A 243,793-nucleotide genomic window follows, 5' to 3' on the forward strand; every position below is an offset into this window, starting at 1 on the left:
TGTCAACGAATTCCATAAAAAAACAGGGACAGTCTCTATCCCATCCCAACTCTAGCTCTACACCAGGCTCCTGCCGGGTTTTTTCCACTCCCCCAGACTTCCCCTCAATAAGGATGAACAATCATTCCTCAGTAAAGGTCTAACATTCATCCCACTATGTTTCTGGGTCAACTAATTCCATAAAAATCCTCAACAATTTCTCCTCCCCTCCCCACTGTCTCTGTAAAAACACAATCCCCCAATCCCCATTCCCCCGCTTCCACCAGGAACAATTAGAAGAGCCTTGGGAAAAGTTGATGAGCAGAGAGACCTGGGAGTTCAGGTCCATTGTACCCTGAAGGTGGCTGCACAGGTAAATAGCATGATCAAGAAGGCATATGGTATGCTTGCCTTCATTGAACGGAGTATTGAGTATAAGAGCTGGCAAAATTGTACAAGACCTTGGTTCGGTCACATTTAGAATATTGTGTACTGTTTTGATCGCCACATTACCAAAAGGATGTGCATGTTTTGGAGAGGGTGCAGAGAAGGTTTATGAGGATGTTGCCTGGTATGGATGGTGCTAGCTATGAAAAGAGGTTGAGTAGGTTAGGATTGTTTTCATTAGAAAAAAGGAGATTGAGGTGGCACCTGATTGAGGTCTACAAAATCATGAAGGGTATATTAAGGGTGGATAGAGATTAGCTTTTTCTCAGGGTGAGAGATTCAATAACAAGAGATTACACGTTCAGGGTGAGAGGTGAAACCTTTAAGGGGGACACACATGGAAAGTATGTTACACAGAGGGTGGTAGCTGCCTGGAAGGCAGAGGTAATAGAGGCAGGCATGGTAGATTCATTTTTCTTTGGTATAATTATTAGCAAAAAAGAAAATTCTTTCTGACTTTACAAAAATATAAAGTTATTTAAAATACATCAATAACAAATACCAGGATAATAAAGAGAAAGAAAACACAAATTACAATATAACTACTGCCTATTAACTACTAACCTGCCCTATAATACAAACCAAAACCTAATACTGTGCAAAATAACACTCATAAATAAGTAAGTGACTAGTCGATCAAAAAAAAAGAAAGAAAAGCAAAAAAAAACCCCAAAAACCCGCAAAATACAGAACAGCTATGGTCGGTGCAAAGCCCCCAAACAAAAGAATGGGAGTGTTGTATATATACCCGTATTAACTCAGGAGTCCCCCCTCCAGGGCCCAGGGCTCAACAAAACTAACTGTCCTGGTTAACCAAACGCCATAGTTAAGATAGCTGACAAATCTATCTCCACTAAATCAAATAGGGCTGCTATGTCAAATAAAAATGGTCTGTTATGTGGTGCTTTATTGCTGGAACAGCGCAGCAGGTCAGGCAGCATCCAGGGAACAGGAGATTCGACGTTTCGGGCACAGGCCCTTCTTCATTCCTGAAGAAGGGCCTGTGCCCGAAACGTCGAATCTCCTGTTCCCTGGATGCTGCCTGACCTGCTGCGCTGTTCCAGCAATAAAGTTTCAACTTTGATCTCCAGCATCTGCAGACCTCACTTTCTCCTCCTGTTATGTGGTGCACCATGCTTGTAAAAACATCATAGGGAATGTGCTGCATAATTAATTTCTGCCATCCCAGCAAACTTGGCGAGTTCTCAGACACCCAATTCATCAGAATATTCTTCCGTGCACAGTATGCAAGAATATTAAATAGTTTCTTCCTATGCCCATCTAAAGGTGATAAATTCAGTAGACATAGAAGGAGAGATATTGGGTCTACTTTAACTTCAGTCCTCAGTACCCTCCCTATCTCGCCTGTCACCCAGCGCTCCAGTAAACACGGAGCCTGTGGCATGTCCAGAAGCAATGGGTCAGAGTACCTACACATATTTTACATTTGGGGCACATTGAATACGCCCCCGCTTTTAAACTTTGCCAGACGGTCTGGTGCCAGATGAACCCTGTGCAGAACTTTTAACTGCATAACGCATGTCCCATTACAGATTGAGATCTTTTGCACATGTTCTCCCATGTTTCAGAAGAGATCTCCACTCCTAGTTCTTGCTCCCAGACCTCACATTACCGGTTAATATCCTGCCAGGCCCTGCCACCCAACAGGCGATAGAGGGCACTAACCGAAAGGGTGCTTGTGGAACCTAGCAACAACCTCTCTGTATCGGACTTATAGGGCTTAGTAAAAAGTGTAGTCTTCTTCTGGATGAAACTAACGTGGTCATTCTAACAGATGAGAGACCTAACAAACAATCAAGGTCTTTTTCAATATATAATTTTAGTTACATCACACTGTAAACTTTTGCTATAAATTCTATGTCTTACAATCTGATACTCAACAACCACCTGATGAAGGAGCGTCGCTCCGAAAGCTAGTGCTTCCAATTAAACCTGTTGGACTATAACCTAGTGTTGTGTGATCTTTAACTTTGTACACCCTAGTCCAACACCAGCATCTCCAAATTGCAATTTAGTAAGTTTGATGAGGGGCTGCCCATGATGCCAGACAAAGGAACCAAACCAACCCATAAGTTTCCACAGCATTGACTTGGGAAACATATAGGAAACATACGCATGGGGTAAAGCAAATGAGGAAGAACATTCATTTTAATGAGAGATATCCAGCCCAACCATGAAATTGGAACAGCCTCTCATCTCTGGAGATCTAATATTGTCGAGCAAGTGAGCAAAATTAGTCCGAAATAACCGATCAAACTTGGGATAAATAAAAATGCCTAGGTATCAGAACCCCGCCCTTGACCACTTAAAGGGGAACCTAGAGCCACCTTCAACCTCTGGCACTTCCTTAAGGTCGCCTAAAGGCATAGCCTCTGACTTTGCAAAGTTGATCTTATATCCTAAAATAGCCCCAAACGAATTCATACATTGTATCAGATGGGGTACAGAAGTCATTGGGTTTGATAAAGACAGCAGGACATCATCCGCATACAGTGTACTCTTGTGTACCCTCGACCCCACTTCCGGAGCAGTTATGTGGACTTTCTGACAAATGGCCTCTGCCAGTGGTTCTATCATCAACATAAACAACAACAGTGAAAGGGGGCAGCCTTGACGACTACCCCTACCAATCCTAAAGGTCCCAGACTTCATCCCATTGGTGATGACTGTGGCCAAAGGGTGGTGATATAAAACCCACCCACCTAGGAAAGACCCCACCGCTCTATGACATAAAAAAGATATGGCCATTCCATCTGGTCAAATGCTTTCTCTGCATCTAAGGAAATCACCAGCCGCAGAATCAATCGTTGCTGACAAGCTTGGACCATATTCAGCTACCTTCTAATATTATTAGAAGACCTACAGGCCCTTATAAAACCTGTCTTGTCTTCTTTAACAGTATGGGGCAACACCTTTTCCAATCTCAACACCAATCTTAGACAGAAACTTGAAATCTGAATTTAAGAGACAGATGAGCCTGTATGAGGCACAATCCTCAGGAACCTTCCCCTTCTTAAGAATTAAGGAAGTATTAGCTTCTCTCAAAGATAAAAATCACACAACACCAGATTATAGTCCAACAGGTTTAATTAGAAGCACACTAGCTTTCGGAGCGACACTCCTTCATCAAGTGATAGTCAAGGAGTGTCGCTCCGAAAGCTAGTGTGTTCCAATTAAACCTGTTGGACTATAACCTGGTGTTGTGTGATTTTTAACTTTATACACCCCCGTCCAACACCGGCATCTCCAAATCATGACTTCTCTCAAAGATGGTTGTAAGCAATCATGCATATAGGAGTAATTGTATATCTCCAACATCAGCCCTGCCAGAATCCCTACAAGCTTCTTATAAAACTCACCCGGGTGACCATCAGGGCCAGGCACTTTCCCACTCTGAAGTTGCCTAGCTGCCTCCTGTATTTCCTGAACTGTCAAGGGGGCATTAAGGAGAGAGACCTGTTCCAAGTTACCCCTGGGAGGTCTTTAAGCCACACACCCAATATGTCCCATTCAATACTTGGGGAATGGCTGTGGGAGTAGCCTGGCTGGTGTGGACACAAGATGAATTTCCTAATCGGAAGGGTGTGGTATCATTCTGATTACAGAAACAAGTGGTACTTACTGCTTTCGGGGGGGAAACTCTAAGGCCATCGATAGCACCCAGAGTTTTTGGGGCTGGTCGAGGGAACCACCCCGCAAAGTTATAATTACCCCTTTCAAATCTCCAAGTTGTATCATTTGAGCCCAAGTCAAATTGTTGTATATCTTTCACTTCTTCTTTGGTAAGTGGTATTACTGTGAGAGGAATTCCGGATTCCCCATGGTGTGGGAACTCCGCACATACCCAACAGTCGGTATGCCCCTTTAGTTTAGCATAATTCTGACATAAAGTGGTAAAATCATTTTTCCCACCCCCCTTGGCAGCTCTCACCAATATTATCGTGACAACATAAAGCTGACCATTCATTTCGGCTCACAACCCTATCTGTCTATTCCCTAACCCTTTAAATACCAGGGAGGAGTGAGTTGTTACAATTGTTTTGAGATACAGTTTTTTAACCAATACTTAATAGTCTCTTATCTCAGTCCATTCTTTTTACTCAGCTTGATTTTCAGAGGGTTGTCTGTAGGCTGTGCTTGCCACACTGCCGGAGGGGAAGGAACGTCCACCGGGCCCTTAACACGAGTGTGATGACTCCACCCTTTTTCAGCAGTTCGGACAGCTGTTTCAGTAGTCAGGAGGGTTAGGAACGGTCCCTCCCAGCTTGGGTGCAGTTTGGTATCTTTCCAGGTTTTGATCAGGACCCAGTCACCCGGTTGTATTCGATGTACGGCAAACTCAAGTGGAGGTGTCTGGGTCAACAGACCCTTCTTCCTAAGGACAGACAAAGAAGAGCCAAGCGCCACAATATAGTTCTTTAAAAACTTATCATTGAACTCTACAGTTGATAATTCCCCTCTTCCACCCAAGAAAGGTAATCCAAACATCATCTCATAAGGAGAGAGGCCTATATCATGTCTAGGTGCAGTCCTAATGCATAGCAACGCGATAGGTAAACATTTTGTCCATGGTAATCGAGTCTCTCGGACTAGCTTCATTCCACCCGTCCAGAGGAACGCGGGTGCCAAGGAGTGTGGAATTCCCAAGAGATCTCTATTCCCACCATTACTTCTTGTAGGATCTTAGAGGTAAAATGGCTACCTTGGTCTGAATCTATACTTTCCACCACTCCATATCGAGGAATTATATGTTCTAAAAGAGTTTTCATTACTCCCTTCGAGGTAGTTGAGGACATTGGAAATGCCTCCACCCATCCACTTAGGTGATCCATTAGGACTAATAAGTACTTTTGTTTCTCTACTGGGGGTAATTCTGTGTAATCTACCTGTATTCTTTGAAAAGGTCTTACCGCAGGGTTTCTTCCACCTCTTGGCCCCCCTCTCGTTACTTTATTATTAATCTTTTGGCAAGTGGGGCATCCTGCACATACCTGCTTGGCTAATGTGTATATCCCTTTACATCCGTACTTCCTTAACACTATGTCACACATAGCTTGGGAGCCCCAATGACTGCCTTGGTACAAGGTGGTTAGGATGTTTCTCATGACTGGTTTACTTAATAACTCCCTTCCATCCGGGAGGAACCATCTTCCTTGGGTTGTCTTCGCCATCGTTACAGTTACTGCACTATCCTCCACCCCAATTTTTAAGCCCAGCAATATAATCAAATCCCTACCTAATAGATTACTTCCAATGTCAGGAATATATAGTAATTGTCCTATCACTTCCTCATCATTTCCTCTAATTAAGATTGGCTCAAAAATAGGCACCAAGAATTCTTCGCCTTTTACTCCGGAAACCCTGAGATTCTTGTTAGTCAATTTAACACCGGTAGGTCTAAAACTTAGGGATGATCGTGCCGCTCCCATGTCCACCAAAAATACTGCCTCCTCCCCTTCAGGTCCCACCATTAAATTTATCAAGGGTTCCCGGTGGGTCTCAGGAAGAAGGAAGTTGAAACTTTATTGCTGGAACAGCACAGCAGGTCAGGCAGCATCCAGGGAACAGGAGATTCGATGTTTCGGGCACAGGCCCTTCTTCAGGAATGATTCCTGAAGAAGGGCCTGTGCCCGAAACGTCGAATCTCCTGTTCCCTGGATGCTGCCTGACCTGCTGTGCTGTTCCAGCAATAAAGTTTCAACTTTGATCTCCAGCATCTGCAGACCTCACTTTCTCCTCAGGAAGAAGGAACCCCTGACTCCCCTAATCTTCATCTAAAGTCATTAGGGAAACGGCTTCCCTTTCTCGTGCTAATTCTGGGCATTCCCGTTTAAAATGCCCCACTTTCCTGCAATGGTAACACCCTGCCTGTTGCCTCCTTTCCCAGGTATCTGACCCTTGTCTTTCATGTCCTCCCCTATCCTTCCTGTTATCCCTTGATCCCATTCTCCTTTTTATTATTTCTTCTACTGCCGCCACCATCATTTTGGCTTTCTGTTTCTGCTTCTCGTCTTCCCTTTTCACATACACTTTCTGTGCCTCACATAACAGTTCTTCCATCTGTCTTTCACTCCATTCATCTAATTTCTGTAATTTCTTTTGTATGTCCGGCCATGATTTAGTTACAAACTGGACCTTTAAGAGTCCCTGTGCTATCGGATTATCGGGATCCATTCCCGAATACTTCCTTGTGGCCTCCTTGAGCCTTTTAAGAAATGCAGAAGGGGTTTCATCCTTCTCTTGTCGTACTTCAAAGGCCTTAATAAAGTTTTGTGATCTAGGTGCTGCCTCTTTAATTCCTAATGTTACCATTTCACATAATTCCCGCATTGACTCCCTATTTCTTCTGTCATTATTTTACCAATGAGGGTCAACATTTGGGAATTTCTGTTCTGCTGGGGCCCCTTCTTCCCCAACTGGGTGCTTCTTTTCCCATTCCTGTAAAGCCGCTCTCCTAATCATACCTCGTTCTTCCCCTGAAAATAACGTTCCTAAAACTGCCATCAGTTCTCCCCAGGTATGTAAATTAGGCCCTAGGAGTTGGTCTAATTGTTCAGCTAGTCCAACCGGATCCTCTATTAAACTTTTCATTTCCTTTTTAAAGGCCCTAACTTCACTGCTAGTTAAGGGAGCGTTTACATATCCGATTTTACCTTCCCCAATTGGAACCTCTCGTAAGGGACATAATTTTACATTTTCCATTATCTCTGCCCCTCCTTTACGTGTGGTGGCTCGAGTGATTCTGAGCTCCCCAGGATCTGCATCTTTTAGTTCAGAGTCCGTTCCCTTTTCTGTGTCTGGACTCGGTTCTAGTTCGGGAGCTGTAGGCTCGTTCTGGGGAGTAGTATATGGGGGCGGCAAACACGTTAAGGGACCCTATTGTGGCTTCCCTTGTTCATTCTTCTTCTGTTCTTTCCCTGATTCCTCCGTATTCATGGGACATAATTTTACTCCCGCGCTCCCTATCCAACAAGCCGCATAATCGGACTCTTTTTGACTGTACGGTTGTTTTCGATTGACATATATATTAAGATCTTGACACAGCCAATCCTCATCGGACCCATATTTGGGCCAAAAAATACCAGGCACCTTAATACTTTCTATAGTCCAAACGAAACAACAATAGTTTATCATTGTAGCCTTATCTTTCTCCCGCGTCCGGGAGTTGTGTTCCCAATTACCCAACATTCTCCCTGAAGAACTGTCGGGCGGGATATATCCCCTTTAACGTTATTTACAGATCGATCGTTACACAGGCAACTCCCCATGCCTTCCATTGTTGCTAATTTAATTAATCTTAACGAGGTCCAGTGTCACCTTCTTCCGCACCCCCTTCAGGGTCCTGATTAGACACCTTACTCGTCCGATTAATCTGACCAATTATATGCTTTTTGAGACTTCAACTGTGAACATTCAATCACCAACAAACAAATGTGCATTCAAACCAAATCACAAAGGGTTAAACTTTCTACGAGCTGTACAGCTCTTTTCTCTCTCTCTCTCTCTCACACACACTCACACAGACACTGTGTCTCACAAACACTTTGAGCTTCCCGCAACAACTCCTCTAGCTTTTGAATATTTTTCTAGACGTCTGGCCATAAGTTAGTTACGAAGTGCACCCTCAGTAGCCCTTCAGCTACTAGCCCTTCTGACACGGGCTGTTTTCCATTGACATATGCTTAATTTTATATATCGCCAATTCCCCGTACTTTCGTACGTCCCGACCACCAAGGCAATACTTAAAGGTCTCTTTTCTTACCTTGGTCTGTGCACAGAGTTACCTGGTCATTTCGGTGTGCCCCATCCCGCGGCAATTCCTGCAGCAAATACCGCTGCCCCCCGGTCGCCCAGATATATCCTTTAAGACCTTTCCCTACCAGTGTCTTGTGCACAAGAGTTGCCCGATCGAACTGCGTCTGCCCGCTTTGTTTCCAGGGTCTCCCAGTCCGGATCGTACTCGCCCAAACCGCGAACGAAAAGCAAGGGAGTCGGAGATCACCGAAATCAGCGAGGTGCACCTCCCCTGTCGTCACAAGAGTGTTGAGTAGTCTGAGTTTTGGATCCCGGAACGAGGCCCCCAATTGTGAGAAACAGAACTCACTCACAAATCAATCAGCCTGAGACAAAGCCTTGGAAACAAGAACAATTTATTACAGCCTTGCAAGTACCAGACGCTTCTGCAATCAAGCAGAAATGCGTGCCAAAACAGAGCCTGTTAGCATTCTTATTTAGTTTACAAGTTGTGGAATCATGCCTCCCTTTTCCCATCCTATCATAAGCCAATTACCTCACTTGTTAGTTATTTTCTTATCTGGCCAACCTGCTGTCCTTGTCTGCATTCTTTGTTCCTTGTTTGTTACAGCTTGTTCTTTTATCCAGTTTCTCTGATCATACTATAAGCTTTATTGTGAAATTCCCCTGCTGCTTCTTTTTGTGGTCATCTACAACACTTTAAAGTTATTTCCTAGCTTAAAACTATTTTCTTTAAAAGACCCTCTATATTCATTAAAATCTTAGCCTTAAGTATGCTACATGCTACAAGAATTTCGCGACCATTTGTATAATGTTCCCCTTCCCTTCCCCCCACTACACCCCGTCCCCCACCTGCAAAAACATTTCCAATCTCCCACACTATCAAAGAAGCTGACTAGCTGCCCATTTTCTTCGCCCTCCGGGAGCCCGATAATTCAAGGATTCGTCCTTTGACCTCAATGTTTGGCCCTGGATCTCCCATCCATGCTTATGCAGCATGGACGCAATGGGTTGGATCCGGGCACGAATCTCCTCAATTGCAGCCCCAACCTTCGAGGTAAGTCTTTTCATCACCGTTGCCAATTCATGTGAATCTGTCAGGGGGATTTGGAAGAGGCTGCTGCTGCTGTGACCTCTGGCGTGCCCGGTGCTGCAGGGGTGTGTCCTCCCTGCTGCTGTTTGCTTGCTCCCTTTCCTTTTGGCATCTTTCCCACTTACAAATATTTACAAATATATGTTCTGTCAGGTTTTAAACTAATAATTCCTCCTCAAAAGTTGGCCAGGGATGGCAAAAAACACCAATATGCTTGGCTGTTAGGCAGAGCCATCCACAGCAGTTCTACAGGATCGCTGCCATCTTGCCAAGTTGGTAGGTTCATTTAAAGTGTGTCTGGACCGATGTCTGAGTAGGTGGGGAGTAGGGGGATAGAGATCCTTAGGAATTCAAAGTTTGTGCGAAGATTTGTAGCTCGGGTGCTCGTTGCTGTGGTTCTGTTCGCCGAGCTGGAAGTTTTTGTTGCAAACATTTCGTCCCCTGTCTAGGTGACATCCTCAGTGCTTGGGAGCCTCCTGTGAAGCGCTTCTGTGGTGTTTCCTCCGGCATTTGTAGTGGCCTGTCCCTACCGCTTCCGGTTGTCAGTTTCAGCTGTCCGCTGTAGTGGCCGGTATATTGGGTCCAGGTCGATGTGTTTGTTGATGGAGTTTATGGATGAGTGCCATGCTTCTGGGAATTCCCTGGCTGTTCTTTGTTTGGCTTGCCCTATAATGGTAGTGTTGTCCCAGTCAAATTCATGTTGCTTGTCGTCTGCGTGTGTGGCTACTAGGGATAGCTGGTCCCCTACAAAATCCCATGCAAGGACTGCACAAAACACTATATAGGACAAACAGGAAGACAGCTAACGATCCGCATCCACGAACATCAGCTAGCCACGAAACGACACGACCAGCTATCCCTAGTAGCCACACACGCAGACGACAAGCAACATGAATTTGACTGGGACAACACTACCATTATAGGGCAAGCCAAACAAAGAACAGCCAGGGAATTCCTAGAAGCATGGCACTCATCCACAAACTCCATCAACAAACACATCGACCTGGACCCAATATACCGGCCACTACAGCGGACAGCTGAAACTGACAACCGGAAGCGGCAGGGACAGGCCACTATAAATGCCGGAGGAAACACCACAGAAGCGCTTCACGGGAGGCTCCCAAGCACTGAGGATGTCACCTAGACAGGGGGCGAAACGTTTGCAACAAAAACTTCCAGCTCGGCGAACAGAACCTCAGCATCCTTAGGAATTTGGCAATAGGTTTAGACAGTGGATTTGGACCGGCTCAGGCTTGGAGGGCTGAAGGGCCTGTTCCTGGGGTGTAAATTTTCTTTGTTCTTGTTAATTCCACTCCAGGACACCCCAGATGGCCTCCTATTTCAAGGACCACAATTTCCACTCCCCTCCCTCTAACGCATCTCCTCTACTTCCCACACCACTGCCCTTGAACACCACCACTCCAACTGCATCAAGGATAACCCCCCACACCCCACCCCCGGTCCTCACCTTCACCCCCATTAATCTCTGGATACAGTACATTATCCTCCACCATTTCTACCACCTACAATCAGACCCTATCACCTGAGATACATATTCCCTCCTCACCTCTATCTGCATTCCGCAGAGACCATTCCCTGCGTGACTCCCTCGTTAGGTCCACGCACCCCACCAACCCACCCTCGACACACCTGCGCCCACACCTCCCCCCCTCACCTCTGTCCAAGACCCCAAAGGATCTTTTCACATCCAGCAGAGATTTTTCTGCACATCCACCTGTTGAATTCTTGACTCTTAACTCTGGACAACACAAGTTTCAGTTCAAAGGTAAACACTTTATTATTGAACAGCCAGCAGCAAAAGGAGTTGTATAGCCTACTTATGGTGGTAACCCTCGATGAATCTCTGAAAATTACTTGCAAGCGGTGTGTTTACATCTTATTTGGATATGACTCATGCAAAGTTTTTAACATTACATGATTGATTGCAATTACATTGTTAAAACAGGTATTTCTCAATCTTAACAATGACTGCTGATTGCGACCTTCCTGTGACAAATATCAAATAGTTCAAAGGAGCTTTTTATTGTATTATTCACAATCTTATATTAATCAGTAAGGAGGTAGATAATAGGATTTTTGTGTTGTTCTAATTGTTGTTCTTCATATACCATTGTTAATAGGTAAGGAAGTATGTTACCAGGAACAGTTAATAAGATCCATAACCAAGGCTGACAATCTTATTAAGGAAACAAATATCTTTGCCTGGGGCTGGGAATAGAATACACATATATGGCTCCAGACCATTTTGGCAGTTCCGAGGTAGCCAGAGACCCACTGTAATTTCCCATCTCAGCCTGTCAGAGGACAGGTACACAAGCAAACATACAGTGAGTCACTCTAATAGGGGATTTTTAATCATTGAATTCCCAATACTTCAAAACACTATGATAAGCCAGTAAAGTAGAACTTTTTTACTTTTGGGATTCTCAAACTTCATCACACCCACCTCATCTACTATGTCCGTTGCTGTCCATATGGTGTCCTCTACGTTGGGGAGACCTGATGTCAACTTGCAAAGCGTTTCAGCAAACTTCTCTGGGATATACGCACCAAACAATTCCACAGTCCTGTGGCCAACCACTTCAACTCCCTCTCACTCTGCCAAGGGCATACAAGCCCTGGGCCTCCTCCACTGCCAAATCCAAGCCACTCGATGTCTGGAGGAAGAAAGCCTCATATATACCATCTTGGGACCTTTTGGCCACATGGTGTCAACATTGACTTCACTAGTTTCCACATCTCCCCTCCCCCCACCTCATCCAATATCCAACCCTCCAACTCGGCACTGCCCTGTTGACCTGTCCATCTTCCTTCACCTATCCTGCCCACCCTCCCTATTGACCGATCACGATCACCCCCCACCTGCATCTACCTACTGCCTTTCCAACTACCTTCCTCCCAACCCCACTCCCACCTCCCACTCCCTCAGCTGCAAACCCCCAATAAACCCCCAGACCCCATACCTCCCACTCTCTCAGCTGCAAACCCCCAACAAACCCCCAGCCCCCATTTGTGATGAAGGGCTTGTACCCGAAACATTGATTCTCCTACTCCTTAGATGCTGCCTGACCTGCTGTGCTTTTCCAGCACCTGCAGTCCTCACTTTCTCCACATCTTTTGTGTTTTCATTATTCCTACTGCTATTTTCTTCGGCTCTCGTACCATAAAACCTTTGTGATTCAAGTTCTCGTGCCTTCCACCCTGTTGCAAAATCTTCTCTTTTTTTTTGGTGCCTCCTCCACCCACTTTTGACTTGCGCAAGATATACTAAATGTCCATCTTGCCTCAGTTCTGATAAAGGGGGCCATTAACCTAAAATGTTTACACTGTTCCTCCCTCCACATGGTCTATCTGGTTTGTAGATTACTTCCAGTGACTTTCTTTATTTCACATATCCAGAATCTGCAATACGCTGCTTTGTAATTTGTGAAGCAGATCATGAGAAACCGTCAATGAAGTAATACTCTGCTCTTGGGTGGGTAAAGAAATAATGACATTATTTTCCTCTCGCTGAGGTGGTGAGAATAATGGTAAGCATGATGACTTAATCAGACAAGAGTCAAAAAAATAAGATTCTCATCATTGAGTCAAACTGTCACTATTAAATACTTCTTCATTAGATGGTGAGATCAAATTCTTGTCATCAAGCAATGAGAAGCCTTAATTGCATGTATTTGCATCTCAATAATCAACCTTCCTTGATGTTAGGTGGAGCTGCTACAACTGCAGCAGTGCCTCAATGGTCAACAGGTATATTATCTCTCTGAACCAAATGTCTTGTGATCTTTTCCACAGCTACCTGATGAAGGAAGTGAAAGAAAGATGAACTCCAAAAGCTAGTGCTTCCAAATAAATCTGTTGGACTATAACCTGGCGTTGTGTGATTTTTAACTTTGTCCACCCTAGTGCAACACCAGCACCTCCTCATCATGAACCCACCAAGCACACAGTTAGGTGAGAGCAATATATCAGCCTCAGAATATCAGGTTGTTTGTAAGCATGTAGCAATTGGTCTCTTAAAGGTAGCTTTTTGTGGGCAGTCAAGTAGTCGTCGTTGTCTCAGAGGTAGCACTTTAGCATCTGGCTTCTGGATCTGAGTTTGAACTTTGGACAAAGACAGCCTCTAACTGAATTTTAGTTGAACTTTAAATGGGTTTACAAAGTTAAAAATCACACAACACCAGGTTATATTCCAACAGGTTTAATTGGAAGCACACTAGCTTTCGGAGCGACGCTCCTTCATCAGGTGATTTAAATGGGTTGGTTGCAATGATAGCAGCCCATGTGATGACAGGGCCATTTTCACCACGAAAGCTTTTGTTTTTACCCAGCTCACGATTATTTGTTCTTTTGTCTGCCAACTGCCCTTCCTCTTTGAACTCCATCTCCACCCAAAGTTTAATCTTTTACCTGTCCCCTCTTCAGCATACAGAGCAATTGTTTCATAGCTACCATTAGTTCTGAAGAAGGAACACTAGACCCAAAGAACTAAACTCTACTTTCTCTCCACGGATGCTGCCAAACCTGTTAAATTTCTCCAGTAAAGTGTTTTTATTAGGCAACGTCTGAACCCAGCAAACAGATCTGCACATGTGCTGGTCTTAAGTGACGTTCCTGATGAAGGGCTTTTGCCTGAAATGTTCCTGCTCCTCAGATGCTGCCTGACCTGCTATGCTTTGCCAGCACCACTCTAATCTAGACTCTGATCTTCAGCATCTGCATCCTCACTTTTGCCTTAAGTGCTGTACAGGTCAGCAACAGTGCGCAGGTGCAGATGACATTTGTTCTGATCCGCATGTTAGACAGTTGTCGCTCGTGCACCATGATTCGAAATCTGATGGCGCAGCAAATACAGGACTGGTTCACCATCAGGAAAACTGTTACCGGCGTCGAACTGATGGCTGATGCCTCAAGCACCTGGAGGAGGAGGAGGTGGTGGAGCCTAAAAAGCCCCGAGCGAAGCAGTGAGAAATCGACAACCACTACGTGTGGATTTCATAAACAAACCAAAACATAGCTTGCTGGAGAAACTCAGCAACTCTGGTAGCGTCTGAGGGAGACATATTCTCTCTCTTCCTCCCTCGTCTGGGAAATGGGCACCAATATTCACATTTCCTATGCACAGATACATCAAGGCCTATGGTTATATTTAATGGTAAATCTACATTTCTTTAGATGTTAAATTCATGGTATGGATTTTAAAACTTAGCAACTGAATTAATTTCAATGAAAATACTAAGTGAGATGGACAGACTAACATTACTGGTTTTATTGGCACCTCTTTATTCTTCTTTCAATGTAAATATTGTGTCCAGTGAAATAAACTTTTGCTGACTATGATTAAGCTGTAGATTTCCCCAGCTAGGGGAAATGTTCTTGCATCTACTCTATCAAGTTCTCTTAGAATTTGGTATGCTTCAGTGAGATCACCCCTCATTCTTTTAATTGCAGAGAATATAGGGCCAGTCTTCTCTGTCTCTGGTCAGTCATACTTGCCAGGAGATCAGTCCAGCCTTTATCACACAACCTCTCAGGCAGTTATATCCTTCCTTGGGAAATGAGACCAAAACTGAATGCGGTACCGTCGGAGCAGTCTCAGCAGTCTCACCAATTGTTGCAGCAATTGTTACATCTGTACTCAAATCCTCTTGCAATAACTGGAAGCATATTTACCGTTTTGCTTGATATATCTGCATTTTAGCTTTCAGTGTCTTATGAACACGAATATCTAGGTCCCTTTGGCTATCAACTCTTCCCAATCTTTTAGCATTAAAGAAATATTCTGCATTTCTGTCCTTTCCTACCTAAGTGGATAACTCTCTTTTTTTCATAATATATTCCATCTGCCATGTTCTTGCATGTCAAAATCTCCTGAAAGCCTTTTTTTGCATCCACCTCACAGTTCACATTCTCACCTAATTTTATGTGTGCAGTAAACTTAGAAAATAACGTTTAGTCCCTGAATCACTGATATTGATTGTGAATAGCTGGGATTGAAACACAAATCTTTGTAGTCCCCCACCAGGCACAGTTTATCAACCTGAGAATTGTGTTTTATTCATCCTCTTTCTGTTAACCAGTTCTCAGTCCATGGCTGTATATTACCCCCAATTCCATGTGCTCTAAATTTCTTTTACTAACCTGTGTGGAGCATTTTGACCCAGTGGCAATAAATAATAATGATCTGTTTCTGGGTTTGGATGCTGATTTGGAACAAAGCCTGGAGCTGGTGTATTTGCATGCCCTTGTTGCTGTTGTCAGCACAATTAATGGATTTGGAAGCTACAGTTGTAGATAGTAGACACTGCAGTCAAGGAATGCTAGTGAAAGAGGGATTGCATTTTTGTGAAGGATTGGGTGCCAGCCAAGTGTTGCTTGCTCGGCTGCTATTTATTGCCCGTATTTTTCCCACCTTTAAAAAGATTATGGTGTGCTCCTTTCTTGAATGGGTGCAGTCTGGTGAAATTATTACCACAAAACTGTTGGTAGGGAGTTGAAGGTTTTGGTCAAGAGGGATGATGAAAAAGGATAGCATGAGAGTTTGTGAGAAACAAAGCTCACACACTTCAATAATTGCAGTCCGAGACAAAATCTGAATCATTAGTGTCCTTTATTTTTACACTTGCAAGTGGGTGTGATGTCCAGTGCCAGGCAAGGCAGAGGACATACACCCACCAAATTCAACAAACTCTCGATATTTATATAATTTGGTTCCTACATATTTTTCTTATTTCATTGTTTCCCCCCCTGTTTACATCCTCCACTTCCCTAGGACTGGTCCCACCACTCCTGCTTATCTCTTGCCTTATCCGGCCTTGTCTGTGACAAAATGCTTATTTCTGGCCTCACAAGGCCATTTGACCTCATCCCACTGCAGGTCATTGTTAGGCATATTCTTTCTTCATCAGTATCTACTCTTTCCATCTGGGCTTCTCCCGAAGCCACTCTGATCTCTATGACCTCTTTAATTAGGGTTTGTTCCTGTGTCTCTGTAAAAGTGGGAAATAGATGTTTATACCTACTGTTTGTACAGGCGTGTATCTCGCCTAACTTCATCCCCTCACAACATCTTATCTATTTGCCCATAATATCTACCATTGTTTTGCAATCACGTTTCATGCTGGCATACAATTTTAGCTAATACAAAAACAATTATATATTTCCTCCACATAGTTTCCATTCTTGTTGACTCAGCTCCCGGCCGAAACAACCACTCACTGATGTGAGTTCATTTACTTTGTATCAGAAATTATAATTGCAGAATTGCAAAATTGCAGAAGTAACATTAATTTACCTATATCCCACAGAGTTGAAGGGGCATTTGGAGGCGAGGATTTCTCATGCATTTGCAGCCTTATAATTTTTGACATTTGAAGTTACAGCTTTCTAAATTATTGCTAAAGAAACCTTGGCAAGCTGCTGGTGCATTTTTAAGATGGTACATACTTTTAGCACTGCTGCCACACAGCACCGAGACCCAGGTCCGATTCCCAACTTGAGTGATGCTCTGTGTGGAGTTTGCACATTTCCCCATGTATGCGTGGGTTTCCTCCGGGTGCTCTGGTTTCCTCCCACAGTCCAAAAATGTGCAGATTAGGTGAATTTGCCATGCTAAATTGCCCATCATGTTAGGTACGTTTGTCAGGGGTAAATGGGTCTGGATGGGTTGCTCTTCAGAGGGTCGGTGTGGACTTGTTGGGCTGAATGGCCTGTTTCCACACTGTAGGGATCTGGATGTAGCACCTGTCAAATAAACTGAAATGTTTAGGTTAATATAGAGCTTTTGGAATATTGTCAGAGTTTGTTTTCCAGGCAAGCAAAAGTACTTCATCAATCTCCTGAATTGGGCCTTTATAAATAGACTTTGAGGAGTAAGGGGATGAATTATCTGCTGCATAATATCCAGTCTTTGTCTCGTCATTGTAGATCGAGTATTTAAATGGAGTTTCTGGTCATTGGTTACCCCCAAGGTTTATGTGGAGGAATTCACTGAGGGTAACAGCTGGTGAAGTGGTTAGATTCTGGTGCTTCAGTTGCCACTCGGTCTAAGCCTAAATATTGCCCAGGTCTTGCTGCATGTTGACATAGGGTGCTTCATTATTTGAGGAATTGTGAGTTGGTTCCCACGTTTGACCTTTTACAGTGCGATAATGTTATTTTCTCTGACTCTGATGCAACATAGTGTCTGTCGTTCAGTCTCCAGCTTATGAACTCTGTGTCGAAGCTGCTCAAACTTCAAACACTTATTGCAGTTGTGTTTGCCCTGAATCACAATGGTGTTCAGGACTTCCCACATGCTACAATCTTGACACATTACTTGAACTGTCATTCTTGATAAGATTCAATTACAGTCTTAAATTTTATTATTGTTTCAATTTTTCAGGTTTAGGTATCAACGGTCAAGAACAGATTTACAATCTGGAGTGTCTGCGCAATCAAAAGTCAATAATATTCAATAAAATACTTCAACCTTTTCAAAGATGAAAGTAATTGCTAATTTCATAGCACAGATAATTTTTATGAATAGAAATCGTATTTGAATAAGTTGGAAACATAAACAAACCAGGTAGTAACAAGAAGGATGGTCTAAATCCAAGTATGCAAAAGATCTGTCCTTAGAAGGCAAAACTTTTGGAGCTATGCATGGAATTTACAAACAACAACGACTTATGTTTACATTGCAACTTTAATGTAATGAAATATCCCAAGGCATCTCAGAAATGCATTACAAAATAAAAATGACAGAAAAGTTAAATCAGAAATCAAAGGGAGTTGCATTGGAAACACAATAGAATTTGTTATTATCAACCCTCAATTAGACATGTGCAGATGGTAGCAGAGAAAGAAGAACATTGAGTCTGTAATGTTACCAGAAAACATCCAATTATGTCAGTAATTTCCACTGAAAATCAAAAATCCAGGTATCATTTACATTGCTCCTATTTTCCTTTTGCTTGTCAGCTTGAAATAAAGTAGTATCACTGGGGATTGCATGTAATCAATTAGGTCATGAGAAAGTCTATAGCCTTAAAATTTGCCTTTAAACATTTAGACTAAAATGTAATGGTGAATTATAGAACACATTTACTGCACTATAAAATAGACAGGCAGGAAGGCTCAGAAAAAGGGGGGAACTTAAGGAATGCAAACGATAGGGACACTTGTGCTCACCAAGTGATAACTGGATGCTGTAAGACAATTAAGAACATTTGCCTTAGCATCGGTGAATCTGTGTGAAAAGGACACCAAGTGTTAACATTCACAACCATTCCCTTGTGAAATTAATGACAGTGTTTGATTCTGACCCTGAAACAAAACTCGGTACTATCAAAAGCCTTGTAATTAACGGTCAGATGCTGTTAATTATAATGGATTGTTATTACACCTTGCAAGCAGAGCAGACACAGAGGGAAAAAAAATCTTTGCTGACTTGAGAGTTCAAAAGGACACCAGAGAGAGAGACCATTTTAGTCCTGAGGCTGTTGGTGCCAGTAGAAAAATAACTTTTAGTGCTCACTTGCTATGGATTGAATGTAATTGCATTTTGGGACTTTATGATGACATTAAGTAGCCATTATCGGTTATGAAATGCAAACTCTGTAAAAGGTAATGCCCCACTGTCAATTCTAATAGTCAGATCTTCTATGAATGTGAATCACAAACTTGAAAAGAAGGCGTGTTTAATTCGAGACTAATTAATAATTTTAAATACAATCTTGCAGTAACATTTCAGCGTCAGGTACAGAATGATTCTGTGCTTAAGATAAAAAGCAGGAATCTGCTCCCAGCTTAAATTTATTCTAAAACTAACATTGAAGAGATTCTGACACAATCTGTCGGGAAGCCATTTTATGGTCAAAAGTTTGCCCTCCTTGCGAAGAAGCCATTTCGTAAAACAATTGTATCAGACATGTGAGTTGTACAAGGTTACCTTATGGACTCTTCAATTAGCTCAGACTGGTACCTCTTTATGATAGGAGCTTATCTCACTAACAGGCGCTTAACTCAGCTGGCTATGTTTTTCCCACCTGATGGATAGCTCAAGGCCTGTAGGAGTGAGTCAAGCGCACACAGATCTGTCAATTAACTTTTTTTCCTTATAAATTATTGTCTTTCATTGTTATCTGTCTAATTAAGAACATGCAGTGTTTTCAAAAAACTTTTGTATCAAGGAAGCCACTTTATATCAGTACATCAGAGTAGCCTGCTGGGATACTTGAAGAGCTGGTATCCTACTCTCCTAGGTTATTAGAACCTAGTTTGTTTAGCTTATAGGTATCAGTGCTATGGTGTAACAGTGATGCTATTAGTGAATAAAGGGGGATGTCTAAAATTAAACTAAACTATCTGTAAGAGGGAAATTGACGTTTTGGGCAAAAGCCCTTCATCAGGAATAGAGGCAGGAAGCCTGCAGGGTGGAGAGAGCTTCTTGCCTCTATTCTTGACGAAGGGCTTTTGCCCGAAACGTCGATTTTCCTGCTCCTTGGATGCTGCCTGACCTGCTGTGCTTTTCCAGCACCACTCTAATCCAGACTCGGGCTTCCAGCATCTGCAGTCCTTGTTTTTACCCTGTCTGTGAGAGGTTTTTATTCCAATTCCAAAGGGTACGATGTCCGGGAGGAACCAACAGAGAGGCTTTACAGGTCTGAGTCCACAAGGGATTCCCTGGGTCGCCTCAACTCTGTACTTTAACAATCAGATCACTGATTTCATCATTTACTTCACTCACAATTGCTTGATTTCATTTTTTTTAAAAATTCATTTGTACATAAGTGAACTACTTCCATGAGCTCATACAGAGTAGGAGTCAGAGCCGATTTTTTTGTTCATGCTTCAACAAATTCTGAAACATAAAAATGACTGTTGGTAATTGGCAATAAGTGCTATATCAGCTTACAATGAGGAAAAGAAGGGATAATTAAAATAACTTTTAGTAATAGATGACTGGGAAATGACAGTGTTCTCAGATATATGAAAATATACAATGATTGAACTTGCACTGTGAAATAAGTGTGGAGTTGCTTGTAATCTGTCAAAATTAAATAACATAGGCTGAAATAGCAGATAAAGGAAACTTTAGGGAAATTTATATAGTACGCTTGATGGCCTAGTATGGTCTTAATGAAATGTATAAGTCAATACAAAAATAAACAGACCTTATTGTTTATGAAATTAATGTTTACAGTTAATATGTCTTAATCAACAAAGCTAATAAGGTATTCAACTCTCATTAATAGTACTTTGTAATACAGTATAAGAGCAGATAACCTTGAAAACTCAGATTGCCATGAGGATCAAAATATCATACGTTCCTGCCTTTGCACAGATTTTGAATGGAAAATCCCTTGGGTGATCTTCCCATGCTACTTCCACTAAAGATCCTTAAGTGGTTAACTATTGTACCATCTACAATGCACAAGTCAAGAATGTGGTGGAATACTCTTCACTTGCAAGAATGAGTACAGCTTTTATTTTGTTAAAACAAGAAGGACAATTGCTGTAGAGTACAGACTGTGGCAAATAGTTGATATAGCACGTGTTAAAATGGGGGCTGTTGTGTTGAAATTACTGCATGTTGGGATCTGGCTGACCATGAAATTCTCTCATTCTAACCACCTGTCATAGACATAATAGAAGAATTTACAGATTAATAATTGGCGTGTTTAGCCATGCTATGAGTGCTCCTTCTGTGGTCATTAAGTCCTGGAATGTGACTCATCAACAACACTCAAAACACTGAACAATATGTGGAACCAAACTACCGACTTGGTTGGCAGCCTACCAACCACCTTAAATATTCAATCCCTACAAGAGTGGCAAACAGTGGTTGTATTATATACATGATGCATTGCAGAAACTGAATCAAGATCCTTTGACAGCACCTTCAAACCATAACTATTATCATCAAGAAGAATAACACAGCAATTCCTTCACTGTCACTGGATAAAACTTTGTTCCAAAACATCGACACCAGTCTGAAGTTACAAAACCCATTTCAACACTTTTATAAACATCACAGCAAATATGGTGAATAGCCAAGGTGTTTTTCCCAGGGTAGGTCTAAAACTAGAGGGCATAGATTTAAGTGAGAAGGGAAAGATATAAGAGAACTTAAAGGGGAACCTTTTCACACAGAGGTGGTGTGTGTAAGGAACAAGCTGCCAGAGGAAATGGTGAAGATGAGCACAATTAGAACATTTAAAAAGCATCTGGATAGGTACATTAATAGGAAGGGTTTAAGAGGGATATTGGACAAATGGAAATCGGGCTTGATCGATTTAGGATATCTGATCGACATGGACGAGTGGAGCCGAAGGGTTGGTTTCCGTACATATAACTCTATAAAACTGTGACTCAATTAAATGTATCATGAATAGAAAAGAGATAATGCTTAGTACGAGCAGCGGTTTTCAGTCAATCCATTTTTTTTTAGATTAGATTACATTACAGTGTGGAAACAGGCCCTTCGGCCCAACAAGTCCACACCGACCCGCCGAAGTGCAACCCACCCATACCCTTACATTTACCCCTTACCTAACACTATGGGCAATTTAGCATGGCCAATTCATCTGAACTGCACATCTTTGGATTGTGGGAGGAAACCGGAGCACCCGGAGGAAACCCACGCAGACACGGGGAGAACGTGCAGACTCCACACAGTTAGTCGCCTGAGGCGGGAATTGAACCCGGGTCTCAGGCGCTGTGAGGCAGCAGTGCTAACCACTGTGCCACCGTGCCGCCCACAAAGGTGCATTTTATGATGCCTGTTCACAACACTGGTTGACTGGGCACAAGTTTCTTATCCTGTACTGATCTTCTTCTATCTAAGGATTGTTAGTAAATGGAAGAGTTGCTTCTTTTTAAAAAATGGTAAATTTGCATATAGATGTCAAACTATTTAAAACAAACACAGAAGATTAAAAACTATAGTGCGCATCAAATAAGTCATAAAAGTAGTCACAGACCATTACAGAACTTAATTCTAATCCAAAGGATTTATTCAGCAAACTGTAATTACTTCTTTCTCTCTAAATGATATAAATTAAAATTAGTGTAATGTAGTACACAGCTATGTTTTTTGTATTCCCTTATTCACACAAAAACCAGATTGACTCATCTCCCATAACAATAGCAGCAGTTCCTTGGTAAAGATTTAATGACATGAAAGGACATGATAAGAAAGAAGTTGCTTCTGCAACATTGAAAAGTTGTGTTTTCTCATTCATCAATATGTAAATAAATGTAACAGCACTCTGCCCAAGTAATGCTTGGTTACGAGCTGAGTTAGCTGTGTGGTGTTCAAGTGTTGACTGCAATAAACAGAATATAACTTAATACCTCACTTTGCTTACTCAAGATTACTAATAACTCAATCCTTGCTTGCGACACATCCAGGAATGAATGAAACGAAATCCTGTTGACATATGGCTGCAATCACATCACTTAAATATTTATCTTAAGTTGAAGATGAGGTTTCAAAAACTTCTCTTAAAAATTTTTGATGGCATCCAAACTTCCTAATTTAAATAGATTCTCTTCAGAATAAAACAAATATAGAATAGAACAGTTTGGTTTATCATATCACCTCTCTTAAGGAGCCACTGATTTTAAGCATAATCCTGAAAATTTCCCTTTGTACATATCAAATTCCCCTTGTAAAAATGAAGTTAAAAATCACACAACACCAGGTTATAGCCCAACAGATTTATCTGGAAGCACTAGCTTTCAGAGCGCTGCTTCTTCATCAGGTGGTTGTGGAGAATAAGATTATAAGACACAGAATTTATAGCAAAAGTTTACAGTGTGATTTAACTGCAATTATATATTGAAAGAGACTTGGATTGCTCGTTAAGTCTCTCATCTTTTAGAATGACCATGTTGGTTTCAGTTCTTTCACATGTAAAACGCAAAACATTTTTTTAAAAGTTACATTCTCAAGTGAACTTTAACAATTGGTGTCATGTCCGCCCAGATAAAGTATTGAAGGTATGAGCTTCCCTGTGAAAGGCTGTCTGTGCCACAATGGTCAGACTGATTCTAATCTAAAACATGGATTTACAGAAGCTGATATGGATTTGTGCAGTTTTTGAGCAAAGTAAAATGTCATTCTGCAAGTACAAGTTCACCCCACAAACTTATATGTGTATGTGTGTGTGTGTGGGGGGGAGGAGGGGGGTTATGAGAGTGTGTGAGTGAGAGTGCAAAGGTGTATAAGTCTGTTAGAGGATGTGTGTGGGAGTGTATGTGTTATCATATGAGAGAGGGTGTGTGTGTAGTGTAATGGGGTCACCTTTAGTGTAACATGAACCCAAGGTCCCAGTTGAGGTCATCCCCATGGGTACCAAACTTGGCTATCCGCCTCTGCTCAGCTACTTTTTGTTGTTGATTGTCCCAAAGTCTGCCTTGGAGGATGGTCACCCAAAGGTCCGAGGTAGAATGTCCCGGATCACTGAAGTGTTTTCCAACTGGGAGCGAACATTCCTATCTTTTGATAGTTATGCTGTGTCCCTTCATCCATTGCCGTAGCCTCTGCTTGGTCTTGCCAATGTACCATGCCTCAGGACATCCTTGCCTGCAGCATTTGAGATAGTCAACGTTGGCTGAGTCGCATGAGTACCTGGCACGTACATGGTGGGAGGTGTCTCCATGTGTAATGGTGGTATCCATGTCGACATTCTGCCGCGTCTTGCAGCGTCGACCGTGACAAGGTTGTATGGTATTGTCCTGAAAGCTGGGCAATGAACAATGATCTTTTTGAGGTTTGGTGGTTGTTGAAAGGCAAGGAGTGGAGGTGTGGGGAAGGTCTTGGCGTGTTGCAGACTGCGAAGAACATAGCGTAGTTTTTCGGATCTGGAAGTACTGGACAACAAACGGTACCTTGTCGATTGCAGCTCGTGTCTGTCTCCTGAGGAGGCCATTACGGTTCCTCACTGTGGCAAGTTGGAACTGGTGGTCAATGAGTTGAGCATCGTATCCTGTCCTTTTGAGGGCACCCCTGAGTACTTGCAAGTGCTCGTCACGTTCTCCTCATCTGAATAGATGCTATGTATGCATTGGGCTTGTCCAGAGGGGATGGCTATATTAATATGTTTTGGATGGAAACTGGAGAAGTTTAACATTATGAGCAATGAATGTTGCATCACATTCCACTACAGTTTTCAGGCTTATATTCCAGACCGTACCATCTCTCAGAGTAAAATGTTTATCTCCCTGACTTTCTTGTCAATTTTCGTAACAAAATAAATAATCCTTGGTTCTGCCCTGTTCATGCACCTGCCTCCTACACTCCTCTGCAAAAGGGCCCTTTATTTTCTATTAGGACATTTACACCTTTATTGAATCTCTTCTCACTGCATTGTGACGTTAAGTGCTCCAATTGGTATTAAGGGCTGGATTTTGGTGTCAGTATGAGAGCGGGAATGGAGGCATACAGATGTGAAATTTTCCATTGCTGATCAGCACGTTGACTCCCTGCAAGTGGTATATAGCATTTATTAAGATAAATAAGAGGCCAAATGTGATCATTGGACAGAGGTTACCTGGAGTTTTAGTCAACCTGCAAATGTGATGCAGCTTATGGAACACTTTTGATGCATGGAAGGGATCCCATAGTGATGGACAGCTGAGAGGAAAAGTCAGGGGCGGAGGATGGTGGGGTGGTGGGCTGTGGCGTGATACACAGTACACCAGATTGAATTTAAGACTTCCTTGCTGATGCAGGCCGCCTCTTCACAACAGTAGCTGAGTAGTTCTGGCCACTCCTTTCACAAAAGCTAGTAAAAAGATGCTGAGAAAATGGTTGGGGATGAGCTACACTAGAGTGAAAAATCCTCTCAGCTTACTGATGGATTACAATGCCTCATCCATTGTACCATTTGTAGTGCCTAGCAAGTTTTAAAAGTTGTAATGCCAAACTTCTGAATCTCACTACCAAATTTGACAGTTTATCACCTTTGTTACAATTACAGCCCCTACTCCAGCAAGATTCAAGGCCAGAATAATCAGCTGTAAACTATAAGGGTAGTCTCGATAGGCTGGAGCATATGAGGCTGAGGGGTGACATCATAGAGATTCATAAAATCATGAGGGGCATTGATAAGGTGAATAGCCAATGTCTTTTCCCCTGGATAGGGAAGTCCAAAACTTGAGGGCACAGGTTCTTGGTAAGGGGGAAAGATTTCAAAGGGACCTGAGTGGCAACGTTTTCACACAGATGCTGTTGTATTTTTGGAACAAGTTGCCAGAGGAAGTGGTACAGCTGAGTACAATTACAACATATAAAAGATGTTTGGACAGGTATAAAGATAGGAAAGATTTAGAAACATATGGCAAATGGGACTCGTTCAGTGTAGGAAACTTAGTTGCCATGGACAAGTTGGGTCACAGGGTCTGTTTTTGTGCTGTTTGACTCTATGACTCTAGCATTGTAGAATCTGGTGTGCAGAGTACTCACCTTCGCATCGCTGCTGCTCAAAGGATTTAGGCCATCAATATCAATGATCATCAATGAAGCTTCTTCCTACAATTGGTGAACTCATTACCTTGGGTTTATGCTGATACATCTTCAAAATGTTGTCAATGAGTGTTAATCAGCTTTAGCCCTGGGACCTCATAATATTAATTGATATAATTTAGGTGTAGCAGAAGAAAGCAATAACTAAAATATCACAGCAAACTCCTTTCTACCAGCCTATCATATGGCATTCAGTTAATGTTATTTTTAAGCACTTTGATGAAAAAAAATTTAATAAACAGAAAAGAGAGCTCACTCAGTTGGTTTCAATGGATATTTCAGTCAAGTTAGGTTGAGTGCACATATTTTTAACTCAAAATATTCTCTGCACAATATTACTCTTTATAAATGATGAAAACAGTGGATTAAATGTCAGACAACTAGAATAAAATGAAAAGGTAAATTGTGCTAAATTTGAATTGAAAACAAACTCTGAAATTCTTAACTTTGACAGGTTTGAAACCACCACAGCGAAAGGGGAAATTTGTGTTCAATAAAAATCTTGAATAAAGATCTTGCATTCAGATAATTTTCTGTTACAGCAAATGCCATATATTAAATTAAAAGAAAAATAAGTTAATCGCTGTTTGACTTGGGAGAGGTTTGTTTGGGGCCTTAATTTTGAGAAATTAGGAGATACAAGCACAGATATTGCATCTCCTGTGCTCAAGTGGAATGGTGCTGATGGAAAGAGGGAATATTGAGGATAAATGGGGAATAGAATCATGTGTTCCAGAAGGAAAGATCCCTTTAGAACATTGAAAGGCAGAAACAAGGCAAGATGTTTTTGGCAGTGGCAAAACATTGAATGTGGCAGAAGGTGATCTGCTGAATGTGAATGGGGGAAAGGTTAAAATTGGGGGAAAGGTTAAAGTTAAGTACAAGGGGAACCTATGTTAAATCTTGGGGAGAGAGAAAGGGCTGAGAGATAAGTGTGTGAAGATGCATCAGAATTGTTAGTATTGAAGGTTGTACTATCTGAACTGATGTAATGCAAACCAAGAAAGTGAAAATGGAATAGATTCATTGCAGTATGCAGCATGTCAGAAACATAGTCATGATAGCTCTGGGAATCCACAGGCTTGCAATGAATATTAAGTACTGAAAAAGATTTAGAGAAATTCGGGAAGAGAAGGGAAGAGTCCGAGTTGAAGTTGAGCACAGGATGGAAATTGAAAACCAAGATAATTATCTTTTTGCTAAGAATGGGATGGAGCACTAATTCAGTCATCAAAGGTCCTTGGAAAAAAGGAATTAGACCACAGTAGGCTGATTAAGGAATGTTCCACATCATCACTGAAAAGGCAGGCATTACTGAGATGCATGAAAGTAGGGTAGCTTCATTCCTGATGAATAAAGCTTTTTGCCCAAACCATCGATTTTGCTGCTCCTCGGATGCTGCCTGAACTGCTGTGCTCTTCCAGCACCACTAATCCAAAATCTGGTTTCCAGCATCTGCAGTCATTGCTTTTACCTATGAGGCCAAGAGGGCAGGCCCACATACAGGAAAGATATTGTAGATGGGTAAAAGGGTCTCCAATCAGTGGTAATGCTCCTGGCCAAAGATATAGTTGAAGATGGAAGAATAGTCTACTGTCATGCTGAGCTCAAAGTTAATTGAAACAGAAGTGTAAGTGTTTGAAACTGAGCTCACCACCAAGGAAATGCCATTACCAAAAACATTTTCCCTCTCCCATCAGCAGGCCTCTGACCATTTTATCTGCAAGCATGACCCTTTCTGCCTTTTAAATTATTCATCTTGTTCCCACTCTGATTTTTCTGTCCATGGCTTGCTACTATATTCCACTGAAGCTCAACACAAGGTGGAGGAGCAGCATTGTTTTGTCGTTGCCCCCAAAATCCTTCTGGACACGTCACTGAATTCAACAATTTTAGATCAGATGAGTGGCAGATGAAGTTTAATTTAGCTAAATTTAAGGTGCTGCATTTTGGAAAAGCAAATCAGAGCAGGACTTATACATTTAATGGTAAGGTCCTGGGGAGTGTTGCTGAACAAAGAGACCTTGGAGTGCAGCTTCATAGTTTGTTGAAAACAGTCTCAGGTAGATAGGATAGTGAAGAAGGTATTTGCTATGCTTTCCTTTATTGATCAGAGCATTGAGTATAGGAGTTGGGAGTCCATGTTGCGGCTGTACAAGACATTGGTTAGGCCACTTTGGAATATTCATACAATTCTGGTCTCCTTCCTGTCGGAAGGATGTTGTGAAACTTGTATGGGTTCAGAAAGGATTTACAAGGATGTTGCCAGTGTTGGAGGATTTGAGCTATAGGGAGAGGTTGAATAGGCTGGGGCTGTTTTCCTTGGAGCAACGGAGCCTGAGGGGTGACCTTATAGAGGTTTATAAAATCATGAGGGGCATGGATAGGATAAATGGACAAGGTCTTTTCTTTAGGGCAGGGGAGTCCTGAACTAGAGGGCATAGGTTTAAGAGGAGAGGTGAAAGATATTAAAGAGACCTAAGGGGCAACTTTTTCACACAGAGGGTGGTGCACGTATGGAATAAGCTGCCAAGGGAAGTGGTGGAGGCTGGTATAATACAGCATTTAAAAGGCATCGGGATGAGTATATGAATAGGAAAGGTTCAGAGGGATATGGGCCAAGTGCTTGCAAATGGGACTAGGTAACGTAGGATATCTACCAAGGGGTCTTTTTCCGTGTTGTACATCTCTATGACACCATGTGTCCTCATTTTGTTTCCATTTTTGTTGTGGGTTTGGTGTGTCGGATTTTTTTCCTTCCTTCATAGGCATTGTATAGCTGCTCTACATCTATTCACCTCGACCAATCTTTTGTGTTTTCATTGTTCGCACTGATTCTCTTTAGCTCTCATACTGTTAAACCTTTGTGATTTAAGCTCTCCTGCTTTCCCACCTGGTTACAAATCTTCCCTTTTGTTGTTCCTCCTCTTCTCACTTTTGACTTGCACAAACATATTCAATTTCCATCTTGTCTCCGTTCTGATAAAGGGGGCCATCAACTTGAAACCCTCCACAGGTTCTGTCTGACCTCCAGATTATTACACATTTATTTCACATTTCCAGAATCTGCAATACATTGCTTTGTAATCTATGAATCATGACAAACTCTCAATGGAGTAATCCTGTGCTCTTGGGAAGAAAACATTAATTTTATCATTTTTCCCTTGCTGAGGTAGCAAGAATAATGGTAAGCATGATGATTTAATCAGACCAGAGTCAAAAAATCAGATTCTCATCATTGAATTAAATTGTCACTTTTAAATACTTCTTCTTAGATGGCAAGATCAAATTCTTAACAAGAAGCCTAATTGCATGTATTTGCATCTCATTAATCTTCCTTATCTAGATAGAGCTGCCTCCCTGGTCAATAGGTACAGTGTCTCCCTGAACCCTCCAAGCACACAATTGAGGTACAGAAATGCATCAACCTCAGAACATTGGATTGTTTATGAGCAGGGAGCACTCGGTCCCTCAAATGGAGCGATCCTGGTCAGTCAAGTAATTGTCTTTGCCTTCGCACAGAATGAAAGGCACCTAGTTACTGGCTCAGAGGTTGAACTTGAGGTTGAGCAATTCATCAACTTCACCAACACATTCCACCCTGACCTTAAATTTACCTGGACCATCTCTGACATCTCCCTCCCCTTCCTGGACCTCTCCATCTCCATCAGTGACGACCAACTTGACACTGACATCTTCTACAAACCCACCGACTCCCACAGCTACCTGGATTACACCTCTTCCCACCCTACCTCTTGCAAAAATGCCATCCCGTATTCCCAATTCCTCCGCCTCCGCCGTATCTGCTCCCAGGAGGAGCGGTTCCACCATAGAACACACCAGATGGCCTCCTTCTTTAGAGACCGCAATTTCCCTTCCCACGTGGTTAAAGATGCCCTCCAACGCATCTCATCCACATCCCGCACCTCCGCCCTCAGACCCAACCCTTCCAACCGCAACAAGGACAGAACGCCCCTGGTGCTCACCTTCCACCCTACCAACCTTCGCATAAACCAAATCATCCGCCGACATTTCCGCCACCTCCAAACAGACCCCACCACCAGGGATATATTTCCCTCCCCACCCTCTCCGCCTTCCGCAAAGACCGTTCCCTCCGTGACTACCTGGTCAGGTCCACGCCCCCCCTACGACCCACCCTCCCATCCTGGCACTTTCCCCTGCCACCGCAGGAACTGTAAAACCTGCGCCCACACCTCCTCCCTCACCTCTATCCAAGGCCCCAAAGGAGCTTTCCACATCCATCAAAGTTTTCCCCTGCACATCCACTAATATCATCTATTGTATCCGTTGCTCCCGATGCGGTCTCCTCTACATTGGGGAGACTGGGCGCCTCCTAGCAGAGCGCTTTAGGGAACATCTCCGAGACACCCGCACCAATCAACCAAATCGCCCAGTGGCTCAACATTTCAACTCCCCCTCCCACTCTGCCGAGGATATGGAGGTGCTGGGCCTCCTCCACCGCCACTCCCTCACCACCAGACGCCTGGAGGAAGAACGCCTCATCTTCCGCCTCGGAACACTTCAACCCCAGGCATCAATGTGGATTTCAACAGCTTCCTCATTTCCCCTTCCCCCACCTCATCCTAGCTTCTAACCTCCCGCAACTCGATCCCCTGACCTGTCCGGACTTGTCCGACCTGCCCAGCTCCTTTTCCACCTATCCACTCCCCCCTCTCCTCCCTGACCTATCACCTTCATCTCCTTCCCCACTGACCTATTGTACTCTATGCCACTCTCTCCCCACCCCCACCCTCCTCTAGCTTATCTCTCCACGCTTCAGGCTCTCTGCCTTTATTCCTGATGAAGGGCTTTTGCCCGAAACGTCGATTTTGCCTGTCCTCGGATGCTGCCTGAATTGCTGTGCTCTTCCAGCACCACTGATCCAGAACCAGGTTGAACTTCAGTGCAGAGGGAAAGGCTTTAGCTGAACTTTAGTCAGAAGTCTAAATGGTTTGGCTGTGATGATAGTGCCACTTCTCCCCACCAATACTCCCTATTATCAGCTTTTCTTTTTGCCCAGCTCACCATTATCCGTTCATTTTTATTGTCTGGCCAACTGCCCTTTCTCCTAGATTAGATTTCTCCTAGATTACAGTGTGGAAACAGGCCCTTCGGCCCAACAAGTCCACACCGACCCGCCAAAGCGAAACCCACCCATACCCCTACATTTACCCCTTACCTAACACTACGGGCAATTTAGTATGGCCAATTCACCCGACCCTGCACATCTTTGGACCGTGGGAGGAAACCCACGCAGACACGGGGAGAACGTGCAAACTCCACACAGTCAGTCGCCTGAGGCGTGAATTGAACCCGAGTCTCTGGCGCTGTGAGGCAGCAGCAGTGCTAACCACTGTGCCACCGTGCCGCAGATGTTAGCAATTCTCTCTGAGTTCTACCTCCACTCATTGTATAATCCTTCAACAAGGATTCAGCATACAGAGCAACCGTTTCCTAGCTACCATTAGTTCTGAAGAAGAAACACTGGACCCAAAACTCTAACTCTACTTTCCCTCCACGGATGCTTATTAAACAACTCCTGAGCCCAGCAAACAGATCTGCACATGCGCTGGTCCGAAAAGCCGTTCAGATGTGCGACAGTGCGCAGGCGCAGATGACATTTGTGCTGTCTCGTTCTGATCCGCGTGTTGGAAAGTTGTTGCTCGTGCACCATGATTCGAAATCTGATGGCGCAGCAAATACAGGACTGGTTCACCATCGGGAAAACCGTTACCGGCGTCGAACTGTTGGCTGATGCCTCGAGCTTGGAGGAGGAAGTGAAGCCTGAAAAGCCTCGACTGAAGCGGTGAGAAATCGACAAACACCACATGTGGGTTTCACAAACAAACCAAAACATAACTTGCTGGAGAAACTCAGCAACTCTGGTAGCGTCTGAGGGAGACATATTCTCTCTCTCCTTCCCTCATCTGGGAAATGGGCACCAATATTCACATTTCCTATGCACAGATACATCAAGGCCTATGGTTATATTTAATGGTAAATCTACATTTCTTTAGATGTTAAATTCATGGTATGGATTTTAAAACTTAGCAACTGAATTAATTTAAATGAAAATACTAAGTGAGATGGACAGACTAACATTACTGGTTTTATTGGCTCCTCTTTATTCTTCTTTCAATGTAAATATTGTGTCCAATGAAATAAACTTTTGCAGTGGCTGACTGATTAAGCTGTAGATTTCCCCAGCTAGGGGAAATGTTCTTGCATCGACTCTATCAAGTTCTTTTAGAATTTGGTATGCTTCAGTGAGATCACCCCTCATTCTTTTAACTGCAGAGAATATAGGGCCAGTCTTCTCTGTCTCTGGTCAGTCATACTTGCCAGGAGATCAGTCCTACCTTTATCACACAACCTCTCAGGCAGTTATATCCTTCCTTGGGAAAGGAGACCAAAACTGAATGCGGTACTCTTTGAGCAGTCTCAGCAGTACCTCTTTACATCTGTACTCAAATCCTCTTGCAATAACTGGAAGCATATTTACCGTTTTGCTTGATATATCTGCATTTTAGATTTCAGTATCTTATGAACATGAATATCTAGGTCAACTCTTCCCAATCTTTTAGCATTAAAGAAATATTCTGCATTTCAGTCCTTTCCTACCTAAGTGGATAATTTGTGTTTTTCATGTTATATTCCATCTGCCATGTTCTTGCAAGTCAAATCTCCTGAAAGCCCTTTTTGCATCCTCCTCACAGTTCATGTTCTCACCTCATTTTCAGCAAGTTTAGAAATATAACATTTGGTCCCTGAATCACTGATATTGATTGTGAATAGCTGGGATTGAAACACAAAACTTTGTGGAAGACAACCAGAATTGTACACAATGTTCTAAAGTGGCTTTACCAATGTCTTGTACAGTCACAAAATGACCTCCCCACTCCTGTACTCAGTGGTCTGATCAATGAAGGCAAGCATGCCAAATGCCTCCTTCACCTCCCTGTCCACCCGCGATGCCATTTTCAATTAAGTATGAATCTGCACCCCTAAGTCTCTCTGTTCAGCAGCACTCCTCAGGGCCCCACTATTAACTGTATGTATTCTGCTCTGGTTTGCCTTACTGACACCTTGCATTTATCTAAATTAAACTCCTCCTGGCGTTTCTCGGCTCATTGGCCCATCTGATCAAGATTTCGTTGTACACCGAAATAACCACCTTCATAGTCCACCATATCACCTATTTTGGTATCCTCTGCAACCATATGTCCTATATTGTCATCCAAATCATTGATATTAATAATGAACAATAGTGGACCCAGAGCCAAATCCCTGTGTGCACTGCTGTTGACAGACCTTCAGTCTGTGAATAGCAACCTTCTACCATCAAGCCAATTTTGTATCCAATTGGCAATCTCTCCCTGGATGTCATGTGATCTAATCTTGCTAACCAGTCTACCATGCAGGACCTCGTCAAAAGCTTTACTAAAGTCTATGTAGATAATGTCTACCACTCTACCCTTATCCATCTGCGTGGTAACCTCTTCAAACAACTGAATCAAATTTGTGAAACACGATTTCCCACACTCTAAGCCATGCTGATGATCCTTAATCAGTTCTTGCCTTTACAAATGCATGTGATTCTTATTTCTCAGAATGTCCCACAACAGCTTAACCATTCTGCAAGTGTTGGAAATCAAATTAAAAGATAAAATATTGGAGAAACCTGAGCAAGTCTTACAGCATCTGTGGAGAGAGAAACAATTAGCATTTCATTTCCTGAAACCTTTGGAATTGAAGGAAGCTGGAAAGTCATGGCTTTTGGACTGTAAATAGAGGGGGAGGCAGAGAAAGTGGAACAAATTGCTCAGTCAACCATGGCGTTCATAATGGTGGTAAAGGAGAGTTCGATGTATAAAGTAGAAATAAATGTTAACTGTGAAGAGATAATTGGTGCGCTCTGCTGAGAGCAAAGTGAACAAAACGCAAACAAGACATGGTCAGGGAGGACACTGGATGGACGTATTGGAATTCTGAGGTCACACTTCTAAGTTGTGAAGTTCAATATTTTGTCTTTGAGGTTTAAGGTGCCCAAATAGAAAGACCGATGTTTCTATTGTTGGCCTTTGTTGGACACCTGTGGGCCATGGATGGAAATGTTAGCAGAAAGTATATTATGAATTGGATTTATTTTGAACCACAAACTTGCAGTTTTATGGTTATAATTGTTGAGGCTTCTTCTTTGAAATTTCAAAGCTTGGGCATCTCAGTACATGAATCGCAGATTAGTTTTGTTGCAGCTGTGCTCTGAGGACGATGTTGATAATCAAGCTTATTATTCAAATAAATGTTTTGATTCAATCATCAAATTGGCCAATTGATTCCCTTTTGCCCTATTTGAATAAAAGAGACTTTCACCAAGGTTCTTTAATGAATTATAAGTAATCTTTATTATATCACAAAACCTTCTCTTAAAACTGGTGGTAAATTCTGGTTAACATTTAATTGGAATTGAGTTAAGACTTGTTATTCCTGAACACAACATACAAGACAACAGTCTTTGGAGAATTTTTTTCAGGTTAGGGAAAAACGCCCCTTTTGAATAAGCATGGAATATAATGACTTAGGCTGATGGCACTAAAGACTTTCGAAAGACTTGGATCAATATCTTCCACTCAGTTTTTAAGGGTTTATAAAGGTGTTAGGAATGCTAATAATTGGAAACTTCAGCACATTTCCTGAAACCTTTGCTGTGAAAGGCAAAGAGATGCAGCTCCTGATGTTCATTCTTTTCTGACCACTTGAATCTGCAAACTGGAAAGCTAAGTCCAAGAGAAGCTACTGGGCAGCTATTAGCCTGGAGGTACCCGGGGTCTTTCAAAGGCAACTTTTCAAGCAATTGAATATGATAATCCCCATCTCTTATCTCCCTAAAATGTTGCATGGCTTTACTCCAGAGTTCATAAACTTTTCTGTAATCACCGTGATCTTACTAAATGATGGAGCAGGTTAAGGGGACCAATTGGCCTCCTCATGCACAAAATGTATATGAACTGTCTTGAAATTTAATGGACACGGTTAAGCATCTACGCCGTATTCAATTTGAACAATCAAAGTATATGTCCAAACAAAACACAGTAATATAAATAAATAATTGTCTGGTCCTGTTGGTTTCACCACATATCAAAAGCAAGAGACCTGAAAATTGGTAGACATTAGTGTTGGGCGATTTTTAAGGTTAGCTGCTGGCAATGTCGACAGACATCATTGTTAGGGTTCCAGTTTTGCAAGCAGTGGTCCTGTGCTAAATTGTGCTAAGTATATTTTATGATGAAATGAAGGATGAATTGTTTCCAGTCCTCTACTGTTGCTATTTTGAGTTGCTGATGAAATGGAAATTTCTATGAATTATTATCAGTTAATGTTTTGAGGTATATGGCTGTGACCATGAGATTGTCTTCTTGGACAGGGTTTTGAGATGCCTAATCTCTGATTCCCTCCCAAAGTGGTAAGATGAAAGTTTGGGATAGGCTCTAGAAAAGATTTACATTTACATTTACTGCATAATTATGCTACCAGCACAGTGGTTAGTTAGCACTGCTACCTCACAGCACCAGGGATCCGGGTTTGATTCTAGCTTTGTCTCTGTGAAGTTCTCATTGTATACATGTTGGCTTCTACTGTTTGTTCTGGTTTTCTCCAGTGGTCTAAAGATGTGCAGATTCGGTGGATTGGTCATGTTAAATTGCTCTGCAGTGTCCAGAGATGTACAGAATAGGTTGATTTGCCATGGTAAATGTGGGGATTGCCTGGGCAAAATGCTGTTTGAGGGTCAGTGTAAACCTGATGGGCTGAATGACCTCTATTTGCACTGTAGGGATTCTAAAAATCCATGATTCTGTTACTTGCTATCTATGTTATTGGAAGAGTAGTATTGTGGAAGGTTCCGAATCTTTTCCACTACAGTTGGTTGGATATTATGTTGACTTTTGTCTACATAACTTGAAATAGTTGGAATTTCTTCTTTATATTCGTACACAGTTTTGTTCTTTGTTGCATATGTTTTCGTCCATTGTTGTTTGACGCTTTGCTGCTCACTCTCTTCAGCGTTGTTGATGGAGTCTTGCAGAGCTTGCTTCAAAGTATTGATTAGTTTCTGAGGTACAAGTTCAGTACGAACTGATACTACTTGACATCTGTATAAAAGATCATTTCCATAGTTAAAGTACTAACATTGCTGTCTTTATATTGGTGTGTGTATTTATAAACAAAACATTTTTTCCATTGCTACATTTTATGGTCATATGTCCATAAATTAAATCATTGGAAGCATTTGCTTGGATGGAAATTTTTTATAGAGTCATAGATTTGATTAAAGAGAGAGAGAGATAGATGGATAGAGTCGTACAGCCCGGAAACAGACACTTCGGTCCAACTTGTCCATGCTGAGCAGATATCCCAACCCAATCTAGTCCCACCTCCCAGCACGTGGCCCATGTCCCTCCAAACCCTTCCTATTCACGTACCCATCCAGCTGCCTTTTAAATGTTGCAATTGTATCAGCCTCCACCACTTCGTCTGGCAGCTCATTCCATACAGGCACCACCCTCTGCATGAAAAAATTGCCCTTTAGGTCTCTTCTCACCCTAAACCTATGCGTCTCGTTCTGGACTTCCCCCATCCCAGGGAAGCCTCCGATGCTCCAGGGAAAATAGCCCTCGTCTATTCAGCCTCTCCGTATAGCTCAAACCCTCAATTATTGCCACAACCTTGTAAATCTTTTCTGAACCCTTTCAAGCTTCACAACATCTTTCCGAAAGCAGGGAGACCAGAATTGAATGCAATATTCCAATAGTGCCTAACCAATGCCCTGTACAGCTGCATCATGGCCTCCCAACTCCTATACTCAGTGCATTGACTCATAAAGGAAAACATACCAAACACCACCTTCACTATGCTATCTACCTGAGACTCCACTTTCAAGAAACTATGGACCTGCACTCCAAGGTCTTTTTGTTCAGCAACACTCCCCATTAAGTGTATAAATCCTGCTCCGATTTGCTTTCCCAAAATTCAGCACCTTGCATTTGTCTAAATTAAACTCCATCTGCCCCTTCATTGGCCCATCTGATCAAGATCCCGTTGTAATCTGAGGTAACCTTCGCTGTCCACAATGCCTCCAATTTTGGTGTCATCTGCAAACTTACTAGCTATACCTCCTATGTTCACGCCCAAATCATTTTTTACAAATGAAAAGAAGTAGAGGACCCAGCACCGATCCTTGTGGCGCTCCACTGGTCACAGGCCTCCAGTCTGAAAAACAACCCTCCACCTCCATCCTCTGTCTTCGACCTCTGAGCCAATTCTGTATCCAAATGTTCTGTTCTCCCTATATTCCATGAGATCTAACCTTGCTAACCAGTCTACCATGAGGAATCTTGTTGAATGTCTTAGTGATGTCCATAGAAATCATGTCCACTGCTCTGCCCTCATCAATCCTCTTTGTTACTTCAGAAAACTCAGTCAAGTTAGTGAGAGATTTTGCATGCACAAATCCATGTTGATTATCCCTGGTCAGTCCTTATCTTTTCAAATACATATAAATCCTGTCCCTCAGGATTCCCTCTCCAGTTCACCAGTCTAATGAATTCTCGCTTCCCAATTCCAAGTTGCTTTTGACTCTGAGATTGAAAATTAGAGGTGGTCTTGATTAAACTTTAGAACTGTGAACAGACCACACTTTAAAACGTGCAGTTTTGGTGACTCAAACATTGTAAACAGTTAATTGATTTGATTTATCACAGTCATGTACTGAGGTACAGTGAAACGTATCTTGCATGTTTTACAGGTGAGTGTACTCTACAATTGCTTGAGGCAATGTGAGGAAGATAATGAGGCTGACCGTTCTGTCAGGGCTGTTAATTAAGACATCAGTTTAACAAATTTAGCAAATGTCAGTTTTCAAGTAGCTATTGTCAGGTGGTCTTATTGAGCTATGTACCAGTGGTATGGAAAAGATACATAGGAACAGGCATAGGCTATTCAGAATGCTAAGTCTGCCCTGCTATTCAATCTGATCGAAACCTTGAACATCTTTTAGATATAGAACATAGAACATTACAGTGCAGTACAGACTCTTCAGCCCTTGATGTTGTGCCAACTTGTGGAACCAATCTGAAGTCCACCTAACCTACACTATTTCATTTTCATCCATATGTTTATCATAAGACAATTTAAATGCCCTAAAAGTTGGTCAGTCTACAATTGTTGCATGCAATGCTTTCCACGCCCCTACTCCTCTGTAAAGAAATTACCTCTGACATTAGTCCTAAATCTATCACCCCTCAATAAAAAGCCATGCCCCCTCGTGCTAGCCATCTCCATCCGAGGAAAAATGATCCCATCCCCACATTCTTGTACAATATTAGTAATCAGATCTATTAATCTCTACCTTAACATTATCAAAGATTGAACTTCCACACTCCACTGAGGTAGAGAATTCCAAAGGTTCACAACCCTCTGAATAAAATTTCTCCTGTTGGACTGTCATTTTAAAATTATACCTCCCGGTTTTAGACTCCCGACCAGAGGAAGTATTTGTGTCTATCCACCCTTTCTGTCCCTTTTAAAGTATTTTGTAGGTTTCAATGAGATCACCTCCCATTCTTTGAAACGAGAGAATACAAACCCAGTTTGCCCAAGCTCTTCATAGTACTGTTCTGCCATCTTAGGAACAAATCTGATGAACGGTTGTTGCACTCATAGACTCACAGAGATGTACAGCACAGAAACAGACCCTTCGGTCCAACCTGTCTATGCCGACCAGATATCCTAATCCAATCTAGTCCCACCTGCCAGCATCTGGCCCATATCCCTCCAAACCCTTCCTATTCATATACCCATTCAAATGCCTCTTAAATGTTGCATTGTACCAGCCTCCACCACATCCTCTGGCAGCTCATTACATACAAGTACCACCCTCTGCGTGAAAAAGTTGCCCCTTAGGTCTCTTTTATATCTTTCCCTTCTCACCTTAAACCTATGCCCTCTAGTGCTGGACTCCCCGACCCCAGGGAAAAGACTTTGTCTATTTATCCTATCCATGCCCCTCATAATTTTGTAAACCTCTATAAGGTCACCCCTCAGCCTCCGATGCTCCAGGAAAACAGCCCCAGCCTGTTCAGCCTCTCCCTGTAGCTCAGATCCTCCAACCCTGGCAACATCCTTGTAAATCTTTTCTGAACCCTTTCAAGTTTCACAACATCTTTCCGATAGGAAGGAGACCAGAATTGCATCCAATATTCCAACAGTGTCCTGTGCAGCCGCAACATGACCTCCCAACTCCTGTACTCCATACTCTGACCAATACAGGAAAGCATACCAAACGCTTTCTTCACTATCCTATATACCTGTGACTCCACTTTCAAGGAGCTATGAATCTGCATTCCAAGGTCTCTTTGTTCAGCAACACGGCCTAGGACCTTACCATTAAATGTATAAGTCCTGCTAAGTTTTGCTTTCCCAAAATGCAGCATCTCGCATTTACCTGAATTAAACTCCATCTGCCACTTAGCCCACTGGCCCATCTGGTTCAGATCCTGTTGTAATCCGAGGTAACCCTCTTCGCTGTCCACTACATCTCCCATTTTGGCGTAATCTGCAAACTTACTAACTATACCTCTTATGCTCGCATCCAAACCATTTATGTAAATGACAAAAAGTAAAGGGACCCAGCACCGATTCTTGTGGCACTCCACTGGTCACAGGCCTCCAGTCTGAAAAACAACCCTCCATCACCACCCTCTGTCTTTACCTTTGAGCCAGTTCTGTATCCAAATGGCTAGTTCTCCCTGTATTCTGTGAGATCTAACCTTGCTTATCAGTCTCCCATGGGGAACTTTGTCGAATGCCTTACTGAAGTCCATATAGATCACATCTACTGCTCTGCCCTCATCAATCTTCTTTATTACTTCTTCAAAAAACTCAATCAAGTTTGTGAGACATGATTTCCCACGCACAAAGCTGTGTTGACTATCCCGAATCAGTCCTTGCCTTTCCAAATACAAGTCCATCCTGTCCCTCAGGATTCTCTCCAACGACTTGCCCACCACCAAGGTCAGGCTCACTGGTCTATAGTTCCCTGGCTTGTCTTTACCGTCCTTCTTAAACACTGGTACCACGTTTGCCAACCTCCAGTCTTCCGGCACCTCACCTGTGACTATCGACAAATATCTCAGCAGAAGGCCCAGCAATCACTTCTCTAGCTTCCCACAGAGTTCTCGGGTACACCTGATCAGGTCGTCGGGATTTATCTACCTTTAACCGTTTCAAGACATCCAGCACTTCCTCTTCTGTAATCTGGACATTTTGCAAGATGTCACCATCTATTTCCCTACAGTCTATATCTTCCATATCCTTTTCCACAGTACATGCTGATGCAAAATACTCATTTAGTATCTCCCCCATTTTCTGTGGCTCCACACAAAGGCCGGCTTGCTGATCTTTGAGGGGCCCTATTCTCTCCCTAGTTACCCTTTTGACCTTAATGTATTTGTAAAAACCCTTTGGATTCTCCTTAATTCTATTTGCCAAAGTTATCTCATGTCCCCTTTTTGCCCTACTGATTTCCCTCTTAGGTATACTCCTACTTTCTTTATACTCTTCCAAGGATTCACTCGACCTATCCTGTCTATACCTGATATATGCTTCCTTCTTTTTCTTAACCAAACCCTCAATTTCTTTAGTCATCCAGCATTCCCTATACCTACCAGCTTTCCCTTTCAATCTGACAGGAATATACTTTCTCTGGATTCTTGTGATCTCATTTCTGAAGGCTTCCCATTTTCCAGCCGTCCCTTTACCTCCAATCAGCTTTCGAAGGTTCTTGCCTAATACTGTCAAAATTGGCCTTTCTCCAATTCAGAACTTCAACTTTTAGATCTGGTCTATCCTTTTCCATTAGTATTTTAAAACGAATAGAATTATGGTCGCTGGCCCCAAAGTGCTCCCCCACTGACACCTCAGTCACCTGCCCTGCCTTATTTCCCAAGAGTAGGTCAAGTTTTGCACCTTCTCTAGTAGGTACATCCACATACTGAATCAGAAAATTGTCGTGCACATACTTAAGAAATTCCTCTCCATCTAAACCTTTAACACTATGGCAGTCCCATTCGATGTTTGGAAAGTTAAAATCTCCTACCATAACTACCCTATGATTCTTACAGATAGCTGAGATCACCTTACAAGTTTGTTTCTCAATTTCCCTCTGCCTATTGGGAGGTCTATAATACAATCCCAATAAGGTGATCATCCTTTTCTTATTTCTCAGTTCCACCTAAATAACTTCCCTGGATGTATTTCCGGGAATATCCTCCCTCAGCACAGCTGTAATGCTATCCCTTATCAAAAAAATGCCACTCCCCCTCCTCTCTTGCCTCCCTTTCTATCCTTCCTGTAGCATTTGCATCCTGGAACATTAAGCTGCCAGTCCTACCCATCCCTGAGCCATGTTTCCGTAATTGCTATGATAGCCCAGTCCCATGTTCCTAACCATGCCCAGAGTTCATCTGTCTTCCCTGTTAGGCCCCTTGCATTGAAATAAATGCAGTTTAATTTATTAGTCCTACCTTGTCCCTGCCTGCCCTGACTGTTTGACTCACTTCTGTTCTCAGCTGTACCCGTCTCAGATCGATCTCTTTCCTCACTATCTCCCTGGGTCCCAACCCCCCCCCCCCCAAAATTACTAGGTTAAATCCACCCAAGCCATTCTAGCAAATTTCCCTGCCAGTATATTAGTTCCCTTCCAATTTAGGTGCAATCTGTCCTTCTTATACAGGTCAATTCTACCCCAAAAGAGATTCCAATGATCCAAAATATGAATCCTTCTCCCATACACCAGCTCCTCAGCCATGCATTCATCTGCTCTATCCTCCTATTCCTGCCCTCACTAGCTCATAGCACTGGTAGTAATCCAGATATTACCACCCTTGTAGACCTTTTTAAATTTCTGCCTAACTCTCTGTAATGTCCCTTCAGACTTTCAACCTTTTCCCTTCCTATGTCATTGGGTCCAATGTGGACAATGACCTCCTGCTGGCCCCTCTCCCCTGTGAGAACATTCTGCACCCTCTCTGAGACATCCTTGATCCTGGCACCAGGGAAACAACACACCATTCTGCTGGTCACAGAAATGTCTGTCTGTACCTCTGACTACAGAATCCCCAAACACAATTGATCTCTTGGAAGTCAAAATACCCCTCTTTGCATTAAAGCCAGTCTCAATACCAGAAACTTGGCTGTTCGTGCTACGTTCCCCTGAGAACCCATCACCCCCTACATTTTCCAAAACAGCATACCTGTTTGAAATGGGTACATCCACAAAAGACTCCTGCCCTAGGTGCTGACCTCTCTCACCCTTTCTGGAGTTAACCCATCTATGTGACTGTATCTGAGACTTTCCCCCCTTCCTATAACTGCCATCCATCACATCCTGTTGCTGTTGTTAATTCCTCATCGCTTCTGTCTGTGTCTCCAACCGATCCACTCGATCTGATAAGATTCGCATCCAACAGCATTTATGGCAGATATAATCCGCAGTAGCCCTTAAACTCTCTTTAAACTCCCACATCTGACAAGTATATATCACTGCAAAGGCCATTTTTGCTCCTTCACAATCTACAGACTCAGAAAGTAACACCATCTTATTCCTTTACAAACACTGCCCCAGGTTTAATTAATAGTTATGGCTTATATTTTAAGCTTAATCAAGAGACTTGTCTCCAAAAACAGTAGTTTCTTTCTTGAGCTAACTAAATCAAGATTTGCAGATTTTCTTCAGGAAGGGCCTAACCAAGCTCTGATACAATGGAACAAGGCTGCATCACTACTGCACTCATTTCCTCTTGCAAAAAACATTAACATTCCATTAGCTTTCTTAATAGAATAGAATCCCTATAGTGTGGAAACAGGCCCTTTGGCCCAGTCAGTCCACACCGACCCTCTGCAGAGTATTACACTTAAATCCAATCTCCTATTACTCTACATTTGCCCCTAACTAACACATCCCCGAACACTATGGGCAACATAGCATGGCTAATTCACCTAACCTGCACATCTTTGGATTGTGGGAGAAAACTGGAGCACCTGGAGGAAACCCACGCAGACATGGGGAGAATGTGTAAACTCCACACAGACAGTCACCCGAGGCTGGAATTGAACCCAGGTGTCTGGCGCTGTGAGGCAGCAGTGCTAACCACTGAGTCACTGTACTGCCCTCTTGCTTGCTGCACCTCAATATGAGCCTTCAGTAATGTATCAACAAAGACATCTAGTTTCCTTTGTGCATCTACACTTTATAACTTCTTATTTAAGAAATATTTTTCACATTTGTTTCTGCTTCTAATGTGGATACCCTCTCAATTTTTCACATTGTGTTCCACCTATCATGTTCTCGATCATTTACCAAGCCTGTCCAAATCCTTCTGAAGCCGCTTATCATTGGTCACAGCCTGCTACTCTGAGAAAGATCTGTTTAATCGACTGGGTTTTTAGTCTGTAGCTAATCATTGATCCATGTCAGTACATTACCTCCTATCCCATGTCTTTAAACTTTCTCTCCAGCCTTTTGTGGAACACTTTATCAAAAGCCTTCTTAAAATTGAAGTATACTTAATTCCATTGGCTCTGCTTTATCAATTTTGTTGGTAATGGAAAAATTAGAATAAAATTATGAGGATAGGACAGCAAGGCCACAGATTTGAGGTAGTGAGATGTGCAAATCTAGAATTGTTTGCATGGATAGTAAATTGAAGAACTTCGTAGTAGAGGTAAAAATGCAAATGAATGCTGCAAATGGGACACATTGAAAGGACATTTTTGAATAATTATGTTGTGATGGGCTTTTATTTCCAACGTTATTTTGTTATCTTCATGCACAACAAATTAGTCCAGTAAAGTGTAAAAACTATGAATGATTAACTACCATGAGTGTTTTTCATTAGCTCACTCGGAGATATATCAGCTTGCCTTTTAACTCCTGTTTCATGGCTCATTGCATTGCTGCTTTTTGCATCCAATGTACAATAGAAATGATGAGGAACGTTTGCCTTTATTTTCAAATAAAGTACTAGATATATTTATTGCAGTTCAATTTTTAAGCCCATTTTTTTCCTTTGATATCGCAATTATATTTTCTAAAACTATGACCAAAATGTAGTTTAAGTTTCAAACTTATGAATGCAGACAGAACACAACGAGGAACAGGAGTAGGAAATTTGGCTGGTTGAACCTTTTTATCTACCATTCAGTATGATCATGGCTCTATCTCAATGCAATATTTCTCACTTTATCTCCACACCCTTGATGGCTTTAATATAGCAAATGCTAGAGATAATTCTGTCTTTCCTGGGCTAGACCATTTTGAAAACTAAGATCATCATGAACAGTAATGATAAAAAGCTCTAGATTTCATCGCAAATGTTTTATTGCTGTGTTAGTGTGCTTGACTGACTTTTCATTGCACTTCTGAGTGCTGCACCATTTGAGATGCTTCATTGCTTGCACATCCAAGATACATTGACATTATTTTGAAGGAGAGCAGAGAAGTTCTCCCTAGTGAGATGTTAAAGGGTTAATTTGTTCTGCTGACCTGTCAGAAATTGGATGTCCTGGGGTAGAGGGTAGTATGTCTTGCAGGCAGAATGTAAACATTTATATTGCTATCTCCTGCAGTTCAGAACCAATGTGCATAGCCATCTCCTGCAGTTAAGAAACAATTTAAATAAACATCTCCTACAGTTAAGAAATAATGAGAACACTGCATTTAAGAATCTAACCACATGCTGCAGTTAAGCAACAATGTAAATCAGATCCTGCAGTTATGGAATGTTCAAATCCCTACATTGTCTTGAGTGGCATATGACTTTGGGGGAGTAGCAGGGTGTGTATTGTGGGCATTCTGATGGTGATGTAAAATTCTGCAAAAAGGGAGGACTGTTCCCTTGTTCAGGGAGAGCTTTGCTTGACATGCTTCGCAAGTATTGTGAAGTGTTAAGTGATCCTCCAAAAGCTTGTACTTAATAAATTTTGGCTGTTCACAGAAGTTGGCATTTTGCAGTTGCATCAAGTGTGTAAGAATCTCAAGGAAAAGAACCTAACACCAGTATCCAGACTAATGATTAACCTCACTATAAGAAAATATCAGATCATCCCATTTGTTTGGGAGATGCTGTAGCTACTTATTAGATTGCAGAGCAGAATTCAGTTGTACGTCATTTGTTGTACAATGCTTTGGAATGTCCTGAAATTAGCAAAGATATTTTATCGATACTCATCTGTGTTTTGCATTACCAGATAGGAGAGCAGCATTACTAGAAGCTGAAGCATATTTTACCTGCTTGAATTCTGATGGCAGTTCAAAGCAGGACCGAAAGCGGATATCTGACGGTAGGATGTTGGAAGTGAGGAAATTAAAGCAATCCTGTTATGAATGGGTGCATCCTAGTTTATTGAATTCTGGTTTGCTACATTGTGTAACTGGACAAATCCCATTTTCATTAGGAATCAACTCACTTTGAAAGCTTTGACATGACAGGGTTGGATGTATGAACACAGAAATTTCAAATATATCTGATCGTCAGGTTGAATGCCATGTTCCTTACTCAGGTAGGTGGCAGATTTCTGAATTTTCTGTTGATCATTGGATAAGTTTGCCAGCTTTTGGGATTCTTTCGAGTTTCAGTTACATATTTTGCTGTAGAGTTTTGAATGGATCTGTGAGAATTGTCTTGCTCACATATATTCAAAAAAAAAGCTAATCGTGTAATTCAAATTAATGAGGACAAATATTTCAGAATTTTGAAAGTCGTGTCATTATGTGACTGTTTCATACAAAAAAATAAAATGACAGAGTAATTCCATTTGCTTAGTATTTAGACCTGAATGTTTTGGTTGGATTGAAAAGACAAATTTAGCTGTACCTTAGTAAGTCAAAGAGAAAGCACAATGCTATGTGTAGAAAACAATTGCTGAAAGTTAATTTCTAAAATGTCATTTGTATTTCAAGGAGACAGGTGACATTTTCTCAGGTTCTGATTAATTCCAAGATTAGTCAGCATTAACAAGAAATGAGGAATACAGCTGACTTGGCATAACGTTGAATTAATATGTTCCAGCTTTTTTGCATCTCTTTAGTCAGCATTGTGCATTCAGCTCGAGTTAGGCAACATTAAACAATCTGCTTTCAACCATTTGGTCTTGTTCTCTTGTTCTGGAAGACGTTCTTGAAATAGAACATAGAACATAGAAAATTACAGCACAGAATAGGCCCTTTGGCCCACAATGTTGTGCCGAGGATTAATCTTAATCTAAAATGAAATAACACAACCTGCGCACCACTCAATTCACTGCTGTTCATGTGCATGTCCAGCAGTCGCTTAAATGTCCCTAATGACTCTCCTTTGACCACCACCGCTGGCAACGCATTCCATGCGTTCACAACACTCTGCATAAAGAACCTACCTGTGATGTCTCCTTTACACTTTCCTTAGCATCTTTAAAACTGTGACCCCTCGTGGCAGTCAATCCTGCCCTGGGGAAAAGCCTCTGGCTATTGACTCTATCCATGCCTCTCATTACCTTGTACACCTCGATCTCTTCCTCTTCCTCTCCAGAGAGAAAAGTCCCAGCTTAGTCGACCACTCTTTGTAAGACAAGCCCTCTGGTCCAGGCAGTATCCTGGCAAACCTCTTTTGCACCCTTTCCAAAGCCTTCGCATCTTTCTTCTAACTGGACAACCACAAAATCTCCTGTTGGTCTAACTATCGAGTCCCCTACCACTAGTGCTTTTTTGTTCTCCCCCTACCCTTCTGAGCCTCAATGCTGCAGACCTGACAACTCTGACTTCCCCTGGTAGGCTGTCCCCACCAGCAGTATCCAAAACGGTATACTTATTGCTGAGGGAAACAGCCACAGGGAATCTGTCAGTTCCCTTTCCTCCCCCTGACTGTGACACAGCTGTCCTTACCCTGTGTCTGAGGAGAGACCACATCCCTGTACATCCTCTCAATTTCCCCCTCAGCCACCCGGATGATCCACAGCTCATCCAGCTCCAGTTCCCTAACTCGGTTTTTGAGGAGCTCGAGTTGGGTGCACTTCCTACAGATGTGGCCAGCGGAGACATGTCGTGTCCCGCAGCTGCCACATTCTGCAGGAGGAACATGCAACTGCCCTAACAGGTATACTCAGCTAATCTGAAAGCCCACACAGGACTAAACAAGGAAGAGAAAAAAGAAACCCGAAGAACTTACCGAGTTTACACCCTTATTAAGGTTTGAGGAGGTGGATGGGAAGGAGACCCTATAGTGTAGACCCTACAGAACATTAAATGATTATGAAGTATATTTATTTTTAAGTGGATGAGATCTAAACCAGAGATCCTACAGTGTAGGGTCTCTGGTTTAGATGTCACCCACTTTCAATGATTATTAAGCATATTTATTTTTATGTTCTTCCCTTACTTGGCACCCATTGGAAGATTTAGCTGAGATTTTGTTTGTAGCATAGAAAAATTCAAGTAAAATTGCAAGGTAGGACAATGGGCTAGATTTGAAGTATAATGTGCAAATCTAGAATTGTTTGCATGGATAGTAAATAGGCAAACCTTTATAGAGTGGACGTAAAAATACAAATGGCATTCTGCAAGGGGATACATTAAAAGAAGATTTTTGAATAATTATGTTATCGTAGTCTGAATGGCAATTCTTTTCATTGTTATTTTCTGATCGTTGCATGCAACAAATCACTCAGTAAAGTGCAGCTACTGTGAAGGAAAACCTGCTGATGCTGCATTTAGTGCAAAAGTCCATGGTGCTATCAGACTTTGATTTTTTATTTTTAAATAAAATTGAAAGATTCTAAAACATCATTTTCAGTAAGCTTAGTATGAAAATTTACTTCAGTTTGCAATATATTTGCTTAAGGAATGTCTGTGGCATTAATTTAGTAATAGATAGAATTATAGAATTCCTGCAGTGCAAGTACGTTGTTGAAATAATCTTCAAATCTGCTTACCTGTCAATTTGTTTCCTTTTTGACATTGGGAGAAATATCTCAAGGTGTGATCAATTAATCTGAATCTTCTGCGTAGCTGAGAGGGGTGGTTGACAGCTAATACTACCTGAAGCTGTTGTTCACTGTTGGATGTAGCTTCCAGTTAGCAACCTCATCTGTGGAAGGCAGACCCAGTTTCATTGTAACATAACTTGTCACATGCACCATACAAATCCAGCTAAGTAATATAACTTTGATTTTAGCCTTCAGTCATGATCTGCAAATGTAGAGACTGAATTTCTTTAAAGGTTTTTTTGCTGTCAAAGGCTTTGTCATTGATATGTGAATTGGAAATGCATTTGAGTGTTGCGCTAGATGTATGCCTCTGGGGATAACATCTTTATTTGTTTCAGTTTGTGTACCTCAAGTTATGTTAAAAAAATTTAAGCATTAAATGTTTTGAGAAGTTTGTATTTTGTTAATTTCAAAAGTGAATGGTGATGACAGTTTTTTGTAGTAAAATATTTATTGTAGAAGATTGTTTTTAAAAAAATGCTGAATTGAGGACTTTTGCAATAGACCAGAAAATTTAGCATGAGTATATTTAATAAATAAAATTGTACAAAGGTTCATCAGTGACATGACACTTGTGCATTTACGTGAATTACCAAAGTAAGATGACGTGCTAAAAATGACAATGTGGGGATTATTATATGGTCAGTGCTAGTTGTATGTTTCATGCAGCTTTTATGATATTTTGTAATCTTTCCCTTCCTTGCCTCAAATTTACTCTTCACCTTAGCTTCTGACAATCATTGACTGGTAGTATGATTTAATATTTGGCTTGTCAAGTCCATTGTGACTCCCTGCAAGGCCACTTTAGCTATTTCCATTCCCTAACCTTTCACTTGTCTTACACCATTCATGAATCAAAGAGGTGTTTTTCGTTGTCGTAGTTGAAATAGTCATTGAGAGTAGTCTTTGCTGTGGTAGTCTTCATTCTTGTGAGAGGATTTTTTGCTATGAGGTACTGTGCCTTTACCTTGATTGCTTTACCTACTCCTTAAACACAAATTAGATTTGACAGGAACTGTTGTATTTGGTAGCTTTTTGTGCCTCTGTATTTGATGGCTGTTTTTGTGGAACCAAATTTCTAATTATTGATTAAGTTTTGTGGTTGTTGACTTGCTTGCTGAGCTGGTAAGTTTGTTTGCAGAAGTTTTTGTCGCCATATTAAGTAACATACCACCGGTGAAGCAATGGTGTTCTGTCCCACTTGCTATTTATATGTGTCAATTTGCTGAGGTGGGTGGTATTATTTCAGGTTTTGTTTCTTAGTGGTTGGTATATGGAGTCTAACCCTGTATATTTGTTAATGGAGTTCTGGGTTGAATGCCAGGCCTCCAGAGATTCATATGCATGTATTTGTTTGGCTTGTCCTATATTGTCCCAGTCGAATTGATGTCTTTCTTTGTCTGCGTGTATGGACATAAGTGATAGTTGTTCATGTCTGTTGGTTACGAGTTGGTGTTTGTGTACCCTGATGGCTAGTTTCTTTTTCCAGTTTGCCCTATGTAATGTTTATGGCAGTCTTTACATGGTATTTTGATATTGGAAGCTGTAATGCCAAGACGAGAACGGACAGCCCTTCCCACTATCCAGCCAAAACTTTGGATCTGCTATGGGAATGACACCTTTTGTCATTACTAAACGTGCTCAACTCGAAGAAACCCATTAACTCATAAACAACATCCTTATGGGTATAAAATTCACCAAAGAAGAAGAGAACAACTGACTTTCCTTCCTGGATGTAATGGTCAAATGCAAGGCCAAAGCTGAGCTCCAGACTAGTGGATACAGGAAGGCCACAGATAAAATACTCAACTACAACAGCAACCAACCCAACACGCACAAACGGAGCTGCATCAGAACATTATTCAAGTGAGCCGTAACACACTGCAGCACCCTGGAGCTGTGCAAAGCCAAAGGACAACATCCATATGACATCTTCAAAAACAACGGTTACCCAAAAAGTGTAATTCGCCAGTACCTATACAACAGACCACAACAGGAAGCCAACATGCCTGGATATACTAGTCACCTTGCCATACACCAAGGACATATTGGAAATGGCCACCAGGCTACTTTGACCCCTAAGCATCATGGTAGCTCACAAAACATCTGCACTAGGATAGCTACTGACAAGTTCTGATCCCATACCCACAAATAGCAGAACCAATGTTTATGTACAAAATACCATGTTAAGACTGCCTCAAACATTACATAGGGCAAACTGGAAGAACATAGCCACCAGCGTACACTAGCACCATCTAGCCACCAAGAGACATGATCAGCTATCACTTGTGCCCATACACATGGACAAAGAAGGACACCAATTCGACTGGGACAGTGTATCCATCCTAAGACAAGCCAAATAAAGACGCATGGGAATTTCTGGAGGCCTAGCACTCAACTTGGAACTCTATAAACAATTATGTACGGTTGGAGCTGATATATCAAGAATACCAGAAATGTTGCTACCCATCTTGGGATGCACAAATAGCAAGTGGGGCAGGATACCAATGCTTCACCAGAGGCGCACTGACGATACATAGTATGGTGACAAAATGTCTGCCAACAAACCTAGCAGCTCAGCAAGCAAATCAATGGCCTCATCCACAACCTGGGCTACCAATCGTCTCATTAAATTTTGGGGTTTTCTGTAATTATTTTTGGATCCCTTTTCAACTTATCCATGTGTCTTTAAGAGTTGTGATTTCAATTATTTAATATGGAACTAATTTTGGGATCTCATTCCTCCACCAGTTTTTCTATCTTTGCAGTCTTTAGTAAACAGGTCCTGAACCCTTACTTTTGCAGATAAAAATGAGGTGACATATTGACAACCCACCCATGCTGAGTATAAACATTTTTTGATATACTTTTGGAATAAAATTGAGTTTTCCAATTTATAAACAATAAAAAGATAATTAATTCTATTTTTAAATAGTGATACTTTGTAACTGCACATGGATTATAACTTATGAACGTGTATTCATTCTAAGTTGCCAGCAGGGCACTGATATAGAAAATGATTTTCTTTTCATCATGTTTTACATACTGTGGGGTAAATTTTCCATTAAGCAGCCATTCATGTCATTCTTGCTGAGTTCGCTGTCACTGAAAAATCAAATGTAAGAAGAATGTTTCTATTCTTGGAAAGCGCTGGACAAAATGCAATGAGTGGACTTAAATATTCTTCACTGCCACTATCTGTGGCAGTCGTCAGTGTCTCAAGTGTTCAAACCATATTTGCCTTCAGGCAATTTTCACTATGTTAATACTGTGGAACGCATAAAAGATGAGTCCTGAATTTGTAAATTGCTCCTTTACATTTCCACGAAAATTCCAGTGCTTTATACCTGATCTATGAGGGAAGGCAGGTTAAAGAGTAGATATAGTGGTAGATATTAAACTATTCAGGATATATCAAACAGTTGCAGCACAGTGATTAAGAAGAAACCTGTCACGCAGACCCACCATCCATGCTTAACTAGAAAGGTTAAAACATATTATTAAACTTAAGGAAAAAGCATATGCGCAAAGGCCGGTGTTAAAAGGAAAGAAAATCAGAGTGAAAGAGAAAACTAACCAGAAATATAAAAGCATGCAGTTTCTCTAAATAGGTAAAGAAGGAAAGAATGAACCAAGTGAGTTAGGTTCAATATAAAATCTATCCAGAGAATTGTTGATGAAAACAGAAATGGCACAAGAATTAAATACGTATTGCATCAGTCTTTACACAGCATAGAAGCCAAATCCCAAAAGCTGCTATAAATCAGGAAATCAAAGCAAGGAAGGAACTTGGGCAATTCACAACACCAGAGATGTGATACTGAGAAATTTCTTAGAGTTGTAGGCTGGCAAATACCTGAGTAAAGATGGTTTTCATTTGGGATGTTAAAAAAATTGTGTTTTCCCCATATTGTATCTCTCATACCAGATCTTGCACCTAGCACATTACCCTGAGGAACTCCTGCACAGATGTTCTGGGATTAAGATGATTGATATCCAACTGTGACCGTCTTCTTGTGTGCCAAGGATGACTCTAACCAGCAGAGGGTTGTCCCTGATTCCCATTAATTCCAGTTTTGCTAGGATTCCTTCATGCTACATCAGAAGAATGTCAAGGGCTGTCACTGTCATGTCACCTCTGGAATTTAACTTGAACCAAAGCCATAATGTGGTGAGGAGCTGAGCAGGTTATTGCTGAGCAGGTGCTGCATGATAGCACTATTGATGATCCTTTCTAATACTTTACTGATGATCAAGAGTTGACTGATGGGGTGATAATTGACTGAGTTGGTTTGCTTCTGCTTTTGTACAGGGCATACTTGGGTAATTTTCCACAATGTTGGGTAAATGCCAGTGTCGTTACTGTGCTGGAAGAGCTTGGCTAGGGGAGGGCAAGCAATTATACCTGATCTAGCAGCTGTGTACTTTAAGATCTGACAATCAACGAGTAGTGCTGCCGCAAAGCTGCTCTTTGTGGTGGATGTTGAAATTCCCCATCTGGAGTACATTTTGTGTCCTTGCCACCCGCTGCCTCTTCCAAGTGTTGCACAACATGGAGGAGCATTGGTTCATCAGCTAGGGAGGATGATCCGTGGTAGTCAACAGGAGGTTTCTTTACCTGTGTTTAACCTGAAGTCTCATGGCTTCATGGGATCCAGAATCAATATTGAGGACTTCCAGTGCAACTCCTTCCCAACTATACACAACTGTGCCACCCCTCTGCTGATCTGTCCGACAGGTGAACAGGACATATCCAGGTGATAGTGGTATCTGGGACATAGGCATACATATGGAGTCATACCTTACAGATGATGTCGGACTGTTGCTTGACTATTTTGTGAGACAGCTCTCCCAGTTTTGGCACTCACCCCCAAATGTAAGTAAGGAGAACTTTGCAGGGTCGATAGGGCAGCTTCTCTCCTTGTCTTTTCTGGTGCATAGGTCATAGAGTCATAGAACTATACAGAATGGAAACAGACCCTTTGGTCCAAATCGTCCATGTCAACTAGATATCCTAAATTAATTTAGTCCCATTTGCTAGCGTTTGGCTCATATCCCTCTAAACCCTTCCTATTCAGATCCCATCCAGATGTCTTTTAAATGTTGTATCCATCTGATTTCATTTTTATGCTGAGACTTTGTAGTGATCGATACAGCTGAGAGAGTCAACCACATTGCTGTGGGTCTGCAATCACATATACTCCAGACCAGGTGAGGATGTTACATTAGTGAGCCAGATGGATCTTTCTGACAATCGACAATGGTTTCATGCAGCAGTGGATTCTTAATTCCAGGTATATTTTATTGAATTCAAATGCTCCCAAATGCTATTGCAGGATTTGAATCTCAGTCCCCAGAATGTTAGCTGATTATCTGGGTTAATAGCCCGGTGATAATACCACTCGGCTGTTGTGAGGATCTCAAATCTGGATTTAGGCAGTTGTCAGAGGCAATGAATTAATGCATGCTTTTACTAACTACAAATGGCTTCTTAATGCAAGTAACATAACAAAATGGCTTATAGGAGCAAATTAATAATTCTTTTCATAATGGCATCTAACTCTGCTGAAAGCTGCATTACTGAACTAATTGAAAGAGATTAGCAAACAATGCTGTGTTCATTGTATGAATTAACTAAGTAAGGTATGACATTATTAAAGTATCCTAAACTGCCCTTGGAAAACAGATGTCCCAGAGAGAAAGACACACAAAACAAGTCAGTTCCCAGGAAATAATCGTTGGCTTAATTTTATGTCTGTTTGTCATTTTATTTCATTTTATTGGATTAATTTTGCAATTAAAGCTGTTCTGTTTGTTAAGAGACCTATAAATTTGTCTGTTTTAAGCTAAAGTGTGCAGCTTTTCCAGAGTACACAGAGGTGCTTAAACCATGTGTTGCTAGATAACCTATGCCTGGCATTGTAATAAGTTGTTAAATCTTGTTGAACCAGACCGAGCTGCGAATGTTTATTTGACCGATCGCGAAACCAAGAGGCCCTTCCCGAGTATCTGGATCTCCAATTGCCCCGCCAAGAACATAAAAGTTGGTCTAGGCAATCTTAATTCCAGATTTTCTTTGAATTAAACTTGATTGAGTTTTTTGAGGAAGTAATGAAGAGGATTGATGGGGGCAGAGCAGTAGATGTGATCTATATGGACTTCAGTAAGGTGTTCGACAAGGTTCCCCATGGGAGACTGATTAGCAAGGTTAGATCTCTTGGAATACAGGGAGAACTAGCCATTTGAATACCGAACTGGCACAAAGGTAGAAGACAGAGGGTGGTGGTGGAGGGTTGTTTTTCAGACTGGAGGCCTGTGACCAGTGGAGTGCCGCAAGGATCGGTGCTGGGTCCTCTACTTTTTGTCATTTACATAAATGATTTGGATGTGAGCATAAGAGGTACAGTTAGTAAGTTTGCAGATTACACCAATATTGGAGCTGTAGTGGACAGCAAAGAGGGTTACCTCAGATTACAACAGGATCTTGACCAGATGGGTCAATGGGCTGAGACGTGGCAGGTGGAGTTTAATTTAGATAAATGTGAGGTGCTGCATTTTGGGAAAGCAAGTCTTAGCAGGACGTGTACATTTAATGGTAAGGTCCTAGGCAGTGTTGCTGAACAAAGAGACCTTGGAGTGCAGGTTCATAGTTCCTTGAAAGTGGAGTTGCAGGTAGATAGGATAGTGAAGAAGGCGTTTGGTATGCTTTCCTTTATTGGTCAGAATATGGAGTACAGGAGTTGGGAGGTCATGTTGCTGCTGTACAGGACATTGGTTAAGCCACTGTTGGAATATTGCGTGCAATTCTGGTCTTCCTATTGGAAAAATGTTGTGAAACTTGAAAGGGTTCAGAAAAGATTTACAACAATGTTGCCAGGGTTGGAGTATTTGAGTTATAGGGAGAGGCTGAACAGGCTGGGGCTGTTTCCCCTGGAGCATCGGAGGCTGAGGGGTGACATTACAGAGGTTCACAAAATTATGAGGGGCATGAATAGGTTAAATAGGCAAAGTCTTTTCCCTGGGGTGGGTGAGTCCAGAACTAGAGGGCATAGGTTTAGGGTGAGAGGGGAAAGATATAAAAGAGACCTAAGGGGCAACTTATTCACGTAGAGGGTGGTACGTGTATGGAATGAGCTGACAGAGGATGTGGTGGAGGCTGGTACAATTGCAACATTTAAGAGACATTTGGATTGATATATGAATAGGAAAGGTTTGGAGGGATATGGGCCGAGTGCTGACAGGTGGGACTAGATTGGGTTGGGATATCTGTCGGCATGGACTGGTTGGACGGAAGGTTCTGTTTCCATGCTATACATCTCCATAACTCTATTATTGCACAAATGCCGATGAATGGGTTTTATCTTGTGACTACTACAGAGACATGGTTACAAGGAAATCAAAGGTGAGAGCAAAATATTCAGAGGTATGTGACTATGGAGAGGAAAGAGCATGGAATAAGAACAATAGTAAGAAATACCTTGAATTGGAAGTAGTAGAATCCATTTGGGTGAGGTAAGACATAAAAAGGGGAAGAAGACACTGGTAGGAATTGTGTAAATGCCTTCGAACAATACCTATACAGTTTGAACAGGAGGAACTTAGATCAGAAACAATAAGCTTAAGTGATAATATCTGCAAAAAGAATGTGGGCAGAGCTGACTGGAGTGGACTGGGAAAGCAGTTTGCAGTAAAACCAGTTGAGGGGTAATGGCAGACATTTTAAGAAAATAGTTCATGGCTCACAGCAAATAAATATTTCAGTGAGGAATGACCTGTACTTGAAGGTGTTTTCATTGAAATATGCAAGATTCTTTGAGGATTTGACAGGGTAGAATGTGGAGCGATTTTTCCTTATGTGAGAGTCTTGAACCCGAGGCCTCAATCTCAAAAAAAGTAGTTGCCTATTTAAAGTAGAGATGAGGAATTTGTTCTCTGGAAGTAGAGAGTTTGTGGCATTCTTGAACACAGAAAACTGTCGAGGCCCTGGTGTTCAGTATATTCGAAGCTTTTTTAATCAGTAAGGGACTCAATGGTTCTGGGTAGAAGGCAGGAAAATGGAGTTGAGGTTTATCAGATCAGCCCTTGATCTCATTATAGTGGAGCAAATTCAGTGGGCTGTAGAACATACCTCTGCTCCTACCTCTTAGTCTGAATCAGCTGAGTGATGTGCCTAGTTACATTGCATATCCATCTGGTTACTGAACTTTGTATTCTGCTTTGCGCGATTTCTGAAATTAATAACTTTACAATAATAAAATGCAATGGTGTCTACTTGCATACTATATTGATAACTAACCGTTGGTGTTATGGCGTTAGCAGGCATGTGGTAGCAAATTTATATTGCATTGTTTTCTATTTTATTTATCAGAATATTCTATGAAGTTTGAAACTGTTAATCTTTTTCTTCTTCTTTCTCCAAACCACAATTCCAATTTAACCAAGGTATCATCTGCTTCAACAAGTTGCACGAAGGGCAGACAGGTGTGATTCTTTCCATGACCAAATCTTCTGGAATACTGTGTATAGTTCTGCTCCCCCAATTATAGGAAGGATGTTATTAAGACGAGATGGTTCAGAAGTTTTTTACCAGGATATTGCTGGGTATGGAAGGTTTCAATTATAAAGAAAAGCTAGATAGACGAACTTTTTTTTCCACTGGAGCATAGGAGGCTGAGAGATGACCTTCTAGACGTTTATGAAATCATGAGGGGTATTGATAGGGTTAATGGTAGATTTTTTTCTCCCCCTAGGATGAGGGCCAAGAGCAAGCAGGTGGGATTAGTTTAGTTTGGGATTATGTTCGGCATGGACTGGCTGGACCAAAAGATCTGTTTCTGTGTGACTCAATGACTTGATGATAGGAAAATAGTAGTCTGGACTTTTAAGCAGTGCCTTGTTGCAATTCAGTCTGGTTTGCCAAGTCTGCTGGATTTCAAAATAATATTGAAGCCCAAAATACTATTAGTGATTCTTCATCTTGGAATGTGCGGCTGAGGCATTCCCACATTGCAGGGAATGGAATGTCATTGATGTGAGGAGAATTTCCATTATTCGTCTCACTGTAAATGCTTCTGGAGAAAGCTGTTGAGTAAGATGAGATGTATTACTGGTCTGCTAATTTGATAATTGCTTGAGCAACCGGTGGCTCCCCACTTGACTCCTCAAGGAGTCTCTGCTATCTACCAGTCACCAGGAGGTGTGTGATAGAAAACGCTCCCATTGTCTTGGAAACACACAGCAGGTCAGGCAGCATCCGAGGATCAGGAGAATCAGCAATAAAGGGCTTAAGCCCGAAACATTCATTCTCTTTGTTCCTCAGATGCTGCATGACATGCTGTGTCTTTCCAGTATCACACACTTGACTCTGATCTCCATCATCGGCAGCCTTCACCTTTTTTTCCCTCTCCCATTGTTTCGATGAATATAGCTCTAACAATATTGTAGCTTGACATCTTTTCAGAACAGAGCAGCCTGTTTGGCCTACACCTGTCCAGCACCGTAACAGTTCACTCTTTCTGCTTCCAAAGCAGAGACAGCAGCATATAACATGCAAGATGCATTGTACCAATCTGTAGCTTGCTGACCTGTAGCCTTTAGCAGGTACAAGGAAACCCAACTACAAGCTCCCCTCCAAGCTATACAGCATCTTGAGTTTAAAATATGTTGTTGTTCTTTCAGTGCTGCTGGGTTAATATTCTCAAAATACCTAACATCATGTTGGTATACCTTCACTAGATGCACTACAGTGCTTCAACTAGGTGGCTCATTGCCACCACTTCAGCAGTTACGACTGAACAACAATTCTAGTATTACCAGCAATGTTCACGTTCCATAAAAGAATAAAAACAAACATCCTTAAGTGGTCTGAAAGACTATTTGGTGAAATGTCAAATGTCTTCATAATGCAAGCAGTTCCACATTCTTTTGGAAGTTTTTTCTTTTTGGTGTTTGCAAGTTATACTTTTGAGAAATGTGCTCTCAGACCTTGTAACGTGATGATTTATTATACAATACTAGGTATAATTCAGTATGGTTTATGTGGAAGAATGCATATTCAAGGTTATGCTTATGGCAGTGATTAGAAACTCAACTATCTAGAAGTCTATCTAAAATTGCCAAGTTAACAATTTGAGTAAATATTTGAGCATTAGCAATCCTTTTCTTTGTTTCAGCTGTGAATTAGAAGAGCAGGTGACTGAAGGTGAACACGTAAACAGCTCCAGAGGTCAAAAGGAGCCGCAAAACACTCACTGCGAGGCTTTACCTGAAGCAGGTATGATAGAATTGTTTTGTGTAAAGTGATAAATGGTGAAGTTCAATTGAGGTATATTTGAGGTCATTAATATTGCACTAAATTTTTCAGCTGATGCAGATGACTACAAACAGATTCATCTATTACAGCATGTAGTTGTGAAGTTGCTGCACAGATACATGGCAGCTGGAATATTTATAAAAATCATTAAAATAAAACTGCCGTCTAAGAATATTTTTTATGGATGTAGTAATCATTGTGCATGTTTTGACAAGTCCAGTCTGAACTGCAAATAAATGTTAGTGGCCTCTGATTCAAACTTTGATAAAACCAATTGTAATGTAGAATGACCACATGATCTTTCCTTCATTCTTCTTTTCTTTCCACTCCTTTCGACACAATGCTGCAGTTGCCAAATAAATCTCGATGACGATTGGAAAAATCCCTGTAAAATATTGCAGGATGGAATAGAATTTATTGGATATTCCTAATATTTGATTTTATCTTTTGTGTGTGAAACTTTTCATCTGTGAATCATGTGTAAAGCCTAATTTTTTTATTACTTATATTTGTGTTAATTTTCCACTTAATTTCTCATGTCCATATTTTAGATCGAAAATGCCAGTATAAACTTGTCAATTAGTGATTTCTGTATTTGCTTGTTGTGCTGTTATGAAGCCACTTCTCTCAAGCATAATCTTGCAGCACTGCAAATTTTTTTATCTTGTTCTCAGGTACGTAGTTCTAATTTTATATTGCACACTTGAAGTTTTTTGCCTTTGTCTTTGTCCTCAAAGATTTTCTTTGAGCATTTCTCTCTTCCTTCTCGTTGCTACTTGGTTGAACATCTTTTGTTTTATATAGATATTTTATTGAAAAAAAATTTTAAAAGATTTTTTTACAAAATTACAAAAGTAATACAAAGAAATATAAGCATCAATATAAAATTAAATAAGTTTAAAAAAAAACAAAAAAGAAAAACCCCAACTAACTACTAATCAATCCTACAAACAACCAAAACATACAATAGAATATCATACATTACTAGCAATAAACAAAATAATTAAATAACTAGATGCATGCTCAAAATAGATTTACATCAAGTCATAATAAAACCCATATTTATATGGGATTCCTCCTCTCGGGGATCCTCGAAACAGCCAGAACCATTACCACAGCTAGACAAAATCCCTGGACAGTATGGCTGAAGTATCTGTGTTGATATAGTTCAAAAAGGGCTGCCATGTTTTATAGCATAATTCCTTTTTTTGGTGCACCATATTTGTAAGGAAGTGAAGGGGGATGTATTCCATGATTAACCTGTGCCAGTTCGAGAGTCCTGGAGGGCCTTTGGCTACCCAGTTCACTAAAATATTTTTCCTTGCATAACAGGAAAGAATGGTAAATAATTTCCTCTCATGCACATCCAGGGAGGGAAAATCTGAAGAGCCCAAAAGCAGGGACACTGGATCCGATCTAATCTCCGTACCCAAGATCCCTGTCAACGCATTCGCTACTCTGTCCCAATACCTACAGATCTTATGGCATGTCCAACTTCTGTTTAGCATTTAGGACGCATTGGGGTTGCTCCTGCCTTGAATTTTGAGAGTTGTTCAGGTGCCATATGAGCCCTATGGATTATCTTTAATTGAATAGCCTGAGTTCTATTACAAACAGAGATCTTTCTGGCATTTTCCCAGATGTTCTCCTACATTTCTGATGAGACTTCCAACCCTAATTCTTGATTCCAGGTTTTAAATAATCGTTCCATGTCCTTAGATACTTTATTATCTAATGAGTGATGAAGAGTACTAACTGAGGGCGGCTCCATTGGCATAGCACTCTCCTTTCCCAACCTGATTTGTTGGGGTTAAATATCAGTGTGGTCTTCTTTTGTATAAAGTCTCGTATTTGGAAATACCGAAAAAGGTCCCTGTTAGGCGCTCCAGACTTCTGGTGCAGCTGCTCAAACCTTCCCATCGAACAGGTCTCCTAAAAAGGAGATACCGCTGGACTTCAAAGTTATAAACGTAGCGTCTGTCACCCCGGCTGAAATCCCGATGCTCCCACTATAGGCGTATAAGGAGAGGTTTTTTGCAGGTTACTCTCACCTTGTTGCATTATCCTCCAGGGTTTAATTGTATTTAATACAATAGGGTTTTTACAATAGTCCATCATCTTGTCCATAAATAAAAGATTGATGAGGGGACATTTTGCTTGGGAGGTTTCAGGATCTAGGCTGAAAATGTATTGCTGGAAAAGTGCAGCAGGTCAGGCAGCATCCAAGGAACAGGAGAATCGACGTTTCGTGCATAAACCCTTCTTCAGGAAACCTCACTTTCTCCTCGAAGGTTTCAATATCTAGCCAGATTGGGTCTCTTGTGAGCCACAATCAGTTAGCTACATAGGACGATAAGGAGCTCAATTGATACCTCCTAAAATCTGGAAAGTCCAATCCTTCCCTTGCTTGTGGAAGCTGCAGCTTTTCTAATTTAAGATTCCAAGTAAAAGAGCCGAGCCAGCCGTAAAGCTTACGCAACGCCTGTCTTGGTAGCATCGGGGGAGCATTGTCACAGGATATAAAAGATGAGGTAGGATATTCATCTTAACTGGGGCTACTCTGCCTAACCAGAATATTGGAAGATCTCCCCAGTGTTGAAGGTCCTGTCTTATTTTCTCTAATAAGTGCATAAAATTGGCTATCTCCAACGTTCTAGTGACCACCGAAAAGGAAAACAAGATCTGTCTGGTAAATTAGATACACTGGCAAGGCCTCAGATTTCATGAAATTGATTTTATACCCTGAAATATACCAACTAAGTTGATCACTTGGATTAGACGAGACATGGATATCAAAGGATCACTTAGGAAGAGGACGATATCATTCGCATATAGAATGATTTTATGTTTGCCCGATCCAACCCTCAGAGCCGTTATGTTAAGGTCAGTTTGTATAGTTTCCGCTAGTGGTTCAATCACTAGCATGAATAATAATGGTGTAGAGGACATCCCTGACGACATCCCCTGCCAACACTAAAGCCATCCGAACTTAGACCATCAGCGATCATTGCTGCTTTGGGATCAATGTATAACACTGAAACCCATTTACTAAATACCTCTCCGACACCGAACATTTCCAGTGTATAAAAAAAGATATGGCCATTCCACCCGGTCAAATGCCTTCTTTGCGTCCAAGGAGACAGCTAAACCCGATATTATTTCCTGTTGGCAGGCTTGTATCATATTTAAGACCCTTCTGATTTTATTAGTTGACCTGCGGCCCTTTATAAATCCCATCTGGTCTCTTTTATGATGTATAGTAAGACCCTCTCCAATCTTAATGCTAACATTTTAGAAAGAATTTTGAAATCTACGTTTAGTAAGGATATGGGTCTATATGATGAGTAATCTTCTGGGGCCTTTCCCTCTCTAAGAATAAGAGATATTTGCTTCTCTCAATGAAGGTGGGAGGTAGCCCTGACTATGTGAATAATTGTACATATTTATGAGTGGCCCGACCAGTTCTCCGATAAAGTCTTTACAGACCTCGACCTGAAATCCATTTGGTCCAGGTGCTTTGCCACTCTGAAGCTGCCTAACTGCGTCGAATACTTCCTGGGTTGTCAGGGGAGCATTCAAGATCGACACCTGCTCAGAGGTTAAGCCTGGAAGGGTCATATTTTTAAAAAAGGATTCCATCTTCTCAGTTCTATCCTCACAGTCCTGCAATTTATACAGTTCAAAATAGAACTTTCTAAAGGCTGTATTGATCTTTTTATGATCACAAGTCAGGGTACCAGCACTTTCTCTAATGGACGCTTGAGGAGCCTTTTTTCTTTCTAGCAAGGTATGCTAGGTATCTACCAGGCTTGTCACCATATTCATATAATCTCTGCTTTGCAAATAATATTTCCATCTTTGCTGTTTGAGTAAGTGCGGTATTCAAGGCTGCCCTAAGGGCTGTGATCCTTTGTAGCTTAGTAAAGGAAGGCCTAATAAGATACGCTGTCTCAGCTGCCTTCAAGTGAGCCTTGAGCATGTGCTATTGCTCTCCCTTTTGTCTTTTCTGGTACGCAGAAAATTAGATGATCAAGCCTCGCGCATAAGCCTTAGTGGTCTCCCACATCATCGATGGGTTACTGGCCATTCCTGAGTTAATTTCCCAGAAGGTTTTGAATAGCTGCAAAATATACTTTATAAATTTGCTATCCTTCTATAAGAAGGGATCCATACGACAATGTCGGGGGCCTATCCCATCATCCCTAATCTTGACTTCCATATATGCTGCGGCATGATCAGAAAAAGCTATATTACCTATTTTGCAAGACAGTATGGAATTCAAAAGGGTCGAGGGGGCAAAAAACATATCATTTCTTGTATGGCACTTGTGTGGGTTAGAGTAGAAAATAAAGTCTGGGGGTGAAGGCATCTCCATACATCTACTAGTTCTAGCTCCTTATTCAGATCCGCTAATTGTCTAGATCTCAGAGATATACTCGTGGTGTTCTTAGGTATTCTATCTGTCTCTGGATCCATAATACAGTTAAAATCTCCTCATATAATTGTATGGTGGACTCTAAAAGCCATCAACTTAGAGAATGCTTCCGTTACAAATTCAAAGGGGTGCGCTGGGGGGCAATAAAGATTCCAAATTCCATAGTCCTCTCCATGTATTAGGGCTTTGATCAATATATTCCGTCCAGACTCACCTTTTATCTGGCTTAACATTTGGAAAGGAAGATTCTTCCGAATAAGAATGGCTACTTCCCTACTTTTTGAAATGAAAGATGAGAAAAAAAGCCTGATCAAATCTGCCCTGTTGTAGCTTTATATGTTCTTTGTCAAGTACTCGTGTCTCCTGCAACAGAGCTACATCAACCCTTTCTTTTTTGAGACTTGATAATATCTTTTTCCTTTTGATTGGTGAATTACTCCCCTTGACATTCCAGGTGCACCATCTAAGTGAATGGCTAGCCATGATCGTCGAGGCAAGCCTGAGACCCCCCCCAGGAGGAAGAGCCCCACTCAAAAAACCTTGAATAAAGACTGTAAGAATTTCACAAATACAGAAATTCTTTAAAACATTTAAACCAACACAATTAAAAGCTATTCCTAAGTGAAAAAAACAACGCAAAACATATTTGAAAGGAGACTTTCCCCCTTGCTCCCAGGGAGCATAACTACCTATCGATAACCCCACCATAACCTCTCCTAGCTAGGGCTCTGCTCTTTGCCCAGGCATTATAGAATGGAGTAGATAAATTCAAATATTTTATAAAACCAATTAAAAGTGAGGAACCCCCCCGCCACACACCAACATCTAGGTGCGTTTCGCAAACGCAATAATAAAAAATAGAAATATATGACATTACAATATTACAACCTCAGCAATTATTAGGCAACTGAGTAAAATGAGGAAAGAAGAAAACCCTGCCCTTAAGAAAAGGGCAAGTAAAAACAAATCCCCCTCGCCCACAAATCGAGTAATCCGCACGAACTATAAAAAGGAAACCAAAGGAAGAGAAAAGAACAAGCCCCCACCCCCAGGGAAAAATAAGTGGAAGAAGGATGAAAAAAAGATTTTAAAGGGGATAATAAAAGTCATTATCCATATGGTTCGAGTCCCGCAGTCTACTTAAGAGAGTCCAAGAATTATTTTGATTTTTCCAGCGACCCAAAGTTGTAACTGGATCCTCCATGGCTGAAGTGCAGTGTTGCCGGATAATGCATGGAGTATTAGATATTTAGGTCTCTCAGACGCTTCTTCATCTCATCGAATGCCCTCCTCTTGCGCACCACGGCTGGAGAGAAGTCCTGACATAACATTATTCTGGAGCCCTTGTGCATTATGGCTTGGGGATTCTTCCCCAGGACTCTAGAGGCTTCCAGGAGCTTTGGTTTTCTTTGTAGCATTAGAGTCTGATTAGAACCGAGCAGAGGTGCTGGTCTGACCCGGGCCTGCGTATAGCAACCTGGTGTGCCCACTCCACCTGCACCCGGCCCGATCCCGACTCCAACTTCAATAATTGTAGGAGCCATCGCTCCAAAAAGTCTACAAGCTGGCCTTCCTCTTCCTGTTTGGGAAGGCCCAGCAACCAAATATTTTTCTGAGGTCGTCGATGTGCTACTCTAGGGTCTGGATTCGCTACTTGAGAGCCTGGACCTGACCTATGGACAACTCGGCAGCCGTTTCCAAGGCTGTGGCCCGTTGCCCCGCCCCTCCGCTTCTGCAGCATGACCGAGATTGACTCCCACCTGGACCTGGATTCCTCAATAAGTGTGTCGATCTTCTCTTGAAGTTTGGCGATCCTGGAGAGCATGCTCACCTCTGCAGGGAAGTCCCCTGAGGCAGCCACAGATGTCTCCGCTGCTGCGGGAGGGGTGGGTTCCTGCCTGTTGCGAGCTGCGGGAATTTTTGCCTTTAGTCATTTTAAAAACAACACCAAAGTATCCAAGTTTGATGTAAAATGACTAACTACGCTGGGCAAAAGCTATATTAAATGATTTAAAGGGTGAGGTGGAGGTGGGTGCCCCACTTTGCCAGAGTCTTAGGCAGAGCACTATAGACTCAGACTTGCTGGTTCGCCGCCATCTTGAATCCGGTTGAACATTTTAAGCATTTACTTGTCTGTCACTGGTCAAGAGTGGCAGTATTATGTATTGTCTGCAAGATACATTTCAGCAATCTCCTGCCACCTATTCAGAAGCACGTTTCAAACTCTGAGCCTTAATCAGTTAGAAGGACAAGGGCAATGTGAGCATGGGGACCACAGTAAAAGCAAGTTCCCCTCCAAGCCAAGCATTGCCCTTTCTGATGCTTCAGTTGAGTGAAAAATTAGGATCTTGCTCCTGAGCAACACTGTCAGTATACTTGCACCACGTGGGCTGCAGATGTTAAAGAAAACCATTCGCTCCCACATTCTCAGACAAATTACGGGTGGTTAAAAAATGCTTGCTTTGTTAGCTATGCTCGCATGCCCTGAATTAATGAAAATAAAATCCCATCTTTGAATGAACTTTGGCTCTTGTTAAGCCTTTTTATTTCCTATGTTTGCAGACGTAACTCTTTCATATGTTCATCAGCATTAAGACTGCTCACTTTAATCTCCTTTTCTCCTTTTTTGAGTTCCCTAATCCCTTTCTTGCCATGAAATAGAAACCTACAAATTGCTAGGCATTTGTTCTATAAATTTTAACTTAATTAATTAAAATTAATTATTCTCTGGAGGCCTTTTGTGAACATTTGTCTTGCTTTGTTTGTCCTTCAAGTAAACTAATGTCTATTTCTTCAGATAAGCTCACTGTTGAGTTTTAGCACTTGATTATTTTGCAGTGGAATCTCTTGATGTGATGCATGTAAAAATGCCACTTCCTAAAATGTATTTCTTAAAGTATTGGACTCTTCCAATCAGTAAAGCTTGCAGAATTGCTTTTGATGATTTGTGCTAGTTATTTGTTGTGCTTCTGAGATATTATGTTGCTTAAGTTATTGGGGAGCTGATCTGCAGGATCAGGTGATAATCTGAAAATTACCATGTTGAATGTGGAATTAAACAAAAATTGTAAATTGCTTGAGATTAATTTGCAGGATTATGTTTGTATGATGTCTACTTGCTGTTACATTTTATATTGGTGAATAGCAAAATACTGACTATTTTGACAAAACTTGGCAATTTAATGTTTGATGGTTTTACATACAAGATATATTTACCTTTGGAAAAAATAGTATTTTTATTAAACTAACCTTTGAATGTCTTCCGGAGGTAGACAGCAGCCTGTTGGAAAATGATGATGAATACCTTCCTGGCATTTCCCTTCAGACATCAAGACCTCGTCTTTCCACATTAAAGACAATAAGTATGATGCAAGTAGCCGACTATAGATATCCAGAATTACCAATCACTAAACATAGAGAACAGGTAGGGAAGCACTTCAGATTATGTTATTTATTCCTATGCCATAAGGAAATGTTGAGCACATGAATAAGTGCAAAGAAAGTCTTTGTTGGAAGGCATGTTTTTCATAATACCATAAAATTAATCAATGTTTTCATGCAGCCTATCACTCAATTAATATTTTGATTGCAGAAAGAAACTGAATGGATATAGCAAGTTGTATCAATTCTTTTATACTGAAGTAAGTAACAGAAAAGATTTTGTAATATACCTTTCACACTAGTCAAATGTCTCAAAGCTCTTTGCAGCCTTTGTTGAAGCATGGATGATATTGTAATGTGAGACTTAAAAGTCAGCCTACACAGAATAAGGTCACATGAACAGTAATGTAATAATGACCAGATAATGTGTTTTCTTCTAATGTTGATAGAGGGCTAAATGTTGTGCAGGACACAGACCATTGTTTGAAATAATGGCATTGGATTTTAATGTCTGTCAAGTAGGGCCAAAAAGGGCTTCAGTTTTGTCTCACTTCTTCAGCGTGTGTGAGAGTCTTGACTTTGGCACTCAAGGCCTGAAGTTGAATTTGAATGCACAATCTATCAACTGAACTACACACACACACAAAACCGAAAATAGGCTAAGTTGGTGGGCAGTGGAACAGAATCTCTGCTTCGGGTTAATGATTTCTTGTCGGATAGAAGTTGTTTAGAGATGTATGGAAAGGGAGCGAAAGGTTAAAATAGACAAGATGAGGAATGAGAGAAAGGTCCCAAGACGAAGATTAGCAACTCGTAAGAGGGTGTGTGGAAGACCCTGTCGTAGGCCACTTGTGACTCTGAGAAGAGCAGGTGAAGGAAAGAATTTTGTTGAGATGGATAGTCAGCAGACCAGAGAAGGCAGTTTGTTGGACTGAGAGGAGTAGTTGAGCAAAGATAGTCAGTAGCACTTTGAGGACTGTGCAAGAGACCAGCAGTCTGTGTCGCTTAAAGGAGCAGCTGAGAAAAGCTCTCCAGACAGTTAGTTAGATTCATTAGAGTTAATTGGTTCGCAGTTTTACTTTGTACTACTTTATCCCCATTTTAAGTAACTTGTCTGAAATTCAGCATGAGGCATGGCTGGTCTGCATGAATTAACCATATGGGAAATTGTGGATATTTCATCTGACTTAGATGATCACTGCGCACAGTGTTTCCAGCTGCAAATGTGTGGTCATGTTATTTTGAAATTAGATCAGTGCTAGCATGTTTAACCAAGTGGTCACAATACAGATTAAAACCAGGCGTGAAGAGTGGGAATAGGGCAACAAAGACCAGGCAGGTAGTACAAGTGTCCTTGAGTCAAACTCACTCAAGCACTTTTTTAAACTTTGAATTTAGGTGAGGGCAATGCTTCGTGAAAAAATATGCAGGGATCCAAGCTTGTGGTCTGGGAACAGGTTGGAGAGCAAGATAACTAGAAGACAATGGTGGTTGTGATTTCATTGTTAGGGAACTGATGGGCATTTATTTGGTCATAGACTTGTCTTGTAAGGTGATGTATTACCCCCTGGGTGCTAGGTTCAAGAATATCCTGCAGCCTCTGTGACATTCATTTGTGTGATGGTGAATAGTCTGAGTTTCTGGTCCAGATTAGTATCAGTGATATTGTAGAAAGAGTAATATAATTTATGGAACTTTGCAAGAGACTGAAAAGCAGGAGCTCTGAAGCAGTTATCTAACTATTATTCTTGTACTTTATGCTGGTAAGTACAAAAAACTGAGCAAATGAAAATGAAAAGGGTTGCTACTGCTGTTGGGGAAGGTTTAAACATGGCAGGCGGAGATTCGGAGTGAAAACCAAGTTGATTATTGGAAATTGAAAAGCTGTAAATTCAAATGGAAATCACCAGAAATAATTCGTAGAATGAATTCACATTTAATTATAAAATAGTGTTAAAGTGCTCTTAATTTTGCCTTTTTCTCAGAATGCATACACAGATAAGTGAATTGATGGTATTTGTAGAATGAAAGGGTGCAATTTAATTACCATTGTTGAGACATTGTGACCAAGCCTGGGAACTGTATGTTAAAGGATATTTGGAACTAGGAGAGTTAGACAGAAAGGAAAAAAAGATGGCGGAACTGCTGATAACATTGGAGCAGTGTATTATTGAGAGATATCTCCTAAACTGAAAAACAGGATGTAGAACCTGTTTGTATTGAGTAAACAAGTGCAAACGCCAGCAAACATTGATAGGTGTGATTTACAGGCCACCAAACCAAAGTGGTAATGTGGGACAAAGTATAAATCAGGAAATCGGAGATGCATGAAGCAAGGCAAATGCAATAATCATGGATAACTTGAATCTACATGTGGGCTTGGTAAATCTAATGAGCAGCAATGATCTGGAGGAAAATTCTTGGCATGTTGGATAAGTTTCTGGATCAATGTGTTGAGGAACCAACAAGAGCACAGACCATTTCAGATCACATATTGTGAAATGAGAGAAGGCTGACGAACAATCTTGTGTAAAAAAAATAAACCCTTTAGAAGTAGTGACTAATAGTACAGCATTCTGTTAAGTTTGAAAGAAATGCATTTCATCTGAAACTAATCCCTTCAGTCTACACTTGAAATTCTGAAGGTGTGAGGCAGAAGCTGGCTCTGTTGGGTTGGAAAAGTACACTAAAAAGTTTGTAATGCTTAGAACATAGACTGACACAGCAAAGTACCAGTCCTTCGGCCCTCTATGATGTTGTACCGACCTATGGAAACAATCTGAAGCCCATCTAATCTAAACAATTCCATTATCATCCATATGTTTATCCAATGACCATCTAAATGCCCTTACAGTCAGTGAGTCTACAACTGTTGCAGGCAGGGCATTCCATGCCCTTAGTACTGAGTAAAGAACCTACCTCTGAAATCTGTCCTATATCTACCACCCCTCAATTTAAAGCTATGTCCCCTTGTGCTAGCCATCACGATCCAAGGAAAAAGGCTCTCACTGTCCATCCTATCTAAACATCTGATTATCTTGTATGCCTCTATTAAGTCACCTCTTAACCTTCTTCTCTCTAATGAAAACAGCCTCAAGTCCCTCAGCCTTTCCTCATAAGACCTTCCCTCCATACCAGGCAACATCTTGGTAAATCTCCTCTGAACCCTTTCCAGTGCTTCCATGTCCTCCTTACAATGCGGTGACCAGTACTGTGTGCAATACTCCAGGTAAGGCTGCAGATGCAACATGATGTCATGGCTCTGAAACTCAACTCAATCTCTCTACCAATAAAAGCTAACACACTGTATGTCTTCTTCACAACCTTATCAACCTGGGTGGCAACTTTCAGGGATCTAGGCACGTGGACCCAGAGTTCTCTCTGCTCATCCATACTACCAAGAATCTTGCCATTAGCCCAGTACTCTGCATTCCTCTTACTTCTTCCAAAATGAATCACCTCACACTTTTGTGTACTTAACTCAATTTGCCAGCTCTGCAGCTTATCTATGTCCCTCTGTAACCCACAACATCCTTCGGCACTATCCACACCTCCACCAACCTTTGTGTCATCTGCAAATTTACTAACCCATCCTTCTATGTCCTCATCTAGGTCATTTATAAAAATGACAAACTGCACTGACCACAAATCAGATCCTTGTGGAACACCACTAATAATTGAACTCCAGGATGAACATTTCCCATTAACCACCACCCTCTCTTTTCTTTCAGCTAGCCGATTTTGATCCAAACTGCTAAATCACCCTCAATTCCATGCCTCTATTTTCTGCATTAGCCTACTGTGGGGAACCTCTTCAAATGCTTTACTGAAATCCATATACACCACATCAACTGCTTTACTCTCAAATGCCTGTTTGGTCACCATCTCAAAGAACTCAACAAAGTTTGAGGCACTACCTACCCTTCACAAACTATGACTATCCCTAATCAATTTATTCCTTTCTAGATGATTATAAATCCTACTCTTAAAATCCTTTCCAACACTTTAGCCTGAACCGAAGTAAGGCTCACTGGTCTATCCTTACCAGGATTGTCTCCACTTTCGTTCTTGAACAAGGGAACAACATTTACTATTTCTGGCACTATTCCTTAGACAAATGCTGACATAAAGATCAAAGTCAAAGGCTGTGCAGTCTCCTCCCTAGCTTCCCAGAGAATCTTAGGATAAATCCCATCTGGTCCAGGAGACTGACTTACTTTCACACTTTCCAGAATTGCTAATACCTCCTCCTTATGAATCTCAATCCCATCTAGTCTAATTGCCGGTATCTCAGTATTCTTCTCGACAACATTATCGTTTTCGTCAGTGTTCACACAGGAAAAATATTCATTTTGCACCTCTCCTTTCTCTTTGGACTTCGCACAACTTCCCACTGCTGTTCTTGACAGGTCCGAATCTTACTCTAGTCATTCTTTTATTGCTGATATACCTACAGAAAGCTTTAGGGTTTTCCTTGATCCTACCTGCCAAAGTCTTCTCATATCCCCTCCTGGCTCTTCTTGGCTCTCTCTTTAGGTCCTTTCTGGTGCCCTAATTGAGCTTTCACGTCTCATCTTTACATTAGCCTCCTTCTGATTGACGAGAGATTCAACTTCTTTAGTAAACCACGGTTCCCTCGCTTGACCACTTCCTCCCGGCCTGACAGATACATACTTAGCAAGGACATGCATTAGCTGTTCCTTGAATAATCTCCATATTTCAATTGTTGCCATCCCCTGCAGTTTCCTTTCCCACCCTATGCATCCTAAATCTTGCCTAATTGCATCATAATTGCCTTACGCCCCCCCCCCCCCCCGGTCTCTAACTCTTGCTTGATTATCTGAGCGAGGCAGGTGGAGAGTGTTTTGTTCGGATAACTGTTCTGATTGTAAATAAAGAAAGCATTCTCAAGTGTAAATGGAACCCCATGACACACAGTCTCAGCCAGAACCACTGACTCATGTATTACACCAGTCAACTTGATCAAATCAAAACAAGGGCATTTATAATGAGTGAGAATTTTGAAATGCTTAAAATAGATTGAATTGTTCCATGACTTAAATGAATATATTTTAAAGAAATGTTAAAGTGAATTGGAGCTTCCCAGATAACTCAGAACATTTGTAAGTGCAGTCCTGTTCCTTTAACACCAAAAAGAAGTGGACGCTTTGGAGAGGGTGCACAGAAGGTTTACGAGGATGTTGCCTGGTATAGAAGGTACTAGCTATGAAGAAAGGTTGAGTAAGTTAGGTTTATTTTTTTTTGATAAAAGGAGATTGAGGGGGGACCTGATTGAGGTTTATAAAATCATGAAGGGTATAGACAGGGTGGATAGAGACAAGCTTTTTCCCAGGGTGAAGGATTCAATAACGAGAAGTCACACTTTCAAGGTGAGAGGTGAAAGGTTTAAGGGGGATACACGGGGCAAGTACTTCACACAGAGGGTGGTGGGCGTTTGGAACGCGTTGCCAGCAGAGGTGGTTGAGGTGGGCACGGTAGATTAATTTAAGATCCGTCTGGATAAATGCATGAGTAGATGGGGAGTAGAGGGATACAGATGCTTAAGAATTGACCGACAGGTTTAGACAGTACATTTGGATTGGCTCAGGCTTGGAGGGCTGAAGGGCCTGTTCCTGGCTGTAAATTTTTTTTGTTTTTGTTATGATATGTGTTGCAATACCTCAAACTGAGTCTCTGTGTGCTACAGTAAACTTTCTCAAAGAGTTTTTCAATTGCATTTTTTTTGTAAGAAGTACCCAGATGCTAAATTGAATTTGTCCTGCATCGTTGGAAAATGGGCTTCCCATTTTGAACACAAACAATTATACCTGTACCTTGTTACTTTCACTCTTATCCGGAATCATCTTTGCAATCCTTACCTCTACATCCCTGGAACTTTTCAGAGGCCTATAGAAAACACCCAACAGGATGACCTCACCTTCCCTGTTTCTAACCTCAACTCATGCTACCTCAGTCGACAAGTTCTCATCAAACGTCCTTTCTGCCACCGTAATGCTGTCCTTGACTAACAATGCCAAACCTCCCCTTCTTTTACCACCTTCCCTGTACTTACTGAAACATCTAAACCCTGGAACCTGCAACAACCATTCCTGTCCATTTTTTATCCATGTCTTTGAAATGGCCACAATGTCGAAGTCCCAGATACATGCTACAAGTTCATCTACTTATTCCGGATTCTCCTGATGTTTAAGTAGACACACTTAAAGCCATTTTCCTGCGACCTTGAAACCCTATTTATGACCTCACTACTCTCAACCTCTAGTACTCTGGAGCAAAAATTCGGGTTTCCATGAAAAATATATTGCTTCAAGAATACTCACCTGGAGATAGAAGCGCCGTGGCCAACATGAAAAGTGAAAGGTAATGTCAAATCAAAGGGAGAGGCTTGATATTAGGAATCTCCCAGGCGTAATCTATGATCTCCAGGATGTGGAACACATTACCACTCTCACTTGGACCTGAACACCAACTTGTGCCACTGAACCTTGTATCGGTCTAAAATGGCTGCTATCACACCTCCAACGGGACCACTCTGCTGTGGATAGAGCTGCGTAGTGTGACACAGATGGCATTGGGTTCAGGACACAGATGCAGTGGGCCGAATGGGAGGTGAAGGGGCCTGAGTCTCTGCAGAATTTGGCAGCTAGTGAATGGGAAGTAGGGAGAAAGTGGGGAGCCCAAAGTTGTCCAATACAGCACCTATGATTTGAGAAATATCAAGCACACTATGTCCACTGCTAGTTATCCATTATGTGAATTTAAGAATGCAAGATTGATGTTTAAAAGTTGACCCAGGCCCCTTATTAAATAAGTTTCCACTAGTTACAACAGTCTGTGGAACATCTAGAGAGTATTATGATTCATGTGTTCATCTTGGTAATGGTGACACTAATAATCATCTTTTAATGTGCTAAGAAACTCATTACTGTACATGATGAAACTAACAAGTGGTGTGTAGTTTCTAGAGTAATTTTTGATGATTAAAAGTTGGGTTGCTCTCAGGTACTAAACTAGATACTCTGATTAGAAATGCTATGATAAATCCATTTCAACTGCATAAACAGGACTAAATCATTCTCAAATTTACCAAACATTTCTAACAATCTTTTAAAAATAACATTCCAAAGCACTGACCGATTCTGTTGGTTCACAGAAGATGTTAATTTCGATTAGCAAATGAATTGGAGCACAACCCTGGCCAAAAAAAGGTACTTAAAATTATTGCTACTTTGAAGGTTTCCTGTTTCTGAATTACTGATTGCACCAACATCTGAGTGTTTTAGCAGTTAGTCAAATACATAACATTAAGTAAATGTGGTCAAGAAAAGGTGCTTGCATGCTTATCCATCCTTGATGTTGATATTGTTTTGAAGATATTTATTGCTCATTCTGGTTCAATGCAACTGAGAACCTTGATAAGCAGTTTTGCCTTGTTAACGCTGGAGTTATTATTAAAACCAGATGGATGAAGAATGCCCTGAAAGAATGTTAAATGGCAGTTCATTTTAGCATGAGAAGATTATCTATCATTTTCAATTCACTAATAGTTAAAATTTTGGCACATGGAAATATAGGGAGAGGTTCTGAAGTTGTTCCATTTGGCCTCATTTAATTGATGTGTAAGTCCCAAATAGAAGAACGCACTCTGTTTACCGATTCCTGTGTTTTGAAAAATTGAGTTCAGATTTTGAAACCGCTGGCAGCTTAATTTGCACACTATGGGATGGTCCAGGTAATTTTTTTTTTGTCCAGTGACCTCCATTATGTAATCATATCTGCTTATGCTGAGATTAATTTCACTGTTTAATCTTAACGAGTTTTCATTTTGTCATTGCAGCTTGTTGATCTCATTGAAAATAACTCCGTAGTCATCGTACGAGGTGCAACGGGCAGTGGTAAGAGTACACAACTGCCTCAGTATATTCTTGAATACTATTTAAAGAAACCTGCATTCTGCAATATTGTTGTAACCCAGCCACGAAAAATTGGAGCAATCAGTATTGCACGCTGGATCTGCAAAGAACGTTGTTTGTCAATAGGAGGCTTGGTTGGATATCAGGTATGTTGATTCTGCCACTTGTAAAGGTTACACTTTAACCTTTACAATTCTTTATGATGCTCATAATATTATCTTTGAAAGTTTTTTCCAATGTGACTGATTAGTGTTAACAACTATTGTGTTAGTGGCTTTGAATATATTTTATATTCTCTATTCTGCCAAAAGTGTTTGATTTTTTTATCTTCTCCATTTTTTTTTAATAAAGTGCAACTTTAAGAATAAACACATGTGTTTGACACCTTGGATTTTTCTTTACAAGGGAGAAATTTAATCCAAAATTCTAATTTATTTAAATTCCTTAACTGGAAATGAGGATTTTCATTAGCACATCTTCAGAATAATTGAGTCAGAGTAGGTCAGGTAGCATTCATGGAGAGAGAGACCCAGGTGACATTTTGAGTATAGGTGACTCTCAGAGCTGACATTAAGTGTGGAAAAGGCAACATTTATGAAATAGTGGGAGGTTTGGGGGGTGGGTTGGAAAACTGGGGGTGTGCTCAAGGAATGGAGTCCATGGTCTCTGGGACACGTTAGTCCATTCCTCGACCACCAACATCACATCTCCTTCCCATGGCAACTTCTCATGTAACTGTAGAAGATGCAACACTTGCCCCTTCACCTCCTCCCTGCTTACCATCCAGGAACCTTAAGTGTTTCCAGGTAAAGCAGCATTTCACCTGTACCACCTCCAACCTGGTCTGTTGCTGGACCCAGTATGGCCTACTCTACAACAGAGAAACCAAATGTAGACTGGGTGACCACTTTGCAGAACACCGTCAGTATGTACACAAGCGTGACCTCAACCTTCCTGTAGCCGGTCATGTTAACACAGCATTCTGCTCGCATGCCCACTTGTCTGTCCTCTACATGCTGCAATGCTCCAGAGGATCATAGTGCAAATTGGAGGGACAACATCTCATCTTCAAACTAGGTATCTCACAACCTTCTGGACTTAATATTGAATTCAATACCTACAGATTGTGAACCCAGTCACGTTTTTGTCCTTTTCTTATAGCTTTGCTTGTTGCATTCTCCATCCCCATGAGCACACCCCCAGTTTTCCAACCCACCCCCCAAACCTCTCACTATTTCATAAATGTTGCCTTTTCCACACTTAATGTCAGCTCTGATGAGAGTCACCTATACTAAAAATGTTAGCTGGGTCTCTCTTTCCATGAATGCTACCTGACCTGCTCTATCCCTTCGCCCCACTCCAGTGGGACTGTGTATCCTCTACATTTAGACATTGTTTTATCATTCTCACTTTCCAGTCACTTAATCTGTAGAACATAGAACATAGAACATAGAAGAATACAGCGCAGTACAGGCCCTTGGGCCCTCGATGTTGCGCCGATCCAAGCCCACCTAAACTACACTAACCCACTATCCTCCATATACCTATCCAATGCCCTCTTAAATGCCCATAAAGAGGGAGAGTCCACCACTGTTACTGGCAGGGCATTCCATGAACTAACGACTCGCTGAGTGAAGAACCTACCCCTAACATCAGTCCTATATCTACCCCCCCTTAATTTAAAGCTATGCCCCCTTGTAATACCCGACTCCATACGCGGGAAAAGGTTCATACTGTCTACCCTATCTAACCCCCTAATCATCTTGTACACCTCAATCAAGTCACCCCTAAACCTTCTTTTCTCTAGTGAAAACAGCCCCAAGTGCCTCAGTCTTTCCTCATACGATTTTCCTTCCATACCAGGCAACATCCTGGTAAACCTCCTCTGCACCCGTTCCAATGCCTCCACATCCTTCCTATAGTATGGCGACCAAAACTGCACACAATATTCCAGATGCGGCCGTACCAGAGTCTTATACAACTGCATCATGACCTCAGGACTCCGGAACTCAATTCCTCTACCAATAAAAGCCAGTACGCCATATGCCTTCCTCACCGCACTATTTACCTGGGTGGCAACTTTCAGAGATCTGTGTACATGGACACCAAGATCCCTCTGTTCATCCACACTACCAAGTATCCGACCATTAGCCCAGTACCCCATCTTTTTGTTATTCTTCCCAAAGTGAATCACCTCGCACTTAGCTACATTGAATTCCATCTGCCACCTTTCTGCCCAGCTCTGCAGCTTCTCTATATCCTGCTGTAACCTGCCACATGCTTCCTCACTGTCAACAACTCCTCCGACTTTCGTATCATCCGCAAACTTGCTCACCCAACCTTCTAACCCCTCTTCCAGGTCATTTATAAAAATGACAAACAGCAATGGTCCCAAAACAGATCCTTGCGGAACACCGCTAGTGACGGCACTCCATGAAGAAACTTTGCCATCAACTACTACCCTCTGTCTTCTTCCATCCAGCCAATTCCTAATCCAAACCTCCAATTCACCCTCAATGCCATATCTCCGTATTTTCTGCAGTAGCCTACCATGGGGAACCTTATCAAACGCCTTACTAAAATCCATATATACCACATCTACCGCTTTCCCCTCATCAACCTCCTTCGTCACCTTTTCAAAGAATTCAATAAGGTTTGTGAGGCACGACTTGCCCTTCACAAAACCATGCTGACTATCCTTGATCACATTATTCCTATCCAGATGTGCATAAATCCTATCCCTTACAATTCTCTCTAAGACTTTGCCCACAACAGAAGTGAGACTCACCGGCCTATAGTTACTAGGGCTATCCCTACTCCCCTTTTTGAACAAGGGAACCACATTTGCTATCCTCCAGTTTTCTGGGACTACTCCTGTAGACAAAGAGGACATAAAAATCAAGGCCAATGGCTCTGCAATCTCCTCCCTTGCTTCCCAGAGAATCCTAGGATAAATGCCATCAGGCCCAGGGGACTTATCAATTTTCACCTTTTCCAGGATTTCCAACACCTCTTCTCTACATACCTCAAAGCCATCCATTCTACTTATTTGTGACTCAGTATTCTCATCTACAACAATGCCCTGTTCCTGAGTAAATACTGAAGAAAAGTATTCATTCAGTGTCTCCCCAATCTCTTCCGCCTCCACACGCAACTTCCCACTACTATCCTTGACTGGACCTATTCCTACCCTAGTCATTCTTTTATTCCTAACATACCTATAGAAAGCCTTAGGGTTTTCCCTAATCCTATCGACTAAGGACCTTTCATGTCCCCTCCTTGCTGCTTTTAGCTCTCTCTTCAGGTCCTTCCTGGCTACCCTATAACTCTCAATCGCCCCAATTGAACCTTCACGTCTCATCTTGAGATAGGCCGCCCTCTTCCATTTAACAAGGGATTCCAATTCCTTATTAAACCACGGCTCCCTCGCACGACCCTTTCCTTCCTGCCTGACAGGTACATAATTATCAAGGACACTCAATAGTTGCCCCTTGAACAAGTTCCACATATCCTTTACACTCTTGCCTTGGAGTCTACTTTTCCAAGCCACACATCCTAAGTCATGCCTCACCGCATCATAATTTCCCTTACCCCAACTATAACTCTTGCCCTGTAGTACACACTTATCCCTCTCCATCACGAGTGTAAAAATCACCGAATTATGGTCACTATCCCCAAAGTGCTCACCTACCTCTAATTCTAACACCTGGCCTGGTTCGTTACCCAGAACCAAATCCAGTATGGCCTCACCTCTTGTTGGCCTGTCTACATATTGTGTCAGGAAACTCTCCTGCACACATTGAACAAACACTGACCCATCTAACGAACTTGAGCTATAGCTTTCCCAATCAGTATCAGGAAAGTTAAAGTCCCCCATAACAACCACCCTATTACTGTCACTCATCTCCTGAATCACCTTCCCAATCCTTTCTTCAATGATTCTAGGACTATTAGGAGGCCTGTAAAAGACTCCTAACAGGGTGACCTCACCTTTCCTATTCCTAACCTCAGCCCAAACTACCTCAGATGGCAAGTCCTCATCCATCGTCCTTTCCACCGCTGTAATACTATCTTTGACAAGCAATGCCACACCTCCCCCTCTTTTACCCCCACTGTACTATCAGTACTCTTTTTCCCTCTGCACTGCGCTCCCCTCCCCCTCTCCCCCCACCCTTACAAAAAATAAATGCTGCGCCTTCTGTGGGCTGGAGTAGTGCTGAAACTGTGTCCACTTATGTTGCAGGCAGTGCAGTATCCTGAGAGCTAAAGATACTTGAGATATTTTTGACAGCCACTCAGTGAAGATAAGTGTGTAAATAATGAGGGGATCGGCTCCCATATGAGGGGGTTGTATGAGTCATGTGAGAGAGCCAGATATACACGAATATTCCCTGGTGGGCAGTGGGTCTGCTCGAGATCAGAGTGAAAGGAATTGGGTCAAGTATGGGTAGTGGTTGTGGGAATCAGGTATGGGAAGTTGAATCAGGTTAGATCAAAGTGGGATTCATAGGGATATGGGGAATCTGGTTTGATAGTATGTGGAAGGGTTTGATGACAGTTAGTCAGAAGTCTTGCTGTGGGGTCTGTCCTCAGTGCAGACATCAGAGTGTCTATGGATGGTCAGGAAATATTTTTGTGGGGGAGACTGCAGTTTTATAGTTTGGGTTAAAACAGGTTTTCATCTCTAAACTTTCCTGGCTAACTATTCAGAGATAAGTGAATTTGATCCATCTGAAGTCTCCAACTCTAAATTGGAGTTGGGACATGTACAGAGGTTTTCAGGACAAAAGCCTATAGGAAGCTACAGAAGTTTCTGTCGGTTCAACTTTGTTGAATTTTCCATGTGATCCTCAAGTGCAACTCCAGTTTATGATTTGGTAACAATTACCTTTCCAGCAAAAGATCTGGGCTCTTACTATTATATTATTAAAATTTCTGTGGCTGATGTTGAAGACAAATTAATCATGGATGGAATAGTCATTTCAACTGATGATATGACTACACAAGTCAGATCCCAGTCCAAAATCTGACTTGATAGAAGTTTTGTTTTGGTTTTGCTATGTGTCTTTCACCGAAATGCAAATATGCAAAGCTGCAGGTTTGTTTTAAACAATGAAACATATGTTTATTTCGCAAAAAATAGTGAAGATAAAATATAATAAACTAAACTATTTCACAGAGGTAATTTCCTTCTCTTTCATGTTTATAAAACTTAATTTAATTGTGGCGTCATTTCCCATCTTGAGAATCTGAGCTTCTTCCAGCACCTTTTATACAATTGGGCTTAGACTTTTGAAACTTAATATCACTCTGCTAAACAAAGTTTAAGAGGCATTTAGACAAACACAAATGACAAGCAAAGAAAAGAGGGAACAAAACAGAAATTGCAGGAAAAGCTCAACAGGTCTGGCAGCACCTGTGAAGAGAAATCAGAGTTAACATTTTGGGTCTGGTGACCCTTCCTCAGTTCTGGGTCAAAAATTAATTTTGAGTAAAATAGGACAATTGAAATTCCAGTGGCACAGAAGAAATGTTTCATAGAAATTGTATGTATCATTGTGTTGGCATGTTGCATCAGTTTAAAAGTAGATATCAGTTAATGCACCTAATTCATTTTTCTTTTATTATTACTGTTATTACTTTGAATAATTTCATGTTTTTTGTTGTTGAAATAGGTTGGATTAGAAAAAGAAGTTGGTGCAGACACTCAACTAACTTACATGACAACAGGCGTTCTGCTTCAAAAAATTGTTAATGCAAAATGCCTGACTGAATTTACACACATCTTCATTGATGAAGTAGGATATTTTCCATCAACTTTCTCATCATTAAATGTTGAGGCTTGATTTAACCAAAAAATCATTCCTAAGATCTTTGTGTATTTATTACCAGTCCCTAATTGCTATTGAGGCTGGTGGGCAGCCCCCTTAAAGTGAAGTCCATATGATGTCTGCACATGTACAATATAGTTAAGAGGTTGTGAAGGCCAGTTCATTGCATTATTTTAAGATAGAGTTCTTGATTGTTAAAGGGACCAAAGGTTATGGGGAGAAGGCAGGAGAATGGGGTTGAGAAACTTATCAGCCATGATTGAATGATAGAGCAAACTCAGTGGACCAAATGGTTTCTTTTCTGCTCCATTGTCTTCTGGTATGTCAATGCTGAGGGGGAAGTGAATATTTAATATATATTGAATGGACAAACTTAGAAAGTGGGTTGCTTTGTTCTGGATAATGATGAGCTTTTTTGACTTAGCTAGGTATCAAAATGTAATGTTTTATGGCTGGAGGATAGGTTCTTGGGAGTCATGAGCAGAGTGGCCTCTAAGTTTCTTGCTGGCTGCACAGGCCTCCGAGGTGTGTACTAGCGACATCCGGAACTGACTGTGCCATGATTGGCAAGTTGATGCTATTTTGTGTGTGTGTGGAGCGTTGGAGCTGCTGTGCACACAAGTAACGTGTAATTGAAAGTGAGAGTTTAATCCTTTGTTTCCTTTTAGACCAGATTGGACTCAGATTAATTTGTTTAAACTCAGTTTGCACGCCTGGGAGACGTACATATCCAAAAATGGCATACAGCTCAAGTAATGATTGCAAGAACAAGGCTTTTATACAATTTATGCAGATAACAGGCTTCCAATCAAAATATTACGCATTTACTCACCCATATCTCTATCTAATCATGTTCACAAAGTTTACGTTTCATGTTAGTGTACCTGACTATGTTATCAAATCATTCTACATGTTCACATCTCCTTACTGCAGTAGGTACCTGACTATTACCAAGAAACTGAAACTGCTTTCCCCTTTCACACCCTCCTATTACATATGCTGTCTATTTTCTCTTTTAGAGGTAACATTGGTCAGGAGGTGAAATTCCCACCACAGTTCACAGCCTTAGACATTAAGTAGATGGATCAATTATGCTGTTTGCCTGAATGGTTCCCTTAACTTTTTGTACTATTTGATTATGAGTGTCACCATTAAATAAAGCATTTGTTGCTCAACCTTAATTGCCTGTGAGAAGGAGATAATGAGGTAAAAACAAAGACTGCAGATGCTGGAAACCAGATTCTGGATTAGTGGTGCTGGAAAAGCACGGTTCAGGCAGCATCCAAGGAGCAATTCAGCTGGGGTATTTTCTCTACCTTTTGATCCTGGAGATTGAGGTTCAAGTCCTATCTGCTCCACAGGTGTGTTAAAGCATCTCTGAACAGAAGGGGGATTTAGTAATGGAATGTGACGAAATGGCGAGGCATTGAATAGGTATTTTGTGTCGCTCTTCGCACTGGAGGACATGAATAACATGCCAGAAATTGACAAAGAGATGAAGGTAGGTGAGAACCTGGAAACAATCATCATCACGAAGGAGATAGTGTTGGGCAGGCTAATGGACCTAAAGGTAGACAAGTCTCCTGGCACTGATGGAATACATCCCAGGGTGCTAAAAGTAATGGTAGGAGAAATAACAAATGCACTTGTGGTAATTTTTCAAAATTCACTGAACTCTGGGGCAGTTCCAGCGGATTGAAAAACAGCCACTGTTGAAAAAGGAAGATAGACAAAAGATGGGGAATTATATACCAGTTGGCTTAGCTTCTATAGTGGGGAAAATGTTTGAGTCTATTATCAAGGAAGAAATAGCAAGGCATCGAGATAGAAATTGTCCGGTTGGGCAGACACAGCATAGGTCCATGAAGGAACAGGTCATGCGTAACTAATCTTTTGGAATTCTGTGAAGACATTACAAGTATGGTGGACACTGGGGACCCAGTAGATGTAGTGTATCTAGATTTCCAAAAGAAATTTGACAAGGTGCTGCACAGAAAGCTGTTGCCTAAGAAAAAGATGCTAGGCGTTATGGGCAGTGTCTTAGCAAGGATAGAGGATTGGTTAACCAACAGGAAGCAAAGTGTGGGAATAAATAAATGCTATTCTGGTTGACAATCAGTGACTAGTGGTGTGCCTCAGGTATCAGTCTTGGGACTGCAATTAGAGATGATTTGGAGTTGGTGACCACATGTAGTGTAACCATCTAAGATGCATGGTAGAGTAAAGTGTGCAGAGGACTGTGAAGTCTTGCAAAGGGATGTAGACAGTAGTGGGCAAAGGTCTGACAGATGGATCACAGTATTAATAAATGTGAAGTCATCCATTTTGGTAGGAATAACAGTAAAAATGACTATTACTTAATGGTAAGAAATTGCAGCACACTGCTGTGCAGAATCACAGAAGGTAAGTCTGCAGGTGCAACAGTTAATTAAGAAAGCAAATGGAATTTTGTCCTTCATTGTGTTGAGTTTAGAAACAGGGAGGTTGTGTTGCAGCTATATCGGGTGCTGGTGAAACCACACTTGGAGATTTGGTTGCCTTACTTTGGGAAAGGATTACTGGCACTGGAGGGGGTGTAAAGGAGATTCACTAGGTTGATTCTGGAGTTGTGAGGGTTGGCTTATGAGGAGAGACTGAGTAGACTGGGATTATATTCATTGGAATTCAGAAGAATTTTGTAGAAACATAAAATTATGAAGAGAATAGATAAGATCGAAGTAGAGAGGATGTTTCCACTGGTGGGTGAAACTAGGTTAAGAGGCATAGCCTCAAAATTAGGGGGAGCAGCTTAGGACGGAATTGAGAAGCAACGTCTTCACCCAGAGATTTGTGAATCTATGGAATTCCTTACCTAATGAAGTGGTTGAGGCTTCCTGAGTAAATGTTCTTAAAGTTAAGATTTTTTGAACAGTAAAAGAATTAAAGGTTATAGTGAGAGAGTGGGTAAGTGGAGCTGAGGCCACGAAAATATCAACCATGATCACCTTGAATAGCGGAGCAGGCTTCAAAGTCCAGGTGGCCTGCTCCTGCTCCTAGTTTTCATCTTATGTTCTTATTTACTACAAAATATCTGCAACCAGTGATTGTGGGATATTTGTGCAACTGGAGCTCTGAATCCATTTTTGGGAGCTGCCCAGTCTAGCCCTAAATGTGTTCCAGGGATTTTCTCTGTTATGTCAAGCAAACTCAGTTCAATGTAGGAAACACTTGTTAGGGTGGTAGTTAACATTCGGAATGAAACAGATATCAACTGAGATTTCCTCTCCTGTTACTGCTCAGTCTGGCTTGATGTTTGTCAAAAGGATTAGACATGGATGAGACTTTGGAAAGTTGTTGTATTTGTGAGCCAAGCAAGAGTCTGCAGTTTCTAGGAAATTGGGTGTGAAAGTTTGGCGTGGGAAAGCAAATTAAACCAATTTCCTGAACTCTCGAAAAGCTCCTTATAAGGTGGTGAGGACAAGCCAGGGAACTATAGATCAGTGAGCCTGATGTTGGTGGTGGGCAAGTTATTGAAGGGAATCCTGAGAGACAGGATGTACATGTATTTGGAAAGGCAAGGACTGATTAGGATTAGTCAACATGGCTTTGTGCATGGGAAATGGTGTTTCTCAAACTTGATGGAGTTTTGTAAAGAAGCAACAAAGAGGATTGATGAGGGCAAAGCAGTAGATGTGATCTATATCGACTTGAGTAAGGCGTTTGACAAGCTTTCCCATGGGAGACTGGTTAGCAAGGTTAGATCTCACAAAACACAGAGAGACTTAGTCTTTCGGATACAGAACTGGCACAAAGGCAGAGGGTAGTGGTGGAGGGTTGTCTTTCAGACTGGAGGCCTGTGACCAGTGGAGTGCTGCAAGGATCGGTGCTGGGTCCACTACTTTTCATCATTTATATGAATGATTTGGATGTGCGCATAAGAGGTATTGTTATTACGTTTGCAGATGACACCAAATTTGGAGATGTAGTGGACAGCAAAAAAGGGTTACTTCGGATTACAACGGGGTCTTGATCGGATGGGCCAATGGGCTGAGAAGTGGCAAATGGAGTTTAATTTAGATAAATGTGAGGTGCTGCATTTTGGAAAAGCAAATCTTAGCAGGACTTATACACTTAATGATAAGGTCCTGGGGAGTGTTGCTAAACAAAGAGACCTTGGAGTGCACGTTCATAGCTCCTTGAAAGTAGAGTCACAGGTAGATAGGATTTTTGGTATGATTTCCTTTATTGGTCAGAGTATTGAGTACAGGAGTTGGGATGTCATGTTGTGGCTATACAGGATATTGGTTAGGCCACTGTTGGAATATTGCATGCAGTTCTGGTCTCCTTCCTATTGAAAAGATGTTGTGAAACTTGAAAGGGTTCAGGAAAGATTTACAAGGATGTTGCCAGGGTTGGAGGATTTGAGCTATAGGGAGAGGCTGAACAGGCTGGGGCTATTTTCCCTGGAGCGTCGGAGGCTGAGGGGTGACCTTTATCGAGGTTTACAAAATTGAGGGGCATGGATTGGATAAATAGGCAGAGCCATTTCCCTGGGTTGAGGGGGTCCATAACCAGAGGGTATAGGTTTAGGGTGAGAGGGGAAAGATATAAAAGCGATCTAAGGGACAACTTTTTCACGCAGAGGGTGGTATGTGTATGGAATGAGCTGCAGAGGAAGTGGTGGAGGTAAGTACAATTGCAACATTTAAAAGGCATCTGGATGGGTATGTGAATAGGAAGGATTTGGAGAGATGTGGGCCGTGTGCTGGCAGGTGGGACTAGATTGGGTTGGGATATCTGGTTGGCATGGATGGGTTGGACCGAAGGATCTGTTTCCGTGCTGTGCATCTCTGACTTTGACTCGAAGTTGTACATGTTCTAGGATTATGACTATATCTGATCTTTGGGTTCAAATGATAATTGGAAAAAGATGACATTTTGTGAATAATTGTGAAGATTTCATAAAACTGACATATAAAACAGGAAAAATGAGCAGCTTCTGTACTTATTGTCATCATGTTCAGGTCCACGAACGCACTGAAGAAATGGATTTTCTGTTGCTGGTTGTCCGTAAGCTACTCCGTACAAATTCACGGTTTGTTAAGGTGAGTCTTTCATAAAATGCCTAAACAGATTCCTTCAATGATTACCACCTACACAAAGATATTTACAATTTTATCTGTGCAATATCTAGTGCAAAAGTGTAGCACATTTCATTCTTTGTTGTAAAGCATGTTATTTGTGCTATGAATGAGTTGCTCAGGCCATGTGAGGAACTAAAGAAACATGTAATTGTTGGGGCTTATATTTGTTATATGTTTGGAGTTTGGTCAGTTTGGTGACATTTGACAATTCCTTACAATACTGTGGTGTTATATTTTGTTCAGTGGTAGCACTTCTGCCTCGTATCAGAGCATTGTTGGATCTCACCTCATTATGAAGTGTTGCGCATGTCATCTAGGTCAGTCTGTCCCAAATTATTTTTCAGTGTAACCCCATTTTAACACTTGAGAATCAACCTAACGTCAGGCACCAAAAAAAAGCACTGTAGCATTCAGTGTATAATTACTGATGTTTCTACATTGCAGATCAATATGTAATACATGATATCAGTAGGAAAATGTATTTTAGTTTACTGGGTCAAAAGATGATTTCATATTCTTATGTAGGCTTTAGCCATGCTGTTCACAATCCTGGTGATAGATGATTCAGTGCTGTGTTGCCCATTGCCCTCTATAAAGATGGCACTTGTTCGTCTGGGCATGTCAGCAGGGGAAATCTGTCAGCTGTCTCCCTGTTCAGCACAAACACAAGACCAGTAGCTACTTATTTGGGGTTGTGCCCTAAATGTGAAGCCTCTCTGTCCATCCTCCATGCTGTCCTCTGCCATGAGAACGGACCTCTATGTCACAGAAGCCAAACACCAACTCTCCAACACCACATCCTACCTCCCCTTTGCCCACAACCCCACTGGACTCTATCAGGCCAAAATCACCTGCACTGTCCATGTCCTCATTGCCTCCGGTGATTTCCCCTCCACTGTCTCCAAACTCATGGTCTCCCAGCCCGATACTGTCCAGTTCTACCTGCTCCCCAATATCCACAAGCCCAACTACCCTGGCCCACTGAACTCCTACCTCGACTCCATCCTCTTTCCCTTAGTTCAGGCACTTCCCTACCTACATCACTTAATGAGGCATTAAGTGAATGCAATTTTTTTCCCATGCGATTCCTTCTTAGTTTTCCCTATCCTTTGTCTCCAAACTATAAAAGAAACCTCATTGGAGTTTCAGTTTCTAACATGACATTTAAACTACCTCCTTGCAGAGATGCACCTTTTTTATGGTATAATTCAGGTACAGGTCAGCATGGATAGGCATAAAATTAACATGGAAATCTGTATATTTATAAATATTGATGCTATAACTTGCTGTTGCTAAAGGTCTATAGAAATAGGAGCATGCATAGGCCACTTAAATTCTTGAGCATGCTCTGCCGTTTAGCTGGAGCATCGCTGATATTCTACCATGACACCATTTCTTGCTGTATCCCAATTTCCTTTCAGTATCTAGAAATCTATTGATCTGTCTTGAGTATACTCAGTCTCCACGGACCTCTGCATTGATCTGGATTCAAAACAAGAAAGGACAACCTAAACCAATAATTTATTTACCATAATGCATTGATTGGATGGCATCTGGAGTGCTTATGTACTTATAGTGTTTCAAAATGTTTTTGTTTTAATTTTGATAAATTCATGGTAGTTTTCACTTTGAAAAGTGTTTGTTAAATTCTCACAGGTGATTCTAATGTCTGCTACAATTAATTGCATGGAATTTGCAGACTACTTTGCAGTACCATTCCGAAAGACCCTGACCCCTGCCTATGTATTTGAGGTAGATGGAGTCCCATACAGCATTGATGAATATTATCTTGATGATCTCAAAGAGCTGATCCATTTCCAGGTGAGATGGTTTTTAATAAATTTTTGCAAAATTAAGCTTTTTTTTGGATTTTCTGAAAAATAGAAATCAAGACAGAAGTGCATATTTGAAATTTTATGTTCAACTTTCATGACTTTGGAGAATTTGTATGTTTTAATGTTCTCCAGAGTTAAGGATAGCTTTTATTCTAATAATCCAATTGCCCTTTGTGGGGCACAGGCAGGAATTATTTTTTTTTCCCTTGGTAGAGTGATCAGTGACCAGGGTTGGGGAGAGGAGGTTTAGAGGGGACGTGAGGATAAGTTTTTTTTAAACTATTCAGAGTTGGAACGCATCACCTGTAAGGGTGGTACAGGCAGAAACACTCATGACATTTAAGTCGTCTTGAGATGTGCGTTTGTGATGCCAGTGCGCACAAGGCTCTGGGCCAAGTGCTGGACAATGGGAATAGAATAGTTAGGTAGTTGTTTTTAATGTACGCAGACTTGATGGGCCCCAAATGTCTTTTCCCCGAATATCTCTAATGCTGAGAGAAATCAACAGACAGCAGGTCCTGGCAAGTTAAAATGATCACCCCAACAACCTTGTGGACAAGGGGACATTGATCTTCCTTCTCAGATTTCCCCTTGACCCTTAATAGCAATATTTTATTTTTGTGTTTGTTCACATGTGTATACGGGAAGTGTTAAAATTCTAACGAGTAGAGACACATGTCAGTAGTTCATAATTGTTCACCTAGTGTTCCATCTTTTCATTATTTTTCCAAAAGTAATTCTTAAGTACAGAAAGCTGGTCCATGCTTTCTATCAATCAGGGTGTAAAAAACATAAGTTGGGGAATTTTGTGTACTTCTCATAAAAGCTTTAACTAGTGATTAGTTAGGAAATCGTGGGCCTTGATTTCCAGTACACAGTTCCAGTGAGATATAACAAGTGTTAAAAGTGTGTGTGTTGATATTTAGAGGGGATCGCATCAATGTGCATCATCTGGCTAAAGCTGATGTATTTATTGGCCAATCACGGAACGTCTTTTTTCGCTTTCTTTGTTTTCTACATAGTTTTTCTCTCCATTGTTGCTGCTAGACCTGCATTGTTTCTTGAGCACTTTGTGTATTTATTTCAGGTCTCCGGCATCCACATATTTTGCTTTCATCATTCAATTTGTGTTTGTTGCCTCTTCCAATGTAGAAGAAGAAATTGGTTAGAAATTGTTGTCTCTTAAAGTATAAGTAGTGAGGATGAGGCGCCCTTTGATATACGAAGAAAGAGGGTTGAGAACGAAAGTTCGTATGTCATGGATTTGAATAATGTCAGTTGACAACAAATATCTTGAGCTTGAGTTTAAAAAAAAACAGAGTCATGTAAACATAGTTGCACATCATGGAAACAGATATTTCGGTCCAACTCGTCTATGCCGACCAGATATCCTAAATTAATCTAGTCCCATTTGCCAACATTTGGCCCATATCCCTCTAAACCCTTCCTATTCATATACTTATCCAGGTAACTTTTTAAATGTTGTTATTGTACCAGCATCCACCACTTCCTTTGGCTGTTAGTTTGAGACATGCACCATCCTCTGCATGAAAATATTGCCCCTTAGGTCTCTTTTTAAATCTTTCCCCTCTCACCTTAAGCCTTTGCCATCTAGTTTTGGACTCCTCCACCCCAGGGAAAAGACCATGGCTATTCACCTTATCCATGCTCCTCATGGTTTTATAGACCTCTACACGGTGACCCCTTAGCCTCTGATGCTCCACAAAAAACAGCCCCAGCCTATTCAGCCTCTCCCTATAGCTCAAACCCTCCAACACCAGCAACATCCTTGTAAATCTTTTCTGAACCATTTCAAGTTTCACAATATCTTCCCTATAGCCAGGAGACCAGATTTGTACTCAGTATTCCAAAGTACCCTAATCAATGTCCTGTAGTCAATGCACTAACCAATTAAGGCAAGCATACCAAATGCCGCCTTCACTATTCTCCGTACCTGCAATTCACTTTCAAGGAGCCATGAACCTGCACTCCAAGGTCTCTTTGCTCAGCAACACTCGCCAGGACCTTTCCATTAAGTGTACAAGTCCTGCCCTGATTTGCCTTTCCGAAACACAGCACCTCACATTCATCTAAATCAAATTCCATCTGCCACTCAGCCCATTGGCCGATCTGATCAAGATCCTAGGCAAAAGTGAGAACTGCAGATGCTGGAGATCAGAGTCAAGATTAGAGTGGTGCTGGAAAAACACAGCAGGTCAGGCAGCATCCGAGGACTAGGAAAATTGATGTTTTGGGCAAAAGCCCTTCATCACGAAAGAGGTGTTGTGCTTTGTGATAATCTTCTTTGCTGAGCACTGTAGCTCCAATTTTGATGTCATCTGCAGACTTACTAACTATACCTCCTATGTTCACATTCAAATCGTTTATGTAAATGACTAAAAGCAATGGTCCCAGCACTGATCCTTGTGGTACAACGCCATTGTAGTTGGGGAAAAAAATATAAAGGCTTTAGAATGGGAAGAGGCAATTTAGCCAGATATGGCAATCTTTGTAGCTTGATCATGATCATGAACATTCACAGGAGGTCCATGAGCAGAATTGGTCACGAATAAAGGGAGGGATCACCTGGACTATCAACTATTGTAATTTGCTTAAAAATGATTGTGGCTGCTATTTGGGATTTTGGCTATGGTAACAGTTGAGAATCTAAAGTTCACCTTAGTGGCCTTGCAATGGTTCCTGCACCTGACTGCAATCCTTTGAAGATAGTATTGTCATGTAATGATTGTATCACTGGATTGTATGGAGTGATATTGCAGAGAAAATTATGCCATAATGTCAGTTTGATCATCTGTATACAGCTTTAATGTGATCAGTAAATAAAAATTCAGATCATTATAGGGCCTTGAGACTGTCAAATTATTATTTATAGCAAACTGGTTCGCTGATGTCCTTTCGGGAAAGTGCAATTATCATCCTTATTTGATCTGTCTTAACCTTGCCTTTATTACCATCCTAATGTGCTTTACAGTTGACTTTGAATCAAACTGGCAAACTGCATCGATCTGGGACCAAAATTGCCACCACTTTTTCAAGAGGAATTGGGGATATGCGATAAATAAGTAATAGTATTTCCAGTAATGTCTACATCTCATGAATTTATTTTATTAAAAGAAGTTTTCTTGCATTACTTTGTTAGTGCTTTCCAGATATGGAATGATTGTTTTATTCTGTTTAATTCCTAGATTTCACCTTCATTTTGTAATGAACCAAAAATCCTGCCTGAAGTCTATAACACAGCAGTAACTCTGATCCTCTACTTTGATGAGCTAGAAAATAAAGAAAATGGGTAAGTGACAAACAAAGAGTTACATTTTAATTTCATTATCAGGGACAAAACACAAGTAGATGAGACTTCGAATTTTGTGCTGATCGGACTAGTGGCCAAAGAAGGATTGAGCCAACTACTATACACTGAATGTAGTCACAACTCCTCCTGGTTAGATAGAAGCAAAGTGTATGGAACATGGATAGTACGGTAGTCAGGCTACATCACTGCTATACCTGTGATATTAAAGAAGTCAAAATGTTTTGTTATCTAGTTGTCAGTTTAAAAGGTGCAGACGCATGGTGTTTTTTTGTGCCTTTATTAATAACTTATTGTTCTAATTAAGAATTATGAGGTAATTTTCAGCAATTTGCTCACCTTCTCTTTGTAAATGAGCTTCAGTGCTTTGCCAGGTACTTTAACATTTTGCAGAGAATCATAATCTTTATTGGAATTTAAAGGCATAATGTCTAAAGTGTGATATTGAATTAGATCCCCAGTATGTGTCTCCAAATTTTCTTTCCATAATGGCTGGCAGAGGCATAAACAAACATCTGATTTGATGTTGCTGGTTTTACATTTACCACTCAATATCAAAGTTACAATGTAAATTATCCAAAAGGATCACAGCAGGCAGTCACAGAGCATCACAGTCTTAGTGCTAAATGTGAAAAAATGGACTGCTTCTCACTATTGATTGTTCTACAAAAAGACACAGATTTTAAAAAATGAATATGACACACAGTAAATTTGCTGAGTTCAAGTTGGCAGCAAGGTACCCCTCACCACATTATTTGTACACCTGGAAATCTTGAGTACGCTTTGGCAATTTTTCCTTCCATCCCTTTTGGTTGCATTTTCAGGTCAGTAATTGTGGCAGCTGAGGTACTTTGCTGACACATTGATTTGGACAATGTAAGATATTAAAAATTTGAAGGGGTGAGGGTAACCTTTTTGTCTTCTGTGTATATCTATATCAGTTACTTAACAATGTTAGTGTTCTGAACATTATCGGTTGTGTTTGTATTGAGACTGGAAAAGATCTCCCAAATGTTTTGATTGCACTTTAGTTGTGTTTATCCATATATTTCTGCTAATAGTTGAATTTTTTCAAACTTGGGACTGGACGGTTGAAGTTATAAGGAGAGGCTGGATAGAGTGGGACGTTTCTCACTGTAATGTAGAGGTTTGAGGGGTGGCCTTAAGGAGGATTATAAAATCATGAGCATGTATCAGGTGTGTTGCAAAGGTCTTTTACCTAGAGTAAGGGAGTTCAAAACTATTTTTAAGGTGAGAGAAATTTAAAAGGGACCTGAGGGATAGCTTTTTCATTGAGGGTGGTCCATTTATGGAATGAACTGCCAAAGGATATGGTGGATGCAGTATAGTTACACCATTTAAAAGACATTTGGACAGGAACATGACTAGGAAAGGTTTAGAGGGATGGGGCCAAATGTAGGTAAATGGGACTAATTTAGTTTGGGAAACCTGGTCAGCATGGACGAGTTCGACTGAAGGATCTGTTTCCGGACTATAGGACTTTATGCAGTATTTTAGGTGTTCTACTTGTGTATCCCCCAAAATTAAGTAAGCATTTCATGATAAAGTTAATGTTGAAGCAAATTTTCATACAATTTTGTTAACTCTGATTTTAATAGATCAACAGGAATGAACTTGAACCGTGGCAGTGTATTGGTATTTTTGCCAGGTAATGTTTAAAAATTGTTCTAATGTTCAACAATATCATTTGAACAAGGGTGCCAAACATATTTCAGTTAACATGTTCAGCTCAGACTTATTCGTTTCAGTCAAACTGGTGAAACTAGTCGATTACGTGAGCAGAAGACTTTGCATCATGAAAATCCATCTCTTACTTCCGGGTTCAGAGTAACTCAGAACTAACAGAGCAGCAATGAAGGCAGCTACTCGACAAAGAACTTGTTCTGTAACATCAAGAAAATGTGACATGGCTGCTGTTTTTCTGATTTGAACAGAATCTCATTAAGTTAATGCCTTACGCTGCTTTCCAAGAGTGTGAGAATACCTTCGTATTCATTATAAACCCTAAAAACCCAAAGCAGCACCACTGATATTTGCCCAATCTTCGGCTTGTGGTTGTTGTCAGAGTTATTTTAAGTGCAGACTTGCTCTTGACTTACTAAATAGAATATTTGTATTAGCAGAAATTGCAAACTTTCCTGGTCTAACTTGGCTTTGTTTTGTGCTGTAAGTACACTGGAGGTCCATTTTAATATGATTTAACATCCTGTGACGACTAATTATGGGGGGAGTGTGTGTTACAGCTCCCAAAAGTAGATCGTCATCATCAAAATCTTGGTTTTCCTAGTTAAAGTGGTGAGAAAATAGGTGTTTTCTTATTAATATGGTGTAGTTGTAAAGTGGTTTCATTTTTTGGATCTCTGTATTTGCACTGTAAAGGCCTTTGTAATATTAAGTCTTGAATATCTTTTCAAAAGCAAAAGTGCTGCAAATTACTTGGCAAATTTAAAGTGATTTTGTTTTTGTTTTCTTGTACATAGATATCAGATATACAATATAGCTACAATTAGGATATATACTTTGTTCAGATTTTGCGTTAATACATTTTCTCCCAGATACTTCGTCTGTGCTCACCTCTAATGTGTCCTATTTTCAGGCCTGGCAGAAATAAATTACCTGCATGAAGTCCTCACCTCCATGGTTCAGAAGAGGTATGGCATTGTTATTGACGTACAATGCAAGAGAGCAAATTCTTTGATAATGTATTGGTTTACTGACTCCTGGTTGCTCAGTATCTGCTTTCCTCCTGCCATTGAGGTCGCTTGAGCAGTTTTTCTCCCTTCACAGCTGTATATAAAAGCATGTTACCATAAATCTGATTCACTGAAAAACAGTTTGTGTGTAATTTTGTTGAATTTGAAAGTTGGTGCATTTTCCACTGTAATTGAGCAGTCCAGTCTTTCTTATTAAGCCCACGGTTGCAACTTATTACTTGAATTATTTCTGGAGAGTTTTCAAGTTAATAAACGGGGATTGTCAAAATGTCAATATCTTACAATACTGAATGATGCTATTCAGCCTGTTACATTGTTCTCGCTCTTAGACAGCAATTAATGCAATTTGTATTCTGTTTTGCCCATAACACTGCAGTTTTTTTCTGGAAATCTCTCGTATTATGAATTCTTCCTTCTAAAGAAGGTGCATTTTGAAAATAAATACTCTAAATGCTCATTAAAAATGTGTGTTTTGAAAAGAATGTTGCAAGCAACTTAGCATTTTTAATAAATAGTAAGTAATCAAGTGCAACCAATCTGAGTTCCATCACCATGTGTATATGTTAAATACAAATGTCAACATTTACCTATAAGAAATATTATGGTTTGTACGTGGCACTTTGACAGACGTTGTTAACTTAATGTAGTAGAGTTTAGTGGTTCTGGTTGTTTGTCTGACATGATGGAGAATAAGATGTTTTTTGTCTATACTTAAGTAGGAGTAAGGGTACAATAAAAGCAAAGGTCTATATTCTGCTCAATTAAGCTATGTCTGAAGAGCTCCTAAATAACTGTGTGCAGGAGGTGCCTCTAGCTGGAGCAACCCAAGCCCTGAGTTTTGGAGCTTGAGTAGGAGTGGGGTAGGCATTCATGAGTTGGGAGGTTCATTGGTCGTCCATGTGACCTTGCAACTTATGTGTAGGCATAGAGGGGATAGGTGACCACCAGACAAATGAATGGGACCAAGCGGGTAGTGAGGGCATCCCTTGAATACATTTAATTTTCAAACTAGTTTTGGAATCAAAGCCAGACTATTATTTAAATGATAAGATGACTCCAAAAAGTTCAGCAGAGGGATTTGGATGCAATTGTTCAAGAAACAGAATGTTAGCATGAAGCTATAACATTTGATTGACAAGGCATTATTGCTGGGCGGTTGGAGGTTAAAAATGGGAAGTTCTGTTGCAGCTGTACAGGCTTTTGGTGAGGTCGCACATACAGTACTGTGTACAGCTTTAGTGGCTATATTTGAGAGAGAAAATACAGGTGTTGGTGGCACTTCATAAGAAATTCACTAGGCTGGTTCCTGAGATGAAGAGGTTGACTTATCAAAAATGGCTGGACAGTTATTTTGGAAGTTTAGCAGAATGAGAGGTGACCTTATTGAAACACAAGATTCTGAGGAGGGGTTGACAAATATTGCGAAGATGCTTTTCTCCCCAAGTTGAGGAACTTTGAGGAAGTTTCTCTTCCAAGTTGAGGAACCTTGAACTAGGAGACATAGATAAAGAATAAGGGGACATTTATTTAAAGATGCTTCTTTTCTGAGTGTAATGTCTATTTGAATTCTTGATCCTGAGTTGGGGAGGCTAGATCACTGAAAGTATTTAACAAAGACATCAGTAGATTTTTGAAATATCAGGAATTAAGGACTATGAGAAATGGCAAAATTAATGCATGGGCAGACGAGCTATAATTTGACGGAATGGTGGGACAGGCTTGAGGAGTTGAATGGCATACACCTGTTGCTTGTATTCTTATGAAAGACTGGTAAGATTGGTAATTCACCATTCCTGATTGCATGATACTCAAATGAGATAGAGCCGGGGACAGAAGAGGAGAGGAGTTTGCAGTATCAATCAAGAAATCAGTTATAGCCATGAGGAGAGGTGATAGCTTGAAAGGAACATACATTAGTCATAATATTAGAAGTAAAAAAAGCCAAAATGGGCAAGCACTCTTGGGTGTGTACTCCTGGCCTCCAAAACAGTCAAGTGTAAGAAAGGGTACGAGTAATAAGCCAATCATGTTATGGGGATTTTACTTATCCAAATATTAATTGAGTAGGTTTAGTGACCATAATTCACTTAGATTGGCAATAGTTATAGAAAAGGTTAAGGGTAGGCCAAGACTCAAAGTTATAAACTGAGCAAAAGCTGATTTTTACCAAGATAAGGTATGAATTGGCTCAAATTGATTGAGCAGCTACTTGTAGATAAGACTGTCACAGCAGTGCTCCCACTGCATTCAAGGAGGAAATAGGTCTGAATAAGGATGGGCCAGAATCAAAGTTCTAAACTGAGTAAAAACTAACTTTAATAAGGTAAGATTCAACTTGGATATCATACCAACATCTGACACCATACTCGCCAGCTTCCTGAGGAGGATAAAATTTCCCTCCTCCAAAACTTCAGTGCCAGGATTGGAAAGGAGTCAGAAATTACAACTCCAAAGGGATTCTCCTACTTAACAACTGTGCAGTATGCTAGCTGGTCATGACTACTTGGATGCAGTCTTGATCACAACACTGGCACGTGATCTACTACATCATCATTCAATCCCAAGGCAAAAGGAATGTTCTCTATCAAAGTGATGAAGGGCTTTTGCCCGAAACATCAATTTTCCTGCTCTGCGGATGCTGTCTGACCTGCTGCGCTTTTTCAGCGCCACACTCTCGACTCTGATCTCCAACATCTGCAGTACTCGCTTTTGCCTGAAGACCAGTGCAGATGACCCCTGGACAGATCACTAGCTCATCTGTTCCTGTATGTCTATTAAATGCCACTAGAAGTGGCTGAAAACAAAGAAATAATTCAGAAGAAAAGCTCAATGTTGAGCCACTTCACGAGCGAAGCAGAGTAGTGAACTTCCAACAATGTCTTCACTAAAATTTCCAGAATTGATTTTAATAGAATAAAGGTAATCTGGAAAGAGCTGAAGATTGTAATTGTCTCATTCGGCGAAGAAGCCATCAGCTACTAAGCAGGAAATACCAAGACTGGTTTGATGAGAATGACCACATGATCTAAGAGGCCATTGACAAGAAGAGAAAAGCTCTTTGCTTCACTGGTGATATCATTTGCCAAATATAAAGAGGAAAACTCATCAAACAGCAAAGGTGCCATTAGAAAGAAGAATTAGAGAACTAGTAGTGGATTGAGAAAGCAAAGGAGCTGCAACTCCTAGCTGACGAGCATAACACCTGAGGCTTTTTTAGTGCCACCAAGACAATATAAGGACCCAAAACACTTGGCCTCAAACTGGTATTTTGAGACTTTTGAGAGAAAACATCAGCCTTCGATGGAAAGGACACTTTAAAGAACTTGTAAACCACATTACAATAACAGATGAGGGCTGAAAATGTGTTGCTGGAAAAGCAGCAGGTCAGGCAGCATCCAAGGAGCAGGAGAATTGACGTTTCGGGCATTAGCCCTTCTTCAGGAAGGATGAGGACGTGTTTGAGGAAATCCCCCAAATCCCATAATGTGGCAGAAGTCAAAGCCACCACTAAACACGTGAAGAATGGAAAAGCCATCAAAGTGGGCAGGATTCCATTGACGAAGCAGAGCTTACCTGTCATTTCGATTAAATGCTGATAAAAATCTTTGACAATGAAGAAATCCCTGATCTTGGGGATGCTGTCATAACTACTGTCTTCAAGAAGGAGACAAAGTAGACTGTGGAAATAACCTGCAGAATCTCCCTATTCCCGATCAGTGGGAACGTCATCACCTGAATTTGTTAGGTGCCTTTACCCAATCTTTGAGGAAATTCCTCCTGAAAGTCAGTGCGGGGCACTTCTGACTGATCCGTGGAACTATGACCATAATGTTCCATGTTCAGCAACTCCAAGAGACATGGCAGGAACAGCACCAACCACTCTACATGGCCTCCTTCAACTGAACCATGGCTCTTGACTCACTCAATCAGGAAATGCTATGGAAGATCCTGTCAAAGACCAGCAGTCCAGTGAAATTCATCAATGTACTCTCTCTTCCATGACTCTGTCAGTGATAGTCCTCACTGGCGGTAATGTGACAGAATTCTTTTGAGGTCAATACAGTAGTCACATAGGGATGGGTAATGGCCGCCATCATTTTCTCTATCTTCTTTGCCTCCATTTTTCATCTTGTCGAAAACACGTTTCCTGTGATGTGGACCTTGTCCACAGGATGGATGGAAAACCTTTCAGCCTCAACCAGTTGAATCTTGAGAGAAATGATCATTTGTGGAGCTACATATGCAGATGACCATGTCATTTGTGTTTTTGGAACAGAATCCTCAAACCTCACTTAACACTTTTAGGAATGCACTGAAATTGAAGCCACTCCAGGTCAAGTTCCAGTTCACCCGCCCATTAAGATTAACGGAGAAATCCTCTCAAATATGGAATGTTTCCCCTACCTGGGAAGACCCATTTCATCTAACATTGATATCAATGCAGAGATCGAACGCCACATCGTTGCCTTTGGATTCCTAAGATTGAGTCTTCTTGATGACCCTGACATCCATACTGATGCTGAGATCCTTGTTTATGAGGCAGTCATCCTTCTGACTCCTTTGTTTCACTCTGAAATTTATACTTTGTATAGATGCTGCCTCAAAGCCCTTGAAGTAGTATCAATGCTATTTTGAGATGGATTCTTGATATGAACGCGGCGGACAGATGTATTAACATCGAAACCCTTGAAGGAGGCAATAGCATCAACAATGAGATCATGATCATCAGAAACCAACTCTGCTGGGCTGGCTTCATGCTTTGTATGCCTAAGTTCCTAACTGCCAAAGTAAATGCTTGCCAGCTTAAGGAAATCACTTAAGAAGAAAACAGTCAAGCATTTTGAGGGCTCCTTGAAGGCTTCCATGAAGAAATGCAACTTGGATGTCAATGTGTGAGACACCTTCATTCAACAGAAACCATCTTGGAAGGATCTCATTTATGAAGGGACCCAATTCTCTGAGAACATCTGTCACCGAAAGAAAGTACGGAAAGGGAATGACTTATGACTCTATGAAATGCCAATGTTCCTGAGACCAAGGACCAGTGCCAACTCCTGGAAACTCCTGCCAATGAGCGATTTAGAGCTACAGCTTGAAAATCTGGTCCATAAGACCATAAGACATATGAGTGGAAGCAAGGCCATTTGGCCTATCGAGTCCACTCTGCCATTTAATTGTGGCTGATGGGCGATTCAATTCTACTTACCCGCACTCTCCCTGTAGACTTAATTCCTTGCGAGATCAAGAATTTATCAATCTCTGCCTTGAAGACACTCAAAGTCCCAGTCTCCACTGCGCTCCGTGGCAATGAATTCCACAGGCCCAATACACTCTGGCTGAAGAAAGGTCTCCTCATTTCCGTTCTAAGTTGACCCCCTCTAATTTTAGTCTTCCCGCCCAACAGAAGCAATTTCCTAGCGTCCACCCTGTCTAAGCCATGCATTATCTTATAAGTTTCTATTAGGTCTCCCCTCCATCTACTAAACTCCAATGAATAAATCCCAGGATCCTCAGCCGTTCATCATATGTTAGGCCTACCATTCCAGGGATCATCCGTGTGCATCTCGGCTGGACATGCTCCAGTATCAGAATGTCCTTCCTGAGGTGTGCGGCCCAAAATTGGACACAGTATTCTAAATGAGGCCTAACTAGAGCTTTATAAAGTCTCAGAAGCACATCGCTGCTTTTGTATTCTAATCTTCTTGAGATGAATAAACCACACAATGACCTGGAGCCTGTGACCAATGACATGGAGTTACCTTGGTGGACAATCATATTCAGTCATGGATAATTGCAGATGAGTGACCATTATTCACTTAAATTGATAGTTATGGAAAAGGATAAAGATGGGCCTAAAATTCAAGGTCTAAACTGAGCAGAAGTTAATTTTACTAAGGTGACTTATGATTTTACTCAAATGGACTGTCAGCAGCTACTTGTAAATGAAACTGTATCACAGCAGTGGGAGGCATTCAAGGAAAAAATAGCGAGAGTGCAAGGCACTCTTTCAAAAAAAATAAGAATGGGACCAAGATCAGAGAACCCTGAATGTCAAGTACCATAAAGGTTAGAATTAAGAAAGTAAGAGCTTATGGCAGATACCCAGGTCTCAATCTTGTACAGTTCATGAAGGAGTATAAAAAGTACAAGGAAGAATTTAAAACAATATTGTGAAAGTGAAGAGAATACATGGGAAAATCTCTTCCAGGTTTTAAATGTAAAAAGAACATGAGAGCAACTTTAGGGATCATAGCAATAACTTGCAAACTAACTGGACATGAAGAAATTCAGATATATACATCAGAGGGGGTACTTGACCCTCAGCTCTGAAGCTTGCCCCTTGCTCTGAAGAACCTCTATGTTGTTTTAGACTAAGCACCATCACCATGGCCCAGAAACACACAGACAAATCTCCTGTTATCCATGGAAATTGCCATTTGTCAACCTGTCATGACCATCTTGTGATCTCTCATACACTTGCAGGCTGCTTGGGAAGACTTCATTTGTAGGGTGCACTAGCAAATTGTATTGAAAGGCAGCTTCCTGGGCACTTTGCAAGCAGGGCTGAAATCCCTGGTGGTGTGGTCAGTTTGGAGGTGGCATAAATGACGACGGATGATACGATGTATATGGAGGTTGGTGGGGTGGTAGTCCGCAAGTAGGCGGCCTGTCTCCCCAATATATCCGCAAGTAGGCGGCCTCTCTGGGACACCCGGACCAACCAACCCAACCACCCCGTGGCTCAACACTTCAACTCCCCCTCCCACTCCACCAAGGACATGCAGGTCCTTGGACTCCTCCATCGCCAGACCATAGCAACACGACGGCTGGAGGAAGAGCACCTCATCTTCTGCCTAGGAACCCTCCAACCACAAGGGATGAACTCAGATTTCTCCAGTTTCCTCATTTCCCCTTCCCCCCCCCTTGTCTCAGTCCCAACCCTCGAACTCAGCACCACCTTCCTAACCTGCAATCTTCTTCCTGACCTCTCTGCCCCCACCCCCACTCCGGCCTATCACCCTCACCTTGACTTCCTTCCAACTATTGCATTTCCAACGCCCCTCCCCCAAGTCCCTCCTCCCTACCTTTTTTCTTAGACTGCTGGGCACACTTTCCTCATTCCTGAAGAAGGGCTCATGCCCGAAACGTTGATTCTCCTGCTCCTTGGATGCTGCCTGACCTGCTGCACTTTTCCAGCAACACATTTTCAGCCCTGATCTCCAGCATCTGTAGTCCTCACTTTTTCCCACTTTGCAAGCAGGGCCAGGCAACCAATTCATGGATTGGACCAGGCTGTAGCACTTGCACATTTCACACCTACCTGGATAGTCCTACCATCATGTTGTGCTAGATAGAACGATCATATGACTTGGCTACTTAGCTTGCTGGTTAGCTGTCCTCAGTCAAGGTGTTTGCATCTTGCTGTATGGCAGTGCTGTTTGGCATCTGGAGCATGTGATTGCAGTTTGTATGGCAAACACACTACTTCTATTGGACTTTGGGACATGGCAGCCTGCTTAGTGCGGATGCAGGTCTCAGCAAAGTCTATGCAATGGCCTGTAATGGATTCCCATTACAGTAAGTCAATGGCATCCTCTGATTCCACTCCAGCAGATTGGCCGCAGACTGGCATCTGGTTGGAGTGTTATTGGTCAGGGAGTTGGTACTTCTGCAGTCTGGGAGTGGGTCAGTCAGTTCCAAGGCTCTATAGCAGTAAGACTGTGGGATAGGGTTAATGTGGTCAAGGCAATGTACAGTCATCAGTCAGGGGTTTGGGCACTTGCTGTTTGCTTAGGTCGCTCATGGTGTCTATATCGCCTGTCTAGAGAGACTAAGGGGATGACGGGTGGGGGAGACAAGGCAGGCCCCATGGGAGATTCATCCATGTCATGAGCTTCCAGGTGGAAGAATGCATGACCACACCTGGTATGGTCTCCTCATGCCAGTAGCTGGGGGAAAATTGTGCAGTGTGGGCTCATGTGGAAGAGTTGGGTATGACCCTGGGGAAGTGTGAAGCCCATTGCATTTATAAGAAGGGGACTTGGATTGTTGAGGGTTTAACGACACATAGAGGCTGACGTTTGGAAGCTGCTGGTCAAAAGTTGCTCATTGTCCCATTGCATCATGTTGGATATCAAAGATTGTACATTGGGGAAGCAAATGGCAGTGAACACATTCTGAATTGTTGGGGATACTTGACCTGTGTGTAATGGAGCTGTAAGGCCCACTGTAAAGAGAAGCAGTATTACACTGTATAGACCAGTGGTTTCCCTAATACATTGGCCTCCAATATGCTGTGCACCTTCCTGTCACAGATATCACTGACTCATTCATACTATTTGGAGACAGGGAAGGAATAGGGATGGTCTAGGAAGAGGGCAGTGGTTTCTCTAAGACCCATTACCCTGTAAATACTGTGTTTCTCTTGTTCATCGATGCTGCAGCAGGCTGCCAACACAAATATCAATCTGTGTTACATCCTATGTGACCATAAAGTAATGCATGATGTTGGCACAGTTACATTCAGGGCTGTGGAAAGACAAACAGCCAAATGTAAACCAGTGCTATTTTGAGACAAAACGTCAAATAATATGCAGTCCATGGTCATCCATGCAACCCAAGTGTCTTCTGCATGTTCTCTCTTTCTTCCTTCCCATTACAACTTAGCTACCTACTTCCTGATTCTACAACTGAGGTTGAGAGAGCTTGCTTAGCCGTTGAGTCTATTGGCTTAGGAGGTTTATGTCTGCTAGCCCAGACATGTCTAAGGCTGTCTTATCAGATAAGTTAGACTCTCCTCGGTGTGAACTTCTAAGAGTTGCAAGGGCACAGGCAAGATGAAGAACCCAATTACATAAAATGTGTCCTGAGTAGAGACTTCTGAGGGGCCTGTGTATGGTACCCTCTCTGGCTGATTGCTTCCTTTGCACTGCACTCCCTCCTTGTGAGGGAGGAGCACTTGAAGTGCTTGCCAGGACCCCCGCATTGACGCATATCTTTGGTCTTCAGAACCAATGTCTGGGGCAGGAAATCGCAAATGTGTGTGTACCTCTCCAGGAGATCTGGAGGTGCTGGATCTGGTTCTCCATGGCAGCTGCCAACCTGTTCCTGGAGGCAGTCGGGTATTGCATGACTGTATCACATATCTACGCTGCTGTGGCTTGAACAATGTGGGCCATTGTATTTCACATCCCTGCCTGGTCCTGTTCCTCCTTTTGCATGTGGATAAGGTTCCTGATGGCTGATACTATGGGCTTCTCACCTACCTGGGACTGAGTAGTCCTCCAAATACCAGCGGCCTGGGACATTTCTTCCTTGGCCAGCTGCTGAGCTGTTGTAATGAGATTATGCACTCTGTTTGTAAAGCTGAAATTCCAACCAGTGTGTTGCTGTTTGGATGCCTTTGTATTACCACTGCAGTACCTGAGGTCGAAGAGGTAGCTTCTTTGGGATTGGGCCGTTTCACTACATTGGTGGTGGCGATGCTGGTGGTGTGTGCAATTCAAACAAAAGCATTGTAGCCAGTAGTTAGAAATGGTGTGCAATGAGTGACCCTATCGGTGGAGTTACTTTGGGATTTGCGGTCTCACGAAAGCCACAGTTCTTTCCTTGTAGATGATTAGTGAGCCTCAAGTTGGGCACCCCTTCTGGCTGTTTCTGCCCTGCTGTGGACTGTTTTCTCCAGTAATAAAAGAAAAGGAAGGATAGGTGAAATGAAAGTGGGTTAAACTGCTTTTAAATCTAGCACAAAGGTGAGGTATTTTGAGGGAATGAATATTCAGACAGAGGCCAGTCAGGATTTGTGGTGTGGGAGGTTAGCAATGTTGAGAGCAATTGAGGGAAGAAGTAAGGAATGGTAGGTATTTCAGAGACTGAATCTTGGGAGGTGTATGCAATAGCAGATAGAACCCTGGTACACAGATGGCACTGACTTGGATGGTAACCTCAGACTAGATTGCCAGGTCTAGTGGCGTGGCTCTTACAGCAAGAGAGCCCCTCTCTTCTGCACTAACCACCTGTGCCTATCAGAGGATCATGGTGCCATCTTCCTGTTCTCAGAAAATGTTCTTGACTGAGCAGGCCAGCTTAGAAATGCCAGGGCACATCTGGATGCATCATGACCATTAAGATGGCAGAGGTGCAAGAGGTACTGGTCATTTAAATCGATATCCACTAGAGCGACAAGTTCTATGAACTGTGTGTGGTAAGATAGGGATAGAATCAGATGGATGCCATTGGGTCAGGTGTAAATAGTTACTGTATAGTGTGTGTTAACAAATGGCAAGAAACCTCACAAAGCCTTACAGCAAATTATACTCCAAAAGTCTTGTTGCAATAGCCAAAGTCATGTGAAATTTAGTTGCTGAGATAGGAAATTTTCAACATTGGTTGAGGCATCTCTGCTCATCTTGTTTGTGCTACCTGAAAAGCAGTTAGAAGCTCTAATTTCAACCCTGGCTCATTCTGTAGTACCTTACTATATCAGTAAACAAACAACAGTTTGTAGATCTTTTGTCGCATTGTTGAAAATTTAGCTACACTTACATTATATTTTAATCTTTTTAATGGGTAAAATAGAGATCTCCCCATCACCTAGGCAAAAGTGAGTACTGCAGATACTGGAGATTAGAGTCAAGAGTGTGCTACTGGAAAAGCACAGTAGGCTAGGCAGCATCCAAGGAGCAAGAAAATCGACGTGTTGGGCAAAAGCTTTTCATCAGGAATGAAGCTCCGGGATAGAGAGAGATAAATCGAAGGGTGGTGGGGCTGGGGAGAAGGTAGCTGACAGTGCAATAGGTGGACGGAGGTGGGGTAATGGTGATAGGACAGAGTGAAGGGTGGAGCGGCTAGGTGGGAAGGAAGATGGAAAGGTAGGATAGGTCATGAGGGTGGTGCCGAGTTGGATGATTGGAACTCTGGTAAGGTGGGGAGCGGGGAAATGAGGAAACTGGTGAAATCAACATTGATGCCAGGGGGTCGGAAGGTCCCAAGGCAGAAGATGAAGCTTTCTTCCTCCAGGCATTGGGTGGTAAGGGAGTGGCAATGGAGGAGGCCCAGGACCTGCATGTAAGTAGACAATAGGTGCAGGAGTAGGCCAATCTGCCCTTCGAGCCAGCACCACCATTCATTATGATCATGGCTGATCATCCTCAATCAGTGTCCTGTTCGTGCCTTGTCCCCATAACCTTTGATTCCGCTATTCTTATGCAACTCTTTCTTGAATGTATCCAGCGACTTGGCCTCAACAGCCTTCTGGGACAGAGCATTCCATACACCCACAACTCTCTGGATGAAGAAGTTTCTCCTCAACTCTGTTCTAAGTGGCCTACCCCTTATTTTTAAACTATGTCCTCTGGTTCGGGATTCACCCATCAGCGGAAACATGCTTCCTGTCTCCAGAGTGTCCAATCCTTTAATAATCTTATGTCTCAATCAGATCCCCTGTCAGCCTTCTAAACTCAAGTGTATACAAGCCCAGTCGCTCTAATCTTTCAGCGTAAGGTAGTCCCTCCATTCCGGGAATTTACCTCATGTCCTTGGCTGGGTGGGTGGGGGAGTTGAAGTGTTCGACCACGGGGCGGTGGGGTTAATTGGTGCGGGTGTCCCGGAGATTTTCTTTGAAGCGCTCTGCAAGTAGGCACCCTGTCTCCCCAATGTAGAGGAGACCGCATCGGGAGCAACGGATACAATAAATGACGTGTGGAAGTGCAGGTGAAACTTTGGATGTGGAAGGATCCTTTGGGGCCTTGGACGGAGGTGAGGGGGGAGGTGTGAGTGCAGGTTTTGCAATTCCTGCGGTGGCAGGGGAAGGTATTGGGTGGGGAAGGTGGATTGTTAGGGGGCGTGGACCTTACAAGTGCTCGCGGACGGAACGGTCTTTATGGAAAGCAAATAGGGGTGGGGAGGGAAATATATCTCTGGTGGTGGGGTCCGTTTGTAGGTGGTGGAAATGGCGGAGGATGATGCGATGTATCTGGATGTTGGTGGTTGGAAGGTGAGGACCGGGGCATTCTGTCCTTGTTGCGGTTGGGGGAGTAGGGTTCGAGGGCGGACTTGCGGGAAATAGATGAGATATGCTAGAGGGCATCATCAACCATGTGGGAGGGGAAATTGTGGTCTTTGTAGAAGAGGGCAATCTGGTGTGTTCTGTGTTGGAACTGGTCTTCCTGGGAGCAGATGCGAAGGAGGCGGAGGAATTGGGAATAAGGGATAACATTTTTGTAGGAGGCAGGGTGGGAAGAGGTGTAATCCAGGTAGCTGTGGGAGTTGTTGGGTTTGTAGAAAATGTCAGTGTTGAGTCGGTCACCGTTGATGGAGATGGAGAGGCCCAGGAAGGGGCGAACAATATCAGATGGTCTCCCAATCACCTGTCAACATATTGAGATTCTGCTGTTGCAAATTTCTGCAATAAGTATAAACTAGCTATGAGTACTGAAACTTTATTAATTGCTTAATTCAAAAGTATGACTGTATCAAAATTAAGAACCTTTTTTAGAATGCATTCTTATCAATTAAAAAAAACTAAAAATGACGTTTTAATTGTAGGCTACATGTATATCCACTACATTCAAGTGTGACCTTAGAAGAACAAAGTAATGCGTTCCTGACCCCTGTGCCTGGCTATAGAAAGGTGAGAGTATCATAGAAAGTGCTTGTAAAACACTCCATTTGAATAATTCTCCAGTGATACTTGACTTGCTTTTGTGACTCATTAGGAGTTTAGCAATCATCTTAAGCTTTTCTAATGCAATAGCAAGATGTGTTTTTTTTTAGTTAAGTTTCTTCTGGTAAACATTGCAGTAATGTACTGAATTTTGAACAAAAATAGCTTCTCATTGTTAAATAAGTCAACAGCAGTGGAGGTCCATAAATATGTTCAGTTCAGATAATGAACTGCTGGTCAATCTTGCTAAATGAAGGTACTTGTAGATCAATCACAAAATGTGGATAGACATCTTATTCTTAAGAGTGACATGAAAATGCATTTTCTGAAGTTCTGGTTTGCTTGAGGTGCACTGTGCACGTCATAGGAACAAATCCTGGTGAAATCTGAGGTGTGTTAGAACAGTTTGGAAACTATGACTCTGAATTGTGCCTAAACTGCTGTTCAGTCAGTCCTGCAGAAAGTAGGTCTTGCCGATATGGCAAGGGGAATGTACAGCAATTAGCAGAGTTGCTAATTTTCTTGCAATTTTTTACACCATTGAAATAAACCAAAAGATAGAAAGTTATTAACTGTTTTAAAACTGCTTCAGGTATTTTCCAGATGCATGTCATCACATACATCATGTAGATGTTGCCAGCTTTACTACTTTATACATGTATTGCAATATCCTGATATGTGGATTAAGTAGTTGGCCCCTTCGTCTGTGTGTTCACTGCATTAACTTCAGAGGTAATGGGTAGATTACAGAATCATTGTAAGATTACCATGGGTCATTTGTAGAGAGGGTCTTGGAGTAGAGTCCTGAAAAATTCCTCTGTAGTGCTTGCTGAAATGGCAGACTTATTTGCTTTCATTAGCTCTGGACCTGATTATTCCAGTCTGCTGCTAGGTTGCGTCCCATCTCCTACACCCATAAACTTCACCTTTGTGATAACTGACCTGCTTTGGGTTTCAGTTGAGTTATGCCTCAATTTTTAAAATTTCATCTTGTTTTCAAAGCCTCCCATAGGCTTTTCTTTCTTTATCTCTGTTACCTCCTCTGAGATAGCTGGGCTCCTCAGTTCTGGTCTTTTGCCTTCCTGATTTTAATGCAACACTGTTGGCAATGGTCAACATCAGTTTTCAAGGATGTATGCTCTGAATCTCTCTCTGTAAAACTTTCTCCATCCCTCCCCCTTTTTCTGCTTTCAGAAACCCCTTAAAACCGATACTTTGCCTTATGTTTTTGATCCTCTGCCCTGTTGTCTCCTGATACGTTTTGGTGTTGAATTTTATTTGGTAGTCCACTTTGTGCTTTGGGATGCTTTACTTCATTAAACATCACAGCTATTGTTATTTTCTTCACAAGAATAGACTCTGAGATGTATTGTGGATTTAAAATCAAATCATTGTTCTATTATGCATCAAATTTATTTTCTCATATAGTGCCTTTTTTGTGCTTGGTTATTTTATGTCTCAAGAATGGCATAGAAGTAAGGACTTTGTAATTTGTTCATTTTAATATTTCATATTAGTTGTTATTGATTCTGTTTCCCTTAAAAATAGATTATTTTGTCAACAAATATCGCTGAGAGCTCTGTCACAGTTTCAGATGTTAAATATGGTAAGCCTTTGTTATTTTGTCCTACTTAAGATAATATTCACTGTTTATAACTAACCTATTACCATTTTGCTATTCAAGTTGCGTAATAAGCTTGTAAAATGACAATTGCAAGAATGCTTGTTTGAATTTGGAGAGCAGCTGGACAAAGTAAAGCAAGGAGATGGGTGAGTGAGGGGAATCTTCAAGGTGAAACTCTTGGAAAAATATCATCTTGTTTTCATATATCATTTAAGTAAAATTGACTGTTTTGGTTTAACTTTCAGTAACGAAAGTTAAAAAGGTAGCTAGATGATGGTGTTTTCTTCGGCTGTAGCAGAGCTGATCACCTGAGTCTCGGATAGTATAAATCCATTAGTCTGCCACTTCCATAGAGTGGAGCTGGGAATTTGATTAGGTGAGATGAAAGGCAATGATCGGGAAAGATACTGATTGATGAGTAACTGGTAAGCTATTCTGCTCACAACAAGTAATTAATCAAGTTCAGTTCCAGTTAGCCAGCTCATTTGAGTATAATTTGACTCCTGTGATATGTGGGAAGTAATGGACACCCCACATAACCTTACCAAACATATCAGCAGACATTTCTCCAGCTGTAAAAGATTGAGCTCTGGAGTTTGAAACTTGAGTAGCAACTAGAGTCACTTTGCTTTTGTGAAGCAAAGACTTAGACAGACAGCACTGCTAAGGAGGCGGTTTGGAGCTTGCAGAGAAAGTGGGAACAGGTGACAATTGGGTAGTCTGAGGGAATTAAGCAGCTAATACAGGAGTCCTTTGAGTTACTCGTGCATGCTAACTGGTTTTTCTTTTGGATACTGATGAAGATGGTGGTTCCGTACCAAGTCCGTGGCAGCAGAGGTGGCTTAGCTGAACAGAAAGGGAAAAAGAAGATTAGTGATGGGAAATTAATGTTAATTGTAGGGTCCTGGGGAATGTCGTCGAACAGATACCAAAGGGTGCAGGTGCATAGTTCCTTGAAAGTTGCATCACAGGTAGGCAGGCATTTGGCATGCTTGCCTACATCGCCCAGGCCCATTGAGTATAGGGATTGGAGGTCCTTAATTAGTGGTGTTCTGCATGGATCCATACTGGGACCTCTGCTGTTTGTGATGTATATAAATGACTTGGATGAAAATGTAGATTGGTGAGTTCGTAAGTTTGCAGATGACAAAGATTTGTGGAGTTATGGCTAGTATAGAAGGTTGTCAACGGATACAGCGGGACATAGATCAGTTGCAGATATGGCAGATGCAGTATAACGTGGGTAAATCTGAGGTGCTGCACTTTTCGAGATCAAATGTTAAAGGAAAGTACACAGTTGATGGCAGGACCCTGAACAGCTTTGTTGTGTAGAGGGATCTTTGGGTTCAAGTCCGTAACTCCCTGAACCTAGCCACACAAGTGGATAGGGTGGTAAAGCTGATGTATGGCATGCATGTCTTTATTGGTTCGGGAATTGAGTACAACAGTCAAGATATCATGTTGCAGCTTTAAGAACTTTTGGATGAGGCCAGACTGTTAGTATTGCATTCAAGTCTGGTTGCCACATTACAGGAAGGATGCGAGGTTTTGGAGAAGGTGCAGAAGAGGTTAATCAGGATGCTGCCTGGATTAGACAGTATGAACTATAAGGAGAGGCTGAAAAACTTGGGTGTTTTCTCTGGAGCAGCGATGGCTGAGAGGAGACTTGATAGAAGTCTATAAGATTTGAGGTGCAGAGATAGGGTTGACATTCAGGATCTTGTACGCCCCCCCACCCTCCAGAGTTGAAATGTCTAAAGCTAGGAGGCATGCATTAAGGTGAGAAGGGGGAAAGTACAAAGGGAATGTGAGGGAAAGTTTTTTTTTACACAGATTGGTCAGAGTGTGGAGTATGCTGCCGGGGTTGTGATGGAGGCACATACAAAAGAGTCATTGAAGGGGCTTTTACGTAAGCACATGAGTATGCAGGGAATGGAGGGATATGGTCCAAGAAGAGGCAGAAGGAATTAGTTTAATTTGGCATCATGCTTGGCACAACAATGTGGGCCGAAGGGACAATTCCTATGCTGTTCAATTCTATATTCTATGTCATGTTGCGGTTGTGCAGGATGTTGGTGAATCCACTTTTGGCATACTGTAAAGTTCTGGTCACCATGCTATAGGAATGACATTATTAATTGGAAAGGGTGCAGGAGAAATTTAGTCAGTAGAGCTTACAGCACCGAAACAAACCCTTTGGTCATATGAACCTTCCAGCTCAGCGAGCAAACCTACATCCAAAACTTCATCCTGAGCTACAGATCTTTCAAAACTTGCTGATCTAGTCCCGTTTCCTAGCATTTGGCCCATATTCCTCTAAATCCTTCCTATTCACTTACCCATCTAGATGCCTTTTAAATGTTGTAATGTTCTTTAGCCTGTTCCCCTCGATCCGACTCCCTTCTCTGGCTCTTTATCCCATTCCCTCAATTTGTCTCCCCTCTGGTTCTTTAACCTGTTTCCCTTGATAAGTCATCCCTCTCTGTGCACCCCACTCTCCTGCCACTGGGAAGATTTCCATCCTCACCTACTCGATTGAATCCCTATGTTGTGGTTCTAAGCACCGCGATTCAATCCCACCTTTCCAAGAGAACGATCCTGGCTTCTCTCAGTCTCTCCCCTCAAACTAAAGGCTCGAATATCAGAGGGAGGGTGACCTCATTTGAACACTTGCCACTTCCTTTAAAATTTGTTCTGCTCCCATCTCAAAGGGGCACACGTTCAACAGAGTGAGCTAAACCGAGGCAAATGGCAACCGTGAATGAAATGCGACTGTAGGCAAACTGCCCCTTCCACATGTCCTGTGTCTCTTCTTTGAACTGCTGTCAACACACTCACATCCTCCCTTCAATAAAGAAGCCAATACCACACTATACTCCGCATATCATCTCAAGACAGTTTGGGGTATATTTATCATGCCAGATCTTGCCCCACACAACTGACTGCTGCGTTTCCCAAGTCGTCATCAAAAAACAGTTCTGATGCCTGCTACATACTTCCAGGTGTACTAGGCATTAATATCTCGTCAATTACATTGTAATTATGTGAAGATTAATGATCGATATTAATTGTCCTTGAGCACATGTGAACAAAGGAAGGCTGGGAGACTGGGGCTGTTGGATGTGAGCTGCAAGACTGAGGAAATCAGTGAACTTTCACCACAAAGAGAGTGTGTGTCAAAGCGGAGGAGATCGAGCCCTTGTAGGAAGTGCAGTCTCACCATGGCCAAGCACTTAAAGACTGAATACCAAGAGGGACTGTAATGTTTAACTTTTAACTTTGTTCCTTATTCCTTTTGTTCTTAAGTTTTTGTACCCAGTTACTTGTACCTAAGGCAGCACTATGCGTGGCTTTTCACTGTACTCCTGTAAACTTGAGTATGTGACATTAAATTCTAAATCAAAATTAAACTGTACTCATAAAATCCATTGAACCCCAACAGTGTGGAAGCAGGCCGTTCAGTCCATTGAGTCCATACCAACCTCCGAAGAGCATCCCACCCAAACCCATCCCCCCTGCCCTGTCCCTGCCTTTCCCATGCATAACCGACCTAGCCTGCACATCCTTGGACGTTATGGGCTATTTAACATGACCAATCCACGTAATCTGCACATCTTTGGGCTGTGGAAGGATACTGGAGGAAACGCACGCAGACGCAGGGAGAGTGTGTAGGCTCTACACAGACAGCTACCCGAGGCTGCAATCAAATCCAGGTCCCTGGCACTGTGCTGCAGCAGTGCTAACCACTGAGATGCTGTGCCAGCCCTTTGTTTTTAGCTAGGATTCTATTAATTCAGGTTGGTAGTGGATTGCAAGGAAAGCAATTTGTGGAATGTCTGAGATTTTTTTTGTTTTTGGAGCAGCTAGTGGTGAAGCCCCTAGGCAACAGGCAATACTGGATTTTGTGTTATTCGATGAGGCAGACTTGATGAGGGAGTTTAAAGTGAAGGAACCCTTAGGAGAAATGATCATAACATGATTGAATTTACTCTGTAATTTGAGAGGGAGAAGATAAGATCAGAGGTAACAGTATTACAGTTGAATAAAGGCAACTACAGAGGCATTAGGGAAGGGCTGAGTAAAATTAACTTGGAGAGGAGCCTAGCAGGAAAGACAGTGGAACAGCAATGGCAGAAGTTTCTGGGAGTAATTCAGGAGACACAGCAGAGATTCAGCCCGAGGAAAAAGTAGTATGGTATAGGGAGGATGAGGCAACCATGGCTGACTAGGGAAGGCTGGGATAGCATAAAAGCAAAAGAGAAAGAATGTAATGTGGCAAAGGGCAGTGGGATGCCAGCTTGGAAGCTTGCAAAGACCAACAAGAGGATAACAAAAAAAAAGATAAGTAGAGAAAGGATTAAATTTGCTGGTAAGCTAGACGATAATGTAAAGGAAGACTGATTGAGTTTCTTCAGATCTGTAAAGGGCAAAAGAGGCAAAAGTGGACATTGGGCCCTGGGAAATGATGCTGGAAATATAGTAGTCTTTTTGTGGAAAGCCATGACCCTCTCACTAGTATCCACACATACAGATGAGGAAGGACACCACTTCGACTGGGACAACACATCCATCCTAGGACAAGCCAAACAAAGACATGCACGAGAATTCCGAGAAGCATGCATTCCAACCGGAACTCTATCAACAAACACATTGAGTTGGACCCCAACTACCACCCCCTGAGAAAAGGAACAGGAAGTGTCTTCACCACAGGAAATGACATCACCAACCCAAACGTATAAATAGAAAGCAGGAATTTTCAGCATTGCTTCGCCTGAGGCCCACTGAAGATGTTACCTTGTAGGGTAACAAAACGTCTGGAAATGAACCTTCCAATTCAGCGAGCAAGCATATATCCAAAACCTCCACCTGAGCTACAAGTCTGCTCAAAACTTGACAAGGCTCAGTGTTGGGACCAAAACTTATCATTTTATACATTAAGGATCCAGCTGAAGGAACTGAGGGCTTTTTGGCTAAATTTGCAGATGATACAAGATTGATAGTGGGGGACAGATAGCATCGAGGAAACGGGGAGGCTGCAGAAAGATTTGGACAGGTTAGGAGAGTGGAAATGGCAGATGGAGTACAATGTGAGAAAAGTCTGAGGTCATGCGCTTTGGTAGGAAGAATAGAGGCATGGACTATTTTCTAAATGGGGAGAAAATTCAGAAGTTTGAAGTGCAAAGAGACTAGTCCTGGATTCAGATAAAATCCAAGTCAGGGATGCAATATGAATCGATCAGTAAGAGCTGGAAGAATTTGTCTTTGGGCAGTACTATTCACAACCACCTTGAATTAGACCGTAAGACATAGGAGCAGAAGTTAGGCCATTCAGACCATTGGGTCTGCTCTGCCATTCAATCATGGCTAATACGTTTCTCAATCCCATTCTCCCATTTTTTTACCCCATAATCCTTGATCCCCATCATACTCAAGAACCTATCTCAGTCTTAAATATACTCAATGACCTGGCCTCCACAGCCTTCTGTGGCAATAAATTCCATAGAGCATCACACTCTGGTTAAAGAAGTTTCAACCTTATCGCCATTGAGAAAGGTCCTGGCTTTACTTTAAGGTAGTGTCCTCAGGTCCTAGTCACTCCTACCAATGAAATATCTTCCTAACATCCATTCTGTCCAGGCCAGTCAATATTTTGTATGCTTCAGTTAGAACACCCTCTCATTTATGAGGCCCAAAACTGCACACAATACTCAAAATGTGATCTGACAAAAGCACATCCCTGCTTTTGTATTCAAGTCCTTTCAAAATAACATCACTGCATTTGTCTTCCTAACTACTGACTCAATCTGCAAGTTTACCTTGAGAGAATCCTGGACTAGAATTCCGAGAAGCATGCATTCCAACCGGAACTCTATCAACAAACACATTGAGTTGGACCCCAACTACCACCCCCTGAGAAAAGGAACTGAATGCCAAGGGCACATTTACAGGATGTTTCCAAGAATGGAGGGTTTGAATTATGGAGATAAGTTTGGACTTTTTACTATGGCACGTGGGAGGTTGAGGGATGACCTTAGAGAGATTTATAACATTGAGGGGCACAGATAGTTTGAGTCGGCAAGACCTTTTTCCTCAGGTTGTGGAGTTCAAAATTGGAGGACATAATTTTAGGGTAAGAGGAGAAAGATTTAAATGGGACCTGAGGGGCAACGTTTTCGCACATAGTGGTTCGTATGTGGAATGAACTATGAGGAAGTGATGGGTGCAGGTACACTTACGACATTTAAGATGTTTTGACAGGCACATGAATGGGAAAGGTTCAGAGGTATATGGGCCAAACCTAGGCAAATGGGGCTAGCTTAGTTCGGGAAACCTGGTCAATATGGACAAGTTGGATTGAAAGGTCTGTTTCCAAGCTGTATAACTCTGTCTCTACATAATTTTGTTTGTTAGGGGAACAAAATGGAATGATAGATGAGTAGGTTGCCTCCCTGGTGCCAGGGCTCACAATGCCATTGAGCTGCTGTGACACATTATCCTCGGAAATTTGAATAACCAAAGCTCATGGTCGACATTAGTTACAGCAATGTGAATTGACAGAGCGTTGAGGTCCTGAAAACAGATTTAGACACTTCGGAAAGAAGTGAAAAACCAGGACCTCAAAAGCAGCCACCTGAAGATTATAAAATAAAACTAAGCAATGCAGCTGTGGGAGATCTGAAACATTAACAGAAATTGCTGGAGAAACTCAGCAGGTCTGGCAGCATCTATGGGAAGAAAGCAAAGTTAACGTTCCGAGTCAGACTCTTCATCTTCATCCTCCCATGAAGATTCTTTTTCATGAAGAGTCACTGGACTCTAAACAATAATTCTGCTTCCTTCCCATAGATGCTGCCAGATCTGCTGAGTTTCTTCACGTTGTTTTCATTTCAAGATCATTTTCAGTTTCATGTGTTAGTCACTGTAGGACTAGCGGGATTGAATAATGTGTTATGACCAGGTGAGGAATGATCTGCTCTGGTCTCTTTATTCCCTCTGTCAGGTGGAACAAATACTTAATTTAAATTGAAGTATGATAGCTGCATATTAAAAAGAACTTAGTTAATCAGATTAACAATAAAGAAGAGGCAATTCCAAGGTTTTCTTCAGTGAAAGAGTATGGAGTTTTATTATCAATTAAACCTGAGAAAAACAGGCCATCAACATTAAAAAAAGAAGTTGGGAAGAAGGGTATCTGCTGCACATAATAAGAGCAAATACAGTTATCCCTTGGGTTGAGAAATGAAAAGACCTGAGTCCAGTTATTTATTTGTTGTCTTGTTTTCTCTTAGTGGTGAAACTGCAGATGTCCTAGAATTCTCAGTGAATAGTTCGTGTGCCAAGTTTCTTTTCACTAGCTAACTTGAGGGAGATTGAGTGAGAGAGAGCAAGAAGGAAAGAAGCACTTTCAGTATTCGTATTATTAACAGTACATGATGCTTCATATTTGTTGCTCAAAGATTGCTGTTGATAAACTGTTTATTGTGATACACCCAAGCTTGTGGATAACAGAACGAGGTAGGAATGTGAGTTGAGGCAAATGCAAGGAGGTTTTAAAGGGATTTGGACAGATGAAGTGGTTGGGCAAGAACATGGCAGATAAAATATAATGCAATTAAGTGTGAAGTTATCCACTTAGGTGGAAAAAAAAATGGCAGATTATTTCTTAAATGATAAGAGGTTGGGAAGTGTTGATGTCTAAAAAGACCTGGATGTCTTTGTTCATGACTAAATACAACCGTGAAACTGCAGGAAGCAATTCGGAAATCAATTTGTATGTTGGCCATTAACACAGGGGATTTCAGTACAGGGGTAAAGATGTCTTAATATAGTCTGAATCTTGGTAATACCACATCTGGAGTGTTATGTATAGTTTTGGTCATCTTATCAAAATATGGTGAAGGAGCACAATGGGAGTTCCCAAACTAACCACTGGGCTGGTGGAATTGCTTTAAGAGGTGCGATGGAAGAAAAGCAACCTATATTCTTGAAAATTGACAAGAATAAGAGGTGAGCACATTAAAATATACAAAGTTTCTATAGGGTGTGACAAGGTGAATGTGGATAGGACGTTTCCGCTAACTGGGAAGTTTTGACGTAAGGGGTATAGCCTCCGAGTAAAAGGTAAACAATTTAAGATTGAGATGAGGATTCACCAGTCTCTTCACTCTGAAGCTAAAAGTCTTTTAGCCTGCTTGCTCTGACTGTTTCTTATTTGAGAATGGAAAGAATAATTAATTGTGGAAACTATCTTACTTTTTGGAGGAGGATGAGGTTATATTTGTCATCCTAATTAATGCATTTATTTCTGGATCATTCTGGAAAAAAACTAAATTTTGTTTTGCAAATGATTCATAGTGTTTGTGGAGTAACTTAAAGATTTTACACACTTTTCTGACCTAATGCAAGTTCAATACAAGAAGCATAGGATTGAGCAGGGGAAGTGGCCAAAAGTTGGATTCATTTATTCACAGGAATAAAGAAGGTTAACTACAATTGTCAGGTTTTGATGCGGCTATATTTGGAGTGCTCTGTCCCCTTTTGATCTCCATATTTTAGCAGCAATACATGTATTGCTCGATTTATGAGCAGATTGGGCTGGAGGCGTGGAGCGACTGAGAGCTGGAATGGAGTGGGCTGGAGGCCTGGAGTGGAATAAGGACAATTGTTCGACTGGGGTCTGGCATAGGTGGTCAGCAGCTTGCGAGGTCGGACAAACTATGTGTTGTATCTAAGATTTGTACTTGGGTACTTTTGTATCTCATGGCTCCATGACAGGCAACATTATAAACCTTCATTGTACTCCTGTACCTCTGTACTTGAGTACACATAACAGTGAAGGATATTCTATTCTATCTGAAGGATTCTGAACTTCTAACAATAAATCTGAACTTCCAATAACTGGATAGTACAAAACATTTGCTTTGATGCATTTACGGTATCAACGTACACACAACACTATTGATTGAATGTAACTTAAACTTTAAGCCACCAAATGGGAGACACTCAACTTATTTTTAGCACAACCTGAAAAACATATTTGGCATTCATTATGATATGCTTCAGGCAGACATTAGGCAGTCCAAAGTAATTGTTAACTCAAAGATTTTCTACTGTGGTTATTTTTTCTTAATATGGCAATTTCTAATCCTGGTATTGTCCTTGGTGAGAATATTACTGAAGGGCCACCCTCTTGAGCAAGGTAAAGTTAATCTAAATTTGCTTTAATTCCTCAGTAGTTTGATCTTTCGATCAGAATATGAGCTTCTAGCCATTTTCTGGCTGAAATGAAAAAATTCTTCTTGTAAATATTTATGAATCTTCATTTACCTCTACTTCCGAGTTTTGAATATATTTAAGGTAGAAGTACACGGAGATGTGGTATCTTGGAACTGAGGGATATGGGAACAGGTTGAAAATGTTCAAACTGAAGTTCAGCCATAATTGTATTGAATATTGAAGCATATGGCCTGCTCCAGCTGTTGGGTTCTTATGTTTGTCCAACAATCTAATTACTATTCCAACAACATTGTTTTTCTTCCTCAAAATATTAGTGGTAGACTTCTGTTTAACTCGTCATCTCGTTTGTGATGAAGACACAAACTACCAAAGTCTTCGTTTGAGCTGGGCTTCAAAGATGAGTTGTAACCAGAGGAAAGGTAGGGAAAGAAAACTGTCCAGTTTGAATTTTTTGTTGCATGTTTTGAATGATTTGAGGAGGAAAATGCACAAATTTCAGTTTTGGGGTCTTCATTTTTCCACATATATGTATTGGTAACTGCTTTAATTGTAGAGTTAATAGATAACATAACTAATTCCATTCAAACTTCTCTGTCACGTAGATATAGTTTGCTTGCATGATTTGTAACTGGTTTGGATTTTAGTATGTGGTGAACTACATTTGAATCACTAAAATAGGTCATGTATTTGGGTCGGCTTATGATATTTTCATTTTGAGGAATTATTATTCACTAGGACATGATTAGAATTCTCTTGAGATAGTTAACTTTATAATATCCCATGATATTACCAGGCAGGTAGATCCTTTGGCATCTCTAAAAGAGCAATAAATTTAATAAAGAAATATTAAGTGTGGAATTGGTCTGTTTACAAGATGAACTTGAAATTCTGTTATCCGAATTCTGTAACCTGTAGTTAGAACATGTAAAACAAAATTTCTTCATTTCTTTCTTTTTAAAGCAAGATTTTATATATATCTTGAATAGGCCGTGCTGGTCGTGTTTCAAAAGGATACTGTTATCGGTTGGTAACGTGTGATTTCTGGACACATTGCATTCCTGATCATGCAGTACCAGAGATGCAGGTATTAACTTTTATTTCCAAAAATCATTCCTGCATATCTGTTTTCACTTTCAATGAGACTAATTTAAACACTCTTGGTTTCGTTAACTGTTTGATCCATTTAACAAAAATATTTTTAATGATCATTTTTCAGGAGAATTCATTTGAAATTTCCATTATCTGAAGTATTGCGTAAAATACATTAAATACAAATCAGACATATAAAGGTATATTTTCATATTTTTTAAACACAAAAATGAGGTCAAAATCTTTTTTCTTGCACTTACCAGTATTTCAAGAAAGAAGCCAAACTTAGAAAGGAAGCAGCTATTTGTACAGTGTGATCACACATTTAAACCCTTTTCATTGAAGAAACGATTATGGAGTTAGCCAATCTTTGCTGCAGTCCTGTGACAGCACCTGGTTTGCATGTAATCAGCTGACTGCATGTCTATGCCAACTATAGTCTAATCAGTTGAAAACATATAAATTGTTTCTTCTAAGTTGGTTTTCTTGTCCTTTAGCCTTGATGTTGGCGGAATAAAAAGCATCAATTTCATGTCTCATGTTAGCATTGTTTATACTCTGTACTATAAAGCAATTAATTGTACACTAGTTAGTAAAGTCTGAAAAAACTTATTCAAACTAGATAGCTTTTTGACTTAAGTTTTAAGGTATAGTAAAGAGAAACTTTTTTTTATTTCTTAGCGCTGCCCATTAGGCAGCACTGTACTGAAAGTCAAATTACTGGACATGGGAGAACCAAGAGCATTGTTGGCTTCTGCTTTATCTCCACCCAATTTGAAAGACATTGAACGTACAGTCCTACTACTGAAAGAGGCAAGTCATTGAAGAGTGCATAAAAAACTGACCTTTTTGTAATGAACTTTAAGTAATCATATATATGTAAAATATTACCTTAAGTGGCAAAAGGCACTAACAACAATTCTCTGTCTTCCTGTATAAAGGTGGGAGCACTTTCTATTGAAATAAAAGGAATAGATAATCCATACGACGGAGATCTAACTTTCTTAGGAAAAGTATTGGCATATTTGCCTGTGGACCTCCACTTTGGGAAACTTATAGTCCTAGGACATGTGTTTGGCTGTTTAGAGGAGTGCCTAATTATTGGTAAGCATATAGAAAAAAATGTAGAATATTCACTTAAAATTTTAAAAAATGAATTCCAGGTAATAAAACTTTGACAAACTTTCTGAAGTTAGTTCTAAAAATTGCAATTTTCATTCCAGCTGCTGCTCTTTCGCTGAAGAACTTTTTTGCAGTGCCTTTCAAGCAGCATCTTGAAGGATATCGGTAAAGTTGATTTTACGTTGGTTGGTTGGGGCAGGATGAAAAGCAGAGGGAAAGATGATGAATCCAATAGAATGTTAACTTAATGCACTTGGTCCTCTTCTTCTGGAAATCTGCAGGAAATCCCCACTGGCCGTAAACAGAACGGTCACCTTTGTCTGTTTCCTCTTCAATCTTCCCCAGTCTCCTCTCCAAACTCCACTTGTCTATGAGACCTCCCCCTCCTGCTTCAACTTTATTTCCTCCAAATTGCTGACGAACCACCCCCTCACGTCAATAATGGCTTGAGAGTTAATGGTTTTCTGTCCTCAGTTCATGACCCCCTCACCATCAAATTTGTCGTCACCAAATCTCTCCTCAAAACAAAATTCTTTCCTTGCAAACCACTGCCTTTTGTTATATTATGTGAAATGTCCCTTTCTTTCGAAAGTCCTTTAATGTGCTGTTTCCAAAACCAATATCATTTTTCTCAGAAGTTGATGTAATCCTTTCATTCAGTTTCCCTGTGCCACAGGATGGTACACCCTCTTCCTCCTCATCTCTCAACTTTCTGCAGTCTTTGACATGGTTGAGTCCACATCTACCTCTAAAATTTCTCAACATTGTCCAGTTGGATGGAACTGCTTGATTGACAGTCCTGTCTGTCACAGTTGAGATGGGAATTCTTGGTTGAGGAAAATGGAAGACATATCTGAAGCACGGTCATTGAAAGTAACAGCATTGGAACAAATGCAATGAAAATGGTGAAACAGGAAGAATGGAGAAGAGTACTTACAGAAGTCATGATGTGAGGAAGTGCTCTGGGTTGTTGTGAGAGTTGATAAGCTTAAAATGAACATTAGTAGACAGTTTGTGTTCAGAAGTGAAGACTGAGAAGTTAAGAAAGAGAAGGCAATAATCAACAAAAGGTAAGAGATGCATGAGGATCTAACACTAATGTTAGGGATTCCATTTCTTAGGTGAGTTATTGAACCTGTCTCCTGAGGTGGATCTGAAAGAGTCCATGACACTATTTTGAAGTTTAACAGGTGAACTGTCTAGCCAGTATTTCTTCCTATCTGCTCTTTCTGAACTTGCCAGGATTTTGAGCAAATCCATCATATCATGCTCAACAGACAGCACATGGACTGCAGCAATTCAAGGAGGCAGCTCACCACCACCACGTTCTCAATGGAAACTAGGGACAGACAATAAACATTTGATCAGCCAGTGATGCCCACAATCAGCAAGTGAATGAAAAAAAGAACCTTCATCCAGATAAGGGTTTGCAATATCCACAGGTATAGTGAACCACAAGTCTTTCAATGGTCTGACTCCATGTGAATTTGGAGGACTGGGCCATATCTTGTCTTCCCATTATGGAGGCAGGTGGCTTGGGAGTTCAGGTGTAGGCTTGCAATATACAGCAGGTGCTGTAAGAATCAGATTCCAGCCACCATTTTTGCAACTTCATAGATACTCTTTTTCATGAAAATCAAGTCTGATGTATGATGAGCAAATTTCAAAATTGTGCCCAGCACACACAATCTAGTTCATTATACATCAAATAAAGTAGTAGCTCCCACTTATGAGTAACCTCACTATATACCATTCTCCATAAGCAATCATTCATCATGTTGTTTACTGTCATTCAATCAATTTGTTAACCATGCTGCCAATGTTTATCTAAAGGCTTTTGCTGACAAACATATTTTTGACTTCAGAAGATGCTTTCAGGAGTTTGCATATGCCACGCATTGCAGGGCTCATTTTTTTTTCTCTTCAAGGGCTCCCCTTGAAATTTCATAAGGGATACTTTTATTATTTTCAGTTTCAGTATTGCTAACAATTTGTAGACCCTCTCCATCCCCTTTTTGCAGTCCCTTGTGCCCCCCACCCACACATTTTGCATTTTGCAGCCTGTGTCCTTGATCAATGTCCTTGATCTCACTTTCGCGCTTCTGTCAGCAGCAAGTTTGAAATGCAATGAGCATGTGATTGGAGCTCCTGACTGTTTTACTTGATTTTATTTACTCGGGAGACCTTTCTGATTTGTTGACATTGTGAATGAATTGTCCCAAGTGAACTGTGGGGATTTCGGGAACAAATTTGCCCATTGTCCCAATGTATTGAGTGTTGATCAATTACATTTTCCTTAACTTGCATTGTTACTATATCAGAAAACTCCAATCGCTTTTGTTTTAGCTAGATTATACTATTGGATACGGGGAACTTCTGTGCATTTTACGTGTTCAGTTGAAGCAATCCATATTCTTCTCAGTTACACAATTTTGGGAAATATATTAATTTCAAGCACATATTTTAGAGCAGGTTTGAGCTGTTCACGTAAAATTTTAATATTGTTGCATCAGACCATATGCAATTTGATCACTATGTTTTTCATTTTGGTCAGTGGAAGGAAAATTCACTAAATATTTTCAGAATTGTAAATGTTGAGGTTGCACAACTGATAAACGTGGACATTTTCACTAAAATGCAAACCTCAATTTACATTTGATGGAATTTTAATGTGTAAATTTGTATTGTGCTTATCTTGGAATTTCATGTTTAAATTATAATTCTATATGTGCAGGAATAAAATGGAGTATTCAGATGGAACTTTAAGTGATTGTATAGCACTTGTGAATGCTTTCAAGGTAAAAAAAAATTTGGAAAATTTATATATCTGCAACTGTGTAATATTTGTTACTATTAAAGCGGTTAGTAATGATGTTTTGCAGTAATTTAGTAATTGCTCTCAACTAGCTTAACACCTTTCAAAGATTAGTTAAACCCTTAAGATTTGTATTTCATATTATCCCCTTTGTAATAGTAGAGCTCAAATTAGTTGAGAAGAGTTATCATGAAAAATTAAAAATTTAGTTAGCTTGGTTGGTTGGACGGATAGTTTGTGATGCGGAATGACGTCAACAGTATGGGTTCAATTTCTGCACCTGCTGGGGTGACAATGAAGGACTCACCTTCTCAACCTTTCCCTCATATTGAACTGTCACCAGTCGTCTCTCCCTCTCTCTCATGAGAGAGCAGTCTCATGGTCTGGTAAGACTATGGTGATTTTTTCCTTGTTTCAGAATCTGTATTATACATATCAAAATAAATCTCTGGTTCAAATTGTTGAAATTTATTTTTGGGTGAGGAGAACATTACAGTGGACTTCACTCTCTCAGGTATGGAAAAAATGTAGGTTTGAGTTCACATTCCTGATCAATGTGCAGTTGTTCTGTAGCAAGTACACATAATTTGTCAAAAAAGTGAGTATATTATTGGCTTTGACCATTGATCCTGTCCTTTTAAGGTTGATTAGCTTAACTTCAAGGCTCTAACAAACATTGATTAAGTAACTACTTGCTCAGCCCTTCAATTCTCCATGGCTTCTCTCCCCCTGGAGTCTCAATTGCAGAGATACCAACTCTTATCGCTTCTTCTGAATCTGTTTTGTGTGTTCTGCGACTTTGAGCATTATAAGACTAAGGTGCAATTGTTTGATGAGTATTTTGTGTGATTTTGTTTTCTCACAGGCATGGCGTACATGCAGAGAACAAGGACAGCTGAGATTTCCCAGGGTTCGTTATTGCATGTTTACTCTTTCAAAAATAATTAGCATCCAAGTGTTTGAGAGTTATTTGTTCATTCATTGACAATGAAATGCAGCACTTCAAACCTTACATTATAATTGATCAATGCTTTCTTTACAAAGTCAAATGCTTTCAGACTAAGGCGATGCATACTCATTTTGTTCAGGTTTTAATTCAGTACATTATGAGACAGTTACAAGCTGCAGATAACTTGTATATATACTTGATGGTCATACAAACAGAAAATATGAGCTAGGGTAGCCATTTGGCCCATTTGAGCATGCTCTGCTATTCAGCATGATGATGGCTGATCATCCAATTCAGTACCGTGTTCCGCTTTCTCCTCATACCCATTTGTCCCTTTAGCACTAAGAACCATAACTCCTCCTTGAAACCATTCAGTGTTTTTGGCCTCGACCTGTTTCTGTGGCAGAGAATTTCATAGCTTCACGACTCTGGGTGAAGAAATATCTCCTCATTTTAGTCCTAAATAGCCTACCCCTATCCTTAGACTTTGACTCCTGGTTCTAGACTCTTCAGTCATCAGGAACATCTTTCCTGCATTTACCCTGTTAGAATTGTATAGGTTTCTTTGAGCTCTCACCTCATTCTTTTAAATATAAGCGGAAATAGTCCTAATCAATCTCGTGCCTCTTTATATATCAGTCCTGCCATCCCAGGAATCAGTATGGTGAACCTTTGTTGCTCTCTCTCTGCAGCAAGAGTATTCTTCATCAGATAAAAATGATGAAAACTACACACACCAGATGTGGTTTCACAAAGACTCTGTACAACTGCAGTCCGACGTCACTGCTTCTGTATTTGAATCCTATTGCTATGGTGTCATATTTTTGTAATTGACTGTCTCCACCAAATATAGTATCTATGACTTCCCCTTGATATTCATCTGTACTGTTATGTAAAGTATCCCACCATCTTTTGATCAGTAATAATAAAACTGGATATTTGTAGAAAGTGATGACCGCAGATGCTGGAGAGTCAGAGTCAAAAAGTGTGGCGCTGGAAAAAGCAAAGCAGGAAATAATCAATGACTTTATCAACAAATGTGTGGAGGACTGCAGACCGAGGAAGTCAATCCGGGTGTTCCCCAACAGGAGAACTTGGATGAACCAGGGCATACAGAACCTGCTAAAAACCAGACATGAGGCCTTCAGATCAGGAGACCCACTCAAATATAAACAAGCCAAGTATGACCTTTGCAGAACCATTAAGACAGCCAAAGACCAATACCAACCCAAACTAGAGATTCAGGCAAATACCCGGTGACTATGGCAAGGACTGAATGACATCACAAGTTCTAAAAAGAGACAATGCAAGATAGCAGATGATGACACATCCCTCCCAGATTGTCTCAACGTCTTCTATGCTTTGAGCAGAATTTCAGTGGGAAAGTAACGCCTATTCCCACAAGTCCTGACGAACCTATCCTGACAGTCACAGCATCAGAGGTCAGATCAGTTTTCCTTCGTATGAATCCAAGGAAAGCGATGGAACCAGACAAAATACCAGGCTGTGTACTCAGAGCATGCGCAGATCACCTGGCAGAAGTCTTCTCGGACATCATCAACTTCTCCCTGCAGCAGGCCACTGTCCCTGCCTGTTTCAAGAGGGCCAACATCATCCCTCTGCCTAAGAAGGCTCATGGACATGTCTCAATGACTACCACCCAGTGGCCTTAACTTCAGTGGTTATGAAGTGCTTTGAAAGGCTGGTCATGGCATTAATCAATTCCAGCCTCCCTGCTACTCTTGACCCACTCCAATTTGCCTATCTAACCAACAGATCCACATCAGATGCCATATCATTTGTCCTTCACTCCTCCCTAGAACATCTTGACACCAAGAACAGCTACGTAAGAATCCTGCTCATTGACTACAGTTCAGCCTTTAACACTATTATCCCCTCAAGACTGATTACTAAACTTAGTGTTCTCTGACTAAGCAACTGGATCCTCAGTTTCCTGACCCACAGGCCGTAATCAGTGAAGATTGGGGGCAATATGTCATCCTCAGTAACACTCAACACTGGAGCCCCCGAGGGGTGCGTGTTCAGAGTGAGTACCTGGAACATGCCACCAGAGGAGGTGGTCAAAGCAAGCACAATAGCAGCAGTCAAGAAACCTTGGACGAATACATGACTAGGAAAGGAATAGAAGGATACAGTTGCTGTAAGTGAAAACAGTTTTAGTATGTAAGGTTAGTGCAGGCTTGGAGGGCTGAAGGGCTTGTTTTTGCACTGTATTTTTCTTTGTCTGAATTGTCCACTCTGCCATGCGATCTCCGCCATTGAGAGGATGAGCAGCAGGATTGTGGGAGCAAAGTGACCTCCAAGTTGTCATCTTAATCAAAATGCATCCTGATTTGAACATCCTTTGTCCTTATTTGATCACACTTCTATAATTGCCATGACAGCACCACCAGCATATTGGCGGTGTAGTGAAAGAGAGTATGCAAAAGAAAGATTTCCTCTACATTGGGGAGACAGGCCGCCTACTTGCGGAACGTTTCAGAGAACACCTCTGGGACACCCGCACCAACCAACCCAACCGTCCCGTGGCTGAACACTTTAACTCCCCCTCCCACTCCGCCAAGGACATGCAGGTCCTTGGCCGCCTCCATCGCCAGACCATGGCAACACGACGCCTGGAGGAAGAGCGCCTCATCTTCCGCCTAGGAACCCTCCAACCACAAGGGATGAATGCAGATTTCTCCAGCTTCCTCATTTCCCCTCCCCCCACCTTATCTCAGTCCCAACCCTCGGACTCAGTACCGCCTTCTTGACCTACAATCATCTTCCCGACCTCTCCGCCCCCACCCACTCTCCGGCCTATCACTCTCACCTTAACTTCCTTCCACCTATCGCATTCCCAACACCCCTCCCCCAAGTCCCTCCTCCCTGCCTTTTATCTTAGCCTGCTTGGCACACCTTCCTCATTCCTGAAGAAGGGCTTAAGCCCGAAATGTCGATTCTCCTGCTCCTTGGATGCTGCCTGACCTGCTGCGCTTTTCTAGCAACACATTTTTCAGAAAAGAAGTATTTTAAAAGCTTCATGCAATCCCAATCTAAGACTGTGTATTTTCAGACCGTTTGTTTTATTCACCTTGAATGAAGAAAGTGTGAGATAATCAGTGGAGATTGGAGTGATTATGGAATTGTCCAAACAATTTGTATTTGAAGACACACTGAAGATGTATAAGGAATACTTAAAACTGCATCATCTTTATCACCAATGTTCTCTCTTGTAATGTACATTAGCGGCAGCTGCTTAGATTCTAATTCATGTTTTTAATAAAATTGAAGGACAGGTATTATTGAAAAATGTCCATTCTTCATTGATCTTGATACTACAGTGCAGTTATTGTTATATCCAGTACTATTTTATCTTATGAAAATTTTCAAGGTAGACCAGAACATGCTTGTTTTCATTTCTTCACTTCAGAGTTTTGCTGTTGTTGGCTGCTGTCAGTTGGTCAGTTCTATTCTTCAACCTTAGAGTTTGACTTCCGGTGTATTATTTGAAAAACTATCCTTACAAGTTGATAATTGTGTAGCTGTATGATTTTATTTGGCTACATTTGTTATGAATAGTTGTTAAAATTGAATGAGATTCATAAAAATCATCACTCTTGAAATAACTGGACCATAATGAATTTTATTGGGTCATTCCAACTTGGATGCTTCATAAGACAATTCATAAAAAATGTACAGCTTTGTTTAACTGATTTCAACTCTTGGCATTATTGACTTTTGTTCATATTTCAACATTTTGATTTTGTGTCTCAATATTAAGTTTTGCCCTTTGTAAATTGATGTATTGTGCACCTATTCTTACCATTGTTATTGATATGACACAGGCTGAGTTAGAATGGGGAAAGTCAAATTACATCCAGATAAAAAGAATTAAAGAGGTGAGTTTATTGTCAAGGACTAATATATAACAACAAAGACTGTTAATGTTTAACAATTACCTGGTAGCTGTAATATTCCATTCCCATAGCTGTACTTCTCTTCACAATTTCAAGGAGTTGTTCACATGTCTGTTTTCTTCAATTGCAAGTTTCCTGAAATTACTAAAATGTATTCAAGAACTTCACAATTGCAATATTCTTCTTCATCAGTATACATCTCCATAGGGAGAAATAATTCATGAAGCTAATAGTGAAGTGAATTTAATGTCATTTTGCCTGTGAGCCATTTCTTGCTGTAAGTCTGACACCGCAGTAATGAATTGAAGAAGTGGGGATCTGCTCATAGGATTTTTTTAAAGGAATTTGTCTCTTGTGTATTTGGCTGAAGTTCGAACAAAGTAAGGTTTGAGAACTATTGTAACAAGAATGGAAATGGTGTAACACACAGAAGTGGTTCATTATTTTAGTCTAAGTTATTGAAGGACCTGGGTAGCAGAAGTGCAGTAAACTTCTGCAGATTACGTAATTAATTATAGCACAGAGGACCATTGATTCTAACATATCTGTGCCAGCTCTCCACTGAGCAGTTTCTCTAGCCCCTCTCTCCTTCCTTTTCCAGTGACCTAGCAAAGTTTGTTCTTCAGCTAATCAATAAATTCTTTTTGAGAAACCTTGATTCTGCCTTCACCATATTGTCAGGCAGTGCACTCCAGTTGCTAACTTCTTGCTGCATTAAAACAAACATTCCTCCCATTTTTCCTTTGCTGCTTTTGACACTTACCTTTTAAATATGTACCCTTTGGTCTCAACCTACCATTAAAAATGATTTCTCCTCTCTTCTCTGCAAAGTTCGTTTTTATTTTGAACATCTTCATTCATTTCTTAATCTTCTCCTTCAAGGAGTACAGCTACAACTTCTGCAATCTGCCCATGAAGTTGACTTACAGGATCCCTAGAGACATAATCATGATTCTTTTCTGCACTTTTTCAAATGTCTTCACATGACTCCACAGCTGTTTTTTGAGGTCATGCCAAATGAATCGAATTGGCTGAAGGCTGACATCTGTTATATGTCTGCCCAGTCCACCAACTTTTCGATGTTATCTTGAGTTTTGTCACGATGTTATTCACAATGCATTTTGTGTCATCTTCACACTTTGATATTGTGCAGTTTATGATCTGGAACTCCATTTTGTAACTTTCTCCAGTTGGAAGTGCAGCTATTTACCAGCGCTCTGTTTTCTGTCTGTGAGTCAGGTTTGTTTCCATACTGGTATAATTGCCATTGTTACATCGGCGCTAACTTGACAGACATACCAATTATGTGACATTTCTTCAACTCTTTTTGTCAATCCTTTTATCTTCTCAACCTTCTGTGATAACTTATCAAACTCTAAAAGGTTTGCCTTTAATAGTTATTAGGCAGGCTTTTGTTAATTAATCTACATTTGTCAAAATGATTGTTAATTCTGCCCTAGTATTGTTTCCAAAAGCTTTTCCATCAACAAGATTAAACTCTCATGGCAATAGTTGGCTGGGCTTATAGTTTTAACCTTTTTTGAACAAGGTTGACATTATTTATTGTTTTCCTGTCCTTTGACCCAACCCCTTTATCCAAGGAGCATCAGAAAATTATGGTCATTGTCTGTAAATTGCAGCCATCTCTAAGATGCAGGTGATGTGGAACTGGTGAGCTTATCAGCTTCAAGTTTAACCAGCCTATAAAAGACTTTCTCATCCCCAATTTTTAACATAGCTAGCATCTCAGCTACCTCCTCTTTTGAATTGACTCTGGGCAGCATTTTCCTTGCTAAATACAGGAGTGAAGTACTCATTTAGTACTCACATTATGCTCACATTCAGCCTCTCTGTTTACATCTTCTTTTAGGACCTTTCCTGTTTCCCAAATATGTATGATTTATATGCTGAAAGAAAATTGAGATTGTCTTTCATAAGCGTTGTCTATCTTTTTGTACTTTTTCTATTTCCACTCATTACTGTTTTTCATATTCTCTTCAAAGTTTTATATTCTGCCCGATTCTGAATTACAGAATAATCTAACATCTGTCTTGTCTGCTTTATTTTCATTATCCAGGGAGTTCTGGCTAAATGTGTTTGAAAGACAGATCATTACTCTTGTTGTTTTGTCTGTCAGTTTTTGTTTTCCATTTCTGGGTTGGATAGTCTGCCATCTGATTGATCTTGCCCCTCACCTGATTGATTATTCTTTCTTCTAGATAAAATAGCGAAGACCTGTGGTAATTATATGATTTCAAAACTAGGTAGGGTTTGCAGCGTAGGATTTCAAAAGAAGAAATTAATTAAGTTCTGAAAAAGGGTTATTGGACCTGAGACATTAGCTCTGATTTCTCTCCACAGATGCTGCAGACCTGCTGAAATGTAATGTTTTTCAACATGAATTCCAATTAATTCATTTTTGACTGGTTCCTCCTAGGTGGCACAGTTGTATGAGGAATTGAAAGAACGTGTCCAATGTTTTAATATGTGTGTTGATCACCCCAGTGGGTGTACAAATGAAGAGTATGTACATAAACAAAGATTCATTCTGCAGGTACTGTTTTTTTTTCCATGTTTCTATTTTCAAAACTTTTCAAGTTTTACATCTTACCTAAATATTGACCAAATTTTACAACAGCCTGATGTGATGTGTGCACCTGTTATTCAATAGAGGTATCCTGGTCCCTTCCTTGTATGACTGGTCTGGTAAAAGACAGAAAGAGACTCTGCCCCTTACGCACCCAGCATGAAGTTCCTGCAGAGGCCAGGTCCTTGCACATTGACAGCAAGGAGGACTGGGAGCAGGAATAGATCATGTGGAACAACATTTTGCTATGCTTTAATTATGATCGTGGCTGATCTGATTGTGGTCTTTGGGTCACTTTTTTTTTGTTCTCCACCCTCCTCCCCCACACACCCTCATGTCTCTCCTACAAGGGCAAGCACCCTCTCGGCAATTACCCTGTAAAGTCCCCTCTGGACCTTATATGTTTCAATAAGATCACCTCTGAACGTTTTGTGAAGTGCAGAGTCAAGGGCCAATCTGTTCAACCTTGCTACATAACTTGAGCATTTTATCCTCTGAAAGAACCAAGCAAACCTCTGAACCGCTAACACAATTCCTCTTCAAACAAACTTTTATTTTAATGCATTGATGCACTTTGAGCATCTGTTTTTGAAGACCCCTATTTAGGTATCTACTTGCCCGAGTGAATAGACGTGAGTTTTAAAAATTAGAGTTGCCTGCTTTAACTTGTGCTTTGTTTATATTGCAATGTAATTTTTCCATAGGTTGTCCTGGCTGGAGCTTTTTACCCCAATTATTTTACATTTGGTCCAGTCTCTGAAGAAATTGCAATGAAAGAGCTGGCTAGAAAAGACTACAAAACTACAGTAGTGGTATGTAGGCATGACTTGGGAGAATTTTGGTTATGCTTCATTGATTTTTTTGGTATAAAAACTCTGGCATATTTGTTGGAGAATACAGACCAAAATGCTATATTGGCACATGCTTAATTGTAAATGCTTTGTTCGGTTTAAATGTCAAAAAGTGCAGAGCTGGAAAAACACAGCGGGTCAGGCAGCATCTGAGGAGCGGGAGCGTCGACGCTTTGGGCATAAGCGAAGGGTTTATGCCCAAAACATTGATTCTCCTGCTCGTCGAATGCTGTCTGACCTGTATGGTTCCAGCTCTGCACTTTTTGCCTCTGATCTCCAGCATCTGCAGTCCTCACTTTCTCTTGAGTTTAAATATCTACATGTAGAGTAATTATTATTTTTTAAATAAAAACTCTTGACAAATAAAATATTTCAAAAACTTCATTGAATTGTAAACCTTACTTTGAAAGAATTAAAAATAGCCACTTCCATGATTCAAATGAAAAAAATTCAGCAGTATCATGCTCAATTATAAACATTGGTTTGAGGTGGTCATGCTCAAAATCCTGGTTCTGTTTTGTTTTTATACTTGCTTTTCACTGTCATGAAACAATTCTCTTCCTTTAGTTTAAATTTCTGAAACATTTGTGTCAGTGTTGTGAATATTAGAACCATCTCTTGTATGTTATATGAGGCACTAAAAATTCCTGAAGAAGGGCTTATGCCCAAAACGTCGATTCTCCTGTTCCTTTGATGCTGCCTGACCTGCTGCGCTTTTCCAGCAACACATTTTTAAGCTCTGATCTCCAGCATCTGCAGTCCTCACTTTCTCCTACTAAAAATGTATTGTTTTGGTTTAAACATAAAATGAATTACAGTTGAACAATTACCAGTTCTGAGGAAAGGTCACTTGACCCGAAACATTAACTCTGATTTCTCTCCACAGATGCTTTTGGAGCTTTCGGAGCGCTGCTCCTCCACAACCGTCTGATGAAGGAGCGGTGCTCTGAAAACTAGTATTTCCAATTAAACCTGAGGGCTATAACCTGGTGTTGTGTGATTTTTAACTTTGTTTTCTTATGCTCTTTGTGCTTATAAAAGCCATGCTTGTTTTGATGAAAAGGTGAAAACAGGCATTGAATGGCTGCTATCCAGGTATGACATGCCCGTTGCAATTGTAGTTTTAGCAACTTCGGTCTTAGTACATATTTTTCGAATCAGCCTCATAATATATTTTAATCAAAAATGTTATGAGGCCTCTGAAATAGGTAGGTCTTGAGGACAGTTCTCCTGGCTCAGAGGTAGGGATATTGCCACAGTACCACAAATGGCCGAATTCTTATCTTCATTGATAAATGCTGTAATTTGAAATAGGCTGCACTTGAAGGCATAGTACTTGTGCTGATTGGTTGGAAGTTTTCTGAGCGCAGGTGGGTTTTACTCATCCAGTTCGACCAGGATGGTTTGGGAACCAAGAGACAAGAACATAGCGGCACTGAAAGTCCTGGTAGAGGGCTTTCAAAGAGAGTAATCAGTGGTGTTATGAAGGAGAGTCATTGGACTTGAAATTTTAACTCTTTCCAGCTTCTTTCCAGCTGCTGTCAGACCTTTCTGGTTTTGTTCCAGATCTCTAGCATCTGGAGTATTTTGCCTAATTTCAGCTCCTTTGTATCATGGTCTTTATATATCATGTACTCTTAGTAGTGAATGTCCAACTCCTTGTCTTATCCCTTTGTTTTGAAGCAGTGGGTACTGCTGTGCTATGGTCTCCTACCTTTCTCCACTTCTTGCAGTTTGCAGGTCTATAGGAAGACACCATTGACCAAGTGTTTATTGTTCCTGGTGAATCTAGAAGGACTCCCAGTCCACAAGTTAATCCTTGTAGAAGATTTCTAGGATAGCTATGGACAGTTCTTATGAACTCTTGACATTGTATTCCAGTAAGTCTCCTCATATGTTTCAAAAGACTGCTTCAAACCTGCAGCAACAAGTCCACAGGGAAAATAGACAAGGTCGATGTCAATCCTTGCAATGACTTGTTCACTCCTTAAATCATTGGTTGTTGTTAGGTGAGGGTGATCTGCCAACAGCTATTTATTAAGTGTACATCTGTGTTAATAAGTACAAACAGACAATTCAAGTTGCAACCCGCCTGTCAACAATTCTACGTAGAAATTAATGATAAAATGTTTGTCTCAAATAAGAATTAAACCTTCACTTGTATTTCAGAATGAGTACCATAGCCACCATCCTGTCAATTTTGTTGGAGGAACTAAAATCTGATATCATTGTGCTGTAGGTGAGGAATGTCCCACCTTATGGATTCCTATACTACCAACAGTTGCTATCTCTGTTCAGGCAGTGTGGTCAAATCAGAGCTCTTTCATTTGATGGTTCAAAGTAAGTTGAATTTGGTTTGCTGATAACTTCATTAACGTGTTTAAATGAACTTTGACTCAATACATTGGGTGGGTTCTCAGCTTTATTGTAACAATGCTAATGTTTAGATTTGTTTTCTGACCTATCCAAAATGCTTTGAATGTTCAAGGAAATTTACATCAATAAAATAGAAATTGAAATGACAAAAAGCCTTCATTCAGAAGATAAAGGGGGGATTGTGAGAGGCAAAGTAAATTTGTGATTTCACTGTTGATCTCATTAAGAAAATGTCAGTGTTTGTACTGTTTATATAAATATAATATTAGTGTAGTCATTGATGTTAACTTTAAGTATTGGTGCTGTGATACTGCAGGAGTTCTTCTTCCAGTAAAGTAATATGTCACTACCTTATCCACAGCTGAATTCAGAAGCAAAGGGTTCTCCTCTATTTACTGCTGGGTTGAGTTATAAGATCATAAGATGTAAGAGTGGAAGTAAGCCATTAGGTCCATTGATGTCTGCTCTGTCACTCAATGAGATCATGGCTGATATGATAATCCTTGCCTTCACTTTCTTTATCCCATAAACCTTACAGATTAAAAATCTGTTTATCTCAGTCTTGAATGTACTTAATGACCCAGCCTGAACGGCCCTCTGTAGTAAAGAATTCCATAGACTCATTGCTCTCTGAGAGAAATTTCTCCTCATCTCTGACTTAAATAGATGACCCCTTACTCTGACATTATGCCCTCTGTCCTTGGACTCTCCCACAAGAGGAGCCAATCTTTGTATCAACCCTGTCAAACTGAACTTAAGGAGAGAAAGAAAAACCACGTGAGGAGGCCAAAGTCAGTGATAGTCCCAAAGACTGGGATAATTTCATGTTGCAGCACTGGAGGACAAAAAGATGATCGAGATACAAAATTAACTATGAGAGCAAACTGAGAGCAGGCCTGTACTTTCCCCCTTCTTGCGTACCCTCTAATTAAGTAAAAGCCCTAGTTATTCAGTTTGCCGGGACACTAAGATGATTCAGGATAGCTATTTGTGCGAAGTTGTTTGTAATACTATTTTCTGAATGAAGTCTGAATGGAATTGCTAATCCAAGCTGTTCACCCTAATCTCAGTGTACCCAGCTGCTCTAATTTTGATGTTTTTACATTTTTTATGGTTCCTTAATCAGAATTATCTTACTGATGCCAAGAAATTCTGTAAGTGCTTACAGCTTAGCAGCAGGCATGCCCTGGCAATGAACTACAACTGTAAACAATATAGTACTTCCATAACACAATGCTCAACAAATGCAACTCCTTGATCAACTCCACATCTTGTCACCGTGGAAATGGAGAGTTCAGTCATTACATATATATAATGCAATGTTATCTAACAATGTTTTTCTTAAAAAAAAACAAATTCTTCCAATTTACTAGGAGTAAGACAGACTTATCGGAAGAGATGTTTCTTGTGACATGGGTACCTTCAATCAGTGTGGTCAACCAGTTTGTAAAACATTGTGCTCGAAAGACTACAGAAAATTATCAAAGCTATCATCTAGCTGAGGGAATTTTTCATGTAATTTGTACAATTCCCTCAAATCATAATGGCAGACCTAAAATGATGCACTCCAATGGTCTTCACACTTCATTTTCGTAGTTTGCTAGTTATCTATTCCTGCTGAGGGCAGAGTTTTCTATATGAAGACATTTTTGTTTCTTGGATTTCAACCAGTATTGCCTGACTTGAATTTTGAATATAGTGTATAAAAGCCAAGGATTTGGAAGTATTGATGGATCCTCAGATGTTTGTTTACAAGTATTAAAAGCTTTAAGACAATGTGGTGAGGAATCCTGTTGTTGAAAAGCCTTTAATTGGAAGATTTGTGTAGACAAATTGCATGAAATTCTCTTCAGTGCGGAGCAACCAATGGTCAGTGATCTCAAAATATATGAAATGCAGTGGAACAAGTCAGAATGCACATGTTATACTAGTACAACTGTACCTGTCTTTAGATGTAACACACATGAATAAACATGTACAGCATGACAGTAAATAATGTGCCGATAGCATTCTAACGTATATATGCTTTATTTAAAACTTTGGGCTGTTGATAATAGATAAAACCATTTTAGTAACCATTATTCTGTTGGAAGAATGATCTAAACAAACTTAAACTGTTCAGATTCTTTTGGCAAAGACCAGAGAATTAAACTTGGGGTTGACAACTATAAATTGTCAGTTTCAAATCTTTTACTCTGGTGTTCCAACCAAGGCTCTCATCCAACCACTTTAAGATAAAATGAAACAAAAACTTTTTCCACTTGTCATGATGACCAGTTAAATAGATTATCTTCTTGTTTTAAATAAAAAAAATCTATCAACCTGCTTTCTTAATGAACAATTGAATTTATTCTCAAAACAAAATCTATTCATTAAAGATGTAGTCATTGATTAATGAATACAATTAGTAATATTTATCCCTTTAAATGTTCCCAATAGCACAGCCACAGTCTTCAGAAAAACAGGCAAAATAAAATCTCTGTAGAGATTGACATTTTGAAAAGAATGGTTCATCGGCCAAAAGATAAAGTACAGGATATTATGGAGTTTGTTGCAGTGGTTGGCCAGCACAAACGATCAAGTCACTAATCGCTCATGTTTTGTCTCTGAAGTATTGCAGATACAGCTTACTCAGGAAGTCCAACTGGAGATGTTCTTTCAATTTCTCTTTCAAAATATGAAGTAGGTTCCACTTCCACTAGGTTTACTTTTCAGAAATAGGTATGGTCAGCTGGGCAGTTTGTTCATAGTAAGCTTTCCTCCAACTCACCTTGTTATAAGTGGCGGGGTGGTGGGGGGTGGAATTTTGCCAACTCCATTAGATAACATAAGAATCTCTCCAAGTCAGTTCAAATAAACAGTTTATACAGCAGTATAAAAACCAAGTCCTGAGCAAGGGTCACCAGACCCGAAACGTTAACTTTGATTTCTCTTTACAGATGCTGCCGGACCTGCTGAGCTTTTCCAGCAACTTCTGAATTAATGTCTACAGCAGTACTTTCCAACCATTTTACACTGTGACCCTAACATTGAGGCTTGAAAACAGTTGCAACCCCTTGAAAGTATATAAGAGTGGTGTGAGAGGCTGCAAAGCAGGGGACAGTGGGAGCATAGCAGTTATAGTTGTTTGAGTGACCATTGCTGGCTGAGAACTTGGGACTCCAGAATTTCAGCTCGCAACCCAAATCGACTCCCACATTTGAAAACCCTGGTCTTCTGAAAAGCAAGCAATTATCACTATTTAAATGATTTCTAGGCAATCATGTTTTGAAAAATCTCAACTGTCCACCATAAACTTCTTTTAAAAAAAACTCTCCAGATATGTTGGTAAGACTTGAAAAAAATTCCTTTGCCATTTTCCTTCAAAACCTAACTCCTCCAAGTGACATTAAATATAAAATGCTTTTGTAAATGCTGTTACCTAACAAACATTTTTTTCAATGAAAAATAGGGGCTTTATTGAATTTGTGCAAAATCCAATAAAAAGAGCACAGATCCATCCTGCAGTATACATGGCACTGAAGATGGCCCATCAACGTATTCCCTTGCAGTTAAAGGTTCATTCTGTGGAGGAGATTGAGTTATTGATCCAAGGACAACCTAGTTCAGGCTTGCGGAGTCCAAGGTAATACCTTATTTGGGTGATAAAGGAATAAATAATGTATATTTTGGCTGAGTTTTGAAAATTGCAATATTGAGAAAGGCGTACACAATATTTTTTGATGGTAGGTTTGTGGCAAACTCTGATATCATGCTGATCAGTGGAGAGCCTGCACCTTCTGTTCTGTTACTGCATTGGTATTAATTCTTTTGATCAGGGTGTAGAACTGCGGAGGAAAAATGAAGCATACTTTCTGTTTTCTACAATTTTGTGGTATTTTCTTGACAGAAAGAAATTTGTTCAAATATTTGACTGGCAATCTAGGTAGCAACACTACAGCAGAATTTTTTATTTGGAGCTGTGGTCACCACAGCCAGTGAGTGGAAGACCGGTTTTGTTTTTTATTTCTTGAAAATTCTGAAATGAACCATCAAATGATGCAGTCGGAGGAGCCATGAGAAATATGACAGAAATCCTATGTTTTAAAATAAAATCTCCAGAACTGCAGAGGCAGGCTTTTTAAAAATTCATTCATCGGATGTCAGCATGGCTAGCTCAGCCAAAAGTTATTGTCCATCCCTAGTAGCCCTTGAGAAGCTAGAGGTGAACTGTTTTTTTTTGAATAGCTGCATTTCATGTGCTCCAAAACATCATGTAGCAGTATAGAATATCTGGGGAAGAAGTAGCCATATGAAAGATCGAAGGGAAAGCCTTACCAATGTTTGGAATCATACTGACCATAAAGGAAAATAGTAGTAGTTTCGAAAATTGTTCATCACAGTCCCAGAACATATTTGCGGGGGTTTCGCGAGTTGATATTTCCTTACCAACCTGTTCAGAGATATTATTATGCATTTCTAGAATAGGTGAGATTTGATCCCAGGCCTCCTGGCTGCAAACTAGAGATCAGTAGGTGGAACTTGGAACTCATGCTTTCCTACCCAGAGGTTGGGGACAATAGCACTGTCGTGAGAGCCATGATCTGTTTGTCAGTGTAGATACCTTCCTAAACAACCTGTTCGGACATGTTATGACAACTGTCTGGAGCAGGTGGGACTAGAACCCAGACCTCCTGGTTCAGAGGTAGACACACATACCAGTATGCCTCAAGAGCTGCTTACCATTTCTCAGGGTACTTACTGATCTATCCTCAACCATCTTTAGCTGCTTCATCAATGAACTTCCTTCCATCATAAGGTCAGAAATTTGCTGAACATTGTGCAATGTTCAGCATTCATAACTCTGCAGATACTGAAGTAGTCTTGGCCATATGCAGCAAGAGTTGGATAACATTCAGACTTAGGCGATAAATAACAAGGAACATTCATGCCACACAAGGAAAAAGCAATTTCCATCTCCAACAACAGAGAATCAAACCATATTGCCTTACCTTTAATGACATTAACTAACTGATTTCCCCCACTCTCAACACCCTGGGAGCTTTCATTAACAAGAAACTGAATCAGATTGCCTTTTAAACACTGAAGTTACAAGAGCAGGCCAGCTACTAGACTGAGACAAATAAGTCATCACCTGACTTGCAGCCTGGTCTCTTGGTGGCTTGTGGTGGGTCTTGGCCTAGTCTGTTGGTGGCTTGTGGCTCATCCCAGCCTGGTCTCGCGACAACTCGTGGCGGTGTCTTGGCTCGGCGTGTGAGTGGATCCTGCCTGGGTACTGGGGTTGATTGAAATGGTGTAGCTTCAGCAGCAGCGACGGTATCTGCAGTGGGGCTGTCGAGGGAAGAGCAAGGTAAGTGAAGGACTCATCAAAGCCTGTTTTACCTTTTAACTAGTCCTTTATTTTTTCTAGTTTAAACTATGAAAGATTTCAATAATTATTATTATCTTATTTCTTTATTTATCTACTATTCTGAAGTAATGCTTAACTTATTAACTCTTTCTTTCTTACTACTTTGACCTTAAGTTTTTTTGGTACCTTTTAATACCTAAGATGGTGCCATCTGTGGCAAAACTATACACCTTTCTCTATACTCCTGTACTTCAGTACACGTGACAAACTCTAAAATCTAAATCTACTATTGTCATAGCAAAAGTTAGGAATGTAATGGAATATTCTCCACTCACCTGGATGGGTACAGCTCTCAATAGACTCAAGACGCTTGACACCAATCAGGACAAATTGACTTGCACCTTATCCGTCACCTTCTATAACATCATAAGAGGTAAGAGCATAAATGGGCCTTTCAGCCCATCAAGTTTGCTCTGCTATTCAGTGCCTTTTCCCCATAGCCTTTGATTCTCTCACACAAAAACATCGGCTATTCTCAGCCTTGAATAACTTAACAACCCAGTCTTTACAGACTTCTGCAATTCAACAGATTGACTACCCTCTTGAGATGAAATTGCCCCTTATCATTGACTTAAATGAGGAACACTTTTTACTCTAAGATTATGCCCTCTGGTCCTAGGCTGTCCCACAAAGGGAAACATCCTTTCTGCATCTACCCTTCCAAATTCCCTACGAATCTTCCATATTCTAAGAAGGTAACTGCATTCTGAATTGCAATGCATACAGGCCCGACCTACTCAACCTTTCCTCATAAGATAGTCTCTCCATATCCAGCATTAACCCAGTGAATTTTCTCTTGACTGCCCAAATTTCACCTTGGATAAGGGGACCAAAACTGTTTGCAGTGTTTCAGGAGTGGTCTAACTAGTGCTTTGTGTAATCTTAGCAATGCTTCCCTATTTTTACACATCATTCTCTTTGAAAAAAATGCCAACATTTCATTTACCTGCTGTGTTACCCACTGAACTTGACTGCTGGCTTTTTGTGATTAAGCATGAGGACTCCCAAATCTTTGTATTTAATCTTTCTCTATTTAAATAAAATAAAGTTCCCCAATTCTTCCTGTCAAAGTACATAACCTCACAACTTCCCATATAATATTCCGTCTGCCAAGATTTTGCACACTTGCTCAATCTGTCTATATCCCTCTGCAGATTCTTTGTGTCATCCTCACTACTTGCCTTTCCATATATTTTTGTGTCAACACTTATTTCCTCCACACTTGACGCAATAGTGCATATAATCTCCAAAAGCATTGCAGTGACTTAAACAAGGCTCCTGCAGCAGCAACTTTTAAGCCCACAATTTCAACCACCTGGATTGATAACAGCAGCAGAAGCATGGGAGCACCTCTACTTGGTTCCCCTCCAGTGAGATACTATCATGAATTCGAATAGTTTAGCCATTCCTTCCCTGTTTGAGATCAAAATCCTGGAGCTTCCTACCTCACACCACTGTGGCATCCCTCCATCCCAGGACTGCAGCACTTAAAGAAACATTTAACAGTACTTTATTGAGAACATTTAGGGATTGGGAATAAATGCTGGCCTTGCCAATAAAGACAATACCCTGTAAATAAATATAAAAGAAAAGAGGCCTTCAACTAGAATGTTCATAGGTATAGATAAATTCCAATTCTTTAATGTCAGTGAGCAGTTAGCTTTAAAAATTGTTGAAAGTATTATTCAAAAATCGTGACAGCAGAAACTGTGAATTGTGGACAGTATTTGACATTTGCAAGGTTTATGTTAGTTTATTTCAAAACCTGGGTGATCTTTCACTTGACAAATGCTCTTCTGTTTTAACATTCTCAAGATCTGAGTCTTCTGACAAAGTGTGTTTTGCAAGCAGATAGTGTGCGTAATTGTATATTTTCATTCTTTGGACCTGGACTGGCATGGCTGATGCTTATTGTTCATTCTGATTTGCCTCTGAGAAGTTAACAAAAGGTGGTCTTTGTATGAACTGCTGATAGTAGGTTTTGTCATGTTGGCTCACTGAACTACTTCAGAAGACAATTAAGAGTGAACCAAATTAATCTGGGACTGATGGTGCACTAGGCCCAACGAATAAGGACGTAAAAACAAATTGCTGGAAAAGCTCAGCAGGTTTGGAAGTATCTGTGGAGAGAAATCAGTGTTAATGTTTTGGGTCCAGTGACCCTTGCACAATTCTGATTTCTCTGCACAGATGCTGCCAGACCAGTGAGCTTTTCCAGAAATTTCTGTATTTGTTTCTGATTCCTAGCATCTGCCGTTCGTAGAGAATAAGGACACAAGCTTGTTTCTTCCAAATGGAAGAACACTGACTTAATACTGGAAGATTAGTGTCCACTTTGGAAAGTTTTAGCATCAACTTTAATCTTTTTTTGTGAGTTTGGATGTCAAGAATGTTGCAATATTTATTGTCAATGCCGAGATCGTTTGTAGTCATTGTACATCTGAATATAACGAGTTAACTCCATTGCAGGTTCTGTGTGGGCTATCAAAATTGGACTGTTCAACTGATGCCTGAAGAAAAATCACATGGTCCTTTGGAATTGCCTTGTAACCCTGTTCCACGCTTTTTCACCATGAATGTCACTGAGGTAATGACAAAAAAACTGAACACAATGTAAATGGTTGAGGCAAGCATCATGAGATCAAGGGCAAGGGTTTATATTTGAAGCAGATGAAGATACAAGTCTGTGCTAAGTGAGAGACTAAACAATATGCTGAATGGCCTTATGTACTGTGATCATTTATACTTCTAGTTTGCAGAAGTGCAGCATGATTAGAGTTCAGTTATTGTTGAAATAAATGTTAATTTTTATTTCTTTGCAGTGGTACATGTTAATACGGTTGATGGAATGCTGTTTGTAACATAAATTTTGATTAGCACGATATGATTTAATGCAAAGTTAAAACCCTGTTACAATTTTGTTTTTTTCAACTTGACTAGAATGTATTTAGCATGTCTAGCAATCATAATTGCAATTGCAATTTTTGACTTTATGTTAGTTGTCTAACTGTGCTCTTTGGTAATGAATTATTTAATTCTTTTCCCTCAGGTTGTTGAAGTTGGGCACTTTTGGGGTTACAGAACAGATGGACAAAGCTTGCACACTTTAAGCAAATTGATGACTGAAATTAATCAGTTGAAGTTGACAGCACTGAGCTTGGAGCCATGTCCTGACTTTTGTCTTGCACCATTTACAGAATGCAATGAAACTCACTATTACAGAGCTAAAGTCTTGCAAGTCTCCGGCAATTCTGCTGAGGTCAGCTTTAAAAATTGTAATCTATGTATCTTTTTCTTAATTATTAATTTGATATCACATTTGTAGATTTTGCTCTGCTTAGGTAGTAGCACTCTCCCTTCCAAATCAGAAAGCTGTGGGTTCAGTTCATTCTGAACTTGATGTACAATGCTCATATTAAGGAGTAATAGTGAAGTTATTCTGCCAGATTAAAAACTGGTGCTTTGGTTTAAATGTTAGACAGTTGCTTCTGTGTCCTGTTTGGATGAGTACTTAAGCAAACTTGATAATGCGACTTAAAGGACCGAGAGTTCTCCTGTCCTGGTCATTATGCTTTCAAGCATCATTGTCAGAAACAAATTAACTGTTTGATACATTAATTGCACAAAGAAAGAACATACTTGACTATGTTATGGCAATTATTTGGCAGATATTACATTCAGCCTATACTGCATGGAGGATGATTCATAAACTCTTAACCCACAAGTTAATGCATGCTACCTTGTAAAGATATTTGGTGACTGCATATTGTAATTTTCTGTTTGTGTGATACTTTAAAATAATTCAATGACATTTTTGCCCAAATGCTGGTTTTGCAGGTAGATGTGTTTCCATGCAGTCATGTTATAGAAATTTGTGCAATCGAAGTATTTGGGCCTATAGGAAAGACAGGGTGATGGACCCCAGTTTAGCGGACCTGTCCATTTGTGGTCAGTTACAGAAATGCCAAGTTGTTACAAGTGAAAGTTCCCAATGTATTGTTGTATTCCCAGCTCCTTGTGGAGTGGAATTTATCCAGATCCTGGCTCTCTGCCATGAAACTTCGTGAAACTTCCAGAAGTTTATTTTTTGGCACAAGTAAAATCTCCTTCCTTCGAGAGGGTAGCTAAAGGGCCTGGGAGGCGCTCAATGGCTGGACATTTTGATGGGTCTTAAGTTTCAGAGAGAATGAGGGGTCGATAGTCTCAGACCCCACCCACCCCTTCAAACAGAGACTGGGTGAACTTGGATCTGGCATTACCTGGGTATGGGTGGGATTGGGAGAGATGAGGCTCAGCAGTAGTCTGTCCTTAGTTTCACATCACCTCCATTCTACTCTCAAATCCTCTTTTGTAAAGTCATCGTGCGTTAAAGCTTCAGATACTCAGCAACTGAGCCTCTGCTTAACAAAAGCTCCTGATTACTCCATAGCATTCACTGGACGTTGCTGTATTTGTTTTTTTTTGCTCCTGATCTCTGTCTGTCTCTCTCTCTCTCTCCACTCCTCAGCCCCCATCCCCCCCACTCTGTGCATGATCCCAGTAAGCATTCCAGCAAAATATTCCAATGTTCGCTTCCCCATGTTAGTTGCAGATAGAAGCAAAAAAATACACGCACACAGACGACAGCCTATTGCAATAGATGTACCAGCAGACTAAATCGCAACTGGCTTGTAATAAATGCGATTGAATCGCATAACAGCGAATAGGAGCTCGTTTTATAAAAATCACATCCTGTGGCAGCCAAATCACGTTTATGAAATGCGCGTTATATGAGAAATACTGACATCTTGCTCCTAAGATTGCTTGGCCATTTTTGTTTCAATTTATTTTTTTAAATTAGCTTCCTTCCACTTTATAGGCTGGTAACATGGTTTCACATATTTGCCTATGTACAACTTTACATTTTATAAAGTATTGTTCCAATCCACCTTAACCAATTTGTGTTTCATGCCTTCATAATTTCCCTGCTTCATATTGAACATTCTTGCTTCAAAAGCTATAAAGAAAAGTAAGATAAAACATGAGAAAAAAACTAGCACAGAATATAAAGGCAGATAGCAAAAGTTTCTATAAATATATAATAAACAAGAGTGGCTAAAGTAAACGTTAGTCCTTTAGAAGATAAGGGGCATTTAGTCATGAGGTATGATGAAATGGCCGAAGCATTGAATAGGTTTTTTGTGTTGGTCTTCACAGTGGTAGACACGAATAACATGCCAGTAATTGAGAAAGAGATTAAGGTAGGTCAGGACCTGAAAACCATTATTATCATGGAAGAGATAGTGTTGGGCAAGATAATGGAGCTAAGGATAGCCAAGTCTCCTGGCCCTGATGGAATGCATCCCAGGGTATTAAAAGAGTTGGCAGGAGAAATAACCAGTTTACTTGTAATTTTCCAAAATTCGCTGAACTCTGCAGCAGTTCCAGCAGATTGGAAAATGACAAATGTGACGCCACTGTTTAAAAAGGGTGGTAGACAAAAAAAAAATGGAGAATTATAGACCGGTTAGCTTAACTTCTGTAGTGGGGAAGATGCTTAAGTCTATTATCAAGGAAGAAATAGCAAGGTGTTGAGATAGAAATTGACTTGTTGGGCAGACGCAGCTTGAGTCAGGTCATGCTTAACTAATCTTTTGGAATTCTATGAAGACATTACAAGCACAGTGGACAACGGGACCCAGTAGATGTGGAGTATCTAGATTTCCAAAAGGCCTTTGATAAGTTGCCGCACAAAAGGCTGCTGCATAAGATAAAGATGCAAGGCGTTACAGGTAAAGTAGTAGCATGGATAGAGGATTGGTTGACTAATAGGAAGTAAAGAATGGGGATAAATTAGTGCTAATCTTGGCAATCAGTAGCTCGTGATGTGCCTCAGGGATCAGGTTTGGGAGTTCAATTATTCACAATTTATGTAGATAATTTGGAATTGGGGACCACGTGTAGTGTCAAAGTTTGCAAATGACACGATGGTGAGTGGCAGAGCAAAGGACTGTGAATCTTTGCAGAGGAACATATACTTTAAGTGAATGGGCAAAGGTCTGACAGGTGGAATATTATGTTAACAAATGTGAAGTAATCTATTTTGGCAGGACTAACAGTAAGAAGGGCTGTTATTCGAATGGTAAAAGGTTGTAGCATGCTGCTATGCAGTGGGACCCGGGTGCCCTTGTGCATGAATCATAGAAGGTTGGGCTGCAGGTACAACAGGGCATTAGGAAGGTAAAGGGAATCTTGTCCTTCATTGCTAATGTGATTGAGTTGAAATGCAGGGCGTTTATGCTGCAGCAGCACAGAGTGCTGGTAAGGCCACATCTGGAATACTGTGTACAGTTTTGGTCTCCCTACTCAGGAAAGGATGTATTGGCACCAGACGGGGTGCAGTGGAGGTTTACTGGGTTGATTGTGGAGTTAAAGGTGTTGGCTTATGAGGAGAGACTGAGTAGAGTGGGACTATATTCATTGGAATTTAAAAGAATCGCCTGCTGGTCCCTCTCCCCTATGAGAACATTCTGCACTCTCTCCAAGATATCCTTGATCCTGCCACCAGGGAGGCAACACACCATTCTGATTTCCCACTGCCAGCTGCATAAATGCCAATTGCATTGACGGACTAGGGAATTCCCTGTCACAGCCTATCACTTGGAACCTGTTGTATTCCTCATTACATTAAAGGCATTCTCAGTACCAGAAACTTGGCTGTTCATGCTTCATTCCTCTGAGAGTCCATCACCTCCTACATTTTCCAGAACAGCATACTTGTTTGAGATGGGGATAGCCACAGGAAACTCCTGAATTACCTCCCGCCCTCTCCTACCTTTCCTGGGGTTAACCCATCTACCTGACTGTATCTGTACCTTTTCTCCCTTCCTGCAACTGCTATCCATCACACCCCCTAACTCCTGTAAATTGTTTATTGCCTGTAACTGGAGCTCCATGCGATCCAATAGGGTTTGCAACCAAAGACACTTTCTGCAGACATAATCATCAGTAATTTGGAATCTCTCCCTAAACTCCCACATCTGACAGGAAGAGCACATCCCTTTACTAAAAGCCATCTTTGTACCCTCACAATCTATAGACCATAAAATAGCACCATCTTATTGCTCTAATAAGAACTGCTCTGAGCCGACTCAGTACATATGGTTTATTTTCAAAACATTTAATCAAGAGACAGATCTCAATAAAATATATAGTCAAGAAAGAACCCACTCACTATTGTAGATTTACAGTAAGGTTACACTTAATAACTATGCACTTATCTGCTCCTGTGCTGTGAACTCTCCCACACAGGTTCCTCCAAGCTGTGAATTTCACTGTTTGTGAATTTTTCCTAGATGCACTCTGATGTGCAGAGAGATTTGAACTCGAACAGTAAAGGCAGTAACTGCAGATTCATTGCTGTGTCCGACAGCCGTGTAGGTTTCTTTGTCTAACCATGTAGTTCCTGCCTTGTCCGCCTTCCTCCTTTTTAAAGTACCGTTGTTTTGATCTTTTCTCCCCCAAAGTTCCAAAACAATACAACAGCATATAAAACTGTAATTGCTGGTCCTGGAATTTGAGGAAATCACCTTTAACACCTAAAATACCTGAAAAAAAGGAGCAATCTTATAACCACAATTTTTTTACCATCCTCCATCTTGGATTATCCAGAATAAGGTATAATTATTTAAGTTATTATTCCTTATTTGATTAAACTATTTCCTCCAGATGTGATTAAAATTGGTCTTCACACAAATGATAAATTGTCACATTGCTTTAGGTGTTTGAAAATTAATTTATCTCATTTTACTTTGTAATTCCCTCTAAACCCTTCCTATTCATATACCCATCCAGGTGTCTTTTAAGTGTTGTAAAAAACATCTAGATGGGTATATGAATAGGAAGGGTTTAGAGGAAATTACAAAGTAAAATGTGAGAGATTAATTTTCAAACATCTAAAGCAAATGTGATTTGTGCGAAGTCCAATTTTAGTCACGTCTGGAGAAATGAATTTAAATGTTGTAAAAGGCATCTGGATGGGTATAAGAATAGGAAGGGTTTAGAAGGATATGGGTCAAGTGCTGGCAATTAGGACTAGATGAGTTTAGGATACCTGGTTGGCATGGATGAGTTGAACCGAAGAGTTTGTTTACATGATGTACATCTTTATGACTGTAATTGATGTAAGAGTAGTGAAAGGATTATCACATGACTCCTTGTAGTCTGAACTCACTCTGATTTATCCTCACTGTGTTGTCAGATCACTGCTGCTACATTCCCTCCCATGCCGTTCTTAGCACACTGAGAACAGCAGCAGACAATCTTCAGCCCTTTCTGTCTTTGAGTAATGTTTGCTTTTTGAACTATATTCCAAGTTAAGCAGTAATGCCAAATGTATACATATTTTTAAGAACTCTAACTCATGTTTATGGAAATACTTTACAGGTATTCTTTGTGGATTATGGAAACACGGCTAAAGTTACGATAGATCTATTACGGAATATTCCACATAATCTTCTGGAACTGCCTTTTCAGGTATCAGTCCTATGGCAGATGCAATGTCTTTTGTTTGGAAAGTAACTGACCACTAAGCCACTTGCTGTCTCTAAAAATAAATTTGTGTCTCCTGATGTGTGAGTTTGAGCAAAGTTGTAAATTTCATGCTAAACACTTGAGAGAATAGCATGGATTTATGGAATAAGCATCCAACGATGCAGATTGGCGTTGGGGGACTAGTTCCATGGCTCAGGAGTTTGGTATCTAGGGTGTCATTGCGACAATTTGTGGAGCGAAGAAAATTGCAGATGTGCAAAAGATGCTGAATTGGAGAAGCGCAGTCATGGGATTCTTCATTGTAGCCATTAATGTAACCCCCAGAAATTTTTTTTTAAAACATAGTTTCTGGCTAATTAATTCCTGATTCTTTACAGAATATATTTGAAAACATATAATACAAGCTTCCATGTATTTTACTTAATGACATAATTGATTAAGTTTCTCATTTGTTCTGTTACATCGCCTGTAAAATTATGCCAGTTGAATGTTTACCTTGTATGGGTAGTAGTAGTAGTTGGCATTTGTATTCTGGTGGTAAGAGATGGGTTTTCTATTGTGTTCAGGCTCTTCAGTGTCAACTTTGCAATATCCGTCCTTCTGCATATTCTCTGATACATGGAGATCAGTGGAATGTCAAGGCCAGAAGAAGATTCAGCTCCCTGGTGAAAAACTGTGTACTACTTGTGAAAGTTTTCTCTGTTGTACATAATGTGCTCCGTGTAGATCTCACCATACAGACTTCCAAACTTGACTGTAATGTACGGGAAATACTCATTAGTGAAGGTTTTGCTGAACCAGCTGAAGAGACTTATGAATCAAAGGTTTGATGTTTACAAGTTAATATTGTTAAATTTTAAACTGTCTATACAAACTAACACAATTCCAATTTAGAAAGTAGGTGGACTTGAGTTTGAATTTAGACCACAAGATGAAAGGACAGAGGTACACCAGATGGCCTGTCAAGTTTCCTCTGCCAGTCAATGAAATCATGACTCATCTCATTATTCTCGATTTCACATTCCTACCTTATCCTCAGAATTCTTGTTCTCTTTTCTGATTTAAAAAGCTCATCCTTGAACTGAATGACTCAGTCTTGAAGGTCCTCTGTGGTAAAGAATAAACATTGACTTCCATCTGAGAGAAGAGTTTCCTCCTCATCTTTGCCTTAAATTAGTGACTTTTCTTCTCTGAGATTATGCCCTCTAGTCCTACAGTCTCCTACAGAAGGAAACTGCCTCACTGCATCTACCCTATCAAGTCTTCTAAGAGTCTTGCATATTTCGATAAGGTTGCTCTCATTCTTCTAAACTCCAACAAGTACAGATCTATTTCTGAACCAATTACCTACCCAGCCTCTCCTTATAAGAAAATCCCGCATATATGAACAAAACTTAATGAACTTGCTTTTAGACTTCTTCCAATTCCTGTATATCTTTCCTTAGGCAAGACCAACATATCATTTACCTTCATTTTTACCTGCTGAGCTTGAATGCAGACTTTTTGTGATTCATATGTAATGACCTCCTAATCCATCTGTTCTGCAGCTTTCTGTCATCTTTCCCCCATTTTAAAAATACTCAGTTCTCCTGTACTTTATACCAAAGTGATTAATCTCACATTTTCTCACATTATAGTAGTGGAAAGTTGTGTGTAAAGTCTGAGACATAGGGCAAGTGCTTAACGAATACTTTTTATCAGTATTCACATTGGAAAAGGGCAGTGTTAGTGAAAATATGAGATACAGGCTGGAAGGTTAGATGGGATTGAGGTTGACAAAGAAGAGGTTTTAACAATTTTGAAAAATCTTAAAATCGTAAGACCCCTGGGTCGGATGGAATTTATCCTCTGATTCTCTGGGAAGCCAGGGAGGAGCCGGGGTGGCATGATGGCTTAGTTGTTAGCACTGCTGCCTCACGGCGCCAACGTTCTAGGTTTGATTCCTGTCTCGGGCGATTGTCTGTGTGGAGTTTGCACGTGCTCCCAGTGTCTGCGTGGGTTTCCTCCGGGTGCTTTGGTTTCCTCCCACAATCCAAAGATGTGCAGGTTAGGTGAATTGGCCGTGCTAAATTGTCTATAGTGTTAGGTGCGTTAGTCAGGGGTAAACGTAGGTGAATGGGTCGGTGTGGACTTGCTGGCCGCAGGGCCTGTTTCCATACTGTAGGGAGTCTAATCTAAATATTCACAAAGCTGAAGAGATTGCAGAGCCTTTGGCTTTGATCTTTATGTCATCATTGGCACTACTCCTGTCAACACAGGACTGGAAGATAGCAAATGTTGTTCCTTTGTTTAAGAAGGGGAGTCAGACAACCCTGGTAATTATAGGCCAGTGAGCCTTACTTTGGTTTTGGGTAAGGTGTTAGAAAAGAATAATTTGATTAGGGATAGTCAGCACGGTCGTGCCTTACTTACCTTTGAGTTCTTTGAGAAGGTGACAAAGCACGTGGATGAAGGTAAAGCGGTTCATCTGGTGTATATGGACTTCAGTAAGGTGTTTGATAAGATTGCACACAATACAGTTTTGGTGTTGAAGGTGTTTTAGCGGTTTGGATCAGAAATTGGCTAGCTGAAAGAAGACAGGGTGATGGTTGATGGGAAATGTTCATCCTGGAGCTCAGTTTCCAGTGATGTGGCACAAGGATCTGTTTTGGGTCCACTGCTGTTTGTCATTTGCATAAATGACTTGGATGTGGCCGAAGAAGGATAGGTTATTAAATTTGTGGATGACACTAAGGTAGGCACAGTTGTGGCTAGAGCTAAAGGATGTTGTAGGTTACAGAGGGAAATAGATAAGATGCAGAGCTGGCCAAATGGAGTTTAATGCCGAAAAGTGTGAGGTAGTTCACTTTGAAAGAAGTAACAGGGATGCAGAGTACTGGGGCTAATGGTAAAATTCTTGGCAGTGTAGATGAATAGAGAGATCTTGGTATCCAGGTGCATAATTCCCTGAAAGTTACCACCCAGGTTGATAGGGTTGTTAGGAAGGCATATGGTGCGTTGGTGTTTATTGGTGGGGGGATTGAGTTTTGGAGCCACGAGGTCATGCTTCTGCTGTACAAGACACTGGTAAGGCTGCACCTGGAATATTGCGTGCAGTTCTAGGCACTGCGTTATAGGAAGGACGTGGAAGCTTTGGAAAGGGTTTAGAGGAGATTTACTAGGATGTTGCCTGGTATGGAAGGAAGGTCTTACGAGGAAAGGCTGAGGGAACTGAGACTGCTTTTGTTGAAAAGAAGAAGGTTGAGAGGTAACTTAATCAAGACATCTGAAATAATCAGAGGGTTAGGTAGGGTGAACAATGAGAGCCTCTTTCTTTGGATGGTGAAGGCTAACATGAGGGGACATATCTTTAAATTGAGGGGTGAAAATTTCGGGTAGATATTAGGGGTAGTTTCTTCACTCAGTCAGTAGTAGGGGTGTGGAACGGCCTGCCTACAACAGTACTGGACTCGCCGACGTGAAGGGCATTTAAATGGTCACTGGACATATGTATGGATAATAATGGAACAGTGTAGGTTAGATGGGTATCAGAATATTTTCACAGGTTGGCGCAACATCAAGGGCCGAAAGGCCTGTACTGCGCTGCATATTCCATGTTCTATATTCCATCCAGATTTTTGCCATTCACTTAATCAGCCTTCCCTTTGTCGACTATCTGTGTCATCTTCACCGCTTGTCTTCCCATGTGTTTTTGTGTTATCTGCAAACTTAGCAAGTGTACATTCACTTGGTCACCCAAATTACTATATTTTAAACAGTTGTGGTTACTGGTTACAAGAAAACCAGTGATATTAGATCCACTGGTTCCCTTTTATTCATCCTGCTTGTTACCTTCTCAAATGCTTGAAAAAAATTAAAAAGTATTATCATGAAGCCATGCTTATTCTTAATTATATTCTATATTTCCGAATAGCACGTCACAGTGGCTCAGTGATCAGCATTGCTGCCTCAACACCAGGCACCTGGGTTCAATTCCAGCCTTGAGTCTGTGGAGTTTGCACATTCTCCTAGTGTCTGTGTGGGTTTCCTCCAGGTGCTCCAGTTTCCTCCCACAATCCAAAGCTGTGCAGGTTAGATGGATTAGCCATGCAAAATTGCCCCATAGTATCCAGGGATGCGCTGGATAGGTGGATTAGACATGGGAAATGGATAGTTACAGGATCAGTATGGACTCAATGAACTGAATGGCCTTCGTCCACATTCGGAATTCTATGACTACTCTATATAATTATTACTTCCTTTAGAATGGACCGAAATGATAGTGTGCTACATTGGAAAATTCCCTGTGGATTGAAAAATTGCTAAAGTCGAAGGATTCCTGGAAGATTACTACCAGTACATCTACTATCTCCATAAAATCCTAGGGTGTAGCCCTCGAGGTCCAGGAAAACGTAGCAGCCATTTCTTTCCCAGTACTTTTTATACTGTCCTAATATTATCATATGTGTTTCCTCCTTGCCTTTGGATCCTTGATTGTTTAGTTTCTTCAGAATGCTATTAGTGTCTCTACTACGAAGATGATGCCAAGGATTTAGTCAACTGCTTTACCGTTTCCTGGTTTCTCATTGTTATTTCCCTAGCTGCCTGTGAGTCACCTCACGAGTGTTAGGCAATCTGTGTAAGACAGAATCTCACTACTACCCTATGACAATCAGCAGCATTTCCATTATTGAACTCCCCTACTGCCAGCATGTTTGGGCTTACCACTGACCAAAATCTCAACTGAATCAGTTGTGCAAATACTATGGTTTAGAAGCTTGTAGTTCTGTGCTAAGTAACTTGCCAACTGTCTTCCAAAAGCCTGTCCACCACATACAAGACAGAAGTCAACTGTGTGATGCAAAAGTCTCCACTTGGTTGGATGGGTGTAGCTTTGACAATGTTCAGTATATTTGACACTATTTGTGACAAAACAGCCTATCTGATTGACATACTATCCACCACATGCTGCATTCACACCTTCCATGGTTGACGCACAGAGTAACGGTGTTCCAGACTTCGAACTGTACCTGTTACTGGGTAAATGTCCTGGGAGTCTCCCCCACCCATCAAAACTAAGGGGGCTAATTTTTAAGATGAGAGGAGAAAGATTGAAAAAAGACATGAGGGCTGATTTTTTTTTTAAACACACAGAATGGCTCATGTATGTTATGAACTGCCAGAGAAAGTGGTGGATGCAGGTAGTTATAACATTTAAAAGACGTTCACAAGTTTATGAATAGGAAAGGTTGGAGGGATATGAGCCAAAGTGCAGGCAGGTGGGACTAGTTAACTTTGGTAACATACTCAGGGTGGATTGGTTGCACCGAGGGGTTTGTTTCCATGCTCCGACTCTCTGACTTTAATCCCTCAGCACCTTTCTAACCTGGCAAACACAACACCACCTTTGAAACATCTCCTTTCATTTGCCAACACAAATATAATATGTCATCTATTATACTGTACAGTAATAGATAAAGTATATATTTCCTGATGAGTTTCACAAAACTTTTACTGTCATAAAATAAGTCTCACTCCTCATTAATGTCACTGATGTATCTTTTGAGTTCTTCGAGTATGTGTTAACTTGCATTGCAGTTGGTTAAAAATTTGACTAAGTGAATAATTCATACTTGTGCATGTTTTTTTTGCTGCAAATTTTCTTCTGTTAGTCCACTGGCATCTTGTCACAGTATTCCTGAGCGGTTTATATACTAAAATAGGTGTGTTATGAGCAAGTATGTGGCCAAACCTTTTCTGATTGACTGGTAAGTGCTGCTAATAGGAGTTGTGGAGTTGGCAATTAGTTCATTTTTACTTTCTCACTAGAAAGATGGTGACAGCACTTAGCAGTCTCAACCATCATTTTGGCAAGAACAAACCATATTCAAGGTGTATCAAGCCTGGGATATTCCTGATTCAGTGAATATGCAAACAAATCTTTTATGACTAAAACTGCTTTTAGTTTTTGCTTGCTGTTCAAATGATGTCACGGTTTAGGTTGCAAGTTTGCTCGCTGATCTGGTAAATTTATTCTCCGACTTTTCATCACTATGCTAGGTAACATAATCAGTGAGAATCTGATGAAGTGCTGGTGTTCTGTCCTGCTTGCTTCAGACCCATTGTCTACCTATACAACGAATTCAGGAACAACGGGCATCTGATAAGCGCAGTCCACTGATTCCTGCACAAGAGACCTAAACAAAAAGACACAACATGCCCAGAGACTCTAGCCACCCTGCCATACATTAAAGACTTCAGAGATGATGACCAGACTACTCCGGCCCTGAAGCGTCATGGTAGCCCACAAACTTACGCACATACTGAAACAACTCCTGATGAATTTAAAGGAACCTGTACCAATAACCAGCAGAATGAACGTCATATACAACATACCCTGCAAGGACTACGACAAACATTATATTAGACAGATGGGTAGGAAACTAGCCAGCAGGATACATGGAAACATGAACACCAACTAGCCCCCAAAAGACGTGGCCAATTATCACTAGTATCTATACACATTGATGAAGAGGGACACCAGTTCAAATACATCTATCCTGGGACAGGCTAAACGGAGATATGCACGGGGATCCCTAGAGGTCTGGCATTCAAACAGGAACTCCATCAACAAACACATTGATTTGGACCCCATTTACCAACCTCTTAGAAAAAGAACTGGAAGTGATATCACCCTCCACAACAGACCAAAACACATGAATAGAAAGCAGGAGAGACACCAGTATTTCATAGGAGGCTCACTGATAATGTTACCGAGCATGGTGACGAAAAGTCTGAGAACAAATCTACCAACTCAGCGAGCAAATATAAAGCCTAATCCACAACCGGAGCTACAAATAGTCTTTAAATTCGCAAATGTCAGAGTTTATTTGGACCAGACAGGGAAGTGGAGTTTAGGCCACAGGCCCATGAACCAATATGTTCTTGATTGATGGAGTAGACTTCAGGGACCAAATGGTGTTCTTCTCGTATTGTTTCTTACTTGTATTTCCTGAAATAATCTAACATTCTGCCATTTCAACATGAATCTGTTTTGCATAGATAAGTCATGAGCAGCTGAAGACCATATTAGACTCTTCACTGCAAGAAAAATTGGGCTTAACTCAAAAAACTGTGTGGACCCAGAAGGAAGAAGACTGGAAGCATATTCAGACATTAATACAGAAGTTCTCCTCTTCTAAACTGGGTTTTCCATCTTCAACGGTAAAGTCAAAAGTAGAAGTGACTGGAAATGTTCAGCAGGTCTTGCAGCATCTGTGGAGAAAAATCATTTAATGTTTCGGGTTCAATGACCCTATCTAAGAACTAATGGTAGCCAAGAAAAGATTGTTTTTTATGCATAAGAGAGGGTGTGGGAGGGGCTAAGGAGTAAATGATGGGTGCAGATAGAGCCCAAAAAGAGAGAAAAACAGATGGACAGACAACGAAGCAGATAATGATTGGCCTGAGAGGATGATTAGCTATTAGTGAACAACTAGTGGCTAATGATGGGTAGTGTGAAATAGCAAATTGTGTGATAACAAGTGCTGATAAATAGCTTATCTTGAAATGTCAAACCTCCTGCTCCTCAGATGCTGCCTGACTTGCTGTACTTGTACAGCACCACACTTTTTGACTCTGATCTTCAGCATCTGCAGTCCTCACTTTGTCCTGTGTGATAACAAGGTCTGGTGTATGGGGGTTGGGGTAAGCGCAAACGAAGATACCTCAAACTTTCTGGCTGCCTTTTAGATGGAATGTTAATTTCAACAATTTTAGGGCTTGAGGGCTAAGGTCATTGAACCTGAAACATAAATGCTGATTTCTGTCACAGATGCTGCCAAACCTATTGAGTCTTTCCAGCATTTTTTTTATGATTTCCAGCATCCACAGTTCTTTTGGTTTTTATTCAATGATAAAGTAATTGTTGCTAATAAAATTGTTATCATTTAAATTTAGAAATTAGAGCAACCTTTTGAAATAGTAGTTTACAGGAAGCTCATTACTCACTGGATTGTCTTTTTTTGTTTGCTAGGTTCATTTGCATGGTCCCTATAGTCCCTATGAGACAAAGTTTCACAGCATGACTACAATGTCCAGGTTCAGGTATGGGAAAGAATGTTCTAGAGTATAAAATTTGCTGGTGTTGAACTGAAGGGACTTTCTTGTGTTTAGAGAATTTACTTTTTAAGTAGATGTTTTAATTCTGTTAAAATACTGAGGAACTTCTTAGTGCTTTTGCAGATTAACCTCAAAGGCATTGGTGTTACTAGTGCAATTCAATAATAGCAACAGCAAGATCACTGTTCATTGTGCTCGAGTAGTGTGCTATTTTATGCGATATCCTTATTTTAAGGGATGCACGGCACAATATTTGAGGCCACGGAACAAAGTGCTGTTGCTTTCAAGTGAAGCAAAGCTGTGTTCATACCAAAACCCTTGCTGAAAGAAAACACTTTTTATAAAGTAGCATAAAGAGGAGTTCAGGAGTGCTTATTCCAAAGCTGCAGTTCCAGAAATGCTAGTCAGAGAAGTGATTCTAAAGAAGAATGCTCCCCCTGTTGAAGACCTGTATCCACTTAGGAATCTGGTTAGAAGTCTATCTGGTGGGTCATCAGTGCAGATTTGTGCAATCTTGCACATCTGTAGCATATCAGAAGATACAAAGTATATATTCTGAAATCATGAGGTTCTCCATTTATTGTGAGTGACTCGGTTTGAGTCATGAGAGTTCATCTCGGAGTCAGAAGATTGTGTGCTCAAGTTCTGTTCCAAAGACCTGAGTGCAAAATCGAAGCTGACACTAAGATGGAGAATTGAAGGAGGGTTGCATGGTGAGGGTGCCATCTTTTGGATGATGTCTTGAGCTGAAGTACTGCCTACCTTCCCAAATGATGTAAAAGACTTTGTTACACTAGTTTAGCTAAGAACAGTGAAGTAATCACTGGTGCCCTAACCGTTATTTATCCTTTACTCAAAGTCCCGAAAACAGTCTGACAGGACATTATCTTATTTCCGTTATTTTAGAACTTTTAAATGCTTATTGATTGTCTCATTTTAATGTTAAAACAACAACTGCACTTAAAGACCAAACCACCATAAGAAGTAGTTCATTCAGCCTATCAAGTCTGATCTGCCATTCAGTGATATCATGGTTAGAGACAAAAAAAAACTGCAGAATGCTGGACTCCAGAGTAGACAAACAGGAGGCTGGAAGAGCACAGCAAACCAGGCAGCATCAGCAGGTGAAGAAGTCGACGTTTCAAATGTAACCCTTCTTCAGGGTTGCACCCGAAATGTCGACTTCTTCACCTCCTTATGCTGCCTAGCTTGCTGTGCTCTTCCAGCCTCCTGCTTGTCTACATTCAATGATGTCATAGCTGATCCAATGATCCTCAACTCCACTTTCCTGCCTTTTCCCTTTTACCCTTGATTCTCTTAGTGATTAAAAATCTCTATCTCCGCTTTGAAAATGACTTAATGACCCAGTCTTGACTGTGCATTGTGGTAAAAAAGTCCAGAGATTGACTACTCTTTAAGAGAAGAAATTCCTCCTCCTCTCTATTTTTAATCTGTGACCCCTTACTCTGAGAATCTACCATCTGGTCCTAGACTGTACCACAAGGGGAAACAACCTTTCTGCATCAATCTTGACACGTCCTCTAAGATTGCATCTTATTCTCTCAATTTACAATTCTTCAAAATTTTGTTTTGTGGCAAACTTTGAAATTGTCTCCACACCCAAGATCTAGACTGGGGCCTAGGGTGGCATGGTGGCTCAGTGGTTAGCATGCTGCCTCACAGTGCCAAGGACCTGGGTTCGATTCCAGTCTCGGGTGACTATCTGTGTGGAGTTTGCACGTTCTCCCTCCCTGAGCGTGGGTTTCCTCCAGGTGCTTTGGTTTCCTCCCACAGTTCAAAACTGTGCATATAAGGTGGATTGGCCATGCTAAATTGCCCCATAGTGTCCGAACTGTGTAGGATAGATCGGTTTGCCTTGCTAAATGCAGGCTTATGAGAATAGGGTGGGGGCTGGGTCTGGGTGGGATGCTGTTTGGAGGGTCAGTGACCAGTCTTTTTCCGCGCTGTAACGATTCTATGATTCCTGCAAGGTTACTACCAATACGTTCACTGTCTCTGTCACTACTTTCTTCAATATCTTTAGAAGGTCCCGGGGACTTGTTGGTCTTTCGCTTCGTTAGCTTCCAAAGTACTTACTGTCTGGTGATCTTGCTCATTTTATTTTCACTCCTTCTTTTGCTCCTCAAATATTTAATAATTTTGAAATGCCTTTAGTGTCTCCTACTGTAAAGACTGACACAAAGCATCGATTCAACTCCTTTGCCATTTCTTGGTTCCCCACTATTATTTCCCCATACTCATTATCTTTATTCACTTTGGCCTCTTTCTTCTTATATTTGAAGTCTTATTGTACTGCTTGAAATTACTTGCAAGTTTATCTTCTCCTTCTTTATTATTTTTAAATACTTAAAACATAGCTCAAAGATCCATCCCCTATTTTATGTGATAGAAAATTGATTTGTTTACATTTATAGCATTGAATGAAATCAGTTGAGTAGCATGTTTGAGTTGTTTTTATTGAAAAAGGAAATTACTTTTTTTTTTCAAATAGCTTTTTTCTGTCAAACATGGTTTCATTTTTAATTTTGTCACAGAAATGTTTGGATTGAGAAAGAAAGTATAAATTCAGTCTCCCTGAACAATGCTCCTGAAGATACTCACCAGAGGATGCTCATTGGTGCATCAGTATCAGTAAATACATCAGGTATTTATCAAGTTGCTTCAGACAAGGTTGTTGTGTAATTATGTTTGTAATCCAATTTTTGTTGTGATTTTGCAATTAGAGGTAAAGTAAATTTAAAATTCTATTCACTGTAGATTGGTTATGTGTATTTAATAGTGTGTGTAAGAACACAAGAAATGGGAGCAGGAGTGAGCTGTCTGGTCCTTCACGCCTGCCCCGTCATTCAATGAGATCTTGGCGATCTTTTCATGGACTCAGCTTCACTTACCTACCCTCTTACCATAACCCTTAATTATTTTACTGTTCAAAAATCTGTCTTTGCCTTAAAAACATTCAATGAGGTAGCCTCAGTTAATTCACTGAGCAGGGAATTCCACAGATTCATGACTCTTTGGGTGAAAAAGTTCCACCTCAACTCAGACCTACATATGCTCCTTTTTAGTTTGAGGCTGTGTCCCCTATTTCTAGTTTCATCCGTCAGTGGAAACAACTTCCTCACTTCTATCCTATCTATGATGAAATTGTATAATGGCTTTTATTATGTTTGTTTTCTTGAAAATGAACAGTTTTTGAAAATTTGATTAGAGATGGCATATTTTAAAGAATGGTAGTTTGCATAGCTGTAGAATTATTGAAAACATTACCTAATTCATGCTAAATATGATTTCACGGTGCTGCAGTTCCTGCTTCATAAATCACATCACTGGATCCACTCTCTCTGGAGTGAGGCCACTTGTTATGCAATATCTAAATGATATCAATTACAAATTATGTAAATCAAGAAAAAGGATTGCAGCAGTGGTGTGGGGGTTTGGGAGCATGGTGAGGGGGTGTGTTGGATGGTGGGAGCAGGCTGCTCAAGAATCTTTGTCTTTTGAATATTTAGCTTTGGGTCCACTCTTTGGCACTCCTGGAGTGCGTCATTGATATGTTGGCACAGAATAGTATAGCGCAGGAACCAGCCCTTCGGCCCATGATGTTGTGTTGAATATGACGCTAAGTTAAACTAATTCCTTCTGCTTGCCCTTGGTCCATATGCCTTCATTCCTTGCATATTCATGTACTTATCTAAATGTTTCTATCGTATCTGCCTCCGCCTCCACCACCACTCCAGACACCACCGGCACTCTGAGGTTTTCTTTTTCAATCAGTAGGATCTTTATTTGGTATTTAAGAAACCTGCTTTGTTTCTGATTCGAAGTTATAGCGATAAGATGACTCGGTCATCATCTGATTAGAACAGAGTTAGACCATAAGACCAAAGGAGCTGAAGTATGCATTCAGTCCGTTAAGGCTGCCCCGCCATTTAGTGAGATCATGGTAGATCTGATCATCCTCAGCCTTTTTGCCTGCCTTTTCCCCATAACCTTTGATTCTGTTACAGATTTAAAACTCTATCTCCGGCTTGAATATATTTAATGAACCAGCCTTGACAGCCCTCTTATAGAAATGAATTCCACAGATTCATAACCATCTGAGAGAAGAAATTCATCCTTACCTCTGCCTTAAATCTGTGACCCCTCATTCTGAGATTATGCCTTTTGGCCTTAGATTTTCCCACAGGGCATCTACACCATCACATCCTCTAAGAATCTTGGATGTTGAGAAGATGTTTCCATTGGTAAGAGAGTCTAGGATCCGAGGGGAAAGCCTGAGAATAAAGGAAAGACATTTTAGAATGGAGATAAGGAGAAACCTCTTCAGCCAGAGAGTGGAGAATCTATGGAATTCATTGCCACAGAAGGCTGTGGAGGCCAGGTCATTGAATATATTTAAGACTGAGATGGATGGGTTCTTTAGTTTCTCAACCCCATTCTCCCACTTTCTCCCTATATTCCTTGATTCCCTGACTCTCTTGATGTTCATCAGCCATCAGTCCCTGATTCCTCATACAGGGAGAATCAACTTCTCAGTGCCAATCCAGTCAAGCCTCCTCAAGATCTTGTATGTTTCAATGAAACAATCTCTCTCTTTCTAAGCTCCTCAAGAATAGAGACTCTTTCTTTAGCTAATGAGTTGTGAGCAGTTTCTGTTCCACGTGACCTTGGAAGGTCAGGTAAGAACTGCCCTTTTGTCTTGCAGCTTCACTTTAACTCATTCCAGCCACATGCTGTCTTTTAAGCTGAAAATTCCTGAGTATTCTACACTAACTCCTTTACTGAATAAGACAACATCTATTCCATCAATAAGACTTAAACTCAATCACTTTTCATAATTCAGTGAAGTTGTCTAAACTCCTAGGTTTTTATGAGACTCTTATCCATATCATTTTTCTCTGTAATTATGGGATCATATACTTTAATTTCACTTGCTACAAACTTCGGGCTGTCTGTCCTGTGATGTCTCTTATCAAACTGAATCTTACAGTCATCTGCACCTTTTTAATAGAACGCCCAGCATATTAATTTGTAAGATTCTTTGTGTAAGGTAGACCTTGAAATTTTGGGATTACTCCTTTTCAAAGCTATCATTGTACTTATAACCTTGCTTTAATGCTGGATCTACAAGCTAATTCTGTTACGTTAGCCATATTTATGCTGATGGGTGGCCACATTGTGCCACGTCTGACCAGGGGCTGCCCAACAACAACCCTCTTTCGGCCCTTGGCCTATGCTCCAACCTGGCCTACATCTTAAGGCACCAAGTCTGGTAGTCGTACCAGTGCTTCCATCCCCTGCTGCCTATTCCTGAGAATTGTTCAGTACTCAAATTAGTTGTATCCTGAAGGGGTTTCAAACTCTTGACAGCATCCAGCATAACTTTAGAGGATTCTCATCCTAACTGAATCATCTTCCTTTGGTTCCGATAACTGCTGCTTATAATCCTTTGCTGCTTCTCCTGCTACGGACACTTCTTGAAATGTCAGTGCAATTTTAGTAAACATTTTATCTACCTTACCTGCATATTCATTAGCCATTTTTGTGGGACTTTACCTTCTCGTGTGCGCTCATCTGAATTATAACTACTTCCACCAAATCTTTAACCTGACCTTCGTGTTTATGTGGCCCCCCCCAGTCAAGGTGACATATTACCATGATGTGCAGGTGAGGTAGTTTTCAAATTGCAGTCTTTTGTTCCACAGGACTGCCTTCTGTCCCATCCTGACTTAAGTCCCAGAAGCAGCACTTCCTATTTTATGTGAGTCAATTTTAAGCCCCACCTGTCTAACCTGACTCCGTACTCTGTTTAATACCTGAACATGTTATTTTTCGTCAACTGAGGCAATTGGAATGTCATCTAATTTTTTTTTTCTCTTTCAGTTAGTCTATTTACAGAACTTGTTCTAAAATTGACTATATTCAAATTCCACAACTTGTGAATATTATAAATTCAGATTCACGCTTCTCAGTTTGTTTTTTTAATCCTCCCGTTCTCTATCCACAAATCACATCACTCAGTACCAATAAAATGACATCATACATGGACTCAATTTCTCCAACTCTCATCATCTGTATCCATCTTGAGGATATCTCAATGTTTCCTTCCTTGCCAATTTTATGATTGATTGATTGTAATAATGAGTGGTAACTACCTCCATAATGCAAGTACCCCTGTACTGTACTGTAAGTGTTATCAGACCGTGCAGCTCCAACAAATTTATAGTGCATTCATCAGGCTTTACCTTCTACTTATGCTTCCCACTATTTTTTTTAGGTATCTCTGTGTTATCTAATGGGTCCCTTCACTCAGCCAAAAATTATTCTTCCCAATGTCCATATTGTACAGTTTTTGTAGCATTTTGATATAACAGCCAATCACACCAAACACCAGACAGCCCCAACTCCATCAACAAGGACAGCATCCTCAAGCTAGTAGACCTATGCCTCACTGCCCAGTTCACTGTCAACGACAAGACCTACAAACAAATCAACGGGATACCATGGGATCACCAATATCAGGATTCTTAGCAGAAGTAGTTATGCAGAGATTAGAATGAACACCTTCCCCACAGTCCAACCCAAGCTTTGGGTTAGCTATGTGGATGACATCTTTGTCATCATGAAATGGAACAAATTGGAAGAAACCCACAAACTCATAAACAACATCCTTAATGATATAAAGTTCACCAAAGAGGAAGAGAACAATGGCAGACCCCCCTTCCTAGATGTCACAGTGAAACGAACAGCCAATGGAGAGCTGCAGACCAATGTCTACAGGAGAGCAACACACACAGACCGAATAGTCAACTACAGGAGCAATTATCCCAACACCCACAAACAGAGCTGCATCAGGACATTATTTAAACAAGCCACAACACACTGCAGCATCCAGGAACAATGAGCAGCCAAGAAAAATACCTATACAACATATTCAAAGACACTGGGTACCTGATAAGCACAGTCTGCTGATTCTTAAACAACAAACCTAAACAGAAACCTATCCACAGCACTGCACTCAGGCCTTTGGGAAGAAACCGAGCAAAACACAGGACTGGCTTGAAGCGAGCTCAAGTAAGTTCATTGCTGTCATCGAGATAAATGATGTTGCACTACTAGAGCACAAATACCACCCCACCCAGGCAACATGCAAGCGCTAAGGACAGCAAGAGGCAAGGCCCAGAAAACAGCCAGATGCTGCGCAAATGATTACTGGTTACAACTATGCCAAAGCATTCAGTCATCATTTGACAAGGGCAACATCCCTGGAGTGTATGAGGGGATCAAGAAAACCATCGATCCAACCCAGAGCTTAACAGGCGAGACCATCAAAGACAAAGGCAAGCAGATGGAGGCATAGGTAGAGCATAACTCCAAACTCTACTCCAGAGAACACAGCATCTTGGACAGCATACTAGATGCCATGGAATGCCTGCCTGTCATGGAGTACTTGATGCTTTGCCAACTGCCGAAAAGCTATTGACAGCCTGCCAAATGGGAAGGCACCAGTATTGGATAGCATTCCACCAGAGACTATCAAGTGCGCAAAGAGCGTCCTGCTAAACCACCTGCACGAACTACTGCACCAGTGCTGGAAAGAGGGACTGCAACATTGTCACCCTGTATAAGAACAAAGGGGACAGAAGCGGCTGTAACAACTAAAGGGCAATCTCTTTGCTGAGCATCGTTGGGCAGGTCTTCACCTGCGTGGTCCTGAACATAGTGCAGAAAATCGCTGAAAGGGTTTCAGATCAGAAGATTCCACAGTCGACATGATCTTCTCCTTTCAGCAGCTGCAAGAGAAATGCACAGAGCAAAGACAACCACTCCATGTTGCTTTCATTGACCTCGAGAAGGCCTTCGACCTTGTGAGCAGAGATGGCCTGCTCAAAATCTTCGCCAGGATTGGTTGTTCCCTGAGATTTCTCTGGATAGTTCAGTCATTCCACGCAGACATGAAGGGCGTCATTCCATTTGATAGCTCTTCAGAGGCCTTCAACATTCACTGCAGTGTGAAGCAGGGTTGTGTGCTTGTCATCACCCTGTTTGACCTCATCTTTGCAGTCATGCTGAAGCATGTCTTTGGAACATCAACTGTTGGTGTCTGCTGCCACACCAGATCGGACGGGAGGCTGTTCAGTCTGTCCGGCTGAGGGCAAAAACCACGGTTCGTGAAGTCCTCATCAGGGACATGTTGTTTGCAGATGATGCAGCACTGGTAACACACTCGGAAGAGCAACTGCAACACCTAATGGACAACTTCTCAAGAGTCTGCCAGGTCTTCAGCTTGACCATCAGCCTGAAGAAGACCAACGTGTTGGGTCGAGGCATTGAGCACCCCCTCCCCCCAATTATCATAATCAACTACGAGCTGGAGGTGTCCATGAGTTTACATAGCTTGGTTCCACCATCATGGATAGTCTCTCCCTAGGCTCTGAGATCAACAGATGGATCTGACTAACAGCCTCAACGTTCGTCAGGTTGACACAGTGAGTCAGGGAGAACAGAGAGCTGACGACTCTCACCAAGGTTGCAGTCTATAGAGCCTGCATCCTCAGCACACTGCTTTATGGCAGCAAGAACTGGAGCCTCTACTCCAGACAAGAGCGGCATCTCAATGTCTTCCACCTTCGCAGCCAGAGACACATCCTGAACATCAAGTGGACTGACTGAGTCACTAACAATAAGTCCTGGCCTGCGCCCAGATACCCAGCCTCTCCACCCTGCTCCAACAATGCCATTTCCATTGGCTGGGCCACGTACACAGCATATCAGACAGGAGAATCCCGAAAGACCTGCTGTACGGGGAACTGGTCTTCAGCAAGAGAGCACAAGATTGGCCCCATCTTCATTTCAAAGATGTCTGCAAGAGAGACGTGAAGTCACTGGCCATGAACGTAGAGAGGTGGGAGGACATTGCAAGCGATCACTCTCACTGGAGGCTTGAATTACAGAGGCCTAAAAAGAGAAGAGAAGCTGAGGCTTGCTGCTGAACAAAAATGCACCTGCTGATAAAACAGCAAGACAACACAAGAGGATAGCACCTTGAAGTGCAGTCACTGCAGCTGAGAGTGTCACTTCCGTGTGGGCCTCTACAGCCACAACAGAAGCTACTCTGCCAACAAAGATTGAAGCAAGGCTTCCCAGGCACAGATCCATGGTCTCTCGTGATTACCAGATGCCACTCAACAAACAGGAAGACACACTAGGTAAAAACAATGACTGCAGATGCTGGAAACCAGATTCTGGATCAGTGGTGCTGGAAGAGCACAGCAATTCAGGCAGCATCCGACGAGCAGCAAAATCGACGTTTCGGGCAAAAGCCCTTCATCAGGAAGCACAGCATACCCAGAGACTCCAGCCACACTGCTGTATGTCAAAGACATCTCTGAGATGACGACCAGACTACTCCGATTCCTTGGCACCATGTAGCCCACAAAGCTTCCAACACACTGAAACAGGTACTGATAAAGCTAAAGGACCCCGTACCAACAACCACAGAATGAATGTCATATACAAAATGCCCTCCAAGGACTGTAACAGACACTACAATGGACAGACGGACAGGAAACTAGCCACTAGTATACATGAACACCAACTAGCCACCAAACGACATGACCAGCTATCACTAGTGTCCTTACACATAGATGAAGAGGGACACCAGTTTGATTAGGACTGGACACCCATCCTAGGACAGGCTAAACAAAAACACACACAGGAATTCCTACAAGTCTGGCATTCAAAAAGGAACTCCATTAACAAACACACTGATTTGGACCCCATTTACCAACCTCTCAGGAAAAGAACTGGAAGTGATATCACTCTCCACAGCAGACCAGAATAGAAAGCAGGTCAGAACAAGAGTGCTTCATAAGAGGCTCACTGATGTTGTTACCTAGCATGGTGACTAAACATCTGAGAACAAATCTCCCAGCTCAGCGAGCAAGCTTATAGCCAGAACTATAACCTGATACAAATCTTGGCACAAATCGCAATCATATCTTTTTTGATTTCTGTTTTTTAAACCTCCCTTTTACTAATACAAGCTTTTTTAAGGTCAGTTTGTCTAGGATTATGTGTCAATGTCTTGACATTTAAACTTTATTTTGTGCTCATCCAAGCCACACTAACCATTTCCTCAAGTAGGTGTATTTTTCTGACACCTGTTCTTCAGTGCCATGAATTTTGTCATGTTTGTTACTTCAGTGATAACTGTCACTTTTGCACACTTACATTGGTGTCCCAAGCTCACATTATGCATCTTATCAAAAGATCCATGAGATTTTACTTAATCTCTCCATGTATGGTCACGATACCTTATAGTGGCTCAGTCGTCATGTTACGTTTTGTTGGAAGGAAAGACAAGGACACAGACATCACCAAGAGAAAGCTATAATTTTAGTGCTCTTATTTAATCTTCCTTTTCATTGTTAACCTCAATTGCTGTTACAGCCCATTATTCTAATTAATTTCTTTTTTGTCTTCTGCAACCTCTCTCCTCCCTTAATCACATACTCTCATCCAATTTTGCAACTTAACAATTACCATTCAATCTGATTCCAGACACCTGGAGAGATTTGTATGGAGTATGTTTTTTTTAATATCCAAAAACAGAAGTAAAACATTTCTGTTTGATTCAAGCAAAAACATACTTTGCTCATTGTTTCTCTGAGATGACTGCTCTTGATAACTCATTCTAGATGTTTGATATATCCGTGTGTAAATTTGTCCTAATTCAATATTTTGTTTACTCCCTCAAAATCATGAAAATTTTTATGCATTAAACCACTGAGGCTGTTTGCATGCATTTTACCATTTTCCAGAATGCTTTTAACTTGTCAGGTGATTGTTCCCTTTAAATGTTCTGGTTTGCCAGGACATGAATCTTAATTGTAATATACCTAAGTGTATCCAGGTTTACTGGTTCTAAGATTCTTGATACTCAATACATTTAATGTTTTCACCGTATTTCTCCAATGTTGCGATGTGTTGTTAATGAAAGGCTTGATGGGTTGAGGATGCCTCGCCTATCACTGTTGTGATGAAGAATATCTGCAGACAGGTTCAGAAATAGCAATTGGCAAAAGTCTTCAGAAAAAAATTAGGGATCTATTAAAATCTTATGAACATTAATATTCTACAGCGCACTAAAAGTTGCACTTTTTCGAGCTAAAAGGTTAAGTTGCCATAATACCCAAAGACCATTAGAGACAGATGACTAGTGCTGATTTGAACTGTCTGATCCCAGCCCTCGATCAGTGGTGCTGGAAGAGCACAGCAATTCAGGCAGCATCCGAGGACAGGCAAAATCGACGTTTCGGGCAAGAGCCCTTCATCAGGAATAAAGGCAGAGAGCCTGAAGCGTGGAGAGATAAGCTAGAGGAGGGTGGGGGTGGGGATAGAGTAGCATAGAGTACAATAGGTCAGTGGGGGAGGAGATGAAGGTGATAGGTCAGGGAGGAGAGGGTGGATGGATAGGTGGAATAGGAGCTGGGCAGGTCGGACAAGTCCGGACAAGTCAAGGGGATCGTGTTGCTGGAGGTTAGAAACTAGGATGAGGTGGGGGAAGGGGAAATGAGGAAGCTGTTGAAATCCACATTGATGCCCTGGGGTTGAAGTGTTCCGAGGCGGAAGATGAGGCGTTCTTCTTCCATGCGTCTGGTGGTGAGGGAGCGGCGGTGGAGGAGGCCCAGCACCTCCATATCCTTGGCAGAGTGGGAGGGGGAGTTGAAATGTTGAGCCACGGGGCGTTTGGTTGATTGGTGCGGGTGTCTCGGAGATGTTCCCTAAAGCGCTCTGCTAGGAGGCGCCCAGTCTCCCCAATGTAGAGGAGACCGCATCGGGAGCAACGGATACAATAGATGATATTAGTGGATGTGCAGGTAAAACTTTGATGGATGTGGAAGGCTCCTTTAGGGCCTTGGATGGAGGTGAGGGAGGAGGTGTGGGCACAGGTTTTACAGTTCCTGCGGTGGCAGGGGAAAGTGCCAGGATGGGAGGGTGGGTCGTAGGGGGGCGTGGACCTGACCAGGTAGTCACGGAGGGAACGGTCTTTGCGGAAGGCGGAGAGGGGTGGGGAGGGAAATATATCCCTGGTGGTGGGGTCTGTTTGGAGGTGGCGGAAATGTCGCCGGATGATTTGGTTTATGCGAAGTTGCTCCCGATGCGGTCTCCTCTACATTGGGGAGACTGGGCGCCTACTAGCAGAGCGCTTTAGGGAACATCTCCGAGACACCCGCACCAATCAACCAAACTGCCCCGTGGCTCAACATTTCAACTCCCCCTCCCACTCTGCCGAGGATATGGAGGTGCTGGGCCTCCTCCACCGCCGCTCCCTCACCACCAGATGCATGGAAGAAGAACGCCTCATCTTCCGCCTCGGAACACTTCAACCCCAGGGCATCAATGTGGATTTCAACAGCTTCCTCATTTCCCCTTCCCATACCTCATCCTAGTTTCTAACCTCCAGCAACACGATCCCCTTGACTTGTCCGGACTTTTTTTTGTCCGACCTGCCCAGCTCCTATTCCACCTATCCATCCACCCTCTCCTCCCTGACCTATCACCTTCATCTCCTCCCCCACTGACCTATTGTACTCTATGCTACTCTATCCCCACCCCACCCTCCTCTAGCTGATCTCTCCACGCTTCAGGCTCTCTGCCTTTTTTCCTGATGAAGGGCTTTTGCCCGAAACATCGATTTTGCCTGTCCTCGGATGCTGCCTGAATTGCTGTGCTCTTCCAGCACCACTGATCCAGAATCTGGTTTCCAGCATCTGCAGTCATTGTTTTTACCTACCTGATCCCAGCCCTGAATGAGCAGCCCCTTAGCATGAGACTGTAACATTCTCTGCTCAAAATGTGTGTTATGTTTCAAAATATTTTCTGTATATTCCTTGTTAAAGTGTATGTACTTCTATCTCCAGTCATATGTCAGTATCCAAGCTGTCACTCTGTTTTTGTAACTTGTTCTGTAGACTGCTTATATTTTATATTTGGTTATAAGTGACAAATATGGGTGCTGCGGGACAGTTCATTCCAGACTTTTTAAGACTTAATCTTACCATGCTGAACACTGTGGGCGGCACGGTGGCACGTGGGCGGTATGGTGGCACAGTGGTTAGCACTGCTGCCTCACAGCACCTGAGACCCGGGTTCAATTCCCGCCTCAGGCGACTGACTGTGTGGAGTTTGCACGTTCTCCCCGTGTCTGCGTGGGTTTCCTCCGTGTGCTCCGGTTTCCTCCCACAGTCCAAAGATGTGCAGGGTCAGGTGAATTGGCCATGCTAAATTGCCCGTAGTGTTAGGTAAGGGGTAAATGTAGGGGTATGGGTGGGTTGCACTTCGGCGGGTCGGTGTGGACTTGTTGGGCCGAAGGGCCTGTTTCCACACTGTAATGTAATCTAATCTAATCTAATCTTCACAAAGTCTTTAAAAAAAAAGACTTATTTACTCCATCAGAATCCTCTGCCACTATGAGCACATATTTTGCTCCAGCTGCCCCTGCTTTCATAATCAGCTGCTCTGTATCATACAGAAATGGTGCTTACACTTTCTGATTGCACTTAAGATTTACTCCACATGCATGCAACCACAAATATAAAATTATTGGTTCTCACACCATTTAGTTCTCAACTTTTGAAAGATCCTACTCTTGACATGAAATGTTAAATTGTTTTTAGGAGTTTGTGATTCCAGTTTCTTAAAATTGGCAGTTGACCATTTGTGAGCAATTTTCATATGCAGTCAGTTCTGCGATAACGCATGTTTCTTTGCAAATTAACTTGTACAAAATCAAAGAATTTAGACCATTATTTGCAGAAAATGCACTTTCCTTCCTTGGCTAGAATGTGATTGTGGTCGCATAAGAACCATACCATTGCATTATATCAGAACAGACTGTGGCTTATTGAGTTTATGATGAGGCAATTTGGACATAATACCTTGGGGTTAATTATGCACAGAAAAGAATTATGAGACTTGTGACAGGTGAGAAGACTTCACCACTCCCAAAGCTGTTCTGTAAAATGAAGAGGCAGAAGTGGTGGATCGTCTACGTTTTGGAGTGATGGGATGTATATCCCTGAAGTTTTACAGTCTTTGGTGGTAACCGTCTTTGTTAATCCCTTGAATTTTGGTCTTCTCTGAATGAGATGATAGGTTATTCCCATGGGTCGTCTTCCCTCTCTCCATCTCACTTCCTGCCTCCCTGTTGAAATACCTTACTTTTAGGGCTGGCAATCTATGCTGCATCAATCACCTATCTGAACCATTATCACGATCACTGTTGTCCCATTGCCCACTTCAGTTTGAAGATTAATTGTCATTCCTTCTCCGACCAAAGCATCCTGTTCTCCCAAATGCTGCATTGATAATAATGACTGAAAAATCTTTGACAGTTCAATTGACTATCATTATCTCACTGATTCCTGTGAGCTTCCATGTATTTTCATATACTAGAGGTTTGTTTCTGTTTGTAAATGGCTCATTACGACTGCAACACAGTTAAATGAGGTCTCCTGCTGCACAGTTAATACACGGTATGGAATACTGAAAGGATTCTGTTTTAAAGGGGACCACACGTTCCAATAATTTACAACCCTCGTTACACTATTTGAAAGGACACTGATCCCACCTTCAAATGAAGCTCATTCCAGTGGAGCAACTGTCTTGTTCCCAAGTACTGGAACCAGGACCACATGACCAGCTTCACCGCCACCAGTCTTTGAGCTACACATTTACCTCTCTAATCTTTCTTACTCTGTTCCAATTTGTATATGGCTCAAATTGTATCCAAAGAGTATTGCCTTTGTGATTCTGCTTTCTAATTTACCCCAAACTGCTCATAATGCCCCAGCAGAACATCTTCCTGAGACGTACCTATCTTATTGGTGACTGCATAGATTACAACACCTGAATCCTTTTCCCACCAACTCCAAGTTCCTCTCCAGTAGAGAAGATATGTCCTGAACTGGGAGCAAGAATCTCATATGTATTGGACAAGGGTACCATTCGAGGCTTCCACATTGTAAAATGCTGGATCCTCATACCTGCCTCACTCACAGTCTTACCCTGCTGTCCATGACCATGGACAAAATTTGATGTAATTAACCTAAGCAGTATGATTGCTTCCTGAAACAATGTATTGTATTCCTAATAGTTATCTTTTTTTTGGAATGTTTTGTGGAGGAGATGGTGTTTTACCCATTCATAGCCATTGAAATGCAGGATCAGAAAGAATTTTATACTGTTATGGTTTAAAAAAAATGCCTGCTTTATCATTATCTGATCTTACAGGTTCAACTATAATTGTGAGAGAAACTACTTTGATGCCAAATATCCATGGACTTCCAACTCTCATCTGTTTGTTATTCGCTCCAGTTGTAGAACTAAGGTACATGTAAAAATATGCATGAGAATCGCTGCATAAAATTTCATTTATTTTATGTCTTTCTCTTTTGTCACTTTAAACATTCTTCCTTTAACCAGACTAGTGATCTGGGTCACTTCTCTACAAAACTAGCTGTGGTGTCTGATGACTGTGTTTGTAAAGAAGCATTTTTTTTTATGTGATGATATTGAATTTAAAATTTCCAAATGGTAGGCATATATTCTTTCTCTTAGAGCTGTGTATCTTTGCATCTGAACACAAGCATCAGTTGTCAAAATTGCTCAAAGATTCTGGTTGATGCTTGTCTTCAGCAGCCACAATGAAGCATATGAGAATAGCACACAATTTATAATTTTAGAGGTAGGATGGTTGTACCGTTTGGTGTTTTTGGTTGTCCTCGCCTAGGCTGATTGTTAATTTTCTGTTTCTACAGAACTGAGAGACGGAGAAAATATTACACTGGTGCTTTGTGTGGCTTAGGGTGGAATCCAATAAACAATGCCCCTCTATTGGAAGAACATGATCTGGAAGTTGTTTTTGATGTGCATTTTGATGTAAATGATATTATGGAGGTAGTGTGCTAATACAGTGTGATTTGCTAAGAAACTTAACTGTTCTCCACCTGAATTCCATCTATAATATTTTTAAATTTTGTTAAAGGGATGACCCGTGCCTTCTGGATAATATTTTATTTTACATGAAATTTCTTAAGTTGTGTAATTAAATTTTAGGTGGCTGATATTTGATTGTGAATATTCACAAATTGAAGATTTAAAATTTTGAAATACTTCTTGCTCTTTGGTAAACATTTAGAATTATGCTAACTATCTGAAACTAAAGATAATTTAATAATGATACAACAGCTAGTTAGGAAGGAAAGTTGAGACTTTGTTGGTTGAGCTTTCTTATTGCTGACATCAGATTTCCAAATGTTAAATTAGTTAAAGTTAACTTGCATCATTTGATATGTAGTCACCTTTCATTTAAAAGCTGAAATATTTTTTACCTAATAAACTCTAGGGAAGCGTAATCTAGCAGGAGGAAGACTCTGGATGTAAGTTTGCTCACTGAGCTGGAAGGTTCTTTTTCAAAAGTTTTGTCACCATATTAGGTAGCATCAGTGAGCCTCCGGTAAAGCACTGGTGTTGGTGACCCGCTTTCTATTTGTGTTTAGGTTTCCTTGGGTTGGTGATGTAATTTCCTGTTCCTTCTCTCAGAGGGTAGTAAATGGGGTCTAAGTCGATCTGTTTGTTGAGTGTTCTGGTTGGAATGCCATGCTTCTAGGAATTCTCGTGCATGTCTATATTGGCTTGTCCTAGGTTGGATGTGTTGACCCAGTTGAAGTGGTGTCCTTCCTCATCTGTATGTAAGGATACTAGTGAGAGTGGGTCATGTCTCTTTGTGGCTAGTTGATGTTCATGTATCCTTGTGGCTAATTTTCTGCCTGTTTGTCCAATGTAGTATTTGTTATAGTTCTTGCAATGTATTTTGTAAATGACATTAGTTTTGCTTGTTATCTATATAGGCTCTTTAAAGTTCATTAGCTGCTGTTTTAGTGTGTTGGTGGGTTTGTGGGCTACCATGATGCCAAGACATCTGAATAGTCTGGCTGCCATTTCCGAGATGTCTTTGATGTATGGGAGAGTGGCTAGGGTTTCTGGACACATATTTTGTTTTCTTGTTTGGGTTTGTTGCTGAGAAATTGGCAGACTGTGTTCATTGGGAACCCATTCTTTTTGAATACACTGTGTAGTATTTTCCTCTGCTCTGCGTAGTTCCTCTGTGCTGCAGTGTGTGGTGGTTCATTGAAATAATGTTCTAATGTAGCTTTGTTTGTGGGTGTCGAGGTGATTGTTTCTGTAATTCAGTATTTGGTCCGTATGTGTTGTTTTCCTGTACACGTTGGTTTGAAGTTCCCGATTGGTTGTTGGCTCAACTATGACATCTAGGAATTACAGTTTGTTGTCGTTTTTCCTCCTTTTTAGTGAATTTTATGCCAGTAGGATCTTATTGATGGTCTTGAAGATTTCCTCCAATTTGTTTCGTTGAGTGATGACAAAGGTGTCATTCGCATAGTCCACACAGTTTAGGTTGGATGGTTGGCAGAGCTGTTTGTTCGAGTCTCTGCATTACTGCCTCAGCTAAGAACCCTGATATTGGAGATCCCAAGGGTGTTCCGTTGGTTTGTCTGTAAGTTTTGTAATTGAAAGTGAAGTGGGTGGTAAGGCATAGGTCCGCCAGCTTGATGACATTATCCTTGCTGGTGAAGTTGATGGTGTTTGGTGTATGTGTCTTTGCTTCTTTTAATAGTGTAGTCAGTGTTTCCTTGGCCAGATTGATGTTGATGGATGTGAACAGGGCTATTATGTTAAAGGAGACCATTGTTTCATCCACTTCTATCTTGGTGTCTTTGGAATTCAGGAATTCCTGGGTGCCGTGGTGTGAGTCTTCTACTAAGTGTTTTAGTCTTTGGTGTAGCTCCTTGGCTAATCTGTACGTTGATGTGCCTTGCAAGAACTGTAACAAACACTACATTGGGTAAACAGAAAACTAGCCACCGTGATACATGAATATCAACTAGCCACAAAAAGATGTGACCCACTCTCACGAGTATCCTTACATACAGATGAAGAAGGATACTACTTTGACTGGGACAACACATCTATCCTAGGACAAGCCAAACAGAGATGCGCACGAGGATTCCTGGAAGCACGGCATTCCAACCGGAACTCCTATCAACAAACACACCAACTTTGACACCATTTACCACCCTCTGAGAAAAAGAACAGGAAATGACGACATCACAGGAAATGACATCACTAACTCAAGGAAACCTAAACACAAATAGAAAGCAGATCACTAATGCCAGTGCTTCACTGGAGGCTCACTGATGATGTTACCTAGTACAGTGCCGAAACTTGTGAAAACGAACCTTCCAGCTCAGCGAGCAAACTTACATCCAGGACAAAGTTTGTGAGAAGATTTGTAGCTCGGGTGCTCGTTGTTGTGGTTCTGTTCGCCGAGCTGGGAATTTGTGTTGCAGATGTTTCGTCCCCTATCTAGGTGACATCCTCCGTGCTTGGGAGCCTCCCGTGAAGCAGATTGATGTGCTTATTGATGTGCCACGAAACGACACGAGCAGCTATCCTTAGTAGCCACACATGCAGATGACAAGCAACATGAATTCGACTGGGACAACACCACTATTATAGGACAAGCCAAACACACGGAATTCCTAGAGGCATGGCATTCATCCACAGATTCAATCAATAAGCACATCGATCTGGACCCAATATACCGACTACTGCAACGGACAGTTGGAACTGACAACCGGAAGCAGCAGATTCAAACCACTACAAATGCCGGAGGAAAGATCACAGAAGCGCTTTACAGGAGGCTCCCAAGCCCTGAGGATGTTACTCAGACGGGGAACGAAACGTCTGCAACACAAATTCCCAGCTCGGCGAACAGGCATTCAGGACCTCAACCCGAGCTATAGATCTTCTCATAACTCGCTAAGAGCAAGGCTGTTTATCTGATGATAAATAAGGATATAAGATGTAATATTTTTTGGCAATGGGTTCATGTACAGCTTTGTAAAATAATTCTGTACTTGGAAGAATGAAAATTTCTTTTTAATTCATGTACAAATAATGCCACTTTCATAGGGATTTGAGTCTGAAATCAATTCTGCTGCATTGTGCATAATGGGTTGCTAATTGCTAATATGCGTTATTTTTGGCATCTTATGAAAGAAATCGAATTTATGACTGCACAAATGTTAAGGCTGCTTCTTCGTGATGTTGAAAGGTGACACTAAGAAAGCAAGTATTTTCACAATTACCTAAATTGCTACATTGCCCTTGAAATTCATTCAAATAATGAAAAATTGTTTGTTCTGAAAGCTGAACTCCACACTGAAATTACAAATTAATTCTGTGCTTCAAGACCCGTTTGGTATAATTTCAGATGGGCTCAGTCATTTTGATATGTGACACTGCTGTTAAATATATAATAATTCTCGTGTCAAATATTTAACAATAAATTTCTGTTCTCCAAATGTCTGTCAGCTACCTCAAATAGATTTCATCTTCTGTAATGTGTTACAGGCTAGTATATTTGTCAGTCTTCTCAGACTGTGTTCTTGAGTTTGTGTTGATAGAATGGAATTATTTTTTTCCATCAACTTTTTTTTTAATCAACTTAGCTACGTATTGGATAGATTCAATAAAATGTTTCTCATCTTGAAAATGTTGAAAAATTATGTTTGAACCTTTACCTTTAGATAAACCTACTGCGGAGCACAATTAACATGCTAGTTTGTGATGGACTATTGCGTTCAGGAAATCATGAGAAAATACGTAAACTGCAAAATGAAGCCCGGCAGAGACTTATAGAGTAAGGCCACCTAGAATGCTATAATAATTGTCCTGACAACATCCAGAGACCGTGTTGTTTATGCAATTGGAAGACAAGAAGATGGTCTATTTAGAATTTGGCATTTGAAAACTGGTTAAAACGTTGAAGTCACATTGTTAAACTTGTAAATTCTAAACATCAGTACATTATAGGCAAGTTCAAAAGAATGAAATGTATTATATCCAGAACATTCAGAATGAAATGCATTACAAATGGAGTACTTTGTACTAGTACATGCTACTGAATTCTAAATGAACTACTCGAAGCCTAAAGGTAGCACTTTTCTTCATAGAATGTAGGTGTCACTGCCACAGCTACCATTTGTTACCTGTGCGTGATTAATTTTGAACTGAGTGGCTTGCTAGACCATTGCAGAAGCTAACCATATTGCTCTGGGTTTGGTGTCACGTGTAAGCTAACCTGGGTATGGATAGCAGATTTATTTCCCTAAAGAAGATTCATGAACCAAATGAGTTCTTACAACAATTGACAATAGTTTTATGATGATCAACACTAAGATTATCTTTACATTCTGGATTTATTAATTGAATTTAAATTCTACTAACTGCTATGATGGGATTTGAGCCCCTGTGCCCAGAGCATTATCCTGGATGTTTTTATTACTTGACCATTGGTATTGGCACTGTGCCACCATCTTCCTCCCCCAGAAAAGATTGAGAATGACTCTGTGAGATAATAAACATCAGGGTTTTTTTATACCCTTTCTAAGTACATCAACTTAGTTCCATAACTTATGAATTGTTCAAGGAGCAAAGTGGCAGCTAGTGAAGGTAGGGTGAATGAGAGGGGAAAGAAGAGGTGACGGAAGGCAGTTTGTAGAGAGATGAGGTGGAAGAAAGAACATTTCAGAAAAGGCAAATGGGAAATTGGAGGTGAATAAAATCCAAAGGAAAGTGGGGCTGATGGGAAAGAGGTACACAGGGAACTTGAAGAATGAGGAAAAGCCAAACAGGGAGAGAAGAAGGGCATTGAGGATAATTGATAATTGTTCTCATATTGGGCTTGGTCTTACAGGTTGATGAGTATGCAATTCTTCTTTAAGCAGGAAAAGGAATGGCACACTTTCCTGTTTTCTACAAAAGAACTAGGACACTAAACTCATTTCTTTAAAAGAGATGGTAGATTTAATCACTTTCTTCACCTTATTCTAAAGCAATATAAAATATTCTTCAGTTCACTATTTATTTTATTCTGGCTGTTTTTATTTAAAGTGCAAACTTATTTGCATGAAATTGTCATTTGGATTTTTCTCCTTTCAGGAAATTTTTTGATCACTTCAGGACTTGATTTTTGATCATTTTGGCTTACTCGATTTGAGAAGAGTATTTTGTATGGTATTACTATCTGCAAGTCATTGTTTAAAATTAGAACATCCAGAATGAAATGTATTACAAATGGAGTACTTTGAAAGCAGTCTACTAGTATAACATGTTGCCAAATTCTAAATAAACCACTCGAAGCTTAGAAGTAGCACTTTTCTTCAAGGATGGCATTGTTTACCTTGGTTGATCCTGTGTGGTCACTACTATGGAATTTTGCAATACAGAGGAACCTTGATTATCCACATGACATGGGTGGGGAGTATTTTGCTTGGATGATTTGAATATTTGGATAATACAGTTTACCCAAACATCGGGACCTTGAGATTTTGTTTGGATAATCTGAAATTCGGATAATCGATATTCCTCTGTAAATGATTCTGCATTCAGGAAGATCTCCCATGAGACAGTCCTGCAAATTTATGCAATGTTTTGATATTACTAATGTGACATGACTGATCACCTATTGATATCATGCCAATGTTGTGCCGGGACAAGTTCTAACAAGATCCTGATTTTGGTCTGTTTACAGCATATTCACTGGAAAGAAGCTGAGAGAAAGTATGACACCACAATACTGTGAAAGACCATACAAGTGGAATCAGGTAGATATATAATTTCAACATAATCCTCAATTCATGCTGCATGACAACCGAAATGCGCATATCTGTATTTTTCAAATCATAAACACAATAATATTCCAATTTAAATGTAAACATAACTAATCATTTTGTTGCCTTTCAAGATCGCTAGTTTCAATCTTTGCTGTGTTGTCATGGCAGTGCTGAAGAAATGTAGGATTGATTTCTGCTGGAGGGTAGAGAAAGATGATCATCATTCTTTACACTCATCATATTTTCTTCTTAATAAGTTATGTGACTTAGAGCAGAAAGTATTGGAGTCTCTTTGTCTTTCTTTTACTGTGAAATAAAGCCTTTAGGAGAGGACAATAAAGGAAAGATAATGTAAATCATAACACAATTTATCTACTCAAAACCAGGGAAGGAGAAATCAGTCAATTTTCATATCCTAGCTCTTAGAGTCTGCTTCAGCATATCTGAAGCCATGTCATCATCATAGAGCAGACTCTCATTGGACATGCCATCTACCAGTTGAAGTCTTAGGAAAGATGAATTTCAGAGTTTGAAGCTCTAATGTTGTACTTCATTCGTACTGCGCTAGTATTAACACGTTGTACTGAAAAGACAGGAGAAATAGCCTGGCTGCTACCTTTGTTTGCCACTAAAGTTATCAACTTGAACTGCTACAGGTACATGTAAATATATTATGAAATAGTTGCCAACAATACTTCTTGTTATTTTTGAGAGGATATATTTTATTATATAGTTGAAATCTGTCATTTTTATTTTGCTTTACTCCTGAAGGAACTGGTAATTGGGAAAATAGATTACCATATTGTATTGTGAATATATCCCAAGTGAATTTTTGATACTGATTTCTGTTGTGATTGTGAGACTATTTGCGGAGTAGTGGACAGAGGAATCAGTGGTGATCTGTAATGCCATACTTTTGCTCCTTTTGCACTTCATATAATTTCTGGAATATTTCCCATGTGGATAGACAGTTCAGTGTAATGTTCCTCTTATTTTATCTTGTAATTCCTGGGAGTAGAGGAGTGCCAGGGCTACCTTTTCAGGTTGGAAAATCTTAAGAGGCTGCTTGGAGCATTATGCAATAAGCAAATTTAAAACATACAAGCAAGGAGCAGGAAAAGACCCTCAAATTTGCTCTGCCATTTAATAACATCAAGCATCAACATCAACATGATTGTAACCTCAACCTGCCTGCTCCTGAGACCATTCCAGCTCACTCTTAGCAAGAATCTATCCACATCTGTCTTAAAAATATTTTTAAAAAACTGTTTCTACTGCTTTTTTCTCAAAGAAGGTTCCAAAGGTACTTAACATTCCTTCAGAAAATATATTATCTCTTTTTGTTAAAATGGGTAAACCTTTATTTTTAAGCAGTAAAAACATGGCATTTTAAATGGGAAAATCATAGATTTTAGGAATTTGTGGAATTTAATTTTATTGCTATGTCCTATTGCTCCATGCAATATTTACATTTAGATTAAGTTGCTTTGAGAGATGATGTGATTGAAGAAAGGCTGCCATTAAAAATGGTTTAAATAATTCAAGGTAGTTTGAGCATTTTGATCTTGATCATAATGACCTTCTTGTTAATCTGATTGGATTTCATGTAATATAATTTAAATTGAAACATGATCAGGATTCACTAAGAAGAACATGTGTTGAAAAAATACATCAAGATAGTTCAATAAATATTTATCTTGTATGTGTTTGTTTCTTTAGGTGGATCCCAGTCTTCTCTTGAACCAGTCCAGGGAAGAAAGCAAAATAGTTCTATACCAAATGCATTCCATAGTGTTGCTGAATCCTTAGGCCATTGAAATAAAGATGTGGCACTGTTCAGAATTACTGACTTAAGAAGAAAAGGATTGGAACCAGTTAAACTCCAAAATATCAAAAATGCTCATGTTGGTTTTCAGTTGAATGCTTCCTGTTTTGAAACAGTTATAGCTGACGGAACAGAAATGGCCTTTAAACAAGATGCTACACTTTCTTAAATTCTGGATTAGAAGGTACTAAAGTACAAGCAATTGCTTTAAAACCAGTAATGTGATCCAATTACAAGCTTATTTTGGAGCAGTAAATCTGGTTTTAGCTTTTACTTTGATTACAAATTGATGCATTATGATTTGTTTTATCTGTAAGGGGGCATTGAAGCTAGTTGCATGCTAATTAAGGATAAAAATTATTACATGAGCGAAAGGTTTGAAAATACTATTGGCTATATTGCTAAGCACTTCTTATTTGATTTATTTAAGTTGTTCAAAGAAGCAATGTTCCATTAGATATCCCAATGCTGCATAAAGTACAGAAGAAGTATTTTGTTCATTGTAACATTATTTTGTTTAAACTTGTTAATAAAAAAAAACACGTTTTTGAACCATTAAGTTACGTGGATGAATTTTAAATGTTTTGCAGTGCCAATACAGTTCTCATATATATGTCAAAGTGTTTTGAGGAACACTGCCTAAGCAAGACCAGAACAAAAAATGTTCCGCGTGTCCTTTGAAAAGATGGGTACAACTAAGTCCCATGCGGGTACTAATGACAACACCTTTTATTCAGAAGAAATAGATCAATTAAAAGAGAAATTATTAAGTAGGAGAACATTTTGTCTAAGGGAGCAATGGTGGATAAAGACTGGTTTGACGTCATTTAAAGATAAAAGATGGAGAGCAGGCAGACCATGTGAGTGTGGGATGGAAGTGGAGATAGATTTAGATACCAGTGATGAATAGAAGATGGCAAGTGGAAACTACTAAAGTGGTTATCAAAAGAATCACGGACATAAGTCAGGAGAACTGAGTGAGACTGGAAGATAATTATTTCAAGGGGCTTGGAGTGTAAGAGTCAGAAAATCTTACTGCAATTGTGCAAGGTGCTGGTGAGACTGCATCTGAAGTAATGCGAGCTGTTTTATTCCCCTTATTTAAGGAAATACGTCATTTCTTTTGGAGGCGGTTCACAGAAAGTACATAAGGATGATCCCAGATATGGAATGATTGCCTTATGAGCAAAGGCTAAACAGTATGGGACTCTACTTGCTGGAGTTCAGAAGAATGAGAGGGTGATCTCATTGAAACATGTAGGATTCTTAAGGAACTTAAGGGTAAATGCTGAGAGGATGTTTCCCCTCATGGGGGAATCTAGGACTAGAGGGCACAGTCTCAGAATAAAGGGGTGCCAATTTAAGATGGAAATGAGGAGGAATTTCTTCTCTGAGGGTTGCAAGTCATTGAAAGTTCTTTCTACAGTGAGCTTTGGCAGCGTCCTTGTTTATATATTTAAGGTTGAGGTAGATAAATTCTTTCAGTCGGGAAATCAAGGATTATGGAGAAAACATAGGAAAATGAGTGTGAGGAATGTCAGATCAGCCCTGATCCTGTTGAATGGTAGGCCAGGCTCAATGGACCAAACAGCCTACTCCTGTTCCTACTTATGGTCTTAAGATTAAAAAAGGATGAGTTTGGACAGGTCAGAGAGTCTAAAATACTAACTTTGCTCGGGAAGACCTGTTTGTGGAACTTTGAATTTAAAGACTGAGATTGGAAGCTGTTGACGGAAGATCTCTGGAGGAATTGAGGACAGTGACCGTTTTGGATACAACAGCTTGATGTTCATTAATGGTGACGTAGACCTTGGAAGTAGAAGGAAGTGTCAGAGTTGCCTGAATCTGAGAGAATAGATTATAGCAGGTTTAGAGGAAAACCGATTAGAGTAAGTAGGGGCCGAAGAGAAATTGGGAACTGTTGGAGTGGTATTGTCCAACTCAATAAAAAAAATAGGTAGAGATAGGAGACCAAAGGGAGGGGTGCAGATGGAGGAAGAACAGGAGTCAGGTGAATAGATCTGCTAATTGGACGGACTCCTGATCAAAGAACTGTGTACTGAGATGAAGGGAGTAGAGAAAAACTCAACATTGTCCTGAGCTGAAAAATCATTAATGTGTGGCACAAAGTGATAAAACCTTAAGTTCTAATGCAGAGTTTTCTAAACCTGCAAGCTCCGATCCTAAAACCACATATACTGCAATTTCCGTTACATTAAACAGACTTACTCTAAAAATCTTAAGTTTAACAGCATGAACAGAAGAAACTTTTCCAATTCTTTATTTTCTGAAAAAGTCATCAAACTTGAAAGTTAAATTTTTGCTCTGCACAAATACCATCCAACCTGCTGAGCAGGTGACCTTACTTTTGCCAGAAGTAGTCGGTCTTATTTTAGCTAATCAACACCCTGCATTATTTAGAATGTTTCTCTTAAATCTATCCTTCCATATCTCTGTACTAAAGAAAGTAGCCTCTGCTTTATTCACCTCCCCTCTAGGCTGAAATTCCACATCCCTGGTACAGTATAACATTACTATAGAGAGTTGAGCACAGCTTAGTCCATCACAAAGCAAACAACATTACCAAAGACCCGTCCCACCCTGGTTATACACTCTCTCACCATATTCTGTTAGGCAGAAAATATAAAAGCTTGTATACATGTATGAATACATTCTTTCTTGCTGTCATCAAACTTTTGAATGAACTCTCAAACGTTAATCTCTCACAGCACCTTCTCTGTGGCTGTAATCCCACTCAGACCCACAACCCCCCCCCCCCCCCCCCCATCCTATTCTTGTGACCCTGCATTTCTCTGGCTAATTCACCAAGAAAATCCATGCAGACGTGGGGAGAATGTGCAAACTCCATATAGATAGGCACCTGAGTATGGAATCTAACTCCTGGCCCTAGTACTGTGAGCCATGGTGTTGTCCAGAAGTGTTGTAATCTTTAAAAGGACATGGACTGGTGGAATGGACAGATAAGTGGCTTATTTAATTTGTTGCAGAGAAATGTGACATAAATCATCAATTGAAAAGAAGGATGAGGAGAGCTACAAACAAAAGGTTGCAATCCAAAGGAAGTGCAGGTGTATAAGAATCTATGGCTTGATGTGCATAAACCACTGAGGGTGATGAGATCATTTTGAGGTGATTCATAAAACAATGCCTTTAAGTAAGAACATTCTGTACAAATGCAAGGGAGTTGTGATGAACCTGTTTAAGCCTCATTTGGAGTATAGTGTCCAGCACTGCCGTGACCAGGAAAAATTTGACTGCATTGTAGATGCAAGTCTTGTTACTAATTCTAACGATGAGGATTGACAACCTGAAGAGGAACTGGAGATCTGATACAAGTTTACAAAATCATGAGGGAGTCATCATAAAATACCACCAAATTGACATCCAGATTTGCAGACAGATGGCAAATCGGGTGACTGATCTATTTTAAGAAGTGTTAGAGAATTGGAGTTATTGGTGTACTGAAGAATCATAGAATCAGAGAGATGTACAGCGCAGAAACAGACCTTCTGTACAACTCGTCCAGTCTGATCAGATATCGTTATCTAATCTAGTTTCATTTGCCAGAACTTGGCCCATATCCCTCTCAACCCTTCCTATTCATATACCCATCCAGGTGCCTTTTAAATGGTATAATTGTACCAGCCTCCACAGATGTGGTGCAGAAATGACCACTGGAAAGAAAGAGTGGAACGTTGGAGGTCACCATGAGATCCAGAGACAGGGTCAAAAAGGCATTTGGCTGGGGAACCAGATTGAAGATGAAACAAGGTAGGCCAGTGATAGGATAAACCCATAGTGCAGTAGCAGTCTGGAGTGTGTGGGATTTGTAACCTAGGCAAGTGTTTTAAATTTTAAACGGCCGAACAGCCGTTCAGAAAGTTTATTTTTAGGGCCTAATCTGGTGTCTGAGCATATGGGTGTACAAAAATTGAAGATGCAACATATCAGATAATTGAAGGTACGTTCTATATTTGGGAGGAGGCACTGTAGAACGGAACATTGAATGCAGTTTATGAAATAAGAATGGGGATGGAGTCGATTATGGAGATCTGAATGCACGGTGTCTATTCGGGAATGTATCCTGGGGGTATGAATGCACTTTGCTTCCAAAGGTTGTAGAATGGAGAATGCATGGTGTGCAGGGGAGAGGGCTGTGCATTAAACAGTGGGGTGTAGAATGGCTATTGCTTAATGTGTTTTGACGTCAGGCGATGGCTGATTGGCTCTGCCAACACCGCCTCCTTTTGCTTCTCTTGATTCCTCAGTCTCAGTCTGGTTTTGTTCCGATGGCGGAGAACAGTGCTGTACCGAGTTCCGGCTCCATTTGCAACATTTCGTCCCTTTCCAGCGCGCTGTCCAACACCAGGCTTGACCTGCTGGACTCGGAGAGCTCTGCTGCCCGCGATGGAGCTAATGTGCCCCGATCAGGCGCCAGTTTTCAGTCGCAGAGGCGCCGACTCCGCCGGCGATCAAGCAGCTACAGCGTGGAGTCGGCGGACGGTCCAAGTGAGGTTCGAGTGTTGGTGATAAATACCGGCGGAACTATTGGCATGATGTACAGAGATAACGGTGAGTGAAAAGCTTACAATCAATTGTACACAAAGCCGCATCTAGGACACAGTTGAAAAACATTTGTTCCGGGGTGACCCTTCAGGGACTTGCTTCAATTAAACTGTGGCTGAGCTGCACTTTAAGTGGGCTTCAATCCCTTTCTAACGTGTCGGAGACATCCCTCGAGTTCGGCGACAGCGGGATCTTGATAATATGATCTCAGCCTTTGTGTCGTTATGTGTCCAGAATACTCGAGTCTAGAACTCGATATGAAGTAGAAACTGTAAATCAGCACATTTATAGTTTTTTTTTCACTTGGGGCCATCCAAGTGTTGTTACGACAGGTTACACGAGCTAAATGTTCCAGTTAGTGCGGAATTCGCTCTACTTCGCTTGTTCATCACATGTAAATTGAGCCAATTATATTCACTAAAATTGTTAGAACCAATGTTAATCGATGTATCCATGAACACTAAGGCTGGAAGCATATTCACTCATGGCTTTTTAAAGAAAAAACCACCTGAAGAAAGAATGTTTGAATGGTTGTTGGTATGTTTAAGAAAGTAGGACACTGAATTACTTCTTCAGGGTGAGCGTTCCAAGAGGAGACATGGCAGGCGATTAAACACAATGAAAGCCGAAAGAACTGCGGATGCTGTAAATCAGAATCAAAAAACACAATTGCTGGAAAGGCTAAGCAGGTCTGGCAGCATCTGAAGAGAAATCAAAATTAACGTTTCGGGTCGGTGACCCTTATTCAAAACTCTTATCCTTCATTAGCCATCTGGGCTCAAAACGTTGGTTTGCTTTCTCTCCATGGTTTCATTTCACACTGAGTTACTATTGCTCAATTGTATGATTGGCCTCTTTTTAACCATTTTATGATTCTATAAGTGAGTGACAAATTGTCAAGTTTTGAGAAGAAAATTTAGGGAAGGCCAAGAATGTAGCAATGTTGATAATAAATAAGATAAATGGATTGTGCAGAAAGGACAGAATTAGAGAAGTTATCAAAGAAACTGGGACGAAAGCCAATATTGTCACACTAGAAGCCTGTGGTTTTGTTTAGAAGAAATAAGGATCAGGACATTAAAAAAAATTAAAATAATTAAATTATTACATTTTATGATTACATTTATTTATTTATTGTCGTGTGTATCTAAGTACAGTGTTTATGAGCTTTGTTTATGAGCAGTGCAGTGCAGTAAGCAACGACTTACGGGTCATAGGGTGAAAAAACTCAGACAGAGGCATACAGGGTCTGTGAGAGGCAAGATCAGCATTAGCAAATATAATGTATACCAGACTATAGTTTGAAGAAAACACAAGAAAATGGTGAAAATGCAGTGAGCAGAAACAATTGTGAAGAAGTTGAAAGGATATCGTACAGACGGACTTAAAAGTTAAGCAATGAAAGTAACTTTAGAACAAACAAATACATGGACCACGTTACAAATGCAGTCAGCTAAAATGAGCAACAGTGTTGTATTTACCTCACATTGGAATTAAATGAAACAATAATGCTCTATTAAAAAACAAATAATAGTTCCAAACCAAACAAAAATGCACAAATACCAGGAAGGAACATGGCTAGGAGAGAGCTAGTTGCCTTAGGCATGGTGAGTTTAGCTGTCTGTTTATATTGAATAATAAATATTGGTTAGGATACTTGGTATACTGTTATTCAAACAGAACTCTTTACGTTCAACTTAGCAAGTGGAAAAACACATCTCGTGCAAGTCAAACTGTTCAACAATGCTGCATTCTCTTAGTACCATGTTGCAGAGTCGGCCAAAATCCTGTGCTTAAGTTTCTGGAATGGGTCTGAGGTCTCAAAACCAACAGGCCAATGCATCATGGGGTTTCACATGGAATATTTGAGAAGCATTTCAAAAGGTGTAAGTCACAGGTTTGACTAAAACTGCCGCATGTTCACACAGAAATTATGGAAAACAACTTTTGCTAGACCAAGAAAATGTTTTGAAACATATAGCAAAAGCCAATTATCTTAGCTATTATGTTAGAGGACTGAGAGGCCTGGACAGATGTGGCAAAGGTATTTTGAATAGAAAGGCACAGCATCAGAGTGAAGGTTTGAACCTTGTTATGAAGTTAAAGGCATGTACTGTACCTTTGGAGAGAGTGAATGCTGTTCTAACTGAAAGATTACAAGCACCTGGGTATGTGACTAGATGGCAGTCCCAGAGTGTACTGGAAAATTGAAAATATGTAACATTTGGTGTGAAATGAATACCCGAGTTGGTTGCTGTTTTGACAACAATTCAAATTTAATCACTCAGTTTAAATTATGCCCCAGGATACTAAAACCCAATTGAGTGAATTTATTGTTTTGCGAAAATTGAACCAATGTTGGGGATATAAAAATGCAGATATTTTGAAAATTGCAGAGAAATCAACTGCCATTGAGAGAGACCCAAGAAATTATCAAACACTATCGAAGGTACTTTTTCATATGAAACATTTTTGCAGTAAAAGAAAAAGATGACAACTCAGGGAGATCTTTATTCAAAAGAAGAAAGACACGGAAGACTACAGCGGCTGTGTGGTTTCGAAATTAAGTTGATGTAATTTTAATAAGTGTCTTATTGGAACAGCATATCTTTATAGTGTTGGAGGCAGATAATAAGCAAGAGAAAGGAAGGGAGCTTACGGTTGTGAATAGTTGTTTAATGTTCACTTGTAGAGTTAAACAATAAATTGATATTTTGTTTTACATAGTGGAATTTGGGAATTCTCTGTCACTCATATTTTAACAGATTACGAGGCGAGGTGAGCTTTTCTGGGTGTTTGGTTTAATTAACAGAAGGCTTCACCGCTGTGTCATGACAACCTTTATAACTGAGGTGAGGAGGAACTTGTTCAGCCAGAAAGAGTGAATCTGTGGAAGGCATTACTGCAGAAGGCTGTGGAGACCAAATCATTGAGCGTGTTTAAGACAGAGTCACCTTCTTGATTAGTAAAGGATCAAGGGTTTCAAGAAACATATCAGCTGTATTAAATGGTGGAGCAAACTTAATGAGCCACATGGCCTAATTCTTCGGCTGTCTTATGGAAGGGAATAAGGGAAGAGATATTGTAGAACATTAGAAAATTCTAAGATGTATTCACAACTCTAATAACGTTCCTATAATTAATGTTGCTGAAAATCTAATTCCAATTGTAATCGTTTTGGCTTAAGAACTTGGTTCTGAATAAACACAGATAAGACATTTATTTTTTGTTTTCTTTGTCTTTAGTACTTGCACCACAATCAAACTCCCTTGTCAAAGCCCTTCGAAAAATGCCAGGCCTGCATGATGAATGTTATGCTCAAGAAACCAAGCTTTACGACTTCTGTGACTCACCAGAAAACAGTTTGGTTCTTCCGTAAGTCACTATTTGTTTTTGTTTGCTGTCAAACTCTGGAAACAATTAACATTAGACAAACATGGATTAAAAACCATCAGATTGCGGATAACATAGCATTGAACTTGTTTCTATCTAGATCTGATCCACTTTTTAGGTCATTTCATAAAGATACCACGGTCAGCTTGGCTTGGTTCATGCCTCTCTTGTTTCTTAGTGTGAAGATGTAGTCAAGCCCCAAACCAGGATTTGGATTTGTCTGACAGGCTGATACTTAAGTGTAGTGTTGAGGACTTTGGAGTTGCATCATTTGAATTGAATATTAGATTTAGCTTAAATAGTAAATGAAGAGCAGAAGAATGGCGTGGTCTTTCTCATTTCAATGTAGCCATAACATATTTGAATAATGCAAGGTACCAAAATGAAAACCTTGAATTTAGTGAATATTTTCTATGCCATATGTTTTCTAATTATATAAAGAATCAATTATTCACATGCTGAATTGACTTCTGTGATCACCAGAGCTGGTTGCGTTGGGAGGGATGATTTACTATGTGATCTTCCATTGCAACAAACCCATCAGACTCCACATTCACGAAAGCGAGGTGGTGTGATGATAGTTACCTGATAAAGGTTGATTTGGTCTCTTAGTTGATTAAAAAAGTATATCAAGGCACCCCCCCACCCCCCGACACATATAAATTAAGTTTTTGAATTTACAACATGATAAAGATTTTGATTGTTTTAACATTCACTACTTTCATCAATGGCATACTTGTCAAATTTACATAGTATCAATAGCTTCATGAATAGCATTGAATATTTAATAATTGATAAAATATTAAAATTGATAAAAGGTTGCTGAAAAGAATTGCATAATGTGATGATGTGGGGGGATACATCATATTTTATTGTAAGGGAATTGACAGTTTTGATACATGTCAATAATGAGATTTTGCAAGTGTGAGACCAGCAAAGTTTACTTAATGATTTATTTAATGTTAAATAAGTTAAAAATTATCAGTATTAGAAATATAAAACTGTTTCTTCTGTTTACAGTCTTTGTAGGTCAAATAAAAGGATTGTATATTCAGTCATTGAATATTCACCTCTTCTGGACTCATGTAACATGAACACAGATGATTGGGCTAAAATTGCAGTCGATATAGAGGTAAGTTGAAATTTGGGCCAAGTATGAGTTGATATTAATGGAATCAGTCAATGCTGAAAATACGTTGTATGGTCATTAGTTGTGAAAACAAGTAATTCAAAAGACTGCATCGGCCTTGTTCAAAAGGAGTTAATCTGATGTAAAAGATCTCCATGTAATAAATACTTTGTAGATCAAGTTCTTTTACTGGTTTAGACATTGTAGTTGGATGTTTAGCATTCATTGAGTAAACATACTTATAATTTGTCGTATTTACATTTCTAAAACGTTTTGAAATGACATGAAAGTTATAAAACAGACATCAATGTCTCTCAATATCCCCAATCTTTTACGATACTCTTGTTGGAACTCCAGTGCATGATAGAATTCCACATGAGGCCAAGACCCATGTGCTCGGTATGCAGTTTACCTTCAAGGTTCTGTGGACCTCTTTAATTGATAGAAATTGTGTCTATTATTCCCTTACATAATATAAGGGGATGGGAAGGGATGGATTTTTAGTGCCAAATCCTCAGTTATTTTTCAGTTGACTGATATTAATGGTATGCAAGGCCTTAGTTAGTTTGGGATGTTGGATATAAGAGTAGGGGGGTCTTACTACAATGTACAATGTGTTAGTGAGACCACATCTGGACAACTGTGAGCAGTTTGGTCCCCTTATTTAAGGAAAGATATTTAATTGGAAGCAGTTCAGACAAGGTTTCCCCCCCCATGGAAGGATTGTCTTATGAGCAAAGATTAAACAGGTTGGACCTCTGTTCACTGGTGAGAAAGTGAGGTCTGCAGATGCTGGAGATCAGAGCTGAAAATGTGTTGCTGGAAAAGCGCAGCAGGTCAGGCAGCATCCAGGGAACAGGAGAATCGACGTTTCGGGCCTAAGCCCTTCTTCAGCAATGAGGAAAGTTTGTCCAGCAGGCTAAGATAAAAGGTAGGGAGGAGGGACTTGGGGGAGGGACGGTGGAAAGAGGTCAAGGTGAGGGTGATAGGTCACACTGGGGTGGGGGCGGAGACGTCAGGAAGAAGATTGCAGGTTAGGAAGGCGGTGCTGAGTTTGATGGATTTGACTGAGACAAGGTGGGGGGAGGGGAAATGAGGAAACTGGTGAAATCCGAGTTCATCCCTTGTGGTTGGAGGGTTCCTAGGCGGAAGATGAGGCGCTCTTCCTCCAACCGTCGTGTTGTGGTCTGGCGATGGAGGAGTCCAAAGACCTGCATATCCTTGGTGGAGTGGGAGGGGGAGTTGAAGTGTTGAGCCACAGGGTGGTTGGGATGGTTGGTCTGGGTGTCCCAGAGGTGTTCTCTGAAACGCTCCGCAAGTAGGCGGCCTGTCTCCCCAATATAGAGGAGGCCATATCGGGTGCAGATGTGCCCGATGTGGCCTCCTCTATATTGGGGAGACAGGCCGCCTACTTGCGGAGCGTTTCAGAGAACACCTCTGGGACACCCGGACCAACCAACCCAACCGTCCCGTGGTTGAACACTTTAACTCCCCCTCCCACTCCACCAAGGACATGCAGGTCCTTGGCCTCCTCCATCACCAGACCATGGCATCACGATGCCTGGAGGAAGAGCGCCTCATCTTCCGCCTACGAACCCTCCAACCACAAGGGATGAACTCCGATTTCTCCAGTTTCCTCATTTCCCCTCCCCCCACCTTGTCTCAATCAAATCCATCGAACACAGCACCGCCTTCCTAACCTGGAATCTTCTTCCTGACCTCTCCGCCCCCACCCCAGTCTGACCTATCACCCTCACCTTGACCTCTTTCCACCTATCACATTTCCGACACCCCTCCCCCAAGTCCCTCCTCCCTACCTTTTATCTTAGCCTGCTGGACAAACTTTCCTCATTCCTGAAGAAGGGCTTATGCCCGAAACGTCGATTCTCCTGTTCCCTGGATGCTGCCTGACCTGCTGTGCTTTTCCAGCAACACATTTTTAGCTCTGTTCACTGGCGTTTAGAAGAGTGAAAGATCAGCAATTCTGGTCTCCTTCCTATTGGAAGGATGTTGTGAAACTTGAAAGGGTTCAGAAAAGATTTACAAGGATGTTAGCTAAAAGCAAATTACTGCGGATGCTGGAATCTGAAACCAAAAGAGAAAATGCTGGAAAATCTCAGCAGGTCTGGCAGCATCTGTAAGGAGAGAAAAGAGCTCACATTTCGATTCTAACTGACCCTTTGTCAAAGCTGTTTGTCAAAGCTTTGACAAAGGGTTATTTAGACTCAGAATGTTAGCTCTTTTCTCTCCTTACAGATGCTGCCAGACCTGCTGAGATTTTCCAGCATTTTCTCTTTTGGTTTACAAGGATGTTGCCAGGTTTGGAGGATTTGAGCTATAGGGAGAGGCTGAATAGGCTGGGGTTGTTTTCCCTTGAGCGTTGGAGGCTGAGGGGTGACCTTATAGAGGTTTACAAAATCATGAGGGGCATAGATAGGGTAAATAGACAAATTTTTCCCTGGAGTGGGGGAATCCAGAACTAGAGGGCATAGGTTTAGATTAAGAGGGAAAAGATATAAAAGAGACCTAAGGGACAACTTTTTCACGCAGAGGGTGGTACATGTATGGAATGAGCTGCCAGAGGAAGTGGTGGAGGCTAGTTCAATTGTAACATTTAAAAGGCATCTGGATAGGTATATGTTTAGGAAGGGTTTGGAGGGATATGGGCCAGGTGCTGGCAGATGGGACTAGATTAATTTGGGATATCTAGTTGGCATGGACCGACTGGTCTGTTTCCATGCTGTACATCTGTGACTCTATCTTGCAACATATAGAATTCTAAATGACATTGACAGAGTAAATGCTGAAAGAATGTTTCCCTTCATGGCAGACTCTAGGACCAGACGGCGTAGTCTCAGAATAAAGGGGCACCAGTTTCAGATTGAGATAAGGTGGAATTTATTTTCTGAGGGCTGAACTCCCTGCTATCGAGAGCTGTGGGTACAGAGTCCTTGTGTATATTTAAGTCATGGTAGATTCTTGATCAGTAGGGGAATCTAGGGTTACAGGAAAAGGGCAGGAAAGTGGGCATAAGGAGTGTTGTATCAGCCATGATCTTATTGAATGGTTGAACAGTTTTGAGAGGCTGAATAGCCTATTCCTATTTCCTATAGTCTTATGGACGGTCAACTGAATTATCATGTTATGTTTGTGCTGATTTTGCCAGCTGCATTTTATCAGCTCAATAAGCAATACACAGCATGAGAGATAAAAGATTTATTCATAGTGAACTCAAATTTGCCATTAGTTGTATTCCTAGCAAACCAACCTTGGTTGGTCAGATTCCTTGGAAATCATCCTGACAAATCTACTGTTCTCTAATCTTCATATTCTTCTTTCTCTCAGAATAATTACCAACAGTACAATGGCTTTGTGATCCTTCATGGCACAGATACAATGGCCTACACTGCTTCAGCCCTTTCTTTCATGTGTGAGAACCAAGGAAAGCCCATCGTCTTGACTGGCTCTCAGGTAAGCTGCAATGTCTTAGAGACTTTACCATGTAGTTATAGGACAGTGATTCATATTTCACATAAACACACATGGAACATTGTAAAACCATGGAATTTGTACATTGTGATAACCCTTATAAATCATTAGTAAGACAAATGGTATTGATGTTCATTCTTGTTTTTATGTACAGATTTCCCCTGCTATCTGAAAGTAGAGCGTTCCTATGAAACCTTTCATAAGCCGAAATGGTGTAAAGCAAAGAAGCAATTACCATTAATTTATATGGGAAAAGCTTTTGAGCGTTCTTAGACCCAAAAAGACCTACCAAATCACAAATAACACATAAAACCTAAAATAACACTAACATATAGTAAAACCAGGAATGATATGATAAATACACAGCCGATAATGTATGTACAGTATAGTTTCACTTGCACGCACAATGTCTTTATTTCGTTTACCTCGATCGCTGCTGAAAGCGAGGCTGCCTCTATAATTCCTCACTGCAACACAAACGCTGAACACTATTTTCGCTTTTCACCTTTCTTCACAAAAGTGAAATTCCTCTTCGGATTTCTTTCGGTTAGCAAAGAAGGTGGACATTTTGGAGGACGCCTTGATGAAGTTTGCATTGCAATGGAGTAGGAGGAACTGGGAGGATTAAATAGAGTCTTTACAGAAAGCACGGTGTGAGGCTGGATACTCGAGGTAACTATGGGAGTCAGTGCATTTGTAGTGGATATTGATCAGGACCAGCCGATGTCAAGGAAGGGAAGGGAAGAATCCGAGATGGACCAGGTGAAGGTGAGGAGGAGTGGAAATTGGAAGCCAAATTAACAAAATCTTTCAATTCTGGATGAGAGGGGGAAGCAGCACCGATTATGTCATTAATGTACTGGAAAAAGAGTGTGTGTGTGGGCTGGAGTAGATTGGAACAAGGAATGTTTCATGTACTTTACAAAGAGACAGGCATAACTGGGGCCCATGTGGATACCATGGTCACACCCTTGACCTGAAAAAAAGGAGAGGAGTTATAGGAGAAATTATTAACAGTGAGAATGAGCTCGGACAAGTAGCGAAGGGTAGGGGGTGGATGAGCAGTTGGTTTTATGTTTATTGACATGTCCCTTAACCTAAATTGCCAGATTACTTTCACTAGCTCTCCTTTTATGCCCTTATTTCAATTTTAAAAAGCAGTCTTGGACCTACATTTCTCACTCACAAAATTCAATCATATTATGGTTGCTGCTACCCCAAGGTGCTTTCACTGAAGTTTGAATTTAGTCCTACCTCGGTCAAAACCAGGTCTGGTATAGCCTGCTCTCTAGTTGGCGCCATAACATGCTGGTCTAAGAAGTTTCCCCGAAAACATTCAATGTATTCCTGATTCAGGCTACTTTTTCCCACCCGATTTTTCCAGTACACACGAAGATTAAAATCCCCCATATAATTGCTGTATTGTTTCGACAAGCTGCCATTATTTCTTCCTTGATGCCCTATTCAGCATGGGGACATGTGCACGACTCCCACAAGTGACCTCTTGTCTTTATCCACACTGCTTAAATATCCTCGCTTCATAAATTTAAGTCCTCTCTCTCACTTGACATTAGCAAGAACAATAGATTGCATCTTTAATTAACAGAGCTACTTCTCCACTCTTTCCTAGTTTCCTATCCTTCCCAAATGTCACATACCTTTCAATATTCAAGTTCCAATCTCAATTATCTTGCAGTCACATCTCAGTAATGGCCACCAGATCATGTTTGTTTATATCAGTTTCTTAAACTGGTTCATCTGTTTTGATTTGGATGCAACATGCATTCAAATAAAGTGCCTTAAGTTTTGTCCTTTTTAACATTTTTGAGACCTCTCACTTTACCTGCTAACTTGCTCTTAGATTGCTCTGTATTTCCAGCATTTTCTGTTTTTTGCTTAGATGTTTCCTCTATTCTTAACTACCCTCCCTGTGATTTCCTTGATTAGATCTTTTCCTATGAAGAGACAGCATGCAGAGTTTAACCATCTCTAAAGATATTTTGAGTAATTTCATTGATTGAAATTTTATTTACTGGCAATGCTATTATGTTTATTTTACTGTATCTATAATAGCTTTTGATTGGATAGTTATGAGCATGTTTTGATTTGTACACATTATCCACCTCAGCAGTTGTAATCTCCGTGTATATAAATCCAATCTCTCTTGCCTTTCTCACGGTGAGCCACATGATCTCCTCTTCTATAAAAATGGGGTATTTTACCTAGTAGCACCAAGCCTATTATCAAGTACTTAGTGTGACATGAACAGAAGTTCTTTTTTCATTGCTTAGTAATTTTGTTTTTTTCCCCTACTTTGTAACTTACATACTCCAACTGTTATTTAACTACAAAAGCTCTAGTTAAGAATCCTTGATCACTCCTACATTCATATACCTCTTTTGATCTTCTATTAATGAATATACTTACTACTTTCATTTTTTAATGACTGAAAATGTGCAAGATGATGTCCCAGGCTAGACATAGACATTGCAACATTGACAACAGTGTGCTTTGTTAGCAAGAGGATGGTCTTGATATTTGGCAGCAATGGAATGGATGCCTGTGTTTGGAAGCATGTTGGTGCCTAGGTTTAATCATACATACTTGGCTGAGTTGGAATGTGTGGTTTGAAATTCTATTGCCATTTGTATTCAATTTCTGCCAATTCCTGCATTTCAGCATCACAAGTATGTAATTTATATTTGAGTAATGTGCTTTTTAAACATTTTACATATTTCTAGTTTCTAGTTTGTTAGATAATAAAAGCTAACAAATGTTTAATTGGCAGAATCTGTCACATGCAGTATGGCGCATTTGTGAAACTTGTTTGTCGACAGTATTTTTAGAATTCCTGTTCAAATACAGGCAGTTGAATGTCTGTTACTGGTTCCATAACAGCTGCATAAACTTGTCCTCTTCCACCAATGTTAATTCATTCTTCTCAGAACAGACTGAACCACTGTGAAATTCTCCGCTTCTGACATTAAACGGTATTATAGCATAATTATCACCAAAATACTGAAATTCGTATAGTTTCATGTTATGATGAATTAAAAATGCCACAAAAAGGATACTACATATAGTAAATGACTTTTGTCTAAATTTCAATAACTCATACTCACTTTTCTCGAGGAGTGAAAACAATAAAAAAAATTTAAAATACTTAGTTTCCGCCTTCTGAACTGACAGGATTCCACATATGTCTCATTTGTCAGATTCATATTCCATCTAATGCAGCTATAGCAGGAATTAGCTATGGTTCTTCATCTGAGCAATTTCTTTGCTAAGTATCATGTCCAAAGAATTAAAAATCAGTTGTATGATTTTCAGTGTTGAAACACATCAGAGTAAAGCTAGGCTTTGGAAATTATATCAAATGTATTCACACAATTACAGGATTTAAAGTAGTTGGTAGAAGGATTAGAGTGCAATTGAGGCAAAAATCTTTTCATCCAGAGGGTGGTGTGAATCTGGAATTCTCAGCTTGAAAGGGTGGATGAGACAGCAATGCAAACTCTTCATAGAGGGGCCATTTGAAGAGGTACAGGAGCAGAGAGGCTGGACTGACATGATGTAGAGCCATGGGGTAACAGCTCTAGTTTCACGTCTGGCTGTGCTTTTGTGAATTACAACACAGCAGAGGTGATTATTGTCCCAGAAAGATTTGGAACAACTGGGGCCTCGTCATGACTTACTGTCACTTAAACACAAGTTTTGTGTGGTTTGCTGCAACCACAAAAGACCAAGAAGAAAGAAACTCAGTGGATTTGGGAAGGAAATGGTGGGCTGTTAGGATAGAACACAGAGAATTCCAGCAACCAGTCACTAAACTCTAAACAATGAATTTAGTATTGTCCTGTTCGCATCATATACTTTCTGGCCTGCCAAGCCAGATTTCACACCTGCATCCATTCTTCCAGGTTCCCATCTATGAGATGAGAAATGATGGTCATGATAATTTGCTTGGAGCACTGCTGATTGCTGGCCTGTATGTAATACCAGAGGTAAGCATGTCCTCTTCAGTAAGTTCAGCTTTGGTAATTCAGTCAATATACTACCTTTTACTTGTTACTTTTTTATTCAATTATTTAGGTTAGTCTCTATTTTCAACACAAATTATACAGAGGAAATCGTGTGACAAAAATAGATGCTGGAAGTTTTACTGCATTTTCTTCACCTAACCTCCGTCCACTTGTCAATGCTGAAGTGGAAATTAAAGGTAAATCACAGTTAGAATTTGAATGTCTAAGATTTGATTATTTCCTAATTGGGCAGTATCTTTTCTCCACATATTGAGGAGAAAGAATTAGTAAAAGGAAAAAATAAATAAATGGTGCGTTTATAAGTGATTTGACAACCTTAATAAATCCTTTTTAGATGTTTGCTACAAGAATAATAAGTGGGACAAGAATTTATATTTTTTGGTTAGGACTGTGCCTTTAGGCTGAATTTGTGGTCCCATCCCATGCTGTTGGGAGTAGTCACTGGACAGTGATTTTCTTTAATAAAGTTAAGACAATGTGCACATTGCCCATTTAAAGATGGGTGTATAGGCTCTCAAGGATGGTAAATAAGAGACCTCCTGCCTGGGCGAAACAATAGTATTGTACTTAAGGAAAAGAGTAAGCATCCTGTCAATAATGTTAGCAAGTTTGAATTGTGAAAAAAATGGCCACAGTTGTTGGGTGACCACTTTGGCCAAGTAGGTGCTGAGTACCTTAAAGGCATTCTGGACTGTTACATGTGCACACATTTTCAAAATTCAATAAAACTTTCTGTAACTGTAATATTGGAAGGACATATATTGTGATTTTACTCAATTGAGTCACAATTTCATTTTAGTCCTGCTTTTCTTGAATTACAACAGGTACAATTGGAGTGCAGGAACAAAGGAGAAAGTGGGATAAGAAGGAATAGTGAAAAAGATTAAAAGGTCGGGGAGCAAATGATGTTAGATGAGTTAGGAATGAAAAATAAGGAGTCCCCCAAGTGTGAGTGGAATCTGAGATGATGGGTGGCTTACAAATTTGGAGAAAAGTACAAATGCCACACAGGTTTTAAAATAAAATCAAAAGTAAAATAACTTCCAAATGGGCAGTTCACTTTCCAGATGATAGTATTGTGAACAGCAGCACCATCTAATTACAGTGTTTTTTAATATTTTAAAATCCCATTTGACACAGATATATAAGAAGATATTAGGACAGATGAGACTTGCTGTTGTGATAGAATATGTGAAATTGGTGGTTCACTGGATGTCAGACTTAGAGGCGTTTAGAAAGTTGGGGAGGGTGATAACCTGGAGGAATTTGATAACAATGAAAATTTTAAAATCAAACTATTTCTATGTCAGAAGGCAGTGTCGGCAATCAAAAACAGGGCAGCAGTTTTGGATGCACTCAAGTTTACAGAAAATAGAATATGGAAGGTCAGAATATATTAATAATATGTTAATTATTTGTTGGAATATATTAAGTCCCTGCTTAATGTTGAGTCAATGGGAGCAGACCCAGGCACTCAGCACACAGAGCCTCTGCCTGCAGTAATTTTACAGCATCACTGAGAATCTCCTGTTTATGAAGCAGATGGTTTAATCTACTTAACCACTGTGCCATGCATGTTCTTAATTTAGGCGCCACGTCTCTTGTGTACTTTGCTGTGCTGGCTTCACTACTGCCTTGCTCTGAACTCCATCCAGTGGTGAAAATTAGTCAATACAAATTAGTCTAGCTGCTCCCAGAATTAGCTTTTGTCACTAGATGGAGCTGGTCTATAAAACCATACAACACAATAAAGTTGAGCCTAATACTTTTTTACAGAACAATTATTTCTTTTTTTACTTTGTGATGCATTTTATTTTGCCAGTTAATTCGTCTGCATGTACAGTGTTGCACCTATGTAGTTCAGTATTTCAACCTTTACATTAGATATTTCTTGCTCAGAAAATACAAGGAACATGATTGTTGCTTTAAAATTGATTCTTATGGGAAACTATAGTTTACTTAAAGTTGTAATTTTCAAGAATGCAACCACAACTTTGAGGGCGTACTGTCGCTGGGTCTGGAATCAACAGAGATATCATTGAGGGTTTCAGAAAAAGATGTGCTGAGAGGAAACAGAGAAAATATTAAGGAGATGACAATAGACAGTTTCTGTAAGAGTGGGCATACAGTTTGATATTTCATTGAGGTCAATTGATTTTATTCTTTCATGGGATATCAGGGTTATTGGCAAATTCAGCATTTGGTATTTAACCCTAATTGTGGCTGAGAAGGTGGTGGTGAGTTGTGTTATTGAACAGATGCAGATCATACAGTGTAGCTACATCCCAGTGCTGAAGTGAGCTTTCCAGATTTAGACCCAGCAACAGTGAAGAAGTGGTGATATAGTCGTCAGTAGCAGTGGTGAAGGCAGTTTGCAGGTGGTGGTATTCCCGTGCATCTCTGACTCTTGCCCTTCTTGGTATTAGACTTAGCAGGTCTCAGAGGCACTGTTGAAGGATGCTTGGTGAGTTGTTACATCTTATATATGGTAAGTATTGTGCACCGCTGGTGGAGGGGATGAGTGTTAAGGTCATAGATGTGCCATTCAAATGGGCTGCTTTATCCTGGATGGTGTTGAGTATCCTGATTAGTTTTGGAGCAGCATTCACTCACCTTAGAAACTCTAGGCCTCTGACTTACTGTTAAACCCACAGAATTTAAATGATTGAGTTACAATTCTGATTACTAGTCAATCTCAGGATGTTGAAGGTGAGGGAATTCTGGGATATTAATGCTCTTGAATGTCAAAGAACGATGGCTAGATTCTTTATCTTTGGAGATGATCATTGCCTTACAATACCATGATACATATGTACTTAGCAGCCCAAGCCTGAATATTGTCTGTGAGCATAGACTGCTTCATTACCTGTGGGCTTGAACGATACTATTTCTGACCTCACAGTGAAGAAAAGGCTGGATGGATGAAGGTTATTCACTGACCAATAAAGAAATGCAGTCATAAGTATTCCAAGCACATTCTGCTTTTGACCAATCAGCACACAAGGATTGAAATCACATGTCCTATGATATTACTTTAATTTATTTACCAAAAATAAATTAGCTACATCAGATTCCCAGTTAGCCTCAGTTACACATGACTACTGCAATAAACAATATGTGTTACACTGTATATAACTTTGCAGTAGATACCTGTGTATTTGAATTTGAGGTTTTACTAATGCCAAACTTGCTATGTCCATTTTGCTTCCATGGGCTGTGACACAGGCAGACATTTCTACTGTTTGCACTCCTCCATTGATCCTTTCTCATTCTTCTAGTTACCTGAACTTCATACCATTTTCATTTTTGGGTCATCTTACAGCATACATTCAGGGGCACTTATCTGGCTGTGGAAAATGGGAATACATTTATATGGTACATCAGATATTTTTCATATCATTTAGCTTGTTTGTCTGTAAGGTATAAGGTGTACACTGAATTTGGTAAAGACATATGGTGTATTGTTTTCTTGTAATAAGCAACGGGTACATTTAGAGAGCCCAAGCATATTTCTAATACTCTTGTTATTATTAATGTGGATGGTATAATGGGAAAATTACTTGTTAGCCTTTTAAATACCGATCAGAGTCCAATACACTGCTGATTGATTTATACATCTTGCTGTGAGAAAGCATTCAGTCTGAGCACAGCATTTTTAAAAAAATTTGTAAAACTGGTTCAACAGCCCCAAACAATTATTTTAAGGCTTTTATACTTTGGAAGTTGGCATTGTAGCATTCATTTGGTGGGAGAGAGGTGAAGGCTGGGGAGAAAATTTAGAAGCTGTAAAGTTGGACCAGGTTGACCTCCACAGCAAAGACGAACAGAAAACATCAAGGCCACACTGGGAATTAAAAGCAAACATGGAACATAATTATACTCCTTAGAAAGAAGAGATATCGTGCTTACACATTTGTTGTTAGTAGGTCTGACCACAGAAAGAATGAGGTGGTAGTAGGAATTTTTGGATTTCTTAAATAGAAACAAAAATGCATAGAAAATAGACATGAGTGACTTGACATAAAATTAACGTTTTATATGTGATCCTTCATTAGAATACAATATTCTGATGGAAGGAAATCTTTTCTGTTAGAGTCATGGTCTCTGATGAGCTTTTGCTTCTTCTGTCCTAAATTCTTCATCTCTGAACTTATTTTTTAAAAGTCTGTTCGTTGACTCTGATAACATTGATCGTTTTGATTTTTATGGCTGCTAATGTACTCGCTTTCATATTTGATCAATAATAATTGAAGTAGACAGTAAACCTGTAATAATTTGGAAGGAGAAAGTGGATCACCTTATCTCAGCAAAGTTAGAGAAACCAGGGAATTAGTGCACTGTGAAGAAACAATAAGCTGCAGACATTTCAGTGGCATTTACACATGTGCAGAGTTTTTCTTGCTGTTTCAAATATAGTTTTCTTACCTAAAATCAATTTTCTGAAGAATGGGGATAGGAGACAATAGAAAGATTTGGAGTCATAACCTTTCACTGCTGCTGAAAGAAAGACATTTTTTGGATTCCCACTGTTCAAACAAATCTGCAACAGTGCTCTTTCAGTACAAAAAGTATTAGATTTTAGTGACATTCAACAGTTTCAGCAAAGTTATTCAAATGTGTAATTAATAACAGGGACAATAAGAGATTCTGAATAGTTAGAGTCCAGTGCAAACAATCCTGTTGTGAATAGTGACAGGCAAGGGTCTTTTGTTCAATGAAATAATCAACACATTTGTAGCAAAATTGACTTAAACTCAAGAGAGATGTCAGATTCTGAGGCTGTACTCACGAAAAGAGAGAACTTCTTGAGATTAAGTTTATGAATTATGTCAGGTGAAAAAGCTTAATTCTATACAGGTAATAAATAGGTAAAGGAAGGGTGACAAAAACTTGCAGAAGTAAGACGGTTAGAATCTGGTGTTGGAAGAAAAAATTATGTTATTTACTATTGTGAAGGTGCACAGTACAGAAGTAAAGCAGGAATCCTTGTAAACATGAGATAACAATGCCCTTTGATCTGAATCATGATCACACCATCTGAGATTGGCCAGATCAGGGTCATTGTCAAATCTCAGATATTGTGATCAAGATTAAGATCAAAGGAAAGCCTTTTGATCTGATTATCGTATAGATTTATGTCTGAACACAAGATCACAGTGAGCAGGAAATTGAAGCATTTTATTGTGACATCCTGAAGAGTTATGATCAAATTAAATCAACTGATGTGGCCAATGTAATGGATGACGTAAACACTAAAATTAGTGAAGGAACCTTTGGAACATTTGTCAGTCAAAATGGGAAATGATCTGATGGTGATTAGATTAGATTAGTGACAGTGTGGAAACAGGTCCTTCGGCCCAACAAGTCCACACCGACCCGCTGAAGGGCAACCTACTCTCCAACATTAACCCCTTCACCTAATACTATGGGCAATTTATCTTGGCCAGTTCACCTAACCTGCACATTTTTGGACAGTGGAGGAAACCGGAGCACCCGGAGGAAACCCACGCAGACACTGGGAGAGTGTGCAAACTCCACGCAGTCAGTCGCCTGAGGCAGGAACTGAACCCGGGTCTCTGGCGCTGTGATAATTACCTTCACTGAAAACAGTGAACTTGGAGAAGTCCAGTCAATGTATTTCAAAATCAAATAGATTATATATGATGGGGAAACAGCATTTTATGATTAGTATAAATAACATTTCTACGTATCTCATCATGGCTAAAGACAAATGCTGTAATGAGATGTATGGTGAAGTGTTGGAGCTGAAAACAAATTGTAAAAATCAGAATTATGCATGAAAAGATGATAGAGTAGGTCCCCCTCAGTAAACCTGAATAAATTGGGACTTATCTATTCCCATGTAATTAAATTTTCATAATTGTGATAAATATTAATTATTGCCTCAGTCCAAAATATTAACGTTTTTGAAGTGTAAAGTATAATTACTTCAGATTTTCCATATTGTTTAAGACTTAAAAGGATGTAATGCTTTTATAAAGGTATTAATTGTGTCTTTTTTCTCTCCCTTGCTTAATCTTTCTTTCTCTTCGAAATGGCAATTCCTGTCAGACACTACATGCCTTGATAAATATTGTGTCGTCTTACTATTTTCGGAATTGTACATTTGCATGCGATCATGTGGCCCCTTGATCTCCTGTGGAGTTTCTGTGCTGAAATATGGTTCAGTTGACTGCAAATTCCACTGTTAATGCCCATAGAAAATCCATTAACTGCTGTATATGTATTGACCAGCTGGAGCCATTCATTCTCACTGACTCCAATGTCTAAAATGCATTATATTTAGAAGGTTTGGTTTCAGTTAAGTGTTAATTTTTTTATTTGATAGTTTGTTCCAGGGATGTTGTCATAGAGTGTGGAATGATTTTGTTGCAAATTTAGATCTATTACTGATACCTCCTTCAGATGTGTTACTTGCTTCCATAGTGTGACAGTAACATCCTTTATAGAGACCAAATATCGGTGTCATTCATAACTGTACTTCTCCAATAACTCAGATCCAGCAAATGCTTCATCGAATTAGGACAGATAGAAATCATTAAACGTTTTGACAGTGTAGGTTGATAATGTCAAACAGATGCTATGTTTGGATTCACTTAATCCAAACCAAATGATTTACATTTAAATAATATGAAGTTTCTTCTCTGTTTGCTAGACAGTTCCTCAAGTTTGAGGATGGTTTAATTATAATATTTAGGTCATACTGAGTAAAAATCAAATCATCATAGCAGTTGATTATCTTACACTGACTTCTAAATAAATTTTGACATTGCTAACCTCATTGCTTCCATTAATATTACACATCAGACCCCTTGTCATTGCAGCACAGAAGGTTGTGGATTGAAGCCTCGCTTCAGCACTTGAGCACAGAAACCAAAGTTGCACTGCAGTACCGAAGGACTGCTGCATGGTTAAAGATGTTTTGAATTTGTTCTCTCTGATTAGCGGTACAAAATCCCATTGTACTATTTTGAAGAAGACCAGGGAAGTTACCACCAGTGCCCCAGTCAGCATTGGTCACTCCGTCATCTTCACAAAAATAGATATCTGGTAATTGTTGTTTGTTTTTTCTGCACTAAAAATTCAAATTCAACCCAGCCATTTATTGTGCCATCGGTTTCCTTTCAGACATCAGAAAAGTAGTACAAGGGATCATAACTGTGCTGTATCCTGTTCACTAACCGTCAGTTTGGGTTCTGGCATGGTCGCTCAGTTCATGATGTCATTACGGTCTTGGTTCAAATGTGGATAAAAGAGCTGAATTCCAGAGGTGAGGTGAGAGTGTTAGCTCTTGACGTCAAGGTTACTTTTGACCGGGAGTGGCATCAAGGAGTCCTGGCAAGACTAGAGACAATGGGAAAGCTCGTCATTGGTTGGAGTCCTACTTAGCACAAAGGAAGATGGTTATGGTTGTTGAAGGTCAGTCATCTCAGCTCCAGGATATCTCTGCAAGAGTTCCTCAGGGCAGTGCCCTAGGCCCGACCATCTTCAGCTGCTTCATCTATGACTTTCCCTTCACAAGTGGGGATGTTGGCTAATGATTGCACAATGTTCAGCACTATTTTCAACTCCAATACTGCAGCAGTCCATGTCTAAATGTAGCAAGACTTGGGCATTATTCAGGCTTGTAGCAAGTAATGCCACACAAGTGCTAGGCATATGCCATATTAAATGAGTGAATCTAACCATTGCCCATTGAAATTCAATGGTGTGGCTATTACTGAATTCCCCAACTATCAATGTCCTGGGGTTACTATTGATAAGAAGCTGGATTGGATTCGTTATTTAAATATAGTGGCTGCAAGACCCTGCAGTGAATAACTCATCTAGAAGGACAAGGGCAGTAGGTAAATGGGAATATCACTGTCTACAAGTGTCCTTCCAAGCCACTCACCATTCCAACTTGGAAATATATTGCCATTCTTTCACTGTTGCTGGGTCAAACTCCTGGAACTCCCTCCCTAACAGCACTGTAGGTATACCTACACCAAATGGTCTACAGTAATTCAAGAAGGTAACGTCACTGCCTTCTCAAGGGCAACTAGTGATGGCAATAAATCCTGGCCCAGCTTGGAATACCCATGTCCCCTGAATAAATTTATAAAATTTTCTGTTTATGGGAGTTTACTGTGTGCAAGTAAACAATGTATTTGCTTTATTCTAATACTGGCTTCACTTCAATTGCTGTACTGCATTTTGTGATATCCTTAAGACTATAAACTATAGGAACATCAAGACTGCTCCACCTTTTGATCATGGCTAATATGTTTCTCCAACTCATTCTCCTGACTCCTCCCTGTGACCCTTGATCCCTGAGATGCTGTGGTTGTGTAAGATGCATTTTTTCTTTCATTTGCTTTTTGAACTGCAGGTGCAGTGAAATTATATTTGCTTTCTTTCTAGTCAACTGGGACACTGTCTGGCGACCAAATACAACTAAGAAGTTCATGGTACATACTAATATGAATCGAAATGTGGGATTGTTAAGGTTATTCCCAGGAATTACTGCTGCTACGGTAAATAATTGACAAAAGATTTTGTAGTGATAAAAATGAAATTACATCTGTGGCCTGGATTATTTTCTTTGAAGTGGGCCATTTCCTGATGTTGTAATTTGACCTCCTAAATTGCCGTGCCAACCCACCACTTTTTTTTTTGTCCCTACAGATTTGAGGTACACAGCAGTCAGGGTTACCATCTTCCAAAGCAGATAAAAGGCAGAAGCAGAGATGTATGAAGGCAGCCATTAAAAGATTATTTCAATTTCATGGAAAATCAGTCCAGTTGTTTGGATGTGTTGTCATCATAAATAACTCCACCGCATAGTCCTCAGTACTGTACAGATGCCCCCCATTCTACCATCTAGCCCCTCAAACACCCTCTCCATGTTCACTGTCCCAATGTCCACAATGTACAGAACTCTTGAACTTTGGAATATCTTCAAGATGCTCATAAAACTATCAATTTAACCAAGACTTTCATACCACCTGTATAATTCATTTCATGTCTCCTTAATGCTGTATAAACTAACTCTGCTGAATCTATTATTGGGGGTTGTAGCCCATCTAATACTTCATAATGAATTTCCATTACACAGCTGAATAAATAAAACAATTAGTTAAATCCTTTGACGTCAGTAAAAGTGTTTAGCCAACTGTTTAAGCTTAGAAACAGATGCCTGAGCTGTTATTCAATGTAAAGATTAATTCACAGATGGGAACTGACACAGTCAAATCCGAATATTGATGTTATTAATGCAAAAATGCAATGTACTCCCATCCAAATGGAGACTTTTCCACTTTTACAATGCTAGACAACTTATTGGTCACATCTTTTTTTTTAAACCTTAACACTAATCATTTCATTAAAAAGATCTTTAACTACATAACATTTCTTAAAGCATCATGTTTGTGGAGGTGACCAGAGAGCAGGCTGCACTATACCGAATATTGTGCAACATGGTAGGAATAATTAGTGATCATACAGTGAAGGTACCCCAGAATCGCAATAATTATAATATGATTGAATTTGACATTCAGTTTGAGTAGAGAGGAATGGATCTGAGACTTTTTTAAATTAAATACAAGGAAATATAAGGCTATGAAAGCAGAGCTGATCAAACAATAGATAATTAGAGACCTGACAAACAACTTAAGGATATCTCAGAGTATACATGTAGTTCTTCTCCTGTAATGCCATGGTTGCATTCCAGTGAAATCTCGCTGAATAGAAAATTGCTTAATAAAAATAATGGGGCCTATGGGCAGAGTTGGGTTAGAGGCAGACCAACAAAAAAAATCACTCATGATCACTGAAAAATCACCCAAAAGCCTAACAAAAAGTATATAGCAGCCTGAATGAAAGTTTAAATCATATTTATTAACAAAACAAAAGTAAATTCAACGCATTACATTGAAAAAATATTGTTATTGTTAGGATAGAGGGTCATCATCATCATCACCTTCAGATGCATTGTGTTGCAGAAGTGGATGGCTGTAGTTGATTGTCTTCTGACTTGCGGGTTGGTTTAAAAAAGGCATCCAGTTTTTGTTGCTTTGCCCTTTTGCTCCTGTCTTGAAGAAGCTGTTCATAGGGAACAGGATGATATTGAGTGAACTGCTACCCTGCGGTTGTAGTTGTTGCTCTCTAAGAGCTGCAACTGTGTCTCAATTTCCTTCAGGATAGAAGACAAAACAGAAGTGGTGCTGTAACCTGGACTTCATGTTTTTCATCTCCAGTTTCCATTTCCCCCTCAGCAACAAGCTGTTGTAGATCAGCTGTAGACAGGTATTCACAGTGGGACTCGAGCAGCTCTTCAGTATTCTCACTTCACACTTCTCCTAAGGCAACCTGCTTTGGAAGGGCAGCACAATGCTCTTTGATTTTTGAGCGTTCCTTTGAAGGTTCACATCCTTTAAAATTGTGAAAAAAATCCAGGAGCAGCTGCCGCCAAACTGCATGCTGGCAGTCCTTACTGACATCGCCCCAAGCCTCCACAATAATGACAATAATCTTTGATGTTAAAGCTCCTCCAAAATTGAAGAACGTGCTGTCCTTATTATCCCTTACAGTAGCTGCAATCATCCTCTTGAATGTGCGTCTCAAATAATAAGCTTTAAAAGCTGATATTGTCCCCATGGATTGAATGAGTGAGGTTGTGTTTGGAGGTAGAAATAGCATTTTGATGTTTTCAGAAAGCTCACTAATGGTGGCAAGCTGGCTTGATGCATTATCCAGGATGAGGAGAGCCTCGAAAGACAATTTTCTTTGCCTGCAATACTGCCTAAAAACATCTTTCAAAACATCGACAATAAGGCCAGAAAAAATTTGCTTCACCATCCAATCCTTTTAGCTTGACCTGAAGTAGATGTCCAGAGTGGACTTCAAGGCTCATGACTTGGCAAAGTGGTGCACCACCACAGGTTTAAGCTTTAAGTTTCTATTGGTGTTAGTGCCCAGCAGCACAGCCCATACACTTTGTAACATCTAGCTTGTCTTCCAAAGTTACAGTCTTTCTTTTGCATTTATCACCCATAATTTTGTCACCAGGACGCTTCCTCCTAAGTTAGTGTCCTCCTGAACTATGCCTCTCCTATGCCAAAATTATTTTGGAATAATTTTTTTATTTCAAAAAATAAAGCTAGCCAGTATATGCTGTTGGCTATTTTTTTTTACATTTATTCATGAGCATTGTTGACATGATGAGCATTTATTGCCCATGCCTTGAGCAGGTGGTGGTGAGCCACCATCTTGAACTGCTGCAGTCTACAGGGCGAATAAAGGGATGGTAAAATATTTCCAGGATAGGATGGATTGTGTCTTGAACAGGAACATGCAGATGGTGGTATTCCTTTTCAACTGTTGCTTTTGTTCTTCTCAGTGGTGGGGGCCATGAATTTAGAAAAGGTTTATTTGGTAAATGCAACAGTTGTCCCTGTCTTCTGTAGTGGGGACAGTGAATGTCAATCATGCAGTCTGCTTTGTTTTGGATGCTGCAAGCTTCTTAAATGTTGTTGAAGCTGCACTCACTTATACAATTGAATAGTATTCCACCATGCTCCTGATGTGTGACTTGCTTGGAGTATGTAGGAGAAACAGTTTCTAGCTTCTGTCATTTTTGCAATATGAACTTTATGCCACCTTTTTAATTGTGCTGATGAGATTTAATTTTGTTTTCAAGTGATTAAGCTGGCATTAAAATTAAACTAAGTTTGGGATTTAAAATAGTTTTGATGCAATAAAGTTCATTATTGCTGTCAGATTTAAGCAATTATTTTGTATTTTGTACAGTTTTCATTTATGGGTTCATCCCCTTTTTCAGGTAAGAGCATTTCTCCAACCACCAATGGAAGGAATTGTTTTAGAGACATACGGAACAGGCAATGCTCCAGATAATCGCCCAGATATGTTAGAGGAATTTAAAAAAGCCATTGATCGTGGAGTATTGATAATAAACTGTACTCAGTGTTTGAGGGGCTGCGTTAGTCAATCATATGCAACAGGAAAGGTGAGTCACCAATCTACTTGAAAGATTATAACTCCAATTTCCCTTTGTGCTTAGTATTGCTGCTTTGGCTCTGGGAGGTTCATCTGTTCTTTTTAACTTTAATGAACATTTAATGAATTTTAATGTTGCTGTGGAGCACATGAGTAAATAATCTTGCCCATGATCACTATTTGTTCCTCCAAAAATTGAATGAATGAGAAAATTATTTTGAGTTTATTAAAAGCTAGAGAGGTCTGTAAGTAATTGAATGTTGGAACTGGACTTTTCTTTGGGCTGTGGCCCTGGTGTGAGAGAGTGAGACATGTGAAAAGGCAGGCAGTCTGCTTTCTTACCAGACACTATCACTAACTCCAATGGTATTTTCAACTCTGGAGTTGTCCTCAATGTGGAGGTAGCTGTATTGGTGTTTTTGGAGGGAGTGGTTGGGGTCACAGTGGTTTCTAACTGTTACCTGAGTCAGAATATTGTGGATTCAAGTCTCACTCCTTGACTTGAGTACAAAAATCATAGCTGAAACTTCAGTGCAGTACTTTGGGAGAGGTGCACAGTTGAAGGGGCTGTCTTTCATATGTGAACCAGAGAACCAATCAGACCTTTCGGATGGATGTAAAAGATTTCATAACATGATTTTTAAGAAAAGAGCAGCGTAGCTTTTCTGGTGACCTGGCCAAATCTTATTTTTCTATCAACACAACAAAAACATTATTTGGTCAGTAATCATATTTCTGTGTGCAGAGATTGCATCATGCAGATTTGATTTCCATCTTTTCTACAATGCGTGTGAATATCTAAATACAAGAAAACATTGCTGTTTGACGCGGTGAGTTCTAGCCTCCCATCATCCTCTCTGTGAAAAGATTCCTACTCAAATCCTTTCTTAGATTCAGAGATAGATGGCTATGCTCCCTGATAATTGATACCTCTGCTAATGCATAAAGTGCTTGCCTGTCCAATCTATCTATGCCCCTCTTAACATTATAAACCTTTATCAGGTCCCTTGCAGCTCCAAGGAAACAATCCCAACCTATTCAATCTTCCTGCATAGCTCAGATCTCCAAGCCCAGGAAGCATCCTGGTAAATCTCATCTGCACCCTATTGATTGCAATCTCATCCTTTCTATAATGTGGTGACCACAACACCAATTGCAGCCTTTGTACAGTTACAGTATAACTTCCCTGCTCTTGTTTTCTCTATCTTGGCTAATAAAGACAAGTATCCCATATCCAGTCTTAACCACTTTATCCACTTGCAGGAATCAGTGGATGTGCACGCCAAGGTCCCTTAGATTTTCAGTGCTTTCCAGGGGCCGACCATTCATGGTGCAATCCCTTGTGTTGTTAGCCCTCCCCAAATCCATTACCTCACACTTCCCCAGATTGATTCCATTTGCCACTCCTGTGTCACCTCACCATCCATTGGTATTCTCCTGCAGATTATAGCAATTCTCCTCATTATATACCGCCCTAGTAATTATTGTGTTAGTCGTGTTGTGAGTTTGGAAAGAGCTGTCTAAGAATTGTCAATGAATTTCCGCATGCTTTGTATAAAATTTATACACTGCATGACTGAGCATCAATGGTGAAGGGAATGGATACTTATGGGTGTGGTGCCAGTCAAGTTGCTGCTTTGTCCTGGATGGTGTCAAGCTGCTTCAGTGTTGTTGGAGCTGCACTCATCAAGGCAAGTAGGCAGTATTCCATCACACTCCTGACTTGTGCCTTTCAGATGTGTACAAGCAATGGCGAGTCAGGAGGTAGGTTACTTGCCAGTATTTCTTGTCTCTGACCTGCTCTTGTAGCCATTGTATTTATATGGCAGGTCCAGTTGAATTTCTGAACAATGGCAACCCCTCCTCCCCCAGAATGTTGATACTGGGGGATTGAGTGGTGGTAACACCATTGAAGGTCAAGGCACAGTGATTGGATTGTCTCTCATTGGCGATAGTCAATGCCTGACATTTGCAATGCACAAATATTATTTGCCCCTCTTCCTGCACTTTGTTAAGCTCTAAAGTGACCATATTCTCAAATGTGCTATCCATGAACCTCCCAACGTTGTGAATGCACTGTGGTGCTCCCAGCTTTGCTGCTGCTCCTTTCCACCTTGCTCATGGGTCCCCAGCAGGTCTGCCACTGGTCTCCATTCTTGTTGCTGCTTTTAACCTTGTTGCTGCCACTCCTGAGTCTTACACTGGTCCTCTGCCTCTGAGGCCTCACCTTGCCAGTTTCTCCCACTTGTGATGCTTTGTGTCTAGGGGGTCCCTACCTCACTGTCTCCTTTTTGGTTTCAGTTCACTGAATTTGTTTATTCTAAATGACCAACCGTCTGAGGCAGATAGGTACTCCAAATATTTAAAGGCCCCTAACCAAGATGGCATACATGTATATCAGTATAAATGAAAGTGACTCAGCTTCACACTAAGGCTGTGCTTTGTCGTATTTATTGCTTGATGAAGGGTAATAACATTAGCCCTAATGTATTTTAATAAAAATCGGTTATCACAGAATTGTTACTAATATAATTTCTGTTTAAAACTGTCAATTCATTTTTTAAAAGTTGTATTGTGAACAGTTAAAGAATGCCTCAAAGTCAGCTCTTAAGGGGCTGAAAGTCTAGTTTTGAGTTCCATCTGTCCTGGAAGTGAGTTATACTGTGTCTGAACAGGATGATTTAAAAATAATTATGACTGCTTAATAGGTGATGGAAGTATCTTCCAGATTAGATGATGATCGTCAGTCAGTGACACCTAATCTACTGGTGTTCATGCAATTTATTCAGCAACATAAGTTATAAACAAAGATCATTGGTGTCCTAGTTAAGATGGTTCTTGCTCCCAACCATCTTGAGTGACTCATTATGCCTCTCCTCTCCCATATCATCTTGAAATCTATGTTGAGTGTCTTCAGTGAGTTACTTCACCCTCTGCAGCTGGGGCCCTGCTCTGTTGGTGAATTGGCCATGCTAAATTACCCATAGTGTTAGGTGCATTAGTCAGAGGGAAATGGGTCTGGGTGGGTTACTCTTCGGATGCTTGGTATGGATTTATTTGGCCGAAGGGCCTGTTTCCACACTGTAGGGAATCTAATCTAATCCAAAAAAATTTATTTTAGAAATGGGTGGCACGATGGCTCAGTGGTTAGCACTGCTGCTTCAGAGCACCAGGGTCCCAGGTTTGATTCCAGCCTTGGATGACTGTCTGTGTGGAGTTTGTACAATCTCCCAGTGTCTGCGTGGGTTTCTTCCGGGTGCTCCGGTTTCCTCCCACAGTCCAAAGATGTGCAGGTCAGGTGAATTGGCCATGCTAAATTGCCCATAGTTTTAGGTGCATTAGAGGGAAATGGGTCTGGGTGGGTTACTGTTCGGAGGCTCGGTGTGGTCTTGTTGGGCCGAAGGGTCTTTTTCCACACTGTAGGGAATCTAATCTATTCTGGTGTTGCCATTAGGGTCTGACTTTGACTCATTTGCCAGAGCCAAATAGCCTGTGGTCACGACCCAAACAAGATATCCTCAACATTGAAACAGTCCTTCATTAACTTGATCTTGTATAATCATTTGAAAAATTTATACTAGCAAAAATTCTATTAATCTAGTCTTTGATCTCAATTGATAACATAGTTTTTGCCATTTGTCCTACTCCCTTCATGTAGTGTACACTTAGAATTCACATCAGGGTGCCTGAATTGACTGACATCACACGAGTCATGGATCCGAAGCGGAAATTTGAACTTGACCTTTTACCTACTAGGAGTTCACATAAAATTCACATAAAAATGATGCAGAGCACAAAATATGAAAAGAAATTACACATTTTCCTACATTTGGTTGAGCAGAATATACTTCTGCAATCCTGTTTTGCCTCTGATTTGATAACTATGCCTGTGCTTTGACAAAAACACATCATTGGTTCTGTCACTAAACCCAATTACAGGACAGGATGCAACAGAGAACCTGTTATAAAATTATTTTAAATTACATAGCTCCGTGGAATTTGTGTGCTATTTATCAATCCTAAAGTGCAAAATCAGTTCCTGCATATTTGGACAATAGATTGTTAAATCTAATATTAATTCTGAGCATGATTAGTTATGGGTCAATGTGCAATCATTTTCACACTAATTTCATTATATACTATAACTTTCTTCAGCTTCAATTGAAATTTATTTCATGTTCTATTTACTTTCAATTTCAGGCCCTCACAGATGTAGGTCTCATTCCAGGGGGTGACATGACACCTGAAGCTGGTTTGGCTAAATTGTCCTATGTACTAGGCAAGGCTGAACTAAGTATTCTGGAGAAGAAGAAGGTATGTATTTCAGTCACAGATTTGTGTAATAGTGCTGTGTGCACTTATTTCCTACAATACCATATTTTAGTTCCATTGAGCAGTGAGAAGGATGAACAAGCATCTTTCTCTAAAGGAGTTGCACCATATTTTTCTTGACAACAGGGCAGTCCAGTATTTCTTTGGCAAATATCTTTTGAAATGCCTCAACCTGGATGATCCCTGGGAGTTTCTGAACCCTGCCATCAGGCTGAAATGTGGGTCAGAATTGTCTGACCTTCCTTGGGGTAACTAATTAATGGCCAAAGCTTGCAACTTTAAGGCCGGGTTGTTGACTGTGGAGGACCAATCAGAAGCTTGCCAGCAAGAAAGAAGCATCAGGTAAGAGAGGGAGAGAACACCTGGAGGTGCCCTTTTCAGCTGCCAAAGGAAAAGATTCCATTTGATTTTGTAATTCAGATGTACTGTCTGATATTTTAAGTGAATGGAATGACCCACCCGCTGTAGCAGTGTCATAGAGTCACACAGCGTGGAAACAGACCCTTCGGTCCAACTCATACATATCGACCAGACATCCCAATCTGACCTCGTTCTATTTGCCAGCTTTTGGCCCTTATCCCTCTAAACCTTTCCTATTCAGATACCCATCGAAGTGCCTTTTAAATGTTGTAAATGTACCCATTACCTCCATTTCCTCTGGCAACTCGTTCTATACACACACCACCAATGCTTAAGTTATCCATGCAATGTAAGAGACTAGAAGTGGATAATCTATTATAGAATAATCTCAACAGATATTTATTACAATCCACACTGAAGTGCATAAATATTACAGAGCAGTATTGTTCCTTTCGTGTGTCATGCCTAAAGTGATCTGCATTTCGTTGGAACTTGTGATCTTTATACCCTTCTGTTAAATGCTCCCATGCAACAATGATATCACCCGCAAGACTTTTAAAAGTACACTGATGCATTTATGGTGAGGCAAAATACAACACCGGTGTCAGTTAGCTCAGTTGGCTGGACATCTAGGCTTGCATTGCAGAGTGATGCCAACAACATGGGCTCAGTTCCTGTGCTAGCTGTGGTTACCATGAAGGTCCTGCTTTCTCACCCGTGCCCCTCGCCTGCGGTGTGGTGACCCTTAGGTTAAACCAGTTGTGTCTCTCTAATGAGAGAACAGCTGCATGGCCCTCTCAAGTAGCTCTCAAGCTGTGGCCTATGGAATTCTGCAGGTTCAGAGACTTTCCAAAAGGTCTGAGAACTAAATTACTCCAGCTCAATTTTCATGTGAAATATATTGAAAATAAGAAAGTTTCTAATTGAAAACTTGTTCAATAGTTATAAATTTATTTGCATCAATATTAACCTTGCTACCAAATAAAAGCCAAATGATGCTGTAAATCATAAACAAAAACAGAAATTGCTGAAAAAGCTGAGCAGACATTTCATTACCCTACTAGGTAACATCTTCAGTGGGCCTCATGTGAAGCAATGCTGAAAATTCCTGCTTTCTATTTATATGTTTGGGTTTAGTCATAGAGTCATAGAGATGTACAGCATGAAAACAGACCCTTCGGTCCAAACTGTCCACGACGACCAGATATCCCAACCCAATCTAGTCCCACCTGCCAGCACCTGGCCCATATCCCTCCAAACCCTTCCTATTCATATACCCATCCAAATGCCTTTTAAATGTTGCAATTGTACTAGCCTCCACCACTTCCACTGGCAGCTCATTCCATACACGTACCACTCTCTACATGAAAAAGTTACCCCTTAGGTCTCTTTTATATCTTTCCCCTCTCACCCTAAACCTATGCCCTCTAGCTCTGGACTCCACGACCCCAGGGAAAAGACTTTGTCTATTTATCATATCCATGCGCCTCAATTTTGTAAACCTCTATAAGGTCACTCCTCAGTCTCCGACGCTCCAGGGAAAACAGCCCCAGCCTGTTCAGCTTCTCCCTGTAGCTTAAATCCTCCAAACCTGGCAACATCCTTGTAAATCTTTTCTGAACCCTTTCAAGTTTCACAACATCTTTCCGATAGGAAGGAGACCAGAATTGCACGCAATATTCCAACAGTGGCCTAACCAATGTCCTGTACAGCCGCAACATGACCTCCCAACTCCTGTACTCCATACTCTGACCAATAAATGAAAGCATCCCAAACGGCTTCTTTACTATCCTATCTGCCTGTGACTCCACTTTCAAGGAGCTATGAACCTGCACTCCAAGGTCTCTTTGTTCAGCAACACTCCCTAGGACCTTACCATTAAGTGTATAAGTCCTGCTAAGATTTGCTTTCCCAAAATGCAGCACCTTGCGTTTACCTGAATTAAACTCCATCTGCCACTTCTCAGCCCATTGGCCCATCTGATCAAGATCCTAATATAATCTGAAGTAACCTTCTTCGCTGTCCGCTACACCTCCAATTTTGGTGTCATCTGCAAATTTACTAACCGTACCTTTTATGCCCACATCCAAATCATTTATGTAAATGACAAAAAGTAGAGGGCCCAGCACCAATCCTTGTGGCACTCCACTGGTCACAGGCCTCCAGTCTGAAAAACAACCCTCCACCACCACCCTCTGTCTTCTACCTTTGAGCCAGTTCTGCATCCAAATGGCTAGTTCTCCCTTTATTCCATGAGATCTAACCTTGCTAGTCAGTCTTCCATGGGGAACCTTGTCAAATGCCTTACTGAAGTCCATATAGATCACATCTACTGCTCTGCCCTCATCAATCTTCTTAGTTACTTCTTCAAAAAACTCAATTAAGTTTGTGAGACATGATTTCCTACGCCATGTTGACTATTCCTAATCAGTCCTTGCCTTTCCAAATACATGTACATCCTGTCCTTCAGGATTCCCTCCAACAACTTGCCCACCACCGAGGTCAGGCTCACCAGTCTATAGTTCCCTGGCTTTTCTTTACCACCCTTCTTAAACAGTGGCACCACGTTTGCCAACCTCCAGTCTTCCGGCACCTCACCTGTGACTATCGATGATACAAATATCTCAGCAAGAGGCGCAGCAATCACTTCTCTAGCTTCCCACAGAGGTCTCAGGTACACCTGATCAGGTCCTGTGGATTTATCCACCATTAACCATTTCAAGACATCCAGCACTTCCTCCTCAGTAATCTGGACATTTTGCAAGATGTCACCATCTATTTCCCTACAGTCTATATCTTCCATATCCTTTTCCACAGTAAATACTGATGCAAAATATTCATTTAGTATCTCCCCCATTTTCTGTGGCTCCACACACAGGCCGCCTTGCTGATCTTTGAGGGGCCCTATTCTCTCCCTAGTTACCCTTTTATCCTTAATATATTTGTAAAAACCCTTTGGATTCTCCTTAATTCTATTTGCCAACGCTATCTCATGTCCCCTGATTTCCCTCTTAAGTATACTCCTACTTTCTTTATATTCTTCTAAGGATTCACTCGATCTATCCTGTCTATACCTGACATATGCTTCCTTCTTTTTCTTAACCAAACCCTCAATTTCTTTAGTCATCCAGCATTCCCTATACCTACTAGGCTTCCCTTTCACCCTGACAGGAATATACTTTCTCTGGATTCTTGTTATCTCATTTCTGAAGGCTTCCTATTTTCCAGCCATCCCTTTACCTGCAAATATCTGCCTCCAATCAGCTTTCGAAAGTTCTTGCCTAATACCGTCAAAATTAGCCTTTCTCCAATTTAGAACTTCAGCTTTTAGATCTGGTCTATCCTTTTCCATCACTATTTTAAAACAATAGAATTATGGTCGCTGGCCCCAAAGTGCTCCCCCACTGACACCTCAGTCACCTGCCCTGCCTTATTTCCCAAGAGTCGGTCAAGTTTTGCATCGTCTCTAGTAGGTACATCCACATACTGAATCAGAAAATTGTCTTGCACGCACTTAAGAACTTCCTCTCCATTCCTTTAGCACTATGGCAGTCCTATTCGATGTTTGGAAAGTTAAATTCCCCTCCCATAACTACCCTATTATTCTTATAGATAGCTGAGATCTCCTTACAAGTTTGTTTCTCGATTTCCCTCTGACTATTGGGCGGTCTATAATACAATCCCAATAAGGTAATCTCCCTTTCTTATTTCTCAGTTCCACCCAAACAACTTCCCTGGATGAATTTCTGGGAATATCCTCCCTCAGCACAGCTGTAATGCTATCCCTTATGAAAAATGCCACTCCCCCTCCTCTCTCGCCTCCCTTTCTATCCTTCCTGTAGCATTTGTATCCTGGAACATTAAGCTGCCAGTCCTGCCTATCCCTGAGCCATATTTCTGTAATTGCTACGATATCCCAGTCCCATGTTCCTAACCATGCCCTGAGTTCATCTGCCTTCCCTGTTAGGCCCCTTGCATTGAAATAAGTGCAGTTTAATTTATTAGTCCTACCTTGTCCCTGCCTGCCCTGACTGTTTGACTCACTTCTGTTCTCAACTATACCAGTCTCAGATTGATCTCTGTCCTCTCTATCTCCCTGGGTTCTCCTCCCCCACCTTACTAGTTTAAATCCTCCCAAGCAGTTCTAGCAAATTTCCCTTCCAGTATATTAGTCCCCTTCCAATTTAGGTGCAATCCTTCCTTCTTGTATAGGTCACTTCTACCCCAAAAGAGATTCCAATGATCCAAAAATGTGAATCCTTCTCCTGTACACCAGCTCCTCAGCCATGCATTCATCTGCTCTGTCCTCTTATTCCTGTTTTGACTAGCTTGTAGCATTGGGAATAATCCAGATATTACAACCCTTGAGGACCTCCTTTTAAAATTTCTGCCTAACTCTCTGTAATCTCCCTTCAGAATCTCAACCGTTTCCCTTCCTATGTCGTTGGTTCCAATGTGGACAATGACCTCTTGCTGGCCCCTCCACCCCTGTTCTGGGTAATCCAAGTTGGAGGACACGAAAAATTTCTGGCTTTAAGAGCTGCTCCTTTTTTTTGAGTTATTTTAGGTGCTGGAGGTGATTTCCTCAAATTCCAGGAGCAGCAATTACTGTTTTATATGCTGTTGCATTGTTTTGGAACTTTGGAAAAAAAAGTCAAAACAACAGCAGTTTTAAAAGGGAGAAGAGCAGACAAAGGAAGCACATGGTGAGGACAGTGCAGGAGAGAGAGCAAGAGAGAGAACCTGCATAGTTACTGCCTTTGCTGTTTTTGAATACATGTGTCGCTGGACATCGGAGTGCCTCTGGGAAAATTAACAAACAGTGAATTTTGCAACTAATCTTGGAGGAACCGGTTTGGGCAAAGTTCACAACACAGAATCAGATAAGTTAATTGTTGTTTTAAGTCTGTCCAAGAGAAAGGCTATATTAGTGAGTACAGTGGGTTCTTTCTAGATTCTATGTTTTTGGAGTTGAGTCTCTTGATTAAACTTAAAATATAAGCCATAGCTCTTAATTTAATCTGGGGCATTTTTTTTTCGAGGAATAAGACGGTGTTATTTTCTGGGTCTGTAGATTGTGAAGGAGCAAAAATGGCCTTTGCAGTGAGATAAACATCTTGTCAGATGTGGGAGTTTAAAGAGAGTTTAAAGGTTACTGCGAATTATATCTGCCATAAATGCTGTTGGATGCGAATCTTATCAGACCGAGTGGATCGGTTGGAGAGACAGAAAGAAGCGATGAGGAATTTGCAACAGCAACAGTATGTGATGATGGCAGTTATAGGAAGGGGGGAAAGTCTCAGACACAGTCACATGGATAGGATAACTCCGGGAAGGGTAAGAGAGATCGGCACCAAGGGCAGGAGTCTTTTGTGGATATACCCATTTCAAACAGGTATGCTGTTTTGGAAAATGTAGGGGATAATGGATTCTCAGGGGAACACAGCACGAACAGCTAAGTTTCTGGTATTGAGACTGGCTCTAATGCAACGAGGGGTACGTCGGCTTCCAAGAGATCAATTGTGTTCGGGGATTCTGTAGTCCGAGATACAGGCAGATGTTTCTGTGGCCAGCAGAGAAAAAGCAGAATGGTGTGTTGTTTCCTGGTGCCAGGATCAATGATGTCTCAGAGAGGGTGCAGAATGTTCTTTCTTTGGGTTGGTGATATCATTTCCTGTGGTGAAGTCAATTTCCTGTTCTTTTCTCAGGGGGTGGTAGATGGAAACACCACAGGAAATAACATCACCACAGGAATTGACACCACCAACCCAAAGAAATCCAAACATATAAATCGAAAGCAGGAGTTTTCAGCATTGCTTCGCATGAGGCCCACTGAAGATGTTACCTAGTAGGGTAACAAAAAACTTCTGGAAATGAACCTTTCAGCTCAGCGAGCAGACCTACATCTAAAACCTCAACCTGAGCTACAAATCTTCTCAAAACTCGCTAAGCTGAGCAGGTCTGGTAGCATCTCTGAAGAGAAATCAGAGTTAGCGTTTTCAGGTCTGGTGTTCTGAGGAAGGGTCAAACCTGATCTTTTTCAGCACCTTCTGTTTTTGTTAACCTTCCTACCATCAATCTTGATCTTCATCACTTCTATGCATACTGATTGTTAGAAAAATCCAGCCAGAACGGAAAATCACCATCTTATCAGTCCTTTGATGTGCCAATCATACAACATGTTAAATCTGATTGGCTGAGTGGAGCAGAATCATACTTTTAAAAGTTAGGCTTAGATTTTAACTGCTGGAAACAACTTTGGAGCAGGAGGAGATTTGAGAGGGGTTTTCAAAATCATGAGCAGGCTGGACAGGATAGATAGAGAGAAGCTGTTCCCATGCATAAAAGAGCGGGAGGGCATAGACTTAAAATGATGTGCAAACGAAGCAAGGATGATGTGATCCAAAATGTTCTTCATTCAGTGAGCAGTTAAGATATAAAATGCACTGCCTGGAAATGTGAAGGTTACGTAAATGATGTATTCAAGAGGGAATTGGATGATTATTTGGAAGGCAATTGTGTGCAAGAGTATGAGGAAAAGGCATGGGCTTTGAGTTTCCTGCATTGTTCATTATTCATTGACAACGCAAAAAAGGAACTTCTTGAAATAGAAAACCTATTCATGATATTTGCAGTTACATGAAAACCTGAAGACCATGTAAGAGGTTTTGGTGAATTAAAGGAGAGAATCAAAGGAGGCTACATGGATTTTATGTTGAAAAGAACAAATTCATTCATACAGTCCAAATGCTGTTGGATGCGAATCTTATCAGATCGAGTGGATCGGTTGGAGAGACAGAAGGAAACGATGAGGAATTTGCAACAGCAACAGTATGTGATGGATGGCAGTTATAGGAAGGGGGGGAAGTCTCAGATACAGGCACATAGATGGGTTAACTCTAGGAAGGGTAAGAGAGATCGGTACCAAGGGCAGGCGTCTTTTGTGGATATACCCATTTCAAATAGTCATGCTGTTTTGGAAAATGTAGGGGATGATGGATTCTCAGTGGAACATAGCACAAACAGCCAACAGCATTCCCTAGCATTTAAAAGTTCACGTTTCTGCAGAGTGGATGTGTCAAAACAAAGGGATGACTAACATCATGCATAATGCAAGCAACAAATGCAGACCATGCCATATATCTTCCAGTCAGTTTTGCTGCTGTGTGAATTTCTACTGCCTGCAAACATTTCTGTGATGAGATGTTTTTTGCACACTTTTAGCCCAGACACTCAATCCTGGTGCCAGCAGAGAGGTCAGTGTAGCTCTTTTTGCAAAAGGCTGGACACAAGAGGCAGAGCGGTCATACCCATTTTTAACATTAGCTACTGTGAACACTTTTTTTTAAAGATTTTAAGTCATGTGCTGGATGGGTGAGTGTGAAGATAGGTGAGTGGATGAGCGGGTATGTGAATAAATGAGCAGTTCAGTCAGGTCAGGAGAGTAATTGTGAGAGGATTGGATTGTGGTGGGATGATGGGGCTAACAGTTGAGTTGTGCAGCTCGTGCTGGGAGAGAGATTCAGGTCAGGTCAAGTTTGGAATTAATTCGGTTAGAATGAGGGATGGTTGGTGTTGGGAGAGTGAGGTGGGGTCAGGTTCAAAAGGTTGTAGGGAAATTGGGTCAGGTATGGGAGTGTAGTTGTTTCAGGTTGGTAGAGAATTAGTTATAAGACCATTGAGCAATAAGATGTTTGAGCAGAAGTAGGCCTTTTGGCCCATCATGTCTGCCTTACCATTCAGTGAGATCATGGATAATCCCGTAATCCTCAACTCCACTTTCCTGCCTCTTCTCCATAAGTCTTCACTTACGCAATGAGTAGGAATCTGTCTCTTTCAGCCTTGGATACAATTAACAAAGTAATCTTTACAGCCCTCTATGGTTAAGAATTCCACAGATTTGCTGCCCTTTGAGGGGAAAGCACGTCTTAAATTGGTAACCCTTATTGGAGATTATGGCTTTTAGTCCCAAACTATTACACAAAGAGACACAACATTTTCACATCTACCCAGCCAGCCCCCTAATAATCTCATTTGTTTTAATATGGTCACCTCACATTCATCTTAATCCAAAGAGTAGGAGCTGAACATACTCAGACTCTCCTCTCCATAACCATGATTAACTCCGTGTGGAATATTTGATGTGTATTTTTGTTCTTGGGCGTAAGTGATGATCTGATACAACAGATAGAGGAAAATGAATCAGAAGAAATTTGTGAAAAACAGAACTCACCAAATTTTAATCTGTGTAAATGTATGGATGGAAATTGATTGGGCTTTGTCAAACATTACTGCCCTACTCAGGTTTTTTTTTATTATTGTGCTCACCGGTACCTTTGCATTTGAGTACAGGTATTGCCTGCTATCTGAATGTCAAGCATTCCTATGAAACCTTTCTTAAGCCAAAATGGCGTAAAGCGAGAAAGCATTAGTTTATATGGGAAACATTTTGCTTCTTTCATTAAAAGCAAAAACCCTCTTCAGTTTTCTTTTGGTTAGCGAAACGCAGGTACTAATGTAGGTCTTTCATAAAAGCGAATTGGTGTAAAACAAACTTTCGAAAAGCGGGAGGGAAATTTGCTGTTTGTTTTTGTGTAAATTTACATGTCAAACAATTTTGGCTAGAATTTGCTGGAGCAGAGCATCTCGTGTCTTTTGTTTGCAGATGATACGAAGATAGGTGGAGTTGTGGACAGTGAGGAGGGCTGTTGTCGGCTGCAGAGGGACTTAGATATGATGCAGAGCTGGGCTGAGGAGTGGCAGATGGAGTTCAACCCTGCCAAGTGTGAGGTTGTCCATTTTGGAAGAACAAATAAGAATGCGGAATACAGGGTTAATGGTAGGGTTCTTAGTCAGGTGGAGGAACAGAGGGATCTTGGGGTCTATGTACATAGATCTTTGAAGGTTGCCACTCAGGTGGATAGAGTTTGTAAGAAGGCCTATGGAGTATTATCGTTCATTAGCAGAGGGATTGAATTCAAGAGTCGTGAAGTGATGTTGCAGCTGTACAGGACTTTGGTTAGGCCACAGTTGGAGTACTGTGTGCAGTTCTGGTCGCCTCACTTTAGGAAAGATGTGGAAGCTTTGGAGAGGGTGCAGAGAAGATTTACCAGGATGTTGCCTGGAATGGAGAGGAAGTCGTACGAGGATAGGTTGAGAGTTCTCGGCCTTTTCTCGTTGGAACGGCGAAGGATGAGGGGTGACTTGATAGAGGTTTATAAGATGATCAGAGGAATAGATAGAGTAGACAGTCAGAAACTTTTTCCCCGGGTACAACAGAGTGTTACAAGGGGACATAAATTTAAGGTGAAGGGTGGAAGGTATAGGGGAGATGTCAGGGGTGGGTTCTTTACCCAGAGAGTGGTGGGGGCATGGAATGCGCTGCCCGTGGGAGTGGTAGAGTCGGAATCATTGGCGACCTTTAAGCGGCATTTGGATAGGTACATGGATGGGTACTTAATCTAGGTTAGAAGTTCGGCACAACATCGTGGGCCGAAGGGCCTGTTCTGTGCTGTATTGTTCTATGTTCTATGTTCTATGTTTGGGCTCGTTCCTGCGTGATTCAGCTGAAAATATTTTAATATTTAAGTTGATGGAGTTGTGAGCTAATAACAATATGAAGTTGGCATTCGAGGCCTTGGGAAACAACAGGACTAATAAGTATCGATCTCACTAATGAAATTTAAGGATTGAAAAATAAGCATTGCTTAGATGGTGAATTAAAACTGATAAATTTAACGTCAAACCAGGTAAGAAAATAAAAGTAAAGGAAGGTTGAATTAGTGAAGAGAAAAAAGATTCAGATGCTTAATTTAACAAATTTGCAATCATCAACACATACTACTTGAAGAAATGTGACTCCACACTTGTAATTATTCACTTTTCAGTCCAACATGGTTAAGTAGCAGTAATTAGCAATTACTATTTCACCAAACGGCTGCATAGGTTGTTATTTATTATATTTGCTTTTCTGTTATGAGTTTAAAGAGCAAATACAGCAACTTCATGAAATTCATAGGTAACTTAAGGGTGAGGTGCAGTATTTATAAAGTTAGGAATAGCAGAAATTGCTAGCAGTTGTGCAATTCATACCTTCAAGAGTATCACTTCCTCATTATAAATTGCTGGGCAATTTGCATATTAATGACTGCAATCCTCATTCATGTGCTGCAACCTTTTTTTAGCAAATTTTCATCAGATATTTTTCTCCAGGTTTAACTGTTAATTACTTGATATTTACATAATTGTATTGACAATTCCTTTAACATGTTGAATTTTTTTTTATCGTGATTGTTACAAAGTCACAATTGTACAAGGTAAACATTCAACCAATGGGCTATATTTGCTTTTCCCAGATGCTGTCTGAAAACCTGAGAGGAGAAATGAGTGTAGCCCTTGGGGAGGCTAAGATTTCCCTTCGGGATAGTCGATTTATTCAAGCTATTGCCAGATCTCTCAGTGTCAGCTGCAAAGAGGTAGATTTTATAGTCCTGTTGCTGTAACATGCCATAGTTATAAAACTGACTTTGTTATTTTACGTTCTGACACATTTTTAAAAAGTGTTTTAAAAATTGCATTGTTCAAATCAGGAGCTTAAAGGAATGTGAAATAGAGTTAGTTCATGTGAGTATTAATATATTGCGTGCTTTGTAAAATTTGCTTTGTAAAACATTTACTGTTTGAAATGTATATTTAATAAAAGAATATTGAATGATTTTATACTCCATAATTTTTCCTTTTAAAACAATAGGAACTGGAGGCTATCCGAGATGCTCTAACACCTTCGTTGGCATGTGCTGCAGCAAAGTCTGGTGATATTGATGCATTGGAAGCTATACTGGATATGGTAAAAAAATAGAAAAATAAAAACTATAACAAAACCTGCAAGATGGAAAGCAATGCACACAGTGTTGGAAACATTTAATAGATCAAATAACTTCTGTGGAAAAAATATGAGGTGACAATTGGAGCATGAAACCTTTACGAAAATTGTTTTGATAAAGTTTCTATTCCTAAAATGTTAACTCTTGTTTTTTCCAGAGATACTGTTTGACCCACTGAATGTCTCCAGCATTTTTTGATTTTGTTTTAAAGAATAGAAACATCACCTTAGGCAGTTTTGCAATTCCCAAATTTTCAGATTTTGCACTTCAGATCTCCAAGACTCAGAACAATTTATAGAAAGAAACTCGCTGTTTGATCAACCAGTCAGTGTCATTGCTAATCTTCTACACTAGCAGTAAGGTGAATAGCGTGTTTATGTATTGCTTTTCCATGTTGATGTATAGGTTTCTGTGTTTAAAATAGCCTTAGAAATTGAGGTTGATAGTTCAGGAATTGTGTGTCATTTGCAAGAGTTTTAATACTAACCCTCCAATGTCTTTCTCTTTCACTTGCTCTTGGAAATATGTTCTGCATCACCAATAAACATGCAGAGTGTTGTGGGTGATACTGACACTGCAATTAAAAAAAAAATCAGTTATTATCAGTCAACAATTATGAAATAACAAGTGATCAAAAAGGTACATTAATAAACAACCTTTTATTTTACATGGGCCCCGATTCCAGTTCAAAGAATTGGTTTCAGTGCTTGTGTTTAAGAGGACTAATGTGTTTGCATTCCTGATTACTCTTTTGTGACATTTTCTGGGAAATACATGTTGTAGATGCTGGATGAAAGTGTTGTCAAGTTGTTACTCTTTCCAGCATTGTGATTCTTACTGTGTAGGTTCAGACATTAGGATGTTACCAGAAAATGCTTCTAAAATTGTGCCATGGTATGATTCCTGAAGAGAAGGAACAGAAAAAAATTGCTCTTGTAAGGGAGTGGACATCTAGCCAGAGCTGTCAGTGAGAATGAATGAAGTTGAAATGCCTAGTTTGACCTAAAACATCGATTAAGAGTCCAATCAGTGGAGATGAGCACAGACAGTTTTAGCTTGAGTTGAAGATGTGGCTTCAGTCTTTCTAGTGGTCAGGAAAATATAGTTCATCCAAAACTTGAGGTAACCATGAATAAAAAAAAATTTGATTCATCTTGCCTTTTCCTTCCACCAATGATTTACGGTCTGCTCAATCAGGTCATCATCTTCTCTTACCTCCTTCGAGGAAAAGTCTACATAAACTCATTCTCATATTTGAAGGCATTCCACAAAACTATTGAATCTTTCTTTGTTGTCATATCCTCATTTAACTCCGGTCTGTTGTTCCCAAGTCATCATTTGTTCCTGACCCAAACACAGTAGATTATGTTCTACCATGAAGTTTGTACTTAAGTAATACCCATCACTATAATATGTATGCCTCTTCTCAGCTCAGTATTTATACAGTTGTTAAATGAGTCAAAAAACACAAATCAGGTTTTGTCTAGACTCTTGCAATATTTATAAAGTTACTTTAGAATAAAATTAATTCTGATCTCATTCTCACCCAAAAATAAACCATACTAAAATAATATTGTCTTCAAGTGCATAGCAGATGCGCAAGTGTCTGAAAGATAAAGATGCCTTCTGCTTGAGTACCATCCATTATTAACCAACCCTTTTTTCCTTAAAATTCAGTTAAAGGGTATTTTCTGCTTATGTTGCTATTATTGCAGATTTACATTTTTTTTTAACATCTGTTTCTGATCCTATTCTTTCGTCTTCTACCAAAGGCATACTGAGTTGCAGATGGTTTTTATGTGTGGGTTATACAATAAGTACCAACAGACTGTTGGGCATTGAATGCATCACAGGCTCAATTTTATGCTTACTGGAGTTCTACAAAAACACACTAACCTGTAGGAATTGTGTAGTATCAATCAAACAGCGGTTTAGTTGAAGTATGTTGGGAGGAGGTTTGTGTGAAGTATAAATAGCAACTATTTGGTGTAAATGGCCAGATTCACTGTTTTAAATATTATTTAATTCTTGATGCATATCTGACTCTTCAACTGAGGAGCAATGAGGTTATATTCTGTATTCCAGTAGATTCATGGTATGAGATCAATCGGGGAATTGATCTACAGACCTCTGGTTAATATAGCTCATTACACCATGATTGTTGTTAACACATTGTTACTTTTTTGTTCCTAACTATTTAAAATTGCCATTGTAACATAAGATCTAAAAGAAGACAGATTTTAAAAGGGTAATTTACTTTTTGGTTTCACCCCTCTGATTATTTCAAAACACTATGCTTTTCAGGGTGGGAACCTGTGCAGTGAGGACTATGATGGACGAACCCCACTACATATAGCAGCTTGTGAAGGACATCTAGAAGTTGTTCAGTATCTGCTGAGTCGTGGAGCCACTGTTTATGCCAAAGATCGATACGGTGATACACCACTCAAGAATGCAGTAAGATTCAGGTGCGCAAAAGTATTTTTAGAATACAAGACAATTTGCTTTGTGTTGCAGCCTTTGAAATATAATTTGTGTGGTAGAAATTTGTGATTGGATTTTTTTCATATGTTGTGAGAATCAAGCGACCCAAGAGGTCAGGTAAAGATTTTTTGTTCTCAGTAAAAGGAGAGTACTTTGTACTGCCTTCAACATCCTTCATTTCAATCCAAACTGATCTTTCAGTGTAGACCAACACCAGCCTTCATCAAGTGTAGGACCCCATCTCTTGAAAGTGTATTTGTCTTTATAATTGCTCAGCTCGATTACTCCAGTGCAGCTGTAGGATGACTGCTGTGGTGGGCTGTCTTTTGACAATAGCAATCCCACAAAAATCTTTTTGTGCACTGTATTAAAGCCCAACTCAGCTTTGCAAGAACTTTGAAAATTACTCTTCATGGGCTTTCACAAAAGGTTTGAAGAATTTAAACTTAACAAGATGTCTTGTACAGACACTAACTGTAACAACTGCATAAAACCTTTTCTGCGGGAGGTCCACTGAATGTATAAACTGACTATTCTCAGTTGGACATGCCTTCATTGTTAAGAGAGATTTCCTCTTAAAGGGGTAGATATCCAAAGTGGCAGTTCAAGTGATTTGGACGAATGCTGTTGCAAAGTTTGTGCAAGTGCTCTGTGGGGTCAGTTAGCTCAGTTGGTTGGACAGCTAAGTGACCTCAACAGTGTGTGTTTAATTCCTATACCGGCTGAGGTACCCTGAAGAGGACTCTCCTCCTCAAATTCTCCCCTCGCCTAAGATGTTGTGACCCTCAGGCTAAGCCATCACCAATTGTTTCCCTAATGAGAGAGAGCCCTATGATATGGCAATGCTATGGCGACTTTACATTTTACCTAGAAGTACTGTAGAGTGTTTTTGGAGGTGTTGCACTGGCTCAATGAGTTTGATATGGAGTATTTTGCATCTTGACAAGACCATGGAGGATTTGGCAGCCTGTGCACACAAACCTTACAGCAGATATTGGGACGATAGTTTGAGTGCCTGGTCAGTTGCAAAATAGGGAGAGTGAGTAGAGCAAATTCTCTGCATGGCAGTAATAGGAGATTTGGGATTTTTTTTTTCTTAGATGCATCTGTGAACTACAATACAAATTCCATTTCCCTTTGGTTGGCATACTGCTACTGCTTCACAATTTCCCACTTGCCCCTCTGCAGCATCATATCATCGTAAGATTGCTGTCTTCCTTCAGTATAAATTGCAATTGGTTGTGCAGAATGCTCTCAATCAACTCTGGATCTTTAGACCCTGCTCAGATTTTGAGTCAGTGGCAATAAGTCACATAGGAGACAGCAGCAGCAGTGTGGGCCAGCTGGCTGAGAGACAGTAGCCCAGGCCTGGCCAATGGGAACCAAATGGTACCTCCCTGAGTAAGGACATCAGGTTTGAGCTCCACAAAACTACTGCCACTCCCTGAGGGCAGTACTCCAGCAAACCAAGCATTCTGTTGGAGGATTGAATACTGGACTGTGGTGTTGTGTGTCTGTACGAACACTCAGGATTGCAACAATGCGAGCCTGCGAAGCAGTGAGCTGGATTTCACCGTCATTCCTGAGTAAAACTGGAACCCAGAGCCTTACTGATCAGAGCAATACTTGGAAATGAGCGGTGATCATTTTGGGGCTGAATTTTGAATTAGATAAAATGAATCCGGCCAACATATACCATTCATATGTTTTACTGTTTTTTGCTTCAGGACTCTTTCTTCTGGCTGTAAAGTTACGATTTTTGAAGAGACTGATGACTCATAAAATTCCAGTTACTAGCTATTTTCTTAAATAACTTAGACTTTTAATCTACTCTCCAAAAAAAACTAATTGAAAGCAAAATACTGTGGTTGGTGGAAATCTAAAATAAAACAGAAAATATTGGAGAAACACTTGAGGTCTGGCAGCATCTGCAGAGAGAGAAAAACACATGAACATGCGGAGAATAGAGAGATATGGACCAGGCAGTTTAGAACGGCATTGTGATGGGCAGACACTTTATGGGCCAAAAGGCCAGTTCCTGTGTTATACTGTTCTATCTTCTATCAGTACTGAGAATGGAGAGGTAGAAAGTGAAGAACAGGAGGAACATTTGTTGTTCTTGAAGGAGCGAGGGCATAATTGGGAGAAATGAGTTGGGCACTATACTAGCATCCCCCTTTGCCAGACTGAGCTTGTTCACACTTTGAACAATTCCTCTTTTAACTTGTCTCACTTTCTCCAAGCCAAACATATGATTTGGGCACCCGCAGTCCGTGGAGCATGTCCTGAAATGTTGGTGCTTGCTTTCCAACAGGAAGTTATTTGGAACAGCAGTGATCTGAATCCATCATATGTTTGCATTGTTTTCCTTGTGGAGTTTTCCCAATGTCTAGATTACTTGTCAAGTTTAGGAGTTATTTATTTTAATCTATCCTTTCAGAAGTGTTATGATGCACCTCTGGGGCAGGTGGAATTTGAACCTGCACTTTCTGTACCAGAGAGATGGATGGTACACTTTGTCACAAGAGCCCTGGTGAGTTTGGTAAGATGGAAGTCTGAATATTTATGAGGGGAGTTGTGGCGTTTGGCTAGCAATAGTGACTGTTAGATTGTTGCTCACCACTGCTGAATGGGAATCTCTCAGAAATGCTGGTGAAAACCATAAACATTGAAACGAGATGATCTTGACATCAAGTTGAACCATTTGACATTTACTGAACAATTCTGCCACATATCTCAATATAGCCATGTCCTTCAAAGCCCTATAAGATTCCACCCACAGCCTGTCCATTGTTAGTACACAATCTACACTTTTTCCCCACCAAAACAATCTGGGTCCCTTTAATCTGTTAACAGTCGAACAAACTAGCACTCACATTAGATTAGATTCCCTATTGTATGGAAACAGGCCCTTTGACCCAACAAGTCCACACCAACCCTCTGAACAGTAACCCACCCAGACCCATTTCCCTCTGACTAATGCACCTGACACTATGGGCAACTTAGCATGGCCAATTCATCTGACCTGCACATCTTTGGACTGTGGAAGAAGATCGGAGCACCCGAGGGAAACCCATGCAGGTATAGGGAGAATGTGCAAATTCCACACAGACAGTCACCCAAGGCTGGAATCAAACCTGGGTCCCTGGCGCTGTGAGGCAGCAGTGCTAACCATTGAGCCACCATACTGCCCGATTAATGCATGCTACATACCATCCCTTTACTTTACATTGGAGACATAATGTGAAAATCTGAAATGTAACAATATAAATCCGTCTCCACGTTCGATAGCAGAGACCACTGTCGTCCCTTTAGGGACCACCTGTTACACTTCTCAAACCAGCTGGAACTTGCATGTCACAAGTACTGACAAGGCAAACAAATTTTAGAGTTCAGGCCAGGTACACCACTGAACAAATTTGAAATAAGGCTTGAGTTCATTTCAGTTTTTGACTGTGGTAGCCTGAAGAAAAGGGCCCAATTAATTTCGCAATATCCCAAATTCCCATGTAAATTGACATGACCGCCACATGCTAACTTGGTTATTTAGCATCAGTTTTAGTTCCATTAGGTGACTGCAGCAATTTAACATTTTTGCATCTAAGTCTCAAAATACTGTTTTCCCTTGAAAACGAAAGTAGATTTTTAATCCCAAATTTCACTAAATGAGAAATTATTGGCCCTGGTATTTCTGATGCTTCATTTTCATAAAGGCTCTGCTGTTATAATGTTTATAAGATGATTTGCTCCTCAATTGCCCTCTCCCAGTGATTGTTTCTCCTTCTGCAGGCGCACTGAAGTTATCAAATTATTGCGGCAAACTGGTGCCCATTTCTCAGAAAATGAAATTATCGATGTGGGAACTGACTTGTGCAGGTATGGTCTCTCATGGGCTGTGCACCTAAGCACAGTGTGAATAATAATATTTAAATTATAAGTTTGCTCTTTTTTTTAAAAAGTTCTACATTACTTATATTTCTCTGAAAATGAGGCAGTTTTGTTAGATAGTCATTTATTTGATGGCCTTTATGTGGACAATTTTGAATGAATCAATATTAGCATTGTTATCATGACTTGTTCATAATTTTCTTTGAGGAGTTACATATTGTGAAAAGTGCCACTTGGGTTTTGCAAATGTCCGTCAATTTTTGTTCTCAGTTCAGCTTTGGCACAAATGTGGAAAAAGAGCTGGACTCTAGAATTGGGAATGACTGCCCTGGATGTTAAGGCAGCATTGGCCTGAGTATGGTATCAAGAAACCCTAGCAAAATCGGCATTCATGGGAATCAGGAGAAAACGTTCCATGCTTTGGGATCATAAAAAGATGGTAGGATTATTGAAGGTCAATCACCTCAGTCCATACACACCACTATAGGAATTTCTCAGGGTAGTGACCTAAGCCCAAGAAACATGGGATCTCTCCAGCTTCACGTAATTACAGGTTTACTCCAGAGTCCCTGACAGAACTCAGCTGCATATTGGGCAGAGTCAGCACATGTGACTCTGTCCATTCAAAATGCTGATAAACAAAAGGAGTATTCCTTGTATCAAGAAGCTGCCACCAGATATTTACATGCACACTGCTACTGCTAACCACCCTTTGAACAGGATGCCAGTGTATGTACTGATAATAGACAAGGGCACTGCATACAGATAATGTTTACATTACAAATCGGTGCAGGTGTCATGTCACAGGTGAGCCAACTCAGGACTCATGGTGGAGGCGGCTGAATGAAGATGGACTATTTCATGATATCTTCTTACTCTTTTTATTCTTAAACTATTCAAAATGGTGGCGGATTGTGGCAAAGCTCTCACTATATGTTACTGTATTATTCACTAAAATGTAAGTGACAATAATTCATTCAAATCTCAGGATCCATTAAAATCTCCTTTTGGATCATCCCAATCATGAGCAAAATGCTACAAAACTGAAGAGATCATTATTTTTATCTTATGTTCCATTTTCAGCTGCTTTTTTCAAATCAGAGATTAGATGTAGGTATCATAAAATGTATCTTTGAAAGCACCAATCACCATGACGACAGATGTATGCTCTGATTAAAGTCACAGTTGCTTTGTTCAGTTCCATCAATGGATTTTAACTGCACTTTATTAATCTCTCACTTTAAGTTGGTGAATAATTGCTCTACTAAGGTTGTTAGTGATGCAAACAGAACAAAAAAACTCCAGTGTTAGATCCTTTGCTGAGCTGTAGTAGCTTTAGACATTTTTGAGTCAACTGAATGGTTTCAACCAGGAAGGGAAAATCACTCAGGATTCACACTCCTAATTACCTTCAAGCTCCCTTCTGCTGGAGAATGACCTACTGTCCATGACCTGTGAGAAAATTGGGTTGATCAGCCAATTGGCCCAGTAACTTGTGAGCATTCACTGTTTAGACCAGGTTTTTAAGGAAGAGCAATCATATAGTCAACACGTCACAAGGTAGCAAACTTTAATTTCTGATTATGCAAAGTGCAGTAGGTACAATTAGGTCAAAGTTTCCTCTATTACCAATATACTTTGAATCAGTTACAAATTCAGAGACATTCAAAGCACTTTGAGTATTTTCATGGGACTGATTTACAGTAATGTGACACACAGGATCAAAATTCAAATTCATTAAAAGAAACATGCATGAACTTTATTAAACTCAATGCCCTCATAGTAACAAGAGAAAGAGAGCAAGGAGTCTGAGGGAGAACAGGGCTGGACTTCACATTTTGAAAGCAAATTCCCATAAATTGATCTCAAAATCAACAATGAAAATTTTAGATTTATGCAACAGAAATGTTGTGACATCAGAACACGGAGCAGTAAAAAGGAAATTATTTCAAATTTAATTACATTACATTGTACGCAATTCATTTTTAAAAAAAGCATGAAAAGGATGACTAGTACCCTAAAAGAGAAGTGAACAGGAACAGTTAGGAACTCACTTTCACTTCTTGCCCATGCTGACAATATTATTATGCTCTAGAACACTAGTAGTGACAGCCATTACTATAGTCATGCTAGTATTGTAACTTCCTTAACCTTGTTTCTTTTACAGAATTATTAGCTATGCTTGAATCTCATTGTTTTCTTGTCAGAATGTTTGTTAGCAGCTGATTTCTAATGAATAATCTCAAATGTATTGATATCCATTCTGAGTGTCATATATTGTTCACAACAGCAATTTTGACAGAAATCAATGATAAGTTCATGTCCACACTTACCAAGACAAATTTTCAATACCAGAGTTTATTAATTCGCGATGCCACAGTGGTTAGCACTGCTGCCTCACAGTGCCAGGATCCCAGGTTCGATTCCAGCCTTGGGTAACTGTCTGTGTGGTGTTTGCACATTCTCCCCCTGTCTGCGTGGGTTTCCTCCGGGTACTCCAGTTTCCTCCCACATTCCAGAGATGTGCAGGTCAGGTGAATTAGCCTTGCGAAATTATCTATAGTTGTTAGGTGCATTAGTGGGGGAGGGGGGGTGTACGTAGGTTACTCTTCGGAGGGTCGGTGTGGACTTGTTGGTCTGAAGGGCTTGTTTCCACACTGTAGGGAATCTAATCTAATCTAATCTAATTGAATTTCAACTCTTATAGCTGTTATGATAAAATTTGAGCTACATTCCCACAACATTAGCCTTCTGGATTCTCTAGAATCTCAGGCATTTGAATTACTAATCCATTGACATTACCATGGTAACTACTTATATTTTATTCAGTGATAAACAAATTTCTGAAATCATTTTCTCAGACATGCGTATCAGATAAATTTTTAAATAAAATCTTCCTGGTATTAAAAAGCAAAAACTATCTTTTCATCAGGGGAAGTGACAGTGGGTGTAGCTACGTGAGTAATCCTCCTCCCAATTCCCATTTACTTCAGTTTTGATTGGGTTCCTTGATGCTACATTGTCAAATCCTGCATTGATGTCAAGAATAGTTGTTATCTCACCTGAATTCAGTTATTTTATCCAAGTTTGGACCAGTAATTATTTGAAAGAAAAGAAAAGATTGAGTCCATCTTGGCTGCTGACAGTGTGGCATTGACAGAGAGCAGTGGGACCAGACCACTTATCCATATTGTTGCAGAGAAAACTTGCATGATAGAAGAGCAATCACAAGACTGGATGGAAGTAGATCTGAATTGGGAGATAAAAGAGAGGAGAATCTTGAGATATAATGTTAGTGTGTATGATTTTAAAAATGAGCATATTCTAATCTAATTTGAAAAATGTTATGCATTTTAAATAATTCTTCAATAGCATAGGCATTTTGTTTGCTCAGTTAATATAATAGACCTTTAATGAATAAGTTATGAAGCCAGAATATTCACGAACATGGTGCTTTCAAAACAAGATGAGCCTAACATACTTTTAAGGATGAAGGGCTCTTTGATGAAGGGCTTATGCCTGAAATGTCGATTCTCCTGTTCATTGGATGCTGCCTGACCTGATGTGCTTTTCCAGCACCACACTCTCAACTCTGATCTCCAGCATCTGCAGTCCTCACTTTCTCTTAGTATGCTTTTAAGGATGTACTGTTTTAGTCACTATCTGTGTGGGAGAAACATTAAACGTTGTTTGTTATACACAGCCTGGCTGCAAATGGTGACGTAGAGGGACTGAAAGCTTGGCACCTTGCAGGAATGGACTTGGACCAGTGTAGCTATGATGGACAAAATCCCCTGGAAGTTGTAAGCAAATATTTTGAATTTTGTTTGAGAGAAACTCTGGGAAACAAAAAGAAAAATCATACAGGTGACAGGCCTCCGATAAACTTAGTTGAACGGCTGGTGATTCAAAATGGCCTTTGGCACTTTTAATGTGAATCATATTTTTCAGTTGGGTGAAGCTAAGCTGTATGAATTTTTCTGCCTTTGCCTCCAGGCTTTGGCTGATGGTAATGAAGAGGTGATTGCATTCCTTCAGTCGGCATGCAAGCGAAACAGGCTGGTAAGAGTCGTATAGATTCTGTGAATGCTTAGTGTGAGCACAATAATCCCAAATTGAACTGAAATTGTAAATTTTATCAATTGGTAACTGTCCATTCTTGGTTTATTCTCTAAAGCAACAAAGCATTCTGAATTTTCACTCCAGCTTTTGCAAAGCTGCTGTGTCCAAGTCAGGGAGCCATTCCTGGCCATTATTTGAGGTGGTGAGCTCAGAAAATACATTCATCACCTTCCTAGGAGGCAAGCAGGCAATTAATCCCATTAGGAGCCTTGTTAAAAGTAGGATTAGACGGCATCTGTGATTTCCCAGGAAGGCTCCAATTTCCCAAAGTGATAGGTGAGTGGGGAGGCAGATTTACTGACCTCTCAGCCCTCCATGTGTGTCTGGGTGGGAGTGCAGCCAAAGACTACCCCATGGAGAAGACCGCCTCTGGTAGTGGCCTGGCTGCTTTCACTTTTTCTATTTAAGTCTTTTAGAAGTAGCTGAGAAGGCACAGACATATTAAGATACCCTCCAAATACTGCAGTGGATGCTTCTTTAAAACTGGAAGGCCTGGGATGTGCCCTCCATCTTTGAGAGACCACCCATAGAAACTGTCTCTGTGCCCCATAACTTCTCCATGTGAAAATCCTAACTTTAATTAGTCTGTTGCTGAAGATGGATTTCTGAGTTGAAATAAACTTGGATCCTGTTTCCCATCTTTGTCAAAAATTCAGCTTCATGACTATAACTGATCTGGAAGTGGTACTGGCATGCAGCAGTACATAATACAGTAGTATTTTCAGACTGTAGGTGATGTACCTTCCTTCTCAAGGAATGAGGCCCTTAACAGTAGCTACACCTTTAGGGGACATGATGGGATCTTAGAATTTTACAGTACAGGAGGCATTTGACCCATCGTGATTGTACCGGCTCCTGAAAGAGCTACCCAGCCACTCCCTAACTTCAGCCCTATCTCTGTGAAGCTCTCTAACTTCATCCCTTTCAAATATATATCCAGCTCACTTTGAAAACCTCTCATGGATTCCACCTCCATCACTCTCCCAGGTTGCACCTTCTAGATTCTAACAATTCTGAGTAAAGAAATTTCTCCTCATTTCACTCCTAGCTCTCTTGCTGACAATCTTGAAATTATGATCCCTTAGTTACTGACATGCCAACTAGTGGAAACAGAATATCCTTCTTTACCCTGTCAAAATTGTTCATAATTTTGAACATTTCAATAAGGTTGTCTCTTAATCTTCTGAGCTCCAAGGAGAATAAGCCCAATCGCTTGAATATTTCCTTGTATCTAAAATCCTTCATTCCTGGAATCATTTTAGTATATCTGTTTTGAATTCTCTCCAGGGCTTTAACATCCTTCCTTAAACAAGATACCCAGAATTAAACACAATATTCCATATGTGTTCTGACCAATGATTTATAAAGTATTACATCACTTCTTTGCTTTTATACTTATTTATAAGCCAAAAGATCCTATAAGCCTTCTTATCAATTGTTTCAACTTGTCTGGCCACTTTCAGAGAATTATGTTCGTGAACCCAGAAGTCCCTCTGCTCCTGCACTCCCCTCATAGTTGTACTATTGAGTCTGTACTGTCTTTCCATGTTTCTTCTACCAAAATACATTACCTCTCAATTTGCTGCTTTGAAATTTATTTCCCAGGTGTCTGCCCTTTTGGCCAACTTGCCAGTGTCCCTCTGAAGTCACTCAGCATTACCTTCACAATACACTATTCTCCCTTCGTAGCTTTTCTGCAAATTTAATGATATTTCCCTCAACATCCAACTCTCAATTGTTCAACGCCAATCCCTGACGGCCATCACATTCAACTCATCTCCAATATGAGAAATGTCCATCTGTATCTATCCTCTGTTTCTATATTCTTATCAACTGTTTCAACTTGCCTGGCCAGCTTCAGTGAATCTTGCACGTTAACCCAGTGGTTCTAAACCATGCTGCTGAGGACCCATCAATCCTCAACATTTCTAATTTGCTAACTAACCTGCCATGTGGCATCCTCTCAAATGCTTTCTAAAGTCCAAATATACAATATCTGCAGCACTACCCTCACCTACTAACTCATTTAAATTTGCCAGACATGATCTACCATTCTCAAAGCCATGTTGACAGTCTGGTATAAACTTTTTTTTCTAACTGTACACTTACTTTATGGCCGCCATTAGTTTTCCCACTACTTATGTGAAGCTGACAGGTCTGAGGTTTCCTGGATTATACTTTTTCCATTTCTTAAGCAATGGTGTCACATTTGCAATCCTCCAGTCCCCCTGGACTGATCCTGTGTTCAGAGAGGCTTGGAAAAGTTCCATCAATGGCTCTGCAATTTGCTCCCTTAACTCAGCAATCTAGGCTGCATCCCATCCGGGTCTGGTAACTTCTCCACTTAGAGTGTTGTCAGCTTTGTTAGCACCTCTTCTTTATCACTATAATGTTCAGTTGCTCACCACAGGTTTTCAAGTAGGCCATTGTCACCATATTCTGATTTGGTAAAGACAGAGGCAAAATTTACATTGAGTACCCTGCAAGATCTTTGCTTCAGTGAGCAGCTCACCCTGCTTCTTCCTTATGGACTGTACTCTACTCTTCACCAATCTTTTAGTGTTAATGTGCTTGAGTAACGTTTTACTGTTGTTTTAAGCACATCCTGCCATTCTTTACTTATGCTTCCTCTTTGCCTTCCTTATTCCAGCCTTAGCCTTTCTCCTGCATAATAGATTTACCTCATTTAACTGACTGCACACAAGCTTCTGCAGCTTATTATTGAGTGGGATTAGTGTGGGCCTTAATATAGTAGGAAATTCCCGATAGGAATGAAAACTGCAAAAAGAATGCAATTATTATGGGACAGCTGTCGATTGAATTATCAAAATATATCGAATTAATTTTTTTTTTTAATTTCCTTTTGTTTCCTGTTTCTCTTCATTTTTTTTTTGTTTTACCTTGTTGGAAGTTTGTTTTTTCTTGTATCCTTTATATCCTGTTTTAGTGTGTTCTGAAAGATATAGAAACATAGCAAATTGGATCAGGAGTAGGCTTTTTGCTTATTAAGCCCACTCTACTGTTCCATGATTGTGGCTGATCCACTATCTCATTGCCATACTGCTGTCCTTTCCCTGTATCCCTTGACACCTTTAATGAAAGAAAATGAACTTCCAACCAGTGGAAAAAGCAATGAAGAAAATCAGAAAGCAAAGAAAAATATTTTTAAAATGTTTTAATAATTATTAATCAATATATTCTAATCAATCATCATTTAACTGCTTTTCCTATTGAAGTCGTTATCCACATTATCTTTCTATTGTGGTCTAATCTGATCATAGTGGAGCAAGTGAACAGATGATGGGTATATTAATTAAGGGCTAATCGAGTATGAGTCAGTTGTATAAAAAGAGATTTATATGTATATGCAATTATCATTGGTGTATGAGTTTTATGGAATGTGGTTAACATATATAAAGCTCTTGCTAAACATATGGGCTTGTATTCCGTTGAAGAAACACTTATCTTGTATTGTATGGTAGCAGAGGATGGTTGAAACAAAATATGAAGATTTGGAGTCTTATTACCCACCTTTGTTTTCTGAAAGTGAGTCTTATAACCATTGGAAGAATGAAGTAACCATGTGGACCTGGGTTACTTCTTTACCAAAGAGGAAACAAGGTATGGCCCTGACACTACTGTTACCAGGCAGAAGCAGGATAAGAAACCAAATTCTGTCAGAATTGGAGCCTGGTCATTTGAGCATTGAAAACGTTTTGGACAGATTGTTAATTTCCATGGATAAAATTTAATAAAAAATTGATTTATTGAAGCACAGTCAGACTTTGACAAATTTAGCAAGACTGAAGATTGATCGAAGAAACTGTAAATAATGGAATTCAGTATCATGTGAGCAAGACTAGAGAAATTTAGTTTGGATATAATCCAATCTAGGCTGGTCTTTAAGTTATTGGACTGCCAAAGTATCAATTATTGACAAATTTTAGTTTTGACGTGAGTTAAATTTGCAGACAAATAGACACCACTGGAACACACTTCAGAAGCCCTACAAAAGATATCTGGGTGAACGTATGTTTCTAGCAGTGGCCATTGCACAAATGGGGCCTCAGTGTACAAAGGAACATGGAAGTCACAACATTAGCAAATTAGTGAAACCACCTGGATACAAGTTACAGGCGACAGTATAAAAGGAGAACTATAACTAAGAGAAATAAAGCCAAACACTATTCATACTTTTGAGGAGCAAAATGATTTGTGATTTACAGTAAAACCATGAACCCCAGAAATGCTCAGGGTGTAGTCAGTTAATGTTTTGAGAACAATTCAAGATCCGTCCCAAACAATATAATTTATTGAAAACTGAACATGAAACTGAAGATGGAGATACAGATCAGAAAGAGGACATTGTATTAGTCACAAGAAGAATATTTTGGTGGGAGAATCTTTCATTTGTGCTTTATTAGACAGTGGATGCACGTTTACAGTATGTGGTAAAGGTAAAATCAACGTAGTCCTGGAGGATTATAGGATTACACTCTCATTAGAGAGAGATGAATAGTGGTGGATTAACCATAACATCACCGTGCATTCGCAAACAGTGAGGTTGAGAAAGTGGGACTTTCATGGTAACCTTAACCAGAATGGCAATTGAATCTGTGCTGGTGGCATTATTCTGTATCACACATCAGCAATCCAGACAACTAAGCTAGTGCAATGTGGGTATGAAGAAAAACTGGAGGACCAAGATATAAGAGTAAATTGACTGATGGCATTTTTGGAAGTTTTCTTAGCTTTTATAGCTACAAATGATTAGGTGTGTAGATTTACAAGTTGCATTTTTTCAGGGAGATCAGCTCAACGGAAAGTCGTTTCTTCTATCTCCAAAAGAGGTGGCAAACACAGTGAGAACACTGAATGTTAAATAAATGTGCTTATGATGCCACTGGAATTTTATACTTCTCAGTAAGATCATCTTTTTCAAAATTTGCCTATCCTCAGGTGAAAGCATGTTTTACTGGCATCATGAGGGGCAGTTTTCAGGTGTCTTTGTGATATGCAAATTTTTTTTTGGAAACAATGTCTTAGATGGGCTTGAAACAGAGTTCAACACTCAAAGTCAAGCTTCAGAGGTTTTTAAGTACATTATATTAGATATCAGGCAGAATGAAGCATCAGCAATCCTATGTGGAAAAGGTTAGCTTCATTGCTATTAGTCGAAGTGGGACCTGAAGAAGATGCGGCAGTTTCGAACTGAAATGGGGGAACTGCAAATTCTAATTGGAAAGCTGAGTTGGTTTAACACCCAAAAAAAGCCAATTTTGAATAATTAGAGCTGATTCCAACTGTGAAAAATCTTATTTGGATGAATAAAAGATTGAAAATTTTCAAAATAGAGCATTGTATTGAAATTTCAACCATTGGGAAATGTTAGGAATATGAAACTTGTTGTTCTTAGTGATGCTTCTTATGTAGATCTTGGTGATTAGTTTTTAAGTGTAGGAGAGTTTATAATTTTTCTTGTGGTAAAGGAAAGTAAATGTCTTACTTTAGCCTTTGAAGCTAAAAAGTTCAGGAAAGTGGTAAAACATATCTTACTGGTAGAAGACTCACTGTTTATGAAGCAGTGGATATGGCATTTTTCTTAGTAAAACATCAGAAGAAATTCTAACAAGGTATTCAGCAACAACTATGGGATTACATGCACTCATTGAGATGTGTGAATAGAAAAGGACTGAACTTTTGATTTTACAGTTTTAAAATAGATTCTGGAGAGTAGCGAAAACTCCAAATTGAAATGGATATCTGCAATCAACTATCTGACTGTTTTACAAAAAGAAGGAACAAGCTCAACACATTTGCTTTAACCCCATATTGGAAAAATGACCCTTGGAATTTTGATGTGCAAAGAAAAATAAATAAAGCCTGTATTGTCATTTTGTATGTTTTGGTTTAGTATTTTTCTTGACTTTGAGAAAAAAGGGAATCTGTTACCATTTAAAATGGTGTGAAGGGATGCCTGTGGCCTACTGGAATGAGAGAACGTGATTATTAATTGCTAATGTATTGTTAAAGCTGAAAACAAAACAGAAATTGCTGAAAATGCTCAGCAGGTCTGGCAGCATCTGTGGAGAGAAATCAGAGTTAATGTTTTGGGTCGAGTGACTCTTCCTCAGAAGAAGTTACTATAGGATCGCATGCACTCACGTGTGAATGGAAAAGGACTGGTCATGATTTTACAATTTTAAAATAGATTCTGGAGAACAGAGAAATCTCCAAATTGAAATGGTGGATACCTTTGTTAATGATATAGAAGATGGTATTAGTAATAACATTAGCAAATTTGCTGATAATACTAAGCTGGGTGGCAGAGTGAAATGTGAGGAAGATGTTAGGAGATTATGGGGTGACCTGGACAGGTTAGGTGAGTGGTCAGATGCATGGCAGATGCAGTTTAATGTGGATAAATGTATGGTTATCTACTTTGGTGGCAAGAACAGGAAGGCAGATTACTACCTAAATGGAATCAATTTAGGTAAAGGGGCAGTACAAAGAGATCTGGGTGTTCTTGTACACCAGTCAATGAAGGTAAGCATGCAGGTACAGCAGGTAGTGAAGAAGGCTAATAGCATGCTGGCCTTCATAACAAGAGGGATTGAGTATAGAAGCGAAGAGGTTCTTCTGCAGCTGTACAGGGCCCTGGTGAGACCATACCTGGAGTACTGTGTGCAGTTCTGGTCTCCAAATTTGAGGAAAGACATTCTGGCTATTGAGGGACTGCAGCGTAGGTTCACGAGGTCAATTCCTGGAATGGCGGGACTACCTTACGCTGAAAGACTGGAGCGACTGGGCTTGAATACCCTTGAGTTTAGAAGGCTGAGAGGGGATCTGATTGAGGCATATAAGATTATTAGAGGATTGGACACTCTGGAGGCAGAAAACATGTTTCCGCTGATGGGTGAATGCCGAACCAGAGGACACAGCTTAAAAATACAGGCTGGACCATTTAGGACAGAGATGAGGAGAAACCTCTTCACCCAGAAAGTGTGGCTGTGTGGAATGCTCTGCCCCAGAGGGCAGTGGAGGCCCAGTCTCTGGATTCATTTAAGAAAGAGTTGGATAGAGCTCTCAAGGATAGTGGAATCAAGGGTTATGGAGATAAGGCAGGAACAGGATACTGATTAAGGAGGATCAGCCATGATCATATTGAATGGTGGTGCAGGCTCGAAGGGCAGAATGGCCTACTCCTGCACCTGTTGTCTATTGTCTATCTGCAGAAAGGTTCTGAGGGAAGATCACGCAACCCAAAACATTAACTCTGATTTCTCTCCACAGATGCTGCCAGACCTGCTGAGCTTTTCTAACAATTTCTTCTGTTTTTGTTGTTAATGAATTGTTAATTGGTTATGAATTGGTTATATAAATATGGGGAGCTAGTAGTCCCTTGGGTATGAGTTTTATACAATTTGGTTAACTGAAATAAAGCTTTTAATAGGAATATGGCTTTGCACTTTGTTCAGAAAACATTTATCTTCTAATGCAGAATTCATGATTTACATTTCATAAATCCATGTTGACCTTGTATAATTCCATTGGTATATCTGTATTAATCTGCTACTTTGTATCTTGTTGTGGTGTTTATAATTCAATAAGTAAAGTGCATATGAATTTGAAGTGTATTACTTGTTTTGGCAGATCTCAAAGTTTTTAAGATTGTAATATAAAACTGCATAATTTGTGAATGTCATCTGCAAAAAGAAATTTGCCAAATATTTAATAAGGGCTTTGCACATTGTTGGACTTCAGATTTGGGAACATGTTTTAGAACAATCCTCATCTTCATGGCCTAGAAATTAGTCCATTAAATAATAAATATATTTTTACCAATAACACTTTTAAAAAAGAAATTTTATTGTCTGTAGAAAACTTGAAATTCATTGCATTAAACTTCATTTAATGCATGTTATTTAAGTTATGATCTAACGTTTTCTTAAATTCACTGATAAACCTGTACTGAAGGATGTATTAAGAACTTGATATTAGTGCATTTCCAACTCTGAGCACATTAAACTCTGTATTGGTTTAAGAGTAGACAACATAATTGTCTATTATGAAAATAATTTACAAGCGAAATACACTCTTTCAGGCCAGGATATAATTGCTCTCAATTGCTATCAAAGCTAAACAGAGTTATCTTAGCCAAGGGATGTGTACTTTGTAAAATTTAAATATATAAATGTTCATTTACTAGCCTGTAATCTGATGAATCATCTTGATCAATGATGCCTGATTGATATTGTTCAGTTTCCATTCAGTTAAGTTCCAGTATCGTGCATGCCATTCCAGGACTTACCATTGCTAACTGAAGAACAGCATATTTTATATTTTTGGTATTGACTCTGGCTTTGGGGCTGTACATTCTGCATGACAGTTCAAGCCTGATAAGCATAATATTTTCCAAATCCAAAATATGACCCAACCCTGTCGAGGAATGGCTTAAGAATACCCACCATCAAATTTTTATTGTGTTAGGGCAGCTCTATACAAGGGACTTAACAAGCAATTGCCTGATTTAGAGTCCAACTTTTACAACTCCGTGTGTTTGGCACGAGGAACTGTAGTTAAGTTATAAAGGTACTCTATAATTCAAACCTACATCAGACATAAGCAAACTATAAGTAGTTGAGGGGAACATTCTGGAAAATTCTTGGAGTGGAAAGAATGATGTGGATTTTTTTATGTTGAATTTTGATTTTCAAGCTAATTAATCTTTTCACTCAAGTTAGGAAAGATTTAACTTGACTCTTATTGGTAATAATGGTACAGTTTATTTATTATGAGTAAGACTTGATATGTTATTTGACAAACCATAAGCATGAGTTAGATCTCATTATGGCCAGGATAGAAGGTTGTTTTATTTTACAAATCTACCCTTATTGAAATGTACCCCAGTCACTTTGATCCAGCTGGCATGATACATGTGATAGACCTTTGTCAATCTGTCCCTTCCATGGTTTTGTCTGCTGGAATGACCTATAAGCAATTTACCAAATGCTTATACTATCTCTGCACTTGTGGATTCGCTCCTTCTACTTACCAAGCAAAGCAAATAGAGTCATACAGTCAAATAATCCTATGGAGAACAGTTTAACCTAATCATGGATTTTGCACCCTTACTAAACTAGTCAATTACAAAAATGCCACATATTCATCATTGCCCACCTGGTCCTTCCAAGGAGCTTCGAAATCGATGTTTCGGGCAAAAGCCCTTCATCAGGAAAGCCCTTCAGCACTACTAATCCAGAATCTGGTTTCCAGCATCTGCAGTCATTGTTTTTACCACCTGGTCCTTGTCAGTCTCCCATGATTCATGATTTTTTTTAAATGTGCCTGTACTGTTATCAATACATTAATGTCTCCGTGCCATTGCCTGGTCAAAGCATGACAGTCTTGGTGCCCCACTATCTTCTTTAGGATTGAAGACACTTGCTTTCGTCAGTGTCTGCCTGAGATGTTGACATTACTAAGAACCAATTTGTGTACTGCCCTCTCCTCACATGCCTGCACATTCCTCCTCTTCAGATATTTAGAAAATGCAGCAACTTCACAGTACAGAAAGAGGCTACTCTGCTTATCATGTCTATACTCACTGAGAAAGGAAACATCCAACCTAACCCCATTTTCGAGCACTCGGTTTTTATTCTCAATGGTTACTGTAATAGAAGTGCGCATTCAGGCATCCTTTTAAATGGGTTCAGGGTCTCGATTACCCGTTCAGGCAGAGAGTTGCAGACACTTTTGCAGACACTTCAGTTGGTCTCCCCTTGTCACTGACCCTTTTGCTCAGGGAATAAGTCTTTTCAATACATTCTATCTCCTCAGAACCTCACACCACCGCAATTAAATCTCATGGAGGAAAATAACTCCAGACTTTGACTCTTTCATCATAGGTGCGGTTTTCTAGAGCTGGCAACACATTCATGAATCTACTTTGTAGCCCCTCTCCTGCAAGTACATGCTTTCAGAACTGTTGCAGTATTCATGTTATGGCCTAGCTAGTATTTTACGTAGCTCCGACGAATTTCAGCCCCTCAAAAGTTGACTCCATAAATTTAACCTTAAAAAATTGTCTAAAATGTTCGACTTCTACACGAGTATAAAACGGTATTTGATGTCAGGAATTGCCTTCATTGAAAGATTTTGACAAAGTCTGGGTTGTTTGATAACTTAAAAGCATCTCTGACCCCATCTGATTATTATTAATTGTCATGAATGAAATATTGCAGTACAGCCTTAATTCAGAAATGTCTAGCATTCAGATCAAATTGAAGATGAAAGTACCATCTAGCACAGCACAGGTTTAGATCACTGCCCTCGATGAATTTGGTTTTTCACTGCGCAATATTTGATTATGATATTTAAATGCTAGTAGATGAGGGAGCGATGAATCTCATGTTCTGTTTTATAGTATTAGTGAAGATGGAAGTGATTTGAAGTGGCGTTGGAAGTATAAGTCCTTTGTCTCAAGTTATGTTAAAGTGAAAAAGAAGCATGCTTTGAGTAACTTTGTAGCCTATTACTTTTCTATCGTTTCATTGAACTATTATGACCTCCAGGACTTGACATTGAATTTGTTTCTATTTTTCAGCTTTAAGTGTCCACCATCAAGAAGATTAACAGATTTACATCCCACAGTACCGGCATAATTAAAAGCCAATAATATTGTTTTACAGAATCATCTCTTTTATTGTATACTACTAGATGTTCCACAAAAAAAGTTTTAATATAGCAACCATTATATTTGAATAATTTCCACATTATCAGAATCAAGCAGTTTGGATCAGTGACAGTGGTCTGTGTTAGAAAGTAGAAGTTCTGTTTGAAGTCATAACCCACTGAATGTGAAGCCGTGTGTGGATAATGCAAGTCAAGACTGAACTATGTAAGGAGTTTTAACAGCAGTTTGACACTTTTTGCCCATAGTTGGGCAAAGACACAAAATAGTAGGCATTGCACTTTGAATAAAAAAAAGGTTAGGAATACTTCTTTCCACTGTGTGATGTACTTCATGGGAATGTTCACCATCTCAGTATTTCTTTGTAAAGCAATGAAAATAAAATACGCTATGCGTTTCTGCTTAGTTGATCATATTGTGCTGTGATTTTTTTAACCATAAGTGGAAAAATCTGACCACAATGCGTAAACGTATACTAGTTTTGCTTTGTTTAGAAATACCGATCTGGAGTTATGAGCTCTCTACCTTAATTAGTTTGTACAGTTTTGGGTTATTTGTTACTTTGGTTATGTTCACACCATCTGACACTTTTGATTACCTGCAGAGACCTATTATTTGGCCTGTTGACACTCCACTCATACCATT

The 243,793-nt window shown here is 40.5% G+C and overlaps 2 protein-coding genes across 7 annotated transcripts; both read left to right on the forward strand.

The window, feature by feature from the left end:
• Positions 1–31,522: 31,522 nt before the first annotated feature.
• tdrd9 (tudor domain containing 9) lies at positions 31,523–178,280 on the forward strand. The gene is made up of 37 exons (XM_087989480.1): positions 31,523–31,656; positions 58,100–58,200; positions 60,267–60,268; positions 65,943–66,098; positions 73,914–74,135; positions 79,665–79,787; positions 84,824–84,904; positions 86,600–86,764; positions 89,985–90,088; positions 91,726–91,775; positions 92,724–92,778; positions 105,388–105,472; positions 107,054–107,111; positions 116,681–116,785; positions 117,353–117,450; positions 118,137–118,268; positions 118,397–118,559; positions 118,679–118,742; positions 121,312–121,375; positions 122,258–122,302; positions 126,190–126,243; positions 128,699–128,815; positions 129,553–129,660; positions 131,939–132,039; positions 135,527–135,700; positions 139,955–140,072; positions 140,535–140,744; positions 145,910–145,999; positions 146,584–146,841; positions 153,059–153,220; positions 154,032–154,102; positions 156,673–156,782; positions 169,436–169,532; positions 169,963–170,101; positions 173,815–173,927; positions 175,821–175,893; positions 177,622–178,280. The coding sequence occupies exons 1-37, from the start codon at positions 31,523–31,525 to the stop codon at positions 177,709–177,711; spliced, it is 4,092 nt and encodes a 1,363-aa protein (XP_087845606.1). The 3' UTR covers positions 177,712–178,280.
• A 3,738-nt stretch (positions 178,281–182,018) lies between these two features.
• aspg (asparaginase homolog (S. cerevisiae)) lies at positions 182,019–243,558 on the forward strand. Of its 6 annotated transcripts, none has more exons than XM_043697532.2 (17): positions 182,019–182,320; positions 185,560–185,689; positions 186,728–186,839; positions 190,182–190,307; positions 194,246–194,329; positions 194,418–194,544; positions 202,793–202,905; positions 206,211–206,396; positions 210,587–210,700; positions 221,434–221,553; positions 221,829–221,924; positions 224,266–224,429; positions 226,886–226,978; positions 228,235–228,321; positions 232,037–232,136; positions 232,330–232,395; positions 238,168–243,558. In XM_043697532.2, exons 1-17 carry the CDS (start codon positions 182,038–182,040, stop codon positions 238,171–238,173), a joined length of 2,007 nt encoding a protein of 668 aa, XP_043553467.2. In that variant the 5' UTR covers positions 182,019–182,037; the 3' UTR covers positions 238,174–243,558. The 6 variants fall into 6 exon arrangements, with proteins under 6 accessions (XP_043553467.2, XP_043553466.2, XP_087845935.1 ...); XM_043697531.2 differs by having other exon boundaries at positions 243,062–243,558; XM_087989809.1 differs by lacking the exon at positions 238,168–243,558 and adding an exon at positions 235,938–238,161.
• The last annotated feature ends 235 nt before the right edge of the window (positions 243,559–243,793 follow it).

The sequence above is a fragment of the Chiloscyllium plagiosum genome, unplaced genomic scaffold, assembly GCF_037043375.1.
Source record: "Chiloscyllium plagiosum isolate Xiang-an unplaced genomic scaffold, Cpla_swu_hap1 HiC_scaffold_8, whole genome shotgun sequence".
In the NCBI taxonomy this organism is placed as follows: domain Eukaryota; kingdom Metazoa; phylum Chordata; class Chondrichthyes; order Orectolobiformes; family Hemiscylliidae; genus Chiloscyllium; species Chiloscyllium plagiosum.

Excerpts from the sequence above, each read along its gene's own strand:
- tdrd9 (XM_087989480.1), top strand. The coding sequence starts at position 31,523 with ATGATTCGAAATCTGATGGCGCAGCAAATACAGGACTGGTTCACCATC. Across the intron at positions 132,040-135,526 it reads CTTTCATTTGATGGTTCAAA|GGGCTTTATTGAATTTGTGC; the intron begins GTAAGTTGAATT and ends AATGAAAAATAG. Across the intron at positions 154,103-156,672 it reads ACTACAATGTCCAGGTTCAG|AAATGTTTGGATTGAGAAAG; the intron begins GTATGGGAAAGA and ends ATTTTGTCACAG.
- aspg (XM_087989809.1), top strand. The coding sequence starts at position 182,038 with ATGGCGGAGAACAGTGCTGTACCGAGTTCCGGCTCCATTTGCAACATT. Across the intron at positions 182,321-185,559 it reads CATGATGTACAGAGATAACG|TACTTGCACCACAATCAAAC; the intron begins GTGAGTGAAAAG and ends CTTTGTCTTTAG. Across the intron at positions 221,925-224,265 it reads TGGAAGCTATACTGGATATG|GGTGGGAACCTGTGCAGTGA; the intron begins GTAAAAAAATAG and ends TATGCTTTTCAG.